Source organism: Hypanus sabinus, chromosome 1, assembly GCF_030144855.1.
Source record: "Hypanus sabinus isolate sHypSab1 chromosome 1, sHypSab1.hap1, whole genome shotgun sequence".
Taxonomy (NCBI): domain Eukaryota; kingdom Metazoa; phylum Chordata; class Chondrichthyes; order Myliobatiformes; family Dasyatidae; genus Hypanus; species Hypanus sabinus.
The window spans coordinates 7400051-7688408 of record NC_082706.1 but is presented as its reverse complement, the minus strand read 5'-3'; the positions used below and the strand labels follow the sequence as shown (position 1 = coordinate 7688408).

Here is a 288358-nt window from a genome sequence, read left to right as displayed (position 1 = left end):
TATTCTGTAGATTTGCTGAGTATAGACACAAGAAAATGAATTTCAGGGTTGTATACCATAAGACCATAAGACAAAGGAGCAGAAGTCGGCCATTCCGTCCATTGAGTCTGCTCCGCCATTTTATCATGAGCTGATCCATTCTCCCATTTAGTCCCACTCTCCCGCCTTCTCACCATAATCTTTGATGTCCTGGCTACTCAGATACCTATCAATCTCTGCCTTAAATACACCCAATGACATGGCCTCCACGGCCGCCCGTGGCAACAAATTCCACAGATTCACCACCCTCTGGCTAAAAAAATTTCTTCGCATCTCTATTCTGAATGGGCGCCCTTCAATCCTTAAGTCATGCCCTCTCACACTAGACTCCCCCACCATGGGAAACAACTTTGCCACATCCACTCTGTCCATGCCTTTCAACATTCGAAATGTGTCTATGAGGTCCCTCCTCATTCTTCTAAACTCCAAGGAGTACAGTCCAAGAGTGGTCACACATTCCTCATATGTTAACCTTCTCATTCCCGGAATCATTCTAGTGAATCTTCTCTGAACCCTCTCCAACGTCAACACATCCTTTCTTAAATAAGGAGCCCAAAACTGCACACTGTAACCCAAAACTGTACACGGTAATACGGTGACATATATGTACTTCGATAATAAAATTTACTCTGAACCTTGAACCTGTATTTATATATCTCTATACATGTATATCTATATATGGCATCACAAGTTCAAATCACAGATTCAAGGTTCAGAGTAAATTTTATTATCGAAGTACATATATAATATCGCATAGCAGACTCAAGAGCAGAATTAGGCCATTTGGCTCATCAGTGCCTGAAGCTGCCAGGAGGGGACCTGGAGGAACTGGATTTTCCCAGAGCGATATTGTCCGTGCCAGGGCTGTGCCCTGTCCCTTGCTGCCAAAGCTCCTAGTGACACCAGTCCGTGCAACCACTCGCCTGCAGGACACTTGGCAGGCTGACGTTATGGGAGCATTGAGGAAGTAAACGGCAGCGAGGAAAGGTCACCATGGAGACTGGGGCCACAGGCACAGCAGGAGTTCACAGCTATTCACAGCAGAGACAGAGAGAGTGGCCCAGACCATAAACAACTGTCTCAGTGTTTGGCTGCTAAAACTTCTCGTTATTAAAGGGACTCAGCTTCACACACTGCCCAGTCACCAAAACCAACCCAGAAACTACTTAAAAACCATCACACACACTGACCGGTCACTAAACTTCTTATTAAAGGGACTCAGCTTCACTCACCGTCCAGTCACCAAAACCAACCCAGAAACTACTTAAAAACGTCACACTGCAGATAATAATCAGAATTAGTTTGGCAATACATCTGGCCTGTAAATACAAAATACACAAATCAAATTTAGACGAGGGATTCCCCCACCATCAGGGTCAGGAACAGCTGCACTCCTGCAGACCACCTCCGACACTGTCACTGACCTCTCTCGTTGTGGCTTTCTTCCTTGCACACACTTCTTTCTTCTTTACTGCCTGCCGCAACTTTTATTCTCTACATTATTGTACCTGTGGGCCTGTGATGCGTCCCATTGTAACTGCACCTTTCCGTGCTTGTGCAGGTGACAAACTCGAGCTGACCGGAGATCCTGTCCAGTTGGCCTGTGTTTGGATCTAGCCTGGAGTGAGTCATCTGAATGAGGACTAACCCCCCACCCTCCCCCACCTCCATTCCCGGCTGAAAGGTTCAGCCAATAATTCTCAGTCAACCATGTGGGAACTGGAACCGGTCAGCCAGAAGCTGTCACGGTTACCGAAGGCAGACTCCAGAAGTATCTGATGTGGGAAGAACAGACACACACACACACACACACACACACTTAGAGGGAGGGAAATAGACAGACGGGACAGAGAGACAGAGGGGGAGGGATATAGAGAAACAGAAGCAGAGAGAAAGACAGAGGGTGGAAGGGTGCATTGGGGAGAATGGAGACTAAGATTGAGTGTGGTGGCACTATTGGGAGGGGCTCATAGTGGGCCAGGGACACAGAGGGTAGGGGAGGGTTACAGCGGAGGTGGAGGGGGGAAGAAGAGGGTTACAGCACAGAACGGAGGGTTATACCAGGCTGCAGAGAGGAGAGAGATGTTCCATTTCTCAGCCCACACCTGACCCGCTAGTAACCCTGAAATGGTAAAGCACATAGCACATAGACAGGGCCTCCGGGAGTATTAAGGAACAGAGGGTACAGGCCCAAGGGCACTGAAATTGGTAGTACCGGCAGAGAGTGATGAAAGGGGGCAGGCTGGAGAATGGCCTTCATTAGCTGGGGCACAGAATACAACAGCAGTGAGTTACGGAACATTTTTAAACCATAACTGGGCTGTCGTCTGCCTGTGAGGCTGCAGCAAGTACAAGTTTTCATTTATTTTTTGAGATCCTCCAAGCCGCACCTCCCAGCAACACCCCTCCCCCCCCTGATTTAACCCTTGCCTAATCACGGTTCGGTTTTCAATGACCAATTAACCTACTAACTGATACGTCTTTGGATTGAGGGAAGAAACCAGAGCACCTGGAGGAAACTCAAAGTAAAATTTATATCAGACTGCATACTCATCACCACGTACAACCCCGGAGATCATTCTCCTGCGGGCATACTCAGCAAATCTATAGAACAGTAACTGTAAACAGGATCAATGAACAACAAGCTGCGCAAATGCAAGTATAAATAAACAGCAATAAATAATGAGTTATGAAATAACTAGATAACAGGGTCCTTAAATTAGTATGGCTATCCCCTTTTGTTTAAGAGCCTGATGGTTGAGGGGTTGTAACTGTTCTTGAACCAGGTGGTGCGTGTCCTGAGGCTCCTGTACCTTCTTCCTGATGGCGAGGAGAGAGTGGTGAGGATCTCTGGTGATGAATGCTGCTTTCCTATGACAGCGTTTCATGTATATCAATAATTTTTGCATAGTAGGGGAATTAAGGGCTCTGGGGGAAAGGCAGGTAGGTGGTCAGATCACTATGATCTTACTGAATGGAGACGCAGGCTCGACAGGCGAGCTGGCCTACTCCTGCTCCTATTTCTTATGATCTTATGTAGATGTGCTCAATGGTTGGGGGGGGCAGGGGTTCACCCGTGATGAACTGGGTCGAATCCACTACCTTCTGCAGGATTTCCCGCTCAACGACATTGGTGTTCCCGTACCAGGCTCTAACGCAGCCAGTCAGCACACTTTCCACCACACGTCTGCCTTAGTTTTCCAAGATCACACGGTCACAGAGAGAACATACTCTGGTGGGAATTGAACCCTGGTCACTGGTACTGTAAAGCGTTGTGCTAACCACTACATCACTGTAATTATAATATATTAGCTTTATTTGTTAGACGTACATCAAACGTACAATGAAATGCGTCGCTTGAGACAAGTCTAATCAGCAAGTACTCCGGAGAGCTCGCAAGTGTCACCACATGTCTGCTGCCAAAATGCACGTGACAGTAAACTCTTGACTTTGACTTACAACTCTGTAAAGTCTAATCACAAACAAGAGAAAGTCTGTAGATGCTGGAACTCCAAGCAACACACACAAAATGCTGGAGGAGCTCAGTAGATCGGGCAGCGTCCAGCAGTCAACGTTTTGGGCCAAAACCCTGTCGAAAGGGTTCTGCCAAAGGGTTTCGGCCCGAAACGTTGACATCACTCTTTTCCATGGATGCTGCCTGGTCTGCTGAGTTCCTCCAGCATTTTGTGTGTGTTGCTCTGTGAAGTCTCTCCACTCCTCGCTGCCTCTGTGGCTCTACAGAGGGACCTTGCAGTGTCCAAACTGGCTGCCAAGGTTCCTGGCACAGCAATGACAATGAAAATCATAGTTACAAAACAAGCTGTGGAAACGAGAATCAAGGACACCCAAAAGATTGCATACGTTCCTGACCACTGGAGAGAGCTTCCTTACACGGGAGGACAGGACAGGACATAGTCGAAAATGCTGATGAGGAATGGAACGTCCTCATCAAAAGGACCCATTTTCCAGAATGTTCTGTAAACACAGGCAGCCTTTCCTCCACTGCCCGGGTCTTTATCACCTCTGCAGCCTGCTATGTGGCCTTTTGTTTTCCTTGTTGCTGAGAAAAAAATACTTGTTTGGAACTGTGGTGGGAGAACTGGCTGGAGTGTGTTGAAAATCCTCCCATTGATTGCGTCAGCAGGATGCTGGGGGGGGGGGGGAGAGAGAGAGAGATGGAGGGGGAAGTGGGGGAGGGGGAGGGGGGAGGGGTAGAAGGAGATAAAGAGGGGGTGGAGACAGAGAGAGACACACACAAAGAAAGAGAATGATGGAGTTCACTGAGACTGACATACAGAGATACCGAGAGAGACAGAGAGACACAGGGGTAGCTAGAGATAGATAGGGGGAGGGGAGGAACCCTCACACAGGTCCTCCCACCCTGAGTCTGTTGGTCTGGGGCCTCCACCCTGTTACGTATCAGAAGTCTGAGTGCTGCTGGTCAGTGCCCCTGCACTGTGCCCCCTCATCTGGCCTTGGTCTGAGTCTGACCTCAAGTTCCTGGGCCCAGCACACTGACATCATCAGGCTGAAGGCCCAGCAGCAGCCCTTAAGTCCTCAGGAGATCTGAGATTCGCACAATCACCATGGACTCGAGCTGAGCTGCAATTCCTTTTTCTTTTCTTGATACAGCAGAGTGGGCCCTTCCGGGCCTTTGAGCCATGCTCCACAGGAACCCCCAACAAAGCCAATTGACCCTGATCTAATCACGGGACAATTTACTATTACCAATTCACCTATCCGGAATGTCTTTGGACTGTGGGAGGGAACTCGAGCACCCGGAGGAAACCTGCACAATCCATAGGGACGACGTACAGAGACTCCCTAACAGAGGCCGCTGGGATTGAACTCTGAACTCCAACACCCTGGCCTGTAATAGCGTCACGCTACCGTGTACTCTATGGTAATCATCCAAGTTTTATGTATTTCCTATGTAAAACAGATTTTGTCTCATCCACCAGCAATAATAAACCTGATTCTGAATTGAGCACTTCCACTGGCAGCTCGTTCTGCACTCACACCACCCTCGAGTGAAGGGTCTCCCAGTTATTCACTCTCACCTCGTCCGATTCAATGCTCTGTATTCAATATGGCCCCCACGTTAGTGGAACCTGATGCGGGTTAATTGGGTGACTGGGTGGTGATACATCTCCTAACAAAGGAGGTGTAAGGCACTCCTTCCCTCCGCTAGCCTGCAGGTCACCCTTGGGCAAGGTGTAGCACCTGCTTAGCCCCCGATCAGGGTCAGGTGAAGTCATGGGAGCAGCTGGTGCAGATCACAAGTCCTGGTTTTGCGACCGCTGACGCCAGGCAGACAATCTCTGAAGAGTATTGATAATGACTGGGGTCACCCGTCTTGTAAAGACACTGCCCAGAAGAAGGCAATGGCAAACCACTTCTGTAGAAAACAATTGCCAAGAACAATCATGATCTTGGGAAGACTATGATCACCAAGTCATACGACACGACACACAATGATGATGTCATATGACAGGGCACATAATAAACAGACGTGAAGGGTGAACAAACAAGACATGAGAGAGACTGCAGATCCTGGAAGCCTGTAGCAACTCACACTCAGAGCACTGGAACAACTGCGGCTTGTGTAACTGCTTTACGGGGCACCAACGTTCACTATCCAGGACTAAACCTGGGCTTCCTACTACCTGTCACATCAGCACCCTGTCCTACTGTGACCCAAAGATCTCCTGGACACTCACAATGAGACCTAACATAAACCTTATCTGCCATCTGAGCATGCAGACAACTTGCAGATTAATCCCGTGCAGTGAATTAACTGTGTCTGCACGTCCTAGGAAACCTACCATGAAATGCATCGTTTGCATTAACAGCCAACACACCCAAGGGTGCCCTGGGGGCAGCCCGCACATGTCGCCACATATTCTGGTGCCAACAACAAACCAAGCCCCTTCCCCACCCACACACAAAGACAGGCTTCCAACCCCTGGAGCCTCTGAGTCTCCAGGCCCTGGTCTAGGAATCTGACTCACAGACATCCGGCCTCCAACCTCCTAACCTGGACTAACACATCAGGCCTCTGGACTCGCCGCTCCAGGGGTTCTGGGGCCTCTAGCTCTGGACTCCCTGACCCCTTTGGACCTCTGACCGCTGGACTCGCCGCTCCAGGGGCTCTGACCTTGGGGCCTCTAGCTCCGGACTCCCTGACCCCTTTGGACCTCTGACCTCTGGACTCGCCGCTCCAGGGGCTCTGACCTTGGGGCCTCTAGCTCTGGACTCCCTGACCCCTTTGGACCTCTGACCGCTGGACTCGCTGCTCCAGGGGCTCTGACCTTGGGGCCTCTAGCTCCGGACTCCCTGACCCCTTTGGACCTCTGACCGCTGGACTTGCCGCTCCAGGGGCTCTGACCTTGGGGCCTCTAGCTCCGGACTCCCTGACCCCTTTGGACCTCTGACCTCTGGACTTGCCGCTCCAGGGGCTCTGACCTTGGGGCCTCTAGCTCCGGACTCCCTGACCCCTTTGGACCTCTGACCTCTGGACTCACCACTCCAGGGGCTCTGACCTTGGGGCCTCTAGCTCCGGACTCCCTGACCCCTTTGGACCTCTGACCGCTGGACTCGCTGCTCCAGGGGCTCTGACCTTGCGGCCTCTAGCTCCGGACTCCCTGACCCCTTTGGACCTCTGGACTCACCGCTCCAGGGGCTCTGACCTTGGGGCCTCTAGCTCCGGACTCTCTGACCCCTTTGGACCTCTGACCTCTGGACTCGCCGCTCCAGGGGCTCTGGGGCCTCTAGCTCTGGACTCCCTGACCCCTTTGGACCTCTGACCTCTGGACTCGCCGCTCCAGGGGCTCTGACCTTGGGGCCTCTAGCTCCGGACTCCCTGACCCCTTTGGACCTCTGACCTCGCCGCTCCAGGGGCTCTGACCTTGAGGCCTCTAGCTCCGGACTCTCTGACCCCTTTGGACCTCTGACCTCTGGACTCTCCGCTCCAGGGGCTCTGACCATGGGGCCTCTAGCTCCGGACTCCCTGACCCATTTGGACCTCTGACCTCTGGACTCGCCGTTCCAAGGGCTCTGACCTTGGGGCCTCTAGCTCCGGACTCTCTGACCCCTTTGGACCTCTGACCTCTGGACTCGCTGCTCCAGGGGCTCTGACCTTGGGGCCTCTAGCTCCGGACTCCCTGACCCCTTTGGACCTCTGACCTCTGGACTCGCCGCTCCAGGGGCTCTGGGGCCTCTAGCTCCGGACTCCCTGACCCCTTTGGACCTCTGACTGCTGGACTCGCTGCTCCAGGGGCTCTGACCTTGGGGCCTCTAGCTCCGGACTCCCTGACCCCTTTGGACCTCTGACCGCTGGACTCGCCGCTCCAGGGGCTCTGACCTTGGGGCCTCTAGCTCTGGACTCCCTGACCCCTTTGGACCTCTGACCGCTGGACTCGCTGCTCCAGGGGCTCTGACCTTGGGGCCTCTAGCTCCGGACTCCCTGACCCCTTTGGACCTCTGACCGCTGGACTCGCCGTTCCAGGGGCTCTGACCTTGTGGCCTCTAGCTCCGGACTCCCTGACCCCTTTGGACCTCTGACCTCTGGACTCGCCACTCCAGGGGCTCTGACCTTGGGGCCTCTAGCTCCGGACTCCCTGACCCCTTTGGACCTCTGACCTCTGGACTCGCCGCTCCAGGGGCTCTGACCTTGGGGCCTCTAGCTCTGGACTCCCTGACCCCTTTGGACCTCTGACCTCTGGGCTCGCTGCTCCAGGGGCTCTGACCTTGGGGCCTCTAGCTCCGGACTCCCTGACCCCTTTGGACCTCTGACCGCTGGACTCGCTGCTCCAGGGGCTCTGACCTTGGGGCCTCTAGCTCCGGACTCCCTGACCCCTTTGGACCTCTGACCTCTGGACTTGCCGCTCCAGGGGCTCTGACCTTGGGGCCTCTAGCTCCGGACTCCCTGACCCCTTTGGACCTCTGACCGCTGGACTCGCCGCTCCAGGGGCTCTGATCTTGGGGCCTCTAGTTCCGGACTCCCTGACCCCTTTGGACCTCTGACCTCTGGACTCGCCGCTCCAGGGGCTCTGACCTTGGGGCCTCTAGCTCCAGCCTCACCGACTGAGGGGGCTCTGACCTTCAGCCCTCTGCCTCCAGACTCCCTGACCCCTTCTGGCCTCTGCCTCCGAGAGTGATAAACCCAGGGGCTCTGATGTTTTCCTAACTCGTCGCCCGAGGACTCTAACCTTCAGACCTCTACTTCCAGACTTGCTGTCTTGGGTGCTTTACCTACTTCAGTTTCTAATTCCACAACTTCCAGTAGCTCAGTCTGCATCACATCTGCTGCCTTCTCTATGTCATCTCTCTGTGATCAATCAGCCCAGTTTTTCTCTCTGTATTCACTCAGCTGGACCTTCTGGGCTCGTCCTACATTTTGCAACTTTGTTCAACCCTCACTCCCCAAATGACCCCGTTAATTATGTATAATTTATGATTAATTTTATTGTTTTTGTGAATCCGTACCTGTATGGATTGGGCACCACAGTAGCCTAGCGGCTAACGTGACACTATTAAAGCTCGGGGTGTTCTGGAGTTCAGAGTTCAATTCTGGCACCGCTCTGTGAGGACTCTCTGTGCATCCTCCCTGCAGAACGTGCGGGTTTTCCCCTGGTGCTCTGGTTTCCTCCCACAGAACAAAGATGTACCAGGTAGGTTAATCGGTCATTGTAAATTGTTCCGCGATTAGGTTAGGATTCATTGGGTTTGTCAGGGGTAGCTAGGACTGTGTGCTTGAGATCTGGAAGGGAATAATCTGCACTGTATTGCTAAAATTATAAAATATTTTAAATTGACACATTGACCAATCCCCTATCCACACCACAACCCTGGACTCACCCATCACACAACTTCCCTTTGTCCTATCCACTCCCTTCCCCAACTTCTCTTAAACTTTCCTGTATAGATTTCATATAATTTACTTTCTCCTTTTGATTGTTGTGCCTCTGATGTCATGAAGTTTTTCACTGCATTTGTGCATACCTGCATATCACAATGAATCTTACTTAAAACCAGCTTATTTCCTCTTGCCCAGTCTCCTCACCTAAAATGTTAATTTTATTTTTGTCTACGCAGATGCTGCCTGAACTGCTGAAATCTCTCCAGGACTTTAACTCCACTGTATTTCAAGATATTGTACTGTACAACTTTAGAGGGCAGCACAGTGGTGTAGAGGTTAGTGGAACACTGTTTCAGCGACCCAGGTTCGATGCTGTTGCTGCCTGTAAGGAGCTTGTACAGCAAGGGCCTGATAACAGGGCAGAAAAGCAAAAAAAAAAGTTCAAACTTCAAAGCAAATTTTATTATCAAAGTATATTTATGTCACCACATATAACCCCGAGATTCATCTCCTGCAGGCATGCTCAACAAATCGATAGAATAGCAACTATATCAGGATCGATGAAAAATCTAGTAGAGCACAGAAGATAACAAACTGTGCAAATGCAAATGTAAATAAATAGCAATAAATAACAAGAACATGAGATAACAAGATAAAGAATCCTTAAAGTGAGATCACTGGTTGTGGGAACATGTCAGTAGATGAGTGTAGTTATTCTAGAGCCTGATGGTTGAGGGGTAGAAACTGTTCTTGAACCTGGTGGTGTGAGTCCTGAGGCTCCTGTACCTTCTTCCTGACACGGCAGCAAAAAACAAGAGCATGGTCTAGATGGTGAGGATCTTTGATGATGGATGCTGCTTTCCTATAACAGCATTTCATGTAGATGTGCTCAGTGGTGAGGAGGCCTATATCACTTTACAGCACCAGATGAATTACCAATCAAGGTTCAATTCCTGCCACTGCCCGTAAGGAGTTTGTATGTTCTCCCCCTGACCACGTGGGTTTCCTCCCACACTCCGAAGACGTAGAGGTTCGGGCTGACGAGTTGTGGGCACGTTATGTTGGCAGCAGAAGCTCGGCAGCACTTGAAAAGTAAAGCTAATCTTTAAAAATCTTAACCGTGTGTATCTCTAAATGGAAAAAAATCTCTGCTGAGCATTTGAAAGTTCTGGGCCAGTCCTTGCTGGAATTCAGAAGAATGAGAAGAATGTGGTAACCTCTCTAAATGACGATTGCCCAGTGGCACGTACATCCACGGTGATTAAGTGTTTTGAGAGGCTGGTGTCGATGCATTTTAGCTCCTGTCCAAATGGCGACTTGGATCCACTCCAAATCACCTTCCAAAGCAATAGCAGTTGCCATCTCATTGGCTCTTCCACAACCCTGGAACATCTGGTCTGCAAAGATGCACACATCAGGATGCTCCTTTTTGAATACAGCTCGGGAATTAACACCATCATCCCCCTTAAAACTAATCAATAAACTCCGAGACCTGGGCTCAATATCCCCTTGAGCAACTGGATCCTGGATTTCCTCACTTGTAGACCCCAGTCAGTTCAGTTTGGCACAAGCATCTCCTCCACAATCTCCAATAGCACAGGAGGACCACGGGCATGTGTACTTAGTCCCCTGCTCTAGTTTACACCAATGACTGTGTGGCAGAGTACAGCTCCAACAGTGCTGACAACACCACTGTTGCAGGCCGTATCAAAGGGGGTGATGAATCAGCATACAGGAGGGAGATTGAAAACTTGGCTGAGTGGTGCAATAACAACAACCTCCCACTTGATGTCAATAAGACCAAGACTTTAGGGGAGGGAAACCAGAGGTCCATGAGCCCGTAATCAGAGGATCAGATGTGGAGAGGGTCATTAACTTTAAATTCCTGGCTGTCACTATCTCAAAGGACCTGTCCTGGACCCATCATGTAAATATAATTGCAACGGAAGCACAACAGGGCCTCTGCTTCCTCAGGAGTTTGTGGAGGTTCATCATGTCATCGAAAACCTTAAACTTCTGTAGCTGTGTTCTGACTGGCTTGGTATGGGATCACCAATGCCTTTAAGCAGAAAATCATACAAATGGTAGTGGATTTGACCCAGTACATCACACGTAAAACCCTCCCAACCATTGAGCACATCTACATGAAGCGCTGTCGCAGGAAAGCAGCATCCACCATCAGAGATCTTCGCCGCCCAGGCTGTGCTCTTGTTTTTGCTGCTGTGTCAGGAAGAAGGTACAGGAGCCTCAGGACTCACACCACCCGGTTCAAGAACAGTTCCTACCCCTCAACTATCAGGCTGTTAAAGAAAAGGGATAGCTACAATCATTTAAGGACTCTGTCATATTGATGGATGTTATCTCATTATTTATTGATATTTACTTATATCTGCATTTACACAGTTTCTTCACAGTTTACAGTTACTGTTCTACAGATTTGCACAGTATGCATGCAGAATAAGAATCTCAGCATTGTACATGGTGACGTGTATGTACTCATGACAAATTTTACTTTGGACTTTGAAATCAATCTAACCCTTCCCTCCTACATCGCCCTCCATTTTTGTATCATCCCTCTACCCATCTAAGAGCTTCTTAATGTCCTTAATGTATCTGCCTAGGTGGTGGGATGGAAATACGCCTCTATCAAGGAGATGTAAGATGCTCCTTCCCTCCGCTAGCCTGCAGGTCACCCTTGGGCAAGGTGTAGCACCTGCTTAGCCCCCGATCAGGGTCACGTGAAGCCATGGGAGCAGGTGGTGGATGGTCGTACGAGCAGCCGGTGCAGGTCACAAGTCCTGGTTATGTGGCCACTGACGCCAGGCAGACAATCTCTGAAGAGTATTGATAATGCCTGGGGTCACCCTTCGTGTAAAGACACTGAAGATGGCAGCAATGGTAAACCACTTCTGTAGAAAAATTTGTCAAGAACAATCATGGTCAGGGAATAATAATGTTCGCCTACATCATATGACACGGCACATAACGATGATGTCATATGACACAGCGCACAATGATGATGATGTATCATCACCTCAGGCAGCGTGCTCCACACACCCAGCAGTCTCTGTGTTAAAAAAAACCTACCTCTTTCATTTCTCTTACTTTCCTCCAATCACCTTAAAATTATGCCCTCACATGTTAGCCATTTCCATACTGGGAAACAGTCTCTGACTGTCCACTCTATCTATGCCTCTTATCATTTTGTACACCTCTAACAAGTCACCTCTCATCCTCCTGATCTTGCATCACAAATTTATTTTTGAAGCTTTGATCTTTCATCTTTTGATCTTCAAAAATAAAGCTTTGATGAAAGACTTCATCTGCAAACCTACTGGGGTTGTCTATTGTATCCTGGTGGTCCCGATGTGGCCTCCTCTACATTGGTGAGATTTGTCATAAATTGGGGGACCACATTGTCAAACACCTCCGTTCTATCCGCCGAGAAACGAATTTCTTGGTGGCCAACGTTCTGACTTGTCAGTCTATGGCCTCCTCTTCTGCCACATTGAAGCCACTCTCAGGGTGGAGGAGCAACATGTTTCATCTCCAACCTGATGGCATGAGTATCGATTTCTCTTTCTAGTATTTTGTTTCTTCCCCTCCCCCTTCCCTCTTCTTCTATTCCCCAGTCTGGCTTCTTACCTGTTGTCCTCACCTGCCTATCACCTCCCCCTGGGACTCCTCCTCCTTGACTTTACCCCATGGTCCATCCTCTTTCCCTATAAGAGCCCTTTACCTTTCCCACACACCTGGCTTCACCTATAACCTTCTAGCTATCTTCCTTCCCCTTTCCTCACCTTTTTATTCTGGCATCTTCCCCCTTTCTTCCCCGTCCTGAAGGAAAGTCTCGGCCCGAAACACTGACCGCCTGATCTGCTGAGCTCCTCCAGTATTTTGTGTGTGTTGCTCCAGATTTCCAGCATCTGGAGAACCTCGTGTTTATTTTGTAAGTTCTTGGTTCACTTATTAAGGATATTAAGGTACTGGTAAAAACTCCGTTTGGAGTACTGTGAGCAATTTTGGGCCCCATATCTAAAAAAGGATGTGCTGGCATGGAGAGGGTTCAGGAGGCTTACAAGAATGATCCTGCGAATGAAGGGGTTAACCCGTATGGCTCTGGGCCTGTACTCATGGAGTTTAGAAGAATGAGGGGGATCTTACTGAAACCTATCAAATGTTGAAAAGCCTAGGTAGAGTGGATGTGGAGAGGATGTTTCCTGTAGTGGGGGAGTCTGGACCAGAGGACACAGATAGAGTGGATGTGGAGAGGATGTTTCCTGTAGTGGGGGAGTCTAGGACAAGAGGACACAGATAGAGTGGATGTGGAGAGGATGTTTCCTGTAGTGGGGGAGTCTAGGACCAGAGCACACAGACAGAGTGGATGTGGAGAGGATGTTTCCTGTAGTGGGGGAGTCTAGGACCAGAGGACACAGACAGAGTGGATGTGGAGAGGATGTTTCCTGTAGTGGGGGAGTCTAGGACCAGAGGACACAGACAGAGTGGATGTGGAGAGGATGTTTCCTGTAGTGGGGGAGTCTAGGACCAGAGGACACAGACAGAGTGGATGTGGAGAGGATGTTTCCTGTAGTGGGGGAGTCTAGGACCAGAGGACACAGATAGAGTGGATGTGGAGAGGATGTTTCCTATGGTGGGGGAGTGTAGGACCAGAGGACACAGATAGAGTGGATGTGGAGAGGATGTCTCCTGTAGTGGGGGAGTCTAGGACCAGAGGGCACAGATAGAGTGGATGTGGAGAGGATGTTTCCTGTAGTGGGGGAGTCTAGGACCAGAGGACACAGATAGAGTGGATGTGGAGAGGATGTTTCCTGTAGTGGGGGAGTCTAGGACCAGAGGACACAGATAGAGTGGATGTGGAGAGGATGTTTCCTATAGTGGGGGAGTCTAGGACCAGAGGACACAGATAGAGTGGATGTGGAGAGGATGTTTCCTGTAGTGGGGGAGTCTAGGACCAGAGGACACAGATAGAGTGGATGTGGAGAGGATGTTTCCTATAGTGGGGGAGTCTAGGACCAGAGGACACAGATAGAGTGGATGTGGAGAGGATGTTTCCTATAGTGGGGGAGTCTAGGACCAGAGGACACAGATAGAGTGGATGTGGAGATGATGTTTCCTGTAGTGGGGGAGTCAAGGACCAGAGGACACAGATAGAGTGGATGTGGAGAGGATGTTTCCTATGGTGGGGGAGTGTAGGACCAGAGGACACAGATAGAGTGGATGTGGAGAGGATGTTTCCTGTAGTGGGGGAGTCTAGGACCAGAGGGCACAGATAGAGTGGATGTGGAGAGGATGTTTCCTATGGTGGGGGAGTTTAGGACCAGAGCACACAGACAGAGTGGATATGGAGAGGATGTTTCCTGTAGTGGGGGAGTCTAGGACCAGAGGACACAGATAGAGTGCATGTGGAAAGGATGTTTCCTATAGTGGGGGAGTCTAGGACCAGAGGACACAGATAGAGTGGATGTGGAGAGGATGTTTCCTGTAGTGGGGGAGTCTAGGACCAGAGGACACAGATAGAGTGGATGTGAAGAGGATGTTTCCTATCGTGGGGGGAGTCTAGGACCAGAGGTCACAGATAGAGTGGATGTGGAGAGGATGTTTCCTGTAGTGGGGGAGTCTAGGACCAGAGGACACAGATAGAGTGGATGTGAAGAGGATGTTTCCTATCGTGGGGGGAGTCTAGGACCAGAGGACACAGATAGAGTGGATGTGGAGAGGATGTTTCCTATGGTGGGGGAGTCTAGGACCAGAGCACACAGACAGAGTAAATGTGGAGAGGATGTTTCCTGTAGTGGGGGAGTCTAGGACCAGAGGACACAGATAGAGTGCATGTGGAGAGGATGTTTCCTATAGTGGGGGAGTCTAGGACCAGAGGACACAGATAGAGTGGATGTGGAGAGGATGTTTCCTATAGTGGGGGAGTCTAGGACCAGAGGACACAGATAGAGTGGATGTGGAGAGGATGTTTCCTGTAGTGGGGGAGTCTAGGACCAGAGGACACAGATAGAGTGGATGTGGAGAGGATGTTTCCTGTAGTGGGGGAGTCTAGGTCCAGAGGACACAGATAGAGTGGATGTGGAGAGGATGTTTCCTATGGTGGGGGAGTCTAGGACCAGAGCACACAGACAGAGTGGATGTGGAGAGGATGTTTCCTGTAGTGGGGGAGTCTAGGACCAGAGGACACAGATAGAGTGGATGTGGAGAGGATGTTTCCTATGGTGGGGGAGTGTAGGACCAGAGGACACAGATAGAGTGGATGTGGAGAGGATGTTTCCTATAGTGGGGGAGTCTAGGACCAGAGGACACAGATAGAGTGGATGTGGAGAGGATGTTTCCTATAGTGGGGGAGTCTAGGACCAGAGGACACAGATAGAGTGGATGTGGAGTCTAGGACCAGAGGACACAGATAGAGTGGATGTGGAGAGGATGTTTCCTGTAGTGGGGGAGTCTAGGACCAGAGCACACAGACAGAGTGGATGTGGAAAGGATGTTTCCTGTAGTGGGGGAGTCAAGGACCAGAGGACACAGATAGAGTGGATGTGGAGAGGATGTTTCCTATGGTGTGGGAGTTTAGGACCAGAGCACACAGACAGAGTGGATGTGGAGAGGATGTTTCCTGTAGTGGGGGAGTCTAGGACCAGAGGACACAGATAGAGTGCATGTGGAGAGGATGTTATAGTGGGGGAGTCTAGGACCAGAGGACACTGATAGAGTGGATGTGGAGAGGATGTTTCCTATGGTGGGGGAGTCTAGGACCAGTGCACACAGATAGAGTGGTTGTGGAGAGGATGTTTCCTGTAGAGGGAGAGTCTAGGACCAGAGGACACAGATAGAGTGGATGTGGAGAGGATGTTTCCTGTAGTGGGGGAGTCTAGGACCAGAGGACACAGATAGAGTGGATGTGGAGAGGATGTTTCCTATAGTGGGAGGGTCTAGGACCAGAGGACACAGATGGAGTGGATGTGGAGAGGATGTTTCCTATAGTGGAGGAGTCTAGGACCAGAGGGTACAGCTTCAGAATAGGACATCCATTTAGAATGGAGATGAGGAGTAATTTCTTTAGCCAGATGATGTAGAATTCATTGCCACAGGCGGTTGTGGAGGCCAAGTCACTGGGTGTATTTAAGGCGGAGGTTGATAGGTTCTTGATCAGTTAGGGTGTGAAAGGTTACGGGGAGAAAGCAGGAGAATGGAGTCGAGAGAGACAATATGCCATGATCAAATAGCACTTCCAAGACTATCACAACCCTGTCATGGTTTGGTTTGGAGGCTTGTGTGCCTCAATGCCCCGGAGAGCTATGTTGGCTGGAGTCAGGGCTTTATGCTTTGGCTCTTGCTAGGGTCACCCATGGCAAACAGGTCAAAGGGGAGAGGCCAGACTAAGAGTGGTCCACCGGTCCTCCAGGTTCAGGGGTTCAGCTCAGGGCCAACAACCCTGACTAGTAAAACAAAATTGTTAGGCAAACAGCAATGAAGAATCCTTCTACATCTGAGTGCGACAATATTGCCCTGTCTTCACTCAGGACTTGCATGACTGACAGCAGTGAAATCTGAGCTGACACAATGAAGGAAGCCATGAACACAAGCACAGATGCCCTAATTGCTGCCCTAAACACCTGTGGCGTAATGGGCAGTAAGAAAGATCAAATGGCAGAGCAGACTTGATGGGCCGAATAGCTTTATTCTGCTCATATATCTTACACTCTTATTTCCAGTGTCTGCAGTTTTTCTTTTGAACTTTTCTGACAGTGTTTCTTAAGCTGGTCAAGATGGCACCAGCGTACAATGCTCCTTGGTCGACATCTTCCAGATAGCAAACGAAAATACTCTTTTTACTTCTTTTAGGTCTGTTTTTCATTTTAAATGTGTTTCTGGGACTGTCAGAGCCGGTGATTTACAGTTTGGAGATTGTTTGATCCATCACTTTGTCGTCCCCGAGAAGATTCCGCAAAGCAAGCACGTACTCAGACGGCCTCGATGCAAAGAAACTTCAAGAGCGGGCACGAGCCAATGGTCGACTCCATTTCACTGATTAAATCGTCCATTAATCGCTGATTAAAGCACTGGGTGGAAGATTGAGAGTCTGAGGCGAATACAGAAAGCGAGCGAGAGTTCTGTGCTGACTGCCTTCCTTCTGATGGCTGCCAGAGAAGGAAACTGTGAGCGGCCAATCGCTGTGTGGCTCACTGGCAGGTGGGTAGGCCCCTCTGCCTCATATGGTGACTCTCCCTTTCGATGAAAGTCGGTGGTATAGTAGAATGGCATCATGGTTCTGAGTTTATCGATTGGACTATCGTGTTTATGGACTGTGGACTTTATCCAGACTTACGGTTTTTATATTCTGTGATTCTTTATCACCTGACCCTTCTCCGTTTTGTTGTGCAAGGGGAAGGGGGCTGGGGGTTGCCTTTCTGTTGTGTTCTGTTGGTTTTTTGTGTGGGGGGGGGGGTTGATATTCCTGTCCCGCTTTGTGCAGGGTGTGTAGGGTTTTGGGGGTTGATGATCAGGATGCTGTTCTTTTGTGTGGGGGGTTGATGTTTCTCTCTGAACAACTTTCATGGTCTTTCTTTGTTTCGTGGCTATCTGTAGAAGACAGATCTCAGAGTTGTGTATAGATATACGCTTTGATAAATGGCCCTTTGAACCTTTGTTGAGTGTATTGAGAGTTGTGTGAAGGAATTTCTCCAGAGCAGCTCATTCTGCGTTGCCATGTTACATTGTCATCTGCCTCAGAGCATTACTTGAGATTAGTGACGATCACCCAGACACGGCGCAAGAATAATCAGTTCTGACAGCTTTCTCAGGCTATGGAGAAAGATATCTTTATGTATTTCCTAAATAAATTCATTGGAATGTCCTCTGAGCTAGCCAGTTATCTCTCCGAGAGCTCCGACCTTGTCTGGGAGCTGCGTAAATCAAGTTCCGTCCTGCCAATTGGCTTCCGAGAACCAACACCAGCCTGTTTACTAATTCTGTGTTTCACCACTTTGTTCCTCACTACCAAACAATACCAATCAACTCCTGTTACCGTTCTCTACAGAACAAAAACACCCCAAGGTTGTTCTGCTTTCGGTGAGCAGGCTAAGCATAACACCAGCTCATACAGGAGATGTACATATAAAGAGCATTTTAAAGTTGGTTCCTTAAGATTGTTATGGCTGGGAGGATAAGCTCCCACTACCTATTAAATGCTCTAATGGTGTACATGTCAAAATAGCCTCTGACAACCAAGTCCAGCTCCTGGCCTTCACGTGTGGTTTAGCTGCTAAGCCCAGCAGAACCGTTTCTACTGACAGGAGAAGGGGCAAAAGTGCCAGAGGTGAAGGTGGTTTGTGTGCAGACACAGTTAGCACTGAGACACCAAAGTAACTTTATGTATTGCACTGTACTGCTGCAGCAAAAGAGAAACAAATTTCATGACATACGTGAGTGATGTTAAACCTGATTCCGATATGGGTCTTATTGGGGACTGAGAATGGGAAGGGGGCAGGGAGAGGGGAATCATGGTTGGGAAAAGGGGAAGGGAGAGGGGAGGGAACGGGAAGCTCCAGAGGGACATTCTGTAATGATCAATAAACCAATTGTTTGGAATTAAATGACCTTGCCTGGTGTCTCAGGGCTGGGTGCGTCAGTACCCCCACCATCCTCCAACTCGTCACTCCTTCTCTGCCACCTGTCCCACACCCCTCCCGCGGCACTCCACCCTCGCAATTCCCAACATCCTTTGCTCCCGCCAGATTTACAAACCCACTTTCTGCTCCATGTTGACAAGTACAATACTGTGCAAAAGTCTTGGGCACCCTACCTATATACAAAGGTGCCTAAGACTTTTGCACACTACTGTATATGAAGTTTTTACTAGAGTCTGATAACAGCAGGGTAGAAGCTGTCTTTGAGCCTGGTGGTATATCACTTCAGGTTTCTGCCTGATGGGAGAGGGGAGAAGAGAGAAAACATCTGGGGTGGGGTGGGAGGGGTCAAAGAGGGAATGTCTGGAGTGGGAGGGGTCGAAGAGGAAATGTTTGGGGGGGAGGGATCGAAGAGGAAACGTTTGGGGGGGAGGGATCGAAGAGGGAATGTCTGGGATGGGAGGGGTCAAAGAGAGAACATCTGGGGTGGGAGGGGTCAAAGAGGGAATGTCTGGAGTGGGAGGGGTCGAAGAGGGAATGTCTGGAGTGGGAGGGGTCGAAGAGGAAATGTTTGGGGGGGAGGGATCGAAGAGGAAATGTCTGGGATGGGAGGGGTCAAAGAGGGAATGTCTGGAGTGGGAGGGGTCGAAGAGGGAATGTTTGGGGGGAGGGATCGAAGAGGAAACGTTTGGGGGGGAGGGATCGAAGAGGGAATGTCTGGGATGGGAGGGGTCAAAGAGAGAACATCTGGGGTGGGAGGGGTCAAAGAGGGAATGTCTGGAGTGGGAGGGGTCGAAGAGGGAATGTTTGGGGGGAGGGATCGAAGAGGAAACGTTTGGGGGGGAGGGATCGAAGAGGGAATGTCTGGGATGGGAGGGGTCAAAGAGAGAACATCTGGGGTGGGAGGGGTCAAAGAGGGAATGTCTGGAGTGAGCGGGGTCACTGATGATGTTGGCAGTTTTCCCAAGGCAGTAGGAAGTGTAGATAGAGTCCATGGAAAGGAGGCTTGTTTTCATGATCAACTGAGCTGTGTCCGTAATGCTCTGCAGTTTCTTGTGTAATTGCTGCACTAAGCCGCAATGGGACGCTTTCTATGGTTCACTGACAAAAATTGCTGAGGGACATTGGCGACATGCCGGACTCCTCGGAGGAGACAGAGGTGTCCGTGTGCTCTTCCAGTAGGAGGGGCAGCCAAACACTGCCCTCAAACTCAATCCAGATCTGTCGTGCTGCCTGCCTGCTGCGGTCAATCAGTCAAAGGTGTCCCAAACCTTGTCAGGTCTCGTCAAGTTAACCTTGCGCTGAGCGGCTGTTTGCTCGCAGTCGATTTCACCCGAGACTATCCCCTCATACCCTGCCACCATCGCAGGGTATCCCCTGGGACTACACCCTCCTTCCCCACTCACTGCCCTTCACACCCAGGGGCCCCCGCTCACTCTCTGACCCACCGCCCCCCAGTGGATTTGACCCTTGCGGTGGGGCAGGAGCCGTCGAGACCAGGTGTGGGATTGTTCACAGAAAGCCAGTGAGGAGCCCGCACACGGGGGATGATTGAGTGAGGAGTGGGGATGGACAAAGGGAGCAGTGGCGGGCGGGTAGAGGATTAACAGCTCTTCCACGGCTCGAGTCCGGACAGGACTGAAAGGAGCCTTCACCTTTATGGCCCCTCTGTCTCTCGCTCGTCACCGAGGGTGGGGATCAAAGGGAGACTTGACCTCTGGCTGTTGCCAGCAGGTTCGGTAGCTGTGGAGTCAGGTTACAGTACAGAGGCAGCTGGAGTCCTGCAGAACGATCCCAGGCTCTGGAGCAGAGGTCCGGTATCCCTGGAGATTCCCGTCTCATTGGCCATTTCCACGACAACGCTTCCAAGTAGCCTTGGCTGTTCCCACAACCAATGGACTCACTTTCAAGGACTCTTCATCTCATGTCCTCGATATTTATTGCTTGCTGATTTGTTCTTTGTTCATCTAGTTATCTGTTTATCTACAGTGCTGTGCAAAAGTCTTAGGCACATTCAGGATATAGTTAGGGTGCCAAAGACTTTTGCACAGCACTGCAGTAATTTTATGTATTGCACTGTACTGCTGTCACAAAATAAAACACATTTCATGACATATGTGAGTGATGATAAACCTGATTCTGATATGGACTGAGAGTGGGAAGGGAACAGGGAGAGGGGAGTCATAATTGGAGAGAGGGGAGAGGGGAGAGGGGATGGTAGCAGGAACTGCCAGAGAGATATTCTGTAATGATCAATAAACTGATCGTTTGGAATCAAATGACTTCGCCTAGTGACTTACGGCCGGGTGTGTGTCTGCACCCAAGCCAGCCCCCACCCCTGCCCCTGGCACTCCTTCTCTGCACCTGCCCCACACCCTGATGCTCCACCCCCAACATTCACCACATCTTTTGCCCCCACCGGATTCACAAACTCACCCTCTGCTCCACATTGACAACACAGTACTGTGCAAAAGTCTTAGGCACCCTTGCTACATAAAACATTTACACAGCACGCTATGTTGGTGCCGAATGTGTGGTGCCACTTGGTCAAATGATGCATTTCACCGTATGCTTCGATGTATATTTGATTAATAATCGAATCTAAATTTGTGTTACTCTAACCTGTTTACAGTGGGTCTGAGAAACTGCAATTCCCCAGTTGCCTCTGTAGCAGAAAGTTGCAGTGAGAGGGCATTGACGTCCAATTCAGGCTCAGAGACCCCCTGTCCTAGACTGCACCGATAGAAGGTTAGTTGTCCATTAGATTAGGGAGGATGGGGCCTGGAAGATCGGGTTGGAGTTGACAGGAGCGGGAGAGAGCTTACAAGGAAGTTACTGGGGGAATGGAATCGATGGGATTGTTTTGTAGCCAGAAACTCGATGGGCCAAATCTACACAAGGATTAGAATTTGAGATCCTACTATTGATGGATTGATGTGCAACCCCCCCCCCCCCCCACCAAGAATCTTGTGTCCACTCTAGCAGACTGTGCAGGAGTTGGTGGCAGCAGTGTGATGGCTCAAGAGGAGCATGACTTTCCCCTAAGGGATTGTGTACGGGTGAATGTAGAACCCTGCCCCCTTCACTATTTGCTGATCATCACCTAGACTGGAAGAGAACTGGTTCGGCTCTGTGATGCAAGGCATACAATGACATTACCTCTCAAGAGTTATACAGTGCAGAAACAGGCCCTTCAGCCCATCATATCCATCCTAACTCCCAAGTACCACCTGTAGGAACCCCAATGTCCAGCATTTGATCCGTCTCTTTAGAAATCCTCGGTGGTTCCAGTACACGTCTAGATACACGAATATCAGCCAACTGTGAGTAGACACGATCCTCTATCTCAGTACACAAAGGCCAAGAAGGACACGGGTTTGTCTGGGGGAACTACAAAAATCCTGGCAGAAACACAAAACATGAAATCAAGAGAGTTCTTAGAAGCTTGGTTCTGAACAGAAGACTCTGTTAACAAGCATGTTGAACTGGAGACAATTTACAAACCTATGTGACTGTAGGATCAGAGGTGGGAGAGAGCCTCCGACACTCTCAATGACTGATAACCAGTGGATATCACTCAGCTATCCAGTTAACCAGGATCCAACGGAGACTAGCAGCCAGCGTGACAGCCAACCAATCAGAACAACTAGTCGGACCGATATAAACACGAGCACTTGGCAGAAACAACACTCAGTTGTTGACGGGTCTTAGATGCTGAGAGAGTCTCTCCCCCACAACTCCCTCTGACAGCATGGTCCAGATAGCAATGACCTTCCAAGAGAAGACCCTCAGATGCCCTCCGAACACTTTCGCCCCTACCAGAATGTAGCCTGTTCTTGGGAACCTGCATTACAAGGAGAGGCTACCTGCAGGGATGTTTCCCATGGTGGGAGAGTCAAGTACCATAGGACAGAGCCACAGAACAAAGAGGTGTCTGTTTGGAACAACCAGAGGGTGGTGAATCTGCGGAATTTGTTGCCACAGGCAGCTACCCGGAGGCCACGTCATCGGACACATTGAAGGAAGAGGCTGATAGGTTCTTGATTGGTCAGCGAACGAAAGCAGACGTGAAGAAGGCAGCAGTTTGGGGCTGAGAGGGAAAATGGATCAGCCAAGATAAAATGGAGGAGCAGACTCAATGGGCCAAATCGCCTAATTCTGCTCCTATATCGTATGGTGTTATGGTACAGTGGACCCTTATCTCTCCGAACATGGAAGATTGAAGGGTGACATGACAGAGATAAAAATATCACGAGGGGCATAGACATGGTTCTCCTTTTCTCTAATCTAGGGAAGGGATACTTAAAGCAGATGGAAGCAAAGTGCCTTCTTAAAGTGATCTGTTAGCAGTGCCAGCATCTGGATCACCGACTTGCCTTCTGCCCGTCCCTCCCACCACTCACCCCCACAATCACAGCTCCTGTCCCAGGGAGTACAAAAGTGCACTTTGGCAAGTCTGACTGTGGCACGGTAAGAATACAGGGATAGAGAAGGGGTTATACTCCGGGAGAGAGGGGATAGAGGGGGAGTTATACTCCGGGAGAGAGGGGATAGAGGGGGGGTTATACTCCGGGAGAGAGGGGATAGAGGGGGGGTTATACTCCGGGAGAGAGGAGATAGAGAGGGAGTTATACTCCGGGAGAGAGGGGATAGAGGGGGAGTTATACTCCGGGAGAGAGGGGATAGAGGGGGAGTTATACTCCGGGAGAGAGGGGATAGAGGGGGAGTTATACTCCGGGAAAGAGGGGATAGAGGGGGAGTTATACTCCGGGAGAGAGGGGATAGAGGGGGAGTTATACTCCGGGAGAGAGGGGATAGAGGGGGAGTTATACTCCGGGAGAGAGGGGATAGAGGGGGAGTTATACTCCGGGAGAGAGGGGATAGAGGGGGAGTTATACTCCGGGAGAGAGGGGTTAGAGGGGGAGTTATACACAAAGAAAGAGGGATAGAGAGGGAGTTATATTCTGGGAGAGAGGGGATAGAGGGGGAGTTAAACACAGAGAGAGGGGAGAAAGGGAGTTATATTCTGGGAGAGAGGGGATAGAGGGGGAGTTATACTCCGGGAGAGAGGGGATAGAGGGGGAGTTATACTCTGGGAGAGAGGGGATAGAGAGGGAGTTATACACAAGGAGAGAGGGGATAGAGGGGGAGTTATATTCTGGGAGAGAGGGGATAGAGGGAGTTATACTCCGGGAGAGAGGGGATAGAGGGGGAGTTATACTCCGGGAGAGAGGGGATAGAGGGGGAAGTTATACTCCGGGAGAGAGGGGATAGAGGGGGAAGTTATACTCCGGGAGAGAGGGGATAGAGGGGGAAGTTATATTCCGGGAGAGAGGGGATAGAGGGGGAGTTATACTCTGGGAGAGAGGGGATAGAGAGGGAGTTATACACAAGGAGAGAGGGATAGAGAGGGAGTATACACAAAGAGAGAGGGATAGAGAGGGAGTATACACAAAGAGAGAGGGATAGAGAGGGAGTTATACACAAAGAGAGAGGGATAGAGAGGGAGTTATACACAAGGAGAGAGGGGATAGAGGGGGAGTTATATTCTGGGAGAGAGGGGTTAGAGGGAGTTATACTCTGGGAGAGAGGGGATAGAGAGGGAGTTATACTCTGGGAGAGAGGGGATAGAGAGGGTGTTATACACAAAGAGAGAGGGATAGAGAGGGAGTTATGCACAAAGAGAGAGGGATAGAGAGGGAGTATACACAAAGAGAGAGGGATAGAGAGGGAGTATACACAAAGAGAGAGGGATAGAGAGGGAGTTATACACAAGGAGAGAGGGAAACCATAGTATGGCAGCATTGTAGTGGGGCGTCTAGCATTGTCCCACCGCTATCTGGAGGAAATTTTACATTTACTCCACAACCACATGGATCTCTTCCAGCTGCTCTGGATTCCTCCCACATTCCAGAGACACACGGGTAAGGGTTAGTGAATTGTGGGCATGCTACGCTGTCATCCAAAGCATGGCGACACTTGCGGGCTGCCCCAGCCAATCCTCGGACTGCGTTGATCATTGATTGAAAACGGCATCACTGGCTCTGATGGTGTACCTAGACGAGCACCTAATCTGTGTCAACCATCTAGCTGGAGTGTTCAAATGCATCTTCAGCTGTAGTCGGAGATTCCCACCTGCTTCGAAATGGCAGCAATCATTCCAGTGCCCAAAAAGAGCAGCTACTTCTGCCCGGTAGTGCTTGCTCAGAGGTTGGTTAGGGCTAGAATTAACCCCTGCCTGGACCCACTGCCACAACAGGTCTAAAGCACCCACAACCTCACTGGCTCTCCACCTGGCTTTGGAGCACCCGGACAACAGCAAAACACACGCCATGATGTTAAACACCATCATCCCCTCAGTATTAATCACCAAGTTCAAAACCTGGGCTTCTGTACCACCCTCTCAGCTTGATCCTCGACTTCATTACCGGGAGACTGCAGTCGGTGCAGATCGATCTCCTCTTTGTTGACAATCAACTCAGGCACACCTTAAAGATGCGTACTTAGTCGGCGGCTCTGCTCTCTCTACGCCCGTGACTGTGGCTAGGCACTGCTCACACCCCAGTTACAAATCTGTCGAGGACACCACAGTTGGTGAGATCTCAGATGGCGACGAGAGGTGTAAACGGGTGAGACGGACTGGCTGGTTGAGTGGTATTGCAACGGCCATCTCATACTCAAAGTCAGCAAGACCAAGGATCTGATTCAGGAAGGGGAAGTCCTCCGTGGTGAAAAGCGTGAGCAGCTTCAAGCTCCTGGTATCAAGATCCCAGAGGAGCCACACCAGCTCTACTTTATCAGGAGTTTGTGGAAACTTCATACCAAAGAGTCTTGCAAATTTCTACAGATGTTCAGTGGAGAGCATTCTGACTGGTTATATCGTAAAGAGAAGAGATTCTGGAGATGCAGGACACTGAAAGTAACACACATAAAATCCTGGAGAAACTCAGCAGGTCAGCCATTTTTGGCTGAGACCCTTTACCAGGTCCCCTGTTTAAATGTTTATTCCTCTCCATTTTGAACATAAAATATAGAACACAGAAATTTACAGCACATCACGGCCCACAATGTTGTGCTGGCCGTGTATCCTACTCTAGAAACTGCTTAGAATTTCCCTACCACATAGCCTCCATTTTTCTAAGCTCTTTGCACCTATCTATCAGGCTCTGAAAAGACCCTGCTGTATCAGTTTCCATGCACCCACCACTCACTGTGTGAAAAACTTACCCTTGACATCCCCTCTGCACCTATTCCAAACCCCTTAAAACTGTGCCCCTTGTTAGCCACTGGCTATCCGGACAATCAATGCCCCTCCTCATCTTGTACACCTCCATCAGGTCACCTCTTATCCTCCGTTGCTCCGAGGAGTAAAGGCCAAGTCTTCTCAAACTATTCTCATAAGGGTACACCCTCCAATCCAGGCAACATCCTCGCAGATCTCCTCTGCACTCTCTCTGCAGTTCCCAGCGTTTTGTGTGTGTTGCTCTGGTTGCATCACAGGCTGGTACAGAACTGCAAGAGGTTTCAGAGGGTTAGAGACTCAGCGGCTCCATCACCTCCCCGCCATCAAAGAAATCCTCAAGACGGCAGCATCCAATCACTTAAAGATCCTCACAATCTGGAAAACGTCCCTGAAGACCCATATTCAAGGGTTCAGAGACAACTTCTTCCTCTCCCCCATCAGATTTCTGAATGGTCCACAAACACTTGAACACTACTTTGCTATTCCTTATTTTTGCACTTTTGCATAAAATATATGCTATATGTTATATAAAAATATAATGTATGGGGTTTCCCAGGCAAGGGAAGCACCTCTGCTGAAGGGGCTTGTTGTGTCTACACCAGGGCCATTGACTCAGCTTTGGTTCCCACCGGGCTCTCAGCTCTCACCTGTGGCTCCAGGTAGCTGTCTGCATGTGACAGGGGCCACACCCCAGTACACCACTTCGACAGGTGAGCTTAACCAGGTGGGTGTAGCTGGTGAGATAAGGGAATGCTTGTCTGAGCATGCAAAGTCAGCTCCAGTGGACTGGGCGGATGAGGTCCACAGTGGGATCCAACGGCCAGGAAGAGTGTACTGCAACGCTCCATGGAGAGCGAAGAGCATGACACAGAAGACGTCGTGGTCGCCCACTGCAATCAAGGAAGACCCCAGTTTGTGATGCTTACTCGTACCACTGGACCCGGACTTCCAAGGTTGAGAGAGTGGAACTGCTCCAGTACAGTGGCTTTTCCACTTTAGAAACTCTCCTGCACAGGTTTCTTGTCATTGTCGGACATGACAGACAACCAACAAACTGGACAGCTGCCGCAAGACAACACATTTTATATACATAAACCTGACTGGGCGGCCCTCGTGCCTTCTAATCACATGGACTCCTGGTTGCTGGCCTTCATATGTAGAGAGGTAGTCTTGACTGCGGATGTCCTTTGCCACTGGCTTTGAACGTGGAGTACGTTGGCTGAATTTTGTTGTAGAGTTACAGGTTCATTCAGAAAGGAAGCAGGTCCTTCAGCCCATCGAGTCTGCACCAACCACCCATTTACACCACCCTCTGCTAACCCTCCCCATAGACCCATCAATTCTCCCCAATTCAACTATTCCCTATACCCCAAAGAGCTATTCACAATTAACCCTTTAGGCCTGGGAACATGCATAAACATACAGTACTGTGCAAAAGTCTTAGGCTCACATAAAAGATTCTGTTAAGCCAAGATGTTTTCAAAAATAATGATTTGAAAAGTTTCTAAATATCAAAAAAATTACTGTAAAGAGCAGTGAACAGTAAAAAAAAATCATATCAATGTTTGGTGTGACCACCCTTTGCCTTTAAAACTGCATCAGTTCTCTTGGGTGCTCTGTCTTGCAGCTTTATAAAGAAATCAGCCGGTAGGTTGTTCCAAGCAGCTTAGAGAACTTGCCACAGTTCCTCTGCAGACCTTGGCTGTCTCGCTTGTTTCTGTCTCTCCAGATGATCCCAGATGTTGGGTTCAGGGCTCTGTGGTGGCCATTACCCTCTGAAACCATCTAAAAAATCTAGAGTGCCCAAGACTTCTGCACACTACTGTATATGCAGAAAGGGCCAGTAACACCATGAAGGATCTCACCCACCCTGCTTATGGACTGCTGTCCCAATCCCATTAGGGAGGGGGTTACAAAGCATCCAAGCCAGACTCCAGAAGTTATTTTCCCCAAGCAGTAAGGCTGATTAACACCTCATCCACTAACACACCTCCCACCTGCACTAGAAACATAGAAAACCGACAGCACAATACAGGCCCTTCGGCCCACAATGCTGTGCCGAACATGTATTTACTTAGTAATTACCTAGGATTACCTATAGCCTTCTATTTTTCTAAGCTCCATGTACCTGTCCAGGAGTCTCTTAAAAGACCCTATCGTATCTGCCTCCATCCCCGTTGTCAGCAGCCCATTCCATGCACTCACCACTCTGCAAAAAGAACCTACCCCTGCCATCTCCTCTGTACCTACATCCAAGCACCTTAAAACTGTGCCCTCTCGTATTAGCCATACTTCACCATTTCCTGTCAGGCAACTTATACATACACATATGTCACTTTATGGACATACAATCAATGTAGATATGTTATCTTAAGTTTTTGTAATTATTTATGTTTTTTAGTTATTGTGTTCTTTATCTTACTGTGTTTTTTTTTGCATTGCATTGGAGTAACAATTATCCTTTACACCTGTGCACAAGAAATGACATTAAACAGTCTTGATTCACTGCTGAACAATCTTGCATAGATTTGGGATGTAGGGTGGGGTGGGGGGGGGGGAGGAGCAGGATCATCTGGAAGAACCTGCAAACTCCACACATTCAGCACCCTGAGACAAGGACCGAGCCTGGGTCCCTGAAGATGTGAGATAGTATCTCCATGGCAACAGAAGTCAGGCCCTACAAAATATTAACGTCTGACTCATAGGGTAAAAAAAACTAGGAAAGAGGGCACTCAGACCGTAGTGGGAACAAACCAAATAAATAGAAGCACACAAAAAGATGATAAAATTCAGAGTTGAAACACTAAACAACTTGGGCATGTAACAACTCATCAGATTTCATTCATTCAACATCAGATGTGACGAATATCAGAGTAATAGCAGGCCATTTGGCCCAACTGGTACATACTAGCCACATCATCCTCCCTCATAGTCCCATAACCCTCCAAGTACCTCTCCTAATGCCTCAAAAGCTTTACAATTGTACCTGCCTCAATCACTTCCTCTTGCAGCTCATTCCAGCTACTCGATGCCCCCTGTGTAAAGAGGTGACCTCTTGGGTCTCCCTTCAATCTCTCCCCCCACCCCCTTGTATCTGTGCCCTCTGGATTTGGGCTCCCAACCCACCAAGGGGAAAGACTATCACTGTGCACTTATCCATACCCCTCTTGAGTTTATAAACATCTACCAGGTCACTTCTCATTGTCCTCCGCTCCAAGAAATAAAGATCGAGCATGGCCAACATCTCTTGAGAACTCAGCTCCTCCAGGCACCATCCTTATAAATTTCTTCTGCACCCTCTCCAGCTTGACAATGTCTTTCCTATTAAAAGCTGACCAAAACCGTACACAATACTCTGAGTGTGGTCAGACAGACAGACATACTTACTTTATTGATCCCGAGGGAAATTGGGTTTCATTACAACCGCACCAACCAAGAATAATGAAGAAATATAGCAATATAAAACCATAAATAATTAAATAATAATAAGTTAATTCACGCCAAGTGGAAATAAGTCCAGGACCAGCCTATTGGCTCAGGGTGTCTGACCCTCCGAGGGAGGAGTTGTAAAGTTTGATGGCCACAGGCAGGAATGACTTCCTAAGACGCTCAGTGTTACATCTCAGTGGAATGAGTCTCTGGCTGAATGTACTCCTGCGCCTAACCAGTACATTATGGAATGGATGGGAGTCATTGTCCAAGATGGCATGCAACTTGGACAGCATCCTCTTTTCAGTCACCACCATCAGAGAGTCCAGTTCCACCCCCACAACATCACTGGCCTCACGAATGAGTTTGTTGAATCTGTTGGTGTCTGCTACCCTCAGCCTGCCTGCCCCAGCACACAACAGCAAACATGATAGCACTGGCCACCACAGACTCGTAGAACATCCTCAGCGTCATCCGGCAGATGTTAAAGGACCTCAGTCTCCTCAGGAAATAGAGACGGCTCTGACCCTTCTTGTAGACTGCCTCAGTGTTCTTTGACCAGTCCAGTTTATTGTCCATTTGTATCCCCAGGTGTTTGTAATCCTCCACTATGTCCACACTGGTCTCACCAACATAACATTCCTATTCCTGGACTCGATGCCCTGACTGATGAAGGCCAGCATGTTAAGATCCTTCTTCACCACCTTGTCTAGCTACGTGGCTGCAAACTGTACACTTGTGCTCCCAGGTTCCTCTGTTCCACAACGCTCATCAGTGCCCTGCCATTCACTGCACTGATCCGCAAATCACCTCACACTTACCCAAGATGAAATCCATCCTCAGCCGTTTTCATTAACCAATCAAAATCTCTTTGTAACTCATTGTAACCTGCTTCACCATCAAAAGAACCCCCTAATTATGTATCATTATCAAACTTATTAATTGTGCAATGTTGATTCACATCCAGAACATGAACACAAGAGTTTCTATAGACGCTGGAAATCTTGAGCAACACACATGAAATGCTGAAGGAGCACAGCAAGTCAGGCAGCATTTATGGAGTGGAATAAACAGTCAACATTTTGGACTAAAACTTCTCCTTATGAAAGGTCTCAGCCCAAAACATCATCTGTTTATTCCCCTCCTCCAAGAGGACTACAACCTTGTCATTGGGTTTAGAGGCTTGCGTGCCTCAATGACCCAGTTAGCTACGTTGGCTGGAGTCAGGGCTTTATGCTTTGGCTCCTGATAGGATCACCCATGCCAAACAGGTCAAAGGGTGGAGGTCAGACCTAGAGTGGTCCACTGGTCCTCCAGGTTCGGGGGTTCAGCTCAGGGATAACAACCGTGACTGGTAAAGCAAATTGTTATGGAAGGAGCAATGAAGAATCCTTCTGTTTCTGAGAGGGATGACATTGCTAAGTCTCTACCTGGGACATGTGTGACTGCCGGTAGTGGAAACCAAGAGGAAGCTACTGACATGATGAAGGAAGTCCTGAACACCGCCAGAGATGGAGGACCTTCATTGCCACCCTAAACACAGGTGGTGTAATGGGCCTGACTTACTGAGTTCCTCCAGCATTTTGTGTGTGATGCACATTAACATTCATCATGAGTAACATACATGCCAACGCTGTCCACTGGGGCACTCCGCTAGGCGTGGGCATCCAGTCAGAGAATCGACCTTCAGCTATCATCCCCTCCCTCCTATCCTCAAGCCAAATCCAAATCTGCCTCCCATTCAATCACACCTTCCGGATCAGCCTGCACAAGTCCATCCAGACAACATCCACTGCCCTATCTTCATCTGCCCTTGGTTAACTCACCAAAAAAAAGCCCCAAAAGATGAGTCAGACATAATTTCCCCAGGCATAAGAGCATAACACAATGGAGCACCATTAGGCCATTTGGCCCATCAATTCCCACCATTTGGTCATGGCTGATCCATTTTCACTCTCAATCCCATTCTCCCACATAACCTTGCGCGCCTTGACTAATCAAGAACCTACTGTCCTCTGCCTTAAACATACCCAATGACCTGGCCTCCACAACAGTTTGTGGTAATGAATTCCTGAGATTCCTCACCTTTGGCTAGAACTATACTCTATCAGGGCTTGACCATCCAAGCGATGGTAGATCTGGTCCCTCAGAATTCCCTCCAGTAACTTCCCTACAACTGGTCCAACTCAGTAGTTCCATCGCGAGTCGCTGCTTCGCCAATGCAAAACCAACTTCTGGAGGTTCGCCATGAGAACAAGTCGCTGAAAGCGGGGACCAGTAACTAACTCGTCAGCCGCACCGAGAGTTCCCGGGCACGGGGCATGGGCGCTCAGCGGACCCGCACCCCTCCGGGAGAGTGTGGGCATTCACCGGGCACGCGCCCCAGGTGATCCGGGGGGGGGGGGGCAGAGTGTGGGCATTCACCGGGCACGCGCCCCAGGTGATCCGGGGGGGGGGGGGGCAGAGTGCGGGCATTCACCGGGCACGCGCCCCAGGTGCGGAGTGCGGGCGTTTACCGGGCGCGCGATCCGGAGGGTGGGGAGGGGGGCAGAGTCCGGGAGTCCGGGCACTCACCGGGCGCGCGCCGCGCGGGGGCAGGAGTCGGGGCGCGCTCCCGGGGGAGTGTGCGCCGTATCCCCCTCTCCCCTCTGGGAAAAGGCTGCCCCCCTCTCCCTCCCCCCGGACTGAAGGGGTGCGAGAAGTTTGGGCAGCGGCCGACTGCGGGAAGTTACCGGCGCCCCGCCCCGCCCCGTCGCCTCCTCGCTCCCTCGCTCACTCACCGACCCCGTACTTGTCCCGGCGGCTCGGCGTCCAGCGGGACATGGCTCGCCCGGCCCGGCCCGGCCCGGCTCGGCTCAGCGCCCGCTCCGCTGCTCGCCCGCGCCGCGGTTTTGCGCCATGTTGAGCGGGGGGCGGAGAGACAGAGAGTTGTTCATCGCCGCCTCAGCCCCTCCCGGCGGCCGCTCTCCGCTCGGCCTGAGCGCTCGGTGAGGGTCTCTCCCCTCTCCCTCCTCTCCACCGACTGAGCAGGAGGACAGAACTCTCCCCACCCTCCGTCCGTCCCTCCCTCCCTCCCACCCATCACTCCAACCCTTGTGTCTGTGGAGCGCCGAGGGGGAGGGTTGTTGGGATCCCTGACACAGGAGGTCAGATTGATGAGGGCAGGGAGTTGGAAGCTTTCCTCGAAAAGCAGGTACATAAAAACCAGGAGCGGAGTCGGGAGGTTGGGGGGGGGGGAGAGAATTCTACCCCCAGAGTGAGATCGGACACTGGGCTGGGGAGGCAGCCGCTCTCGAACTTTGAAAGAGGGCATGGCAGGGTGTCGGTTCAGGGTGGTCGGTTTAACGGGAATCCGCGGAGAAACACCTTAACCCAGTGAGCAGAATGAACCGCCAGAGGAACTGCTTGAGGCCGGTACTTGGACAGGGACTCGGAAAGGAAAGGTTTACAGGAAGGACGCCAAACTTTTTTTTATGCCCAGGACCCCAATCACTAACCGAGGGGTCTGCGGACCCCAGGTTGCCAGTCCTCGCTTTAGAGGGATATGGGTCAAGCTCAGGCAAGCTGGAAAGGGAATCTTAGTTAGCATGGACCAGTTGGGCAGAAGGGCCTGTTTCCACACTGTTTGACTCTATGACTGGGTACCGGATGAGGCGTGTAAGGTCCAGGTGTGGTGGCATAGCAGTTAGGGGATCACTGTAGAGCACCGTGATCACTGATCTGGATTCTGTCCCTGCCTGGAATATATGTTATTACTTGTTAATTTATTTGTGTTTTGTGTGCACCTCGGTCCAGAAGAACGTTGATAGTATAAATGTCATCATCATTGTCATTATGCGCTGTGTCCCATGACGTGGGCAACCACAATCTTATCATGACCATGATTGTTCTCGACAAATTTTTCTACAGAATTGGTTTGCCATTCTCTTTCTCTAGCCAGTGTCTTTACAGGAAGGGTGACCCCAGCCATTATCAATACTCTTCAGAGATTGTCTGCCTGGCGTCAGTGGCCACATAACCAGGACTTGTGATCTGCACCAGCTGCTCGTACGACCATCCACCACCTGCTCCCGTGGCTTCACGTGACCCTGATTGGGGGTTAAGCAGGTGCTACACCTTGCCCGAGGGTGACCTGCAGGCTAGCGGAGGGAAGGAGCACCTTACACCTCCTTTGGTAGAGACGTGTCTCCACACTGCCACCCTGAGTATACATGTATATAAACAAGAGAAAATCTGCAGATGCTGGAAATCCAGAGGAACACACACACAATGCTGGAGGAACTCAGCAGGCCAGGCAGCATCTATGGAAAAGAGTACTGTTGACGTTTTGAGCCAAAACCCTTCAGCAGGGTCAGCATTTTGTGTGTGTTGCTGTACCTGTACGCAGTTGAACTTGTACATTTTCCCTGTGTGGATTTCCTCCAGATGCTCTGGTTTCCTCTCAAGAACAGTTACTACTCCACAACCATCAGGCTTTTGAATGAAAGGAGATAACTACATTCTTTTGCCCATCCATTGAGATGTTCCCACAACCAATGATCTCACTTTAAAGACTCTTTATCCAATTATCTCGTTATTTATGGCTATTTATTTATATTTGCATTTGCACAGTTTGTTGTCTTCTGCACTCTGGTTGATCTTTCATTGATCCTGTTATAGTTGCTATTCTATAGATTTGCTGAGTATGCCCACAGAAAAATGAATCTCAGGGTTGTGTGTGGTGACATGAATGTACTTTATTAATAATACTTCGAACGCTCCAAACTCACATGGTTAGAGTTAGTGAGCTGTGGGTACGTTGGCATCAGAAGTGTGGCGACTCTTGCAATCCTCGCCAATGTGGTTTGACATAAATGGCGCAATTCGCAGTCTTGATGTAACAAATACAGCCAATCTTGTTGCCAGATCTTTGGAATGCTGGTGGATGGGGTCAGTATAGAAGGCGACATGATGATCAGTCTCGATACGATGGGCTGAATGGCCTGTTGCAGTGCCGTGTCAGTCTGTGGGTAGAACAGATTCTTTACAGCCAGGTGCATTGTGAAGGGTGAGTGGGAAGAGAATGCAGTGGGGAATACGTTCAAAGGTTTACTTAATATCCGAGAAGTAGACTGTGTACAACCTGAAATTCTTACTCTTCACACACAAACATGAAAGAAGAAACCCCATAGAATGAATGGTAGACTCATCAAAGCCCTCCTTTCCACAAGAATAGGTGTACAAAATTATGAGGGGTATCAACAGGGTGAAAGCATACAGGCTTTTTCCCCCTCGGGTTGAATGGGATTAGAATTGGAGGTCATGTGTTAAGGGTGAAAGGTGGGTGGTGGGAGTGTGGACGAGTTGCCATTGAAAGTGGCGGATGTGGACTTTATTGTAACATTTAAGGGAAGGTTGGGGATGTCTGTGGATGGGGAGTGATTTGGACATAGAACATAGTGCAGCACATGACAGGCCCTTCGGCCCATAATGTTGTGCCGACCCTCAAACCCTGCCTCCCATATAACCACCCCACCTTAAATTCCTCCATATACCTGTCTAGTAGTCTCTTAAACTTCATTAGTGTATCTGCCTCCACCACTGACTCAGGCAGTGCATTCCATGCACCAACCACTCTCTGAGTGAAAAACCTTCCTCTAATATCCCCCTTGAACTTCCCTCCCCTTACCTTAAAGCCATATCCTCTTGTACTGAGCAGTGGTGCCCTGGAGAAGAGGCGCTGGCTGTCCACTCTGTCTATTCCTCTTAATATCTTGTACACTTCTATCATGTCTCCTCTCATCCTCCTTCTCTCCAGAGAGTAAAGCCCTAGCTCCCTTAGATTTGGAGGGTTATTGTTCAGCTGCTGGTAGAAGGGACTCAGCCTGAGGTCCACAGACCCCTCGGTTAATGGTCGGGGTCCATAGCATAAAAAGGTTGGGAACCCCTGGTCCAGGCAGAAGATCAGGTCAGAATAGACTAGATGGGCCAAAGGACCTGTTTCTGTGCTTTAATGCTCTCTGACTCTTTGGGACTCCATGATGGGTGATAATACAGAGAGCATATGTGTAGGGACAGAACTGGGAAATGGGAACGGTGGGGAATTGCTTCCATGGGCTGCCATGGCGCTGATGGGCCGGATGGGCTCTTGGATTGCCTGACTCCATTCCCCACAGCTTTGTTGGGAAACCTCACCCTGTGCTCCCAGATCACGGAGTAGATTTAATTGGCAAATCGACAGATGTCCACAGGATCGTTCTCCCTGTTTGGGAGGCAGTTAGGGCGCGACAGTGTTGCTTCACAGTTCTGCTGAACGGGTTCAATCCTGACCTCTGTCGCCGACAAAGTTCAAAATGAATTTATTATCAAAGTAATACGTAAACTGTATGTCACCATACATGAGATTCATTTTCATGCAGGCATTCACAGTAGTACAAAGAAATACAATGGAATCAATGAAAAAGTACACAGAGACGAAAACGGACTACCGCTGTGCAAAAGAGCCAGCTGGTGGTGTAGTGGCATCAGCACCGGTCTTCGAGGTGAGTGGTCCCGAGTTCGATTCCGGCGGGCTCCTCGCAGGCTTTCCGTTCATGCTGGGTTGAGCATCTAGCTCGCAACCCGGCCTCGTAAAAAGTAGTCAAATGCTCCGGAAACAGCGCAAATGACACCCGAGGAGAAGCAACAACTGCATGCAGAAGAAGACAAACCGTGTAAATTAATTTGTTAATTAAACCGAGAACGTGAGTTGTATGAGAACATGAGTCACTTGGAAGTGAGTCTGTAGGTTGTGGAATCAATTCGGAGTTGCGGTGAATGAAGTTATCCAAGCTGGTTCAGGAGCCTGATGGTTGAAGAGTAAAGCTCCTGTAACTCCTGCTTGATGGCGACAGCAAGAAAAGAGCACGGTCTAGGTGGTGGGTGCCCTTGATGATGGATGCTACTGTCTTGTAAACGTGCTCAAAGCAGGGAGAGCTGTGCCTGTGATGGACTGTGCTGTATCCACCACATTTTGGAGCCTTGGTGTTTCCTTCCGTACCAGTCAGTGTGGACTGTGCCCGTCCCCTCTGTGACCACTCGGGTTTCCCTGAGTGCGCCAGTTTCCTCCCACGTCCCAGAGCCATGCAGGTGGGTGGGGTAATTGATCATAGTAGTTTGCCCCTCCTGTGAGTAAAGAGAAAGGATCAAAAGGCTTGTGAGAGAGTTGGATATCAGGGGGAGAGGGATTGGGACTGATAGGGTTGTTCCCTAGAGCTAGCATTGATCTGATGGGATGAATATGCTCTTTCTGTGTTGTTATAGGGCAATAACCATAGAGCAGCTGCCTTTTGGTGCTAATCGCATGGAAATGGTTGTCACCAGCAAGGCCAGTATTTATTGCCCTTTCCGAGTTACCCTTGAGAAGGTGGAGGTGACCACCTTGAGTCCCTGCATTGTTTCTGGTGAAGGTGGTACAAGTATGCTTTTGTGAGTGGGAAGTCCCAGGAGGTAGATCCAATCATGTAAGTGCCCTGCACTTCCAGCTCTGGATCCAGTGAGGGGGAATGCCCAGGCTACCAGCTCTGGATCCAGTGAGGGGGAAATGCCCAGGCTACCAGCTCTGGATCCAGTGAGGGGAATGCCCAGGCTACCAGCTCAGGGTCCAGTGAGGGGGAATGCCCAGGACTATGAGATCAAGATCCAGTGAGGGGGAACGCCTGGCACTACCAGCTCTGGGTCCAGTGAGGGGGAATGCCCAGGCTACCAGCTCTGGATCCACTGAGGGCGAATGCCCAGGTTACCAGCTCTGGATCCAGTGAGGGTGAATGCCCAGGCTACCAGCTCTGGATCCAGTGAGGGCGAATGACCAGGTTACCAGCTCTGGATCCAGTGGGGGGGGGGCACCTGGCACTACCAGCTCTGGATCCAGTGAGGGTGAATGCCCAGGCTACCAGCTCAGGATAGATTTCAAGGGAATCTACAGATAGTGTTGTGTGATTAGCTTTATTTGTCACATGCAAATTAAAACATACAGTGAAATGGGCTGCTTACATCCAATGACCACTCCTTGCCCCTCCCACAACTCCGTGGCATGTAGCCCGGAGGCAGCCCGCGAGAGCCGCCATGCTTCTGGCGCACGTCACATGCCTTTGGGATGTGGATGGAAATCGAGAAACCCCGGTGGTCACAGGGAGGACGTGCAAACTCCAGACACACTCGCACACGCACACGCAAAGACACAGCGTGCTACTGGGGTAGCTGTGAGCAGCTCCCTTTGTGCAGAAACCATACATCTGGAAGGCAGAACACACACACAAGCACGTAGTCCCAGATGTCAGAACTGAACCTGGGTGTCCGGTGCGGAGAGACGATGGCTCAGTCCACTGTGCAGCCAGGACAACCGCGGGTAATCGAGGTCAGAACCCTCGTGGGCTTCCCAGGTGAGCTGCAGGTATCAGTTTCTGTATCACTGAGACCTTTGATCAGAGTCTGGGTGTGTTCTGACGAATTGTCGGTGAGCTAGGGATTGGGTTGCAGCAACCTATTTCACAGTCACTGACGCACCTCTTCATCTGATCGTTTTGACAAGGAGCCTGTCACCCAGACACCAGCAAGGGCAGTGGCCCCAGCTGGAAATTGCTTTGAGAATATCGCAGCTGAGGTTCACCTGCCCAAGATGAGGAACGTGACTCTCTCAGGGGATGTCAAGGGCATTCAGTAAGAAATTGTTGCTGTCCATCACAAGACTCATCATTGACACAGGGCTTTGATCCCCACACCCAGGCTATGCACCCTTCTCACTGCTGCCAGAAAGCTACAGGAGCCTCAGGACTCACACCACCAGGTTCAAGAACAGTTACTACCCGTCAACCGTTAAGCTCTTGAATAAAAGGAGATAACTACACTCGACTAACATTGAAATGTTCCCACAACCAATGATCTCATGTTAAACTTTTTATTTTGTTATCTCATGGTCTCGCTATGTATTGCTATTTATTTATATTTGCATTCGCACAGTTTGTTGTCTTCTATGCTCTAATTGCTCTTTCGTTTACAGTTACCATTCTATAGATTTGCTGAGCATGCCCGCAGGGAAACAAATCTCAGGGCTGTACGTGGTGATATAAGCGTACTTTGATAATAAAATTTACCATGAATTTTGAACATTGGACTTCGATCACTCAGGTAGCTCTGAAGGAACCCCCTCAATGGGGGTCTCGCCTTTCACAGCTGGATCAGCCAGAAGACCAACATCTGGAAGGTAACATTGGAACTTGGAACACAGAACATTACACCACAGTACAGGCCCTTCAGCCCACAGTGCTGTACCTACCTTTCATCCGACTCAAAGATCAATCTAACCCTTCCCTCCCTCTGTAGCCCTCCATTTTCTGTCATCCGTGTGCCTAAGAGTCTCTTAAATGTCCCCAGCGTATCTGCCTCGATCAGCACCCCAGTAGCACGTTCCGAGCACCCACCACTCCGTGTGGGGATAAACTTACCTCTGACATTTACCCCATACTTCCATCACCTTAAAATTATGTTCCCCCCCCCCCCCCCACCACCACCACCTTTGCATTAGCCATTTCCGCCCTGGGAAAAGTCTCTGGCTGTCCACTCTATCTATGCCTCCTATCATCTCTATCGTCTCCTCTCATCCTCCTGCCCTCCAAAAAGAAAAGCCCACTCTCACTCAAGCTATCCTCACCAGGAGATGTTGAGAGAGCAGATAGCTGGCTCCAGCACGAGGTATCGAGCAGAGTGGTGGTGAGGGCGGCTGAACGCCAGGGACCGCAGGGAGGCGCAGTGAACAAAATCACAGCACCACAAGTTCACAGCCAGTACCTAACCCTCCAATCGCCCTCTGCTCCCACCTTCAGCCTGCTTCCTCCCCCGGACCCCACGTTTACCCTGTCTGGTAGAGTCAGGTTTAATATCACTGTTGAAAAATTTGTTGCTTTGAGGCAGCCAGTACAGTGCAATACATAATAAAAACTGTAAATTACAGTAGGTATATATATTCAAAAAGTTAAATTAAATCAGTAGTGTTAGTGTTCATGGGTTCAATGTCCATTCAGAAATCTGATGGCAGAGGGGAAGAAGCTGTTTCTGAATCGTTCTGGATGCTTTCAGGTTCCTGTCCCTCCTCCCTGCCCCTTTCTCTCCTCCTCTGCCTGTCTCCCTCTCCATTATTCTCTCTATCTGTCTGTTTAAAAGAAGACAAATTGTGTAAATAAAAAAAACTGAGAACACAAGTTGTAGGATTCTTGAAAGCAAGTCAGTAGGTTGTGGAATCAGTCCAGAGGTGAGGCGAGTGAAATTATCAGGAGCCTGATGGTTGTGGGGTAATAACTGTTCCTGAACCTGGTGGTATGGGACCTGATGGTTGTGGGGTAATAACTGTTCCTGAACCTGGTGGTATGGGACCTGATGGTTGTGGGGTAATAACTATTCCTGAACCTGGTAGTATGGGACCTGATGGTTGTGGGGTAATAACTGTTTCTGAACCTGGTGGTGTGGGACCTGATGGTTGAGGGGTAATAACTGCTCCTGAACCCAGTGATGTGGGACCTGATGGCTGTTGGGTTGTAACTGTTCCTGAACCTGGTGGTGTGGGACCTGATGGCTGTTGGGTTGTAACTGTTCCTGAACCTGGTGGTGTGGGACCTGATGGCTGTTGGGTTGTAACTGTTCCTGAACCTGGTGGTGTGGGACCTGATGGCTGTTGGGTTGTAACTGTTCCTGAACCTGGTGGTGTGTGACCTGATGGTTGAGGGGTAATAACTGTACCTGAACCTGGTGGTGTGGGACCTGATGGTTCAGGGGTAATAACTGTTCCTGAACCTGGTGGTGTGGGACCTGATGGTTGAGGGGTAATAACTGTTCCTGAACCCAGTGGTGTGGGACCTGATGGTTGAGGGGTAATAACTGTTCCTGAACCTGGTGGTGTGGGACCTGATGGTTGAGGGGTAATAACTGTTCCTGAACCTGGTGGTGTGGGACCTGATGGTTGAGGGGTAATAACTGTTCCTGAACCCAGTGGTGTGGGACCTGATGGTTGAGGGGTAATAACTGTTCCTGAACCTGGTGGTGTGGGACCTGATGGTTGAGGGGTAATAACTGTTCCTGAAACTGGTGGTGTGGGACCTGATGGCTGTTGGGTTGTAATTGTTACTGAACCTGGTGGTGTGGGACCTGATGGTTGAGGGGTAATAACTGTTCCTGAACCTGGTGGTGTGGGACCTGATGGTTGAGGGGTAATAACTGTTCCTGAACCCAGTGGTGTGGGACCTGATGGTTGAGGGGTAATAACTGTTCCTGAACCTGGTGGTGTGGGACCTGATGGTTGAGGGGTAATAACTGTTCCTGAAACTGGTGGTGTGGGACCTGATGGTTGAGGGGTAATAACTGTTCCTGAACCTGGTGGTGTGGGACCTGCTGGTTGAGGGGGTAATAACTGTTCCTGAACCTGGTGGTGTGGGACCTGATGGTTGAGGGGTAATAACTGTTCCTGAACCCGGTGGTGTGGGACCTGATGGTAGAAGGGTAATAACTGTTCCTGAACCTGGTGGTGTGGGACCTGATGGCTGTTGGGTTGTAATTGTTACTGAACCTGGTGGTGTGGGACCTGATGGTTGAGGGGTAATAACTGTTCCTGAACCTGGTGGTGTGGGACCTGATGGTTGAGGGGTGATAACTGTTCCTGAACCTGGTGGTGTGGGACCTGATGGTTGAGGGGTAATAACTGTTCCTGAACCTGGTGGTGTGGGACCTGATGGTTGAGGGGTAATAACTGTTCCTGAACCCAGTGGTGTGGGACCTGATGGTTGAGGGGTAATAACTGTTCCTGAACCTGGTGGTGTGGGACCTGATGGTTGAGGGGTAATAACTGTTCCTGAAACTGGTGGTGTGGGACCTGATGGTTGAGGGGTAATAACTGTACCTGAACCTGGTGGTGTGGGACCTGATGGTTGAGGGGTAATAACTGTTCCTGAACCTGGTGGTGTGGGACCTGATGGTTGAGGGGTAATAACTGTTCCTGAACCCAGTGGTGTGGGACCTGATGGTTGAGGGGTAATAACTGTTCCTGAACCTGGTGGTGTGGGACCTGATGGTTGAGGGGTAATAACTGTTCCTGAAACTGGTGGTGTGGGACCTGATGGTTGAGGGGTAATAACTGTTCCTGAACCTGGTGGTGTGGGACCTGCTGGTTGAGGGGGTAATAACTGTTCCTGAACCTGGTGGTGTGGGACCTGATGGTTGAGGGGTAATAACTGTTCCTGAACCCGGTGGTGTGGGACCTGATGGTAGAAGGGTAATAACTGTTCCTGAACCCGGTGGTGTGGGACCTGATGGCTGTTGGGTTGTAATTGTTACTGAACCTGGTGGTGTGGGACCTGATGGTTGAGGGGTAATAACTGTTCCTGAACCTGGTGGTGTGGGACCTGATGGTTGAGGGGTGATAACTGTTCCTGAACCTGGTGGTGTGGGACCTGATGGTTGAGGGGTAATAACTGTTCCTGAACCTGGTGGTGTGGGACCTGATGGTTGAGGGGTAATAACTGTTCCTGAACTTGGTGGTGTGGGACCTGATGGTTGAGGGGTAATAACTGTCCCTGAACCTGGTGGTGTGGGGCCTGAGGCTCTTGTATCTCCTTCCCAGTGGTGGTGGAGAGAAGAGAAAATGGCCTGGATGGTGGTGATCTTCAATGATGGATGCTGCTTTCTTGTGGCAGCGCTCGTAGTAGATGTGCTCAATGGTGGGGGTGGGGGGGGGGGAGGCCTTGCCTGTGTTGGGCTGGGTTATATCAGCACTCTCTGTCGTCTTTTTCTGTGCCTGGTAGTTCCATATCAGGCCACAATACGATCAGTTAGGATGCACTCCTCTGTGCATCTGTAGAGATTTATCGAAGTTTGATTTGGTTTTTACACGCACTCAGGGACTGATCCTGCGGGGCAGAGAGTTCTAAAGGTTCACCACCCTCTGGGTGACGCATTTCTCCTAACGTCGGTCCTGAACTCTTTATGAGACTCTGACCCTTTGTCCTAAACACATGCAATATAGGCCTGGGGAAACATTAACAGCACATCAACGCCTCATAAGCATGAAGTGTCTAATGAGGAATGAGGTCACCTCTCATTCTTGTAAACCCTAGGGCCCTCTCTGTTTAATCGCTCCGCAAGTGGCAAACGGAGCACCAATCTCTTGAACTTTCTGCTTCACTTCGCACTTTTCCAGCCTGAACTCTTACCAGCCACGTCTCAGTATGGAGACCCTCACTGCCACCTTCCCATTCCAGCACACAATAAACAAGGTGAGCAATCTGAAATGGTGAATTCAACGAGCCTTTACTGCCATGGGGGTAGACACCATGAACGTGAGCTCTTTGCTGCAGCGGCATAGTATATTAATTAGACTGAGGACAGATGTAAACAGAAACTTTCATTAACATAATCTATACAACAAAGTAAGCATAAATGCCACATGAGAAAAGAGAAATATAGTCTGACTTTAATGTTGGGGTTCTTCAGGTGGGTTCAGGAACCTGATGGTGATGGGGAAGAAGCTCTTGTTGAACCTTGAGGTGTTGGTCTTCAGGCTCCTGGATCTCCTGCCTGAGGACAGCATCGAGAAGAGGGCATTGCCTGGGTGGCGGAGGTCCCTGATGATGGACGTCGCTCTGTGTAGATGTTCTGGACGGTGTGGAGACCTGTCCCTGTGAGTCCAATGCACACAGCAGCCCATTGTGATCCTGTGCATTGGAGTTCCCCTACCAGGCCATAATGCAACCAGTCACAATGGTGGGAGTGAGTGGTGTCGGACGTCACCTCATGTAGCTGTCTTCGATAAATACCACTAATGTGGTTTGCTGGTTATTGTCAAGCCTTTCAATTTAGGGTTCCAACCTGCCGTCCCTGACTCATGCTTCAAGCCTTTACAATTTTCTTAAACACCCTGATTGCAGATTGAATGAAATCACCATCAGTCTTTATATGAAATATTATCACATTATGATCACTCTTCCCTAAAATAAATTAGGTACCTAATAAAGTGGCCACTGAGTGTATATTTCAACTTCTCCAGCAAATCTCTCTTTCCTCCTTTGAGACTGATTCTGGCATCTTCTCCAGTCCTGATGAGGGGACTCGGCCCAAAACATCGACTGTTCCTTCATTTCCCGAGATGCTGCCTGACCCGTTGAGTTTCTCCAGTATTTGTGTGTGTAACTCTGGATTTCCAGCATCTGCAGAATCTCTTGTCTTTGTGTGTAGTTTTCCACTGATTCTATAGTATGTCTTTGTTCCACTGTAGATGCCTGCAAGAAAATTAATCTCAGGCTGGTACACGGTGACACTCTTTGATAATAGAATGGTGCTTGCTGGTCATCAAGATGGCGCGAGTGATCATTGGTAACAGTCTGTGGGCTGCAGACAATAATAGACAATAATTGCAAATATACTTTTAAATGAATCTCAGGGTTGTATGTAGTGATATATATAAATAAAGTTTTGTTTAAAATTTATTTTCAAGTTTGAACTTTATGTGTGAGGGCAATGGATCAACTTTACTACAGACTGCTACTATGTCACATGTGCAAATAAATCATATTTCAGGGCAGCATGGTAGGACAATGCTTTACAGTATCAGCGACCTGGGTTCAATTCCCACTTCTGTCTGTAAGGATGTTTTCCCCATGGAATGAGTGGGTTTTCTCTGGGTGCCCTGGTTTCCACATATGCAGTCCAACGACCTGCTGGTTCATTGTAAATTGTCCTGCGATTAGGGTTAAATCAGGGGTTGCTGGCGGGCACGGCTTGAAGGACCGTAAGGGCCTCTCTGCACCGTATCTCAACAAATAAAAAATAAATTTAGAAAGAAAATCTAGTATTTCAATACTTGGGGCGCCATGGTAGTGTAGTAGTTAGCACAGCATTTTTACAGTTCGAAATGTTGGAGTTCAGATCTGATTTTGTATGATCTTTCCGTGACCGTGTGGGTTTCCTCCCAAAGTACTGGTTATTAGATTAATTGGTCATTGTAAATTGTCCTCTGGTTAGGCTAGGGTTATATAGGTGGGTTTCTGAGTAAACCGTCGTGCCCAGCATCCCACCTGTTTAGCTCTGGAAGACTTGTTCCACGCTGTATCTTTGAACGAATAAATAAATAAATAAATTTGTTTTCTCCTTCTAAGACAAAGGCCGTCCCTCACCATCTCTGATCTTTCACTCTCCCTCCTATATGCCGATTTGTCACCTGTGTTGCCGCACGAAAGTATCGACCATCATCAAGGACCCCCGCCATCCAGGCCATGCTCTCTTCTCACTGCTGCCATTGGGAACGAGGTACTGGAGCCTGAGATCCCACATCACTGGGTTCAGGAACAGTTATCACCCTTCAACCAGCAGGGGCCTGAACCAGTGTGGATAACTTCACTCCCCTCAACACTGAACTGATTCCACAACCCATATATCCAGTAAGATGGTGGTGTGATCGAGCACAGAGGCTTCTGCAGCATCCAGGCTGGAGTCAGTGCTGCCCCCCAGTGTTCGGTCGGCAGAAGACAAGCCACATTGTGTTCATGGACTCAGGCAGGGTCTGGTCTGGACTATTTTTTTAGTGTGACCATTGGTACAGTACTGTGCTTAGCAGCTTTGCCCCTGAATAACACTGCTTTGTTTGACTGTATTCATGTAAGGTTGAATAACAAAAAAGCTTGAACCTATAGACTCACTTTCAAGGACTCGACAACTCCTGATCTAAACACTATTTATTTTTACAGCGGATTCCAGTTCATTGGCCCATCAGTTAATCGGGGCAGCTGCTTATTCGGGACAACTCTTAAAGAACAAAAACTAATTGAGAAAATAGCTGGGATTCCCTTCATTTATTTGGGACCCCATGCCACTTAATTGGGACAGGAGACCGTCACTGAACAGTTTTTAAGTTGTGTCAGATGCATGCACTCCTTAGACACCTACATCGTGCTCAGAGCGAACAGTTTTTAAATAGTGTCAGTTATGTGTGTTTGTATTCAAAAGGCAGTGATTTTTTATCACTAATAGTTGGCAAGAAATAAGCAGTAAGACAATTCAGAACTGTTTTGCTCACTGCGATTTCAAGCATTCAGGCTTGGAGATGGCCGGGAGTGAAAATGAAATGATTTCACTACTTCAACAGGTTAGGAACTGAGAAGAATTTGAAGGTATCAACAATCATCTTGAATGTTACAATGAAAATGAAGATGAGCAATGGTTGATAGCATGTATGAAGGCAGTCCATTATCTACAGTAGGTGTCTGCATTGATTTTGTTCGTTTATATTATAGGCATCCATTAATCTCGAGAGACCATGGATTTGCACCTTGGAGAGTTTCCAGGGCACAGGCCTGGGCATGGTTCATTTACCGTCAATCAAAAGAATATGACAGTGTACAGAGGATGAATTTCTCCATCGATAATACACAGTTTTATAGTACTGTAGTATTATTGATAGTGTTCCAATTTGTTCTGTATTTCATTTAAATATATAATTTGTTATTCAGTTAAACAGTAGTTTGTCTTTTTTATAGTGTTTTAACTATTTCCATGAAACATTGGCTAAATGGGGGAGACACTTAATTGGGCCAAAATGTATTGGTCCCGATGTGCCCCAATTAACTGGAACCCACTGTAACTGTATTTTTTTGTTTTGTATTTGCACAGTTTGTCTTCTCTTGCACAGTTTTTGTTTGTGAGTAGTTTTACATTGATTCTATTGTGTTTCATTGTTCTACTATGAATGAAGACGAATCTCACGGAGGTTATGGTGACATATACCTACTTTGATAATAACGTTACTTTGAACCTTGAACTTTATCCAAAGATTTCTGGTTGATTTCAAATTTCGATTGATGTCTGTGGGGAAGATTCCCACAACAAGGCGCCTGGAGCAAGGGCAGTTCAGCTGGTAGAGGTTTGGGAAGATCCCATTGGAGAGTGAGAGGGTGTGGGTGAGAGGTTGTATCATGAACACCCAATCATTGTACTGGAAGCTCACTATTATTATAATAAACTTAGTCTTCACTTTGAAGCAATTCAATGTTATATTTTTGGGTTGTTGTTTTTATGCAGCCTGACTCCCATCTGACAAATCTTACCTACGAGCTGATAGCAGAGGTGGTGGATGTGGGTTCAGTAACAACATTTAAGATCTGAATAGACGCATTGATGGGGAAGGGCTTGGAGACCCCATGATCTGGATGCAGGTAGGTGGGACTAAGCAGTAGAACAAGTCTGCACCTTCTCTGAAACCCTACTGGTGGTGCAGTGGCATCTGCACTGGGCTTTGAGAGTGAGTGGTCCCCGGGGTCGAATCCAGCCGGCTCCTTGCACGCTTTCCATCCGTGCTGGGTTGAGCGTCGAGCTGGCAACTCGGCCTTGTAAATTTTTTTTTTTTAAAGCGCCACAAAGCGCAGGAGAGGAACCAAACCTTCTCCAGAGCCTTGACATCCTTCCAATAATAGGACGACCAGAACTGTATGCAATACTCCAAACGTGGCCTAACTAGAGCTGCAGCAAATCTTCCTGACTTTTGAACTTGAATAATAAAGGGGAGGAAGCCACAAGCCTTTCAGGGAGCTGTGGATCTGATTGCGCTCCCTTTGCTATTAACCGTGTATTTTTGACCTCCTGATGTTTGATCTCTAAAGTGTAACAGCTCACACTTGACTAGATTGGACTCCCACCTGCCATTCCTCCAGCCATATCTGTAACTGATTTATTCCTGCTGCACCCTTCAATGACTACAACTCCACTAGTTTCTATATTGTCTATAAACTTACTAACCCGCCCTAAATTTTCACCCACGTCACATATATATCACAATACAGGTCTCAGCGTTGAACCCTGCTCAATGCCACTAGTCACAGACCCCTCGTCAGTAGAGAGGAACTTGAGGAATAGGGAACTGAGAAACGACAAGGGGATACAGTGACACAGTAGCGTTAGGGAAGCGCGCACCACTTTACAGCAATCAGCAATTCCCACCATTGTCTATAAGGAGTTTATACGCTCTCCCTGGGACTGCACGAGTTTCCTCCTGGTGCTCTTTCCTCCCACATTTCAAGGATGAGCAGGTTAGGTTGGGGTTCTTCTCCCTCCTGCCGTCTGGGAAAAGGCTCCGAAGCATTCGGGCTCTCACGACCAGACTATGTAACAGTTTCTCCCCCCCAAGCCATCAGACTCCTCAATACCCGAAGCCTGGACTGACACCTTGCCCTACTGTCCTGTTTATTATTTATTGTAAATGCCTGCACTGTTTTGTGCACTTTATGCAGTCCTGGGTAGGTCTGTAGTCCAGTGTAGATTTTTTTGTGTTGTTTTATATAGTTCAGTGTAGTTTTTGTATTGTTCATGTAGTACCATGATCCTGAAAAACGTTGTTTCATTTTTACTGTGTACTGTACCAGCAATTATGGTCGAAATGACAATAAAAAGTTACTTGTGGGTATGCTATGTTGGCGCTGGAAGCGTGGCAACATTTGCAGGCTGCCCCAGCCCATCCTCGGACTGTGTTGGTCATTGACGTACGCGACATATTTCACTGTACGGTTCGATGTTTTGATGTACAGCCACATGGCCTTGGTCGTAGCAAGGACTAGGCCTCAAGCTGTGGTGTTGCCTGTTTGCAGCTGCCCAGGTTAGAGGCATTGGGGTCGGTGAGGCACAACATCCAGGCTGGAGTCGGTGCTGCGTCCCCCCCCCCCCCCCCCCAGTGTTCCCTCAACAGAAGACAATGACCAAATGCAGGTTTCTGCAACGTTCATAACTCAGGATCTTGGACTATCCTTTTGTATGGCTGTGTTTTACTGATATCGTATATGTGCCCTGTTGGTTTTGTGTTTTGTACCTTGGCCCCAGAGGAACGCTGTTTCATTTGCCTGTCTTCATGGGTACAGTGTTTATGTATGGCTGAATCACAATTAAACAAACTAATTGAACTGAAGCTAATCTTTAAGATGAGCTGAGGTGGGCTGGGGGAGTCAGTTATGAGAATGGAGGGTGCAGTTTGGGGAGCAGGGTGGGAGTTACAGGTAACCTTCATCATGTAGATACTGTAGCAAGGGTTCCTGCCTTGGACCCCTCCCATTAGTCGAGGGGTCTCTGGACCCCAGGTTGGGAACCCCTGCATGTAAAAGAATTCTCTACTTCAATTCCAGCCCATGGTTTTGTTGGAGAAAGAATAAACTGAATCACACGAGCATTTTCAGAGAGTTACACAAAATATCCCAAGACCATGCGACCAAGTGGGTGTGTTCCTTTTGGTGGTTGGAATAGGGAACGTTTCTTAAAGTTCAGAGTAAATTTAGAATCAGAGTACATACATGTCACCATATATAACCCTGAGTTTCATTTTCCTGCGGGAATTCTCAGCAAATCCATGGAATGGTATCCATAACAGGATCAATGAAAGATCAACCAGAAGACAAGAAACTTTGCAAACGCAAATATAAATAAATAGCAATAAATAACAAGAGCATGAAATAACAAGTAAAGAGTCCATGGTGATTATCTTTAACAGCGTGAGCTTGACCACTCTTTTGTCAATGGTGAGACGAATGGTGAACCAAGTATATTTAAGAGGAAATCTGGAACAATTTTCTGCAGCCCACAGCAAGTCTGCAATGATCGCCGGTGCCAAAACATTTGATATGCACACCTCGGCTGTTCTATCAGTAATGACTCATTTTATACATAATGCTACACAGTGCAGTTCAGCGGGAATGTTTATAAAGACAATTATATCTTCTGTCTCGCTCTCTGAATGAAGTGCTATGAAGGATCACATTGTGCAGATCTACGAGGGGTAGTGAAAACTGTCCAGTGGGTCATTGGCGTCAGCCTACTCACCATCAAGGATGTATATACAGAAGGGCGCTGGAAAAAGGCCAGCAATATCATAAAGGGACCTACCCACCCTGCTCATGGGTGTTTACCTCACTCCCATCAGGGAGGAGGGTACGTAGCATCCAATCCAGGACCACCAGACTCAAAAACAGTAACTTTCACCAAGCAGTAAGACTGGTCAAAACCTCCACCCATTACCCCATCCCTCCACACCCCCAACACCTACTTTATCATTTCCGGTCAGAGTCACTTTATGTACCGATGCTCCTGTAGCTAACGTGGCTTTATGTACATGCAATCAGTCTACATGTATATAAGCTATCTTAGTATTTATGTTAATTATACTTTTTTTGCTGCATCTGATCCAGAGTAACAATCATTTTGTTCTCCTTTACATGTGTGTGCTGAAGAATGATGGTAAACAATCTTGAATCTTGAAACTGGTGATCATCCCTTTGGTGACTGAGCCCAATTTCTCTCCTCTCTGACTCACACAGGTTTGAATGCTTCTTTCGGGAGCCTTGAGATGTCTATGTAAATACTATGGGAAGCGAGGGAAGAGATTGCTGATGATCTTGGGGTCCTCACTGGCCCACAGGAGCAGTTGAATGAAGGGTGGTAAATGCTACTCTTTGTTCGAGAAAGGGAGTAGTAATAACCCAGGGAATTATAGACCAGTGAGAATTATGTCAGTGGAGGGCAAATTATTGGAGAAGATTCTTTAGAAACAGGATTTCTGAGCACTTGGAGAAGCATAGTCTAATTGGGGATAGTCAGCATGGCTTTGTGAGGGGCAGATTGTGCATCAGGGGCCTAATTAAATTGTTTAAGGATGTGACGGGAGTCTGTCCTTCATTCTACTGTCCTATGTTCTAAATCCAAGTTGTGGTTGTAGACTAGATCCGCCCTTAAGGACCCTCACCATCTGGGACATGCCCTCTCCTCAGGGAGGAGATACAGGAGCCTGACACCTACTGTCAAGATTGCGCCTGGGTACGGCGCCACCATGGTCGGCCTTCTGGATATAGACCACACAACTATTTCACTTCTTTTACATCCGCATTTCGTCTTGAATGTGTCTCTGGGTTTGTTGGAGCCCGTGATTTTGCAGTTCAGGTGACCCAGCGCTTTGCTGTCTCCGGGAGCCAGTGCGGGGGAGCCTCGTGGCAAGAAGGCTGTGGGGGTGTGAGCCGATGTTCAATTCCACTTTGCCGATGAAAGCAACGAGGGAGATTGAAACATCGAGGTGAAGGCAGAAGGTGAGTGCTGACTGCCAGCCTTTTGATTGCTGGTGGGATCACTCTGCTGCTGGAGAGCGGAGACTGTGTGACTGCTACCTGGCCCGGAGAATGTTACCGAGGTTTTCTGCGTTTTGGGTAGGGACTTGGACTTGGACCATGGACTTTTTCCAGTCTTATAGTTTTCTGTGTTCTGTGTTTTTCATCCAATCTTCCTCTTATTTTTGGGTGTCGGAGGTGGATTTGTGAGTCAATGTTCCTGTTTTTTTCTGCGGAAGAGAGGGCATTCAGGGATTGATGATCGTGTTACCTTTTTTCCTCTTAGTTTTGTGGCTATCCGGAGAAGAAGAATTTCAGAGTTGTCTACTTGAATAGTAGATAAATCTTCGAAGACATACACTCAACGTTTTAGGTATAGCTTCTTCCCTTCCCCATCAGACTTCTGAACAGTCTGTGAACCCATGAACAGCACCTCACTATTTTGCTGTGCTTTTGCGAGATTTAATTTGTTTTACATTTGTTATTGTAACGTGCCGAGGCGGGAGACCCATTCGCACAACAACGGAGGCCTTGCAGATCTCCTGCCGTCAGAGTTGCCAATGAGCCAGTGAACTGGCCTCACAGTATTTGACATGACCAATCCCAACAGAGTCCTGGAAAACCTCGAAGCCAATTACTTCCACCGTCTGCTGGATTGCATGCTGCCTGTGTGGCACCAAGTCCAGCTCCATTGATATCCAGCAACTCGATAGTGGTGTCGGTAGACCTGTTTTTAAATCCACCAGTGTCTTTCGATTGACGAAAACCATAAGGGATAAACAATTGCACCTTTGTTTGGACCCAGAGTAGCTGCTGTGTCCAAGCACGCCGCCATCTTACAGGAAATCCCAGTGGAGTGTCCCACGCACCTACCACTCTGTTAGAACAGCAGCTTTTCCTATTCCTCCTAGAATGTCATCCCTCATTCCTGGCGTTATGTCCTGGAGAAACGCCCTGGCTATCCACTTGATTGATGCCTCTGATCATCTTGTACAATGTCTGGTGAGATCTGGTTCTTCTGTGACCCAGCACCACTGCCTGGCATTTGTCAACCCCACCCTTCACCTGTTCCACCTTCCGACTGAAATAACCTCACATCATCCATGCTGCAGCCTCAGCTGCCAGGAAAAAATGGTTTTACTTGCCAATGGCGAGTTAAAAATGTAAATTACTTAAAGGCAGGATAATGACAATATAACAGTGTCACATAGGTCAGTAATGTCATGGTTAGCGATGGCATTGGCCAGTTACGTCAAGGGTCAACGATGTCATGGTTAGTGATGTCATTGGCCAATGTAGTGATGCAATGAGTAAACACAGTGATGTCACAGGTCAAAATCACGTTGTAAGGGGTAGGTGAAACAATGTCACAGATTAGTGCAGTGATGTCGTACAGTGATACAGCAAAGACTCTGTTAATGGTATTATAGTGCTGTAAATATATATTATGAAATCTACAATAAATATATCACATGCAGTATGCTATAATAAAAGCTTTATTAATTAAAGTTAGTGCAAGCTCATGATTTCACAGCTACGTTCTGCTCCTGTCCCACGCCACGTGGCCACTGCCCAGCACCAGACCTTGGAGCAGGGAACACAACGTAACATTGAAGCTCAGACATTACCGGCAGGAGTGGAAGTCCAGATGCCTTAGGCCACATAGCAGTTCCAAAGAAACGTAACCGTGAACCTCCTTCTGCACGCTGACTGAATGTGAACCCAGGGCGGGGGACGATTGACATTTTGTGGGGGATTTGGGGTTGGGAAGTGGGATGAGGAATGCATGATGGGTATCCAGAGGGAGGGAGGGATCAGGAGGCCATTCGGCCTGTCATGTCTATGATGGCTTTCAGTGCAAACACATTTCCCCTGATCCAATGTTGTGCCTACTCGAAGATCAATCTAACCCTTCCCTCCGACATAGCGCTTCATTTTTCCATCATCCTTGTGACTATCTGAGCATCTCTTATGTCCCTAATGTATCTGCCTCTACAATCACCCTTGCAGCATTGGACCCCCTGCACAGTGTGAAAAAATTACCTCCAATATCACCCCTACACTTGCTCCAAATAGCGTAAAATTCATCTTCATCATGTGCTGTGTTGTGTGAATCTGAATCAGATTTAATATCACCAACGTGGGTGATCATGGTCTTTCCATCACCATGATTGTTCTTGGCAAATTTTTCTACAGAAGTGGTTTGCCATTGCCTTCTTCTGGGCAGTGTCTTTACAAGACGGGTGACCCCAGCCATTATCAATACTCTTCAGAGATTGTCTGCCTGTTGTCAGTGGTCACATCACCAGGACTTGTGATCTACACCGGCTGCTCGTACGACCATCCACCACCTGCTCCCATGGCTTCACATGACCCTGATCGGGAGGGGGGGGGGCTAAGCAGGTGCTACACCTTGCCCGAGGGTGACCTGCAGGCTGGAGGAGGGAAGAAGTGCCTTACACCTCCTTTGGTAGAGACACATCTCCACTCAGAGGGCAACACAGGATGGAAACAGGCCTTATGGCCCAGCCACTTCGTGCCCATCGAGCTAGTCCAAAATTCCTGCATTATACCCATGTTCCTCCAAGTCATACCCCTCCATGTTGCTATCCAAGTGCTCCTTAAGCAACACTGTTATACCTCCAGTAACAGCCCATTCCGAATACATACCACCCTTTGCGTGAAAAAGTTGCCTCTCAGGTCTTTTTTAACTCTTTCTCCCTCCCCTGAACCTATCTCCCTAAGTTTTGGACTCCCCTACCCAGGCGAAAGAAACTGTTGCCTTCCACCTTATCATTGGTTTGTATAATTTTAAACACTCTACGTCCTCCTTCATTGAAGGAATAGAGACCAACTCAGGCGCTCGAGCCCTGGTGACATCCTTGTTGTTTTCTTTTTGTACTCTTTCCAGTTTCACCACGCTATCCCTAACAGGGCGGCCGAAACTGCACCCAGTACTCCGAGTGCAGCCTCACCAACTTCATTTATGTATTTTTTGAGATACAGTTTGGACAGCCCCCTCCGGCCCTTTGAGCTGCCAAAGCTTGGTGGGTCAGGTTAAAGCGATCTACCGAAACACTGGGCCGGACCTGCAGTCGTCTGTGCTGAGTTAGTACACGGGCAAGGGGACGTTGGTGTGCGTCACGGCGGATGAAAACAAACGAGGTGGAATGTAGGTCAATAGGAACCCAAGAGTGCTGTACGCCATGATGGGAGGTAGGAATAGGAACTGAATTTACTGAGGAGGGTGGAACGCTGTTGAGAGACCAACAAGGGAGTTGTGGCACCAGGAATGAAATCACCTGGCTGTCCGTACACTAACTCAGCCACAGACAACTGCAGGCCCGATTTTGGATCTGTTCTGAGCCCCGGTAAGACCCATGGGAGACGACCATGCCTACACTCATCAGTCAGGGAGGCTCTCAGAGCAGCCTTTAAGGAGCAGGAAAGGCCATTGGACTGTGGATGATACACCATGGTGTGATGTAGCCTAACCTCGAGCTTCTGGGCCATCACATCCCAGAGGTCTAATATGAATTGGGGACTGCAGTCAGAGGAAATATCAGATGGGGTGCCAAACCACTGACTCTCCTTTGTCTATCCTGTCTGTTATTTCCTCAAAGAAGTCCGACAGATTTGTCAAGCAAGATTTCCCCTTAAGGCAACCATGCTGACTACGGCCTTTTATTATGTGGCTACAAATATCCCAAAACCTCATCCTTAATAATCGACTCCAACATCTTGCCAAACACTGAAGTCGGTCTAACTGGCCTACAGTTTCCTTGTTTATGTCACCCACTCTTCTTAAAAAAGTGGAGTGACATTTGTAATTTCTTTCTCCTCTGGAACCATTCCAGAATCTAGCGATTCTTGAAAAATTATTACTAATGCCTTCACAACCTCTTTCAGAACCCTGGGGTGTAGTTTGTCTGGTCCAGGTGACTCATCTACCTTCAGACTTTTCAGCTTCCCAAGCACCTCCTCGCTCGTAATGGCGAATTCACTCACTTCTGTCCTCTGACACTCTTGAATTTCTGGCACACTGATAGTGTCTTCAATACCCAACCTTTCAGAAGGATGGGGGGGGGGGTGGAATCTCATTGAAACCTTTTCAATGTTGAAAGGCCTAGACAGAGTAGATGTGGAAAGGATGTTTCCCGTGATGGGGGAGTCTAGGACAAGAGGGCACAGCCTCAGGATTGAAGGATACCCTTTCAAAACAGATGCGGAGGAATTTCTTTAGCTAAAGGGTGGTGAATTTGTGGAATTTGTTGCCACATGCAGCTGTGGAGGGCAGGTTGTTGAGTGCATCTAAGGCAGAGATTGATAGGTTCTTGATTGGACATGGCATCAAAGGTTACGGGGAGAAGGCCGAGAACTGGGGTTGAGGAGAAGAAAAAAAGGATCGGCTATAATTGAATGGCAGAGCAGATTTGATGGGCCAGATGGCCTAATTCTGCACCTATGCCTTATGGTCTAATAGTGAAGACTGACACAAAATACTTAAGTTCCTCCACCATTTCTTTGTCCCCCATTACCACCTCTCCAGCGGTCTAATATCCACCCTCACCTCTCTTTTACTCTTCATATATCTTTTAAAGTGTTGGGCATGATCTTTTACATTATTGGTGAGCTTCCCTTCATATTTCATCATTTTCCTCCTCATGGTTTTTTAGTTGCCTTTAGTTGTTTTTAAAGCTTGCCAACCCTCCAACTTCCCACTAATATTTGCTCTATTATATGCCCTCTCTTTTGCTTTTTTGCTGTTTTTGGCTTCACCATCTGGTATGGGGGTGGAGCCACTTCACAGGATGGAAGTAAGCTGCAGAGAGTTGCAAAAGTAGCCAGCTCCATCTTGAGCACCGGCCTCCATGGTGTCCAGGGCATCTTCCAGGAGCAACGCCTCAGAAAGGCAGCGCCCATCATCAAGGACTCCCATCATCTGGGTCAAGCCCTCTTCTCACTGCTACCATCAGGGAGGAGGTACAGGACCCTGAAGGCACACACTCGGTGAATCAGGAACGATTATTCCCCTCTGCCATCTGATTTTTTTTCCCCTGTATTGTCATGTACCACTGCCACAAAGTCAACAAATTTCACGACAGATGCCGGTGATAATGAATCTTGTTAGGACGTTATTCCCTGGAGCGTAGGAAAATGAGGGGAGATTGATAGAGATATACAAAATATGAGGGGTATAGATAGAGGAAAAAGCCTGCTTGCATTTGCCCTTAAGGTTGGGCAAGACTGGAACTAGAGGTCATAGGTTAAGGCCGAAAGGTGAAATATTTAAAGGATGTCTGAGGGGGGATCGAGTGTGAAATGAGCTGCTAGCGGATGTGCTGTATGCAGGTTCGGTGTCAGCATTTAAGAGAAATGGGGATATGTATGTGGGTGGGAAGTCTCTGAAGGGTACGATCCCAGTGGGGTTGGGTAGAATTAACTGTTTGGCATGGATTTGATGGAGCTCTGCCACGGACAGTCCCAAGCCCGGCTGCAAAAGGTGGTGTGTTGGGTGTGGGGCGAATAACCCCACCCTGTAAAAACCCAGAAAAGCCACTGAAATGGCAGCAGAAGCCCCACAGATCTCATCTCCGGGAGAGGAAGGATACCCCGAGAAGATGAGCTAGACCTGGGGACAGAGGTCTCTGGTGAGCTGCTGTTGGCGGTCTGTGCCACAGTGGGGGAGAAGACGACAATCTAGTCCTCTGTGACTGCGGCTCCAACTGCAAACTTCTGCCTCGAAGCAAGTTGCCCAAATCTCACAGAGGTGTGCTGGCTTTGAAGAAAGAGGGAGAGAGGAGGCTCGGAGAATATCCAGGGTGGAGCGTGGCTGATTTCAGTGATGGCGATCCTGAAGTTGCAGTTCATCCAGGAGTGTCCAGCATCTCCAGGGGCAGGTGATGGCTTCCCAGCAGCAGAATAACTCTTTGACACCAGATCATTCCACAGAGAGCCCACACCAGAATTTATTTCTGGATTTACAAAGTCCAGACAGAGTGGACACAAAATCCACACACTATAGGCATTTAACATTGCTATAGAAATTATAAAAAAAAACATATAAAACTCAGTGATTGGACTTCTGATCCATCAACCCTCCAAAACTGCCGGCGGTTTCTGGGATCTTGGCCCAATAACCCATTGTTTCTCACACCGTTCCACTGCACACTGTAACCCACCACCCAGGATGCTGCACAGACATCCCCAGGAGCTTGGGGAGAAGCTCGGCACAGGCACCTTGTCAACGATTCCTATCCCCCTAAACCCTCGCCACGACAGGAAGCCCGGACTAATCAGGATCCAAGTGGGCAGCAGCTCCAATGAGTTAAGGGGAGGGTTATAAGGTGGGTTGGGTGGGGGGGTTCTCCTTTAACTAACGACACATTTCTCTGTATGTGTTGGTGTAGACGTGGCTAATAAAGCTAATCTTTATCTTCACTGAGAATGGGGGCGTGGAGGGGCAGAACGCGGTGGGAGCCTGGGGTTAGGGTTACGGTGGTGCAACCTCCCAGAGTGTGAGCGTGTTGTTCCTCTCCATGTTGTGTGGCTTATCGGACGACCACGTTGCCGTTTCTTTACCATTTGTCTGTTTTCTCATATGTACAAGGCCGAGTTGCTGGCTCGACGCTCAACCCAGCATGGATGGAAGGCGTGCAAGGAGCCGGCCGGATTCGAACCCGGGACCACTCGACTCAAAAGTCCAGTGCAGATGCCCGGCCGGCTCAGACCTGACCTTGGGCACTGGTAGGTGTGGAGTCTGTAAGCTGCCTCAGTCCTTGAGTGGCAAGGGAGGAGAGATGCATGGAGTTTGGAGATACAAGAAGATCAAACAGAAATAGTGGCTGAAGTGGGGGAGGTGGGGGTGGACATGAGGCAGTGGAATCACACTAAGACCGCAACTAGAGGTCATAGGTTAAGGGTGAAAGGAGGACTATTCACGGGGAACCCAAGGGGCATTTTCTTCACTCCGAGGACAAGGCGAGTTTGGAACAAGCTGTTAGCGGAAGAGGTGGACGCGGGTTCGATTGCACAAATGAATCTGCTGAAATTCATTGCCACAGGAGGCTGTGGAGGCCAAGTCATAAAATGGAGGTAAATTGATAGGTAAGGGTGTCAAAGGTTACAGGGCAAAGGCAGGAGAGTGGGGTTGAGAGGGATAGAATGGTGGAGTAGACTGGGCTAATTCTGCTCCTATGTCTTTTGGCAGTACTTGAGAGAAGTTTGGGTCGGTACGAGGTTACGAGAGGAAGGAAGGCTGTGGCTCAGATGCAGATTAATGGGACTAAGTAGAATAATAGTTCGGAACGGCTTGGGTGTTTCTGTGCTGTAGTGCTCTATGATGCAGTGAACCACAAGGATTGCTGTGGAGATTGGCTGCTGGAGACGTCAAACTCCAAAACACGCTCCCTGTGGCCTCTTGTCCAAAGCTTGATCTCAGTGGAGTATCACTGAACGCTGGCCAGCATTCACCTCCCAACGGACCCCTTGCCCCTCCCCTCTCCTCAGGGCTGCTGTTTTATGAGAGGATGGTGCTGCCATGACAATATGAGCCCTCCCCCTTCCATATCCCTCCACCTGGCCTCAGAATTGAAGTCCAACTCTCACTTCCATTCCCAGTCCCGCCCCCTCCTGTTGATCGTAATCCATGATTTACACCCCCTACCACACAGGAAGGAACCCTCACCCGCTTCCCTCACCATCTCAGAGAGGAATCTAAAGCTAGATAAATAACGATTATATACAGTATGGGTCTACAATGACCTCTCACTTCAACCATTTTCTGTACAAAGCATAAAAACTTAAAGGAATTCCGGTTGTTCTTTGGGAACTGTCTGACAGAAACGCTCATGGACCTTGGATCACTCCTGAATATTCTGAAAGAGTCAGTGTAGGGATCCAGTGGGGTAAGGTTTGAAGGAATTTGAAAGGACTGTGAACTTTCAAACGAATAGAACACCAGAAGACTGCTTGATCTTCGGGCTGGTGTGCTCTGGGGTTGTCGCTGGCCAAGAGAGATCAGAACATTGCAGGCTGAGATCCCTGGTCACCTAGAACAAAAATGAATGAGGAACCGTTTGAAATCAGACAGAGCAGAAACACCTCAGACCCCTGGATTTGGGCTAAAGTTTGGCATCACGGGTTTCAGCAGCACTTCTGCATCTGAGTCCCACAGACAGCGACACCTGGATCACAGTAGTGTACGAGTTTATAAAGTTACACTTGCGATCGGTAAAAAGCTGCAGAGGGTTGTAGACTTCGCCAGCTCAATCATGGGCACGAGCCTCCCCAGCATCGAGCACGTCTTTAAAAGGCGATGCCTCAAGAAGGCAGCATCCATCATTAAGGACCCCCACCACCTGGGACTTGCCCTCTTCCCATGCTACCAACAGGTGCCTGAAGACACAAACTCAACATTTTAGGAATGTTTTTAGGTTATTTCCCTCCACCATCAGATTTATGAACTGTCCGTGAACCCACAGACACTACGTCACTAATCGGATCGCTTTTCACACTGTTTATTCAGTTTGCTTATTTGTTGTCTTGCCTTGCTACTGGTACCACGTAGCCCAGTACTACCTGTCTCGGGTCGGGTTGTCGGCGACTCAACCATCACAACCCCTGGTGCACCTCGGTTAACCAGAGAGGAAGATGTGTCGGCACCCAGCAGGACTAAAAACAAAACCTGTCAAAGGGCAGATGAACTCGTTGAGTCAACAGCCACCTACTCTCTGTGTGAGGAGTGGCGTACCACACAGTCTTTCGTTTTGCGCCTTGTAAGGCATAAATTATTTTTTATTGCCCGACGCTGGCCCCCTAGGCCTGAGTCGACGTAGTTGTAGTTATTCAGTTTGATCCAAGTTACTTTGACTGTGGAGTGATTGTTGGTGCCAGATGGGGTGGTTTGAGTATCTCAGAAACTGCTGATCTCCTGGGATTTTCACGCACAACCGTCTCTTAGAGTTTACAGAGAATGGTGTGAAAAATAAAAAGCGAAGTCAGTGAGGGGCAGTTCTGTGGGTGAAAACGCCTTGTTAATCAGAGAGGTCAGAGGAGAATGGCCAGACTGGTTCAAGCTGACAGGAAGGCGACAGTAACTCTAATAACCATGCGGTACAAAAGAAGTGTGAAGAGCATCTGGAAACGGGCTACAACAGTGGAAGACCATATAAATACTACAGGGGCCATTTTGCTACTACAGGAGGTACCCAAGCAAGTGTTTACTCTTAGTATAATTTGTAGTAATTTTTATGCATTGCACTGTACTGCTGCCACAAAGTAACAAATTTCACAATGTGTGGCAGTGACAATAAACCTGATTCTGGTGCTTGCTTTCATCCACCTACCTCGTGTCCTCACATGCAGATCTGGAAGTACAAGTACACCGGCTGCGTTTGGTGAGAAGAAACAGAGAAGAAAGTGTTTTCAATAATTTGTAAATGTTCTGGGGTTAAATCAGTGGGTTGCAGGGTGGTGTGGCTTAATGGGGCCGAAGGGTCTGGTCTGCATTGTATCTCTACGTAAGTAAAATTTTCACAAAAAAACAGCACCCATCATCAAAGGACTGAATCACCCAGGCCATACTCTCTTCTTGCCACTACTACCATCGGGCAGGAGGTACAGATGCCTCAGGTCCCACCCCACCGGGTTCAGGAACAGTTATTACCCCTCAACCATCAGGTCCCACACCACCGGGTTCAGAAACAGTTATTACCCCTCAACCATCAGGTCCCACACCACCAGGTTCAGGAACAGTTATTACCCCTCAACCATCAGGTCCCCACACCACCACGTTCAGGAACAGTTATTACCCCTCAACCATCAGGTCCCACACTACCAGGTTCAGGAACAGTTATTACCCCTCAACCATCAGGTCCCACACCACCAGGTTCAGGAACAGTTATTACCCCTCAACCATCAGGTCCCCACACCACCACGTTCAGGAACAGTTATTACCCCTCAACCATCAGGTCCCACACTACCAGGTTCAGGAACAGTTATTACCCCTCAACCATCAGGTCCCACACCACCAGGTTCAGGAACAGTTATTACCCCTCAACCATCAGGTCCCACACCACCAGGTTCAGGAACAGTTATTACCCCTCAACCATCAGGTCCCACACCACCAGGTTCAGGAACAGTTATTACCCCTCAACCATCAGGTCCCACACCACCAGGTTCAGGAACAGTTATTACCCCTCAACCCTCAGATCCCACACCACCAGGTTCAGGAACAGTTATTACCCCTCAACCATCAGGTCCCACACCACCAGGTTCAGGAACAGTTATTACCCCTCAACCATCAGGTCCCACACCACCAGGTTCAGGAACAGTTATTACCCCTCGACCATCAGGTCCCACACCACCAGGTTCAGGAACAGTTATTACCCCTCAACCATCAGGTCCCACACCACCAGGTTCAGGAACAGTTATTATCCCTCAACCATCAGGTCCCACACCACCAGGTTCAGGAACAGTTATTACCCCTCAACCATCAGGTCCCACACCACCAGGTTCAGGAACAGTTATTACCCCTCAACCAACAGGTCCCACACCACCAGGTTCAGGAACAGTTATTTTCAAAGATTAAGGTCTCACTCTAAGCAAGAACTGGAATTTGACTGTAAACAAAGTGGGACAATGAAACCTGATTGGATGAGGACTAACCAATCAGGAGGGATGGATGACAGGGTTATAAGGACCACTGGACTGGATGTGCACAGGCATCATCCCTGATGACGGCGGCAGAGTTTGTCACCAAAACGTACCCGGCTGGAAGCCCGAGAAGAGTTTATTTGTCATATACCTTAGGAAAGCGCGAGATCCTATACATTTCTTACTGGGGTTTACAGTGTATTTTATGTATTGCACTGTACTGCTGCCACAAAGTAACAAATTTCACATCATACTGTATGTCTTGATTCTATAAGGTGAGAGGGGATGGTTTACCTCCCCTCTCACCTTTGGGAGGTTTAAAGGAGATGTGCAGGATTAGTTTGTGTTTTTTTACACAGAGTGGTGGGTGCCAGTGGGGGTGGATAAGATGGAGGCGTTTATGAGGCGCAAGGGATGAAGGGTTTTGGGTCATGTTAGAGGGCAGGGAGCTCAATGTGGGATGATGTTTGTCACAGACACGATGGGCTGTTCCCACTGCTGTTCTGTGTTTCTCTGTGGTAAAGAAGGCAGCACTTTTACCCCTAAACGAACGACTGTGATCGACCGACTTTTCCTCAGACTCTCTTACTCCTGAACGAAAGGCTGTGTTCGATTGGCTTCCCCTTAGCTAAGTACGTAACCCTGCTATCTGACTCTTGGCTGGACCACAGGGAGACTGTATACTCATCCGCGACCCAGGAAGTGCAAAATATTTCTTGGCACTGCGGGCAGCTCCAGAGACTAGGCCTGATCCTGACCTCAGGCACTTACTGTGCGGGACCTGCACATTCTCCCTGTGACTGCGTGAGTTTCCTGCCACATCCCCAAGACGTGCAGGTCGGTGGGTTAGCTGGACACTGAATTGCCCAGTGTGTGGGTGAGGCAGCTAACGGAACATGAAGAATTAACCGCACTCAGTGTAGGATTACTACAAATGGATACTTGGTGGTCAGGATGGACAATGGGCCGAAGGGTCTGTATCGCTCCATGACCCACCCTGACTAATAGCAATGGCCAGAACACCGTCCCCACCTCACTGGTGGTGCTATGGCCAAGAGCAGGTGTGCTGTGTGTCATCAGACTGCGAGCTTTATTCTAACTGCTCAGTCGTCTGCCTTCAAGGGGTCTCACTCACACCCAATTCTTGTTTTTAAAAAAATCTTTTTTTTCCCCCATTCAGTCAACCCTGGAAGTGTGTGGTGGGACAGTGCAGAGGGAGCTTCACTCTGTGTCTGACCCCGGGAGTGTTTGATGGGACAGTGTGGAGGGAGCTTCACTCTATGTCTGACCCCGGGAGTGTGTGATGGGACAGTGCAGAGGGAGCTTCACTCTGTGTCTGACCCCGAGAGTGTGTGATGGGACAGTGCAGAGGGAGTTTAACTCTGTGTCTGACCCCGAGAGTGTGTAATGGGACACTGCTGAGGGAGCTTCACTCTGTGTCTGACCCCGAGAGTGTGTAATGGGACACTGCAGAGGGAGTTTAACTCTGTGTCTGACCCCGAGAGTGTGTAATGGGACACTGCAGAGGGAGTTTAACTCTGTGTCAGACCCCGAGAGTGTGTAATGGGACACTGCTGAGGGAGTTTAATTCTGTGTCAGACCCTGAGAGTGTGTGATGGGACAGTGCAGAGGGAGTTTAACTCTGTGTCTGACTCTGAGAGTGTGTAATGGGACAGTGCTGAGGGAGTTTAACTCTGTGTCAGACCCCGAGAGTGTGTGATGGGACAGTGCAGAGGGAGTTTAACTCTGTGTCTGACTCTGAGAGTGTGTAATGGGACAGTGCTGAGGGAGTTTAACTCTGTGTCAGACCCCGAGAGTGTGTGATGGGACAGTGCAGAGGGAGTTTAACTCTGTGACTGACTCCGAGAGTGTGTAATGGGACACTGCTGAGGGAGTTTAACTCTGTGTCTGACCCCGAGAGTGTGTAATGGGACACTGCAGAGGGAGTTTAACTCTGTGTCTGAGCCCAGAAGGGTGTCACGGGATGGAGCTTTATTCTGTGTGTGACCTCAGGATTTTGTGATGGCATTGTGTAGAGAGCTTCACTCTGTGTCCAACTACACCATCCCTGTCCCATGCATGTGTGAAGGGTCACCAGGGAGGGGTTTTAAGCTGTACCTTAACCAATCATCTCTCTGCCCTGGGGTATTTTTGCAAAAAACACAGAAGACTGCACATGTCACAGTAATACCCATTGCTAGGGAATCAACTCAGTGTCCCATCCAAAACCCTCACCCTCCAAGTTTTGTACCTTGTGGTCACCCATGCAGACTTCAGGTCCCATCATATCGTACACATACTCTCCCTAAAAGACAAAGAGAGGGGTGAGCAAATTAATTTATTGTATCACCCTTCATTCTCGATGTGGTCTCTACCCTCCCCCTCGCCACCACGGCAGAAAAACTGAGCCAACAGGTTAACTTCAACAAACGGGCTGTCGTCACACTTGTACAGCAACAAATGAATATCCTTGTTCACCGCACCGCCTGTCAGAACCAACTATCCTGCAGGTCACCCTTGGGCAAGGTGTAGCACCTGCTTAACCCCCAATCAGGGTCACATGAAGCCATGGGAGCTGATGGTGGATGGTCGTATGAGCAGCCGGTGCAGATCACAAGTCCTGGTTATGTGACCACTGACACCAGGCAGACAATCTCTGAAGAGGATTGATAATGGCTGGGGTCACCCGTCTTGTAAAGGCATTGCCCAGAAGAAGGCAATGGTAAACCACTTGTCAAGGTAGAATGCACTGGAGACATTTTTGGACTGACCTGCACAAACCTTGCTGACTTGATTTGATGCCATGTTTCGAAGTACATGTGATAAGCGAAGCTAATCTTAAATGCTGGAGGAACTCAGCAGGTCAGGCAGCATCTACAAAACCCTTCATCAGGACTGGAGAGGAAGGGGAAGATGCCAGAATAATATTCACCTTCCCTTTCAATTCCCCAGTCTGGTCTTAACCTCTCCTCCTGATAAGCCCTCATTACCTCCACTGGTGGGAGCTTCTCCTCCTTCCATTTCTCCCAAGGTCTACTCTCCCCTCTCATCATATTACTGCTTCTCCTCTCCTTTACCTTTTCCATTTATCACCTTCCAGCTTCTAACTTTATTCCACCTCTCCCACCCACCTGGCATCACCGATCGCCTTCCAGCTTTTCCTCCCTTACCTTCCTCCACCTTCCTATTCTGCCATCTTCCTCCTTCCTTTCGAGTCCCCATGAAGGGTCTCGGCCTGAAATGTCAACTGTTTATTCGTTTCCATAGTTGCTGTCTGACCTGCCGAGTTCCTCCAGCATTTTGCGTGTGTTACTCTGGATTTCTGGCAACTACAGAATCTCCCGTGTCTTTATTTTAGTTGTTGGGTGTAATTTATTTGAACAGCAGGAGGAATGTTACTGATTGATGTTACCTTGATGACAACCTCAATGGCAGACGGAGACATTAGGATACGATCACACCAGGCCGGGCAACGAGTATTGGCGTACAGTGTTCCCTCAGTGTTGACTTCACTGTACGGATAACTGGAAGACAAACACAAGTGTGGAATCAGGCACCCTCTCCGTCTGCACAAGATGAACCCCTTTCCTCGTCCAATCATGCTTGGCTTGGGTTAAAGGAAGTTTCGGTACGCACAGGGCAAGGACCGGATCTGTTCCGATTTCCTTCAACGCAATCACTGGAATTCCAAGCAGCGGGAAGATTCGAGTGCCCAGTTCTCCATTAGCACAAGGGATGAACAGGCTCCTCTTCAGCACGAAAACAGGCCCTTTGGCCCATTGAGTCCCTACTTATCATCAAGCATCATCACATAAGAGGAACAAGGCCCCCCTCTGTAGATTCTGTTTAGACTTACCGCTGCCTTAGTAAAGAAGCAGCTTTGAAGACCCCACCCTCCCCAAACATTCTCTCTTTGGCTTTAAATACACCCAGTGACGTGGCGAGTGGAGACACGTCTCTACCAAAGGAGGTGTAAGGTGCTCCTTCCCTCCACCAGCCTGTAGGTCACCCTCGGGCAAGGTGTAGCACCTGCTTAGCCCCCGATCAGGGCCACGTGAAGCCATGGGAGCAGGTGGTGGATGGTCGTACGAGCAGCCGGTGCAGATCACAAGTCCTGGTTATGTGACCACTGACACCAGGCAGACAATCTCTGAAGAGTATTGATAATGGTTGGGGTCACCCGTCTTGTAAAGACACTGCCCAGAAGGTAATGGCAAAGCTCTTCTGTAGAAAAAACTTTGCCAAATACAACCACGGTCATGGATAGACCATGATTGTCCACACCATACCACACAGTACATAAACGATGCTGATAATGGCTGTCTAGGCCTCCACAGCCACCTGTGCCAGTTAATTCCACAGATTTACCTGCCGCTGGCTAAAGAAATTCCTCCTCACCTCTGTTCTACAGTGAAGCCCTTCTATTCTGAGGCTGGGCCCCCTCTGGTCTTAGACTCCATCTCTAGAGGGAACACCCTCTCCACATCCAGGGCTTTCAATATTCACTAGGATTCTAGGAGATCCCCCACCCCCCACCCATCCATCTAAACGCCAGTGAGTACAGGCCCAGAGCCACCAAATGCCCCTCATATGTTAATTCTGGGATCCTTCTTGAGAGCTCCTCTGGACCCCCATCTTACCCTATTCATACCCTCCATCAAATCTCCCCTCATTCTCCTGCGCTCCAGCCATTCCCAAATGTCAAAGTTCAAAGTAAATTTAATTATCGAAGTACATGGTCTATACGTCACCATATACAACACCAAGATTCACTTTCCTGCCGGTCCTGGTGGTCTATAACAGGACGCAGCCGGGGTGTTCCCTGGTACGCACTGATCATACACGAATAAACCAAAAGACCCTGAGCTCCCCTCAGTCGGTCTTCACGTACCTTGGCGGAAACTGAATGTCAAGTTCACAGATTTCGTCGATGAAAGTGGCCAGTTCCTTGTCGAACTTCAAAAGCTAAAGAGAGACAACAGTCAGTACCCCTGCACCGCGTAACCGACCTTAGCGACTAAATCATGTGAAGGTAGAAAGGTTTACGAACAGCTTTCCCGTTGTTCTCCCGAAAGACGTCTTGGTCAAAGTAGTCAAAGGTCTTTGATTCGATCCTTAGCAGGACCTAAAGGCAGAAATGTTTCTCAGAAGTGTCTGTAACATCAGATATTTTACCAACACATTCAGCTGCCCCACAGCACACCCGTATCCTGAACTGCATCAAAACGCCTCACTGCACAACACTGAAGCAATGGCGGTCACTTCCCGGGGTGGGGGTCGACACCAAAGATCGAACCCTTAACCCTTTCATTCTCATTGGGCGGGAAGAGACTGTTCCAGGCCCTCTCTCTAAATAAGTAGAAAATTGACACAGGAGGCGATAGAGCAGCAGAGATCAGCCACGATCACATTGTTAACAATGGGACAGGTTTAAAGTCCCGTTGGACAATTCCTGCTTCTATTTTCCCTGTCCCATGTAGCACCTGCGATGACCAGGTGCTCGCGCTCTACGGGAAGATGGTGACCCCATTTGCAATTAGCAGGTCCTCCTGTCCCAGTGATGGTCATCAGCAGCTGCCAACACACCCTCGAAAATGGCAGTGACCAATTTCAAGCATGCGTGACTAACAAGAAATAAAAACCGTAAGTGATCACACCGATACAAACTGCCCCACTTACGTTTGCTGAAGAGAGTCACCCAGGCCGGAAACAGGCCCTTTGGCCCATCAAGCTCTAACCATACACTGATCCCATTTCATTCTCCTCACCTTCCCCTCACCCACACACAGCCACCCAATTAACCCTCTTTTGGGTTGTGGGAGGAAAGCGGGGTAAGTGGGGGAGCCCATGCAACCAGGGTGAGGAGGTGCGGACACCCCACGGACAGGACTGGAGGTCGGGACTGAACCCTGGTCTCTGGAGTGGTGAGATAGCAGCACTACCCGGCTGCACCAATCCGCCATCGAGGGATGCGGTCGAGAGGGGAGGAATCTCTTGTCGCTTCCCTCTTTCATTGTCTTGTCTGCATGTCTCTCTCACTCTGTCTCCCTCTTCCCCATAAGGGAGAAGTGAATGGGTTAAGAGCATTTGAAGGACTCAATTCCCAGTTGGACTGGCTAACGGTAAATATCCGTGCCCACAGGAGCAGCACGGTAGAGTAGCGATTATAGTAACGCTTTACAACGACAGTGAGTGAGGTTCAGTTCCGTCTCTGTCTGTGCTAACTAGCTGTTGTAGGCTCGGGCTTATGTTCTGATGTTAGGGTATAACACGTCAGTGTGTAGAACGTAGCTGCGAGTCTGTCGGCCGTACAGAATGTGGCTCAGGCAATGAAGAGCAGCAACAATAAACCACCCAAGCAAGTGTGAAGCTTAGCTTCACCTCAAAGGCGTCAAGTCTTAGGAGGGTTAAAATCCTTGTCACCACACGGGTTTCCTCCGGGTGCTCTGGTTTCCTCCCACATCCCAAAGTCGTACGGGTTAGGGTTAGTAAATTGTGGACCTGCTATGTTGGGACCAGAAGTGTGGCAATGCCTAACAACTGCCCCGGCACATCCTCGGACGGTGTTGGTCACTGACACCAACGATGCACTTCAATCCATTGATATACATGTGACAAATAAGGACAATCTCTACTAAAGCTAATCTTTAATAAATCTAATCTTTAAGTACCTTGTGGTCATTGTCCTTCTCCTGAAAGAGAACCTTCTTCACATCTTCAGCGTCGTTGGTCAGTACAGTCTGGACAGCAGATGGACAACAGAGTGTCTGGGGAAAACGGGACAAAGATGACAGTCAACTTGTTATCGAAGTATGTATACATCACCATACACTACCCTGAGATCACTTTCTTGCAGGCATTCACAGTAGAACAAAGAAATACAACAGAATCTAGGAAAAACTACACACAAAGACTGACAAACTACCAATGTGCAAAAGAAGACAAAATGCAAATAGACAAGAAAATACACAAATACAGAATAATCCTGGAAACAGGAGTTGCAGAATCTTTGAAAGTGAGTCCACAGGTTGTCAAGTAATAACTGTTCCTGAACCTGGTGGTGTGGGACCTGATGGTTGAGGGGTAATAACTGTTCCTGAACCTGGTGGTGTGGGACCTGATGGTTGAGGGGTAATAACTGTTCCTGAACCTGGTGGTGTGGGACCTGATGGTTGAGGGGTAATAACTGTTCCTGAACCTGGTGGTGTGGGACCTGATGGTTGAGGGTAATAACTGTTCCTGAACCTGGTGGTGTGGGACCTGATGGTTGAGGGGTAATAACTGTTCCTGAACCTGGTGGTGTGGGACCTGATGGTTGAGGGGTAATAACTGTTCCTGAACCTGGTGGTGTGGGACCTGATGGTTGAGGGGTAATAACTGTTCCTGAACCTGGTGGTGTGGGACCTGATGGTTGAGGGGTAATAACTGTTCCTGAACCTGGTGGTGTGGGACCTGATGGTTGAGGGGTAATAACTGTTCCTGAACCTGGTGGTGTTGGACCTGATGGTTGAGGGGTAATAACTGTTCCTGAACCTGGTGGTGTGGGATCTGATGGTTGAGGGGTAATGACTGCTCTAGTTTTACATATTTCTTATTGAAATCTATAGTTTTCTGTTTTAATTATTGCAAATGAAATCAGATTTGGTTTCTGACATCCCAGTGCTGGTGCATCATACCCATCTGCTCTGGAACGCAGTGACGGTGAGGCATGGAAATTTTGCCGGGGGAGCCAGACAGAGAAAGGCAGCCACGGGGTGCAAGAGAGGAGGAGGGGAAGGGGATTTCATGACAGAGCTGTCAAAGGATTGGCACGATGGGCTGAATGGCCTCCAGCGATGCACCATAGCTCGCGTTAGTGAAGCGCAAACATATTAAAATTGGCAAGGCAGCAAGTAAGAGTCTCACAGAGAGATATAGAGGAGGAACAGGCCTTTCGGCCCGCTATATCTCTGCTGACCTTTACCCATTCAGGCTCATCCAATGCAATGAGGAGGAATTTCTTTAGCTAGACGGTGGTGAATCTGTGGACTTGTTGCCAGCTGTGGGGACCAAGTCATTGGGAATACTTAAAGCAGTGTGTGGCATTCGAATAGGAAACAGATGGACCCATCACAAGTTTAAGAACTTTTCCCAGTGTGCAGGGTGGGAGACAATCTCAGTGACACCAGGAACACAGGAAAGATGAGTGTTGTAGAAACTTACTGGGCAGATTAGGGTGTTTTCCCCAACGGATCTGAAGGCTCCGTAAACAAGGAATGTCCCTTTAAAACTAAGGAGGAGTTTTTTCAGCCAGAGGGCGGTGAATTTGGTTCTTGATCAATAAGAGAATCAAAGGTTGCAGGGAAAAGCCTGGAGAATGGGGTTGAGAGGGATAATAAATCAGCCATGATGGAATGGTGGAGCAGACTGGATGGGCTGAATGGCCTCATTCTGTTCCTATGTCTTATTGTTCTAGGTTTTTAAAATTTCTATCAACTATTAACCCCACCACCTATCAAGATCCTATCCATTTACCCACCCTCACAATCAATTAACCCAGCTTCCTGCATGTCTTTGGGATCTGGGAGGAAACCCATGTGGACACAGGGAGAATGTGCAAACTCCACACACAAACAGTGCCAGAGGTCGGGATCGAACGCGGATCTCTGGGGTGGTTGTATCACCGTGCTGTCGCAGGATGAGGAGACGCTGATGGTGCAGTTCCTGATTGGCCTGACAGTTGTCCACTGACCGATACAGAAGGCTCCTCGCCCCGAACCCTCCAGACACCATCAGCGGCTCCCATGGGTTTACCTCCACCACTCCCTGCGTGTCCAGCCGCACGTTGAAGTCTCCGAAAATCAGGAACGGTGCCTTCTCATAGCGGGAGTCCGTGATTCTGCGGAACGGAACAACACGGGCCTCAATCCATAAGACTATAGGATAGAGGAACAGAATAAGGCCACTTGGCCTATCGAGTTTGCTCCACCATATCAACAGGGCTGATTTACTACCCCTCTCAACCCCGTTCTCTTGCCTTCTCTCCTTATTCTTTGACACCTTTACAAATCAAGAACCTATCAACCTCTGCTTTAAATATACCCAATGACTTGGCCTCCACAGCCGTCTGTGGCAATGAATTCCACAGATTCACTACTCTCTGGCTAAAGAAATTCTTCATCCCCGTTCTAAATGGATGACCTTTTACTGTATTCTGAAGCTGTGTCCTCTGGTCCCAGACTCCCCCACTATAGGAAACATCCTCTCCACATCCACTCTGTCTGTGTCCTCTGGTCCCAGACTCCCCCACTACAGGAAACATCCTCTCCACATCCACTCTGTCTGTGCCCTCTGGTCCTAGACTCCTCCACTATAGGAAACATCCTCTCCACATCCACTCTATCTATGCCCTCTGGTCCTAGACTCCTCCACTATAGGAAACATCCTCTCCACATCCACTCTGTGTCCTCTGGTCCTAGACTCCCCCACTATAGGAAACATCCTCTCCACATCCACTCTATCTGTGTCCTCTGGTCCTAGACTCCCCCACTACAGGAAACATCCTCTCCACATCCACTTTATCTGTGTCCTCTGGTCCTAGACTCCCCCACTATAGGAAACATCCTCTCCACATCCACTCTATCTGTGCCCTCTGGTCCTAGACTCCCCCACTATAGGAAACATCCTCTCCACATCCACTCTATCTGTGTCCTCTGGTCCTAGACTCCCCCACTACAGGAAACATCCTCTCCACATCCACTCTATCTGTGTCCTCTGGTCCTAGACTCCCCCACTACAGGAAACATCCTCTCCACATCCACTCTATCTGTGTCCTCTGGTCCTAGATTCCCCCACTACAGGAAACATCCTCTCCACAGCCACTCTATCTGTGTCCTCTGGTCCTAGACCCCCACTACAGGAAACATCCTGTCCACATCCACTCTATCTGTGTCCTCTGGTCCCAGACTCCCCCACGATAGGACACATCCTCTCCACATCCACTCTGTCTGTGTCCTCTGGTCCTGGACTCCCCCACTATAGGAAACATCCTCTCCACATCCACTCTGTCTGTGTCCTCTGGTCCTAAACTCCCCCAGTATAGGAAACATCCTCTCCACAGCCACTCTATCTGTGTCCTCTGGTCCTAGACCCCCACTACAGGAAACATCCTGTCCACATCCACTCTATCTGTGTCCTCTGGTCCCAGACTCCCCCACGATAGGACACATCCCCTCCACATCCACTCTATCTGTGTCCTCTGGTCCTAAACTCCCCCAGTATAGGAAACATCCTCTCCACATCCACTCTATCTAGGCTTTTCAATATTTAATAGATTTCAAGGAGATCCCCCCCACCACAATTCTTCTGAATCCCAGTGAGTACATGCCTAGAACATTCCAATGGTCCCCATACATTAACCCTTTCATTCCTGGGAATCATTCTCGTGAACCTTCTCTGGACCCTTTCCAAGGCCAGCACGTCCTTTCTTAGATGAAGGGTTCAGATCAGCTCACAGTACTCCAAGCCACGCTTAAAGCATGGCACTGAGCTGTAAACAGCCTCACAGCAGCAGGAGGGGGTGAAACTCGTCTCCTCTTTGCAACTGAGGCGAGACCATGACAGGATGGCAGTCCAGAAGACAAACTAGAGCACCAAGGGCTCCCATCACTAATGGCTGTCCAGTGCAAGGGCTCCGACTAAGTTCTCTGCGGCTCAAGTTCAAATCCTATAGCAGGGTGCCCACGTGGCATTTATAACTGATGGAGTTGCAGAGGGTATACAGCAGGAAAACAGGCGTTTTGGCCCATTGAGTCTGCACTGACCATTAGAGAGTGAACTATTTACACCAGCCCATCTCGCACCACTGCCCCCCCACCAGAACAACTCAAAGTGGGGGCTAGACACAGGGGAACACTCCCTCTGCACCGGCCCATCACAGACTCTAATGGCAGGTAGATTGGGGGATAGAAAGGTGGTAAAGCTTCCTCTACACCGTCCCATCTCACACTCCCAAGGTAGAGTGAGGGTTAGACAGAGTAAACCTCCCTCTTCAAACTCCGTTCACACACACTCACATGGCAGGTAGAACGGGGAGGCGGGGGTCAGACACAGGAAAACTGAAACGGATGCTTGTATGAGCAGCCGGTGCAGATCACAAGTCCTGGTTATGTGACCACTGACACCAGGCAGACAATCTCTGAAGAGTATTGATAATGGCTGAGGTCACCCGTCTTGTAAAGACACTGCCCAGAAGGCAGCAATGGCAAAACCACTTCTGTAGAAAGATTTGCCAAGAACAATCATGGTCGCGGAAAGACCGTGATTGCTCACATCATATGGTACGGCACATAATGATGATGTTATAAAAGGGGGTATCCCTGCATTCTGTCCCAACACGCATTCTCATTGCTGGTGGGATTGCTCTGCTGCCAGAGAGGGGAGACTGCCTTTCAATTGCTGGTGGGATCGCTCTGCTGCCAGAGAGGGGAGACTGCCTTTCAATTGCTGGTGGGATCGCTCTGCTGCCAGAGAGGGGAGACTGCCTTTCAATTGCTGGTGGGATCGCTCTGCTGCCAGAGAGGGGAGTGCCTTTCAATTGCTGGTGGGATCGCTCTGCTGCCAGAGAGGGAAAGGCCACTGCTATGCCCAGACAACTTTACCCAGGTTTTCTGTGTTTTGGATGTGGACTTGGACTGTAGACTTTTCTTTCCCCCAGTCTTATATTCTGTGTTTTTCACCTGATCTCTCTCGGATTTTTTGTGCGGGGGTATGGTATTTGGGGGTTGATGTGCCTGCTCTGTGTTTGTTCATTGTCTTGTGCAGGGAGGGGGCATTCGGGGGATGATGAAAAGGCTGCCGCTCTTTTCTTTCTTGGATTCCTGGCTATCGGGAGAAGGAGAATTTCAGAGTTCTTTATATTGATAATGAATGAACCTTTGAACCTAATCCCGGGACAATTTACAATGACCAATTAACCTAACCGGTCGACTTTGGCCTGAGGAAGGAAACTGGAGCATCAGGGGGAAAGCAATGCATTCCACGGGGAGGACGTACAGACACTCCTTGCATAATGGCACCAGAACTGAATTTCGAATTCCGGAACGCTCCAAGTGGTAGTAATGACACAGTAACTGCTAGGCTACTGTGGCACCGAGGGAGTGGGGGCGGGGGTGGTTTAGACACAGGGCAAAGATCCCTCCATGCCATTCTGTCACGCACACAAATGAAAGGTAGAGTGGGGAATTGCTGGTTGTCTGTCCGACAATGACGGGAAACTGCGGGGGAGTTTGTAAAGTGGAAAAGCTGCTGCGCGGGGCATTTCCACTCTCGGCCTCGGAAGTCTGGGTCCGATGGTACGAGAGCTGTCACAACTGGGGACTTTTTCTTGGTGTTAACGCCCTGGGAAAGGTGTCATTGCTGACGTAATGGTCGTTCTGTAGCAGCAGTGTCTGGGTTACGACTGGAGATAATGGGGGCTATGGAATACGCACCGTCCAATGGGGGGAGCTTTTTTCGTTCAAGGGATTTTGTTTGGTGGAAGATGGAGAGAGAAGATGCCAGAACAGAGAGGTAGGTGGTAGACTGCAGGACGGAGTGGATGTGGAATGGCGCTGGGAGTCGAAGACACCCGGGGGGAGTCAATGGGGGACTAACGGACAGGAAACCATGAGCACCGTGCACGTTAGACTGTTTCATTAAAATGGGCCCTTTTCTTTTTGTTTTCCTTGACTAACCCTCTAGACAAATTAAGGATTATAAAGCTAAGTGGTTGAGTTGCATATGGTGTAGTGTCTGTTATTTCGGGGCACTGATTGGTCACAGGGGAACACATCGCACAGCATCCACACAAGCAAGCGCTTCTGATCCGCAGATTTCACACGCTTGGCGGGGCCAGAGACCGTCTTCCCCAGACTAACACTCTGGCTGAACCTGAGGGTGACATTTGCAGTCGATAACTTCGACTGCCTCTGTGCCCTGTTACAGAGCTGCCTTCCTGGCCATCGGATGTCACTGTTAATCCCGTCCGCCCAATCCACCAGAGCTGACTGCATGATAGGACAGGCACGTCCCTATCCCACACAGGTAAGAGGCCGCCAGCTACTCTATCAAAGCAGTGTGGCCACTGTCTCATGCAAACAGCTACCTGCAGCCATAGGTGACAGGAGTGTAGGGGGTGTCCAGGGAGGGGTGGCACCTCTGCTGAAGGGGCTGGTCACTCACCTTTGGCCCCCACCGGACACTCAGCTCTCACCTGTGGCTCCAAGGGTGGGGAACAGACACAAGGCACAGCTCCCTCAGTCTGGTCTCGAGCCACTGCCTGAACCCCACATGGCCCCTGGAGGGCATCTCGGAGGGAGAGTTGCTCACCTGTTGAGCACATGGCCCAGTGCCTTCTGTCTGTTGGCCGAGAAGATAGACGGATATTTCCAGGCAACGAGATTTGAGGCGTCGTGGAAGAGATGTATGTTCACCAGGTCAAAGACGCTGCGGCGGGAAAAAAAGCGTTAGCACATCGTAAAGTTTGGGAAGAGAGCAACCGGGTAGTGCCTACGCATCCCTGCATTGTCGAGTTCTCGCTGGAGTACAGCCATTGCGTCTCTCCGTCCAGTCCGTACACACTGACCGTCACCCCCTCACCCCCACCCACCTGGACATTTTCAGGGAGGAAGCATTCACCAAGAAGGACTCCCACCACCCAGGTCATGCCCTTTTCTCACTGCTACCATCAGGGAGGAGGTACAGGAGCCTGAAGGCGCGTACCCGGTGATTCAGGAACAGTTTCTTCCCCTCTGCCATCCGGTTTCTGAACGGACATTGAACCCGAACACTACCTCACTACTTTGTTCTTGTTTTACATTATTTATTGAAATTTATCATAATTTTTTTTGGGTCTTGCACACTGCACTGATACCGCAAAACAAAACATTTCATGACGTACCCCAGTGGTTCTGAAACTCTTCCCCAATACTCACACCCTTCAATCCCACCCCTCCCTTCCACCCATATAAACCCACTGCCCATCCACACCCCACACAGAATCCTACAGCAGGGAAACAGACCATTCAGCCCAACTGGTCAATGCCAGCCTAGATTCCCAACCAAGCTTAGTCTTTCTTGTCCGTCCCCATAAAAGCACCCCCACAAGTGCACTCATCAAGCCCGCCCACCCACGTCAGGCTCCTGGGAGATTATTGCTGGTCTGGTAGTGAAACCCTACTCCCACACAGATTTAAGGTGGAGGGGAGGGGGGGGGGGGTCACAGTTTAAAGGCGGTGTACGAGGCAAGCTTTGCCTCCCCCTCACATTGAATGGGAGATGCCAGGGGAGGAGGCATTTGGACACCAAGGAGCAGGCAGGGAACAGAAGGACATAGTTCACGAGCAGGCAGATGGGATTGGACTAATTTGGTGTCAGGGCAAGCACAGAGATGATGGGCCGAATGGCTTGCTAGTGCTCTGTCAGTCCTCACCAGGCTGGTTGCCGGTGCAGGAGCACTGTCCCGCCAGCGGCTTGCGGGAAATGCTCGGCAGAGAAATGCAATGTTAGCATTCATTTCGAGAGGACTAGAATATAAAAACAAGAAGGTAATGTTGAGGCTTTATTGCCTTTGGAGTACTGTAAGCAGCTTTGGGCCCTTTATCTAGGAGGTGCTGATTCTGCAGAGGCCTGTACTCGCTGGAGTTTAAAAGAAAAGAGAAGGGGAATCCATCTAATATTGAGAGGCCTGGACCGGAAGGGTGTGGAGAGGGTAGTAATGGTGATAGCATTTCCCATAGTAATGGAGTCTAGGACCAGAGGGCCATCCCTTCAGAACAGAGGTGAAGAGCAATTTCTTTAGGCAGTGGAGCCCAGGTCATCGGGTGTATTTGGGATCAGTAAGGTCTCGGTGTGTTGTCTGGCCTGATTCTGCTCTCATGTCTTGCTGCTTAAGGCCCAACTGAGAAATGTGAACCAGGTTTCAGGCTTCGGCCTGGAGGTGGCCGGAGCTGAGGGGCCGTTCCTCGCCCGGCCCGGGACATCCGAGAGCTGGAGGAGCCAGCAAGAATGGGGAGTTAATTCCAACCCGGGATGGGAAAAGTGACACTCAGGACCAGAATGGTACAGACTGGCATCGAAATTCCCTCAGCCTCCCACCAGCTTCCTGTCTTCCGACTGGCTGCCTAGGTAATACCATCAATGCATTCTCCGGCGACCGAGGTGCCATTATAGGGGTTTAAAACCAGTCAGGGCATCGATGAGGTGGACAGGCACAGTCTTTTCCCCACGGTAGGGGAGTCCAACGTGGGAGGGTACAGGTTTACAGTGAGAGGGAAAAGGGGGAACCTGAGGCCCGTGTGTCTGGTGGAGGCCGAGAGGCCTGTCCTGGGGTTGGGGGACAGTCTGTGCGAGTGAGTAGTATGGGGTGAGAGAAGGGGGACTTGTACTGCCGAGCACTGTGGGTACACCATGTTGGCACCAGGATCTGAGGCGACACTTGTCGGCTGTCTGCATCTCCTTGTTGGTGATTACCGCAAACGACACAGTTCATTGTACACGTGATAAATAAATGAATCTGAACTTGAAGGGAATTCTTCTGCAGACAGAAGTGGATGGGTGCATGGAACAAGTTGCCAGACATGCTACTATTACAACATTTTGAAGACATTTATAGGGGGGGGGGAGGTTTGGTGGGATGCTGCCCAGACAGAGGCTAATGGGACTGGCTTGGATAGATAGATTAGTTAGCATGAAGAAGGTGGGCCGAAGGGCCGGTTTCCGTGCCGCATGGTTCTATGACCCGAAGGAAGAGAAAATTTCTGCTTCTCTCCATTAACCGTTTCACCAGGCCAGCCAATCAGAAGACAGGAAGCTGGTGGGAGGCTGAGGGAGTTTCGATGCCAGCCTGTGCCAGTCGAATACTAAGTGGCACTTTTCCCATTCCGGGATGGAATTCACTCCCCACTCTCGCTGGCTCCTCCCTGTTGACCGTCCTGCTCTGGGACGTCCTGACCCTCAGCTGCTGTCACTTGCAGGCCGAGCCCTGAAACCTGGCTCCCATGTCTCACGTCAGCTCTCACCCGCCCTCCCTATACCCCGAAGTGAAACGTGGGACTGTGCCGTACTGATCCTGGAATCTCCAGCGCGTCCGGATGTAGCCTTTCCGAGACCACTTGAACTGGAAGGGAAAGAGAAGCCAAAGGTCAACTTATTAAGAGTGGAACCACAGCAGAAAAAAATCTGTTTTGTTAAGTAGATGCAAAAATCTGAAAGCATGTACTACTAGTCTCAGGGGTTTGGAGTGTTGATACAGTACACACACACGCTATGCCTCCGGCCCATTGTGGTAAGGCTCTCAGTGTGTCCCGAGGCAGGTACACTGCACGTCTGGCTCTGTGAGATACAATATACACGGCCTGCACGTCTGGCTCTGTGAGATACAATATACACGGCCTGCACATCTGGCTCAGGGTGATACAATATACACGGCCTGCACATCTGGCTCTGTGAGATACAATATACATGGCCTGCACATCTGGCTCAGGATGATACAATATACACGGCCTGCACATCTGGCTCTGTGAGATACAATATACATGGCCTGCACATCTGGCTCAGGATGATACAATATACACGGCCTGCACATCTGGCTCAGGGTGATACAATATACACGGCCTGTACGTCTGGCTCAGGGTGATACAATATACACGGTCTGCACATCTGGCTCAGGATGATAAAATATACACGGCCTGCAGGTCTGGCTCTGTGAGATACAATATACACGGCCTGCACATCTGGCTCAGGGTGATACAATATACACGGCCTGCACGTCTGGCTCAGGGTGATACAATATACACGGCCTGCATATCTGGCTCAGGGTGATACAATATACACGGCCTGCACGTCTGGCTCAGGGTGATACAATATACACGGCCTGCATGTTTGGCTCAAGGTGATACAACATACACAGCCTGCACATCTGGCTCTGTGAGATACAATATACACGGCCTGCACATCTGGCTCTGTGAGATACAATATACACGGCCTGCACATCTGGCTCAGGGTGATACAATATACACGGCCTGTACGTCTGGCTCAGGGTGATACAATATACACGGTCTGCACATCTGGCTCAGGATGATAAAATATACACGGTCTGCACGTCTGGCTCAGGGTGATACAATATACACGGCCTGCAGGTCTGGCTCTGTGAGATACAATATACACGGCCTGCACGTCTGGCTCAGGGTGATACAATATACACGGTCTGCACGTCTGGCTCAGGGTGATACAATATACACGGCCTGCACATCTGGCTCAGGGTGATACAATATACACGGCCTGCACATCTGGCTCAAGGTGATACAACATACACAGCCTGCACATCTGGCTCTGTGAGATACAATATACACGGCCTGAACATCTGGCTCTGTGAGATACAATATACACGGCCTGCACGTCTGGCTCAGGGTGATACAATATACACGGCCTGCACATCTGGCTCAGGGTGATACAATATACACGGCCTGCACATCTGGCTCTGTGAGATACAATATACACGGCCTGAACATCTGGCTCTGTGAGATACAATATACACGGCCTGCATGTCTGGCTCAGGGTGATACAATATACACGGCCTGCATGTCTGGCTCAGGGTGATACAATATACACGGCCTGCACATCTGGCTCAGGGTGATACAATATACACGGCCTGTACGTCTGGCTCAGGGTGATACAATATACACGGCCTGCACATCTGGCTCAGGGTGATACAATATACACGGCCTGTACGTCTGGCTCAGGGTGATACAATATACACGGCCTGCACATCTGGCTCAGGGTGATACAATATACACGGCCTGCACATCTGGCTCAGGGTGATACAATATACACGGCCTGTACGTCTGGCTCAGGGTGATACAATATACACGGCCTGCACATCTGGCTCAGGGTGATACAATATACACGGCCTGTACGTCTGGCTCAGGGTGAGACAATATACATGGCCTGCACGTCTGGCTCAGGGTGATACAATATACACGGCCTGCATATCTGGCTCAGGGTGATACAATATACACGGCCTGTACGTCTGGCTCAGGGTGATACAATATACACGGCCTGTACGTCTGGCTCAGGGTGATACAATATACACGGCCTGTACGTCTGGCTCAGGGTGATACAATATACACGGTCTGCACGTCTGGCTCAGGGTGATACAATATACACGGCCTGCACATCTGGCTCTGTGAGATACAATATACACGGCCTGCACGTCTGGCTCTGTGAGATACAATATACACGGCCTGCACGTCTGGCTCAGGGTGATACAATATACACGGTCTGCACATCTGGCTCTGTGAGATACAATATACACGGCCTGCAGGTCTGGCTCTGTGAGATACAATATACACGGCCTGCAGGTCTGGCTCTGTGAGATACAATATACACGGCCTGCAGGTCTGGCTCTGTGATAATGGTATACGTACGGTACACTCATGGCACAGGTCAGCACAATGGCTGCACCCTTCACATCTGTGGTACAACACCAGTACACAGTGTGACACGGCGCACACACATCGGCCACGGAGACTATGGGAGTCATTTGTCTGTGTTACGGGTACACAGCACATCTGGCTCAGTGTGTCACACTGCAGCTGCTCTGTAAATCCAACACAGCTGCAACAACGCACTTTGCACATCTGGAGTAGGATGGTGCACATTTTGCACATCTGGTGTTGGGTGATACAATGCACACACACTGGGTGTAGGGCAGTGTGATGGGTGCATGCTGAAGGACCCCACACTCCCCTCACACAATCTCTTCTCCCTCCTGCCGTCTGGGAAGAGGCTCCGAAGCATGCGGGCTTTCACGACCAGACTATGTAACAGTTTCTTCCCCCAAGCTATCAGACTCCTCAATACCCAGAACCTGGATTAACACCAACTTACTGCCCTCTATTGTCTTGTTTACTAATTATTGTATTGCCCTGCACTATTTTGTGCACTTTATGTCATCCTGGGCAGGTCTGTAATCTAGTGCAGTTTTTTAATGATGTTTTACGTAGTCTAGTGTAGCCTTGTGCTGTCTCACATAGTCTAGTGTAGTTTTGTGTTGTTTCATGTAGCACCAGGGTCCTGGAGGAATGTTGTTTTGTTTTTACTGTGTACTGTACCAGCAGCTTATGGTTGAAATGACAATAAAAGCAACTTGAACTTGGTGTAGGGTGGTACAACACAGTGCGATGCACATCTGGCTCCTACCTCAGGCCAGAAGTCCTGCGGGAACCTTTCCTTCTCCATCATACTGTTGCCTTCCAGATGTGCATTGTGAACCTCCTTGCCCAGCACCTCCTTGAACCCTTGGACTGGACAGAAGCAGGCAGAAAGGCGGTCAGCTCGAACAAGGGTGGAGGGTCTCAGCAACCAACCCGCGCAGGGACTCCCCAAGCCCGGAGAGACCGGACGACACTGGAGAACAGCGGGCATCGGGGAGGGTGGTGGTTGGAACCCCAATACTGGCAGTCTCAATCACGGGCAAGAGTCTCGGACAGTTGCAGGTGTCACAGAGAAGTAAACAGACCCTTCGGCCCATTTAATCTATACCAACCATCAGCCCCCAATTTATTAACACTGATCCCATTTTTATCCTCCCCACATTCCTGTCTTCTTCCCCCAGATTGCCCCCACCCACCTAGGCACTGGGGGGGGGGGTCATTTACACTGGTCAATTTTTCTCCGCTAACTTGCATTACTCTGGGATGTGGTAGGACCCAGGAGAAACCTACATGGTCACAGGGAGAACATGCAAACTCCACGCTGACAGCGAGAGAGGTCAGGATGGACACCGGGTGCCTGGGGCCGTGAGGAAGTGGCTCTCTCCTCTGCACCACTGTGCTGTCCACTCCCCTCCGGTCCAGGACAGGGTGAGGTTTCCCAATCTCTCTCAGTCAGTTATTCAGGATTGGCCACAGTCAGTGCGGCTCTATCACACCTCGGAGTTCCAGTATTACCTGTCAGGAGATTGTCCTGGGGGGGGGAAGAGAGGGGTGGGGGGAAGAAAAGAGGGGTGGAAGAGAGGGGGAAAGAGATGGGGAAGAGAGAGAGGGGGTGGAAGAGGGGAGGAAGGGAGAAAATCACACAGGGAGAGTGATTCGAGGGCAGAGTATAAAATTATAAACATTACCTTTGAAGTCGAACTGGAGAACAGATTGAACAGATTCGTGTAGGAAGTACATGCTGCCCAGGGCCTGGGGAAGAGGAAGGGCAGAGAGATGAGGAAACAGGGAACAGGTTGTTTGTGTGAAGGAGGGGAGCTGGATGAACGTCCCTCAGTGTGACACGTGTATCCCCCAGACTTCTGCAGGAACTCATGGCACCCTGGGGGACAACTGCCCTAGGGGCCTTTGGGAGTTACGTCCTCTGGGTCTTCCGACCAGATCCTGTGCTCCACGTCCTGACAGAGAACACAGAACGGGAGCAGGCCCCTCGCTTCACCAGGTGGTAATGGAGCAGCCCAACCGGCAATCCAATCAAACCTATCTCTTCTACCTGCACAACATCCACATTATTCCACTCTCTGAACACTCATGTGCCCCTTAAATGCCCCCATCATAAATTTGCCTCCAGCACCACTTACAGACACGCTGAAAAGGTAAAAGAACTTCCCCACACATCTCCTTTACTTACTCCTCCTCACCTTAAATGCACGCCGCCTGGCATTAGAAACTTAGACAGCTCACGAGATGCCTATTCTCTCTATGCTTCCGATAACCTTACAAACCTTTACCGGGTCTCCTCTCAGCCTCTGATCTTGAACCGTTCCCTCCCGCACCAGAATGAGAGACCGACCAGAGGCTGGTCAGTCAGAGACACAGATTGATACCGGTTTGACAGGCAGGCTGTGAGGAAATTCTTGCTCAACCTGTATATAAGAATTACATTCCTACCGAACAGAGACAGGCTGCTCAGCCCATCTCGTCCCTGATGGAAAACCTCCCATCTCATCTATTCCCATTGAGGGGAGTGCTGTCACTCAGAGGGCGTTGCGAGTGTGGAAGGAACCGCCAGTGGAGGCGCTGGATACACGCTTGACATACGTACATGGATGGGAGGGGTACAGAGGGCTCTGATCTGGGTGCAAGGGGGACTAGGCAGAAGATCAGTTGGTACGACTAAGATGGGCCAAAGGGCTCTGTCACTCACTTTGCTGTCATTTGGCTCAGATCCAAGGATTCCCAAACTGTATTGTGCCATGGACCCCTACCGTTAACCAAAGGGGGGGGGGTCTGTGGACCCCAGGCTGGGAAACTCTGATGCAAAGCATTTTAGATGTTATTAAATCTACTTGCCTCGATCACTTCCTCTACCAGCACCCTGGCAGCCCATTCCACACACCCACCGGTCTCTCTGTAAAAACCATGCCTCCTGACGTTTTGACTAGAATGTAAAAGCAAGGATGTGACTTTGAAAGGCTCTGGTGAGGCTTCCCCTGCTTTGGACCTTGGGACCCTAAGGATGAGCTGAAACTGGAAAGGAGGTTCTCGAAAATGATTCAGGATTGAAAGGCTTATTGTATGATGAGCATTTCATGGCTCTTGGGGCCTGTACTCACTGGAATTCAGAAGAGTGAGGAGGGATCTCACTGAATCTGGACAGAGTGGACGTGGAGAGGTGGTGGTGGAGTCTAAGACCCGAGGGATGTCTTCGGAGTGAGGAAAGTCCATTTCGAGTGGAGATGAGGGGGGATCTCACTGAAACCTATTGAATCTGGACAGAGTGGACGTGGAGAGGTGGTGGTGGAGTCTAAGACCTGAGGGATGTCCTCAGAGTGAGGAAAGTCCATTTCGAATGGAGATTTCTTCAGCCAGGCAGTGGTGAATCTGTGGAATTTGGTGCCACAAGTGGCCGTGGAGACCAAGGCATTGGGTATATTTAAAGCAGAAGCTGATAGTTTCTTGATTAGCCAGGACATGAAGGGATACGGAGAGAAGGCAGGAGATTGGGGCTGAGAGGAAAATGGATCAGCCATGATGAAATGATGGAGCAGACTCGATGGGCCAAATGATCTATTCTGCTCCTGTGGTCTTATGAACAGACTCCCTAAACTTTCCTCCAATCACCTTAAAATTATGCCCTTTCATATTAGCCATTTCCACCCTGGGAAAAGGCTGTCTACACAATCTCTGACTCTCATCATCATGCATACCTCCATCTCAGCCTCCTTCGCTCAACCTATCCCCATAATGCTCTCTCTAATCCAGGCAGCATCCTGGTCAATCTCCTCTGCAGCCTCTCTAATCCAGGCAGCATCCTGGTCAATCTCCTCTGCAGCCTCTCTAATCCAGGGAGCATCCCGGTAAATCTCCTCTGCACCCTCTCTAATCCAGGCAGCAACCTGGTCAATCTCCTCTGTACCCTCTCTAATCCAGGGAGCATCCCGGTAAATCTCCTCTGCACCCTCTCTAATCCAGGCAGTGTCCTGGTAAATCTCCTCTGCAGCCTCTCTAATCCAGGCAGCAACCTGGTCAATCTCCTCTGCACCCTCTCTAATCCAGGAAGCATCCCGGTAAATCTCCTCTGCACCCTCTCTAATCCAGGCAGCAACCTGGTGAATCTCCTCTGCACCCTCTCTAATCCAGGCAGCATCCTGGTAAATCTCCTCTGCACCCTCTCTAATCCAAGCAGCGTATTGGTAAATCTCCTATGCACCCTCTCTAATCCAGGCAGCGTCCTGGTAAATCTCCTCTGCACCCTCTCTAATCCAAGCAGCGTATTGGTAAATCTCCTATGCACCCTCTCTAATCCAGGCAGCATCCTGCTAAATCTCCTCTGCACCCTCTCTAATCCAGGTAGCATCCTGGCAAATCTCCTCTGCACCCTCTCTAATCCAGACAGCATCCTGGTAAATCTCCTCTGCACTCTCTCTAATCCAGGCAGCGTACTGGTAAATCTCCTATGCACCCCCTCTAATCCAGGCAGCGTCCTGGTAAATCTCCTCTGCACCCTCTCTAATCCAGGTAGCATCCTGGTAAATCTCCTCTGCACCCTCTCTAATCCAGGAAGCATCCAGGTAAATCTCCTCTGCACCCTCTCTAATACAGGGAGCATCCTGGTAAATCCCTTCTGCACCCTCTCTAATCCAGGAAGTGTCCTGGTAAATCTCCTCTGCACCCTCTCTCATCCAGGCAGCATCCTGGTCAATCTGCTCTGCACCCTCTCTAATCCAGGCAGTATCCTGGTCAATCTCCTCTGCACCCTCTCTAATCCAGGCAGCGTCCTGGTAAATCTCCTCTGCACCCTCTCTAATCCAGGCAGCATCCTGGTCAATCTCCTCTGCACCCTCTCTAATCCAGGCAGCATCCTGGTAAATCCCCTCTGCACCCTCTCTAACCCAGGCAGTGTCCTGGTAAATCTCCTCCTCGCTAAAGCTTCCACATCCTTCTTAGACCGAAGGGACTAAATCTGCTAAAATGGTGCGAGTCTGCAGGGAGTGTTATTGGTTTAATATGTACCTATGTCCGAATTGGACTGCACTATATTAGTTTAATAGTTAACAAGAGTTTAAGGTTCGATACAGTGGCTGGCTGTGCCAACTTGGTACCAGAATGAAGACTGGGCAGGTCATGCTGGACACACTGACCTGAGAGGTCAGCCTCACTGCAGACCGCCTGTCGCGGGTGGGTCAGTCCAATCCAGTCGAAGCAGTAGCCTTCAGCACTGGGCTCTCCCCCCACCCCCAGTGCAATGACCAGTGACCCAAAGTCAGATTCACAACCACACCCCCCACCCCATCACCCCTGACTCGGAGAATCCTCAGTTCCGTGAATTTTCACCCACCACTCACGTGTTCCGATGCAAAACTCTCTCCCGTGTTCGGAAGTCATTAATCAAACACTCAAACCGTGCACAGTTCAGTGAGCACCTATTGACTCATAAACGATTATACATCAAAATCCCATTTTTCCAGGGTGGGTGGGGAGGGGGGGGGGGGGAAGAGTCATCAGTGAAGGGCTCAAAGAATAACTGGCCAAGTTTCACAGACAAATGGGGAATCAATCAGAACTCACACTGGGCCTGGGATTCAAGGGAGATTCTGGCATTTTGTGCCATTTTTAATTGCCAGTATCTGTCTGACACACGTAGAGCTGTCCGAAGATTGAATTCATTATATAAAAATGTGAGGATCAATAATTTTAATCAATTTATTAACTTTCTCTCTCAGCTGCGAAGCAAATAGGTTTGGAATGAGGAAGCTGCGATTACTTAAACCTCGTCTTGTACCACCTAGAGGAGAGGATTCTGCTGGGGGGAGATGCACTGAGCAACGTCTGAGGCACGTTCTGCGCCCTCAACCTCTCCTACCGAGGCCTGGACCTTTGGCCAATCCCTGCACTCATGTCTGGGAGAACAACTGGCCAGGTTTCTCCCAAACGTCTGACTGTCCCGATGAAGGGTTTCAGCCCGGAATGTTGACTCTCCCACCAGGGAAACCGAAGGCCAATGTCTATGGATCTGAATCGGCTGGAGGCCGCGTGGTGGTGGGGGGGGGGGGGGGGGGGGGGAGGCCTGTCCCGTGGTTAGGGGATTGCGTATGTGTGTGGGTGGGTGGGAGGGAGAGGGAAAATGGGGCTCATTTTGCCACTGTTTTGGTTGTTCTGCCCAGCATGGTGGGCATGCTATGTTGGTGCCAGGGTGTGTGGTGAAATTTGTGGGCTGCCCCCAGCACCTCCTTAGGTCTGCGTTGGTTGTTAAAGTAAACGATATACTTCACCATATGTTTCGACGTACACATGACAAATGAATGAATGCAATCTATTTAAGTGTCTGTCTAACTGCCTCTGAAACATGGTGATTGTTTCGAATTCTACCAACTGCTCAGGCAGCAAGTTCCACTTCTCACTTAAAAAAATCCTTATCCCTCCTTTAAATCTTCCTCTTCTTACATCAAATCTACACTCAGTGGCCACTTTATTAGGTACACCTGCTCGCTAATGCAAATATCTAATCAGCCAATCATATGGCAGCAACTCAATGCATAAAAGCATGCAGACATGGTCGAGAAGTTCAGTTGTTGTTCAGACCAAACATCAGAAATGGGGAAGAAATGTGATCTAAGTGACTTTGACTGTGGGATGATTGTTGGTGCCAGACTGGGTGGTTTGAGTATCTCTTGATCTCCTGGGATTTTCACACACAACAGTCTCTAGAGTTTACAGAGAATGGTGTGAAAAACAAAAAAAAAGCATTCAATGGGTGAAAACACCTTGTTAACGAGAGAGGTCGGAGAACGGCCAGACTGGTTCAAGCTGATAGGAAGGCGACAGTAACTTAAATGTTACAACAGTGTGCAGAAGAGCATCTCTGAATGCACAACACATAGAACTGCGAAGTGGATGGGCTACAGCAGAAGACCACGAACGTACACTCAGTGTACGCCGTCTTGTATACCCTGTCCTGTGGGTACTTCAGCAGCCGGGACGCTTGGCTTTTAATCGCCGGCCTCTCTGGAAGTTCAGGAAGTGGAGAGACGCTCTCAGTCTCAAACTTAGCAAAAAGATTTGAGAAATCTGATTACTCCGGGAGTGTTGACCCCCAGAGACAGAACGTACATTTCACGATTACGTAACACATGAATTCTCCCTCCACTCTGGACCACCCGTCACTCTCTGTGCGTCCAATCTCACTCCTGAGTGAGTTTAGAGTCAGATTTATTTATCACACCTACACCAAAGTCTACAGTGTAATGCATCATTAGAGTTAGCGACCTACACAACCTAATGGTGTGCTGGGGGGCAGCCCACAAGAGTCACCTCACATTCTGGCGCCAGTAGGCTACAGCCGCCCTGCGCAGGAGGAACTCAGCAGGTCAACATCTCCTGTGGAGGGAGGGGAAGGAATCGTCAATGTACGGGTTTCCTCGCACAGTCTGAAGATGTACCGGTTGGTGGGTTAATTAGTCATTGGAAATTGCCCCGTGATTAGGCGAGGGTTAAATGGGGGGGGGGGTTGCTGGGCTGCACGGCTCGAAGGGTCTGTTCCACACCGTATCCCAATAAATAAATGACAACAGCAAGAGGTCAACACAAGCGAAACAAGCCCCTTTCCTCCCTCCTGCCCTGGGCTTCCAGCCTCCAGTGTATCGTCTCTTCACAGTGGGGTAAGAGCAGCCTTTCCAAGTTTTTGTATCTACCGCCCCGATGGAGGCAGAACGCCTGGGGTGAGAGGTCGCTGACTACACCGAGGCAGCGAGAAGCATTGGCAGAGTCCATTCGGGGAGGTCCACACCTCTCTGCAGTTACTTCTGGCCGCAGGCAGAGCCGTTGCCCACCGCAGGGCGGCTCTCTGCGGTACCTCTGTGAAAACTGGGGTCTGTGGGGTTTCATGGTGAATGGTGCAGGGGCTGAAGGGGTTAACTCATGAGGCTGGGAATGCACAGACCCACTGGTGCTCTGCGAAGCCGGAGAGGGAGTCTATGAAAAGGGATTGGCCTCCAGTAGTTGGAATTAGGACAAGTGGGGTGAAGTCTTAAAATGATCACCAGCTGTTCAGGGGTAAAAACCCATTCCCACTCCTCCCCCCATATCAGAGATCTCCGGTGCCTGCACTCATTTCTGTATGACACAAGACGTGGGGGGAGAGTTGGTTCGATGTCCATCCCGAGACCTGAATGCATTTACTCCAACCCTGGTCCTGTTTTGGGTAAGCTGCCATTCGCAGGTCAGCCACCAGATGGCAGCCTATCACCAGAAACCAGGTACCTGCTTCTCTCACTCACACACACAGACACACACACACACACACACACACACACACACACACACACACACACACTCATACACACACACACACACAGACACACACTCATACACACACACACACACACACGCACTCATACATACACACACACACACACACACTCATACACACACACACTCATACACACACACATACACACACTCATACACACACTCACACACACACACACTCATACACACACACACACTCATACACACACACACACTCTCACACACTCATACACACACACACACACAGACACACACACACACACTCATACACACACACACACATACTCACACACACACTCATACACACACACACACACAGACACACACAGACATACACACACACACACACAGACACACACAGACATACACACACACACTCATACACACACACACACACATACTCACACACACACTCATACACTCACACACACTGGAAGAACTCAGCAGGTCAGGCGGCATTTATGGAGGCGAATAAACAGCCAATGTTTCAGGCCGAGACCCCTCATCGGGACTGGATCAGGACGATCTTCATCGTCAGTCCTGAGTTTATCTACCTATTGAGATACATCGCAGAACAGGCCCTTCCAGACCTGTGAGCTGTAGTGCCCACCGAACACTAACAGGACAATTTACGATGATCAATTAACCCGCCAACTGGTATGTCTCTGGACTGTGGGAGGAACCTGGAGCACCCAGAGGAAACCCATGCACTCAGGGGAATGACGTATAAACGTCTTCCAGAAGACGGTGGATTCCAACGCCCCGAGCTGTAACAGCGTTGCACTAGTCGCCATGTTACCATGGAAACATATTCTTGAACGGATTTCTCAATCTGTTTCACTTCGACCCTTGCACCTTACTTATCTGCCTGCATAACGCATCGCTGGACCTGGACCTGTGAATGATTTGTCAATGACACAAACAAAGGTTCTTGTCAGGTCAGGTACAGGAGGCAATAATTGACCAATGACACTGGGCAACAACAGTTCTGCTTCCTGAATACTCTTCAGTGTATCCTATGGATTTTGGGCTGCTGATCATGAAAATCACCATGAAGTTTACTGAAAGTTTTCGTTGAAAGTTTTCTTGGCAACTACAGAACACCGAACTATGTGCAGCTGGTTGAAAACATGTTTCAAGCTTTCAATACCATGAAGTGCAACATGTCACTAAAGGTTCATTTTCTGTATTTAGACTTCTTCTCTGAAAATCTTGACAAGTGAAACGTTCCACCAGGACATTGCAGTCATGGAGAAACCGTGTCAGGGCAACTGGAATCCATCAGTGCTGGCTGATTATTGTTGGACACTTCAGTGTCACCTCAGACACTGAGTACAAATGAAAATCATCAACAAAACATTTTTAGCTTAGTTGAACTATTGCAAAGCATCAGTAATTAAACACTTTATATTTAATAAAAGTTAATTTCTTGTCTCTCCAAATCCCTACATGTTACAGTCTGTAATTCTAGTTGCATTCAGCTTCAATGGTCTGTCATAAACAAATATGATTTCTGAGGAAACAAAACTGAAAAAAAATTTGCTGTCCAGTGTCCTGAACAGACAGCTGAGTGATTAACAGCAATCCCAGCTGACACCAGGAGATCTGACTCGATCGACACGGACTCACCGTGAAACGGCTGGGAGCAGAGAAATGCTCGTCGAGGTACACACGCACTCTGTCGTACTGTCGCATCTCCTCACTGGACAGAATACCACTGTGTGGAGACAAAGCAAGTCTGAATTATCACAACGTGCAGAGGGCCCATCGACACAGGCAAACACCCCTCCCCTTCCATATTCCCTCCTGTAACGTATTCTCCCCATGTTCCCATCATCTCTCTCCGGATTCTAATAGGGAATTAATTCCCAACCCACATGTCACTGTGATGTGGGAGGAAACTGGATTATCCAGGGCAGGGGTCGGCAACCCGCAGCTCCGGAGCCGCATGCGCCTCTTTGATCTCTGTGCTGCGGCTCCCCGTGGTTTGTAGGTTTTTGAAATGTAATTCGAAATTTGAAGATTATGGTGATCTTGTACAATCTAAATAAAACGTTGTGGCGACCCCATTTCCTGGCACATCCGAACCGGCTCACAATTAGCCACCGTTCCGGCTCTGGGAGATAGCCTACGGGGGGTTTGTGAGTACGTGTCTTTTGGAGCATCCGTGCCCACGGGGGGGCGGGTTGAGGGAGGCTTTAAAGCAAGGCTGTTTAGTTCAAATAAAGTTATCTTTGACTGCAGTGTCGTTATTTCAGCGCTGTGTGTAGTGCTACACCGCTACAACGTGTTTTTTATCGCTATTAATATACATCACCACTGCCAATGCCTGACACCCGCCAGTGCGCGCTTTCTTTCAATTCTTCGATCCAAGGTAGGCTACCTATGGAGTAACCTTCAACCCAACGTCTTTTTTTCGGAGTTCAAAATGTTTTTGTTGCATGCAGAAATGTAATTTCGTTTTCTCTGCAGGAGTTCATCAATTTCATAAATGCAACACATTATAGTTTGTTTATACATAGCATAAATGCAAAAAAAACCCGTTGTATGCAGTGTTATTTCATTTTAAATGTCAAACGGGTTTTGCGGCTTCCAGTGTTTTCTTTTCTGTGGGAAATGGGTCCATATGGCTCTTTCAGTGGTAAACGTTGCCGACCCCTGATCCAGGGAAAACCTACACATTCACAGGGAGAGCATGCAAACTCCACATAGACAGTGTCGGAGATCGGGATTGAACCTGGGACTTGAGGCAATTACTCTACAGGACAGTGCAAAAATCTCTGGCACATATATACAGCTAGTGTGTCTGAGACTTCTGCACAGTACTGCAGTAATTTTATGTATTGCCACACAACAAGAACAAATTTCATGACATACATGAGTGACGACAAACCTGATTCTGATCTGGGTCTCTATTGTGGACTGAGAGTGGGAAGGGGGCAGGGAAAGGGGAATCATGGTTTGGAAAAGGGGAAGGGAGAGGGAAACACCAGAGAGACATTCTGTAATGATTAATAAACCAACTGTTTGGAATTAAATGAGCTTGCCTGGCATCTCAGGGCTGGATGTGTCAGTATCCATGACACCCTGTGGCACTGCTCCACTGCCACCTGTCCCACACCCCTCCTGCGACTCCCCACCCTCGCCATTCCCAACATCCTTTGCTCCCGCCAGATTTACAAACTTGTTCTCCACTCCACATTGACAAACACAGTTCTGTGCAAAGTTCTTAGGCACCTTAGCGATATATATGTGCTGAGGACTTTTGCACGGTACCGTACCCGCTGCTGCCTCAGCCACACTGGGCACTGGACAGTCTCCAACACCCTCGACACAAGAGAAAGTCAAGAGGCTGGCAGATGATGGAGATCAGAAATAAAAACAGAAAATGCATTAAACGCTTGGCAGGTCAAGCTGCATTCGCGGAGAGAGAGACAACAATCGGTGTAGTGGAGCTGAGAGCTGATAAACGGTCCCAGCTTTGAACTAGTAACCATTTCTCTTCCAGACCTGCTGAGTGCTGTCGGCATTTCCCAGTTTTATTCTCCACTTGTAATAACATCCACTCCTGAACTCCTGCCACAGGCAGTTCACATCAAAGGCAGATGGAAGACCATGGTCGCCCATGTCATACGACACGGCACGTAATGACGACGATTAATATCTTTCCTGTAGCAGGGCAACCAAGGACGGGGCAGTTACCCCATATTGGGGTAGTGGTCAGAACACAACGCTTTTCAGTATCGATGACCCGGTTCCATTCCCGCCGCTGCCTGTACGGAGTTCGTACGTTCTCCCCGTGACCCTGTGGGTTTCCTCCGGGCGCTCCGATTTCATCCCACAACTCAAAGGGCAACGTGTGGCACCTGCTTCCCCCCCCCCCACCCCCCGCCGATCAGGGGTCACGTGAAGCCGTGGGAGCAGGTGGTAGATGGTCGTATGAGTAGCCGGTGCAGATCACAAGTCCTGGTTATGTGACCACTGACGCCAGGCAGACAATCTCTGAAGAGGATTGATAATGGCTGGGGTCACTGGTTGATAGGTTAATTGGTCTTTGTAAATTGTCCCATGATTAGGTGAGAGTTAAACCTGGGGTGGTGTGAAGGTCTGGAGGAGCATATCCTGCTATATTTCAATAAACAAACAAAGAAGCCCTTTGTTCTCAGTGAGAATCACCTTCCCCCTCTCTCCTCAGTGAGAATCACCTTCCCTCTCTCCTCAGTGAGAATCCCCTTCCCCTCTCCTCAGTGAGAATCACCTTCCCCCTCTCTCTCCTCAGTGAGAATCCCCTTCCCCCCTCTCTCCTCAGTGAGAATCCCCTTCCCCTCTCCTCAGTGAGAATCCCCTTCCCCCCTCTCTCAGTGAGAATCCCCTTCCCCCTCTCTCAGTGAGAATCCCCTTCCCCCCTCTCCTCAGTGAGAATCACCTTCCCCCTCTCTCCTCAGTGAGAATCACCTTCCCTCTCTCTCCTCAGTGAGAATCCCCTTCCCCCTCTCTCAGTGAGAATCCCCTTCCCCCCTCTCCTCAGTGAGAATCCCCTTCCCCCCTCTCTGAGTGAGAATCCCCTTCCCCTCTCTCTCAGTGAGAATCACCTTCCCCCTCTCTCCTCAGTGAGAATCACCTTCCCTCTCTCTCCTCAGTGTGAATCACCTTCCCCCTCTCTCTCTCTCAGTGAGAATCACCTTCCCCCTCTCTCCTCAGTGAGAATCACCTTCCCCATCTCTCTCAGTGAGAATCACCTTCCCCCTCTCTCTCCTCAGTGAGAATCACCTTTCCCCCTCTCTCTCTCAGTGAGAATCCCCTTCCCCCCTCTTTCTCCTCAGTGAGAATCACCTTCCCCCCTCTCTCTCATTGAGAATCCCCTTCCCCCTCTCTCTCCTCAGTGAGAATCCCCTTCCCCCTCTCTCCTCAGTGAGAATCCCCTTCCCCCTCTCTCTCCTCAGTGAGAATCACCTTCCCCCTCTCTCCTCAGTGAGAATCACCTTCCCTCTCTCCTCAGTGAGAATCACCTTCCCCCTCTCTCTCCTCAGTGAGAATCACCTTCCCTCTCTCTCCTCAGTGAGAATCACTTTCCCTCTCTCCTCAGTGAGAATCACCTTCCCCCTCTCTCCTCAGTGAGAATCACCTTCCCCCTCTCTCTCCTCAGTGAGAATCACCTTCCCCCTCTCTCCTCAGTGAGAATCCCCTTCCCCTCTCTCTCAGTGAGAATCCCCTTCCCCCTCTCTCTCCTTAGTGAGAATCCCCTTCCCCCTCTCTCAGTGAGAATCACCTTCCCCCTCTCTCTCCTTAGTGAGAATCCCCTTCCCCTCTCTCTCAGTGAGAATCCCCTTCCCCTCTCTCTCAGTGAGAATCACCTTCCCCCTCTCTCCTCAGTGAGAATCACCTTCCCTCTCTCTCCTCAGTGAGAATCACCTTCCCCCTCTCTCTCTCTCAGTGAGAATCACCTTCCCCCTCTCTCCTCAGTGAGAATCACCTTCCCCATCTCTCTCAGTGAGAATCACCTTCCCCCTCTCTCTCCTCAGTGAGAATCACCTTTCCCCCTCTCTCTCTCAGTGAGAATCCCCTTCCCCCCTCTTTCTCCTCAGTGAGAATCACCTTCCCCCCTCTCTCTCAGAGAATCCCCTTCCCCCTCTCTCTCCTCAGTGAGAACCCCTTCCCCCTCTCTCTCCTCAGTGAGAATCCCCTTCCCCCTCTCTCTCCTCAGTGAGAATCACCTTCCCCCTCTCTCCTCAGTGAGAATCACCTTCCCTCTCTCCTCAGTGAGAATCACCTTCCCCCTCTCTCTCCTCAGTGAGAATCACCTTCCCTCTCTCTCCTCAGTGAGAATCACTTTCCCTCTCTCCTCAGTGAGAATCACCTTCCCCCTCTCTCCTCAGTGAGAATCACCTTCCCCCTCTCTCTCCTCAGTGAGAATCACCTTCCCCCTCTCTCCTCAGTGAGAATCCCCTTCCCCTCTCTCTCAGTGAGAATCCCCTTCCCCCTCTCTCTCCTTGAGAATCCCCTTCCCCCTCTCTCAGTGAGAATCACCTTCCCCCTCTCTCTCCTTAGTGAGAATCCCCTTCCCCTCTCTCTCAGTGAGAATCCCCTTTCCCCTCTCTCTCAGTGAGAATCCCCTTCCCCTCTCTCTCAGTGAGAATCACCTTCCCCCTCTCTCTCTCGGTGAGAATCCCCTTCCCCCTCTCTCTCCTTAGTGAGAATCCCCTTCCCCCCTCTCAGTGAGAATCCCCTTCCCCCTCTCTCCTCAGTGAGAATCCCCTTCCCCTCTCTCTCAGTGAGAATCACCTTCCCCCTCTCTCCTCAGTGAGAATCCCCTTCCCCCTCTCTCTCCTCAGTGAGAATCCCCTTCCCCTCTCTCTCCTCAGTGAGAATCCCCTTCCCCCTCTCTCTCCTCAGTGAGAATCACCTTCCCCCTCTCTCCTCAGTGAGAATCCCCTTCCCCTTTCTCTCAGTAAGAATCACCTTCTCCTCTCTCTCCTCAGTGAGAATCACCTTCCCCCTCTCCTCAGTGAGAATCCCCTTCCCCCTCTCTCAGTGAGAATCCCCTTCCCCCTCTCTCAGTGAGAATCCCCTTCCCCCTCTCTCCTCAGTGAGAATCCCCTTCCCCCTCTCTCCTCAGTGAGAATCCCCTTCCCCCCTCTCTCCTCAGTGAGAATCACCTTCCCCCCTCTCTCTCTCAGTGAGAATCCCCTTCCCCCCCTCTCTTCTCAGTGAGAATCCCCTTCCCCCTCTCTCCTCAGTGAGAATCCCCTTCCCCCGCTCTCTCCTCAGTGAGAATCCTCTTCCCCCCTCTCTCCTCAGTGAGAATCACCTTCCCCCCTCTCTCTCTCAGTGAGAATCCCCTTCCCCCTCTCTCCTCAGTGAGAATCCCCTTCCCCCTCTCTCCTCAGTGAGAATCCCCTTCCCCCCCTCTCTTCTCAGTGAGAATCACCTTCCCCCCTCTCTCTCTCTGTGAGAATCCCCTTTCCCCTCTCTCCTCAGTGAGAATCCCCTTCCCCTCTCTCTCAGTGAGAATCACCTTCCCCTCTCAGTGAGAATCCCCTTCCCCCCTCTCTCCTCAGTGAGAATCCCCTTCCCCTCTCTCTCAGTGAGAATCACCTTCCCCTCTCTCTCCTCAGTGAGAATCACCTTCCCCTCTCTCTCAGTGAGAATCACCTTCCCCCTCTCTCCTCAGTGAGAATCCCCTTCCCCTCTCTCTCAGTGAGAATCACCTTCCCCTCTCTCTCTCAGTGAGAATCACCTTCCCCTCTCTCTCCTCAATGAGAATCACCTTCCCCCCTCTCTGTGAGAATCCCCTTTCCTCTCTCTCCTCAGTGAGAATCCCCTTCCCCTCTCTCTCAGTGAGAATCACCTTCCCCACTCAGTGAGAATCCCCTTCCCCCCTCTCTCCTCAGTGAGAATCACCTTCCCCCCTCTCTGAGTGAGAATCACCTTCCCCCTCTCTCTCAGTGAGAATCCCCTTCCCCTCTCTCTCAGTGAGAATCACCTTCCCCCTCTCTCCCAGTGAGAATCACCTTCCCCCTCTCCTCAGTGAGAATCACCTTCCCCCTCTCCTCAGTGAGAACCCCCACCCCAATCTTCAACAGACTGGGTTACACACAGGTGATGAGGGATGACACCCCTCCCTTGGTTGCTCTGCTACAGGGAAGATATTCTTTATCATCTTTCATGCCGTGTCGTAGGAGGTGGGGGATCATGATCTTCCACCTGCCTTTTCACCCCCTTCACTCTGTTCATCTTCTTTTAGCTTTCCATGACCATGATTGTCCTTGGCAAGTCTTCCTACTGCAGTGATTTGCCATTGCCTTCTTGTGGGCAGTGTCTTTACAAGACGGGTGACCCCAGCCAATTTCAATACTCTTCAGAGATTGTCTGCCTGGCGTCAGTGGTCACATAACCAGGACTTGTGATCTGCACCAGCTGCTCGTACGACCATCCACCACCTGCTCCCATGGCTTCACGTGACCCTGATCGGGGGCTAAGCAGGTGCTACACATTGCCCGAGGGTGACCTGCAGACCAGCGGAGGGAAGGAGCACCTTACACCTCCCTTGGTAGAGACGCATCTCCACCCGACACCCTAAGACATTATTAGTTTGGAAACAGCACAGAAAAGATTTACATAGATGTTTCCAGACTTGAGGGTCTGAGTGAGGGGAGAGGTTAGACAGATTAAGATTTTATTCTTTAGAGTGCATGAGGTCATCATATGAAGGTAATAAAATCTTACCCTTCCCCCCTCCCGAGTTGAGGAATCATGAAGGTTTAAGGTGAGAGGGGAGAGATTTACTAGGAACTTGAGTGGCAAAATTTTTTATTATAATAAGGATGTCATCTGTGATGAATAACCTGCAAGAGGAAGTGACTGAGGCTGGTAGCCAGAAGGTGGTGAATCTGTGGAGGCCAAGGCATTGGCCATAGATTCTTGATTATTCAGGAAGTCAAAGGTTACAGGGAGAAGGCAGCAGAGTGGGGTTGAGAGAGATAATAGATCATCCTGTACAGAAAGGCGGAGCACACTCGATGGGCCAATGTTCCTCTTTCTGATGGTCTTAAGGATTGAGGTTCGTGTCCAGTTCTACAGAATCATGGACACCCACTCCCTTGGAGTGTCAGACACTCTGAGCCAATAGGCTGGTCCTGGACTTACTTCCACTTGGCATAATTTACTTATTATTATTTAATTATTTCTGGTTTTATTTTGCTATATTTCTACTCTATTCTTGTTTTCTGCAACTGTAATGAGACCCAATTTCTCTTGGGATCAATAAAGTCTGTCTGTCTATGTGAAGGTGCCATTCCACTGGGGCAGCAGCCTCGATGGGCCGAATGGCCTAATTCTGCTCCTTAAGGTACAGTAACAACATCTAAAAGCTGGTTGGACATGTGCATGGATGGGAAAGTTTAGAAGTTTACAGTCAAACACTGGCAAACGGGACCAGCTTGCTCAGCAAGGACCAGGTGGGCCGAACGACCTGATGCAGGATTCTGTGGCTGCAGTACCTGGTGCTGACTGATGGGGGTGCTGCAGCATCAGCTGGAATGGGAAGACCCAAAACAATATTCCTTCCTAACCAAAGCCCATTTACTTTTCAAATTTACCTTTTAATTTCTGACCCACACTTCCTCTACAGGCTGACATTCTGTTTGCTCTAACCTCTTCCTGTCTCACTCCAGCTTCCCCGGTGTGCTTTGTCTGTTTGGAGTTAGAGGAGATTACCTACATAATTACAAAGTGCAGACTCTTACAAATTGCTTCTGATGTACGGTGGAAAGCAATCCGACTCATTGCATTACTGTCTGGCATGGAGGCCCCAAGGCACAGAGGCTGCAGAGGGCTGTGGACTCAATCATAAAGTATGGAGCTGAATTAGGCCATTTGGCCCATTGAGTCTGCTCTGCCATTCTATCACAGTCAATTTATTTTCCCTCTCAACTCCATTCACCTGCCTTCTCCCTGTAACCTCTGATGCCCTCACTAATCAAGGACCTATCTACCTCCACTTTAAATATACAACGACTTGGCCTCCACAGTTGCCTGTAGCAATGAATTCCACAGATTCACCACCCTCTGGCTAGAGAAATCCCTTCTGATCTCTGTCCTATAGGGACACCCCTCTATTCTGAAGCTGAGCCCTCTTATCCCAGACTCCAATTCCACTCTGTCTGGGTCTTTTAATATTCAACAGGATTCAAAGAGACTCATTCTTCTAATCTCCAGGGAGCACAGAGCCAGAACCATCAATTGCTCTTCAAGCATTAACCCTTTCATTCCCAGAGTTATTCACAAACCTCCTCCAAGGCCAACACGTCTTTTAGTCTTCGTTCCCCACCACCAAACACATCTTTGGGAGTTGGTGCTCCATCGCCAAGGGCCTTCACCATCTGGGACATGTCCTCTCCCCATTACTACTGTGAACTCACACAACGATTTGTTCCTCTCCACCATCACAGGCAGGTTAGGAGGAAAGGCCTTTTCCATGATTCTTTGACTGCAGTACCCAGCAGTGACTGATGGGGGTGCTGCTGAGTCAACAGTAATAGGAAGACAGTGCTGACTGCACACAATTGTACAGTGCCCATAAAAAGTATTCGCCCTCACCCCTCCCTTGGAAGTTTTCATGTTTCATTGTTTTACAACTTTGAATCACAGAGGATTTAATTTGGCTTTCTTGACACTGATCGACAGAGAACACTCTTTAGTGTCAAAGTGAAACCAAATTTCTACAAAGTGGTCTAAATGTACAGGTGGTCCCTGAGTTACAAACGTCCAACTTACGAATAACTCGTACTTACGAACGGCCTTCCATAAAGCCTATTATACTGAAAATTCAAGTTAAATACAATTGTTCATAATAACAAACATGCACTATGTTGTGATGTACCTGTTCCGATTTATGTACAAATCCGACTTAAAGACAGACTTACGAACAAAATTCGTTCATAACCCTGGGACTGCCTGTATTACAATTATTAAACACTAAATAATTGATTGCATAATTATTCACCCCCTTCAAGTCAGTATTTAGTAGATGCACATTTGGCAGCCAATACAGCCTTGAGTCTGCCTGGATAGGTCTCTATCAGCTTTGCACATCTGGAAACTGCAATTTTCCCCATTCTTCTTTACAAAACTGCTCAAGCTCTGTCAGATTGCATGAGGATCGTGAGTGAACAGCCCTTTTCAAGTCCAGCCACCAATTTTCGATTGATTTGAGGTCTGGACACTGATTTGACCGCTCCAGGACCATAACTTTGTTAGTTCCTGTGTAGCTTTGGCTCATTGTCTTGCTGGAAAACAAATCTCCCAAGTCACAGTTCTCTTGCAGACGGCATCAGGTTTTCCTCCAGGATTTCCCTGTATTTGCTGCATTCTTCCAGCTGACTTCAGAGTCTCCCACATGCCTTCTGGCAAACTCTAGCCAAGATTTCATGTGAGTTTTTTCAACAGTGGTTTTCTCTTTGCCACTTTCCCATGAAGCTGTGACTGGTGAAGCACCCGGGCAACAGTTGTTGTTTGTGTAGTCTCTCCCATCTCAGCCACTGAAGCTTGTAACTCCTCCAGAGTTGTCATGGGTCTCTTGGTGGCCTCCCTCACTCGTCCCCTTCTTGCACGGTCACTCAGTTTTTGAGGACGTCCGGCTCCAGGCAGATTTACAGCTGTGCCATATTCTTTCCATTTCTTGATGATTGACTTAACTGTACTCCAAGGGATAGTCAGTGACATGGAAATGTTCTTGTATCCATCTCCTGACTTGTGCTTTACAACAACCTTTTTGCAGAGTTGCTTGGAGTGTTCTTTTGTCTTCATGGTGTAGTTTTCGCCCAGATACTGACTCACCAGCAGTTGGACCTTCCAGATACAGGTGTATTTTTACTACAATCAATTGAAACACCTTGACTGCATACAGGTGATCTCCATTTAACTATTTAACTAATTATGTGACTTCTAAAACCAATTGGCTGCACCAGTGATGATTTGGCGTGTCATATTAAAGGGGGTGAATACTTATGCAATCAATTACTTTGTGTTTTATATTTGTAATTAATTTAGATCACTTTGTAGAGATCTGTTTTCACTTTGACACGAAAGGGTCTTTTTCTGTTGATCAGTGTTAAAAAGCCAAATTAAATCCCCTGTGATTCAATGTTGTAAAACAATAAAACATGAAATTTCCAAGAGGTTGAATACTTTTTATAGGTATCAGTAGTACTGTGGAGTAAACGGAATTATAGAGGCATGAGAGGAGAATTGACCAGAATTTACTGGAAAAGGACACTGGCAGGGATGACGGCAGAGCAGCAATGGCTGGAATTTCTGGAAGCAATTTGGAAGGCACAGGATATATACATCCCAAAGTCCAAGAAGTATTCTAAAGGCAAGATGACATAACTGTAGCTATGAAGAGAAGTCAAAGCCAACATAAAAGCCAAAGTGAGGGCATAAAATAGAACAAAAATTAGTGGGAACTTGGGGGATGGGGGAAGCTTTTAAAAAAACAGAAGGCAACTAAAAAAATCATTAAAAAGGTAAAGATGGAATATGAAAGTAAGCTAGCCAATAATATTAAAGAGGATAGCAAATGTTTCTTCAGATACGTAAAGAGTGCATGAGAGGCGGGTGTGGATTTCAGATTGCTGGAAAACGAGGGGTGACAAGGAAATGGCGGACAAGCTGAATATGTATTTTGCATCAGTCTTCACTGTGGAAGACACTAACAGCATGGTGGAAGTTCCAGGGATCAGGGGTCGTGAAGTGTGTGAAGATATCATTACTAAAGAGTAGGTTCTTAGGAAACTGAAAGGTCTGAAGGTAGATAAGTCACCTGGGCCGGATGGTGTACACCCCAGGGTTCTGAAAGAGGTGGCTGAAGAGATCATTAGTAATAATCTTTCAAGAATCACTAGGTTCTGGAATGGTTCTGGAAGACTGGAAAATTGCAAGTTTTAGGCCAGTGAGTCTGATCTCAGTGGTTAGGAAGATGTTGGAGTCGATTATTAAGGGTGAGGTCTCAGGGTATTTGAAGGCACTTGATAAAATAGGCCAGAGTAAGCATGGTTTCCTCAAGGGAAAATCTGTTGGAATTCTTTGAAGAAATAATAAGCAGGATAGACAAAGGAGAATCAGTGGATCTTGTGTCCTTGGATTTTCAGAAGGTCTTTGACAAGGTGTCATAAGGCTGTTTAACAAGCTACAAGGTGCTAGCATGGATAGAGCAGTGGCTGATTGGCAGGAGGCAAAGGGTGGAGATAAAAGGTGGTTTTCTGACTGCCCGGCATTGACCAGTGCTGCTCCACAGGGGTCTGTGCTGGGACTGAATTTTTTACGTTATATGGCAATGATTTGGATGATGGAATTGATGGCTTTGTTGCAAAGTTTGCAGGCGATATGAAGATAGGTGGAGGGGCAGCTTGTTGTTGAGGTGCTGGAGAGGCTGCAGAAGGACTTGAACAGATTCAGAGAATGGGCAAAGAAACGGCAGATAGAATACAGTGTTGGCAAGTGCATGACCATGCACTTCGATAGAAGAAACGAGAGGGTCGACTATTTTCAAAGTGGGGAGAAAATACAAAAATCTGAGGCGCAAAGGGACTTGGGAGTCCTTGTACAGGATTCCCGAAAGGTTAATTTGTAGGATGAGTCGGTGGTGAGGAAGGCAAATGCAATGTTAGCATTCATTTCAAGAAGGCTAGAATATAAAAGCAAGGATGTTGTGACTTTATAAAACACTGGAGAGGTCTCTCTTGGAGTATTGTGAGCAGTTTCGGGTCCCTTATCTTAGAAAGGATGTGCTGAAACTGGAGAGGGTTCAAAGGAGGTTCACGAAAATGATTCCAGGATTGAATGGCTTGTCGTATGAAGAGTCTGGACCTATTTTAGGGGTGACCTCATTGAAACCTGTGGAATGGTGAAAGGCCTCGATAGAGTGGATGTGGAGAGGATGTTTCCTATGGTGGAGGAGTCTAAGACCAGAGGACACAACCTCAGAATAGAGAGGCTTCCTTTTAGAACAGAGATGAGGAGGAATTTCTTTAGCCAGAGAGCGGTGAATCTGTGGAATTCATTGCCACAGGCAGCTGTGGAGGCCAAGTCTTTATGTATATTTAAGGCAGAGGTTGATAGTTTCATAATTGGTCAGGGTGTGAATGGATACAGGGTGAAGGCAGGAGATTGGGGCTGAGAGGGAAAATAGATCAGCATGATGAAATGGTGGAGCAGACTTGATGGGCCAAATGGCCTAATTCTGCTCCAATATCTTACGGTCTTGTGATAACACCCTATCTTCTCTGACTTCGGGTATGGCTGCAACAAATAAAAATTTCCTAAAACTAATTGAAGATAAAACTGAAATACTTTTGGTTGATCCCAAGTGGATATGGCCCAGACCATCACAGGTTAAGCCCTCCCCACCACTGAGCATACCTATATGAACTGCTGTTGTAGGAAAGCAGCATCCATTATTAGGGACCCCCAACACCCAGGTCATGCTCTCTTTTCACTGTTGCCATCAGGATGAAGGTACAGGAGCCACAGGACTCACACCACCAGGTTCAGGAACAGTTATTACCCCTCAACCATCAGGTCCCACACCACCAGGTTCAGGAACAGTTATTACCCCTCATCCATCAGGCTCTTGAATGAAAGGGGTAACTTCATTCAAATTCACTTACTCCATCGCTGAACTGTTCCTACAAGCTATGGACTCACTTTCAAGGACTCTTCATTTCACGTTCTCGATATTTATTGCTTGTTTATATATCATTATTTTTTTCTCTTTGTCCTTGCAGTTTGTTTCCTTTAGCATACTGGTTGTCCACCCTGTTGGTGAGGACATCCAATTATTCTGTTATGTCTACTAATCTGTAAACTTACTGAGAATGCCCACAGGAAAATGAATCTCAGGGTTGTATCCGGTGACATCAATGTATTTGATAATGAATTTACTTTGAACTTTTAAAGGGATCAGAGCAACTCTCCTACACTGAAGAAATATTGCAAAGGTACGTTTATTTCTGTCACATAATGATGCTGAAAAGCTGATTCACGCCTTTCTTATGAATAGACTCGATTGGTGCAATGCACTTTTTACTGGCCTTACAGACAATCTATTGACAAACTTCACCTCATTCAGAATGCCACTGCTAGACTTTTAACCAAAACCAGGATGAGGGAACGTGACACGTCCTTCCCAGCAGCTCAGCTCAGCCCTGGCTTCCTGTATCTTTTGGAATTGACTTTAAAGTTCTGTACAGTTTGTAAAGCTCTGAACAGTCTGGGACCAAAATACATCACACAAGTGTTATTTTATAATCCTGGTGCGGGGGTGGGGAGTCACTGCTCAGGATCGAAATAAACTGCAGAGAGTTGTGAACTCAGTCGAGCTCCATCATGGGCACCAACCTCCGCAGTGTTCGGGGGCGATCCCTCAGAAAGGCGGCAGCCATCATTGAGGACACCCCCCCCTCTCCCCAGCACCCAGGACATGCCTTGTTCTCACTGTTCTCCTTTAGGGAGGGGGTACAGGAGCCTGCAGAGACCTCCTAAATTTAAACTACCTCCCTGAAAAGGTAATTGGTGGATCAGCGTTTTGGAACGACTCTGCTAAACCGTGGACTTCAGTGCCCAAATCTACCTGTCAGGATGCCGCTCAGCTTACACTTCTAAACACCAGCTCAAAACCGATTTATTTATCCTTGCTTTTAACCAAAGTATAAGACCATAAGAGATAGGAGCAGAATGAGGCCATTCATTCCTTCGAGTCTGCTCCATCGTTCCATCGTGGCTGATTTATTTTCCCTCCCAATCCCATTCTCCTGCCTTCTCCTTGTAACCTTTAACATCCTGACTAATTAAGGACCTATCAACCTCTTCTTTAAATATACCCAATGAGTTGCCCTCCGCAGCTGACTGTGGCAATGAAATCCAGATCAACCAGCTTCCAGCTAAAGAAATTTCTCCTCATCTCTGTTCTAAAGGGACAACCTTCTATTCTGAGGCTGTGTCCTCTGGTCCTAGACTCCCTCACTCTGGGAAACACCCTCTCCATGTCCCCTCCAGGGTCTTTCAACAATCGGCAGGTTGTATAGAACATTGAACACCACTGCACAGTACAGGCCCTTCGGCCCACGATGTTGTGCTGACCTTTTACCCTACTTGAAGATCAATTTAACCCTTCCCTCCTACAGAGTCCTCCAATTTTCTATCACCTGTGTGCCGACCTAAGAGTTTCTTTAATGTTCCTAATGTGTCTGTTGTCTTGCAGCCAGCCCTGGCGGGGTGTTTCACAGTAATAACATGGGGGGGGGAGGGTTGGTGTCAGAGGTAGGATTATTTGAATGCAGAAGGTGGCAGGAGCATGGAACGAGCTGGCAGAGTGGTGGTATAGGAGAGGCTCTCGGGGTGACTTCAGGTGTCTCCGGGGTAACTGTGGGGGGCCACAGGATGGTTGTGGGGTAACTCGGGGTGACAGCAGGGGTATAGGGGTGACCGCGAGGTTGTCAGCATGACAGTCTCCGTGCTTTGTGTCGATGTGCTTACACACACACACACACGGAGGGGAGTGAAGCGAGGAGTGAATGGTCCCAGCTCTACCACATTGTTTGGGAGTTTATCCCACAGCCACAGGCCTTACTCTGCAGTCTGTGCGATCGTTCACAATTTAAGGCTCTACACTTAACGATAAATGCAGCCGCCACAAACAGCGGTCACGCGAGCTCCACTCACTGCACAAACGCATCCACGTGCACCATGCCAGTTTCATAGTCCTTCCCTCCAATCTCCTGAAGGTGGATGGCGATGAAGCGAGGCCTGTACTTGGCCACAGTCTGTGCAGAGGGAAGAGAACACGACATTTGTCAGTGTAACCATTGTCCCTGCTCCCAGGGAAGGCCGGTGCTGATCTACCCCGATGGCCACAAGTGTGAAGCTGGAAGAAATGACACTGTCTCTTCCTTCCAGGCTGACGTCAGTCTTGGAGAACCTAGAACAGTACAGCGCAATACAGGCCTTTCGGCCCACGATGTTCTGCTGGCCCTTTAACCTCGTCCAAGATCATCTAACCTTTCCCTCCTACACTGCCATCCATTTTTCTTTCATCCTCGAAAAGGGTTGGAATTCAGTGGGGAGAAGAGGTGTTTGCTAACTGGGCAGCAAAGGGCAGACATCTTCATCCTCTGAGCAGGGACTAGAGGCTCAACCTCAGCCAGAATTATAACTTCACCACCAGATACCGTCACCTCTCCACAACCCTTCCTCAGGTAACATGTTGGCCAAGAGTGACCAATGGGAGCACCCGTAACACAGGGTCTGAGAGTTACCAATGGGAACACAGGTAACAAGTTGATCAAGAGTGACCAATGGGAGCACCTGTAACACAGGGTCTGAGAGTTACCAATGGGAGCCCAGGTAACGTGTTGGCCAAGAGTGACCAATGGGACAGAATCTTCCTGATTCTGGTAAGTGAAACTACACTGTACGTACATTATTTCTACTTTATATAGGCTGCTTATTTATCAGATCATTCCTGCTTTTACTATATGTTAGTGCTATTTTAGGTTTTATGTGCTATTTGGTATGATTTGGTAGGTTATTTTTTGGGTCTGGGAATGCTCAAAAATTTTTTCCATATACGTTTGTAAATTAATGGTGATTGCTTCTTCACTTTACGACATTTCACCTTACAAATGGTTTCATAGGAACGCTCTGCCTTCGGATAGCGGGGGAAACCCGTATCACAAAGTTGCCAGAAGTTCACCTGGGGGTACTCACCTGATAAAACTCCTGTAACCAGATCGATTGCAACCCTTCCAGCTGTGACAAAAGAGAGAGAGACACAATGCATTAATTTACTATTCCCTTCTGTCTGTCATCAGCCCCCAGGCCTAAACTCCGAGTCTCAAACTCACCCAAATTACAGTACCTCTGTCCCCCCCCACCCCATTTCCCTGGCCCCCCCTTTAGCCGTCCCAGCCCTAAAGACGGAGCTCTCGCTTGCTACCACTCTCCACTCATCTTTCGCGTGAGAATTTTAATCTTTTTGCTTTCAAAATAAACTATTCTGTATTTATTAGTACTAAAATACAGAACACAGTTCTTTACACGTGTAGCCTATAGATTCAGCGTTATCAGACCTACACACACACACAAGATACTGGCAGAGCTCAGCAGGTCAGGCTGCACCTATGGAGGAGTTGACTGGAAATCTCCCCATTTCTCCGTGGCCCAGCCACCTGTCCCCTATCACATACACTGCGGTGTTCGCTGAGCTTGGCAATCAGCTGGCAGATGTTTCCTCGCCAGTCGAGGTGAGGTCCTCAGAGTGCGGTTGCTGGTGTTTCTCTCTGGGAGAGCTCGTGCTTAAATCGGGCCCCCCACTTGCTCGCCTCTGTCCTGATTGGCTACCCCTTCAGTTGACCTCGACTGGTGCTGAAACATCGGCAAGCTAACACCTAAAACAACCCACCACTCTTGAACGACGGTCCCGATGCTTTCACCCAGCTGATACCTGGACATACAAGGTGGCTCAATCAGCCACCCAGATCGCGGTCTGGGTGCGAGGCTGGCAACTACGGAAGGCAAGTCAGATCCCTCAATAACTCAGTGTCCCATATGTTGGCTTATGGCTGAGAAAACAGTTATTACAGAGCTACAGAGCACCACAGAAACAGGCCATTCAGCCCATCTAGTCCATGCAGAAATAGTCCACCTCGTCCTGTCGACCTGTAATGTACCCCTCCCATCAAAACTTCTCTTAAATACTGAAATCAAACCTGCACCCATCGTTTCCACTGCCAGCTCGTTCCTCCGAGTGAAACAGCTCTCCCCCCATCACCCCCTTAAACATTCCACCTTTCACCTTTAACCTCCAGTTCTAGTCTCACACAATCTCAGTGGAAAATCCTGCTTGCATTTACCCTACCTATGCCCCTCATAATTCTGAGTACCTCCATCCCCTCATTCTCCTACACTCCAAAGAATAAAGTCCTAACCTATTCAATCATTCCCTATAACCCAGGACCTCAAGTCTGGGCAACATCCTTGTAAACTTTCTCCACACTCACCAATATTATTGACATCTTTCCTGTGTGTACGTGACCAAACCTACACACAGTACTCCAAATGAGGCCTCCCCAGTGCATCAACGTAACAGCCCACCTCCTGTCCTCGATACAACGATCTATGAAGGCCAGTGTGCCAAAAGCTTTCTTTATGACCCACACCGACCCGTGGCGCCTCTGTCAAGGTTGTTACACACAATGCAAATTGTGCCCTTTAAGGTGACATACGGAGAGAAAGGTGCAGTACAAACAAGCTGAAGGAGTGGGAGTATGAAAATCACACTTTCACCACAACAACAACAACAACTGGAATCAGGAGAATTGTTATCAAAATCACTTTACTATAAAGTCCCAGGGTGACATACCAAATCATAACAAAGTACAGTCGCTGGTGTGGCTTCTTCGTGATTTAATCAATACTTTGCGGTCAGCATTTCTCCTCTGAGATGTGGCACCTGGGTCCACACATTTGAAATGGTTGGCACAGACTGGAAGGGCCGAAGGGCCTGTTTGTGCACTGACCTTTTCTATGACCCTATGTACCAAGTTACAGTGAGAAACCTATTCCTACAGTTCAGATCATTGAGGTACAATAAAACAGTAACACTATGCAGAATAAAGTTAAAGGTTTTCAAAAGATTAACTCTGTCAGGTGGACAGTGATCTGTTCGTCTCCCCTCTCGCTGGGGAAGGGGTGACACCTCTGGGAGAGCCCGTGGCATATCGAGCTGTTAGGGGAACTGGTTTTTGTTGGACTGCAAGGGGCTGAGCAGAGCAAGAAGGGGGCATGAGAAGGCCTTGGTGAGTAGGGTAAAGGAAAACCCCAAGGCATTCTTCAATTATGTGAAGAACAAAAGGTTGACAGGAGTGACGGTGGGAAGATGTGCCTGGAGGCTGTGGAAGTGAGCGAGGTCCTCAATGAATACTTCTCTTCGGTATTCACCACTGAGAGGGAACTTGATGACGGTGAGGACAATATGAGTGAGGTTGATGTTCTGGAGCATGTTGATATTAAGGGAGAGGAGGTGTTGGAGTTGTTAAAATACATTAGGACGGATAAGTCTCCGGGGCCTGACGGAATATTCCTCAGGCTGCTCCATGAGGCAAGGGAAGAGATTGCTGAGCCTCTGGCTAGGATCTTCATGTCCTCATTGTCCACGGGAATGGTACGGAGGATTGGAGGGAGGCGAATGTTGTCTTCTTGTTCGAACAAGGTAGTAGGGATAGTCCAGGTAATTATAGACCACTGAGCCTCACGTCTGTGGTGGGAAAGCTGTTGGAAAAGATTATTAGAGATAGGATCTATGGGCATTTAGAGAATCATGGTCTGATCACGGACAGTCAGCATGGCTTTGTGAAGGGCAGATCATGCCTAACAAGCCTGATAGAGTTCTTTGAGGAGGTGGCCAGGCATATAGATGAGGGTAGTGTAATGGATGTGACCTACATGGATTTTAGTAAGGCATTTGACAAGGTTCCACACGGTAGGCTTATTCAGAAAGTCAGAAGGCATGGGATCCAGGGATGTTTGTCCATGTGGATTCAGAATTGGCTTGCCTGCCGAAAGCAGAGGGTCGTGGTGGAGGGAGTACATTCAGATTGGAGGGTTGTGACTAGTGGTGTCCCACAAGGATCTGTTCTGGGACCTCCACTTTTTGTGATTTTTATTAACAACCTGAATGAGGGGGTAGAAGGGTGGGTTGGCAAGTTTGCAGAAGACACAAAGGTTGGTGGTGTTGTAGATAGTGTAGAGGATTGTCGAAGATTGCAGAGAGACATTGATAGGATGCAGAAGTGGGCTGAGAAGTGGCAGATGGAGTTCAACCCAGAGAAGTGTGAGGTGGTACACTTTGGAAGGACAAACTCCAAGGCAGAGTACAAAGTAAATGGCAGGATACTTGGTAATGTATAGGAGGAGCAGAGGGATCTGGGGGTACATGTCCACAGATCCCTGAAAGTTGCCTCATAGGTAGATAGGGTAGTTAAGAAAGCTTATGGAGTGTTAGCTTTCATAAGTCGAGGGATAGAGTTTAAGAGTCGCGAGGTAATGATGCAGCTCTATAAAACTCTGGTTAGGCCACACTTGGGAGTACTGTGTCCAGTTCTGGTCGCCTCACTATAGGAAGGATGTGGAAGCATTGGAAAGGGTACAGAGGAGACTTACCAGGATGCTGCCTGGTTTAGAGAGTATGCATTATGATCAGAGATTAAGGGAGCTAGGGCTTTACTCTCTGGAGAGAAGGAGGATGAGAGGAGACATGATAGAGGTATACAAGATGTTAAGAAGAATAGATAGAGTGGACAGCCAGCACCTCTTCCCCAGGGCACCACTGCTCAATACAAGAGGTAAGAGGCATTAAGGTAAGTGGTGGAAAGTTCAAGGGGGATATTAGAGGAAGGTGTTTTACTCAGAGAGTGGTTGATGCGTGGAATGCACTGCCTGAGTCAGTGGTGGAGGCAGATACACTAGTGAAATTTAAGAGACTACTAGACAGGTATATGGAGGAATTTAAGGTGGGGGTTATATGGGAGGCAGGGTTTGAGGGTCGGCACAACATTGTGGGCTGAAGGGCCTGTACTGTGCTGTACTATTCTATGTTCTATGTCATGGTCCCTGTTTGGGGGGAGGTGGGGTTTGCTGTTTGCTTGCTTGGTGGGCGGGTGGGGGGGGTGTCACTGCTGGAACAAGAGGGGGAAGTGGGGTTGGGGGGAGGAAGGCTGATGCTTTGCTGCTGCTTGTGTGTGGGAAGGATTTGGGGGGGTCTAACATTTTTCTGTCATTCATTCTTTGTTTTTTCTCTGTTTCGGGATTGTCTGTGAAAAGTAAGAATTTCAGGTTGTATACTGTATACATTCTCCAATATGAAATGGGACCACTGAGTGACTGTATATTGACACTTGCAGGCACCCCCCCCCCCACAAGCACATCCCTAGGTTGTGTTGGTTGTTAACGCAAACAATGCATTTCACTGCATGTTTCTATATTCATCTGTTCTAGAACTCTCACTTTTTTTTCAGATATCCATCGGCGTAGAAAACCTCAAAGGGATACAAATTCCTTTCGCGTGCATCCAAGCCACCAGCGGATTGTCTGTGGGCGCCAGCAATGACCCCAGTGCATCGTAATGCTGGATAGGCTACAGATGAAGACCAATGAACCAATGAGAGAGGCTGACACATCACTGCACACCGTCAGTCTGTCACCCAACAAATCAGCAATCCAATTGGAGGAGAGCTTTGAGTTTCTCCTGCACACACTGAATGAATTACCATCATCATTATGTGTCGTCTCCTATGACGTGTGTGATCAAGGTCTTTCCACGTCCATGATGGCTTTTGGCAAAGGTTTCTACAGAAGTGATTTGCCATTGCTTTCTTCTGGGCAGTGTCTTTACAAGACGGGTGAGCCCAGCCATTACCAATACTGCTCTGAAGCAGAAATTTCTTCCACCTCCAGCATTTGTAAATTCTAATAATTTGAATGAAATGCAAATTTATCATGGACCCCACATAAATTATGCAAATTCTGCACAGCTGCGGCCAGTCCAACGGCAACACTCCAAGAAACAAGGGGCTGGATGCAGGGCAAAGTGGTTATCAAAAAGGAAGTGTGGAAGTTGTGGCAAGAATTAAGGTGAATAAAGTTCAAAGTAAACTTACTATCAAAGTATGTATATGGCAGCAGGGATACATTTTCTTGCAGGCATTCCCAGAAGAACAGAGAAATAGAATCAATGAAAAACTATACATGAAGACTGACAAAAGAAGGTAAACAATGCAAATTAGAATAATTGTAAAGGAAAGGAATAATCTTACGGTCCTTGGAAGTGAGTCCATAGGTTATTGAAACAGTTCATTATTGAGGTGAGAGAATTTATCCACGCCGGTTCAGGAACCTGAGGGTTGAGGGGTAATAACTGTTCCTGAACCTGGTGGTGTGGGACCTGATGGTTGAGGGGTAATAACTGTTCCTGAACCTGGTGGTGTGGGACATGATGGTTGAGGGGTAATAACTGTTCCTGAATCTGGTGGTGTGAGACCTGATGGTTGAGGGGTAATAACTGTTCCTGAACCTGGTGGTGTGGGACCTGATGGTTGAGGGGTTATAACTGTCCCTGAACCTGGTGGTGTGGGACCTGATGGTTGAGGGGTAATAACTGTCCCTGAACCTGGTGGTGTGGGACCTGATGGTTGAGGGGTAATAACTGTTCCTGAACCTGGTGGTGTGGGACCTGATGGTTGAGGGGTAATAGCTGTCCCTGAACCTGGTGGTGTGGGACCTGATGGTTGAGGGGTAATAACTGTCCCTGAACCTGGTGGTGTGGGACCTGATGGTTGAGGGGTAGTAACTGTCCCTGAACCTGGTGGTGTGGGACCTGATGGTTGAGGGGTAATAACTGTCCCTGAACCTGGTGGTGTGGGACCTGATGGTTGAGGGGTAATAACTGTCCCTGAACCTGGTGGTGTGGGACCTGATGGTTGAGGGGTAGTAACTGTCCCTGAACCTGGTGGTGTGGGACCTGATGGTTGAGGGGTAATAACTGTTCCTGAACCTGGTGGTGTGGGACCTGATGGTTGAGGGGGTAATAACTGTTCCTGAACCTGGTGGTGTGGGACCTGATGGTTGAGTGGTAATAGCTGTCCCTGAACCTGGTGGTGTGGGACCTGATGGTTGAGGGGTAATAACTGTCCCTGAACCTGGTGGTGTGGGACCTGATGGTTGAGGGGTAGTAACTGTCCCTGAACCTGGTGGTGTGGGACCTGATGGTTGAGGGGTAATAACTGTCCCTGAACCTGGTGGTGTGGGACCTGATGGTTGAGGGGTAATAACTGTTCCTGAACCTGGTGGTGTGGGACCTGATGGTTGAGGGGTAATAACTGTTCCTGAACCTGGTGGTGTGGGACCTGATGGTTGAGGGGTAATAACTGTTCCTGAACCTGGTGGTGTGGGACCTGATGGTTGAGGGGTAATAACTGTTCCTGAACCTGGTGGTGTGGGACCTGATGGTTGAGGGGTAATAACTGTTCCTGAACCTGACAGTTTATGGATATGGTGCAGTTAGCCCAGGTTCGAAATGTCATGAAGAGCAGAGCTCCCCTTTTGCACCGCAGGGGACTGGAGCCACTGGGGTATACGGAGACAAGATATGCGTGTAATTGAAGGAATCAAGCACACAATAACGAGGGGACAATTACAATACTAACTTCAAATATCATCGGTTGTTAGTTTGTATCTTCTATTCACTTTTAACACCGCTATTGTGGATGGTAATTCATCTTGAAAGTAAAGAATTTGGACATGCATAATTTACAAAACGGTTATTATCATGTAACTGCTAGTGAATTCTATATGAAATTGGCATTTCTCTGCTCAGGCTTCAGAACAGTGTGGTGACAGGGACTGGGTTGTTCTCCTCCTGCGCAGGGAAATAAAGAGAGATTGAGGGACGAGTGTAATCTGGATCAGGCGTGATCTTACTGAACGGCGGAGCGGGCTCAATGGAACGGATGGCCAACTCCTGATCCTAATTCTATGTTCTTCGGACTTCAACGACACGAAATTTGCTGCAGTGCAAGGGCGTGAAATTATTAAAAATTACGAAATAAATAAATAACTCAAAAAAAGAAATGAGCTCAGATACCAACTGGAAGCCCACAATGCTGGCTGATTATTATTGGACATCAAGCCTCAGACACTCAGTATAAACAAAAATCATCAACAAAATAGTTCTAGCTTAGTTGATCTGTTGCAAAGCATCCTGCAATTAAATGCATTGTATCCAATAAAAGTTGATTTCATGTTTCTCCAAATTCCTGCATGAAACAAGTTGTCTGAAATTCAAACAACAACACACACAAAATGCTGGTAGAACACAGCAGGCCAGGCAGCATCTACAGGGAGAAGCGCTGTTGACGTTTCGGGCCGAGACCCTTCGTCAGGACTCTGAAGGGTCTCGGCCCGAAACGTCGACAGTGCTTCTCCCTATCGATGCTGCCTGGCCTGCTGTGTTCCACCAGCATTTTGTGTGTATTGTTGTTTGAATTTCCAGTATCTGCAGATTTCCTCGTGTTGAGTCTGAAATTATATTTGAGTTCAGCTTCAAATGGTCATAAACACCACTTTAAAACAACTTTGCATGGTAATTGTCCAGTGTAATAAACCAATTACTTTTACTGTTGACACAAATGGTAATGGCAACAGGATCCTGGAGTAAGGACGGTCACACCTCCCCACACCATGTGAAATGCCACGCTTACAGCTCTCTTCGAACTTCCTCAAAACTACAGCAGCAAGAGGCCTAGCAACACACTGGAGGACCTCAGCAGGACAGTCGGTATCTATGGAGGGGAACAAATGGTCCCCTCTGAGATCCGCATCAGGTGCTCACAGTAAACGCCCTTCAGCAATCGTTTTGGCTCTAAGAGAGATCTCCATTTTTACACAGGCCTCCATTTTTCTATCATCCATGATCTTATCTTAAGTTTTTTTCTGATGTTCCTGATGTACCTGCCTCCATTCGTGCTGCGCTGTGCTGCCCAGCAATTGAACCCTAGCCTAATCATGGGACAATTTACAATGACCAGTTAACTTTTGGACCGTGGGAAGGAACCCACGTGGTCACGGGGAGAATGTACAAACTACAGGCAGTGGCGGGAATTGAACCTGGATCGCCAGTACTGTAAACTGTTGTGCTGACCACTACAGTACCGTGCTCTTCTAGCAGCGCTTTCCACACGCTGGCGCGAAGGAGGCTGAGGGATAAACTACTGGAACTGCATGAAATCATGAGGGGTGTAGGGAAGGTCACAGATTCTCCCCCCACCTGGCAGAGGAGTCTATAACAAAGGTACAGGTATAATGAGAGAGAGAGAGAGAGAGAGGAAGAGATCCAAAGGGAATGGGAGGGGCAAATTTTTCACCCAGAGGGTTGGTGGGGCTGTATATGGAATGAACTGCCAGAGGAAGTGGTAGAGGCAGGTCCCGCTGCATTTAAAGGACACTTGGCCAGGTACACAGGTGTCGGGGTGGAGATGCGTCTCTACCAAAGGAGGTGTAAGGTGCTCCTTCCCTCCGCTAGCCTGCAGGTCACCCTCGGGCAAGGTGTAGCACCTGCTTAGCCCCTGATCAGGGTCACGTGAAGCCACGGGGGCAGGTGGTGGATGGTCATACAAGCAGCCGGTGCAGATCACAAGTCCTGGTTATGTGACCACTGACGCCAGGCAGACAATCTCTGAAGAGTATTGATAATGGCTGGGGTCACCCATCTTGTAAAGACACTGCCCAGAAGAAGGCAATGGCAAACCAGTTCTGTAGAAAAGTGCCTTTGGATCTTTGGGGAGACCAAGATCGCCCACTTCACACGACATGGCATTTAAAGAACAAACACAGATACAAAAGATTCAGCAGGCTATAGGCCAAACGCAGTCAAGTGGGCCTAGTTCAGGCAGGCATCTCAGTCAGCATGGACAGAGACATGAGGGACAGCAGACATTCAAATCTGTAGCAAAGTACCATCTGCTGGAGGAACCCAGCGGGTCGAGCAGCATCTCTGGGAGGGAAAGAATCGTCAATGGACTGCACCAAAGCCTTATGTCAGGGCCGAAGGTGATCTTGCTTCTCCCCTCTCAGTCTTGATGCAGGGTTTCCTTTACGTTCATCGAAGTTTCAGTATGTTACCCAAAACTCTGACAAATTTCTATAAATACACGGCGTAAGTATCCCGACTGGTTACGTCATGGGCTGGTATGCCCTCGAATGGAAAATCCTACAAAAAGTAGTGAATATGGCCCAGGCCATCACAGGCAAAGCCCTCACCAACGCTGAGAACATCGACAAGGAGTGCTGAATAAGAAAGCAACATCCATCATCAAGGACCCCCACCATCCGGGCCGTGCTCTCTTCTCGCTGTTGCCGTCAGGAAGGAGGCACAGGTGCCTCAGGACCCAGGAAGAGGATGAGTGGGGTGACAGGAGCCCAGGGCACGAAGGCACGGAGTCACGGACTGGGCCTGCATTAATCCGCCTCCAGAAAGGGCTGCGTCAGTACCGTCACGGTTAGCGCAATGCTATTACAGCTCGGGGCATCGGCGTTTGGAGTTCAATTCCCGCCACTGCCTGTAAGGGGTCTGTACGTTCTCTCTGGGAGCTCCGGTTTCCTCCCACAGTCCAAACGTGTACAGGTTAGTAGAGTAACTGGTCTTTGTAAGTTGTTCTGTGATTAGGCTAGTGTTAAATCGGTAGGTTGCTGTATGGTGTGGCTTGTTGGGCCAGATGAATCTGTTTGACATGGCATCTCCAAATAAGGGGTTCATGACCTGGGGTCCAGTTAGTGGCATAAAAAAGTTGGGAACCCCTGCTGTAAGTAAATAAATATCAACCACACACTAAAGTGTCCCCAAAGCAGAAATCTCTCCCCATTTCTCAGGAATGTCAGCCTCTGTTTAACCTGGGAGATTAGAGTCAGACAGCTTGAAACGGGCCCTTCAGCCCATCAAATCCCTGCCAACCCCAGCCCATTTTTATTCCTCTCCCATTTCCATCGGCTCCCTCAGCACTCATCCACTGGCAACTTGCAGGGACCAACCCGCCGGCCTTTGGGATGCGGGAGCACCCGGGGAAACAAAGATGGTCGTGCTGAGAACGTGCAAACTCCACGCGCAGCGCCGGAGGTCGGGGGCTAGAGCGGTGAGGCAGCGGGCCTGCTAACCGCACCACCGTGGCACAGCGAAGAGCGGTGATGCTGGCATTTGGATGACAGAAAAATGGAGGGCTAGGTGGGAGGGAAGGGTTAGATTGATCCTACAGTAAGTTACAAGGTCAGCACGGCATTGTGGGCCGAAGGGTCTGTACTGTGCTGTAGTGATGTCATACTCAGTGTTCTATGTTTCTACGCTCGATGTTCTATGCAATCGACTGGATAGTCAGAGATTTTTTTCCAAGGGCAGAAGTGGCTATAAGCGGGGGCCTAATCTTTGGGTGCTTTGAAGAAAGTAATGGAGGAGGGATGTCGAGGGCAACTTTTTTTTAAAACACAGAGCGCTGAGCATACAGAACTTGCTGCCAGGGTCGAGTTCAAAGTTCAAACTGAATTTAATCATTAAAGTACGCAGATGTCACCAAGTACAATTCTGAGATTTATTTTCCCGCAGGCGCGCTCAGCAAATCTATAGAACAGTGTGAAAGATCAACCAGTGCAGAAGACGACAAAGTGTGCAAATGCAAATATAAACAAATGTTAATAAAGAACGAGTGCATGAGTTAAATCCTTAAAGTGAGATCATTGGTCGTGGGAACACCTCATGGGGAGGGCAAGTGAGTGTAGTTATCCTGTTTTATTCAGGAGCCTGATGGTTGAGGGGTAGTGACTGCTCTTGAACCTGGTGGTCCGAGTCCAGAGGCTCCTGTACCTTCTACCTGATGGCAGCAGTGAGAAGAGAGCCTGGCCTGGGTGGTGAGGATCTTTGACGATGTATTTCCTACGACAGCGTTTCACGCAGATGTGCTCGACGTTGAGAGGGCTTTACCCATGACGTACTGAGCCAAATCCACAGCCTTTTGCAGGAATTTCTGCTCAAAGGCACAGGTGTTCCCGTACCAGGCCGAGATGCAGCCAGTCAGCACTTCCTCCACTACACATCCAGTTACAAAGAGGGAGCAAGAGTGGCTATATTTCATTAGGAGTTTGAGGAAACTTGCTTATCACCAAAGACATATGCAAATTTCTACAGCATTCTGACTGGCTGCACCACCGTCTGGTATGGGGTGGGTGGGGGCACTGCACAGGATCAAAGTAAGCTGCAGAGAGTTGTAAACTCAGTCAGCTCCATCATGGGCACTGGCTTCAGTCGTATCCAAGCCGTCTTCAAGGAGCGATGCCTCAAAAAGGCAACGTTCATCACTAAGGACCCCCATCACCCAGGACATGCCCTCTTCTCATTGCTACCATCAGGGAGGAGGGACAGGAATAGCTTCTCCCCCTCTGTCATGAGATTTCTGAATAGACATTGAACCGATGAACACTTGCTCACTACTTTTTATTTCTGTTTTTGCACTACTTATTTAATTTAACCTTTTTTCGTGTGTGTGTGTGTGTATACATGCACATGCGCAGCCCTGGGACAGTTGAAGGCTACGGGAGTGAACCCAGACAGCAAATCCGGAGTGGGGCCCCTAAGGTGGCCCTTCCGGCATCTCCTGCAGCCAAGCCCGTGCTTCATAATCTTTCCTTTGAACAACACTGCTGAGGCCGAGAGGGGGATCCCGACGACTGGGCAACTCAGGATCTCCACAGCCTCTTGTGAAGATCATCACCACCCACTGTCCTTTCAGGCAGAAGGTTGCCAACCACCACCATATACACCTAAATGTACTTCACAGTTTTTATCACAGCGTATTGTAATGGACTGCTGCTGCAAAACAACAAATTTCACAACATATGCTGGTACTGCATACTAAACCCGATTACATTTCAGAGAATCGTAGAGGGACACATGGATGGAAGAAAATTGATGGGCTATGTGGAGGGACGGGTTAAGGTTGAGTGGGTTTAAAGGTCGGCACGATATCGTAGGCCAAGCAGCCTCAGCTGTGCTGTAACATCCTGATATCTAATTGTGAGCGGGGGATCTGGGAACCTTCAAATGAAACCGAGTCAACAGGGGATGAGTCAGGCGCTGTGACCTGGAGAAACGTGGCCGGACTGAGCAGGTCGAGCAGCGTCTGGGGGAGGAAAGGAATTGGCCACGTTTTCCGTTTCGACCCTGCGTCAGGACGGGATCGTCAAGCTGCAGGTCTGGGAAATACCGGGCAGGAAAACGGAAAGTCAGTGTTTACTGGGACGGAGATGGGAGTAGAGAAGACAGGAAGTCTTGCTGAAACCATGCAGGGTCACACCACAGGACTGAGTACAGTTCTGGCCTCTTCCTGCAAGAGAGAGGGAAGATATTTACGCTGGAGCTGGTGTACCAGGGACGAGGGGGTTGTCTCGTGAGGACAGGTCCAACCTAAGCTCACTGGAAGCATGATTTTATCAAAGCAAGATTCTGTCGTTGTCTCCCTTCCCCCGACCGACACACACACACACACACACACACACACACACACACACACTCTCTCTCTCTCTCTCCCCTCTTCCTCTCTCCCTCCCCCTCTCTCTCTCCCCTCCCTCTCTCTCTCCCCCTCCCCCTCTCTCTCCCCCCCCTCTCTCAACCCCCTCCCTCTCTCTCTCTCTCCCTCCCCCTCTCTCTCTCCCCTCCCTCTCTCTCTCTCCCCCTCTCTCCCTCTCCCTCTCCCTCTCCCCCTCTCCCTTTCTCTTCTAGCCTGTCTGGAAAGGCAAGGAACCCCCCCCCCCCCATTGCAAAGTCCCACGAAAGCCTGCAACAGTATCACAGGCTCAGAGTGTCAGAGAAACAGCGTTCACAAGGAAAGTACAAGACAATTCTGAGGTTAAAAAAATGGTGGACAGGGAGACGTGCAGTCGAAGCTCTGGAACAGAATTCCTGGCTCGGTTCATCAAAGTTCAAAGGACGTTTATTATTCAAGTACAAATACATTATACACCCTGGGATTCGAACCCTGACAGACAGTCACAAAACAAAGAAACCGAAAGAATCCATAAAAAATAAAGACCAACGGACATAAAGTAAAACAAATCATGCTAACAATAAACACAAGTAAACAGCATTCTGAACTGAAGTCCACACCACCACTCCACAAAAGAATTTTAGCAAACCCAGATATTTTTCAAAACAATCCAGTCACATTTACCAAGATTACTCTGGCTTATTAATCTTTCCCAGGCAAAGATAAAGCAGGATTGCAAGACATTTTCAAAGTTCTTTTCAAATGCCAGATTGCTGAAAAAATTTAAATTCCAGAACAGCTGCGATGAGATTTGAACTCAGTTTATGGGGTAGTGAGAGGGGAGGGAGTTTGTTGATGTAGGTAGTGAGAGGGGAGGGAGTTTGTTGATGTAGGTAGTGAGAGGGGAGGGAGTTTGTTGTTGTAGGTAGTGAGAGGGGAGGGAGTTTGTTGATGTAGGTAGTGAGAGGGGAGGGAGTTTGTTGTTGTAGGTAGTGAGAGGGGAGGGAGTTTGTTGTTGTAGGTAGTGAGAGGGGAGGGAGTTTGTTGATGTAGGTAGTGAGAGGGGAGGGAGTTTGTTGTTGTAGGTAGTGAGAGGGGAGGGAGTTTGTTGTTGTAGGTAGTGAGAGGGGAGGGAGTTTGTTGATGTAGGTAGTGAGAGGGGAGGGAGTTTGTTGTTGTAGGTAGTGAGAGGGGAGGGAGTGCTTGGTGGACGCACAGGCAGGTGTGACAGATAACGAAGAGTGAAGGCTTAATGAGCGTTTCTGGAGGAATGATTGACAGAGTATCTGTGGTAATAAAGATCTGAAACATTAAAAAGCAACAGAAATTTCCAGAAACACTCGGTAAGTCAGGCAGCATCTGTGGAGAGGGAAACGATGGGAGCAAATACAGGACTGCAAGCCATAGGAACAGTAGCAGGCCATTCAGCCCATCAGTCTGCTCTGCTATTCAGGCGCAGCCACTTCCCTTCAAATGGTTCAATTTAATATCAACGTATACAGTACACAACCTGAAATTCTTACTCTTCACAGACGTCCATGAAGCAAGAAACCCCAAAGAATGAATGATAGTAGGTAAGCCCCCCCCACAAGCACCGGCTGAAGCATTCACCACCCCCCACCAGTACACAACCCACAGCAAAAGCACCAGAGAGACCCTGATCTGAGAGACTATCAAAAACAACAGTGCAATATAGTCAACTGTTGAGTTTTCGAACCAATGGCACAACCCCAAATCATTATTACTCAAGTCATTATGGTTTAGCATCACCGTGACCACTTGGCTGTACAATCAACAGTGTTTTCTTTGTTCAACGTGTGCTCTCTCTCTTGTAATTTATTTTTCTTGTCAGTGTGGTGTACTGGAAGCTCTGAGCCTGTGAGGCTGCTGCAAGTTTCTCGTTGCACCTGTGCACAGGCGTCCATCTGACAGTAAACTTTGACTTTGACTTCACTGGGGATTTAAGTGAAGCTGGCAAACTCAGATGGCACAGATACTCCCCAGGCTAGAGTCCCAGAGTACTATAACACAGAACCAGTCTCTTCGGCCCATCTACTCTGTGCAAAGCTGTTAAGCCAGATTCCGTTCCTGTGAACGGTCCAGACCCTAGACAGTCCTCAAGTCAGAAATACAGCCACACAGTGATTTCTGTGGCAGCAGAAGTCAGCAGCTGACAAATACACTCCACCCTCCCCCAAATGCTCATTCGTGTGTGCACTAGCCATAGAAAAATTTGGCGTTCGAATGCTGGGAAGGACTAGTGATAGTGTTGTGGGCAGAGAAGGGGAAAAGTTTTGAAATGTGGCCAGGATATATTTTTAAAGCAGTTCATTTCTGGTCCAATGAGGAATGGTCTGGTTCTGGGGAATGAGGAGGGGAATGAGGAATGGTCTGGTTCTGGGGAATGAGGAGGGGAATGAGGAATGGTCTGGTTCTGGGGAATGAGGAGGGGAATGAAGAATGGTCTGGTTCTGGGGAATGAGGAGGGGAATGAGGAATGGTCTGGTTCTGGGGAATGAGGAGGGGAATGAGGAATGGTCTGGTTCTGGGGAATGAGGAGGGGAATGAAGAATGGTCTGGTTCTGGGGAATGAGGAGGGGAATGAGGAATGGTCTGGTTCTGGGGAATGAGGAGGGGCTGGTGAGGAGGGGATGAGGAATGGTCTGGTTCTGGGGAATGAGGAGGGGCTGGTGAGGAGAGGAATGAGGAATGGTCTGGTTCTGGGGAATGAGGAAGGGCTGGTGAGGAGGGGAATGAGGAATGGTCTGGTTCTGGGGAATGAGGAGGGGCTGGTGAGGAGGGGAATGAGGAGGGGCTGGTGAGGAGGGGAATGAGGAATGGTCTGGTTCTGGGGAATGAGGAGGGGCTGGTGAGGAGGGGAATGAGGAATGGTCTGGTTCTGGGGAATGAGGAGGGGCTGGTGAGGAGGGGAATGAGGAATGGTCTGGTTCTGGAGAATGAGAAGAATCTGGTTCTGGGGAATGAGGAGGGGCTAGTGAGGAGGCAAATGAGGAAAGATCTGGTGCTGGGTGGGGCTTGTGCATCTAGTTCTGGTCGGGCAACATTTTAGAGATATGATAAGGTTCAGATTAACTATAAAAGAGGAGCAGGAAAAACAGTTCAAAAATAAACATCAACAATTAGATCAAAACCACTTATAGTTTTTTGTCACATGTACATCAAAACACACACAAAAAAAAGGTAGTGGATTTGGCCCAGTCCATCACAGGTAAATCCCTCCCCACCACCGAGCTCATCTACATGAAGCACTGTTGCAGGAAAGCAACATCCATCATCTCACCACCCAGGGCATGCTCTATTCTCATCGCTGCCATCAGGAAGACGGTACGGGAGCCTCAAGACCCTCACAGGAACAGTTATTACCCCTCAACCATCAGGCTCCTGAACCAAAGAGGAATAACTTCACTCAACTTCACTTCTTGCCCCATCACTGAAATGTTCCCACAACCTATTGACTCTCTTTCAATAACACTTCATGTCATATTCTCAATATTTACTGCTATTGTTACTATTATTTCTTGCTGTTTATATTTGCAGAGTTGTCTTTTGCACACGGGTTGAATGCCCGTTTGCTGTGGTCTTTCACTGATTCTATTCTGGTTATTATGGATCTATTGAGTATGCCCACAAGAAAATTAATCTCAGTCCAGTATACGGTGACATATATGTACTTTGATAATAAACTTACTTTGAACTTTGAAACATGCAGTGAAGCATGTCATTTGTATCAACGACCAACACAGCCAAGGATGTGCTAGAGGGGGGTGCAGCCTGCGAGTGTCGCCATGCCTCCCCCCAGCGCCAACGTAGCACCCCCACAACTTACTAACCCTTACCCGTTCACCTCCGGAATGTGGAATGAAACCAAACTCCGACACGGTTGCGGGGACAATGCACAAATTCTTTGCGTTACCGTGCAAGGGGGCCTTTCAGCACTGAGAGCGGATCTGACCCAGGTAACGCGGCAGCCAATGTTGACGGGTGAAGCCCGAGCAGCGAGGAGCTGTGTTTGAGGAAGAGATGGTACCAGTCTGGTCCAGGCACATTCCCAGATCTAAAGCTCCGAGAAAGGAAGCGATCCAGGTGTCAAGTTCCAGATTATATACAAAAATACATAACAGAATCTGCTGCTGTGACAAATGTTGGGTTGTAAACACTGCCGGCAGCAATCAGAAGGAAGTGAACACTTGAATACCAAAGTCAAAATCAATGTGTGCAAATAAAAATCAGCTGAGCACATAAATGGAGCTGCAAGTGTCCAACAGACGTGTCAATAGGAACAGGCCGATACACAGAGCAGGAAGCTACAATTTCTTTTCCATTCCAAGATCGCCATGGTAACGTAGCAGGCCCTCCAGTTTCCTTCCACAGTCCAAAGACGTACTGGGTGGGTTAATCGGCCATTGTAAAGTGTCCCTGTTAGGGTTAACGGGGGTTGTCAATAGTTGCTGGCCAGCATGGCACAAAGGGCCGACTCCACGTGGTATTGCTAAATCAATAAATAAGATGGCGCTGAACTGCAGTCTCCATCGAGATCACAGCCCAGACTTAGTTGTCTTATGTCCATGAGGATGGTTTTGATGACAGAGAGGTGAGGTAGAGATCAGATTCTGGTTTCGGGATGGGATACGGAGGAGTTAAGAGATCTGGATTCCACTCCACACTCAAATCCCAGCAATGTGGACAGGCGGCAAAGGGAACCTCCAAGCCAGGCTTCTGCTCTGTGCTGGAAAGCCATGCCAGCAGGAAGCATGAGGGCCAGCCGGCTGGCACACCCGGAGCTCGGCTGGAGTTCTGGGCCACATTATCGGCTAGGCCAGGGGTCGACATTGAAGATCAGAGCTCAAAGGTCAATCAGAGGTCCAAGAGCAGAAGAAAAGATGGCCGAAGCCTGGAGACCTGCCCTGGAGTTGGAGGATGGTGGGTGGGAAAGGGGCTTGTTTTGCTGTTCTTGATTTGTTTTAGGCCTCTTTCTCTAAAAAAGGATTTACTGACATTGGAGAGGGTTCAAAGGAGGTTTATGAAAATGATTTCAGGATCGAGGGGCTTGACATATCAGGAGTGTTTGATAGCTCTGGGCCTCTACTCAATGGAATTCAGAAGAATGAGGGGTGACCTTATTGAAACCTATCGAATGTCAGAAGGCCTCTAAAGAGTGGATGTGGAAAGGATGTTTCCTAAGGTGGGGAAGTCTAAGACCAGAGGACCCAGCCTCAGAATAGGGGGTATCCTTTTAGAATGGAGATGAGGAGGAATTTCTTTAACCAGAGAATGGTGAATCTGTGGAATTCCTCGCCACAGGCGGCTGTGAAGGCCAAGTCATTGGGTATATTTAAGGCAGAGGTTGATAGGTTCTTGATTAATCAGGGCATGAATGCAGGAGATTGGGGCTGAGAGAGAAAAATGGATCAGCCACAATGAAGTGGCAGAACAGACGGTTGTAGGGTAATAACTTCCGGGATCTGATGGTCAAGGGGTAATTACTGTTCCCAAACCTGGTGGTGTGGGAGCTGATGGTTGAGGGGTAATAATTGTTCCTGAACCTTGTGGTGTGGGACCTGATGGTTGAGGGGTAATAACTGTCCCTGAACCTGGTGTGGGACCTGATGGTTGAGGGATAATAACTGTTCCTGAACCTGGTGGTGTGTGACCTGATGGTTGAGGGATAATAACTGTTCCTGAACCTGGTGGTGTGGGACCTGATGGTTGAGGGGTAATAACTGTTCCTGAACCTGGTGGTGTGGGACCTGATGGTTGAGGGATAATAACTGTTCCTGAACCTGGTGGTGTGTGACCTGATGGTTGAGGGATAATAACTGTTCCTGAACCTGGTGGTGTGGGACCTGATGGTTGAGGGGTAATAACTGTTCCTGAACCTGGTGGTGTGGGACCTGATGGTTGAGGGATAATAACTGTTCCTGAACCTGGTGGTGTGTGACCTGATGGTTGAGGGATAATAACTGTTCCTGAACCTGGTGGTGTGGGACCTGATGGTTGAGGGGTAATAACTGTTCCTGAACCTGGTGGTGTGGGACCTGATGGTTGAGGGATAATAACTGTTCCTGAACCTGGTGGTGTGGGACCTGATGGTTGAGGGGTAATAACTGTTCCTGAACCTGGTGGTGTGGGACCTGATGGTTGAGGGATAATAACTGTTCCTGAACCTGGTGGTGTGTGACCTGATGGTTGAGGGATAATAACTGTTCCTGAACCTGGTGGTGTGGGACCTGATGGTTGAGGGGTAATAACTGTTCCTGAACCTAGTGGTGTGGGACCTGAAGGTTGAGAGGTAATAACTGTTCCTGAACCAGGTGGTGTGGGACCTATTGTTTGAGTGGTGATAACTGTTCCTGAACCTTGTGGTGTGGGACCTGATGGTTGAGGGGTGATAACTGTTCCTGAACCTGGTGGTGTGGGACCTGATGGTTGAGGGATAATAACTGTTCCTGAACCTGGTGGTGTGTGACCTGATGGTTGAGGGATAATAACTATTCCTGAACCTGGTGGTGTGTGACCTGATGGTTGAGGGATAATAACTGTTCCTGAACCTGGTGGTGTGTGACCTGATGGTTGAGGGATAATAACTGTTCCTGAACCTGGTGGTGTGTGACCTGATGGTTGAGGGATAATAACTATTCCTGAACCTGGTGGTGTGGGACCTGATGGTTGAGGGGGTAATAACTGTTCCTGAACCTGGTGGTGTGGGACCTGATGGTTGAGGGGTAATAACTGTTCCTGAACATGGTGGTGTGTGACCTGATGGTTGAGGGATAATAACTGTTCCTGAACCTGGTGATGTGGGACCTGATGGTTGAGGGGTAATAACTGTTCCTGAACCTGGTGGTGTGGGACCTGATGGTTGAGGGGTAATAACTGTTCCTGAACCTGGTGGTGTGGGACCTGATGGTTGAGGGGTAATAACTGTTCCTGAACCTGGTGGTGTGGGACCTGATGGTTGAGGGGTAATAACTGTTCCTGAACCTGGTGGTGTGGGACCTGATGGTTGAGGGGTAATAACTGTTCCTGAACCTGGTGATGTGGGACCTAAGGCTTCTGTACCTCCTGTCCGATGGTAGTAGCAAGAAGAGAGCTTGGCCTGGATGGTGGGGGTCTTCGATGATGGACGCTGCTTTCTTGAAGCAGTGCTTCTTGTAAACATGTTTAGTGATGAAGAGGCTGTTGGCTGTGACGGCCTGGGCTGTATCCACCAGTCTTTGTAGACTTTTCAGACTTTACCGAAACGATGCAAGTATATTTGAGAAGAACCAGAAAAGAATTATAGTTATTCCTGGTACAAGGAGTGTAGGGGGATCTGTTAGTAGGCATGAAATGAGGAGGGCCCTGAACACAATGCAGGGTGGAGGCTGTCCGCATTGCTGGAGGGTTCAAGTTTGAGATGTCACAGTTGTAAAAACAAAGCAAGGAGAATTGAGAGTAACGCAAGGAAAAAAAACTTAATTTGACACAAAACACAGGAGATACTGCAGATGCTGGAACACACACACAAAATGCTGGAGGAACTCAGCAGGAAAGACATCGATGGAGAGGAATATATTCTGGGTCATCTTAGCCGAGTGCGGTTGGGATCTGGAATACACTATTTGAAGATGTGGTTGGAGGCAGATTTCACTGTGGTCTTTTAGGGGAATGGTTAAGTATGTGGCGAAGAAAGAATCGCAAGACTACATAGAACAGCGAGAGAGTGATACTGAGGTGCTCTGATGGAGGGCTGGTGGGAACAGAATTACCTCTGCGGTGTAATCATTTCTACACTCAGTGGCCACTTTATTAGGTACACCGGCTCATTATTTCAACCTTCTAATCAGCCAATCACGTGGCAGCAATTCAATGCATAAAAGCATGCAGACATGGTGAAGAGGTTCAGTTGTTGTTCAGCCCAAACATCAGAATGGGGAAGAAACGGGATCTAATTGACTTCAACCGTGGAGTGATCGTTGCTGCCAGATGTGGTAGTTTGATTTTCTCAGAAGCTGCAGATTTTCACGCACAACAATCTTTAGAGGTTACAGAGAATGGTGCGAGAAACAACCATCAGGTCCCACACCACCAGGTTCAGGAACAGTTATTATCCCTCAACCATCAGGTCACACACCACCAGGTTCAGGAACAGTTATTACCCCTCAACCATCAGGTCCCAAACCACCAGGTTCAGGTACAGTTATTACCCCTCAACCATCAGGTCCCACACCACCAGGTTCAGGAACAGTTATTACCCCTCAACCATCAGGTCCCACACCACAAGGTTCTGTGGGTGACACATCCTGGGGTACACAGACCCCTCGGTTAATGGTAGGGGTCCATGGTGTAAAAAATGTTGAGAACCCCTGATCTGGACTCGCAGATGGTTGGTCCGTAAAGTTCAGCTGAAAGAGGAGAATGGGAGTTGAATAAACACTGGCCTTAAGGATGCCTAGATCTCAAATAGTGAATGAAAAAAAACCAAATTCTTAGCATGATACAGAGAGATCAAATGGCCTTGCAGTAGAGATGGTGGGCGTGATGAAAGTTGGGGTGAAAATGCCGGAGAAACAGAGGTCAGCTACGATTAGGATGCACACCTGGCCAGGTGCATCATCTCCATTCAACCAGCAGATCAAAACACACTGGGCGAGACAGCGTGTGTCACAGGGGTGGGTCAGTGGCGCAGCGGGTAGAGTCGCTCCACCCACAGAGCTGGAGACCCGGGTTCAATTCTGACCCCCAGCCATGTCTGTGTGAAGTCTGCACATTCTCCCTGTATCCACGTGACTTTGCTCGGGTTCTCTGGTTTCCGCCCACATTCCAGAGACTGTGCAACTGTAAATTGCACATGTGGCGAGGGCTAGATTCCAGATGGGGTTGGGGGGGGGTGATTTGATGGGAACGCAGGGAGAATAAAATTGAATCAGTGTAAATGGGTGGATAATGGTCAGCACAAAGTCAGTGGGCAGAAGGGCCTGTTCCATGCCGTGTCACTCCATGATAGACTTTGGCAGCGTCACTCACAAGCTTCCCCGACCCCTGCCACAGGCAAGGTTAAGACTGGCTTGACAGTGAAGCTGTTGAAGTTGAATTATCCAACGTGGGCCTCTCAAAGTCCAGCCCTGCATCCCCATCGAGAGAGATGGAGATGGTTACGGCCTGCCAACAGGGCTCTGGTGAAGCTGTAGAGGCCAATCCCCTGTACAATGGATACAACAGATTACAGAAACATTGGTGAATTCCAGCCAGATCGTTGTCTTCGGACAATGGAGACAGGAGGTCATCAATGGCCTATACTAAGGGCCTGTTAGGCCACATTCTGTAGTTAGGTTAAATAGCAAAATATTAACTTCAGCAACCAGTCTTTAGACCTGGATGTGGCCTGTGGATTAAATTTAAAATGCAGCCCTGGACAATAGGCTCCTAGAGCTGTAGTCAGCAGTTAATGGAAAAACTAGATTAACATTAATTTTGGAGATCTGGAGTATGGGTGAAAAGAAGGAAATTGAAGCATTGTAGATACATCGCATGTAAATATAGAGTTGTCCTTTGATCTTTAGCATATAAAATGTCATGTATATTCGGTCGAGCAGGCCTCTACCTCCAGAGTGTCTCATTCTGTTGAATAAAAAGCTACTTCTGTATCTACCAGCTGCATCTCTCCTGTGTCTTTGTTCACATTCCACAGGAAAGTGCCCCCAGTGTGCAGTTTGTACCTCATCCTCAATGAATGTACCAAGCAAGAGAGACAATGATTGAGACATTATTACCAGTCCATTGCTACATGGGATGTGGACATTTCTTGCAATCATCTCCAACTGTCCTTGAGTGTTGAGGGATGTCCTTCTGGATAAAGATCCTCAGCAACCTCAATCCTCAGTCAGACTCAGTGATGATGGACTGGTGATATTTTTCCAGGTCAAGAATGTGGGGAACCTATTGTTGACGGTGTTCACTTGAAACCATCCCTGTTCTTGGGAGAGACGGCAGGTTTGGGAGGTCACGACAGAGCATCCTGGGCAAGTAACCGCGGTAACCTGTTGCTGTGGCCTGCTCCTGAATCGGCTGTGGTGATGCCTGGCTGTGCACTCACTTTTGTGAACTTCAGTTCTGAACGCTATTCCTTACTTTTATTATTTGCATGATTCGTTTTTTTTTCTCTCCTGACACTGGGTGTCTGACAGCTTTCTATTTTTAAAAAATGGGTTCCATTGTGTTTCTGTGTTTAGTGGCTGCCCGTAAGGAAATGAAACTCGAGGCTGCATACAGTAATCACGCTTTGATAACAAATGTACTTTGAACCTTTGGTATGTCAGCAGAGACGCGCAGATTTTTACGGATGCACCACGGAGATGCATCACCGTCTAATGTGGGGGTGGAGGGGGTGCACAGCCTGGGATCAGAAATAGCTGCAATCGGCTGTAAACTCAGCCAACTTCTCAGATCGCAATGCTTCAGGAAGAATGTATCCATCGTTAGGGACCCCCACCACCATGCCCTCTTCACATTACTACCATCAGGGAGGAGGTACAGGAGTCTGAAGACACACACTCAACAATTCAGAAACAGCTTCTTCCCCTCCGCTATCAGATCACGGAACAGACTAAGAACCCATCAGCACTTCCTCACTACTTTTGCAATATATTATGTTTTGTAACTGCAGAAGTTAATCAAAAGAAAAACATGGGAGCCCAGAATACTCCTGTACTTTGTTTTTAGTGACGTACTCTTACATATAACCTGCAATGAATTATGTAAACAATAAAGGATGCTTATTCAAACAATATACTTACAATATTTCTCAAATATTACTAAAATATTAAATACATTACATAGACAGTACTATGCATAAGGCTAGCATTAAGGACCCTCAACACCCAGGTCATGCCTCGTTCTCATTGCTACCATCAGGAAGGAGGTACAGAAACCTGAAGGCACACACTCAACACTTCAGGAACAGCATCTTCCCCCCACCATCCGATTTCTAAATGGACAATGAACCTCACAATTTGTTTTTTCTATTTGTGTACTTGTTATTTAATTAAACTGCTTTTCTCTCTATATTGCCTTGCATTGCTGCCACAAAGACGACAAATTTCCCAACGTATGCCAGTGATATTAAACCTGATTCTAATTCTGAGGTGTATATATGTAGCTCGGGTGACTAAGACTTTTGCACAGTACTGTAGTAATTTTATGTATTGCCACACACACACACAAAAAACCCAAAATTCATGATATGTGTCAGCAATAATAAGCCTGATTCTGATTGGGGATGTTGTAAACGGTTCACACTGCAGCCACAGTACCGGTGGTGGTGTAGGGAATTAGTGTACTGGGTGCTAGATCCAGAGTTGTCAACTAGGCTTCTTTGTCAAAGCAAATTTATTATCAAAGTACGTAGATTTTACTACTTTGAGATTCACTTTCTTGCAGGTGTTTACATGAAAATAAAGAAATACAACAAGACATAAACTAAGATTGCCAAGCAACCAATGTACAAAAGAAGAGAAATTGTACAAACATATATATAAAAAACTACTGAGAGCATGATTCGTAAAGGGTCCTTGAAAGGAAGCTTGTAGGTTGTGGAATCAGTTCAGAGTTGAGGTGAGTGAAGTTATCCAGTGAAGGATTGTAGGGTAATAATTGTTCCTGAACCTGGTGAGGTGGAACTTGAGGCTCCTTCCCGGTGGTAGTAGCAAGGAGAGAGCACGGCGAGGACGGAGGGGGCCCTTGATAATGGAGCAACACACACAAAATGCGGAGGAGTTCAGCAGGCCGGGCAGCGTCAGTGGAAATGACGTTTCGGGCCGAGACCCTTCTTCAGAACTGGAAAGAAATGACGGGTGCTGCCTGTAAATGTGCTTAAATTGGCTGTTGGAGTCACGTTCACCCTGGCAAGCCAGGAGTGTTCCATCACTCTTCCAGCAGCTGGATGGTGGGAAAGCTCTGGGAAACAGGAAGTCCAGAGGTGACTTGATTGAGGGGATAGATGGGAAGAGGTATGGATCAAGTGCACAGATGGTGCCTTCCTCCCAGAGCAGAAATGCCTGATAGAAGGCATAATTTGAACTGGATTGGAGGACAGTGCAGGGGAGAATATCACAAGTAAGCTTTTTTTTTACACAGAGAGCAGTGGGCACATGGAATGCCCTGTCAATGGTGGAGATATGTGCGGATACATTAGGGGCATGGAACAGACTCTCAGATAGTTGTGTGGATGGAAGAAAAAATGGAGGGTTATGTGGGAGGGAAGGGTTCCACTTATCTTGGAGTAGGTTAATAAGTTGGGGCAACATGGTGGACCACTTAGAGTAGTGGACACGGCCCTCCCCACCACTGGGGGCATCTACAGCTGATGCCTCAAGAAGTTGGCGTCTACCACCAATACCCACCATCCGACTCATCCCCCCCCTTGCCCGTCGGCGATCAGTGATGGGCGTTCAATTCCGTCACCGTCCCTAACAAGTACAGAACACAAGTGACCACCTCGTGTACTACCATAAACTTCTCTCCGATCACTTAAAACAAGACATTTGTGCAAAAAAAAAGTCTCCTTTTTCCGAAGCCCTGTGCGTCGTCTGTATCTAGTGCCCGGGATGTCCTCCAAGCCTCGTACTGTGCTCTACCTCATTGCTCGTGTGCACAAACCCGACCATCATCAGGAACCCCACCCGAAGTGAGCTCAAGTTCAAAAGAAACCAGAAGAGTTTAACCCCTCACCAACCACCTCAGCAACCTGTGTGTTGCACTCCCGTGCCCTCCCCCCGCTCAGAAGAGAAGCGGCTGGAGGATGGATCTGCCCCTGGGGACAGAACTGGAAGGATGGATTTGCTCGGGGGGGGGGGGAGGAGAAGGCACCTACCCCTGTAGTGGGGGGCCAGACAGGGGATCTGCCTTGGGGAAGAGGGATCTGTCCTGGGAAGGGGGCTGGACAAGGCATCCACTCCTATGGAGGGGGCCGGACGAGGGATCTGCCTTGGGGGAGGGATCTGTCCTGGGAAGGGGGCTGGACAAGGCATCCACTCCTATGGAAGGGGCCGGACGAGGGATCTAACCCGGGGGGAGGGGGCCGGACGAGGTATCTAACCCGGGGGGAGGGGGCCGGACGAGGGATCTGCTCTTGGGGGTGCCGTGTGGGTGTCTGAGGCAGCTCTGCCGCTCCCAGCCCCACCTCCCCCGGCACCCTGGGGTGCTCTGTCCCACCACACTCGACCATCACCCCACCCTGAGACGAACACCAGCCCTTCCTCCGGACGTGGTTCCTACATACCGACCACTGCCCCCTCCCACCTCAGGGTAGCTCCAGCACTCCCGCAGCCTGGGCTGTCCTCCTACTCACATCGTCGAAGAGGGAGCCCACGTTGGCGGTGAGCAACAGCGCGTCCATCTGGCCCGCTGAACGTTGACGCTGGTTCCGCTCCGAAACGCCGTGGCCCCTCGGCCGCCACCGACTCGGTTCGAGCTCAGCCTCGCCCCCTACCCATCGGAATCCCGGCAGCTCTCCGCGGCCACGGCCGCTGCCCCCCGACACGGACTGTCGCCGCGCTGTTTTCCGCTTTCTGCTGACTCCACCCCGGGGACCTGTTCAAACTCTCACACACTTCCTGCTCCAACTCGCTCACTCCCCCGCACTCTCTGTCTAAACACACCTCCAAAAAGCAACTACTCCCTACCCCTGCACGTCGCTGATAGACAGCCCAATCCCAATAAAATCCTCCTAACACTCACTCCCCTCTCCTCCCTCTCCCCTTCCCCCTCCTCCCCACCCCCTTCTCCTCGTCTTCCACCCAACTCCCTCTCCGCTCTCCGCTGCTCCCACTCCACCCCTCCACTCTTGCCCTCCCCTCCCCTCCAGCTTCTCATCCTCCTCTTCCCCTTCTCACTCTTCCTTCCCCCACTCACCCCTCTTTCCCCATCTTCCCCCTCTCTTCCCTCTATCCCTTCCCCTCCCTCTCCCCTCTCTCTCCCTTCCACTCTCCTCTCTCGCTCCCACTCCCTTCTCTCCTTCCCTCCTCGCTCTCTCCCCCTCCCCCCTCTCTCCCTCCCCTCTCTCTCCCTTCCCCCCTCTCTCTCCCCTCCCTTTCTCTATCCCTCCCTCTCCTCTCTCTCCCTCCCGCCCCTCTCTTCCTTCCCTGGTCTCTTCCCCCTCTCACAATTTCACTCTCTCTCTCTCCCTCTCGATTCAATCTTATTTCTTTTGCACACAGGTTGTTTGTCAGTCTTTGTGTCTCGTTTTTCATTGATTCCATTCTATTTTTCTACAGTGAATGCCTGCAGGAAAACGAACCTTTATGGTGACATGTATGTACTTTGATACATATTGGACTTCCCACCAGCCGTGCTGCCAACCCCACCCCCCAACGTTTTTGCAAGGTTACTTTCTACACCGAGAGCCACGCACTGTTGCAAATGTGACATCTCTCCAACAATCTGGCCTCACGCATCGATCTTCCAGGAATATCCCAACACAAACTTCTCAGACGTTACATAACAGGGGGGGGGGGGGGCTTAGCGGTCAGGGTAACTCTTTGCAGCCGCAATGATGCGGGTTCAATTCCCGCCACCGCACGGTGCTCCCATTCCCACCCGTGTTCCAAACGCGGACATGCCGACACTCGCAGTCTGCCACCCCCTACCCTCACCCCCATCCTCAGAATGCAATCCCATGTATTTCAAAGTACGCGTGACAAACAAAGTTAATCTTTATTTTTTAACCCTTCCTCTTTATTCACTGATGCAACGACTGACTTGCGGCAGCACCATAGGCATTTAGCATCGCGTAAGCACCATTCACAAGAAAAACAAGCTGGACAGAAGTTATGCACAATTTTTTAAAATAAGGAAACACAGGATTAAAATAAAGACAGCTCATTTCAGCGCAGAGGGATGAAAGTGATCGAGTATAACCGTACTGGGAACACCACCACTAGGAAATCCCCCGCCACGCCACTCTCCACCCTGACTTGGTAACATATCGCCGTTCTTTCATCGTCACTGGGTCAAAATCACGGAATTCCCTCCCTAACTCCACTGAGGGTGTACCTACACCTCAGGGACTACAGCGGTCCAAGAAGGCAGCTCAAGGGCAACGATAAATTATCTGGCGACGTCTACATCCTGTAAATGAATATATATAAAAAAATTATATCTGAGCGGGTCGGTTCAAGAACCAAATAGATGCAGGGAAGCATCTGTTCTTGAACCAGATGGAGGGGGACTTCAGGCTTCTGTACCTCCCTCCCGATGGTAGTTGCAAGATGGCATGGGCCAGACGGTGGAGATCTTTGACAGATGTTGCTTTCTTTGGGCGGAGCTTCCCGGGGGTGGGGGGTGGGGGGAGGGATGTGTCCGTGGTCCACTGCTCTCTCTGCTGCCTACCGGACCGGAACAGTCAGGAATCGTCCGGCTCCCCGGTCCTGCCACCCAGCTGGTCGGTCTTCCTGAGATGGTGCCCGTCCCTCTGATGGGCACCCTCCTTCGCGTTGCCCTCCCGTGACAGGGGGCAAGTTTGTGACAACGAGTAGTTAGTGGATCAAGCAGCTTCTGTGCGGGAGGAGGGGAGGAACTCAATAAACTTCGTCAGGAGTGAGGGGGAGGGGAGGGGGTCGATGTAAGGAAGAGAGGGGAACGGTCAGCGGTGGTGGTCGGTCTGTGACATGCAGGTTAGTGTAGATCAGGGGGCCCCAACCTTTTTTTAAGCCATAAAGCAATACCACTGAGCAAGGGGGGCCGTGGACCCCAGTTTGGGAAGCCCTGAAATAGATGGACAAGTCAAATCTGTTATCATGCATTTACAAACAACAGTGAACAAATAGGGTTCTCCAAGAAGTCTGTCTCCCTCCCAAAAAAAAACAACCCTGAAAAAGAGGTTCTGCAGATGCTGGTAGTCCTGTGCAAAACACAGAAAATGCCGGAGGCACTCGGCAGGTCGGGCAGCATCTATGGAGGGGAATAAAGAGTTGCTGTTTCGGGCCGAGAGTCTTCATCAGTCGTGGCCTGTTGGATCCCAGACGATTTGGGATTGGGATCACTACCGCATTCTGCGCATCATCCCGGGCCGGGACGGAACCTCCCGAGCCAAACCGTTTTGGTGCCTCCTGGTCTGGAGTTAACACAGGGAAAAGTTAATTTAAATGGGAAATTATAGAATATTTAGCAGTGTCCTGGGGATAATATTTGGGGACGGACAGTACTTCATTTTGTAATTATCGGCAATGCATTATACTGAAAATACATAAACTAGCAAACGGTCGATTTCCATTAGTACAGCTGATTTTCAATGTATCATACAAATGCACAATTAGACCAGGTGAAGAAAAGGATTAGTTCTGCTCCCCAGCACTGACTTTAAAAATAAAATTAGCAATTTTCTGTCAGCCAGTTCCACCGTAGGTACAGCTCTCCCTACCTGCAGAAGGGTGGAGGTCAATGGGACCGACTATAAGGACTAACGGCTCGGCAAGGACTCGATGGGCTGAAGGGCCTGGTTCTGTGCTGTGCTGTTCAGCGACTCTGAAAACACCGACACGACATCGGATCGGACCCCGGAGATGGGTTCCAATGCAGGTCGACGCCCTGCTGAGGCGTCATCGGTGAGACCCTCCGCTCCATCCACGGCAAGCGGAACTCCCGTGGCCAAACATTTTAACTCCCATTCCCGTTCCATCGTGTCGATCCCAACGTGTGCCCAGATGAGACCACCCTCAGGGTGGAGGAGCAACACCTCATATTCCCTCTAGGTAGCCTCCAACATGAATATGGATTTCTCCTTCCGGTAGAAAGATGTCCCCCCCACCTCTGCTCCCCACTCTAGCCTCTTACCTTTCCTCACCCGCCTATCACCTCCCCCTGGCACCCCTCTTACTTCCCTTTCTCCCACGATCCACTCTCTCCTATCAGATTCCTTCCTCTCCAGCCCTTTACCTTTCCCACCCACCAGGCTTCACCCATCACCTTCTAACCTGCTATCCTCCTTCCCCTCCCCTTACCTTTTTATTCTGGCATCTTCCCCCTTCCTTTCCAGTCTTGAGGAAGGGTCTCGGCCTGAAATGTCAACTGTTTGTTCATTTCCATAGACGCTGCCTGATTTGCTGAGCTCCTCCCGCATTTTGTGTGTGTTTTCCTAGATTCTGTTGTATTTCTTTGTTCTACTGTGAATGCCTGCAGGAAAGTGATCTCAGGGTGGTGTATCGTGACATAGGTACTTTGATAATAAATTTATTTTGAACTTTGACTATATTTCTTGCATTTGATTTATTTTGCTGTGTAGGTTTTGTATGTAGCTTTCTATCTATGTTAACTTATGCTGTTGCTATAAACACGTCCTCACTATTTATGCATTGTTTATTCATTATTGATATATTCTTTTTGTAATTTATAGAAATTGTTGTTGTCTGCAGTGCCAAAAACACTGGAAAATTTCTACAGATGTGCTGCGGAGAGCATTCTAACTGGCTGCATCACCATCCGGTATGGGGGTGGGGGCATGTGGGGGGGTGCCTCGAAGTAAGCTGCAGAGACTTGTAAACTCAGTCAGCTCCATCATGGGGACTAGCCACTGTAGTATCCAGGACATCTTCAAGGGGCAATGCCTCAGAAAGGTGGCATCCATCATGAAGGGTCTTCATCACCCAGGTCATGCCCTCTTCTCATTGCTACCGTCAGAAGGGAGGTACAGGAGCCTGAAGGAACACACTCAATGATTTAAAACCAGCTTCTTCCCCTCTGCCATGAGATTTCTGAATGGACATTGAACCCATGAACACTACCTCACTACATTTTATGTCCATTTTTGCATTACTTATTTAACTATTTAGTGTAAACGGTGAATACATATAATCTGCATATGTACTGTAACTCCCAGCTTTTATTATGCATTGCAATGTACTGCTGCCACACGACAATACATTTTCACTACATATGCCAGTGATATTAAACCTGATTCTGATTCTCATTAGTGCTTTCGATATCCTGGGTATGTACACTTCTGACAATAAACTGGAATTTGCATCAGTGGTATCCCAGGTTCCCTTTGACCTGTGTTAGCCACAACAGTTTTTCTAAATTCCATTACCTTCTCACCTCCCCTCCCTCTTTTTCTCCTTTTCCAAGGATGCCATTCCTCAAAGCCTCACAGGGTTCGATAAGCTGAACATTACATCTGAGGAGCCCCAAATTACATCTGAGGAGCCTCCAACTTGATGGCATGAACATTAACTTCTCTAACTTCCAATTATTTCTTTCCCTTCCCCTTCTCTCTTTGTCCATTCCCCACTCATTCCTTCCCTTCTCCTCATCTGCCCGTCACCTCCCCCGGTTCCGCTACGACTTCCCTTTCTCCCATGGCCTGCTCTCCTCCCCTATCAGATTCCTCTTTCAGCCCTTTACCTTTTACACCTATCCCCTCCCAGCATCTCACTTCACCCTCCCTCCCCCACCCACCCACCTTCCTCTCAATTGCCCTTCATTTTCCTATCATCCATGTGCCTATCTAAGAGCTTCTGAAACATCCCTAATGTATTTTCCTCTACCACGAGTCCCTGGCGGGGTATTCCACATCGGCACCATTCTCTGTGTAAAAAATGTACCTCTGATACCTCCCCTAAACTTGACCCCAATCACCATGAAATTAAACCCCCCCGAAATAGGCATTTCCACCCTGGGAAAGTCTTTGACTGTCCACTCGATCTCTGCCTCTTATCATCTGGTACACCTCTATCAAGTCACCTCTCCAAGGAGAAAAACCCGGGTTCACTCAACCTACCCTCATAAGACATGCTCTCTAATCCAGGCAGCATCCTGGTGTATCTGCAACCTGGAGTCTTCTTTTCCCATTACTCAGTCTGGGAGAGTAGTTCTGAATTTAACGCAACAAGCAATCTGCAGGAGAACTGAACAGGTTGACCTGTATCTGTGGGAGGAAACGAACCGTCAACGTTTTGGGTTGATACTCTGAATCAGTTGCGTTCCGGTGACATTGTGGGCATGCTCTGTTGGCGTCTAAATGGTGGCGACACTTGTAGTCCATCCCCAGCTTCATCCTCGGGTGTGTTGGCTGTTAACGCAAACGATTTCATTGTATGTTTCAGTAATTCGATGTACATGTAGCAAATGCTCAAAGGCCATCTATAAATTTGCTGTGACACACCTGCCATCAGCAGAATCTCTGATGGTGATGAGGGGGCATACAGGAGTGAGATAGATCAGCTGGATGAGTGGTGTGATAACAACAACAGCCTTGCATGCAACATCAGGAAGACCAAAGAATTAATTGTGGACTTCAGGAAGGGGAAGTTGAGGGAACACAAACCAGTCCTCATTGAGGGATCAACAATGGAAAGGATCGGCAGTTACAAGTTCTGGGGTGTCAAGCCTGAAGGTCTATCCTGGGCCAAAAATATTGATGCAGTTACGATGAAGGCACTCCAACAGCTGAATTTCATTAGGAGTTTGGGGAGATTTGGGATGTCAAAGACTATCAAATTTCTACAGATTACTGTGGAGAGCATTCTAACTGGTTACATTACTGCCTGGTATTGAGGGGTTAATGTCCAGGGTTAGAAAAGCTGCAGAGGATTGTAAACTCAGTCAACTCCATCCTGGGCACAGCCTGCCCACCATCGAATACATCTTCAAATGGTAATGCCTCAACAAGATGACATTCATCATTAAGGAGCCTCACAATTCAGGACATAGAAACATAGAAAATAGGTGCAGGAGTAGGCCATTCGGCCCTTCGAGCCTGCACCGCCATTCAGTATGATCATGGCTGATCATCCAACTCAGAACCCTGTACCTGCTTTCTCACAAGGGCCATATCTAACTTCCTCTTAAATATAGCCAATGAACCGGCCTCAACTGTTTCCTGTGGCAGAGGATTCCACAGATTCACCACTCTCTGTTGGCAGAGAATTCCACAGATTCTCCACATGCCTTCTTCTGCTGCCTACAGGAGCCCGAGGACACCCATTCAATGTTTTAAGAACAGCTTCTTCCCCTCCACCATCAGATTTCTGAACCGTCCGTGACCCATGAACGCTACCTCAGTGTTTTGCTCTCTTTTCGTAACATGATTTTTAACGTATATATTTATTATAATTCACAGTATATTTAATGTATTGCACTATACTATCATGCAAAAGCCCTCCCAACCATTGAGCGCATCTACATGAAACACTCTCATAGGACCTGGCCTCAACAGCCATTTATGGCAATGAATTCCACAAATTCCTCACCACGTGGCTGACGAAGTTCCTTCTCATCTCTGTTCTAAATGGATGTCATTTTACTCTGATGCTATGCACGTCTACAAAAAACACAGATGCGGGAAAGCAACATCCATCATCAGGGACCTCCACCACCCAGGACATGCTCTCTTCTCCCTGCTGCCATCAGGTAGAAGGTACAAGAGCCTCAGGACTCACACCACCAGGTTCAAGAACCGTTACTACCCCACAATCATCAGGCTTTTGAACCAAAGGGGATAACTACACTCACTTGCCCATCCATTGAGATGTTCGCAAAGCCAATGATCTCACTTTAAGGATTCCTTATCTTGTTACTTAATGATCTCGTTATTTATTTATATTTGCATTTGCACAGTTTGTTGTCTTCTGCACTCTGGTTGATCTTTCACTGATCCTGTTGTAGTTACTATTCTGTAGATTTGCTGAGTATGCCCGCAGGAAAATGAACCTCGGAGTTGTATATTGTGACATATATGTACATTGATAACAACATTTTTTGAACAGCTGCTGCAAAATTTCATGGGATATGGTAGTGGGGTACCAGAGCAGCAGAGCAGTTAGTGCAATGCTGTTACAGCTCAGGGGGTCACAGTTCAGAGTTCAATTCCAGTGCTGCCTGTAAGGAGTTTGAAAGTTCACACTGTGACTGACTGCGGTACTGGTTATTAGGTTAATAGCTCATTGTAAGTGGACCTGTCATTAGGCTAGGGTTAGCTAGTGGGTTGCTGGTGGACAGAAACAGCGTATGGCTCGTTGGGAATGGAAGGGGCTGTTCCACGCCATATGTCTAAATAAATAAACAAGGAAACAAACAAATCTGATTCAAATAAATTAACCTGACTCCGAATCTGAGTTCATCAATTTGACACTTCCTCTTCCCAGACAGTTGGTTTTTATTATTGTCACGTGTACCGAGGTAGAGTGAAAAACTTTGTTTTGCATGCCATCCACGCATAAATACATTGAGGTAGTACAAAATAACAGAATGCAGAATCAAGAGTAGAGACGTACAGTAGAATTCAGCTTTAAAAGAGCAGAATGATTATAATAGAATTAGAATTAGCAGAGGGCAGCTTGCAACAAGTTACAACATTCCATCACCATCTTGCCCAGATGGGGCTGAACCCACTGAGTTCCTCCAGCAGATTGTGTGTCGTTCTAGATTCCATTATCTGTAGTTTCTCGTGTCTCCTTTCTGAACTTAAATCCTGTCTAATCTTCAGATGATGTACCAATCCTAGATTCCCGATTCCCCCCTTGCCACCATAATAGTTCTCTGTTAATAACTTAAAACCGCAATCAGGTAAAGCCTTTAACCCCCTGCTTAACTTATAATTGTTTCAATGACTTTCTGGGTTCTGCGTTTTCTGCATATTTTTTGCCGTTTGTGTGGTTTGTTCCTTTCTTCCCACGTTAAGTGTTTGATGTTTTTCTTTGAATTCGTGGCTGTCTGTGATGAAGTTGAGTCTCAGGGTTGAATACTGCACTCTGATAATAAATGTACTTTGGATCTGTAAATTCTTGATACTGAAACAAACCCTTTTTTCAGCAACTGGACATGCATGTATGGGTGTGAGTGCATGTGTATATCACTGAGCGTGTGTGTGTGTGTCTGTGTGTGTGTGTGTCTGTGTGCGTGTGAGTGTGTGTGTGTGTGCGCGTGTGTGTCCAAAAGTGCATCTTGGACAGCAGAGGTCGGTGGAGTTACCTGGACTCTCATCTAAAATCAATCTCTCCCCCAGGTTTAGTCTGGTATTTTGTCAACACACAAACTGCTGGAGGGACTCAGCAAGTCAGGAAGCATCTGTAGAGGGAAACGGACAGTCGACCATTCATCCTGACCCGGGTGAGTACACTGACCCACAGGGTTCTTCCAGCACCTGGTGTCTTGCTCCTGCAGTCTCCTGTGCCTCTGAGTCTGGATCGCCAGTGTGGCAAGTTCTGAGAGTTCAGAAACATGGAACTTTTTAACAATGCTGTCTGCACATGTCCAACCAGTGACAACATAGCAGTGTAAACAGAGACCGTTTAACCCCCTTTAATCAAGACCAAAGTAAAATGCAAATAAAATTACAGAACTGGAAACTATGATCTGAAAGTTATCTTTAAATTCTTTCCTTTTCCAGCTGGAAGCTTCTCAAAGTGGCACAAAACAGCAGATAATTAATCAGGCATTAAACCTGATGGAAATGAACCTTATGTAGGGCTGGAAGTTATTTCAATGCTTAAGAATTTCCAGTAGCTTCCATTTGGACGAGCCTCTGGTGAGCTATGGTTTAACACGACGGTTCCGCCTCTCACTCCACTTTTCCCATAAGGCAGCGATAGGACAGTGAGATACATTTCCCGTCGAGCACAAATCCTCTTCATTCCATCTCATTCCTTTGAAAAGTTTTGAATCTCTCAGATTCAGGATCTCAGAGGGAATAGCATTATTTCCATTGGAAAAATATCTTCTTACCATAGAGGAGCAGAACTTTGCTCGGTCAGACTTGTTGAGAAAAGAATCGAGGTGCAAAGAAATAATTATTCCTTACTGTTAATCGAACGTCTTTTTTTAAAAAAAAAGTTTTGTAGAGGAACTAGCATCCTCAGTGATCTGGATTACAAAGATGTGAAACTATATATAAGGATCCTGTGTGTGTGTGGTGCCTCAGTTCAACACAGGGTTCAATGCTTTTAAATAATGTTTTCAAAGAGTTGCATTGAGTGCATAATGTTTTCATCCTGAAAGAGAAACGAAAATAACAATGTCAACAATGAGTGAAACTCACGAGACCAGTAAGTACAGAACTGGCAAGAGTTAGAAGGTGGTCATGGAGGGCTATTTTTGAAACAGGAGGGGAAACATATGGGGTGTCCCAAGGGCACGGCACTTCTGCTTTTGGAGTATGTTATCGACCTGAATTTGGGCCCGAAGAGTTTTTGATGCATGGAAGTCGCAGTGAACACCCCAGGGCAGCGACTTCTCCTTCCGGTAAATACATTTCTTTTCCCTCCTCCCCCACCTACCTCTATCCCCACCCTGACCTTTTACCTCTTCTCACCTGCCTATCACTTCCGCCCGGGTCCCCTTTCTCCCATTGTCCACTCTCCTTGCCAGTCCTTGATCTTTCCCACTTATCACCTTCCAGCTGGCCTCTTCCCTCCCAAGCCCAGCCCCAACCCTTTTATCCTGGCATCTTCCTCCTTCCCGTGCTGGATAACTCTACACAACTCACAAAACTGACGCAGCACTGACCTTCTGGCAGGTCTCCAGGAATTCTTCAATCGTTACCACTCCATCTTGGTTTCTGTCCATCTTCTGAGGGAGGAGTGAAACACCCTGAGTTCACGGAGTTAGCATCCTAATATCCCACGGCACGCCCCTGAGCCTCACAAGCCCTCCGCGACAGATGGGCTCCTCATATTCTCCATTCCACCATCCCACCCCCATTCCCTGTGCGCCATCAGCCCTTTCATTGTTAATCCTGACGCCGGAGGCCTAGTGTCTGAGAGACTGTGTCCAGGCCAGGCTGAAGGCCCAGAAGAGCCTGCGGCTGTCAGTGTGTGAGTGAGTGGGTGGGTAGGGCATGGACGAGGAAATTAACTTGCTTTGTTGCTTTGTGTTGTGGGGCAGCATGCTAGCATAGTGGTTAGCACAACGCTTTACAGTACAGCTGACCCAGGTTCAATTCCCACCACCGCCTGTAAGGGGTTTGTACGTTCTCCACATGATCACATGGGTTTCCTCCGGGTGCTCTGGTTTCCTCCCACAGTCCAAAGGAGTACCGGTTGGTAAGTTAATTGGTCGTTGTAGATTATCCTGTGATTAAGCTAGGGTTAAATTTGGAGATTGCAGGGTAGCATGGCTCGAAGGGCCAAAAGGCCTCTGTGCGGTACCTCAATGAATAAATAAAACAAATTCTCCTGAACAATCTGTATGCTGGTGCTGGAATGCGCGGCGACACTTGTGTCTTAGGGTGGGCCGGATGTTAACACAAACGGCACATTTCACTGTGTGAATCGCATTCCCCCTACTCCTTCTCCAATGCCGCTCTCACTCCCGGTGAAGAGCCAGTCTCTCACATCCCTCTATGACTCCCACCACCCCGTGACCTGCTTCCGTTTCAGATCTCCACCGTACCTGAAAGAACTTTTCCACGTGCTCATAGGGGGTGTCTTGATGTATGACGGGGTATGTGTATCTGCCCATCATGCTGTAGATCGACTGAACAATAACCAACATCTCCTGAGGGGACAACAGGGAGAGAATAGCATGGTAACTTCACCGGTGTAGAACATCTTGATGACTCATAGAAGAGTACAGCACATTCGGCCCACAATGTTGTGCCAACCCAGCTAAAAAGCAAATCAGAAACACCCAAACACTAATCCCTCCTACTCACACCACATCCATATCCCTCCATCTTCCTCACGTCCATGTGCCTATCCAACTGTCTCTGAAAAGCCTCTAATATATTTGCCTCCACCACCATACCAGGCACCTACCACTCTCTGAGTGAATACATCCCCTTTGAACCTACCCCCTTCTCTCCTTCAATACATACCCTCAGTCTGAGGTACTGTGCAAAGAGTGACTATTGAGTACTTAACTTTAGGGCATGCATTACAATCACTCTCCAGGCATCAGACCTGGCTGTAAACTATTGCAAAATAACTGAAATGACGGCAGACAGATGATGTCAATTTTTATCAATGCACCACAGAAAGTACCCCTTCCGGATACAGACCGTTTGGGAAGGCAACTGCTCTGCTGATGACATGAAACTGCAGAGAGCTGTGGACGCGGCTCAGCACAGCCCGGAAACCTGCGTCCCCTCCACAGACTCCATCTGCACTTCTCAAGGCCTCAGTAAAGCTGCCAGCACAATCAAAGATCCCTCCCACCCTTCACATTCTCTCTTCACCCCTCTCCCGTTGGGTGGTGTGGTTAGCGCAATGCTTCACAGTACGGGGGACCCAGGCTCAATTCCCACTGCTGCCCGTAGACCGCATGGTCTCTGGTGCTCCGGGTGCTCTGGTTTCCTCCCACAGTCCAATTGTAAATTGTCCCGTGATTAAGCTAGGGTTAAATTGGGGGATTGCCGGCTCGAAGGGCTGGAAATACCTAATCTATGCTGTATGTTAATAAATAAACAAAGAAACAAACAAAATCCTGGAAGCACATACCAGCAGGTTGAAGGGCAGCTTCTACCCCACTTGTAGGAGACATGCATCTGTTCTCTACCTGAAATGTACTGTGTGTTGTGCGTTTATGATGGTAACTGGTCACATGATCGGGGGGTGCGCTAAAAGCAAAAGGAATAAGTTACGTATTCTGGCTTCCTTCACGGCAGTTTGCATCTTGGGACTGGTGGAGGTTGTGTTTTTGCAGACCACTTAATATTGCTGAATAATGTTTAATTGCAAGTTTGTTAATTGCTAATAAAGGATCGGAGTAAAGGATTTGACTCTTTGGAGAAACCATTTCATTGCAGCTGAGGGTGTATCATGCAATTTTAACAACTTAGTGCAGTTGCAGGCTACTGGCAATAGTTTAGTCTTGATTTGGGACTAGTTTTGCACCGTCGTTATCAGACTCGTGAATGGACAGACCTCTGTAGCTCCCCTTGCTCTCACAATCTGTCTCGTTGTGATCTTACACTTTATCGTTTTCTCTGTAGTTTTCACACTTTATCATGCATTATTATCGTTTTACCTTGTTCTACTTCAATACCACAGGTGTTAGGGCAGCAATGAAGGTCCTCCATCTCTGTCTAACCATACCAACATACTCGGATAGAAAATGATTCTTCACTGCTGCTTCCATAACACTTTTTTACCAGTCAGGGTTGTTAGCCCTGATCCGAACCTCCGACGCCCGGAGGACCGGTGGACCACTCTTAGTCTGGCCTCTCCCCTTTGACCTGTTTGGCATGGGTGACCCTACCAAAAGCCAAAGCATAAACCCCTGACTCCAGCCAACGTAGCTCTCCGGGTCATTGAGGCACGCAAGTCTCCAAACCCTTCGACAAGGCTGGGATCCTCTTGGTACATGTGACAATAATAAGCCAATTCCAATACCAATACCATTATAGGTGTTATTATTATTTCCAATATTACCTTTACAACAGGGGTTCCCAACCCAGGGTCCACGGACCCCTTACTTAATGGTATTAATGGCTTAATGGTCCATAGCATAAGCAAGGTTGGGAACTCCTGATTTACATCTTCACATACAACATTTAAAATGTACGGTCAGTTTTGGGTATATGTTTTGCTCCAGGCAGTGATTTCCTATTGAACAGAAGTATGGACACAGTCTTTGTGTGCTGATTGTATGCTGGGTGCTGTGCAGGGGCCTGGATAGGAGACAGGTATTGGTATTGGCGTATTATTATCCCATTGCAACGGGCACCATTCTCCCAGGGCTCATTCCCTCATCATATCCTGTGTCGTATGATGTGGGCGATCACAGTCTTTCCGTGACCATGATTGTTCTTAGTAGATTCTTCTACAGAAGCAGTTTGCCATTGCCTTCTTCTGGGCAGTGTCTTTACGAGACGGGTGACCCCAGCCATTATCAATACTTTTCAGAGATTGTCTGCCTGGTGTCAGTGGTTGCATAACCAGGACTTGTGATATGCACCAGCTGCTCGTACAACCATCCACCACCTGCATCCCGTGGTTTCACGTGACCCTGATCGGGGGCTAAGCAGGTGCTTCACCTTGCCCAGGGGTGACCTGCAGGCATAGCGGAGGCAAGAAGACCTCCTTTGGTAGAGACATATCTCCACACTGCCACCCAGTCTCCCAGGGCAGCAATGACTAACACAAGAGGGAAACGTTTTAACGGATTGGAGGAGAAAGTACAGGGTGGATGTCAGAGCTAGGGTTTTTATTGATACAGGGTGGTGAGTGCGTGGAATGCACTGCCAGGGTTGTAGTCACTGTTCTGTCTGAGATATGCAGGTGCACGGCCACACAGTTATCGAAATGCTCCCACGCACATAGCCTTTCTTGCCACACAGCTGGGCTCTTTTATAAAATGTTAATATTAAAAGCTGTCGTGCCATTTTTAGGCCATATAAAAATCTCCTGCTCAGAGCAACAGTTGACTCGCGATGCTGTAAAAAATAAATAGAGGGAATGTTGGTCGTGGCAGAGGTGCAGGAGGGACATTTAGAGACTCTTAGGTGCGCACATGGATGATAGAAAAGTGGAGGGCGATATGTGAGGGGAGGGTTGGATTGACCATGGAGAAGGTTAGAAGGTTGGCACATTGTGGGCCAAAGCAGCTGTACCCTGCTGTGTTCGTCATTCTATACAAAGATACAGTGAAACGCTTGTCTTTCATACTGTTCATACAGATCAAATGTGCATTGAGCTAGAGTAAGGTAAAACGATAAACACACAGAATAAAGTGAGAAAGCTACCGAAACTGTGCAATGCGGTTAAACGATAAAGTGCAATTTCACAACACGGTCCGTTCAAGAGTCTGATAGCAGCGGGATATACATTGTCCTTAAGCCTTGAAATAGTACATAGAACAGAACAGGTCTTACAGCCCAACGATATTGTGCTGACCTTCTAATCTACTCTGAGATCAACATGACCCTTCTCACCAACATAACCCTCCATTTCTCGATCATCCGTGTGCCTATTTAAGAGGTTCTTAACTGCCCCTCATGTATCTGCCTCTACCCCCACCCCGGGCAGGGCATTCCACTCACCCACAACTCTCCATGTAAAAATAATCTACCTCTGGTATCTCCCCTAAACTTCCCTCCAATCACCTTAAAATTATGCCCCCTAGTATTACCCATTTCTGCCCTGGGAAATTGTCTTTGCCTATCTGTGCCTCTTATCAATTTATACAACTCTATCAAATCACCTCTTACCCTCCATCATTCCAAAGAGAAAACCCCTAGCTTGCTCAACCAATCCTCATAAAATATGCTCTGTAATCCAGGCAGCATCCTGGTAAATCTCTGCATCCTGGTAAATCTCCTCTGCATCCTCTCTAATCCAGGCAGCATCCTGGTGAATCTCCTCTGCACCCTCTCTAATCCAGGGAACATCCTGGTGAATCTCCTCTGCACCCTCTCTAATCCAGGCAGCATCCTGGTAAATCCCCTCTGCACCCTCTCTAATCCAGGCAGCATCCTGGTAAATCCCCTCTGCACCCTCTCTAATCCAGGCAGCATCCTGGTGAATCTCCTCTGCACCCTCTCTAATCCAGGCACCATCCTGGTAAATCTCCTCTGCACCCTCTCTAATCCAGGCAGCATCCTGGTAAATCTCCTCTGCACCCTCTCTAATCCAGGCAGCATCCTGGTGAATCTCCTCTGCACCCTCTCTAATCCAGGCAGCATCCTGGTGAATCTCCTCTGCACCCTCTCTAATCCAGGCAGCATCCTGGTGAATCTCCTCTGCACCCTCTCTAATCCAGGCAGCATCCTGGTAAATCTCCTCTGCACCCTCTCTAATCCAGGCACCATCCTGGTAAATCTCCTCTGCACCCTCTCTAATCCAGGCAGCATCCTGGTAAATCTCCTCTGCACCCTCTCTAATCCAGGCACCATCCTGGTAAATCTCCTCTGCACCCTCTCTAATCCAGGCAGCATCTTGGTAAATCTCCTCTGCACCCTCTCTGAAGCTTGCACATCCTTCCCTTGAGATGACCGGAAATGAGCATAATACCCAAGAGTGGAAGTCTGCAGACACTGGAAATCCAAGCAACACACACAAAATTCAGGATGAACTCAGCAGGCCAGGCAGTATCAATGGAAAAGAGTGAACAAACAGTCAATGTTTCAGGCCAAGACCCTTCATCAGCTCCGAGAAACAAGTGTGCCAGCCTTCTAACGTAGTCTCAGATCAACACGTTTCTTCCCGCCCACATACCTCACAATACTCCAGAGTTTTATAGATCTGCAACATTACTTCAAGGCACTTGAACTCAGTACCTCGACTAATGAAGACCAACACATTACGATAGTCATGGAGATTTCAATACGCAGGTAGACTGGGAAAATCAGGTTGGTGCTGGATTCCAAGGGAGGGAATTTGTAGAATGCCTACAAGATGGCTTTTTAGAGCAGATTGTGGTTGAGCCCACTTGGGGAAAGAGAATTCTGGACTGGGTTTTGTATAATGAACCAAATTTTATTTTGGAACTTAAGGTAAAGGAATCCTTGAGCGAATTCACCCTGCAACTTGAGAGGGAGAGTCTAAAATCAGATGTATCAGTATTACAGTGGAGTAAAGAGAATTACAAAGGGATGAGGATGAGTTGGCCAAAGTTAATTGGAGGGGATCACTAACAGGGATGACAGCAGAACAGTAATGGCTGAAGTTGTTGGTAGCAATTTGGAAGTTGCAGGAGAGATGCAGCCTGAAAGAAGAAGTATTCTAAAGAGAGGGTAGGGCAAATGTGGCTGTCAAGGGAAGTCAAAGACAGCATAAAAACAACAGAGGAGGCTTGTCTTATGGTCTTAACACCCCATATGCAGACACGCAGTTGGTCATTCCAGCAATCTGCTTGGGTTCAGGAAAGCGGCCTCCAGAGACCCCCACCACCAAAAGGGCATGCTTCTTTCTCGCTGCTGCCATCAGGAAGAAGATACCAGAACCTCAGGACCTGCACCACCAGGTTCAGGAACACTTACTAACACTCAACCATCAGGCTCTTGAACCAAAGGGGTTAATTTCACTCAACTTCACTTGCCCCATCACTGAAATGTTCCCACAACCTACGGACTCACTTTCAAGGGCTTTTCATCTCAGATTCTCAGTATTTATTGCTCATTTGTTTATTTATTTTGTTTTGTTTTTGCATCACACGGTTTGTTGTCTTTTGTGGCCTTTCATTGATTCTGTTATGGTTATTATTCTGTAGATTTGTTGAGTATGCCGGTAAGAAAATTAATCTCAGGGTTGTATATGTACTTTGATAATGAATTTACTTTGGACTTTATTAGGTAGGAGCACAGGATAGGGCAACTGTTACTGATGGCCACTAGAACTGTAATAAAAGCTCTTCACTGACATTCCCAAAGAACACGCTGCCTTCCCTGATTCTTCAGAGATGTTACGGATATGGTGATAAATATTCCCAAAACAGTCTGTCCTGGGTGTGGCCTCCCTACCTCCTTCGTGATGTAGCCGTCGTTGTTGATGTCATACAGGTTAAAGGCCCAGATCAGCTTCTCGTTCACAGTTCCCCGCAGTAACACCGACAGACCAATGACAAAGTCCTGAGAAGTGGAAGAAAGATGACGAGGTTAGAGAGAGAAATCAAGAATCTGTAAAAAAGGTATATTTAACTGTCTTACTTACTAAAACACAAATAGAAACCATTTATACCATTGGGTCCACACTAGCCCCCAAAAGAATTGTCCTATCCATTCCCACTGCCCCCCACTACCATCTCCTCTCTAGTTATTTCTCTGTCTTGCTTCAACTTACACTCAGAGGTCACTTCATTAGGTACACCTGTTTGTTAACACCGATATCTAGCCAGCCAATCATGTGACAGCAACTCACTGCATAAAAGTATGCAGACGTGGTCAAGAGGTTCAGTTGTTGTTCAGACCAAGCAGCAGAATGGGGAAGGAATGTGATCTAAGTAGTTTGACCATGGAATGATTGTTGGTGCCAGATGGGGTGGTTTGAGTATCTCAGAAACTGCTGATCTCCTGGGATTTTCACGCACAACAGTCTCTAGAGTTTACAGAGAATAGTATGGGCACAGCCTCAGAATAGAAGGGCATCCATTTAGAACAGAGATGAGTAGGAATCTCTTTAACCAAAGACTGGCACATCTAAGGAATCCATTGTCACAGACGGTTGTGGAGGCCAAATCATTGGGTATGTTTAAAGTGGAGGTTGATTGGCTCTTGATTAGTAAGGACATCGATGGTAATGGGGAGAAGGCAGGAAAATAGAATTGAGAGAGCTAATAAATCAACCATGATTGAATGGTGGAGAAGACTTTATGGGTTGAATAGTCTAATTCTGCTCTTATGTCTTATGGCCTTATGATTTAAAAGAAAAGAAAATTGTAAGAGTAATGTACATTGACTTGGGGATGTTACAAAGATCTGAGCAGTCCACCATTAACTCTATGTTTTGCAGGTGCATGGCCACACAGAAACTGAAAACTTCCTGTGCACATAGCAAAGGTTACTGCACAGCTGGAATTTTCTTTTATATAATGCTAATACAATTTTTAAATCTATGTTAATACAATTGTGAAATACCCTGTAATTAATTGTGTGTCAATGAACATAAGCAACAAATTTTTTGAATAATAAATATAAAACAACCTTTACTTTGAAACATTTTGGAGTTTAAACATATTTACATTGTCAGGGTTCAAAATTACAACACTGTTACCAATTGTAACACTAAACACAGAATGGAAGCCAGTGACTCATTGGTAATAAACTGCTGGCCCACTAAACACTGGTGCCACCTAATTTTAAAAGTTTATAAAACATGAAAGATTTTCTTTGTTGTAGTGTATTTCATCATAGCCTTCAATTAATAAATAAAATTAAAAGTATGTAATTTTCCAATTTTCATTCTGAATATTCAAAGTATGCATATTACCAAAAAAACAATTAAAGTGCTGCTCAGTTTTCAGGCCACATAAAAGGTTCCTGCTCAGAGAAATGGTTAGTCTGTGCAGCTGTAAAAAAATTAGAAGGAGCATTGCTCCTGTCCTGTCTCCCTCAGTATCCTGGCATGGATCCCATCAGACCCTGATGACTTATCCATTATAATGCTCTTCAAGAGATCCAGAACCTCCTTCTTAATATCAACATCCCCTAGAACATCAACACCTCAAAGAGATGCAGTTGTACAAGATGCTGGTGAGGCTACATTGAGAATATTGTGTTCAGTTTTGGTTATCCTGTTATGGGAAAGATGCTATTAAGCTGAAAAGAATGACGCACACAAAATGCTGGAGGAACTCAGCAGGCCAGGCAGCATCCATGGAAAAGAATGCAGTTGACTTTTCGCGCCGAGACCCTTTGGCAGGATCTTGGTCCGAAATGTTGACTGTATTTTTTTCCATAGATGCTGCCTGGCCTGCTGATTTCTTCCAGCATTTTGAGTGTGTTGCTGGGATTTCCAACATCAGCTGATTTTCTCTTGTTTGTGAGCTGAGAAGAGTGCAGGGGAGATTTACGAAGATGTTGCTGGGACTTGAGGGAGTCAATATGAATTATAGAGAGAGGCTGAGCGGGGGTTGGAACTTTATTTACTGGTATGTAGGAAAATGCCAAGTGATTTTTGTGTATTTAATATTTCAGTAATATTTGAGTAATCTTCTAAATATATTTCTTGATTAATCATTCTTGATTGCTTCAATAATTAATTACATGTTAAATGTAAAAATACACTACAACCTGATATGTTGCGCACCTTGCTTAAGGTAAACACAAAGTCAGACCTGTATTCCTGGACTCCCATGTCTTCCTTTGAATTAGTTTAATGTTTTGAAGTTACAAAACATGAAAATCTTAAGGAGGTGCTTAAAGTTATAAGGCACAAGGTGAATGTTGATGGTCTTTTACCCAGTGTTGGGGGAAATGAAGGTAAAGATTTAATAAGAACCTGAGGGTTAACATATACCATGGGGGCAGCACGGTAGCGTAGTGGTCAGCACAACTCTTTACAGGACAGTTGATCTGGGTTCAATTCCCACCACTGCCTGTGAGGAGTTTGTATGCTCTCCCTGTGACCATGTGGGTTTCCTCTGGGTGCTCAGGGTTCCTCCCACAGTCCAAAGATGCACCGGTTAATTGGTCAAAAGTAAATTGTCCTGTGATTAGACTAGAATTAAATTGGAGAATTGAGAGGTGGTGCAGGAGGGGCCTATTCCGCGCTGTATCTTGAACTAAGATGAATTGGGCTATTGTTACGTACTCGTGACACATGACAGTGGAGCCCTTGTCATGTGACTGGGGTTGAAGCTGTACTGGACTTGAGGTGATGGTCTTGTGATGGTGGAATGACGTCATTTTCCCACCAGTAGAGATCATGTGACGGGTTTTTTTTACAGGTTATAAAAGGTAGACCCCACCCTGTGAGGAGGGGCAGTTCGTGGCTGAATTTGCCAGGTTGACTTCATGCCACTGCGTGTTTGAAGTGATGACGCAGTTTAGCTGAAGGATGACGTTTTTATTTAACGCTAAAGTTTAAAAGGTCATTGCCAGCAGGTTCTTTATGATTCTGTTAGTTCGAAATTAGAGGAGAGTGAAGATTCGAAGTTGGAAGTTAAAGATCGAGGAGAATCGCTTTCTACGGTGAAACGGGGGCGACCTTTGTTTGATCCTTATTTGGAAGGATTTCGTTGACTATCTTCATGTTAATCTCTAGGTTTACCTAGAAAGGATTGAAGGTAGTGGAGAAGGAAAGGTCAGTGCCTTTAAGCCGTTCTGTTTCGTGAATTCTTCGTGGGAAGTTCGACATCGGGGATCGGAGCCAAGCAACGTGAAAGAGAACCTAAATCGTCCTGTAAAGTCTCTCCTTTTAAATGGACTGTGAGCATATCGAACTTTTGGCAATACCACTTTAAAGAACTGTTTCTGGAATATCACTTTACGAACTGTTTGGGCTGCCGCTCAGCAGCTGTTTCCGGTTACAGTAGTGTTTGTTTACTTTTGGGGGTTTGTTTTCTGTGTTTAATAAACGTGTTGTTTGTTATAAGAAACCCTTGCCGAACTCATATATTTATTGTTGCCTGAATACGTAACATAAAATATGGGGGCTCGTCCGGGATCGAATCATTTGAGTTTAAATGCTTGCTAACTTTTAAATCGGTGTTTTGGAAACGGGGATTACTCGGTTCTTTTGTTTGGCTTGTTGTGGTATTCGGCAGCAATGAATATTGATGAGTTTCTGGCTTCGCCAGCTGTGGAGGTGTTGGCGAAGGCGAAAAAAACTGAGGTGTTTGAGCTAGCTAGTAGATTGCGACTTAAAGGTATTTTGCAGACTACTTCTAAGGCTGTAATACAGAGGAAAATCGCGTCACACTATGTGGATTCGGGTGTTTTTGATGAATCGATTTTAGAGTCGTTTCCAATAAGTAATCTGGAGATGCAGTTGCAAATCAAACAAATGAAATTGGAGAGGTGTAAATTGGAGGCAGAACAAAAGCAGAGAGAATTTGCATATGCAATGGAGGAATTAAGGACTGGAAATCAGTCTTCTGGTTCTAAAAAAACGTTTGTTGCTAGTCAAGAAATTAAATTGGTCCCTCCATTTAGTGAAACAGAAGTGGAAAGGTATTTTCAACATTTTGAAATTATTGCTCGAATGTCAGAGTGGCCGAAAGATAAATGGTCAGTATTGTTACAGAGTGTAATTAAAGGCAAAGCACAACAAGTTTACACAGCTTTAACAGCTGCGCAAGCACTTGATTATGATATTGTAAAGAGGCATATCTTAAACGCATATGAGTTAGTCCCAGAAGCATATAGGGAAAGATTCAGAAGTTTGAAAAAGTCTGTGGAAAAAACTTATGTGGAATTTGCCTATGATAAAGCTATGTGTTTTGAGAGATGGGTTTCTTCTAAAAATGTAAATGGGGACTATGATACATTGAGAGAGCTGATTTTAATGGAGGAATTTAAAAGAAGCATTCCTGTTGAAGTAAGGACCTACTTAAATGAGAAGGATACTGATAAATTGCAGGACTGTGCTAAATTAGCTGATGAGTATGTTTTGATCCATAAGAATAAATTTCCTCAGGGCCGAATTTTTAAGAGGAAAAATAACACGGAGACTCCAGGTAAATTTGAAATTAAATCGGAGGTTAATGAGAAAGTTGATGAGAAAGGAAAGCCTGTGAAGGAAAGACAGTTTGGTCTTACTTGTAACTATTGTAAGAAGCCTGGCCATGTAATAGCTAACTGTTTCAAATTGAAAAAGAAAGAGAAGGAAGCAGTTCCAGATGCTTGTGTGCAACATACTGAAGCACCTGTAAAGTTACAGGGTTTGATAAACACAAATGAGGCTTTGTTAGAGTCTGACCAAGTTAGAAAGGGATATGATCATTTTGTAACTGAAGGGTTTGTATCCTTGAAGGAAGGATCTACTCTGGTGCCAATAAAAATCCTTAGGGATACTGGTGCTTCTCAATCATTGATGTTAGACAGTGTGTTGAAGTTTGATGAAGAGTCTGATACTGGTGAGGTAAATTACATAAGAGGTGTTGGAAGTGATTTTATGCCTGTACATTTACATAAAGTAAATTTAAAGTCGGGGTTAGTTACTGGATTTGTTAAAGTAGGATTACAGCACAGCTTACCTGTGAAGGGTATTTCTTTATTGTTAGGTAATGACTTGGCAGGTGGACAAGTTTTTCCTGAAGTGCATTTGACAATGGAGTCAGAGGAACCAGAGTTGAATTCTAACACAGATTCTTCCTGTGTTGTGACTAGAGCTATGGCTAAAAACGATTGATGCGCAGAATGAGGTTGTGATTCAGGACTGTTCAACTCAGGATTCGAGTTTTGAGGATGTGTCAGAGACTTTCTTATCTTCGTTGTTTGAACAAGATTCTGGGAGTAAGTCTGACTATAAAGATTTATCTTTGTCTCGGAAGGAGATGATAGCAGAGCAGAATAGAGACTCTGAGATTATAAAATTAAGAGAGCAGGTTTTACTAGATAGTGAAATTGATGAGGTGCCAGTAGGATATTACTTGGAAAAAGGAGTGTTGATGAGGAAGTGGAAATCGCCTACAATTCCTGCAAGTGAGGATTGGAATGTTGTTTACCAGGTAGTTGTTCCAAAAGCTTATCGAAATGAGATTTTGACTTTAGCTCATAGTGTGCCTTTAGGTGGACATCAAGGGGTAAGGAAAACTGTGGACAAGATTTTAAAACATTTTTACTGGCCTGGTCTAAGAAAAGATGTGGCGATGTTTTGTAAAACGTGCCATACTTGTCAAATTGTGGGTAAACCAAATCAGGTTACACCAGTAGCTCCATTACAACCTATCCCAGCATTTGGTGAACCATTTTCTAAAGTTATTGTAGATTGTGTTCGTCCATTAGCAAAGACAAAAACTGGTTATCAGTATTTGTTGACTATCATGTGTACTTCTTCTAGGTTTCCAGAGGCAGTACCACTTAGGAATATAAAAGCTAAGACTGTGACAAAGGCCCTTATAAATTTTTTTACTTATTTTGGATTACCTAAGGAGATACAAACTGATCAAGGCAGTAATTTTATGTCTGGATTGTTTCAACAGATAGTTTATAAATTGGGAGCTAAGCAAATCACTTCGTCTGCATACCATCCAGAATCGCAGGGTGCCTTGGAGAGGTTTCATTCTACCCTCAAGAATATGATTAGGACATTTTGTGTGGAAAATGAAAGTGACTGGAATGAGGGTATAAACTTACTTTTATTTGCAGTAAGGGAATCGGTACAGGAATCTTTAGGTTTTAGTCCATTTGAACTTGTGTTTGGGCATAGAGTTAGAGGACCTTTAGCTTTGTTGAAAGAACAGTGGATTAATAAGGAAGTACACACTAATTTGTTGGACTATGTGTTGAAATTTACGGACAGGTTACATAAAGCTTGTAGCTTAGCTAAGGAAAATTTAAAGTTGGCTCAGGAGAAAATGAAGACTTGGTATGATAAAGACGCTAGGATGAGGATGTTTAAGCCTGGAGATAAAGTGTTGGTTCTTTTCCCAGTGCAGACAAATCCTTTACAAGCTAGATTTCATGTCCTTATGAAATTGTGTCTAAAATCAATGATGTGGATTACGTGGTAAAAACTCCAGATCGTAGAAGGTCAACACAACTTTGCCATATAAATATGTTGAAACCATATTTTGAGAAACAATCTGATACTGTGACTGTTGTGGTTAGTGAGAATGAGTTTGATTTAACCAGGAACATGATAGATGATTCATCTGACTTTCATTCTAAATCCAACATTGTTTCTGTTAGGTTACCAAATTCAACCATTCTGGAAATTATTGATGAAAAATTAGCACATTTACAGTTAGAGCAGAGACAACAGATGAAGGAGTTGATTTTTAAATATAGGGAGTTGTTTCCAGATGTTCCGAGAAGGACTACTATAGCTTCACATGATGTAGATGTTGGGGATGCCAAACCTATTAAACAACATCCATATAGGATGAACATGGAAAAATGTGAACTTGCTGAGAAAGAAATTGAATATATGTTAGAGAATAATATCATTAGGCATTCTAACTCGAATTGGAGTTCGCCATGTGTTATGGTGCCAAAGCCAGATGGTAGTATTAGGTTTTGTACGGATTATAGGAAGGTGAATGCTGTAACGAAAATAGATGCACATCCGATTCCTAGAGTAGATGATTGTGTAGATAAAGTTGGAAAGGCAAAGTTCCTTACAAAGATTGATTTATTGAAAGGGTATTGGTGTGTTCCATTAATGGACAGAGGTAGAGAGATTTCTGCATTTGTAACTCCATCTGGGTTATATGAGTATAATGTTCTTCCATTTGGGATGAAGAATGCCCCAGGTACTTTCCAGAGGATGATTAACTTTGTGATTCAGGGATTGAAAGATACTGATGCTTATATTGATGATTTAGTGACAGGAAATGATACTTGGGAAGCACACATTATTGCGATGGAGAAATTGTTTGAAAGGCTTTCAAAAGCTAACTTAACTATTAATTTAGCTAAGAGTGAATTTGGACATGCCACTGTGACTTACCTTGGTTATGTTGTGGGTCAAGGTAAGGTAGCTCCTGTTCAGGCAAAAGTTCAGGCAATTTTAGAGATTCCCACTCCAACGGGGGAAAAAAACTCTCAGAAGGTTTTTGGGAATGGTAGGATATTATCGGAAATTTTGTAAGAATTTTGCTGATGTTGCCCTTCCATTAACTAACCTTCTGTGGAAGAATGAGAAGTTTGTATGGACGGTGCCTTGTCAAGAAGCATTTGAAAAATTGAAAACAATGATATGTCAACAACCTGTGCTTAAGGCACCTGACTTTGGAAAACCTTTTTCATTGGCTGTGGATGCTAGTGATGAGGCTGCAGGAGCAGTATTAATGCAAAGGAATGAAGGTGATGAGGTTGATCATCCAGTAGCTTACTTTTCTAAGAAATTTAATAAGCATCAAAGAAATTATTCGACAATAGAGAAAGAATTGTTATCTTTTGTTTTAGCTTTGGAATATTTTGAGGTCTATGTTAGTACAACTCAGAAACCACTTATTGTTTACACTGATCATAATCCGTTAGTTTTCCTGAGTAAGATGAAAAACAAAAACAGGAGATTATTAAATTGGAGTTTGATGTTACAAGAGTACAATATTGTGATAACTCATATTAAAGGTAAAGATAATGTGGTTGCTGATTGTCTATCTCGATGTTGAATGTACACTGTAATTTTTTTTTTGAGTGGTTTTTTTTTTAATTGTAACACTCCTAATGTATTGTGAGTTATAAGCTGTTATATGATGGTATTGTATATTGTGTATGTTATAAAATTTATACCTTTGTTTTTCTTGTAAGCAATTGTTAAAAATTTTTGTTCTTGTCAGACCAAAAATGTTTTTTTTTTGGAGGGAGGTGTTACGTACTCGTGACACATGACAGTGGAGCCCTTGTCATGTGACTGGGGTTGAAGCTGTACTGGACTTGAGGTGATGGTCTTGTGTTGGTGGAATGACGTCATTTTCCCACCAGTAGAGATCATGTGACGGGTTTTTTTTTACAGGTTATAAAAGGTAGACCCCACCCTGTGAGGAGGGGCAGTTCGTGGCTGGATTTGCCAGGTTGACTTCATGCCACTGCGTGTTTGAAGTGATGACGCAGTTTAGCTGAAGGATGACGTTTTTATTTAACGCTAAAGTTTAAAAGGTCATTGCCAGCAGGTTCTTTATGATTCTGTTAGTTCGAAATTAGAGGAGAGTGAAGATTCGAAGTTGGAAGTTAAAGATCGAGGAGAATCGCTTTCTACGGTGAAACGGGGGCAACCTTTGTTTGATCCTTATTTGGAAGGATTTCATTGACTATCTTCGTGTTAATCCCTAGGTTTACCTAGAAAGGATTGAAGGTAGTGGAGAAGGAAAGGTCAGTGCCTTTAAGCCGTTCTGTTTCGTGAATTCTTCGTGGGAAGTTCGACGTCGGGGATCGAAGCAAGCGACGTGTAAGAGAACCTAAATCGTCCTGTAAAGTCTCTCCTTTTAAATGGACTGTGAGCATATCGAACTTTTGGCAATACCACTTTAAAGAACTGTTTCTGGAATATCACTTTACGAACTGTTTGGGCTGCCGCTCAGCAGCTGTTTCCGGTTACGGTAGTGTTTGTTTACTTTTGGGGGGTTTGTTTTCTGTGTTTAATAAACGTGTTGTTTGTTATAAGAAACCCTTGCCGAACTCATATATTTATTGTTGCCTGAATACGTAACACTATCTTAGATAGGAATCTCGGCCGGCATGGACCAATTCAGTGCTGGCCATGTGGAGTTTGCACGTCCTCCTTGGAATATACAGGTTTCCCCCAGGTACTACAAGCTTCTCCCACATCCCAAAGACGAGCAGGTTGACAGGTTATTGGCCGCTGAAAATTGCCCCTGGTGTTTTGGTGAAGGATAGATTCTGGGGGTGGGGAGCTGATGGGAAAATGGGGGGAATAAAATGGGATGAATGTCAGATTACTGGTTGTTAGGAGTTTATACAGATGGTGGACACTTTATTAGATACCTCCTGCACCTAATAAAGTGGCCACTGGGTGTGTGTTCATGGTCTTCTGCTGCTGTAGCCCATCCACAACGTGCTTTGTTCAGAGATGCTCTTCTGCACACCGATGTTGTAACACAACACAACACACAAAATGCTGGTGGAACGCAGCAGGTCAGGGAGCATCTGTGGAATTGAATAGGTAGTTGATGTTTTGGACTGACCATTTTTCAAAATGAAGGAAAGGGGAAGATGCCAAAAACTGTTGTAATGTGTGGTTATTTGCGTTACTGTCACCTTCCTGTCAGCTTGAACCAGCCTGGGCGTTCTCCTCTGACCTCTCTCATTATTAACAAGACACTTCTGCTCACAAAACTGCTGCTCACTGGATGTATTTTGTTTTTCACACCATTCTCTGTGAACACTCGAGACTGTTGTGTGTGAAAATCCCAGGAGATCAGCAGTTTCTAAGACATTCCACCCTCCCCTTCGGGCACCAACAATCATTCCAGGATCAAAGTCACTTCGATCACATTTCTTCCCCATTCTGATGTTTGGTCTGAACAACAATTGAACCTCTGGACTGTGTCTGCATGCTTCTATGCATTGAGTTGCGGTCACATGATCAGCTGATTAGATGTTTGCATTAGCGAGCAGGTGTACCTAATAAAGTGGCCACTGTCTGTGTCTCACGATGATTCAAAATATAATATTGCCTGTATTACCCCTGCAGGCCCTGTCTGAGATAAACGATCCAATCACACCCAGAGGGCAGGAATTATTAACCCTCTGATGACTGTTGGGTGCTTCCTACGCGCACAAAACCCTACATCCAGCTGCCACAAGATTTGGCTGCCAAGATCTCCAGAGGCCCCAGTGAACTTCTTTACAAACGTGTTTTAACTTGATCTGTTCCCAACCCTCCATTGCATCAGCCGTTCCCAAGCCGCTCTTCACCTCAAATCGAATCGCTCCGCTCTTGTCTGTGTCGAACGCATTAAACAGAAAATGCGCATACGTTGTAACATCTGGAACAAGAACAGGAAACATTTCAGGAGGATTCTGCACCAGGGACACTAAATTAACTCAGCTCTTGTGGGATTTGTGACTGACGCCTGGAAAGAGGTGCTTGCATGGGAACTGTACTGGGCAGTTTGGAAGAGAGCTGGTGGTAAGGAATGAGAGGACCTGGCAAAGGGAGAAAGGGTAAGCAGTGGAGTTGCTGAGAGGGTTCCGGACCTTGGAACTCGTTGGCAAGAATCTCAAGTTGGAAGGGGTGTGAACGATGTTTTTAATATCACCCATGAGTCAGAATTCAAGGGAACAGTCCATGGTATTCATAGATTGATATACATTTCCTGATTAGATCACAGATACCAAGATTCAGATTTATTTGTTTATCACACATACCTTGAAGGATACAGTAAACTGCATCATTTGCAGAAACCACCTAAGGATGTGCTGGGTGTTGCTGGCTCGTTCCAGTGCCAACACAGCAGCAACAGCAGAACTACATCAACAAAACAACAGGGAAACGTGTGGCTTCACCCTCCCCACCGCCAACACAACCCACCCATTCACACACAGTATGTATTTTGTCACATGTACATCGAAACATACAGGGAGATGCGTCATTTGTGTCAATAACCAACACAGTGCGAGGATGAGCTGGGGGCAGACCGGAAATGCCACCATGCTTCCAGCACCAACATAGCATAACTCACTAACTCATGTGTCTTTGGAATGTGGGAGGAAACCGGAGAGTGGGGGAGAAATCCATGGGGAGAACATAAAATCTCCTTACAGAGGGACATTCTGTAATGATCAATAAACCAATTGTTTGCAATCAAATAACCTTGCCTAGTGTCTCAGCAGTGGGTGTGTCCTCACCCATGCCACCCCAATCCTCCGGCACTCCTCCTCTGCCCCTGTCCCACACCCCTCCCTTGGCGCTCCACCCTCGCCATTCCCAACGTCCTTTGCTCCCGCCAGATTTATAAACTTGCCCTCCGTTCCACATTGACAAATACAGTACTGTGCAATAGTCTTAGACACCCGAGCTACATGTACGTACCTAAGACTTTTGGATATATATATAAGATCAGGAACATATAGACAGGTTTGGAGGAGGATTTGGATATTAGAAGAAACTAGAACTATCATTGCTGCTGTTATATCTGTGGAAGTATTAACCACAGCATATCATTACAGTCTTGATCTTTGACACGTAGAGCAGAATGGTGATGTAGGGGTTAGCACGATGTTATTAAAGTACTGGGATCCATGTTCCATTCCCGCCAGTCTGGAAGAAGTTCACGCGTTCTCCCCGCGGACGTGCGAGTTGCTCTGGTTTCCAAGGCATGCCGGTTAAGGTTTGTAAGTTGTGGGCATGCTGCGTTGACGCTGGAAGTCCGGCAGCTCTTGTGGCCCCCGTACCGCTGTTGCTATCGGCACATAGAGCACATTTCACTGTTTCAGTGTTTCGACGCACGCGCGACGAACAGAGCTAATCTGAAGCAGCACACGCAAGATGCCGGAGGAACTCAGCAGGTCAGGCAGCATCTGAGTAAAGAGTCAACGTTTCAGGCAGAGACCCTTCATTAGAAAGCTAATGTTGAAATCTTTAATCTTTGCAAGTGGCCTCAGTAGTGTCCGCGTGTCTCTATCCCCCATGAATAACTTTGATAAATCAATTCCATTCACAACCCATCCATTATTACAGTGACCAAACACCCTACTAAACATCTGAGAAGCATTGTTAGTTTATGAAATCACAATCTTTCTTATTATATACGAAGGAATTAGTTAAGTCACTTACCTCCCTGTGGGAAGAACTGGGAATAAATTGCTTTAAAAGTTTGTTCATCAACCATGCCACTGGGACACTCCTGCAAACAGAAAAGCCGATGGTCACAGCGTACTGTTCAATGCAATATCATGTTCTACAGAAGTTGCTAATGTAGGGGTGCAATGGTAGCAGAGCAGGTTTCTTATCCTTTCTGTGCCTTGTGGCAGACTGGTCAGCACCCGTGCCGTTCTTTAGCGTTTGTCTGTTTTTTATGAGGCCGAGTTGCCAGCACGGATGGAAAGCGTGCAAGGGTCTGGTCGGAATTGAACCTGGAGCCAATCACATTGAAGTCCGGTGTGGGTGCCACCACACCATTGCCCAGCTAGCGTAGCAGAGGTCAGAGTTCAAAACGGGCACCGTCTGTAAGGACCGCGTGGGTTTCCTCCGGGTGCTCCAGTTTCCTCCCACAGTCCAAAAACGTACTGGTTGGCAGGTTAATTGGTCACTGTAAATTGTCCTGTGCTTAGGCTAGGGTTAAACCGGGGGATTGCTGGGCAGTACGGCTAGTTGGGCTGCAAGGGCAGGTTCTGCCTTTTTCCCAAATAAATAAATAAGGTAAAAGTGAGGGTGTGGTGATTAATAGAACGCTGATGATTCAATCCTGTCTGAGATTTAACACAGGGAAGGACAACGTAAGGAGAATGTGAATGACAGCATAATCACAAGAAATTCTGCAGATGCTGGAAATTCTGAACAACACACACAAAACTCTGGAGGAACTCAGAATATCGGGCAGCATCTGAGGAGGGGAATAAACAGTCGACGTTTCGGGCCGGACCCTTCATCACGAGTGGAAGTGAAAGGGGAAGAAGCCAGAATAAGAAGGGGGAGGAGTACAAGCTGACAGGTGGTGGGTGAGACCAGGAGAGGGGGAAGGTGGGTGGGTGAAGTAAGAGGCTGGGAGGCGATAGGTGGGAGAGCTAAAGGGCTGAACAAGGTGGAGTCTGACAGGAAAGGAGAGTGGACCATGGAGGGAAAGGGATGCGAAGACCTCTCACAACCTCAGCATGATTCAAACCCAATTCAATGTCTCACCCAAAAGAAACAAACAGCCAAACTGTGCACAGCAAGATCCCACAAACACAACTATGATCTTGGCCAGCTTAGAGTCACAAAATAATACAACATGCAAGCAGGCCCCTTGGCCCAACTTGTTCTAGGCTGACCAAGATGCTGAACGAAGCTAGTTCCTCTTGGCCACATTTGGTCTGTTACTTCCTGTACATTCACTCATCCAATGTCTTCGAAATGTTCAAAGTTCAAAGTAAATTTATTATCAAAGTACATATATGTCACCATATACAACTCTGAGATTTGTTTTCTTGTGGGCGTAAACAGTAAGTCTACAGATAATAACCAGTGGAAGACCAGCAACCCTGCCCAGACTTGCACCCTGGAAACTTTCCAAGGCACAACTCCATGGTCCCTCGAGACTAACAGATGCCTATAACCAGTGGAAGACCACACCTACCAGGGTGTTTAACCAGAGCGCAGAAGACATCAAACTGTACAAATACAAAAATAAAATATATACGCAGCAATTATAAATAAATAAGCAAGAAGTATCGAGAACATGAAATGAAGAACCTTGGAGTGGGTCTGTTGGTGGTGGGAGCAGTTCAGTGATGGGGCAAGTGAAATTCAAGAGCCTGATAGCTGAGGGGTGGTAACTGTTCCTGAACCTGGAGGTGTGGGTCCTGAGGCTCCTGTACCTCCTTCCTGACGGCAGCAGTGAGAAGAGAGCATGACCTGGGTGGTGGGTATCCCTGAAGATGGATGTTGCCTTCCTGTAGATGTGCTCAGTGGTGGGGAGGGCTTTACCCACAAGGGACTGAGCCAAAACCACTACCATTTTGTAGGATCTTCCATTCAAGGGCATTGGTTTTTCCATATCAGGCTACGATGCAGTCAATCAATATATTCTCCAGTACACAGTTTATCAAAGTCTTAGATGTCATGCTGTATCTCTGAAAACTATGTATGTGAAGAGCAAGAGGATAAGACGAGAGAGAATAGGACCAATCAAGTGTGACAGTGGAAAATTGTGTATGGAACCGGAGGAGATAGCAGAGGTACTTAATGAATACTTTGCTTCAGTATTCACTACAGAAAAGGATCTTGGGGCGACTTACAGCGGATTGAAAAGCTTGAACATATAGACATTAAGAAAGAGGGTGTGCTGGAGCTTTTGGAAAGCATCAAATTGGGTAAGTCTCCGGAACTGGACGAGATGTACCCAAGACTACTATGAGAGGTGAGGAAGGAGATTGCTGAGCCTCTGGCAATGATCTTTGTATCATCAATGGGGACAGGACAGGTTCCGGAGGATTGGAGGGTTGCGGATGTTGTTCCCTTATTCAAGAAAGGGAGTAGAGATAGCTCAGGAAATTATAGACAATTAGTGGTTGGTAAGCTGATGGAAAAGATCCTGAGAGGCAGGATTTATGAACATTTGGAGAGGTGTAATATGATTAGGAATAGTCAGCATGGCTTTGTCAAAGGTAGGTTGCGCCTTATGTGTAGACAGGTCACATTCTGCATGGAGGTCACCAGTGATGTGCCTCAGGGATCTGTTCTGGGACCCCTACTCTTCGTGATATTTATAAATGACCTGGAGGGATGGGTTAGTAAATTTGCTGATGACACAAAATTTGGAGGTGTTGTGGATAGTGTGGAGGGCTGTTAGAGGTTACAGTGGAACATTGATATGATGCAAAACTGGGCTGAGAACTGGCAGATGGAGTTCAACACAGATAAGTGTTAGGTGGTTCATTTTGGTAGGTCAAATATGATGGCAGAATATAGTATTAATGGTAAGACTCTTGGCAGTGAGGAGGACCAGAGAGATCTTGGGGTCTGAGTCCATAGGACACTCAAAGCTGCTGCGCAGGTTGACTCTGTGGTTAAGAAAGCGTATAGTGCATTGACCTTCATCAATCATGGAATTGAACTTAGGAGCCAAGAGGTAATGTTGCAGCTATATAGGACCCTGGTCAGACCCCACTTTAGAGTACTGTGCTCAGTTCTGGTCACCTCATTACAGGAAGGATGTGGAAACCATAGAAAGGGTGCAGAGGAGATTTACAAGGATGTTGCCTGGATTGGGGAGCATGTCTTATGTGAATAGGGTGAGTGAACTCAGCCTTTTGTCCTTGGAGCAACAGAGGATGAGAGGTGACCTTATAGAGGTGTATAAGATGATGAGAGGCATCGATTGTGTGGATAGTCAGAGGCTTTTTCCCAGGACTGAAATGGCTAGCACAAGAGGGCACAGTTTTAAGGTGCTTGAAATCCGAAGCCTGGACTGACACCTTGCCCTATTGTCCTGTTTATTATTTATTGTAATGCCTGCACTGTTTTAGTGCACTTTATGTAGTCCTGCGTAGGTCTTTAGTCTAGTGTTGCCTTCTCTGTGTTGTTTTTTTTTACGTAATTCAGTCTAGTTTTTGTACTGTGTCATGTAACACCATGGTCCTGAAAAACGTTGTCTCATTTTTACTATGCACTATACCAGCAGTTATGGTCAAAATGACAATAAAAGTTGACTTGACTTGATTTAACTTGGAAGTAGGTACAGAGGAGATGTCAGGGGTAAGTTTTTTACTCAGAGAGTGGTAAGCGTGTGGAATGGGCTGCCAGCAACCATGGTGGAGGCGGATACGATAGGGTCTTTTAAGAGACTCCTGGATAGGTACATGGAGGTTAGAAAAACAGAGGGCTATGGGTAACCCTCGGTAATTTCTAAAGAAAGTACATGTTTGGCACAACAATGTGGGTCGAAGCCTGTATTGCGCTGTAGGTTTTCTATGTTTCTATGTAAACTCCTAAGGAAGTAGAGGTGCTGCCATGCTTTCTTTGTATTGCACTTACACGCTGGGTCCTTGGACTGTCCTGAATTTGCCACTTTCTTTGGCAGTTCGTTCCCTGTAACATCAGCCTCTGCGTGAAGAAGTTGCCCCTTTTAAATCTTTCACCTTTCACCTTAAACCTACGCTTTTATTTTCCCTTCCTGTGTGCGTTCACCTTAGCTATGCCCCCGTGATTTTATAAAGAGATTAACTTTAGTTGTCAAAAGTGTTTCGAAATGTCAAAACATCGATGGGCTGAGTGGCCTGGTGGTGTACGAGCATGTCTCATGGTAATGTTCAGGAAGGTGGAAGAAGTACAGGGCAGTGAAAGGATGAGACATACAGTGAAATGTGTAGTTTTGGATCAACGACCAACACGGTCCATGGATTGTGCTGGGGGCAGCCCGCAAATACCTCCACAGAGCCTGCGCCAACGTAGCATGCCCATAATCTGCTGACCCTAAACTGTACGACTTTGGAATGTGGGAGGAAACTGGAGCGTAGGAGGTCATCTATGCGGCCACAGGGAGAGCGTAAGATACTCCTTACAGTGGCGAGAATTGAACTCCGATAAGTGATCACTGGTATTGTAAAGCTTTTGCACTAACCGCAGAATGCACCTTACCCCTTTGTAAGATTACTCCCCTGCATCCTGCGTTCAAAGGAATTAAAGTCCCAGCCTGCCCACCTCTCCCGACAACTCAGGCCCTCAATCCCTGGTCAGTCTTCTCTGCCCTTTTCCAGCTCCATGAGCTCATGTGTATTTTTGTGACACAGATTGTGGGATAAATGTTCTGTTGCTTTGAGAACAACGTGCAAGTGTTACCCCAGACACACCTGCCTACAGGAAAGATAGCAATAAGAATTAAAATAATACAGGGGAAATTTACAAGGATGTTGCAGTAACTTGAGCACCTGTTATATAAGGAAAGATTGAATAGGTTGGGACTTTATTCCCTGGAGCATTGGAGAATGAGGAGAGATTTGACAGAGGTGTACAAAAAAAAATTGGGTGGTGGTGTGGTGCTATGTCCCTACCAAAGGAGGTGTAAGCTGCTCCCTCCCTCCGCTCACCTGCAGGTCACCCTCGGGCAAGGTGTAGCACCTGCTTAGCCCCCGATCAGGGTCACCTGAAGCCATGGGAGCAGGTGGTGGATGGTCGTACGAGCAGCCAGTGCAAATCACAAGCCCTGGTTATGTGACCACTGACACCAGGCAGACAATCTCTGAAGAGTATTGATAATGGCTGGGGTCACCCGTCTTGTAAAGACACTGCCCACAAGAAGGCGATGACAAATCACTTCTGTAGGAAAATTTGCCAAGGACAATCATGGCCAAGGAAAGACCATGATCACCCACGTTATACAACAGGGCACATAACGAACAAATGATGCAAAATTATGAGGAGTACAGATGGGGTAAATGCAAGCAGACTTCTTCCACTGAGGTTGGATGAGTCTAGAACTAGAGGTCATAGGTTAAGGGTGAAATATTTAAGGGGAACCTGAGGGGGAAATTTCTTCACTCAGAGCGGGTGGTGTGAATGTGGAGCAGGCTGCCAGTGGAACTGGGAGATGCGGTTTGGATTTCAGTGTTTAAGAGAAGTACATGGATTGAGAGGGTGAGGAGGGTGCAGGTTGAAGGGTGAAGACAGAATAAAATTTTGGCACAGACCAGACCAGCTGAACAGACTGTTTGCATGCTGTTGTGCTCTGTGACTCTATGTCACGAGCCCGGAATCCCAGAGTGCCCTCCCCTCTGCATTACCTGAGTTAACTAAATCAAACGCGTAAGATATTTATAGACAGAGAAATGATACCTGCATCATCGGGATGGGTTACTGAAACCACAGTTAACAGCCGTGCCAGAAACATCATTCAAAGATCCCTTCTCAAAGCCAGCTTAATGAATTATATTTTTAGCCACTTTACCATTGCCCATAAAGTCTGTACAGATGTGTTTAATTGTCTTAAATAATGCAGAAATATCAAAATTGCGTGCAGGAGAATTTTAGAGTGGTTTTAAGAGCCGAATTCTTCTTTTAATGCTGCCTTGCTTGGCAATGCAGACTTGGGGAATGGAGGAGGTGAACAGTTCCTCATAATTCAAGTCCAATCTGATCCCTCATTTTCCCCCCTTTTATACACTCAGAGGCCACTCTGTCAGCTGACTCCTGTACCTAATAAAGTAGTCACTAAGTGTGTATTTCTGTCTTCTGCTGCTATAGCCCATCCACTTCAAGGCTCAATGTGTTGTGTATTCAGAGATGCTCTTCTGCACACCACTGTTGTAATGTGAGGTTATTTGAGTTACTAGGGTGGCAGGTGGAGATGCATCTCTAACCAAAGGAGGTGTAAGGTGCTCCTTCTTTCCACTAGCCTGCAGGTCACCCTCGGGCAAGGTGTAGCACCTGCTTAGCCCCCGATCAGGGTCATGTGAAGCCATGGGAGCAGGTGGTGGACGGTCGTACGAGCAGCCGGTGCAGATCACAAGTCCTGGTTATGTGACCACTGACACCAGGCAGACAATCTCTCAAGTGTATTGATAATGGCTGAGGGTCACTCATCTGGTAAAGACACTGCCCAGAGGAAGGCAATGGCAAATCATAGAAAAATTTGCCAATTATAGTTATGAGACCAGGATCGCCTGCGTCGTACAACACGGCAGATAATGATGATGATGAGTCTTTGAGTTACTGTCACCCTTCTGTCAGCTTGAACTGTTCTGACCACTCTCCTCCGACCTCTCTCATTAACAAGTCATTTTCACCCACAGAACTGCTGCTCACTGGATATTTTTTCTGTTTTTCACAGCATTCCCTGTAAAGTGTAGACACTGTTGTGCATGAAAATCCCCGGAGATCAGCAGTTTCTGAGTTACTCAAACCACCCTGTCTGGCACCAACAATCGTTCTACAGTCAATGTCACTTAGATCACATTCCTTCTCCATTCTGATGCTTGGTCTGAACAACTGAACCTCTTGACCATGTCTGCATGCTTTTATGCATCCAGCTGCTGTCAAATGATTGACTGATTAGGTATTTGCATTGATAAGCAGGTATACAGGTGTACCTACTGAAGTTACCACCTTCTGTAACTCCAGATTCCAGGTGGAGACCGTTCATTTTGAGGCTAACTGGGTGAACCTGATAGCACAAATGTGGTAGATAAAGACAGACTATTTTCTAAATGGGGGGTGGGGTATGAATTTAGAAATAGGTGATGCAAAGGGGCTTGGGAGTCCTCACGCAGGATTCAATAGACAACAGACAGTAGGTGCAGGAGTAGGCCATTCGGCCCTTCTAGCCAGCACCGCCATTCACTGTGATCATGGCTGATCATACACAATCAGTACCCCGTTCCTGCCCTCTCCCCATATCCCTTGATCCCACTTGAAGATTCCTTGAAGATTAACCTGCAGGTTGAGCCAGTGGTAAGAAAGGCAAATGCAATGTTAGCATTCATTTTGCTAGGACTAGAATATAAAAGCAAGGATGTATAATGCATTGGTCAGACCACACATGGAGCACTGTGGGCAGATTAGGGTCTCAAATTTCAGAAAGAATGTGTTGGCATTGGAGAGGGTCCAGAGGAGGTTCATGAGAATGAACTCAGGAATGAAAGGGTTAATGTATGAAGAGTGTTTGATGGCTCTGGGACTGTACTCAAGTTTAGAAGGATGAGGTGTGGTGGGGGGGGGATGGTGATCTCATTGAAACCTATCAAATATTGAAAGGTCTAAATAGGGTGGATGTGGAGGATGTTTCCCACAGGGGAGTGTCTAGGACCAAAGTTCAAAAGTTCAAAGTAAATTTATTATCAAGGTACATATATGTCACCGTATACACAACCCTGAGATTCATCTTCCTGTGGGCATACTCAATAAATCTATAGAGTAGTAATCATAACAGAATCAATGAAAGATCGCCCAACTTGGGCGTTCAAGAACAAACTCTGCAAATACAAAAAGGAAATAATAATAAATAAATAAATATCGAGGACATGTGCTGAAGAGTCCTTGGGTAATGGGAACACTTCAATGATGGTGCGTGTGAAGTTGAGTGGTTACCCTTTTGGTTCAGGAGCCTGATGCTTAAGGGGTAGCAACCATTCCTGTACCTGGTGGTGTGAGTCCTGAGGCTCTTGTACCTTCTACCTGATGGCTGCAGTGGGAAGACAGCATGGCCTGGGTGGGGGAGGTCCCTGATGATGGATGTTGCTTTCCCACAACAGCGTTTCTTGTAGATGTGCACAGCGTCAGACATCCATTTAAAACGGGGGGGGGGGGGTATTCCTTTACCTAGATGGTGATGAATTTGTGGAATTCATTGCCATAGATGGCTGTTGAGGCCAGGTCATTGAGTACATTTAAAGGAGAGGTTGCGGGTAAGGATGTCAGAGGTGACAGCCTGTTCGGTGATAATAAACCTAACTCAGACTCTGATTCTGGAGATGTTAAAGTAACGAGCTGGGTAAGGAACACAGACCGAATGCTTGTGCAGTGTGCCGTAATCACAGCAGATCCCTCCAACTCTCACTTCTTGGCAGCAGCTATTTACAGCCAGAATTGGGGGAAATGGAGAAGGGTTTTAACATATCCTAATCGTGACCTTTTCCTGGCAATTTTTTTAAATATAGAAATTCAGGGAACTGAATGCAATGAGGAACAGACACAGAGGAGGAGCAGAATCCAGGGGCAGTTCAGCTACGAACTTATCAAATGGTGGGGCCGTCTTGAGGGGCCAAGTGTTCTATTTATTATCCTGCACTCATGTGTTTTGAGAAATGCATCTGGCACAGCTCTTAATGATGCGTTTAAAATTTAAGCTTTAAGATTCAAGAATGTTTAATGTTATTTCCAGTACAGGAGGACAAAATAATTGTTATTAAGGATCTGATGCACTACAATAAAAACCACAATAAAATAAAGAACACAGCAATAAAAAACACAATAAATATAAATACTTAAAGTAGTTTATATCTTCATCATTATGTACTGTGTTGTTTGGCATAGGTGATCATATGGTCTTCTGACCATGATTGTTCTTGGCAAATTTTTCTACAGAAGTGTTTTTGCCTTCTTCTGGGCAGTGTCTTTACAAGACGGGTGACCCCAGCCATTATCAATACTCTTCAGAGATTGTCTGCCTGGTGTCAGTGGTCACATAACCAGGACTTGTGATCTGCACCGGCTGCTCGTACGACCATCCACCACTTGCTCCCATGGCTTCACGTGACCCTGATCGGGGGCTGAGCAGTTGCTACACCTTGCCCAAGGGTGAGCTGCAGGCTAGTGGAGGGAAGGAGCGCCTTACACCTCCTTTGGTAGAGACGCATCTCCACTCCACCACCCCATAGTGTATACACATATTGTAGACTGATTCTACGTCCATAAAATGGCGTGATGCACAGGAGTGTTTGTACATGAGGTGACTGAAGGAAATGATAAAGTAGTGGTGTTTGGGATGTAGCAATAGCCCTTCTAGGTTAAATATTTGGAGTACATGTTCCAGTGAGATACATGTACAATGATGAACTTGCTTGGAGAAGAATTGCAGATAGCTAGATACAGATAACACGCAATATAACAGGCAAGAAATAGAAAAGTATGGAGGAACAGAGTATAAATTATACTTAAATAATTTTTTTTAAATGATAAAAAGTGTGAAACAAGACCTTTGAACATAATAGTACAGACCCTTTAGCCCACGATGATGTGCCAACCTTTTGACCTACTCTAAGATCAATCTAAGTCTTCCCTTCCGCATAGCCTTTCATTTTTCTATCAGCCGAGGGGTCTATCTGAGAGATTCTTAAATGTTTCTAATGCATCTGCCTCTACTGCAACCCCTGGCAGCACGTTCTGCGTACACACCACACTCTGTGTAAAAAACCTGTCTCTGACATGCCTCCCAATTGACATCCCCCCAATCACCTTAAAATTACGTCCCCCTAGCATTTGACATTTCTTTCCCAGGAAAGTCTCTGGTTGTCCACTTGATCCATGTTTCTTTTCATCTCGTACACCTCTGTCAAGCCACCTCTCATCCTCCGTCACTCCTCAGAACAAAGCCCAAGCTCACTCAACCTAATCTCCTCTGCACCCTCTCTAATCCATGCAGGGTTCTGCTAAATCTCCTCTGCACCCTCTCTAAAATTTACACATCCTTCCTATAATGAGACGACCAGAACTGAACAGAATATTCCAAATGTCAAGTCAAGTTTATTGTCATTTCGACCATAAACTGCTGGTACAGTACACAGTAAAAACAAAACAAAGTTCCTCCAGGACCCTGGTGCTACATGAAACAACACAAAGCTACACTAGACTGTGTGAGACAGCACAAGGTTACACTGGACTACATGAAACAACGTAAAAACTGCACCAGACTACAGACCTGCTCAGGACAACATAAAGTGCACAAAACAGTGCAGGACTGTACAATAATTAATAAACAAGACAATAGGCACAGTAGAGGACAAATTTCAATATAATAATAAATGATGTAGATATCAGTCTAGACTCTGGGTATTGAGGAGTCTGATGGCTTGGGGGAAGAAACTGTTGCACAGTCTGGTTGTGAGAGCCCGAAAGCTTCGTACTTTTTGCCGGATGGCAGGGAGGGAGAAGAGTTTGTGTGGGGTCCTTCACAATACTGTTATCCTTGCGGGTGCTGCACCCGCTGTGCTGTAAATGTCTGTAATGGCAGGAAGAGAGACCCCGATGAAATGTGGTCTAATCACAGTTCTATAGAGCTGCAACATTACCTCCTGGCTTTTGAACTTAATCTTATGACCAAAGAAAGCAAAAACAACAACCCATTATCATCATTATTTGCTGTGTCATATGACATGGGTGACATGGTCTTCCATCTGTTTTTATTGCATGTGGGGAAGATCCCTTTCACACTGTTGTTCCTATTCTTTTCTCTTTCTATGACCATGATTATCCTTGGCATTTTTTTTCTACAGAAGTGGTTTGCCGTTGACTTCTGGGCAGTGCTTTTACAAGACGGGTGACCCCAGCCATTATCAATACTCTTCAGAGATTGTTTGCCTGGTGTCAGTGGTCACGTAACCGGGACTTGTGATCTGCACCGGCTGCTCATACCACCATCCACCATCTGCTCCCATGGCTTCACATGACCCTGATCAAGGGGTGGGGGGGGATTTAGCAGGTGCTACACCTTGCCCGAGGGTGACCTGCAGGCTAGCGGAGGGAAGGGGCACCTTACACCTCCTTTGGTGGAGATGTATCTCCACCCCGCCACCCCCACAGCACACTACAGATGCCCCCCGCTTTACGAATATCTGCTTTACGCCACTTCGCTTTTACAAAAGACCTGCATTAGTAACCTGTTTTTGCATTACAGAGAGGTTTTTCACTTCTATGAAAATTTTTCCCATATAAATTAATGGTTCTTTGCTTTACGCCATTTCGACTTAAGAAAGATTTCATAGGAACGCTCTACCTTTGTAAAGGGGGTGGGGGGGGTCACCTGTATATCATTTCTTAACAAACCTACGAACTTAAGGGAACTTTGAGGGATCTCTGGACGTGGATCCCAAGATCCCACTGTTCCTCTTCATTGCAAAAAACTTTAATTAACTGCCTTCTCAACCTCCTGTAGACAGTCAGAAGCTGGAGGTCTATGCCCCCAATGGACCCGGTAATGTCCACCACTCTTCACAGCTTCTTGTGTTCCTTGTGTTTGCTGTTAGAATTGCTAGGCCACAATGCAACCAGTCAGGGTAGTTTCAACTGTTGAAGTTTGGTGACCCGCCAAATCTCCTTCATGCTGTGGTGAACTACATATGCCTGTCTGGACATGCCCCTGCTGACTGCTCCTGTGGCTCCTCCCACAGATCCCTGTATAAAGGTGATTGAGGCCTGAGCCCGGCCTCTCAGTCTCCAGGATGTAGTATGGTGGTCACTCACTGCTGGTTCCTTCTTCCAGTCAATAAAAGCCGATATCTCGCCTTTACGTCTCAGAGTGAGTTATTGATGGTGCATCACACGCTTCTAAGAAAGTAAAGATGTTGGCATGCCCTCATGAATGTGCTGGCCCCAGGACATCCCAGACATTAACACCCAGATACTGCCTCTGCTGGGACAGCTTGCTGCAGCTCATGTGCAGCCTTGGTGTGTTTAACTTGCAACAGAGAGGGCAGCAACCTAGTCCAAAGAAACAGCACTACAAATGAGTTAGCTGCAGAGTGTCCCTCTGGACTTCTATGCTCAGGAGCTGGACCTGAACCCACAAGATCCCAAGTGTGCCATTCCATAAAGCAACAGAGTAATCACCCCAGCCTCACGAAGACGGATAAGCTGATCAATATCAACACCCCATATTCTGCCTGGGGACCCTCCAACCTGATGGCATGAACATCAATTTCTCGAACTTCCAATAATTTCTACCCCCTCCCTTGTTCCATTTCCCTCTCAACCCTTTTCTTCCTCACCTCCCCCTGGGTCCTCTCCTCTTTCCCTTTCTCCCATGGTCCACTCTCCTCTCCTATCAGATTCCTCCTTCTTCAGCTCTTTACCTCTTCCACCTATCACCTCCCAGCTTCTCTTTCATCCACCTTTCTCCTCTACTGGTCTCACCTATCACCTGCCACCTTATACTTATTCCCCTTCTCATTCTGGCAAGTGCCCTCTTCCTTTCCTGTCCTGAAGCCAGAACCCCCTGGCTTATTGCTCAAGGTCCACAGAGGTAAAGTTGTGGCAAAAAACAAACAGGAGAAACTTCTTAAACAGAACAGATTCTGCAAATACTGGGAATCCAGAGGAACACACACAAAACGCTGGAGGAACTCAGCAGGTCAGGCAGCGTCTATGGAGGGGAATAAACCTGCCATCTTGTACTCTAACCTCCCCCCCCCCACCCTCCTCTCCACCTTCTTATTCTGGCTTCTTCCCCCTTCCTCTCCAAGTCCTGGTGAAAGGTTCTCAGTCCGAAACATCGACTGTTTATTTCACTCATTCCCTGACCTGCTGAGTTCCTCCAACACTTTCTGTGCGCCCCTCCATTACCACAGCGCTGTTTGTGGGATCTTGCTGTGTACAGATTGGCGGCCTGCCTTCAAACACTCTTCATTGGCTCACTGAGATGGGGGGGGGGGTCCACTGGAACATAATTCTTGATTTACCGAGTTTGTTATTTCAAATTCACCTCAAAACATGCAGTGACCTAACAAATAATCTGACCGCAATTCATCTGACATTTCCCCAGGATGAGGGGTGGGGTAGAACTGAAGGCACGGAGTTGAGGCTCACTGAAAACGATTATCGGTGACCATGACATAGCTTAACCCCTTTTGCAACAAGCACGGATCATCTTCTGTGTAGAAATGTAGCAATATCTTGAAGGATACCACTCATCCTGCTCCTGGATGATTTGGCCCACTCCCATTAGGGAATAGGCCGCGCTGTGTCCATACCAGGACCCCCAGACTCAGAGGTTCAAGCTACATTTACTATCAAAGTACGTTTGTAGGATACGACCTGAGATTCGTCTTCCCCACTGACAACAGCAAAACAACAAAAAGAAAACCGCGTTCAGACCACGTTCAAAGAACCATCAACGCCCACCCCTCAAGCGTGAGGAAAAAAAACGAATTGTGCAAATAGCAACAAAAAATATTAAACACAAAAATCAAACATGTCCAGGCATATTCAGTTCATCTCAGAGTCTGAAATCACCCAAAGCAGTGATTAAAAAAAAGGAGGGAGGGGGGCAGAGAGAGGGAGAGAGAGGGGGGAGAGAGGGAGAGAGAGGGAGAGAAAAAGTAAAGAGTTGAAGGAGGCGGAATCTGTTAGGAGAGCAGAGTGGACTGTGGGGGAAAGGGATTTTTTGCGAGTGACAAGGTGTGAAGAGTTATATTTCAATAGGACTGAATTAAAAGATGGGGGAGTCCTGAATCACTGACTGTTTATTCTCCTCCATAGAATTATTTACTCCTCTCCATAGTTTGTCGGTCCTTGTTATATATAGTTTTTTATAAATTCTATTGTATTTCTTAATGTATTTTGATAATAAATTTACTTTGACTTTGACTTAGACGCTGCCTGACTTGCTGAGTTCCTCCAGCATATTCTGTGTTGTTCTGGAAAAGCTTATTTTTATTGAGATACAGTGTGGAATAGGCCCATCTGACCCCCAATTTAGCCCTAGCCTAATCACAGGATAATTTACAATGACAAATTAGCCTTCCAACTGGTATGTCTTTGGACTGTGGGAGGAAACTAGAACACCAGGAACAAATCCACACATTCATAGGGAAAACATACAGTGTGGGAATTGAACCCAGGTCACTGGTAGCGTAATACACTGTGCTGACCACTGTGCTACCATGCCTGTAGAGAGAAGTTTGGGGCCAGAATTAATCAGGACTGTCTAAAGGAACCAGGAAAAGTGTTTGAGAGGGAATAATGTGCAGAGTTACAGGAAGAGAGAATAAGGTTGTTGAAACTGGCACGGATTCAATGGGCTGGGAACAATTATGCACCACAGGAATTCTCCCAACCTCCCCAGACAGCAAGGTCAGGAAATTTATTCGATATACCAGTCACCTTCAGTTACACAACACAGATTTAAAATGCTGTGATCATGTTGCAGCAGGCATTTCATACCATCTTATTATATTCAAACATTGCTTCTGTCGATTTACATATAGTGTGTGTATGAGTATTTTTATCCACTCTGTGTGTGTGTGTGTGTGTGTGTGTGTGTGTGTGTGTGTGTGTGTAGAGAGAGAGTGTGTGTGTAAATGTGTGTGTCTGTGTGTACTGTCAGTGTAGTTGTGTGGTACTGTCACAGCTAGTGTAGAAACATCAAGCCCTTTTACAGAAAGGGCTACAGAAAGTGATGGATATGGTCCAGTCCATCACAGGAAAAGCCCTCCCCACACTGAGCACATCGACAAGGAAGCAGCGTCCATCATCGAGAACCCCACCATCCTGCTCATGCTGCCATCAGGTAAAAAATACAGGAGCCTTAGGTCCCACGCACCAGGTTCAGGAACAGTTATTACCCCTCAACCATCAGGTCCCACACCACCAGGTTCAGGAACAGTTATTACCCCTCAACCATCAGGTCCCACACCACCAGGTTCAGAAACAGTTATTACCCCTCAACCATCAGGTCCCACACCACCAGGTTCAGGAACAGTTATTACCCCTCAACCATCAGGTCCCACACCGCCAGGTTCAGGAACAGTTATTACCCCTCAACCATCAGGTCCCACACCGCCAGGTTCAGGAACAGTTATTACCCCTCAACCATCAGGTCCCACACCACCAGGTTCAGAAACAGTTATTACCCCTCAACCATCAGGTCCCACACCATCAGGTTCAGGAACAGTTATTACCCCTCAACCATCAGGTCCCACACCATCAGGTTCAGGAACAGTTATTACCCCTCAACCATCAGCTCCCACACCACCAGGTTCAGGAACAGTTATTACCCCACAACCATCAGGTCCCACACCACCAGGTTCAGGAACAGTTATTACCCTCAACCATCAGGTCCCACACCACCAGGTTCAGGAACAGTTATTACCCCCTCAACCATCAGGTCCCACACCACCAGGTTCAGGGACAGTTATTACCCCTCAACCATCAGGTCCCACACCACCAGGTTCAGAAACAGTTATTACCCCTCGACCATCAGGTCCCACACCACCAGGTTCAGGAACAGTTATTACCCCTCAACCATCAGGCTTCTGAACCGGCGTGGATAACTTCACTCACGTCAACATTGAACTGATTCCACTACCTGCAGGCTCACTGTTAAGGACTCTACAACTCATGTTCTCGGTATTATTTATCTGTTATTTTTTGCATTTGCACAGTTTGTCTTTGTTTTGCAGATTGGTTGCTTGTCAGTCTTGTTGTGTGAAATTTTTCATTGATTCTATTGGATGTCTCTGTTCTACTGCGGATGCCCGCAAGAAAGTGAATCTCAGGCTCGAAGGGGGAAGAGGGTGAAAAGAGATCGAGATAAACTCCTCAAACAAGACTAAGTAAAATCTTCAGTGGAAGTGGATTAGTTAATAGAACCTGACTGAAACAAACCTACACAATTGCTCACTATTACCTTTCAAATTGATTGATTCTGGCACTTTAATATTTCCATTTTAGCTTCCTCCATCTGTATATGTAATGGAAACTGCCTGCGTGTGAGCCACACTGTAATTACAAACTCCGACCAGTGTGTTACTGTAGCTGTGTTGCCATGGGAGGGTCTAATCCAACCATGGTGGCTGACGTTGGGAATTCCCTCTGACAGGCTGCTGATTGAGGGGCAGAGAGCAAGAACTGGAAAATAATTTGCTAACAGCGGAGACAGTCTTAAATACAATGGGACAACACAGTGCACTGAAGCACAACCGATACTTGGCATGTTAACAAACCTGGCAGGTTCTGTAAGTGAACAGTAGACTAGAGATCTTACAGGAAACAATGCTCCAAGTCAATTTATTATCAAAATAATGTGCAAAAGTCTTAGGGACCTATGGGGCAGCATGTAGTGTAGTGGTTAGCGCAACCCTTTACCCAGTAACCCCTGGTTCAATACTAGCCACTGCCTGTAAGAAATTTGTTCGATCTCCCCGTGACCACGTGGGTTTCCTCCCACAGTCCCAAGACCTACCAGTTGGTAGGTTAATTGGTCATTGTAAATTGTCTTGTGATTAGGCTGGGTTCATACTGGGGTTTGCTGGGCAGCACAGCTCGAAGGGCCAGAAAGGCCTTACCGTGCTGTGTCTCAATAAATAAAGTAAATATAGCTCATACGCCTTGGAGTTTTGCACAGTGCTGTACTTGTCAGCGTGGAGCGGAGAGCAGGTTTGTATATCTGGCGAGAGAAAAGGATGTTGGGAATGGCGAGAATGGAGCACTATGAGAGGGGTGTGGGACAGGTGGCAGAGAAGGAATGCTAGGGGCTGGGGTGGGGTGGGGTAATTTGATTCCAAACAACTGGTTTATTGATCATTACAAAGTGTCTCTCTGGTGCTTCCTGCTCTCTCCCCTCTCCCTTTTCCTTTTCCAAACCATGATTCCTCTCTCCCTGCCCCCTTCCCACTCTCAGTCCACAATAGAGACTCATATCATAATCAGATTTATCATCTCTCACATATCTCATGAAATTTGTTTCAGTACAGGGCAATACATAAAATTACTGCAGTACTGTGCAAAAGTCTTAGCCATGTATACAGTATGTGTCTAAGATTTTTGCACAAAACTTTACAATATACTACCCTGAGGTTCATTTTCTTGCAGGAATTCACAGAAAGTACAAAGAAACACAATAGTATCAATGAAAACTCATACACAATAAGAACGACAAAGGATCAATTTGCAAGGGTGACTAAGTGTGCAAGTACAAATGTAAAGTAATAAATATCGAGAACTTGAGATGAAGAGTCCTTGAAAGTGAGTCCATAGGTTGTGAGAGCAGCTCAGTGTTGAACAATACTCAAAGTTCAGTGTAAGTCTGTTGCCAGAGTACACATATATCACCACACGCTATCCTGAGATTAATTTTCTTTTGGGCATTGACAGTAAAGACAAGAAACACGATAGATTAAATGAAGAAGTGCAGACGAGCAAAGACAAACAATCCATGTGCAGAAGGAGCCAAATTATGCAAATTCAGAAAATGAAAAAAACACTATAACAAATAAGAATTGAGATGGCAGATGCTTCAGACAAAAATAAAGGGAAACAGATCTTATTATGTTCAACGTAAGCTGGCCATATTGAACATCAAATTCTGCAGCACAGTACAAGTCCTTCAACCTAAGATGTGCCCATTGAGTATACGCTAGGATCAATTTAACTTTTCCCTCCCACATAGCCCCATTTCTCTATCACCCAGGTGCCTATCGACAGTAGGAATCTCTTAAATGTCCCTAATGTATCTACCTCTATCACCACCCCTAGCAGCACACTCTATGTACCCACCGCTCTCTGTGTAAAATAAACCTACCTCTGATAACACCTCCCCCATACTTTCCTTAAAATAATTCCCTTTCATAGTAGCCATTTTTCCCTGGGAGTAAGTCTCAGGCTGTCCACTATCTCTGCCTCATCAACTTGCACACCTCTAACAAGTCACCTCTCACCCTCCTTCACTCCTCACCTGGTCTTACCTTTCACCTGCCAGCTTTCACTCCTCCTCTCTCCCCACCTTCCTATTCTGGCTCCTTCCCCCCTCCTTTCCAGCCCTGATGAAGGGTCTCGGTCCAAAACTGATCTGGAACAGAGGAAAATCTCTCAAAAAGGGGCAACACAGTTAGATCCTTCACACAGAGCTTACGCACGTTCTTGAAGCCCCTGTACAGAGACTGGAGTTCTTTCCTGGAGAACTTGGTTCGTGCTTGTAGTTCTTCAAGACCCTCTGGTTGATGGCGCACCGTCGACAGCTCATCCTCGATGTCACTGTCGTCTGCAAAGAAAGACTAGAGTTGAGTCTGGTGTGACCTCTCGCTGCTCCAAGTCTCACATACGTAGCAGCCCTCTCCTCTCTGCCGAGAAGCCGCTCCGGTAAGCATTGAAAAGGTGTCAATTGATTGGAGAGAGAGGCCAAGTGTTCAGTCAATCAGATTATTTTAAAGAAAGGTAAGCTTTAATTGTCACGTGTATGTTGCAATGTACAGCGACATGCGACGTTTGCGTTAACGACCAACCAAGGGTGGGCTGCAAGGGTCTCCACGCTTCTGATGCCAACATCGCATACTCACATCTTACTACCTGTTCCTCTTGCAAATCTGGAGCACTCAGAGGAAACCCACCCAGTCACAGGGTTCAAAGTTCAAAGTACATTTATGATCAAAGTTCAGATACTATTTACGACCTTGAAATTCGTCTCCTTACCAGCAGAAACCCAATAGAGCCCATTTTTAAAAAAGACCGTCAAACACCTAACGTACAGACAATAAAACAAATTGTGTAACAGTTAAAAGTAAGCAAATAACATTCAGAAGCCAAGCCTTCACTGCAGCCGATCCTGTAGCCTGTTAGGTCGCAGGCCACAGCAGAGGTACAGGCGAACCTCGCGGAGCAGCCAGCCAACAGGGTGAACTCTGATTGCTGGAGCTAGCAAGTGTTACACTAACCACTACACCGCACTGCCACCCAGATTGTTGTCACAGGCACTGAGATACAATGGTTTTGCATGCCATCCACAGAAATCACTTCACTGCATCTGTACACTGAGGTTGTACAGAGGTAAACAGTAACAGAATACAGAACGTAGTGTTACAGTTACAGACAAAGTGACTGCAGCTAGGCAATAAAGTGCAAGGCCGTAGTGAGGTAAAATGTGAGGTCTATCTTATTGTAGTAGCGGACTATTGAATAGTCTCATTGAAATTCAAAGTTCATTTATTATCTGATTTGAGTGTTACATTGTCTGTTCTATTTATTATAATTACTATGATTGCACATTTACATGGAGATGTAACGTAAAGATTTTTACTCCTCGTGTATGTGAAGGATGTAAGAAATAAAGTCAATTCAATTCAATTATCAAAGTATATATAACATACGCAACCGTGAGATTCATCTCCTCACTGGCAGCCACAGAACAAAGAGACCAAATAGAACCCATTAAAAAAAGAAGGCCCATCGATCAAACAATGTGCAGAGGGAGAGAGAAAAAAACCCAAATCGTGCAAACAATAAAAGTAAGCAATTTGCATTTGGAATGAAAGTGAGTCCCCGGAGCAGATGGAGCAGGCCACAGCCATAGATGCAGAGCAGAGTAAATGTTGCAGATCAGTGAGTGGAAATCTTGCCTCCGGTCCTGACACTTTGCTTTTTCAATCTATCTCATAAGCTATCAGATCACCTGCACAATCGGGACCTGACTTTTTATTACCCTGATGTGAAATCTGTTGCTTGACAGCAAAAGTACAGTGCAAAGACATAAAATTATTATAAACTACAAGATAAATAAAGGAAACAATGAGGTGGCATTCACAGGTTCACAGATCATTCAGGAATCTGATGGTAGAAGGAAAGAGGCTGTTCCTGAATCGTTGAGTATCATTTAGTTACATATTTAGATTCAGAATCAGATTAATTTATTGTCATGTATACACCAAGGTGCAACAAAATTCCATGCTCATGTGAAGTTCCCAGAGTAATTGGTTTGTCAGGGCATACTCTGGAGTTATAGTATATAACAAATTTTAATTTCAACAGCAACCAGTCTTCTGATCTGAATGTGGATTGTAGATTGAATTTAAAATGCAGCTCAGAACAATGGTCTTCCTGGCGCTGCAGGCCAGGGTCGATTGCAAAACAGGAGATGCCCCATTGACCTGAGATGTCTGCGTATGCGTGAATGCAATAAACACCCATTGATGCATGCATGAAGGCAGCTCAGAGGCAGAGGTGGTTAATGGTCATTTTGGAAGTCTGGAGTGATGACATTAAGATCTAGGTGTTTGAAAATTATATATAACTCAAAGGGAGCATTATGAATGCATTGTGACAATAGAAATTCCCCTGCTGTTACCTTTGATCTTTAGCATATAAAAATGTGATGTAATGTTGGGTCAGGGCGCCTCTCTCCAGAGTGACTCAAAATGCTGTCAGCTTACGTGTGCCGAATAAGGACCTTTACCAGCTGTGTGTCTCTCACTGAGCGTCACAACAGGTGTACATGGTAATTGTTAATATGATAGTGACACTGAGCACAAAATGGAAAGGTGCTGCTGGATAAAGATGTAGGTTTAACACTACTATGCTTGCTTGTTTGGGCAGCAGGGTGACACTTGTGGGCCGCCCAGCACAATCCTCGCCGATTTGTTGTGAATGACGCTTTTCTCTGTATATGTTTTATTTATCATTCAGATACAGCACGGAATAGGCATCTTTGGCCCTACGAGTCCCACTTCCCAGCAACCCCACAATTTAATCCTAGCCTAATCACGGGACAATTTGCAATGAGCAATTAACCTACCAGCTAGTACGTCTTTGGACCGTGGGAAGAAACTGGAGCACTCGGAGGAAACCCATGTGGTCACGGGGAGAATGTACAAACTCCTTGCAGACAGTGGCAGTAACCAGACCCTATCCTGATCTTACAGATGGCGTGTTGCAAAGTGCCATGATGACCCCTACACCTCTGTGCCGGACACCGACAGATGTTGTGAAATGTGTGTAAGCTGACCTCTGACTCACTCTCTGGTCTGGACGGTCGGTGGGTGTGAGGCCAGTGCTTTGGTGCCAGTGTGTGAATCCCAAGCACAAGGCTGAAGATCTTCAACCCTGATGACAATTCAACTTTGATTCCTTCTGAGGTCCCAACAAGAATGCCAATTTAATTCAACCCACATGATGCTGAGAAATATCTGACAACACTAGTTACAAGACAGGGTGTGGGACCAGATAGCATCCAGCTGACTCCTGTGGGGCCAGACAGTGTCCTGACTGACTCCTGTGGGGCCAGACAGTGTCCTGACTGACTCCTGTGGGACCAGACAACGTCCTGACTGACTCCTGTGGGGCCAGACAATGTCCTGACTGACTCCTGTGGGGCCAGACAGTGTCCTGACTGACTCCTGTGGGACCAGACAGTGTCCTGACTGACTCCTGAGGGACCAGACAGTGTCCTGACTGACTCCTGTGGGACCAGACAGTATCCTGACTGACTCCTAAAGGAACCAGACAGTGTCCTGACTGACTCCTGGGGGACCAGACAGTGTCCTGACTGACTCCTGGGGGACCAGACAGTGTCCTGACTGACTCCTGTGGGACCAGACAGTATCCTGACTGACTCCTGTGGGACCAGACAACGTCCTGACTGACTCCTGTGGGGCCAGACAGTGCCCTGACTGACTCCTGGGGGACCAGACAGTGTACTGACTGACTCCTGTGGGACCAGACAGTATCCTGACTGACTCCTGTGGGACCAGACAACGTCCTGACTGACTCCTGTGGGGCCAGACAGTGTCCTGACTGACTCCTGGGGGACCAGACAGTGTCCTGACTGACTCCTGTGGGACCAGACAGTATCCTGACTGACTCCTGTGGGACCAGACAGTATCCTGACTGACTCCTGTGGGACCAGACAACGTCCTGACTGACTCCTGTGGGGCCAGACAGTGTCCTGACTGACTCCTGTGGGACCAGACTGTGTCCTGGTTGAGTACTGAAGGACCAGACAGCGTCCTGACTGACCCCTGTGGGACCAGACAGTGACCTGACTGACTCCTGAGGGACCAGACAGCGTCCTGACTGACTCCTGTGGGACCAGACAGCGTCCTGACTGACTCCTGTGGGGCCAGACAGTGTCCTGGCTGACTCCTGTGGGGCCAGACAGCGTCCTGACTGACTCCTGAGGGGCCAGACAGCATCCTGACTGACTCCTGTGGGACCAGACAGCGTCCTGACTGACTCCTGTGGGGCCAGACAGCGTCCTGACTGACTCCTGAGGGACCAGACAGTGTCCTGACTGACTCCTAAAGGAACCAGACAGTGTCCTGACTGACTCCTGTGGGACCAGACAGTATCCTGACTGACTCCTGTGGGACCAGACAACGTCCTGACTGACTCCTGTGGGACCAGACAGTATTCTGACTGACTCCTGTGGGACCAGACAACGTCCTGACTGACTCCTGTGGGGCCAGACAGTGTCCTGACTGACTCCTGGGGGACCAGACAGTGTCCTGACTGACTCCTGTGGGACCAGACAGTATCCTGACTGACTCCTGTGGGACCAGACAGTATCCTGACTGACTCCTGTGGGACCAGACAGCGTCCTGACTGACCCCTGTGGGACCAGACAGTGACCTGACTGACTCCTGAGGGACCAGACAGCGTCCTGACTGACTCCTGTGGGACCAGACAATGTCCTGACTGACTCCTGTGGGGCCAGACAGTGTCCTGGCTGACTCCTGTGGGGCCAGACAGCGTCCTGACTGACTCCTGAGGGGCCAGACAGCATCCTGACTGACTCCTGTGGGACCAGACAGCGTCCTGACTGACTCCTGTGGGGCCAGACAGCGTCCTGACTGACTCCTGAGGGACCAGACTGCATCCTGACTGACCCCTGTGGGACCAGACAATGTCCTGACTGACTCCTGTGGGGCCAGACAGTGTCCTGACTGACTCCTGTGGGACCAGACAGCGTCCTGACTGACTCCTGTGGGGCCAGACAGTGTCCTGGCTGAGTACCGAGGGACCAGACAGCATCCTGACTGACTCCTGTGGGACCAGACAGTGACCTAACTGGCTCCTGTGGGGCCAGACTGCGTCCTGACTGACTCCTGTGGGACCAAACAGTGTCCTGGCTGAGTACCGAGGGACCAGAGAGCATCCTGACTGACTCCTGTGGGACCTGACTGACTCCTGTGGGGCCAGACAGCGTCCTGACTGACTCCTGTGGGGCCAGACAGTGTCCTGGCTGAGTACTGAGGAACCAGATAGTGTCCTGGCTGACTCCTGTGGGGCCAGACAGTGTCCTGGCTGAGTACTGAGGGACCAGACAGCGTCCTGACTGACTCCTGTGGGGCCAGACAGCGTCCTGACTGACTCCTGAGGGACCAGACAGTGTCCTGACTGATTCCTGTGGGGCCAGACAGCGTCCTGACTGACTCCTGAGGACCTGCACACCAGCCAAGGAGCTTCATTTTAGTTACCACATTGGCATCGAAGCAGGAATGAGCTGTCAGCAGAATGTGGACGATTTTCTTAAATCATAGAACTATAAAGCACAGTGCAGGCCATTCAGACTGAGATATTGTGCCAACCTTTTAACCTACTCTCAGATCAATCTAACCTCTCCTTCCTATACAGCCACCCAATTTTCTATCATCCATGTGCCTATCTAAGAGTTTCTTAAATGCCCCTAATGTATTTGCCTCAACTACTCCTGGCAGGACATTCCACACACACACCACTCTCTGAGTAAAGAATATACCTCTAATATCCCCCCAGTACATTCCTCCAGTCACCTTATAATTGTGCCTTTGTGTATTAGCCACTTCTGCCCCAGGGAAATAAAATCTCTGGCTCTCCACTCTATCCATGTCTTTTATCATCTTATACACCTCTGTCCCATCACCACCATTACTTCTCTGCACCGAAGGGTTAGGAGCATAAGACCATAAGACACAGGAGTAGAACAAGGCCATTCTGTCCATCCAGTCCTCTCTGCCATTCCAACAAGGTTGATATATTATCCATCTCAATCCCATCCTCTTGCCTTCTTCCCTTAGCCTTTGACGCCCTGACTAATCAAGAGCTGAAGGTCCTGTTCTGTGCTCTATGACTCTATAAGCTGTCCCTAATGTGTATGGGAATGTAGGGACAATAGCAGTAGGATTAGTGTAAGTGGTTGAAGGCTGGAATGGACTCAATGGGCTGAAGGGCATGTTTCTATGCCAAATGGTTCTGTGATACTGTCCACTGGGTGGTGGGATGGGGATATGTCTCTACCAAAGGAGGTGTAAGGCGCTCCTTCCCTCCGCTAGCCTGCAGGTCACCCTCGGGCAAGGTGTAGCACCTGCTTAGCCCCCGATCAGGGTCACGTGAAGCTGTGGTGAGACTTTTCAAAGATACAGTGTAGATGAAATACCACGTGAAGCCATGGGAGCAGGTGGTGGATGGTCGTACGAGCAGCCGGTGCAGATCGCAAGTCCTGGTTATGTGACCACTGACACCAGGCAGACAATCTCTGGAGAGTACTGATAATGGCTGGGGTCACCCGTCTTGTAAAGACACTGCCCAGAAGAAGGGAATGATAAACCACTTCTGTAGAAAAATTTGCCAAGGACAATCATGGCCATGATTGCTCATGTCATACGACACAGCACATAGTGAACGAACCAACGAAAGATACTGTCAGCATTAAGACTTTTCAGGCATGCAGAGACTTCTTAAAGTTACAGTGAAGATGAAATACCACGTGAAGTGCTGGGAGCAGCTGGTGCAGGGGCTGGTCCCTAGTAACATTAAAAGTGAACTGTTTCTGATCAGTAAAGATAATCATCTCTGGATTGTTACCTGAGCCACGTGCAAATTGGCCCAGGGTTAATACGAGCAGAGAGTGAAATGCATGGATCAAGGATTAGTGGGGGAGAAAATGGTTTTCTATTCATGGGACTTTTGAAAGCGGGAATTGTTCCAATGGGACGGGCTCCACCTGAGCTATGCAGGGGGGACCAGGGTCCTGGTGAATCACATAACTAGGGTTGTGCATCGGGCTTTAAATGTTGGGGAGGGAGGGTCAACAAATTGGAAAAGCATGATAAGCAACATATACAAAATACGGGAGAAACTCAGCAAGTCAGGCAGCATCAATGGAAATTAATGCACAGCCAACGTTTTGGGCCGAGACACTTCTTCAGGACTGGAAAGGAATGTGATATAAGGAATATAAAAAAGGTGGGGGAGGAGAATGAGGATAGCTGGAAGATGATAGGTGGGAAAGGTAAAAAGCTGGAGAGAAAGGAATCTGATCGGAGAGGAGAGTGGACCATGGGAGAAAGGGAAGGAGGAGGGGACCCAGGGGGAGGTGATAGGCAGGTGAGAAGAGGTCAGAGGCCAGAGTGGGGAATAGAGGGTAAGGGAAAGGAGGGGCAAAATATTTCACAGAAGGGGAACAACATGAGAGGGTCTGGATGGATGAAGTAAAAGGGCAGGAGAGGTTACAGAAGCTTGAGATTAGAAAGAGGTAAGAATTTAACTTCAGGTAACATGGAGACAAAATTGAAAAGAAGGTGGTGAATTCAGAACTGAAGGTGTTATATTTGAATACACACAGCATACTATAAGGTAGATGATCTTGTAGCACAGTTAGAGATTACAGGTATGACATTGTGGGCATCATTGAGTCATGGTTGAAAGAAGATCACAACTGGAGCTAAGCCTCCAAGGATATGCCTTGTATCGAAAGGGCAGTCAGGTAGGCAGAGGGGCTGGTTTTATAACATCATAAGACCACAAGATATAGGGACAGAACATGGTCACTTGCCCCATCAAGTCTGCTCCATCATTTCATCATGTCTGATCCATCTCCCTCTCAGCCCCAATTTCCTGTCTTCTCCCCATATCCCTTCATGCCCTGGCTAATCAAGAACCTATCGACCTCTGCCTTAAATTTACCCGATAACTTGGTCTCCATAGCTGTCAGTGGCAATGAATTCCACAGATTTACCACTCCCTGGCTAAAGAAATTCCTCCTCATCTCCGTTCTAAAAGGACATTCCTTTATTCTGAGGCGGTGCCCTCTGGACCTAGACTCACCCACTGTAGGAAACATCCTCTCCATTGAGGCCTTTCAACATACAAAAGGTTTCAATGAGATCCCACCACCAATCTTTGGAATTCCAGTGAGTATAGTCCCAGAGCCATCAAGTGCTCCTCATATAAAAAGCCCCTAGTTGGCTTTGTTGGTAAAAATAAAAATCAGATCATTTGAAAGTGGTGACATAGAATTAGAAGGCGTAAAATCCCTGGGCTAGAGTTAAGAAGGTGCAAGGATAAAAAGACCCCAATAGGATTTATATACAGACCTCTGAACAGTAGCCAGGATTTGAGAGATAGAGAAAGAATGTAAAAAGGGAACGTTATGATGGTTGTTTGGGATTTCATTATCAAGTTCAAGTTCATTGTCATCTTGATATTTCATCTTTGTTTATTTTCATCTATGATTTCAAGTTGTATTGTACACGTATACAACCAATATGCAGGTAGGTTGGGAAAGTTAGGTTGGTGCTGGATCCCAGAAATGGAGTTTGTAAAATATCCACAAAATGGCTTTTTAAAGCAGCTTGCCATTGGGCCCACTAGGGAAAAGGCAATTCAGAACTAGGTATTGAGCATTTGAAACAGATTTGATTAGAAGCTTAAGGTAAAGGAACCCTGAGGAGGAAATGATCATACTATGATAGAATTCACATTTCAGTTTTATAGGGAGAAGCTAAAATTGGATATATCAGTATTACAGTGGAGTGAAAGGAACTATAGAGGTATGATAGTGAGTGAAGCCGCCAACATTTATTGGAATGGGACACTGGCAAGGATGACGGCAGAACAGCAGCTGCTGTAATTTCTGGGAATAATTCAGAAGATGCAGATTAGTTCATCCCAAAGAAGAAGGATGAGGCAACCATGGCTGACAAGGGAATGTAAAAGACAGCATAAAAGCAAAAAGAAGAGAGATGCATTACAGCAAAAATTAGTGGGAAGCTGGAGAATTGGGAGGGTTCTGAAAACTAATAATGCAACTAAAAGTACAATAAGGAGAGAAAAAGATTAAATGTGAAAGTTATTGAGCCAAAAATGTAAACAAGGATACCAAAAGTTTCTTCAGTTATATAAAGAGAAGCAAGAGTGGAAATTGGGCTGCTGGAAAATGACGCTGGAGAGGTAGTGAGTCTGCTAAGGACTTAGACAGATTAGGAAACGGGCAAAGAAGTGGCAGATGGAATGGGGTGTCAGGAAGTGGAATGGTCATGCAGTTAGGTTGAAAGAATAAAGGCACAGACTATTTTCTAAATGGGGAGCAAATCGAGAAACCGGAACTGCAAAGGGACATGGAGGCCCCAGTGCATGATTCTCTAAAGGTTAACTTGCCCGTTGACACAGTAGTGAGGAAGGCAAATGAAATGTTAGCACATCATTTCCAAAAAATAAAACGACAGAATCTACTCTGGAACTTACAAAGTTGACTCCCAAATTTCTGTTGATCCCATAAGACATAGGAGCAGAATTAGCCCATTTGGCCCATCGAGTCTGCCCTACCATTCCATCATGGCTGATTTATTATTCCCCCCCCCCCCCCCAATCCCATTCTGCTGCCTTCTCCCCATGACCTTTGATGCTCTGATTAATCAATAATCTGTTAAACTCCACTTTAAATATATCTAATGAATTGGCTTCCACAGCCACCTGTGATAATGAATTTCACAGATTCAACACCCTCTGGCTAGAGAAATTCCTCCACATCTCTGTTCCAAAAAGACATCCTTGTATTCTGAGGCTGTGCCCTCTGGTCCTGGACTCCCCCACTACAGGAAACATCTGCTCCACATCCACTTCAGGTAGGCTTTTCAATCCCCCCATTCTTCTAACCTCCAGTGAGAGCAGGTTCAGGGCAATCAAATGCTCCTCATATGTTAACCCTTTTGCTCCTGGGATCAGTCTTATGAACCTCCTCTGGACCTGTGTTTAACTAGCTAGAAATATGAAATAATTTAGCTTGCCAACAGAAGGTAAAGGAACAATTATGGTTTCAAGAGTGGAGTCTCCCTGAAGTCAAGGTTCTTCCCTCCATTACGTTAGCCCGCATTTTATCCAGGAAAGTGATAATGATGGTGTTTCTCATACATTTTTTCATCTTCTGCCGTGATGAGGCCACTGTCAGGTTTGAGGAGCAACACCTCATATTCCGTCTGTTTAGCCTTCAACCTGAAGGCATGAATATCAATTTCTCCAACTTCAGGTAATTTCTCCACCCTCCTCCTACTCTCTTTTTCCACTCCCCATTCTGGTTCCCCCACCCCTTGCCCCTTCATTTTCCTCATCTATCATCACCTCCTTTTGGTACCCCTCCTCCTTCTCTTTCTCCCATGGTCCACTCTCTACTCCAATCAGATTTCTTCTTCTTCAGCCCTTTATCTCTTCCACCTATCAACCCCCAGCTTCTTACTTCATCCCTCCCTCCCCAACTACTTGGTTTCACCTGACTCCGAGCTGCCAACACCTGCTTATTCTGGTCTCTTCCCCCTTTCTTTCCTGTCCCGGCAAAAGGTCTCAGCCTGAAATGTTGATAGTTTATTCATCCCTATAGATGCTGCCTGACCTGCTGAGTTCCTCCAACAGTTTGTGTGTGTGTTGCTCTGGATTTCCAGCATCTGCAGAACCTTGTGTTTATATTTTTTCCTCCTCCCTGCCTTCCTGCTCCTGCTGCATTGGTGCTGGTAATCCAATCCCTGCCTTGTTTTGACCTTGTGAGTTATGGACTTGCAATGGTTTCTAACTCCAGAACATAAAACTAATCGAAAGAAAAAGACGGGAGCGTGGGAGAACGCATACGTTTTGTGAGGCATGCTCACACGACAAGGTGGCATGCTGATGTCTGCCATTCACATACTTTTACACCTACCCCGTAATGAATTATGAACACAACAAAGAATGCTTAATTAAACAATATATTTACAGTACTAAGCAAAAGTCTTAGGCACACATATATATACAGAAGCCAGGATGCCCAAGACTTTTGCACAGAACTGAATTTGTCAGCATGGAGCAGAGAGGGCATTTGTGAATCTGGCAGGAACAAAGGATGTTGGGAATGGTGAGGTTGGAGCGCTGCAGAGGGGCATGGCACAGGTGGCAGAGAAGGTGTGCTGGGGTACAGGGTGGTGGGGGTGCAGACACACCCAGCCCTGAGACACCAGGCAAGGTCATTTGATTCCAAACAATTGGTTTATTGGTCACTACAGAACGTCTCTCTGGTGCCTCCTGCTCCCTCCCCTCTCCCTTCCCGTTTTGCCAACCATAATACCCCTCTCGCTGCCCCCTTCCCACTCTCAGTCCAGAATGGAGACATGTATCAGAATCAGGTTTATCATCACTCACATATGTCATGAAACTTGTTTTTCTTTGCAGCAGCAGTTCAGTGCAATATATAGAATTACTATGGTGCTGTGCAAAAATCTTCGGCATCCTAGCTATATATATGTGCCTATGACTTTTACACAGTACTGAACAATATCACTCAGATAGTATTGTAACATCAAATACACAACAGGACTCACCACGTGGCTTCTCTAGTGGATGAAGTGAAGAAGGACTGTGCACTAGCTGGAGCAGACCATTCACACATCGAGGTCACTGTGTCAGCCTCTGAACCACAACACCATGGAACCCACTCAGTACTGATCGGGTCACAGAATGATACAACGGGACAAAGGGGTGGGTGAAAATAGATTGCATTTTGGTGCGCTGTTGGGTCAGACAGGAGAAGGAAGATGGGATCAGTGGACAGTGCAGACAGCATGGTAATGTAACTGCTTGTGTGCTATTTTCATAGTAAGCAGGGTTCTATTCCTACCGGTGCATAAAACCATGACACAGGATCAGAATTAGGCTATTCAGCCCATTGAGTCTGCTCTGCCGTTCTGTCATGGCCGATTTATTATTCCTCTCAACCCCATTCTCCCGCTATCTCCCTGTAAACTTTTGTCATCGGACCAAACAAGAACCCATCAACCTCCACTTTTAATATTCCCAAAGCTGCAGCCTCTGCAGATTCAGTACCCTCTGGCCAACAAAGTTTCTCCTCATCTAGGACTGGTCCTCAGACTTGAAAGCATTGTTTAAATATTCACTGCACCACTGACACAAAAAATAGTTCAGTTGAGCTCCACACATTGAGAACATCAAACAGTACATTCGGCCCATAACGTTGTGCCTAAACAGCGAGAAACCAAATCAAAACACCCGAACACTAATCGCTCCTACCTGCACCATGTCCACGCCCCTCCATCTTCCTCACATCCGCGTGCCTATCCAAAAGTCTCTGTCCGCTCTCTCATAATTTTGTAAACCTCGTTCAGATGTCCCCTCTACTCCAGAGAAAACAACCCAAGTTTATGCAGCCTCTTGTGATAACACATACACTTACGCCATCTGATAAATTTCAATGGACAAAGAGTCTGGGCTATATATATTTAGTGTGGTTGTATTTTTTACTGATATTCTCTATGGGCTTGTTATCAAATACACTTGAGGAGTGGGCCTCCAGCCGTGGTATCGCTGTGGGAGGGGGGAACATCAGGGCTGTTGCACTCCACCGGGGGGGGGGGGGGGGGGGTATTGTGGTTGACACAATTTTTTGATCGGTATTTAGAGAGGTTGGATCTTTCTCTCTGATATTCTACATGAGCTCTTAGTCTTACGTGTGTGTGCATTGGGCGTCAGGCCGCAGTGCCTGGGGGAATGGTGGGGTGCAGTGTCCAGGCTGGGGGAGTCGGGCTCTATTGTAGTCAACTGTGGATTGATGGCGCGAGCTTTTTTGTGACTCTCTTTTGCGATACTTCTTTTTGTGTGTATCTAACGTGTGCTTCTGCTGTATGTGACTGTGCTGTGCTTTGTAGCTTGACCCCTTAGTAGAAGCATAGAAAACCTCCAGCACAATACAGGCCCTTTGGCCCACAAGGTTGTGCCGAACATGTCCCTACCCTAGAAATTACTAGGCTTACCCATAAGTCCTCTATTTTTCTAAGCTCCATGTACCTATCTAAAAGTCTCTTAAAAGACCCTATCATATCTGCCTCCACCACTGTTGCCAGCAGCCCATTCCATGCATTCACCACTCTATGAGAAAAAAAACTTACCCCTGACATCTGTACCTACTCCCCAGCACCTTAAACCTGTGTCCTCTTGTGGCAACCATTTCAGCCCTGGGAAAGAGCCTCTGACTATCCACACGATCAATGCCTCTCATCATCTTATACACCTCTATCAGGTCACCTCTCATCCTCCGTTGCCCCAAGGAGAAAAGGCTGAGTTCACTCAACCTATTCTCATAAGGCATGCCCCCAATCCAGGAAACATCCTCGTAGTAACACTGTCTTGTTTGGCTGTATTCATGTAGTCTTAAAAAGACAATTAAGCAAATTGAAAAGGGATCTTCTAACATACAGTAGTTTTCTAATGCGCAGTGAAAGGCCTCAGATCTGTCTTAAGCAACTAATGGTGATAGCTAAAAAAAGGACAGATAAATTTGGTTGAGTGCAGGCCCCTGCACTATATTGCATTACAGTATTTATACTAATTTAATGCCTGAAAAGATGGCATAATGAATAACACTTTTTACGGGTGGGTATGGGGGAAGGAAGGGATTTGTTGTGCTGTTATTTTGTTGCTGCTGCTCTGTTGTTGTTGTTATTGTTGCTTGTGTTGTTCTGCCCAACATGGTGGGCACACTATGTTAAACCATTAGACCATAAGATATAGGAGCAGAATTAGGCCTTTTGTCCATCGAATCTGCTCCATCATTTCATCATGGCTGATCTCAGCACCAATCTCCTGTCTTCTCCTCATATCCCTTCATGCCCCGACCAATCAAGAATATATTGACCTCTGCTTTAAATATATCTAATGACTTGGCCTCCGCAGATGCCTGTGGCAATGAATTCCACAGATTCACCACTCTCTGGCTAAAGAAATTCCTCCTCATCTCCATTCTAAAAGGATGCCCCTGTATTCTGAAGCTGTGTCCTCTGGCCATAGACTCCCCACCATTGGAAACATCCTCCCCACATCCACTCTATAGAGGCCTTTCCACATTTGATAGGTTTCAATGAGGTCACCCCTCATTCTTCTGAATTCCAGTGAATACAGGCCCAGAGCCACCAAACACTCTTCGTATGTCAAACCATTCAATCCTGGAATAATTTTTGTGAACTTCCTCTGGACCCTCTCCAATGTCAGCACAGTCTTTCTGAGATAAGGGGCCCAAAACTGCTCACAATACTCCAAGTGAAGCCTCAACATTGTACCCTTGCTTTTATATTCTATTCTTAACACCCGAACATGAGGAGACACCTGCGGGCTGCCCCCAGTACATCCTTGGGCGTGTTGGTTGTTAATGGAAATGACACATTTCACTGTATATTCGATAATACACGTGATCAATAAGTGAATCTGAACTTGACCCTGTATTTGTATGTTCTCCCCATGCCCAGGTGGGTTGATGAAGGGTCTCGGCCTGAAACGATGTATTCATCCCCATAGATGCTGAGTTCCTTCAGCATTTTGCTTTCTTCCAGGTGCTCTGGTTTCCTCCCATACCTGAAAGATGTACAGGTTAGGGTTACTAAGTTGTGGGCACGTTATGTTGGTACCAGAGGTGTGGCGACACTTGTGGGCAGCCCCCAGTACAGCCTCTGACTGTGTCTGCCATTAATGCAAACAATGCATTTCACTGTGTGTTTCGATGTACACGTGACTAATCTTCTTGTCGACTGTTTACTCTTTTCCATAGATGCTGCCTGGCCTGCTGAGCTTTGTGTGAGAATCTTCTCTATTGTTTGGCTCCTTGCAGGACAACTCTGCGTTCAGGCAGAAACCCCCTGGTGATGGGAGCTGGCGGTGGGCTCTGGGAGGGGAGTGGGGTGACCGTCCAAGTTCCCGCAGGGAACTGAACCGTTGGCAGGTGCCAACCTGCCCCTGGACCCGAGCTGTCTGGTGCAGGGGTGGGGAACAACGCTGGGGGCAGCAGCAGGAGATAGGGCCTGTGCAAGTTCAGGCCCTGCCTTCTGTTTGAAGGTGGCTCTCACACCATGCGGAATGAGATAGATGTGATGAGGAGAGGATTGCATCACATTTATTTCTTCTTTGGAGTCACAGTCATACAGCACCAAACTAGGCCAGTCAGCCCCACGTTCTCATACCCATTTGCTCAGATTAGAGTCATAGAGAAGTACAGCAAAGATGCAGGCCCCTTGGCTCATCTGATCTGTTATTCTGCCCCTCTTCATTGACCCATCACCCACAATACCCCTTCCACCCATGTACCTGTCCAAATTCTCTCAAACGTTGCAACCAAATCCACTTCCACCACTTCCACTGGCAGATTGTCCCACCCTCACTCCACCCTCTGAGTGAAGAAACTCCTCCTCATGTTTCTCTTAATCATTTCACCTTTCACCCTTAACCCATGACCTTTAGTTCTGGTCTCACCCAACCTTAGTGGAAAATCCCTGCTTGCATTAACCCTATGTATACCCCTCGTAATTTTGTAGACCTTTGTCAAATCTTCACTCATTCTCCTACACTCCAGGGAATGAAGTCCTAACCTGTTCAATGTTTCCCTGTAACTCTGGTCCTCCAGACCTGGCAACATCCTTGTAAGTTTTCTCTGCACTCTTTTAAATTTATTGATATCCTTCCTGTAGGCAGGTGACTAAAATTGCACACAATATTCTAAATTTGGCATCACCAACTTCTTATACAACTTCATCATAACATTCCAACTCCTGTACTCAATACATTGATTTCTGAAGGCTGAAACCTTCATAAATCAGAGTATTGAGTATGGGAGTTAGGGACATTATTAGATCCATGACCTTCCATGCCTTGCCTATTGAAGTGTCTGTCTAAACGTCTGCTTCTGATTCCACCACATTCTCTGGCAGCAAGCCCCAGATATCAACCACTGTCTGTGAAAAAAACCTCATCCCTCGTACCCACTTCCTCTCAACATAAAACCTATGCTATACTTTTTGTTTTTTAAGCCCTTACCACAGGAAAATTATCACCCATCTGCTCTGAACCATACAAACATTGAGCAATACTGCTCTAAAACAGGCCCTTCAGCCAATCTAGTCTGTGCCTAACCGTTATTCTGCCTAATGCCATTGACCCACACCCGGACCATAGCCCTCGATACCCCTCCCATCTATGTGTTTATCCAAACTTCTCATAAATGTTTCATTCAAAACCACATCTACCACCTCCACTGGAAGCCCGTTCTACACTAGCGCTACTCTCTGGGTGAAGAAGATCTCCCTCACCTTTGACCTCTAGTTGTCGTCTCACCCAACCACAGGGGAGAAAACCTGCTTGCATTAATCCTATTAAAATTTAATTTACCTTGCAACAAGTATATCCCCTCGGCATTTTATTCATCCCTCAGGAAACAAGCTCAGTCTATCCAAGTTTTTCCTATGATTAAAATCCTTCAATCCAGGCAACAATCTGGTGAAACTCCTCTAAACTCTTGCCCAGTGCAATCACATCCTTCCTCTAGTGTGCTGACCAGAATTGTGCACAACACCCCTGGTGCAGTGTAAGCGGTGTGTTGGATTTCACCGTAAAATCGTTATTTTATTTTCAGTTTAACTTCCTTATGCCTGGTTAGATTTTCCATAATTACCCATGTATAGGGAATTGCTCAGTGCGCCCCCTAGTGGCTACAGTTCTTTGTATTATTCTGGAAGCTTCCTGGGTATTTGAATAGGGGCTCGTTGACGAGTTAACTCTTATCCACAAATTTGACTGGAATGTCTGCCATCTATGGTATAAGGACAGCAGAGGACGTTGGGTTGCGAGCTTTACTTCTTCTTGCTCTGTGCTTTTTTTCTTTCTCAATTACTTTGTTCTGTTAATTCATTCATTATGTGCTGTGTCGTATGATGTACGTGATCATGGTCTATCCATGACCATGATTGTTCTTGGCAAATCTTTCTACAGAAGTGGTTTGCCATTGCCTTCTTCTGGGCAGTGTCTTTACGAGACGGGTGACCCCAGCCATTATCAATGCTCCTCAGACCACTGTGTCAGCGGTCACATAACCAGGACTTGTGATCTGCACCGGCTGCTCGTACGACCATCCACCACCTGCTCCCGTGGAGTCACATGACCCTGATCGGGGGGCTAAGCAGATGCTAGACCTTGCCCAAGGGTGACCTGCAGACTAGCATCTTACACCTCCTTTGGCAGAGACATATCTCCTCTCCACCAATGTTCTATTTGTGCTTAATAAAATGATTGGAAAGCAGCAAGATTTATGATCCTGACTTCTGAATGAACCTTGGATTAAAAACCCAACAAGTGCTTTGTAATGCTGTAACATTACATTATGTCCTGATCTTCACAATCTCTACATTCTGTGCCCTGATCTTTGAAGACAAACATGCCTTCATCTCCACCCTCTGTAACTCTGGTCTGACTGTCACAATAAACCCCCAGGTCTCTCTGTTCCTACACGCTCTCAGTGGCTCCTTCTTTAAGTATACCTGTTCAACTGTTGGAAACCAGTTTTTTTTTAAAATAATACTTTTTTAAGATTTGTATTTTTTAAACAAACTCATGTATATTTTACAGTCACTGGCAGAAAGCGGTATAGCAACTAAACTAATGGTTTATCACCTTTCTCATTTTTCTTTGGTGCATTACCCACGTAGTGTAATTGCTTTAATAATGTAGCCTCTTAATTAATTCATTCCATTCTAAGAAATTTCTTTTATCTTATCTATAAAAGTGGCTGGTGGTGCAGTGACATCAGCGCCAGACTCCGGAGCGAAGGTTCCTGAGTTCGAATCCAGTCAGGCCACTCCCGGACACACTTTCCATCTGTGCCGGGTTGAGGGTTGAGCTCGCAACTCGGCCTCGTAAAAATAAAACACTGTGCTGTGAGAAGGAGGTGGGGGACCGCTTACAGGATCTTTCCTCCAAGTCAACCACTTGAAAACAAGTGGTCGCTGAGGCTCTGGCAGAGTATGGCACAGAAAGAAATGTGTGCATTCTTTTATCCTTTGTCTTATAAATCTTAGCATTGTTTCTCAGCTCTTTATTTAGTCTGCTTAGTATTTGTATGTTTGCTTGTACTCCAAAAATAAACAGAAATCTCGGAATTAAGATTACTTGTCATTCCTGACTCCCCGAGGAACCCTAAGGATCAGAAATTAAACAGAAATCAAAACACAGGCAATCACGTGGCAGCAACTCACTGCAGAAAAGCACGCAGGCATGGTCAAGAGGTTCAGTTGTTGTTCAGAGCAATCATCAGAACGGGGAAGTGACTTTGGCCAGGGAGTGATTGTTGGTGCCAGATGGGGTGGTTTGATTATCTCAGAAACTGTTGATGTCCTGGGATTTTCACACACAACAGACTCTAAAGCAGGGGTTCCCAACCCTTTTAATGTCATGGCCCCCTATCATTAACCGAGGAAGCCCATGTATCACAGGTTGGGAACTCCTGTTCTAGAGTTTATAGAGGATGGGGTGTGAAACAAAGAGCACCCAGTGAGCAGCAGTTCTGTGGGTGAAAACGCTTTGTTAGTGAGAGAGGTCAGAGGAGAATGGTCAGACTGCTTCCAGCTGACAGGAAGGTGACAGTAACTCAGATTACCACACGTTACAACAGTGGTGTGCAGAAAAGCATCTCTCTCAGTGGCCACTTTATTAGGTACAGGAGGTACTGTACGTAACAGTGGCCGCTGAGCAAATTCCAACCCCTTTCTGACTTCCCAAAATCCCACACTAGTCAGAATGAAGTTCCAATACTCCGCTCAACTTCCAGCTGATCTGTAACCTCCTGGAGCCTCAGACAATCCTGAGCACTGTCCACACCATCGCCAATTTTTGTATCATCTGCAAACTTGTTAATCGTCCCTCCAGCACTCACATCCAACTCGTTAATGTACGTCACGAGTGATTAGCCCGTCGCTGTAAGAAGGAGGCTCAAATCCCGCCACTGTCTGTGAGGAGTTTGTACGTTCTCCCCGTGACCGCGTGGGCTTCCTCCCACATTCCAAATGGAAAATGGAGGTTCGTTGTACTCAATGTTCAGTGCCACAGGAGTTTGAAATTTCAAAGCCCCAGATGCTCCGGTTTTCACCCACATTCGAAATATGGGGTGCTAGGTAAACCGGTCTCTGCAAATGATCTTCGGAGGAGGTGCAGTGGTGGAATCTGGTGTGAGCTAATGGAAATAGCGGAGAATGTATTGGGCCAAGATTCAAGATTCAAGTTTATCCATCAAAACCTACAGTGAAACGTGTTGTTTGTGTTTACAACCCACACACAGGAGGCCACACACTCTGGCACCCACAAAACTTCTCAGAACAACACAGAACACAACAAGCAACAAAGCAACAAAAGCAAAACAAGCCTCACTCCATCCTGCGCACATACACAGTCCTCTAAACCTAGGACAGACTCTCGTGGCCCTTTGTCCCATCCACCTGTCCTCTCCCAGCCACTGTCACCATCCCTATTCTCCCCTCCTCCATCTGCCTTACACTCACTTCACCTGGATCCAACTATCACCTCCCAGCCTCTGTTACTATACCCTCTCTCCCCTCCTCCAACTACCTATCACTCCTCCCTCACCTGGATCCACCCATCACCTCCCAGCCTCTGTTACTATACCCTCTCTCCCCTCCTCCAACTACCTATCACTCCTCCCTCACCTGGATCCACCCATCACCTCCCAGCCTCTGTTACTATACCCTCTCTCCCCTCCTCCAACTACCTATCACTCCTCCCTCACCTGGATCCACCTATCATCTGCAAACTCTTGCTCCTCCCCTTCACCTCCTTGTTCCTGCTCTCTCCCCTCTAAGTCCAAATCAAGGGCCTCGACTTGAGGCGTCAACCATCCACTTCCCTCCACAGATGCTGCCTGATCCATTGAGTTCCTCCAGTAGCTTGAGTCTTCTGCTCCCTCTATCTTTATTTGCTTCTCCTAGCGATAAGGAATACTGTCAGAACTTCTCAGGGTTGTATATGGTGACATCCAGTATATGACCTTTCATAATAAATTCACTTTGAACTTTTAAATTACTTGCATATGAATTTTTATGAATTATACACTCGTACACACAGCTCCTTCTTCATGTCAGTTCAGACAATAGCCTTCATTTTTTTTATATGTTCTTATTGCACAATTTTGTAAAATTTATTCTTAATTCATGTTCAATATGTTTAGTACATCATCATCTGGTGTGGGAGGTGGGTGGCGGGGGCAACCGCACAGAATTGAAGTAAACCGCAAAGAGTTGCAAGTTCAGTCGGCTCCATCAAGGGTACTAGTACCCTGGGCACCTTCAAGGAGCAGTGTCTCAAGAGGGCAATGCCCATCATTAAAGACCCACAAGGACATGCCCTCTTCTCATTGCTACCATCAGGGAGGAGGTACAGGAGCCTGAAGGCACACGCTCAGCGATTCAGAAACAGTTACTACTTTTTAATTTCAATTTTTGCACTACTTATTTAACTATTTAATATCTACATACTTTCACAGTTTTTTCCTGTTATTATGTACTGCAAAGTTAAGAAATTTCATGACTTATAAGGATGATATTAAACATAATTGATTCTGATGTTTTTCTTGTGAAAGTTGTGTCTCTTGGTGCTATGTTCTCGTGAAGCTACTGCAAGTAAGATTTTCATTGCCACTGGGCATCTGACACTCGACTGTCTTAAAGAACACAGAACAGTACTGCTCGGTACCAGTCCTTTGGTGCCGAACTTTCCAGCTTCTCCAAGATCAGTTTAACACTTCCCTCCTACCCAGCCCGTAACCCTCCATTTTTTCTATCATCATAAGAGTCTCTTCAATGTCCTCTGGCTCTAGAGACGGGCTGATTCAATGCCTGTGCCCCTGACTGAGGTGCTGCGGGAGGACATGGAAGATCGGGAATGTGGGAACATCAGCTGCCCTGGGCCGTGTGTCCAGAGATCTGAGCTCTAGCACTAACTTGTTGGACGCTTGGAAAGGGCGACGTAACGGACTTTTAACACCATAAATTGGCGAGCTGTTTGTTATGTCTCCCCTCTCGCTGTGAAATGGGGATACCTCTTTTTCTCTTATTAGGGAGCCTGTGGTGTGTCGAATACCGGGTAAACGAGTAGTCTTTGGGGTAACTGCAAGTCTCTGTCTTTATTGATGCTTTGCTGCATGCCCGAGGGCTCGGTGGGGGGGGGGGGGGGGGGTTACCGATGTACTTTTGCAGGTGTTGTGGGGGGGCCTGCTGCTGCTGCAGGGGGGAGCTGGGGGGGATTTGGGGTTCTAATATTTAACTGTCATTCATTCTTTGGGGCACTCCTCTGTTTTCATGGATGTTCGTGTAGAAAAAGAATTTCAGGATGTATATTGTATACATTTCCCTGACATCAAATGCACCTATTGTACCTATGTGTGGCGGGATGGAGATACATCTCTACCAAAGGAGGTGTAAGGTGCTCCTTCCCTCCGCTAGCCTGCAGGTCACCCTCGGGCAAGGTGTAGCACCTGCTTAGCCCCCGATCAGGGTCACGTGAAGCCACGGGAGCAGGTGGTGGATGGTCGTATGAGCAGCCGGTGCAGATCACAAGTCCTGGTTATGTGACCACTGACACCAGGCAGACAATCTCTGAAGAGTATTGATAATGGCTGGGGTCACCCGTCTTGTAAAGACACTGCCCAGAAGAAGACAACGGCCAATTTGCCAAGAACCATCATGGTCATGGGAAGACCATGCTTATCCACGTCATATGACAGCAAATGACGAGCGATCGAACCCTGGGGGAAAGGTGCCTGTTGCCATGTGATCTACAATAGATGTGTGGTGGAGAGTATATTGACTGGCTGCATCACAGCCGGGTATGGAAACTCTCATGCCTTTAAATGGAAAATCCTTCAAGAAGTAGTGGATACAGCCCAGTCCATCACAGGTAAAGTCTTCCTCTCCAATGACTACATCTACATAAAGCAGTGTCACAGGAAAGCAGCGTCCGTCATCAGAGATGCCCACCACCGAGCACATGCTCTCTTCTCACTGCTGCTCACAGGAAGAAGGTACGTAGCATCAGGTCACACACCACCAGCTCAGGAAGTTATCACCCCTCATCATCAGACGGATAACTTCTCTCAACTTCACTCACCCCATCACTGAACTGTTCCTACAGCCTATCGATACACTTTCAAGGACTCTTCATTTCATGTTCTCGATATTTAAGCTTATTTATTAATTATTATTCTTTCTTCTTGTATTTGAACAGCTTGTTGTCTTTTGCACCCTGGTTGAATGCCCAGGTTAGTGTGGTCTTTCATTGATTCTGTTATGTTTATTATTCTATAGATTTATTGAGAAAGCCCACAAGAAAATGAATCTCAGGGCTGTATCTGGTGACGTATGTGTACTTAGATAATAATTTTACTTTGAACTTTTATAACCTTATACACCCCTAACAAGTCACCTCTCATCCTCCTTCTCTCCAGAGAGAAAAGCAAGAGCTTGCTCAGCCTATCTATCCTCATGAGGCATGCTCTTGAATTCAGGCAGTATCCTGGTAAATCCCCTCTGCACCATCTCTATAGCTTCCACATCTGTCCTGTAATGAAGCGACCCTAGAACAGAACACTAGTCTAACCAGATTCTTATAGAGCTGTAACTTTCAACTTAACATTCAACATTTCTGCAATTTCTCAATGTCTATATGATATTGTAAGTTTGCTTTTCTTGATAAAAAAGGACAATTTCACATCTTGCCACCTACAGATCTTTACGCACTTAGTTACTCTATCTGCACTCAGTGGCCACTTTATTAGGTAGACCTATAGACTTGCTCATTAATGCAAATATCTAATCAGCCAATCATGTGGCAGTAACCCAATGCATTAAAGCATGGAGACATGGTCAAGAGGTTTAGTTGTTGTTCAGACCAAACATAGTGTGGGGGGGGGGGAAGAAATGTGACCTAAGTGACTTTGACTGTGGAATGGTTGTTGGTGCCAGATGGGGTGGTTTGAGTATCTCAGAAACTGCTGATCTCCTGGGATTTTCACACACAACAGTCTCTCGAGCAGGGGGTTCCCAACCTTTTTTGATGCTATGGACCAATGCCATTAAGCAAGGGGTCCGTGGACCTCAGGGTGGGAAAACTTGCTCTAGAGTTTACAGAGAGTAGTGTGAGACAGAAAGAAAATCCAGTGAGCGGCAGTTCTGTGGGCAAGATTGCCTTGTTAATGAGAGAGATGAGAGGAGAACGGCCAGACTAGTTCAAGCTGACAGGAAGGCCACAGGAATTCAAATAGCCACAGGTTACAACAGTGGTGTGCGGAAAAACATCTCTGAACGCAAAACACATTAAACCTTGAAGTGGACGGGCTACAGCAAGAGAAGACCGTGAACATACACTCAGTGGCCACTTTATTAGGTACAGGAGGTCCCTAATCTCGCGGCCATTGAATGTATGCTCCTTTGGCAGCTCAGCCCTTCTCCATAACTTACTTCCCTACCTCCCATCGGCGATGGATGTTTCATTATTGGGAATGAAATTCTCGGTTGATTCCCCCTTCTTTCTGCTCAAGCTATGGGGCTTCAGCCCACCTTGGGCTCAGGATAAGCGTACGGTATTGGTCACTACCCGAGCTACTACAGAGCTGAGATAGCCAATGAGCTCAGTTCCACGCTCCGATGGTTAAAACGCTCAGAAAACACACAGCTTAATTGATTTTTGATATGATTTCCATCTCGATGCATTCTCATCCTCTCGAATTTCACTTACAATTCAGACATGCTATTTTTAATCCAGCCTTTACTGTAAATAGAACAAACCTGCATCAAATACGTTCTTCTGTGAGCTCATCAATAGTCGTGCTGTAAATAATGGAGGAACACGATCCCTGCTTTACGTGGGCTCAGATGTTCTGCAGGAGAACAGTAACCTTGCACCCAGTGAGAATGCCGATGACGGTGGAGCAGGGAGTGGGAAACCGTGTGGGGGGGAGGGAGCCTCTGCGGGAACATGTGTCTGCAAGCTCCTGTGCTAGGGACAAGGGATGGGGTGCCTTGGAACAGGAAGGTGAAGTGAAAGTGTGTGTGTCTGTGTGAGTGAGTGTGCGTTGGAGAGATTGCAGGAGGAGAGGGGGTCAGGAAGTGTTCAGGAGAACCTACCAGCCAGTTTGTGAGCAGCAGAGTCTTCTCCCTTCCCGTATCTCTCAGCCCAGTTCACCCCGCCGTTTGTTTACGTAAAACTCTGGAAATGCTCAGTAGGTCAGGAAGCATCCACGGGAAGAGAATCAGAGTCAGCTGGGCCTCTCTCCACATACGCTGCCTGACCTGCTGAGCATTCCCAGCGATCTCTGCGCTGTTTTCAATTTCCAGCACCTACAGATTTTGTTGTTGGATTTTCATCCTGTAACAGACGGAAAGCCGCTGGAACTCCCTGGCTCAGGCAGTGTCTGTGGAGGGAAATGGACAGCTGACGTCCCCTTCATCTGGATAATTCCTGAGTCTGGAGGAAGAGTGTCGACCTGAAACGTCCTCCGTCTATTTCCCTCCACAGACCCAGGGAGTTTCTCCAGTTTTACGTGTGTTATACTAGATTCCAGAATCTGCAGACTCTTGTCTCCAAGTGGCAATCGGTTTATTAGACAAGCCAATCATAAGACATAGGAGCAGAGATAGGCTATTTGGCCCATCAAGTTTACTCTGCTATTCCGTCATGGTTGATCCATTATCCAACTCAAGCCCATTCATCTGCCTTCTCCCTATGATGCCCTTTCTAAACAAGAACCTATCACCCTGCACCCCAAATTTACACAATTACTTGGCCTCCACAGCAATAAGTTCCACAGGAGACCTAATTGTGCTTAAGGTCTTATAGACAAATCTGGTGCAAGGGTCGATGACGAGATAGATTGCGAAAGATTATTAATATAGAGTCATGATGTAATACAGAACGGAAACAGGCTTTTTGGCCCAACTGGTCTATGCTGGCCACAGCATGTTCTCTGATAGTCCCAGATGTGCACATTCGGCCCATAACCCTGCAAGCCCTTCCCTTCCAAGTAGCAATCCAAATGCCTCTGAAATGTTGCTATTGTACTCACATTGACCATTTTCTCTGGCAGCCCATTCTAGGCACTCACTACCCTCTGGGTAAAGAAGTTACCACTCAGGTATCTTTCAAATCCCCCTCCCCTTGTTATTTTGCATTTGTACACTCTAGTTTCTGACTCCACAACCCTGGGGGAAAAGAGACTGACTATCCACTTTGTCCATACTCCTCAAGATTTTATAGACTTCCATGAGGTCATCTCTTGTTTTCCCACACTCCTGGGAGTAAAGATCTGTGTAGCCAACCTCTCCCTATAACTGAGGCTCTCCAATTCAGACAGCATCCTCGTAAATCTCTTCTCCACCCACTCCAGACAATGTCTTTCCCATAAAACTCTAAACAATATTGTGTGGGTTGAGTCATAGGTTGTAGTCCTAGAGACGTTGTGACAGGTTCTTGTTAGTAATACTTCAACTTGCTTTCAGGAAAAGGAAATAAAATCCATATATTTTTTGAGTCTGTCTTGCCGCACAGCTTCCTGACTCTTGCGTTCAAATTCCAACCACTTATTCCCGCTCCAAAGCAGCAGTTCAAAGGTTCAAAGTAAAATTTATTAATAAAGTACATACATGTCACCACATACAACCCTGAGAGTCATTTTCCTGTGGGCAGACTCAGCAAATCTATAGAATAGCAACTATAACAGGATCAATGAAAGATCAGCCAGAGTGCAGAAGACAACAAACTGTGCAAATGCAAATATAAATAACGAGAACATGAGATAATGAGATAAAGAGTCCTTAAAGTGAGATCATTGGTTGTGGGAAGCATCTCAATGAATGGGGCAAGTGAGTGTAGTTATCCCCTTTCATTCAAGAGCCTGATGGTTGAGGGGCAGGAACTGTTCTTGAACTTGGTGGTGCGACAGCAGTGAGAAAAGAGCATGAACAGGGTGGTGGGGGATCGCCGATGATGGGTGATGCTTTCCTATGACAGCATTGCATGTAGTTGTGCTTAATGGTTGGGAGGGCTTTACCTGTGATGTACCAAGATGGCAGGAGGGCAAAATCCATGAAAGCAGTAAAATTCTTGTCCCTTTCCAACATATAAGAGGTATGTTCAGGAATTTTATAAAACCTTGCCTTCAACCCCTTTCCCAAATCTGTAATCTTGAATTAGTAGATGGAGCTGCCTACACTTTGACAACCCAGGAATGCTTGTGGAGGCCAAGTCATTGGTCAGAGGTTGATCAGTTCTTGGTTAGTAAGATTGGCAAAGGTTGAGGGGGAGAAGGCAAGAGAATGGGGTTGAGAGGGAAAGTAAATCAGCCATGATAGAATGGTGGAGCAGACTCGATGGGCTGAATGGCCTAACACTGCTCCTGTGTGTCATGGTCTTATGGACTGCAGACTTTGTATATGTGTCCTTCAGCACGATGCTGATCTATTCTTATCTGCACAGACAGCACAGCCAGGAAGCTGAGCCTGTATGAAGCAAGTTGTATAATTAATGAGCAGTCCTCAACAGAGCAACTTTCAGTTGGGAGAAGGCACAACATTGCTGACCTGATGCAGAGGGGCTGCTCAATGCAGGTGAACGGCCCTTCGGCCACGAGGAGCGTTCAAGCAACCAGACCAGTCTCACCAATACTCTAAAGCAAGGGGTCCACGGACCCCTCAGTCAACGATAGGGGTCCACGCCATAGAAAAGGTTAGGAACCCCTGCTCTAGAGTAACACACATGAATGTGGTGTTTCCAGCCCCCACAGAGTCTCTTGTGTGTTAACAAATACCCGTGCTGGTCCCCACGTTCTAGGAAGCTTTACAGAGGGTGCGGAGGAGATTGACCAGGATGCTGCCTGGATTAGAGAGGGTGCAGAGGAGATTGACCAGGATGCTGCCTGGATTAGAGAGGGTGCAGAGGAGATTCACCAGGATGCTGCCTGGATTAGAGAGGGTGCAGAGGGGATTTACCAGGATGCTGCCTGGATTAGAGAAGGTGCAGAGGGGATTTACCAGGATGCTGTCTGGATTAGAGAGGGTGCAGAGGAGATTTAGCAGGATGCTGCCTGGATTAGAGAGGGTGCAGAGGAGATTTACCAGGATGCCGCCTGGATTAGAGAGGATGCAGAGGAGATTTACCAGGATGCTGCCTGGATTAGAGAGGGTGCAGAGGAGATTGACCAGGATGCTGCCTGGATTAGAGAAGGTGCAGAGGGGATTTACCAGGATGCTGCCTGGATTAGAGAGGGTGCAGAGGGGATTTACCAGGATGCTGTCTGGATTAGAGAGGGTGCAGAGGAGATTTAGCAGGATGCTGCCTGGATTAGAGAGGGTGCAGAGGAGATTTACCAGGATGCTGCCTGGATTAGAGAGGATGCAGAGGAGATTTACCAGGATGCTGCCTGGATTAGAGAGGGTGCAGAGGAGATTTACCAGGATGCTGCCTGGATTAGAGAGGGTGCAGAGGAGATTGACCAGGATGCTGCCTGGATTAGACAGCATGTCTTATTAGGAAAGGCTCAGCGAGTGAGGGCTTTTCCCTTTGGAGAGAGGGGGAATGAGAAGTGACTCAATAGAGATGTACAAGATGACTGGAGGCTTAGATAGAGTGGACGTTATCCCAGGGAGGAAATGGCTTATATGAGGGGGCATAACTTTAAGCTGATTAGAGGAGATGCCAGAGGTAGGTTATCTTACTCAGAGAGTGATGGGTGCGTAGAACACACGGCTGGGGTGGTGGTAGAGGCATTAGGGGCATTTAATAGACTCTTAGGCCTATTAATGAAAGAAAAATGGAGGGCTATGTGGGAGGGAAGGGATAGATTGCTCTTGGAATAGGTTAAAGGGTTGCCACAACATTGTGGGCCGAAGGGTCTGTGCTGTTTGATGTTCTATGTTTTAAGAATAAGTCAGAGGCTGGGGATCATTCAGTAACAACTTCCAAGGCTTCTCCCTGATCTACAAGGCTCAGGTCAGGAGTGTGATGGAATTTTCTCCAGACACCTGGATAAGTGAAGCTCTGTCTACACGTCTCACTGCCTCAGTAAAGCAGCCAGCACAACCAAAGACCCCACCCAGCCCAGACATTCCCTCTTCCCCCCTCCCAGGAGTTACAAAAGCCTGAAAGCACGTCCCACTAGGCTCAAGGACAGCGTCTACCCTGCTGATACCAGACTCTAGAATGGATGGACCTCTTGTACAATAAGATGGATTCTCGGCCTCACAGTCTACTTCATTATGATCTTGCACTTCATCATTTAGCTGCACTGCATATTTTTGGGAGTGTTCACTGATTGTTACTGTTTAATGTTTTTCTTGCTCAGTGCACTGTGTAATGATTGGATCTGCACAAGCTTTTCACCGGTTCTTGGTACATGTGACAATAATAAACCAATTCCAATACCAATGGCACTTAGGAGGTCTAACACCATGCAGGCCAAGGCAGCAGTCTTGATTGGCATCCTTCAGGTTCACTCCCTCTACCCCGGGTGCATACGACATCATCTACAATCTACAAAACACACTGTAAACACTCGTCCGCCAACGTCTCCCAAACCCGCCACCTATACCAGCAAGAGGCACTGGGGCAGCAGATGTGGGGACACCACCACCTACAGGTCCCTCTGCAAGCTGCACGCCATTAGAGTCAGAGACATGGTGCATGTCACCATAGAAACACCCTTCAGCCCATCGAGTCCTTGCTAACCTATTATTCTGCCTGCCACCCCCCCCCCCCATCGAACTGCACCAGGACCATATCCTTCCACACCTCTCCCATCCATGTACTTATCCGATCTTGTCTTAAATCTTGCAATCAATCCCACATCCATCATTTCCACTGGCAGCTCGTTCCACACTCGCACCACCCTCTGACTGAACCTCCCCCTCAGGTGCCCCTTAAACATTTTACCTTTCACCCTTAACCCATGACCTCTAATTAGATAATTAATGAAAATACCTCTATACTCAGCAGAAGAAATTCACCAGGATGTCACCCGGATAGGTGGACATGAGCTATGGGGAGGGATCAGCCTATGTATATACTTTCACCTTTAACCTATGACCCAACCTCTGTGGAAAAAGCCTGCTTGCATTTACCCTATCTCTACTCCTCATTATTTTGTATACCTCTGTCAAACCTGCTGTCAATCTCCTACACTCCTGTGAATAAGCTCTAACCTGTTCAACCTTTCCCTATATTCAGGTCCTCAAGACCTGGAAACATCCTCGTAAATCTTCCCTCTATTCTTTCAGTCTCATTGATATTTCCTGTAGGTGGGTGCCCAGAACTGCACACAATACTTCCAATCTGGCCTCCCCAACGTCTTCCACAACTTTCACATTACATCCTAACCCTTGTATTCAATGCTCTGACTGGGAATCATAATCTCTTGTCAGCACTGGATCCAAGCACAGCTGCTCCCCGTGAGGAGTTTGTATGTTCTCCTGATGGCCATGCCGGTTTCCTCTCACAGGCCAAAGAGTAGCAGTTGGTAGGCTAATTGGTCAATGTAAGCTATCCTATGATTAGGCTAAGGTTTATTAGGGGTTGTTGGGTGGCATGGTTTGAAGGGCCATAAGGGCCTGTTTCACACTGTACTTCACTGAATAAAAATAAATAAATAAACCACTAGGACTGTGTGATAGGGGCACCGTCACCAGTATGACAGTATGGTTGGGGTCATTTCACTAGTATGACTGTATGGTAGGGGTAATGTCACCAGAAGGACTGTGTGATAGGACCACCGTCACCAGTATGACTGTATGGTTGGGGTCCTTTCACCAGTACGACTGTATGGTAGGGGTAATGTCACCAGTACGACTGTATGGTAGGGGTAATGTCACCAGAAGGACTGTGTGATAGGACCACCGTCACCAGTATGACTGTATGGTTGGGGTCCTTTCACCAGTACGACTGTATGGTAGGGGTAATGTCACCAGTACGACTGTATGGTAGGGGTAATGTCACCAGAAGGACTGTGTGATAGGACCACCATCACCAGTATGACTGTATGGTTGGGGTCCTTTCACCAGTACGACTGTATGGTAGGGGTAATGTCACCAGTACGACTGTATGGTAGGGGTAATGTCACCAGAAGGACTGTGTGATAGGACCACCATCACCAGTATGACTGTATGGTTCTAGATACCAGCTGAACACCAATTTGGCCGTTAGGTATGGCTAATGAATGCTGGCTTAACCAATGGCAACTCCAGACTATTGAATAATTCTTTACTATGACAAGATGGACTCTTGATTTCGCCACCTACCTCGACATGACTTTTCCTACAGTGCACTTTCTCCATACCAGAACATTGAACACAGAACAGTACAGCCTACCATGATGATGGCTACCTGCGGTGCACTTTCTCCACACTAGAACATTGAACATGGAATAGTACAGCACAGTACGGTCCCTTAGGTCCATGATATTGTGCTGACCTTTTAACCGAACTCCAAGACCAATCCAACCCTGACAACCTTTAATTTCTCTTTCATTCATGTGCTAATCTAAGAGTGTCTCAAATGTTCTGCAAGTTTCCACATCAAAATGAGTAACCGGTTCACCTTGTTCTAGCTCAATGCACTGTGTAATGATTGATCTGTATAGGCAGAATGCAAAACAAGCTTTTTACTGTTTCTTGACAATAATAAACTAATATATCAGTCTCAATAGCCAACCCCCCAGATGAATAGACAACTCCATTGGATGCCAAGTCAATGTCTACATCAGCTTAATGACATTTCTGTCTTCAACACGCAAAGTCTGTAGAATCGGCCTGTAGCTCCCATCCACCATTAGCTTCCCCAGAGACTGCAGGCACTACACACAGCTCCCATGCGTTTCCGGCAAAGCCCATAGGTTTCCCACTTTGTGGAATGCTGAGTCTTCCTGATGGCTCATCTTCGGATCACCGCTCTTCCACAGGAAACGCTGCGGGGCACAAGGCTGTCTTCCTGCAGAAGGACCCTCGACATTGGTGGGTGGCTGTGGGAAGACTCCCATGGAAGCTTTCCAAACGAGGAAATTCCCAGTTAAAGTATTCCCGAGGCACTTCCCAAACATCTCCAGCTATCAGCACCCCTTTACTATTTCATAGTTTGGGCTGGGCCAGGGGGAATTCAGTAATGAGTCATTGAAACAGACTCCTGAAGGGATGCGACATACACTCAGTGGGCTCTTTATTAGGTAATGGAGTGGGTCCAGGTGAGGTCTTCTGCTGCTGTAGCTCATCCATTTCAAGATTTAACATGCTGTGTGTTCAGAGATGCTCTTCTGCACACCACTGTTGTAAAGTGTGGTTATTAGAGTTACTGTCACCTTCCTGTCAGCTTGTACCAATCTGGCCGTTCTCCTCTGACCTCTCTCAGTAACAAGGTGTTCTCACCCATAAAACCACCACTCACTGGATATTTTGTCTGGTTTTCACACCATTGTCTGTAAACTCCAGAGATTATGTGTGAAAATCCTGGGAGATCAGCAGTTTCTGAGATACTCAAACCACCCCATCTGGCACCAACAATCATTCCACGGTCAAGGTCACTTGGATCACATTTCTTCCCCATTCTAATGTTTGGTCTGAAGAACAACTGAACCTCTTGACCATGTCTGCATGCTTTCATGCATTGAGTTTCTGCCACATGATTGGCTGATTAGATGACCGCATTACTGAGCAGGTGTACAGGTGTACCTAATATAGTGGCCACTGAGCAATTTACTCTACGAGCCTGGCAAAGTGTAGCTTTCTCTTCCAGGATGGGAAAATGTCACAAAGGATCGTGCAAAACTTTGCACAAAGAGAGAGGGAAGTATGTTTGTGGTATCTGAACAACACCAAAGACCAAAGCAACACACACGAAATGCCAGAGGAACTCAGCAGGTCAGCCACTGTCAACAAGGGGAGTAAACAGTCGACCTCCATTTATTCCTCTCCATAGATGCTGTCTGGCCAGCTGGGTTTCTCCAGCATTTTGTGTGTGTTGCTCTGGATTTCCAGCATCTGCAGAATTTGTATTTACAAAGGATCAGAGCCTCATGAATATAAATCTCAAAGAAAGGAAAGATGGGAGTGGGGTGGGGGGGGGTGAGGATTGGGTGCTGTTAGCTATTGTCTTCAGTCAATGGATTAGTAAGGATAATTAAATATGGAATATACCATGAATGAACATAAAGGAATACAGTCACAGAGCATCAACTGGTACCCAGTTTCAATGGATGAACAGTGGTGCTGCGACTGTAACCCTTTAGTCCTTCTGTCTTCCCATTATTCTGTTCCCTTTGATTTCTGAAATTTAAAGAGCCACAATTTTCTGTCTTTGCTCAAACTGTGGGATTCCCTCCCACAATCTATCTCCTGAAAGATGCAGCTTGAAAACAATTTGTCTCCTGTTCTTGCCTGAAGTTTGCAGGGCGCAGGAACTAACTTCCACCATGAGCTCTGTTAGATCAATCTCCACCTGAGTTTCAGGGGTGATCCATCCATTACAAGGCTGATAAACACCTCCTGATGTCCCCTCACCACTATAGGAAGTACAGGAAACTAATATATATATACAACAAAATCACAAAGCTGCACCCACACCGATAATGGGATTTAGTGATGGCAGTGAGGGTTAGACACAGTCTGGGTATCAGGGAAACCTCCCCTGCTCTTCCTCGAGTGGGGTTGAGGGACTTCAGATATCTGGCCAGTGGGGAGCCTGGTCAAGTATGGTGAGGGCCAGGTTGCTTTGGGGAATGAGATTCCCCTTTGAACCTGCACCATTTCTATCAGGGGAACCATTCCTGGCAGTTGTCCAGAAGATCCACACCACCTATCTCCTACCTCCCTCTCCTCCTCCCTGTGACTTACTCCTACCTACCTCCTACCTCCATCTCCTCCCCTCCCACCTACCTCACACCGTCTTCACCTCCATTCCTGTTCTCCCACTTACCTCCATCTCCACATCCATCCCCTCAACCCTCCCACCTACCTCTCACCTCCATCTTCATCTCCATCCCCGCAACCCTCTGTCTTACCTCCTTCCTCCATCCTTCCACCTTCCCTCCTATTTTTTACATCCATCTTCACATACATCCCCTTAACCCTCCTACTTAGCTCCTTCATCTTCAGTTCCATCCCCTCAACTCTCCCACCTACCATCTTCCTCCAACTCCAACCCCTCCACCTTCCCACCTATCTCCTACCTCCATCTTCACATAACCAGCAATCTCCATTTTCGTGCCCATCCCCTCAACCCACCTCTCTCCTACCTTCATCACCTCCATCCCCTCAACCATCCCATCTACCTCCTAGCTCCATCTTCAGCTCCTTCCCTCCACCCTCCCACCCTATCTCCATCCCTCAACCCTTCCACCTATCTTCTACCTTTATCTTCACCCCAACCCCTCAATCCTCCTACCTCCTATCTCCATCCTTCCACCTTCCCACCAACCTCCATCCCTCCACTTCCCATCTACCTCCTACCTTCACCCCCTCTGTCCTCCCACTTCCAACTCCATCTGCATCCTTGATCTCCCAATACCACCTACACCAAATTAGGCCATTTGGCCCATCGAGTCTGCTTCTCCCATTTCACCATGGCTGATTCATTTTCCCTCTCAGTCCCAATCTCCTGCCTTCTCCCCGTATCTCTTCGTGCCAGTCAAGAACCTATCAACCTCCGATTTAAATATACATAAGGACTTGGCCTCCCTGACTGTTTGTGGCAATGAATTCCACAGATTTGCCAGTCTCTGGCTAAAGAAGTTCCTCCTTATTTCTATTCTAAAAGGACAGCCCTCTATTCTGAGTCTGTGCCCTCTGGTCCTAGAGTCCCCCACGATAGGAAACATCCTCTCCACATCCACTCTGTCTGTATCCTCTGGTCCTAGACTCCCCCACTACAGGAAACATCCTCTCCACATCCACTCTGTCTGTGTCCTCTGGTCCTAGACCCTCCCACTATAGGAAACATCCTCTCCACATCCACTCTATCTGTGTCCTCTGGTCCTAGACCCTCCCACTATAGGAAACATCCTCTCCACATCCACTCTATCTGTATCCTCTGGTCCTAGACCCTCCCACTATAGGAAACATCCTCTCCACATCCACTCTATCTGTGTCCTCTGGTCCTAGACTCCCCCACTATAGGAAACATCCTCTCCACATCCACTCTATCTGTGTCCTCTGGTCCTAGACTCCCCCACTATAGGAAACATCCTCTCCACATCCACTCTGTCTGTGTCCTCTGGTCCTAGACTCCCCCACTATAGGAAACAACCTCTCCACATCCACTCTATCTGTGTCCTCTGGTCCTAGACTCCCCCACTACAGGAAACATCCTCTCCACATCCACTCTATCTGTGTCCTCTGGTCCCAGACTCCCCCACTACAGGAAACATCTTCTCCATATCCAGTCTATCGAGAACTTTCAACATTCGATAGGTTTCAATGAGATCCCCCTCGTTCTTCTGAATTTCATTGAACACAGGCACAGAACCATCAAACACTTCTGATATGATAAGCCACTCAATCCTGGAATCATTTTTGTGAACCTCCTTTGAACGCTCTCCAATGTCAGCACATCCTTTCTTAGACTCTAGAGCCCTCCCGGACAAAGGGCGGGGTAGGGCCAGGATGCAGGAGGGCAGGGTATGTTTGAAATGGGGTTTTGGTTGTCGCAGAGCCAATGGTGTGGGTACCATTGGGGGAAGGGTCAGTTATAGTTCCAGTGTATGGGATGGCCAATACTGAAGACTGAAGCCCAAAGGTTGATCGGAAGTCCAGAGGTCATAGCCCGATGCAAAAGCCTGGAGGCAAAAGCCAATGCAGAGGCCTGTCCTGGAGTTGGAGTACTGCCCGTGTGTGGGAGGGTTGGAAGAAGGAGCGGTGCTTGTTTTGCTTGTCCCACTCTGTGTTGTTCTGCCGAGCACTGTGGGCACGCTATGTCGTGGCCGACACTTGCCCTCGGCACGTCCTTACATTAACGCAAACCACACATTTCACCGTGTGTTCCGATGTACAGTACGGTGGAAAAGTCTTCGGCACGTCTATTTGGCTAGAGTGTCCAAGACTTTTACACAGAACTGTTTATTATAGACAGATAGAGGCAGGAAAGTTGTTTCCACTGACAGGTGAGATTAGAACTAGGGGACGGAGATTTGGGAGAGTAGATTTAGGATGGAGATAAGGAGGAACTTCAGTAGAGGCTACATCAGTAAATATATTTAAGACAAGTTGGATAGAGTTTTGCATAGTAGGGGAATTAAGGGTTATGAGGAAAAGGCAGGTAGGTGGAGATGAGTCCATGGCCAGATCAGCCATGATCTTATTGAACGGCGGAGCAGGCTCAGCGGGCAAGATGGCCGATTCCTGCTCCTAGTTATGTTCTTATATCTTTCCAGTTACCAAATAGCACATAACACATCTGAGCTAATACCAAGTGAAGTGCTCTTATTTCTGTTTCCCAGCCACCTTCCTATTTTAACCAATATTTATCCCTTTATTGAGATACAGTGCGGAATAGTCCCCTTGGCCCTTCGAGCCACACCGCCCAGCAAAACCTCCGATTTAATCCTAGGGTAATCACCAGACAATTTACAATGACCCGGTAATTTACCAAGTGGTACATCTTTGGACTGTGGGAGGAAGCTGGAGCACCAGAGGGAAAACCCACTCAGTCACGGGGAGAACGTACAAACTCCTTACAGACAGCAGCGGATACAATACTGTGCCAAAGTCTTAGGTATATATACGCGCCTAAGACTTTTACACAGTATTGTACGTGTAATAACGAAATGTGAAATCCCAATCTGACTGGTTATGGATTCGATGGGGGTAAGAGGATGGGGTAGTGTGAGGGTAGAGCAGTTTTAAGGCAGGGTTAAGTTACACGCTCTGTAGGTTGAGGACAGTACAGCCAAGAACAAGACAGGATTAGGGGCTGTAATGAAGGGGTAGAGAACTTTTGAATTGGGTTAAGGATCAGGATGGGTTATGGGTATGGAGGTAAGGTACCAGAATAATAGAACGATAGAGTTATAGAGAACAGCAGCTCAGAAACGGGCCATTCAGCCCCTCTAACAGTTTATTCTGCCTAGTCCCATTGATGGACCATAGCCCTCCATACCCTTCCCATCCATGAACTTATCCAAACTTCTCTTAAATGTTGTAATCCAACCCGCATCCACCACTTCCACCGGTAACTTGTTCCACACTCTCGCCACCTTCTGAGCGGCTGCCCCCGCCTCTCGCCGGCCCCAGACCCAGACGGCCCCCCGTGGCGACTAGCTGGCCGTGCGGGAAAGGGGGTGTCCCGCTGTGGGTCGCCGACCGCCCGCACCACACCCCCTTCCTTCCGACCTCCTCCACACGGTTACGTCTCATCCCTGGGCCGGGAAGAGATCCCTCCCGTCGGGTCTCTGGAGAGAAGGAGTGGGCAGCCGGAGAGATCCATTCAGCTTTGGCGCAGGGGATGGCCGCGCCTCGGCTTGGCGCACACAATGCCCTGGGTTTCTACCTCACCCCCTCAGGCAGGGGGAAGTTCCCGGAGCTCTGCAGGGGAATGGGTGAAGCTGCGGCAGAACCCTTCAATGTCCCGTCTCCCGGTGCGTCGGGAAACCCAATTCAGGGCGATCTCCGCCGGTCCCATGGTCTCCCACCCCGCCGGCTTCACAAAACTTGCTCCCTCCCTCGCCTCCCCTCGCACCCGTCCCGGGAGCTGTGGATGCCCACCGGCTGCTCTCCAGACCCACAATCTACAAATGGGCCCAAAGTGTAGGTAGGCGGAACGCTGACTGGAAAGGTACGGCGACCTATCGGCCCCTCGCGCCCATACTAGCCCATCGCAGATTTAGCGGAATCCTATTGCTTCGGGGCGCATACTCGGCAGATCGGAATTGGGGGTGTCGAGGCGATGACGACTGAACGTGGGAAAGGTTTCTGCCCCAATAGATGAGACCCACCAAGCACCCCCCTCACCACCGCCCCTCGTCCTACCTCACCTCCTACGATATGGGCCAGCCTCAGCTGGCCTGTTCTTGGCGGCCTGGATGGAGAGCCCAGAGCTCCGAGTTTTACTGTTGGGGTGCTGTCAATAATAAATCCCAAGCGGGGGTTTCCCACCTGCGTCTCACACGCCCCCAGCTCCAATTCTTATCAAAGTACCTTCCACAGACATAGGCTCCAGAATTCCAAACTGCTTGAGAACTCCGATGAAGAGGACGATCACCACCGCCACCGCAATAAACTCCATGGTGTGGCGAGCTCCCCACTCGCTGGGGCCCGGCTGGTGTGGGGTGTGTGTGTGGGTGTGTGTGAGAGAGTGTGTCCCAGGGACCAGGCTCCTGCGGGACGCGGTCAGCGGAGAGCAGCGAGAGAGGGGCCGAGAGGTTGCCACATCGTGCTCTCTCTGCCGCCGGCTGGAGGGACAGCCTTTGGCATCAGTCCGCAGGGGAGGGAGCACTGGAAAGTGGGTGTAGGTCCCAGCCCCTGCGCTGCCATTGAGAGCCTCCGCATTGATTTTGGTAATGGAATTACCATGGCGACCTGAAGGGTGTCCAGAGGCTTACCTCAGCTCCTCTGTCGGGACGAGGTCGCTCCTCTCTCCGGCTTTGCAACCGAACTCTTTGAGTTTCACTTTAACCGCCGAGAAGCGGCGATGAAAAATGCCGGTGGGGCTTTTCTGGAGAATCGCTACAGCTACACCGCGGACACCACAGACACACTGGCGGGATGATTCAATATAAATAAACACACACTCTCTCTCTCTCTCTCTCTCTCTCTCTCTCACACACACACACACACACACACACACACTCACACACACACACCGCCAGAGACACTTTAAGGATTCCCCACACTTACAAAGGAGTTGCTACTTTAAGGACACAGGGATGTGGGTCTGGTGGTGGCCATTCAGCCCCCCCCGTGCTGTCCCATGACGCAAGACCACAGCTGACCCGAGGTGACCACCCTTCCCTAAGTTTACTAACTGATTGCTCGACTCCTCTTTTAACGAGATTTTCTCAACCATCTCCAAAAACAAAATCCCGAGGACTGTGAGGTGGTGCACCTTGCAAGCAAGGCTGGCACGGACACAGAGAGTGGCAGGACCCTGGGCAATCCGAGCAACAGAGAGACCTCAGTCTGCATACATGCCAAGGGTCCCCAGTGGCAGGAACATGGAGATCATATACAGTCATGCAGGGCATACTGCACTGTGCTGGTGCAGGAACGTGTGGTGTCCCCCGCAAATCCCCAGCTTGCGTTGCTCGTTAATGCAAACAATGGTCTCACTGTATGCTTCAATTTACGTGTGATAAATAAATCTGAATCTGAATGTGAATCATCTTGTGAAATCCAGGTGTGCAAAGTTCAAAGTGCAAGTTAAATTTAACATCAAAGTACATATACGTCTCCATATACAACACTGAGATTCATTTTGTTACCGGCGTTCACAATAAATACAAGAAATCCCGACGTTTTCTCGTGCCCTCTGTTCATTGGGCTCCTGACCAGTGGAACTATTTCATCCTTACTAACTTTTGTCTTTTGTTAAAGATTGTTTAATATACTGTTTATATGGTTATATGGTTCTAACATTATTTCCAGCACACAGCTGGAAAGGAGAATGAAATAATTGTTACTCCGGGTCTGATGCAGCACAAAGAAACCCAATAAAACCCAATAAAATCCAAAATAACACAATAATAATAACACAATAAATATAAATTCATAAGGCAGCTTACATATGTCGACTGATTGTATGTCTATAAAGTGACGCGAGATACTGGTGTGTCTGTAAAGATGGGGACTCAGACAGGAAATGATGAAGTAGTGGTGATTGCAATGCGGCGGGGGGGGGGGGGGGTGTTTGTGGGTGGAACTTTAAATTCTTGGGTGTTACTATTTCAGACGGTCTGTCCTGGACCCAGCATGTAGGTGTAATTGTGAAGAAAGCATAGCAGAACCTTGACTTCCTTAAGAGTCTGCTGAGATTCGGCATGACATCTAAAACTTGGAAAAACTTCTGCAGGTGTGTAGTGGAGAGTGTATTGGCTGGCTGCATCATGGAATGGTATGGAAACACCAATGCCTTTGAATGGAAAACCCTACAAAATATACTGGATTTGGCCCACTACATCACAGGTAATGCCCTCCCAACCATCGAGCACATCTACATGAAATGCTGTTGTAGGAAAGCAGCATCCATCATCAGAGATCTTCACCATCCAGGTCATGCTCCCTTCTCTCTGCTGCCATCAGGTACAGGAGCCTCAGGACTCACACCACCCGGTTCAATAACAGTTACTACCCCTCAACCATCAAGGGGATAGCTACACTCGCCTGTCCATGCATTGAGATGTTTCCCACAATCAACTACCTCACTTTAAGGACTCTTTATCTCAGTATTATCTTGTTATATTGAACTCTGAGTTTTGAGGTGTTGAAAAGCCTTGCTGCTTGGAAAAAGTAATTGTTTTTTCTCCAGCCTAGGCAGCCTCCTATCTGCCAGTATGTCAATTCCACAGACCACTCCCACTCCGATATGTCTGTCCACGGCCTCCTCTACCGTCAAGATGAGACCACACGCAGGTCGATGGAGCAATACCTTATCTCCCGCCTAGGTAGCCTCCTACCTGCCGGCATGAACATCCGACTCACTGACCTCCGTTGATACCCCTGCCCCACCTTACCCCATCCCTATCTATAATTTTCTCCCCCTCAATATAATCTCCCCCAGCCCTACCTTTCTTTCTTTTTTATTTCCCGTAATTCTCCACCTTCCCCCTAGCCCATTTCCCTCCGGCCTATCACTTCCCAGCTCTCTACTTCATCCCTCCTCCCACTTCTTATCCCCCCTCGACCATCCCATGTTACTTCACTCCTGATGAAGGGTTTCGGCCCGAAACGTCGTCACTACCTCCTCCCATAGGTGCTGTCTGGCCTGCTGAGTTCTGCCAGCATTCTGTGTTTTTATTTATTTCCAGCATTTGCAGATTCACTCCTGTTGTTTTTTGAGTCTGGTGGCCCTGACATGACGCTACGTAGCCCCCTCCCTGATGGGAGTGGGACAAACAGTCCATGGGATTCTTTCACGATGTTACTGGCCCTTTTCCGGCCCCTTTTTGTATATACAATGACTATAAAAATATTATTCCCCCCCCCCCCGGAAGTTTTCATGTTTTATTGTTTTTCAACATTGAATCACAGTGGATTTAATTTGGCTTTTTTGACACTGATCAACAGAAAAAGACTCAACACCTTCAAGTCACTTCAATGGATGTGCTGTGGAGAGCATTCTGACAGGCTGCATCACTGCCTGGTATGGGGGGGGGGGGGGGGATACTGCACAGGACTGAAAGAAGCTGCAGAAGGTTGTAAACCTAGTCAGCTCCATCTTGGGCACCAGCCCACAAAGCATTCAGGACATCTTCAGGGAGCGGTGTCTCAGAAAGTCAGCGTCCATTATTAAGGACCCCCAGCACCCAGGACATGCCCTTTTCTCATTGTTACCATCAGGTAGGAGATACAGAAGCCTGAAGGCACACACTCAGTGATTCAGGAACAGCTTCTTTCCCTTTGCCATCTGATTCCTAAATGGACATTGAATCTTTGGACACTACCTCACTTTTTTTAATACACAGTATTTCTGTTTTTTGCACATTTAAAAAAATCTATTCAATATACATATACTGTAATTGATTTACTCACTTATTATTATTATTTTTGTTTTATTAATAGTTTTTTATTATCTTCTAGATTATGTATTGCATTGAACTGCTGCTGCTAAGTTAACAAATTTTATGTCACATGCCGGTGATAATAAACCTGATTCTGATTCTCAGTAGATGCACCTTTGGTAGCAATTACAGCCTTGAGTCTGTGTGGATAGGTCTCTATCAGCTTTGCACATCTGGACACTGCAACTTTTCCCCATTCTTCTTTACAAAACTGCTCAGGCTCTGTCAGATTGCATGGGGATCATGAGTGAACAGTTCTTTTCAAGTTCAGCCACAAACTCTCAATTGGATTGAGGTCTGGACTCTGACTTGGCCACTCCAGATCATTAACTTTGTTGTTTTTAAGCCATTCCTGTGTAGTTTTGGCTTTATGCTTGGAGTCATTGTCTTGCTGGAAAACAAATCTTCTCCCAAGTCACAGTTCTCTTACAGACTGCATCAGGTTTTCCTCCAGGATTTCCCTGTATTTTGCTGCATTCATTTTACCCTCTGCCTTCACAAGCCTTCCAGGGCCTGCTGCAGTGAAGCATCCCCACAGCATGATGCAGTCTCCACCGTGCTTCACCATCGGGATGGTGTGTTTTTGATAATGTGCAGTGTTTGGCTTACGTCAAACATAATGTTTAGTCTGATGGCCAAAAAGCTCAAATTTGGTTCATTAAAATCATAGAAACTTCTTCTGTATGACTCCAGAATCTCCAACTTGTCTTCTGGCAAATTCAAGCTGAGATTTCATGTGAGTATTTTTTTCTATTTTTCTCTTTGCTACTCTGTCATTAAGGTATGACTGGTGAAGCACCCAAATATCAGTTGTTGAATGTGCAGTCTTTTCTATCTCAGCCACTGAAGCTTGTAACTCCTGCAGAGTTGTCATGGGTCTCTTGGTGGCCTCCCTCACTCATCCCCTTCTTGCACGGTCACTCAGTTTTTGAGAACAGCCTGCTCTAGGCTGATTTACTGCTGTGCCATATTCTTTCCATTTCTTTATGACTGACTTAACTGTACCCCAAGGGATATTCCAGTGACTTGGAAATTTTCTTGTATCCATCTCCTGACTTGTGCTTTTCAATAACCTTTTCGATGAGTTGCTTGGAGTCCTATGGTGTAGTTTTTGCCAGGATACTGGCTCACCGACAGTTGTACCTTCCAGATACAGGTGTATTTTTACTACAATCATTTGAAACACCTTGACTGCACACTGGTCTCCAAAAACACATCTCCATTTATGTGACTTCTAAAACCAATTGGCTGCACCGGTGATGATTTGGTGTGTCATATCAAAGGGGATGAATACTTATGGAATCAATTATTTTGTGTTTTATACTTGTAATTAACTTAGATCACCTTTCAGAGATCTGTTTTCACCTTGACACAAAAGATTCGTTTTTTGTTGATCAGTGTGAAAAAGCCAGATTACATCCACTGTGATTCAATGTTGTAAAACAATAAAAAGTTAAAACTTTCGGGGGTGGGTGGTGAATACTTTTTATAGGTACTGTATGTCTTTGATGGCGGGTAAGCTGGTGCCAATGCCTGTGCATTCTGCTGAACCTGGTGGGCATATTACTTTGGCATCAGAGTGTGTGGCGACGCCTGTGGGCAGCCCCCAGCACAACCTTAACGCAAACAACACATTTCACTGTACGCTTTGATTTACTTATAAATAAATGTACCTGAATGTGAACCAGCTAACATCACAACAGAGGTGCCAACATCTGTCTCCTGAGGGGATTCCTGATGTCAGCCTCACAAATGAGCACCACGCTGGCACGTACATAGGTTCTGACAAACTCCCTCGTTCTGCTCGGTTAACACCTCGCTTAATCTCAAACCCGTTCATACAGAAGGTTATGTATGAAACCGTCAGCCCAAGGCCCAGCAAGCACACAGGACCAAGGGATTTCTCTCCTACACTACATGCAGAAAGCTCACAGTGAGTGTGGAGGCTTTCAGCAAAGATTCAAGCCAGCCTCATAGACACTCAGAAATTAGACACTGTCCCCACAGTCCCTGCGTTCACTGGACGATGATCAGACGGGAGAAGGAGCGAGCAGAAGGAAATATTTCCTCTTGCACAAGGAGCTGCTGAAAAGAGGCTGTAGTCTGCAGTGGATCCTTCTGTGACACCACTCAAGTGTTAGAGAGGAGTGTAGAGGGAGCTTTAACTCTGGAGGTCAGGAGATTCTGCAGACACTGGAAATCCCAAGAAACACACACAAAATGCTGGAGGAGCTCAGCAGGTCAGGCAGCATCTATGGAGGGGAATAAACAGTTGACATTTCAGGACCGGAAAGGAAGGGGGAAGAAGCCAGAATAAGAAGGTGGGCAGCAAGTGGGGGAGGAGGACAGGTAAAAGCAGGTGCGGGGGAAGATGGGCTGGCGGGAGAGGCGGGTGCAGAGAGAAGCTGAGAGGTGAGAGGTGGAAGAGGTAAAGGGCTGAAGAAGAAGGAATCTAATGGACCATGGGGGAAAGGGAAAAGTGAGGCCACCAGAGGGAGGTGCTGGGTGGAAGGAAAAGGCTGAGAGGGGAGCCAGAATGGGGAATGGAAAAAGAGAGCAAAGGGGGAAGGGGGGAAAAGTTATCGGAAGTTACAGAAGTTAATGTTCATGCCATCAGGTTGGAGGCTATTGAGACAGAATATGAGGTTTTGCCCCTCCAATCAGAGGAAGGCCTCATTGTGGCAGTAGAGGAGACCATAGACCACCATGTGAGAACGGGAATGAGAAGTAGAATTGAAAAGGCTGGTCACCTGCCTTTGGTGGCGGATGAAATGAAGGTGCTCGACGGAATGGACCCTGAAGTACATCTCACTGATGTAGAGGAGGCTACACCAGGACCATCGGATACAGTAGATGACTTCCACAGACCTGCCTCATCTGTCTGGGGCCCTGAGTGATGGTGAGGGAGGAGGTGTAGGGGCAGTTGTCCATGTAACTCTATTGCCCAGTCCCTGGGAGTGTCTGATGGAAAAGAGAATCATAGCAATGCTTTACCTACTCTAAGCAGCTTTGATTGGATAGTGTAGCCGAAAGTACCTAATCCATGGAATATTCATTCTCTCCCCTCTCCCATTGTGCAGAAGAAACATACCCCAAGGCTTGAGGACAGCTTCTATTCCACTCTTATAAGACTATTAAATGGTTGGCAACATGCACGAAGTGCCGGAGGAACCCAGCAGGCCAGGCAGCATCTACGGAAATGAATAAACAGTCAATGTTTTGGGCCGAGACCCTTCTTCGTGACTGGAAAGGAAGCGGAAAGATGCCAGAATGAAAAGGTGTGGAGAGGGGAAGGAGGATAGCTGGAAGGTGAAGCCAGGTGGGTGGGAAAGGTAACGGGCTGGAGAGGAAAGAATCGGATCGGAGAGGAGAGTGGATCATAGGAGAAAGGGAAGGAGGAGAGGACCCAAGGGGAGGTGATAGGTAGATGAGAAAAGGTAAGAGGCCAGTGTAGGGAATAGAAAAAGAGGGGAGGGGGAGGGAAAATATTGTTTTACCAGAATGAGAAATTGATATTCATGTGATGAGGTTGGAGGCTGCCCAAATGGAATAGAAGATGTTGCTCCTCAACCCTGAGGGTGGCCTCATCTTGGCACAAGAGGCCACGCACCAACTTGTTGGAATGGGAATTAAAATGTTTGGCCACTTTTGGCAGACGGTGTGGAAGTGCTGGACAAAGTGGATCCCCCCACCCCAATTTACAACTCGTCTCACCAGTGCGGAGGCTGCACCGGGAGCGCGGGGCACAATAGACGACCCCGGCAGCTTCGCGCCAGGAGCACTGCTCCCTGGGATGATAAGGCGGACTCTTGACCTCAGTACACCTCATTGTTCGCCTGCACTGCACTTCCTCTGCAGCCGTTGCACGTCACCGGGCAGCAGGTCTGCGCTTTGCTTCACTGTCCTGCTTCAATTACTTACTTTGAGATACGGCGCAGTGACAGGCCCTTCCGGCACAACGAGCCTGCACCGCCCCGGTGACCAATTCACCGACTGACCTGTACATCTGTGGGATGTGGGAGGAAGCCCTCGCCGTCACAGGGAGAGCGTACACGTTCCAGTGGCAGGAACTGAACCTGGGTCACTGGGGCTATTATAGTATCACACACTGGATGAGCAGCTTGCAAGTCGAGATTTTCACGGTATCCCGGTACATGTGACAATAATAAACCTATTGTAATAGTCAGAGGCACACAGGCCTTTCGGCCTATCCCATCCATGCTGGCCACTTCTCCCATACACACTAACCCCATTAGACCACACCGTGCCTACTTAACAACTGTTAAATGTAGTGACTGCATCTGACTCCACTGCCTCGTCTGGCAGTGAGTTGTGGATATCAACCACTCTCTCTACAGAGAAACACTGTCCCCTCACATCTTCCACTCACCTTAAACCAAGGCCCTTTTGCTTTTGTTTCCTCCCTACCATGGGTTAAAATGTTTGACCAGCTACTCCCTGTCTGTGCCTCTCATAATCTTACACACAGGCCGTACCTCTCTCCTCCGCTCCAGGGAACATAGGACCAGCCTATCCCATCTCAAGATTCAAGATTATTTATTGTTGTTTTTTAGAACATGAAGATAACAGAGAGCAAAGTGATTGTTACTCTGGATCCAGTACAGTTTAAAACACAAGATAGGCATAAAGAGCACAATGGCTATAAATATAAAAACAATCCTATAAAACACAATTTCAGAATCAGGTTTAATTACCACCAGCATCTACTCCATCGGGTAGATGGAGCTCGTCAGCCTGGGAAGGCAGTCCATCTAAGAGAAGGAAAACTCTGATCTCAAACCTCCGCTGCCTTGCGGCCATACCCACTCATGGGAAAGGCTTCGGGAGTAAACCCCGAGGACGAATCCAGAGCTGGAGTCCCTAAGGCAGTCCGACGCATCGGTGGCGTGGAGAGGGGAGGCCTGCTGAATGGGCAACTGCCAGTCTTCCATACAACCTTGCCCAGGCCTGCACCCTGGAAACCATTCCAGGCACAGATCCTTGGTCTCGCACGACTAACGGATGCCACCACCACCGGCATACGTCATGAAATTTGTTTCTATGCAGCAGCATTACATCGCAATACTTAATAATAGAGAAAAAAACAAGACTTAAAGTGAGTGTGTGTGTATGTATGTATATATATAAATAGTTAAATAAGTAGTGCAAAAATTGAAATAAAAAAGTAGTGAGGTAGTGTTCATGGGTTCAGTGTCCATTCAGAGATCGGATGACAGATGACAGAGGGGAAGAAACGGTTCCTGAATCGCTGAGTGTGTGTCTTCAGGCTCCTGTACCTCCTCCCTGATGGTAACAATGAGGACAAGGCACTTCCTGGGTGATGGGGGTTCTTACTGATGGATGCCAACTTTTTGATGCATCATCCTGGATGTTGGGGAGGCTAGTGGGCTGACTGAGTTCACAACTTCATGCAGCTTATTTCGATCCCGTGCAGTAACACCCCCCCCCCCACCACTGCCCATACCAGACCATGATGCATCCAGTCAGAATGCTCTCCACGGTACGTCTGTAGAAATTTGCAAAGGTTTTAGGTGACATACCAAATCTCCTCAAACCCTTAATGAAATGCTGGTGCTTCGTGCCTTCTTTGTAGGTACATCAATACGTTGGCTTCAGGGTAGATCCTCAGTGATGTGATGTACATGTAACTATTATACTGATAGGCTGACCTCTCTCCATAACCAAACTCCACCAATCCAGGCAACCCTCCTTTGCCAGCTATAGATGGGTTAAAGGTGAAAGGTGAAATGTTTAAGGGGACATCTTCACTCAGAGTCTGTTGAGGGTGTGGAAGGAGCTCCCAGCAGAAGTGGTGCATTCAGCTTCACTGCGGTATTTCGGAGAAGTTTGGGCAGATACATGGATGGGAGGGGTAGGGAGGGTACGGGACTAGGCAAAATAATAGTTCAGCAGAGACTAGATGGGCTGAAGGGCCTGTTTCTGTGCTGTAGTGTTCTATGACTCTATAATCAGAGCTATATCTGTTGGCGGAATGTTTGGTAGGATAACACAGAAGGTATTTGATGCTGTTTCTAACTTGAATATCCCAGAGTGTTTAATGAGAAAATTTTACTTTCTACTTGATCCATGTAAGGCTGAGGCTGCCGTGTTCAATGGGACAGTGGAGAGAGATCTCTGCAGTGGCGCTGGTTTGTAAATATTTTGAGGGGATATCAGTCTGATTCCAACGGAGAAGCTTGTTTACAGTGGCAGATGCTGAGTCGGCAACATTCGGGTTTCCAAGTGAAACCACACATGCCCGGTGTCAGTTTCACAGCAGAATGTCTGTAACAGTCAGCAACTTCGCAACCTCTACAACCCCAAATCCCAGGATACCTGCCCAGCATGGAAGAGAATATTACTCCATAGTGATGTGCTTGCCTTTGTGCGTAGCCATCATGGGAGTGGGGGACACTTCTTACTTAATTAAGCCCCATTGCCCCTGCTGGGGCATAGGCCACCGGCAGTAGCTCATCAGAGTCCTCTGTCCTGGGTCAGTCGTTCACATTGTCTCCAGGTGTAGCTCATCTTCTTGGTATCTCCTTCCTCACCAAGGGATGAGGTCCTTGGAGCTTCTTTTGGTGTTTCTGTATCTCTGGGTTTATACGGGATGGGTTGCTGGTCCCTTCTCCTTTTACAGCTGGGCTTGGGACTGTCCATGGTGGAGTTAAAGGGGGGGGGGGGTCATTACATTGTTTATAGACAATAGTGCTAATAGTGACTGACAGAACCATATAGAGAGAGTCTATTCACTATCTAGTCCTTGATAGTCCGCTAAAGGAGGCGGTGCCTCAAAAAGGCAATGTCTATCATCAAGGATCTCCAACATCCAGGCCATGCCATCTTCTTGCAGCTACCACCAGGCAGGAGGTACAGAAGCCTGAAGCTCAACACCACCAGGTTCAAGAACAACTTCCAAGCCTTCAGCCATTCAGTTCTTGAACCCTCAATGTCAGCAAGGCCAAGGAACTGACCGTAGACTTCAGGACAGAGAAACCGGAAGACCATGAGCCAGTCCACATCAGAGGATCAGAGGAGGGGACGGGTAGCAACTTTAAATTCCTGGGTGTTACTATTTCAGAGGATCTGTCCTGGTCCCAGCGTGTAAATGCACTAGCGAGGAAAGCTCGGCAGTGCCTCTACTTCCTTTGGGGTTTGCGGAGGTTCAGCATGGCATCTAAAACTTTGACAAACTTCCATAGGTTGTAGTGGAAAGTATATTGACTGATTGCATCACAGCCTGGTACGGAAAAATCTACTGTCTACCTCTGAACGAGAAATCCGACAAACAGTAGTGGATTCGGCCCAGTACATCATGGGTAAATCCCACCCAACCATTAAGCACATCCACATGAAGCATTGTTGTAGAAAAGCAGATCCATTATCAGGGATCTCCACCACCCAGATCGTGCTTTTTTATCACTGCTGCCATCAGGTACAAGGTACAGGAGCTTCAGGACTCACCACCAGGTTCAGGAACAGTTACTACTCCTCAAACTTCAGGCTCCTGAACACAAGAGGATAACTTCACTTATCTTTGCTTGACCCATCATTGAAATGTTCCCACTTTCACTCACTTTCAAGGACTCTTCATCTCATGTTCTCGATATTTATTGCTTATTTATTTACACTAGAATTTGTACAGTTTATTGTCTTTTGCATTCTTGTTGAACACCCTAGTTGGGTGATCTTTCATTGATCCTGTTATAGTTACTTTTTTATGGATTTGCTGAGTATGCCTGCAGAAAAATTAATCTCAGGTTTGTAAGTGGTAACATATATGTACTTTAATAATAAAATTATTTTGACTTTGAATCGAAGTTTCACAACACTATGAGTGTTTTGATCATGTGCTACAGTGGACTACCTTTTGTTCTAACTGCAATTTTTTTCCCTGTTGTATAATTTGTTTGATTAATGTTTTCTTGCGAGCGCTGTTTATCTGATGCTGTGATGTTGCTGCAAGTTTTTCATTGCACCTGTGCACACACAGGCTTGTGAACACGACAAAAAAGTTGACTTTGCTTAATGAGAGACAGAGAGTAAAGGAGATTGATCCTGCATTCGACCAGCTTTGAGAAAGTTCATGGGAAAGCACAGAGTGCTTTAATTATCTGAGAACTGTCTGTTCAAAGTCAAAGTCAATGTAAAGTTTATTATTAAAGTACACGTATGTCACTATATAAACCCTGAGATTCATTTTCCTGCATGAAAAAATATACATAAAGGCTGACAACCAACCAATTTGCAAAAGAAGACAAACCCTGAAAAATATGTATATATTCATACTGTATATTAGATATATTTATATTATATATTATTAAATATAAAATATTTGCAGCTATTACATATGATAGAATATAAAATTAGTATATCAATATCAGTATTTTATATATACAGTGCCATTAGTTAGGCCATCAGTTAATTTGGGACAATTCTTAAAGAATTAAAGAATTCTTAAAGAACAGAAACTAATGGAGAAAATAGCTGGAATTCCCTTCATTTATTTGAGATACTGTGCTGCTTATTTGGGGCAGGTGGATGCTGCCAAACAGTTTTTAAATAGCATCAGTTGAGTGTGTTTGAGTTCAAAGAGCACTGATGCTTGTCACAGATAGTTGGTGAGAAGCAAGCAGTAGGACAATCTAGGGCCGGTTTGCTATTCGGGGTTTCAAAATTCCAACTTGGAGATGCCAGAAATGGCCAGGAGGCAGCATTGAATGATTTTCACTACTTCAACAAGTTAGAAACTACAAAAAACTTAAAGGCATCAACAGTCATCTTGAATGTTACAATGAAAACGAAGATTTGGAGGATGCAGTCGTCAATAGTTCATTATCTACACTAGATGTCTGTACTGATATTGTTTATTGATAGTCAATCAAAAGAACACGTACTCGAGATTAATTCCTACATCGATAGCTATTAGGAACTAATACACAGTTTTATAGTACTGTAGTACTATTGATAGTGTTCCAATTTGTTCTGTATTTCATTTAAATATATAATTTTTTACTCAGTGAAACAACAGATTTTTTTTGTACCTTTTTTAACCATTTCCATGAAACTTCAACTAATTAGAACAGTTGCTTAATTGGGCCAAAAAGTACCAGCCCCAATGTATCCAAATTAATCGAAATCCACTGGATATATTTATATACTATATGAGTGTACATGTAGAGTCCTTGAAAGTGAGTCAGTAGCTTGTGAAGTTAGTTCAGTGTTGAGGTGAGTCAAGTTATCCATGCTGGTTCAGGAGCCTGATGGTCGATTGGTGATAACTGTTCCTGAACCTGGTGGTGTGGGACCTGATGGTTGAGGGGTAATAACTGTCCCTGAATCTGGTGGTGTGGGACCTAATGATTGAGGGGTAATAACTGTTCCAGAACCTGGTGGTGTGGGACCTGATGGTTGAGGGGTAATAACTGTCCCTGAACCTGGAGGTGTGGGACCTAATGATTGAGGGGTAATAACTGTCCCTGAACCTGGTGGTGTGGGACCTGATGGTTGAGGGGTAATAACTGTTCCTGAACCTGGTGCTGTGGGACGTGACGTTTGTAGGGTAATAACTGTTCCTGAACCTGTTGGTGTGGGACCTGATGGTTGAGGGGTAATAACTGTCCCTGAACCTGGTGGTGTGGGACTGGATGGTTGAGGGGTAATAACTGTTCCTGAACCTGGTGGTGTGGGACCTGATGGTTGAGGGTAATAACTGTCCCTGAACCTGGTGGTGTGGGACCTGAAGGTTGAGAGGTAATAACTGTTCCTGAACCTGGTGGTGTTGGACCTGATGGTCGAGGGGTAATAACTGTTCCTGAACATGGTGGTGTGGGACCTGATGGTTGAGGGGTAATAACTGTTCCTGAACCTGGTGGTGTGGGACCTGAAGGTTGAGAGGTAATAACTGTTCCTGAACCTGGTGTTGTGGGACCTGATGGTTGAGGGGTAATAACTGTTCCTGAACCTGGTGGTGTGGGACCTGATGGTTGAGGGGTAATAACTGTTCCTGAACCAGGTGGTGTGGGACCTATTGTTTGAGTGGTGATAACTGTTCCTGAACCTGGTGGTGTGGGACCTGATGGTTGAGGGGTAATAACTTTTCCTGATCCTGGTGGTGTGGGACCTGATGGTTGAGGGGTAATAACTGTCCCTGAACCTGGCGGTGTGGGACCTGATGATTGAGGGGTAATAACTGTTCCTGAACCTGGTGGTGTGGGACCTGATGGTTGAGGGATAATAACTGTTCCTGAACCTGGTGGTGTGGGACCTGATGATTGAGGGGTAATAACTGTCCCTGAACCTGGTGGTGTGGGACCTAATGATTGAGGGGTAATAACTGTTCCAGAACCTGGTGGTGTGGGACCTGATGGTTGAGGGGTAATAACTGTTCCTGAACCTGGTGCTGTGGGATGTGACGTTTGTAGGGTAATAACTGTTCCTGAACCTGTTGGTGTGGGACCTGATGGTTGAGGGGTAATAACTGTCCCTGAACCTGGTGGTGTGGGACTGGATGGTTGAGGGGTAATAACTGTTCCTGAACCTGGTGGTGTGGGACCTGATGGTTGAGGGTAATAACTGTCCCTGAACCTGGTGGTGTGGGACCTGAAGGTTGAGAGGTAATAACTGTTCCTGAACCTGGTGGTGTTGGACCTGATGGTCGAGGGGTAATAACTGTTCCTGAACATGGTGGTGTGGGACCTGATGGTTGAGGGGTAATAACTGTTCCTGAACCTGGTGGTGTGGGACCTGAAGGTTGAGAGGTAATAACTGTTCCTGAACCTGGTGGTGTGGGACCTGATGGTTGAGGGGTAATAACTGTTTCTGAACCTGGTGGTGTGGGACCTGAAGGTTGAGAGGTAATAACTGTTCCTGAACCAGGTGGTGTGGGACCTATTGTTTGAGTGGTGATAACTGTTCCTGAACCTTGTGGTGTGGGACCTGATGGTTGAGGGGTGATAACTGTTCCTGAACCTGGTGGTGTGGGACCTGATGGTTGAGGGGTAATAACTGTTCCTGAACCAGGTGGTGTGGGAACTATTGTTTGAGTGGTGATAACTGTTCCTGAACCTGGTGCTGTGGGACGTGACGTTTGTAGGGTAATAACTGTTCCTGAACCTGTTGGTGTGGGACCTGATGGTTGAGGGGTAATAACTGTCCCTGAACCTGGTGGTGTGGGACTGGATGGTTGAGGGGTAATAACTGTTCCTGAACCTGGTGGTGTGGGACCTGATGGTTGAGGGTAATAACTGTCCCTGAACCTGGTGGTATGGGACCTGAAGGTTGAGAGGTAATAACTGTTCCTGAACCTGGTGGTGTTGGACCTGATGGTCGAGGGGTAATAACAGTTCCTGAACATGGTGGTGTGGGACCTGATGGTTGAGGGGTAATAACTGTTCCTGAACCTGGTGGTGTGGGACCTGAAGGTTGAGAGGTAATAACTGTTCCTGAACCTGGTGGTGTGGGACCTGATGGTTGAGGGGTAATAACTGTTTCTGAACCTGGTGGTGTGGGACCTGAAGGTTCAGAGGTAATAACTGTTCCTGAACCAGGTGGTGTGGGATCTATTGTTTGAGTGGTGATAACTGTTCCTGAACCTTGTGGTGTGGGACCTGATGGTTGAGGGGTGATAACTGTTCCTGAACCTGGTGGTGTGGGACCTGATGGTTGAGGGGTAATAACTGTTCCTGAACCAGGTGGTGTGGGAACTATTGTTTGAGTGGTGATAACTGTTCCTGAACCTTGTGGTGTGGGACCTGAAGGTTGAGAGGTAATAACTGTTCCTGAACCTGGTGGTGTGGGACCTGATGGTTGAGGGGTAATAACTGTTTCTGAACCTGGTGGTGTGGGACCTGAAGGTTGAGAGGTAATAACTGTTCCTGAACCAGGTGGTGTGGGACCTATTGTTTGAGTGGTGATAACTGTTCCTGAACCTGGTGGTGTGGGATCTGATGATTGAGGGGTGATAACTGTTCCTGAACCTGGTGGTGTGGGACCTGATGGTTGAGGGGTAATAACTTTTCCTGATCCTGGTGGTGTGGGACCTGATGGTTGAGGGGTAATAACTGTTCCTGAACCTGGTGCTGTGGGACGTGACGTTTGTAGGGTAATAACTGTTCCTGAACCTGTTGGTGTGGGACCTGATGGTTGAGGGGTAATAACTGTCCCTGAACCTGGAGGTGTGGGACCTAATGATTGAGGGGTAATAACTGTCCCTGAACCTGGTGGTGTGGGACCTGATGGTTGAGGGGTAATAACTGTTCCTGAACCTGGTGCTGTGGGACGTGACGTTTGTAGGGTAATAACTGTTCCTGAACCTGTTGGTGTGGGACCTGATGGTTGAGGGGTAATAACTGTCCCTGAACCTGGTGGTGTGGGACTGGATGGTTGAGGGGTAATAACTGTTCCTGAACCTGGTGGTGTGGGACCTGATGGTTGAGGGTAATAACTGTCCCTGAACCTGGTGGTGTGGGACCTGAAGGTTGAGAGGTAATAACTGTTCCTGAACCTGGTGGTGTTGGACCTGATGGTCGAGGGGTAATAACTGTTCCTGAACATGGTGGTGTGGGACCTGATGGTTGAGGGGTAATAACTGTTCCTGAACCTGGTGGTGTGGGACCTGAAGGTTGAGAGGTAATAACTGTTCCTGAACCTGGTGTTGTGGGACCTGATGGTTGAGGGGTAATAACTGTTCCTGAACCTGGTGGTGTGGGACCTGATGGTTGAGGGGTAATAACTGTTCCTGAACCAGGTGGTGTGGGACCTATTGTTTGAGTGGTGATAACTGTTCCTGAACCTGGTGGTGTGGGACCTGATGGTTGAGGGGTAATAACTTTTCCTGATCCTGGTGGTGTGGGACCTGATGGTTGAGGGGTAATAACTGTCCCTGAACCTGGCGGTGTGGGACCTGATGATTGAGGGGTAATAACTGTTCCTGAACCTGGTGGTGTGGGACCTGATGGTTGAGGGATAATAACTGTTCCTGAACCTGGTGGTGTGGGACCTGATGATTGAGGGGTAATAACTGTCCCTGAACCTGGTGGTGTGGGACCTAATGATTGAGGGGTAATAACTGTTCCAGAACCTGGTGGTGTGGGACCTGATGGTTGAGGGGTAATAACTGTTCCTGAACCTGGTGCTGTGGGATGTGACGTTTGTAGGGTAATAACTGTTCCTGAACCTGTTGGTGTGGGACCTGATGGTTGAGGGGTAATAACTGTCCCTGAACCTGGTGGTGTGGGACTGGATGGTTGAGGGGTAATAACTGTTCCTGAACCTGGTGGTGTGGGACCTGATGGTTGAGGGTAATAACTGTCCCTGAACCTGGTGGTGTGGGACCTGAAGGTTGAGAGGTAATAACTGTTCCTGAACCTGGTGGTGTTGGACCTGATGGTCGAGGGGTAATAACTGTTCCTGAACATGGTGGTGTGGGACCTGATGGTTGAGGGGTAATAACTGTTCCTGAACCTGGTGGTGTGGGACCTGAAGGTTGAGAGGTAATAACTGTTCCTGAACCTGGTGGTGTGGGACCTGATGGTTGAGGGGTAATAACTGTTTCTGAACCTGGTGGTGTGGGACCTGAAGGTTGAGAGGTAATAACTGTTCCTGAACCAGGTGGTGTGGGACCTATTGTTTGAGTGGTGATAACTGTTCCTGAACCTTGTGGTGTGGGACCTGATGGTTGAGGGGTGATAACTGTTCCTGAACCTGGTGGTGTGGGACCTGATGGTTGAGGGGTAATAACTGTTCCTGAACCAGGTGGTGTGGGAACTATTGTTTGAGTGGTGATAACTGTTCCTGAACCTGGTGCTGTGGGACGTGACGTTTGTAGGGTAATAACTGTTCCTGAACCTGTTGGTGTGGGACCTGATGGTTGAGGGGTAATAACTGTCCCTGAACCTGGTGGTGTGGGACTGGATGGTTGAGGGGTAATAACTGTTCCTGAACCTGGTGGTGTGGGACCTGATGGTTGAGGGTAATAACTGTCCCTGAACCTGGTGGTATGGGACCTGAAGGTTGAGAGGTAATAACTGTTCCTGAACCTGGTGGTGTTGGACCTGATGGTCGAGGGGTAATAACAGTTCCTGAACATGGTGGTGTGGGACCTGATGGTTGAGGGGTAATAACTGTTCCTGAACCTGGTGGTGTGGGACCTGAAGGTTGAGAGGTAATAACTGTTCCTGAACCTGGTGGTGTGGGACCTGATGGTTGAGGGGTAATAACTGTTTCTGAACCTGGTGGTGTGGGACCTGAAGGTTCAGAGGTAATAACTGTTCCTGAACCAGGTGGTGTGGGATCTATTGTTTGAGTGGTGATAACTGTTCCTGAACCTTGTGGTGTGGGACCTGATGGTTGAGGGGTGATAACTGTTCCTGAACCTGGTGGTGTGGGACCTGATGGTTGAGGGGTAATAACTGTTCCTGAACCAGGTGGTGTGGGAACTATTGTTTGAGTGGTGATAACTGTTCCTGAACCTTGTGGTGTGGGACCTGAAGGTTGAGAGGTAATAACTGTTCCTGAACCTGGTGGTGTGGGACCTGATGGTTGAGGGGTAATAACTGTTTCTGAACCTGGTGGTGTGGGACCTGAAGGTTGAGAGGTAATAACTGTTCCTGAACCAGGTGGTGTGGGACCTATTGTTTGAGTGGTGATAACTGTTCCTGAACCTGGTGGTGTGGGATCTGATGATTGAGGGGTGATAACTGTTCCTGAACCTGGTGGTGTGGGACCTGATGGTTGAGGGGTAATAACTTTTCCTGATCCTGGTGGTGTGGGACCTGATGGTTGAGGGGTAATAACTGTCCCTGAACCTGGCGGTGTGGGACCTGATGATTGAGGGGTAATAACTGTTCCTGAACCTGGTGCTGTGGGACGTGACGTTTGTAGGGTAATAACTGTTCCTGAACCTGTTGGTGTGGGACCTGATGGTTGAGGGGTAATAACTGTCCCTGAACCTGGTGGTGTGGGACTGGATGGTTGAGGGGTAATAACTGTTCCTGAACCTGGTGGTGTGAGACCTGATGTTTGTAGGGTAATAACTGTTCCTGAACCTGGTGGTGTGGGACCTGATGGTTGAGGGTAATAACTGTCCCTGAACCTGGTGGTGTGGGACCTGAAGGTTGAGAGGTAATAACTGTTCCTGAACCTGGTGGTGTTGGACCTGATGGTCGAGGGGTAATAACTGTTCCTGAACATGGTGGTGTGGGACCTGATGGTTGAGGGGTAATAACTGTTCCTGAACCTGGTGGTGTGGGACCTGAAGGTTGAGAGGTAATAACTGTTCCTGAACCTGGTGGTGTGGGACCTGATGGTTGAGGGGTAATAACTGTTTCTGAACCTGGTGGTGTGGGACCTGAAGGTTGAGAGGTAATAACTGTTCCTGAACCAGGTGGTGTGGGACCTATTGTTTGAGTGGTGCTAACTGTTCCTGAACCTTGTGGTGTGGGACCTGATGGTTGAGGGGTGATAACTGTTCCTGAACCTGGTGGTGTGGGACCTGATGGTTGAGGGGTAATAACTGTTTCTGAACCTGGTGGTGTGGGACCTGAAGGTTGAGAGGTAATAACTGTTCCTGAACCAGGTGGTGTGGGACCTATTGTTTGAGTGGTGATAACTGTTCCTGAACCTGGTGGTGTGGGATCTGATGATTGAGGGGTGATAACTGTTCCTGAACCTGGTGGTGTGGGACCTATTGTTTGAGTGGTGATAACTGTTCCTGAACCTGGTGGTGTGGGATCTGATGATTGAGGGGTGATAACTGTTCCTGAACCTGGTGGTGTGGGACCTGATGGTTGAGGGGTAATAACTGTTCCTGAACCAGGTGGTGTGGGACCAATTGTTTGAGTGGTGATAACTGTTCCTGAACCTGGTGGTGTGGGACCTGATGGTTGAGGGGTAATAACTTTTCCTGATCCTGGTGGTGTGGGACCTGATGGTTGAGGGGTAATAACTGTCCCTGAACCTGGCGGTGTGGGACCTAATGATTGAGGGGTAATAACTGTTCCTGAACCTGGTGGTGTGGGACCTGATGGTTGAGGGATAATAACTGTTCCTGAACCTGGTGGTGTGGGACCTGATGATTGAGGGGTAATAACTGTCCCTGAACCTGGTGGTGTGGGACCTGATGGTTGAGAGGTAATAACTGTCCCTGAACCTGGTGGTTTGGGACCTGATGGTTGAGGGGTAATAACTGTCCCTGAACCTGGTGGTGTGGGACCTGATGGTTGAGGGGTAATAACTGTCCCTGAACCTGTTGGTGTGGGACCTGATGGTTGAGGGGTAATAACTGTCCCTGAACCTGGTGGTGTGGGACCTGATGGTTGAGGCGTAATAACTGTCCCTGAACCTGGTGTTGTGGGACCTGATGGTTGAGGGGTAATAACTGTCCCTGAACCTGGCGGTGTGGGACCTGATGATTGAGGGGTAATAACTGTTCCTGAACCTGGTGGTGTGGGACCTGATGGTTGAGGGATAATAACTGTTCCTGAACCTGGTGGTGTGGGACCTGATGATTGAGGGGTAATAACTGTCCCTGAACCTGGTGGTGTGGGACCTAATGATTGAGGGGTAATAACTGTTCCAGAACCTGGTGGTGTGGGACCTGATGGTTGAGGGGTAATAACTGTTCCTGAACCTGGTGCTGTGGGACGTGACGTTTGTAGGGTAATAACTGTTCCTGAACCTGTTGGTGTGGGACCTGATGGTTGAGGGGTAATAACTGTCCCTGAACCTGGTGGTGTGGGACTGGATGGTTGAGGGGTAATAACTGTTCCTGAACCTGGTGGTGTGGGACCTGATGGTTGAGGGTAATAACTGTCCCTGAACCTGGTGGTGTGGGACCTGAAGGTTGAGAGGTAATAACTGTTCCTGAACCTGGTGGTGTTGGACCTGATGGTCGAGGGGTAATAACTGTTCCTGAACATGGTGGTGTGGGACCTGATGGTTGAGGGGTAATAACTGTTCCTGAACCTGGTGGTGTGGGACCTGAAGGTTGAGAGGTAATAACTGTTCCTGAACCTGGTGGTGTGGGACCTGATGGTTGAGGGGTAATAACTGTTTCTGAACCTGGTGGTGTGGGACCTGAAGGTTGAGAGGTAACAACTGTTCCTGAACCAGGTGGTGTGGGACCTATTGTTTGAGTGGTGATAACTGTTCCTGAACCTTGTGGTGTGGGACCTGATGGTTGAGGGGTGATAACTGTTCCTGAACCTGGTGGTGTGGGACCTGATGGTTGAGGGGTAATAACTGTTCCTGAACCAGGTGGTGTGGGAACTATTGTTTGAGTGGTGATAACTGTTCCTGAACCTGGTGCTGTGGGACGTGACGTTTGTAGGGTAATAACTGTTCCTGAACCTGTTGGTGTGGGACCTGATGGTTGAAGGGTAATAACTGTCCCTGAACCTGGTGGTGTGGGACTGGATGGTTGAGGGGTAATAACTGTTCCTGAACCTGGTGGTGTGGGACCTGATGGTTGAGGGTAATAACTGTCCCTGAACCTGGTGGTATGGGACCTGAAGGTTGAGAGGTAATAACTGTTCCTGAACCTGGTGGTGTTGGACCTGATGGTCGAGGGGTAATAACAGTTCCTGAACATGGTGGTGTGGGACCTGATGGTTGAGGGGTAATAACTGTTCCTGAACCTGGTGGTGTGGGACCTGAAGGTTGAGAGGTAATAACTGTTCCTGAACCTGGTGGTGTGGGACCTGAAGGTTCAGAGGTAATAACTGTTCCTGAACCAGGTGGTGTGGGACCTATTGTTTGAGTGGTGATAACTGTTCCTGAACCTTGTGGTGTGGGACCTGATGGTTGAGGGGTGATAACTGTTCCTGAACCTGGTGGTGTGGGACCTGATGGTTGAGGGGTAATAACTGTTCCTGAACCAGGTGGTGTGGGAACTATTGTTTGAGTGGTGATAACTGTTCCTGAACCTTGTGGTGTGGGACCTGAAGGTTGAGAGGTAATAACTGTTCCTGAACCTGGTGGTGTGGGACCTGATGGTTGAGGGGTAATAACTGTTTCTGAACCTGGTGGTGTGGGACCTGAAGGTTGAGAGGTAATAACTGTTCCTGAACCAGGTGGTGTGGGACCTATTGTTTGAGTGGTGATAACTGTTCCTGAACCTGGTGGTGTGGGATCTGATGATTGAGGGGTGATAACTGTTCCTGAACCTGGTGGTGTGGGACCTGATGGTTGAGGGGTAATAACTTTTCCTGATCCTGGTGGTGTGGGACCTGATGGTTGAGGGGTAATAACTGTCCCTGAACCTGGCGGTGTGGGACCTGATGATTGAGGGGTAATAACTGTTCCTGAACCTGGTGCTGTGGGACGTGACGTTTGTAGGGTAATAACTGTTCCTGAACCTGTTGGTGTGGGACCTGATGGTTGAGGGGTAATAACTGTCCCTGAACCTGGTGGTGTGGGACTGGATGGTTGAGGGGTAATAACTGTTCCTGAACCTGGTGGTGTGAGACCTGATGTTTGTAGGGTAATAACTGTTCCTGAACCTGGTGGTGTGGGACCTGATGGTTGAGGGTAATAACTGTCCCTGAACCTGGTGGTGTGGGACCTGAAGGTTGAGAGGTAATAACTGTTCCTGAACCTGGTGGTGTTGGACCTGATGGTCGAGGGGTAATAACTGTTCCTGAACATGGTGGTGTGGGACCTGATGGTTGAGGGGTAATAACTGTTCCTGAACCTGGTGGTGTGGGACCTGAAGGTTGAGAGGTAATAACTGTTCCTGAACCTGGTGGTGTGGGACCTGATGGTTGAGGGGTAATAACTGTTTCTGAACCTGGTGGTGTGGGACCTGAAGGTTGAGAGGTAATAACTGTTCCTGAACCAGGTGGTGTGGGACCTATTGTTTGAGTGGTGCTAACTGTTCCTGAACCTTGTGGTGTGGGACCTGATGGTTGAGGGGTGATAACTGTTCCTGAACCTGGTGGTGTGGGACCTGATGGTTGAGGGGTAATAACTGTTTCTGAACCTGGTGGTGTGGGACCTGAAGGTTGAGAGGTAATAACTGTTCCTGAACCAGGTGGTGTGGGACCTATTGTTTGAGTGGTGATAACTGTTCCTGAACCTGGTGGTGTGGGATCTGATGATTGAGGGGTGATAACTGTTCCTGAACCTGGTGGTGTGGGACCTATTGTTTGAGTGGTGATAACTGTTCCTGAACCTGGTGGTGTGGGATCTGATGATTGAGGGGTGATAACTGTTCCTGAACCTGGTGGTGTGGGACCTGATGGTTGAGGGGTAATAACTGTTCCTGAACCAGGTGGTGTGGGACCAATTGTTTGAGTGGTGATAACTGTTCCTGAACCTGGTGGTGTGGGACCTGATGGTTGAGGGGTAATAACTTTTCCTGATCCTGGTGGTGTGGGACCTGATGGTTGAGGGGTAATAACTGTCCCTGAACCTGGCGGTGTGGGACCTAATGATTGAGGGGTAATAACTGTTCCTGAACCTGGTGGTGTGGGACCTGATGGTTGAGGGATAATAACTGTTCCTGAACCTGGTGGTGTGGGACCTGATGATTGAGGGGTAATAACTGTCCCTGAACCTGGTGGTGTGGGACCTGATGGTTGAGAGGTAATAACTGTCCCTGAACCTGGTGGTTTGGGACCTGATGGTTGAGGGGTAATAACTGTCCCTGAACCTGGTGGTGTGGGACCTGATGGTTGAGGGGTAATAACTGTCCCTGAACCTGTTGGTGTGGGACCTGATGGTTGAGGGGTAATAACTGTCCCTGAACCTGGTGGTGTGGGACCTGATGGTTGAGGCGTAATAACTGTCCCTGAACCTGGTGTTGTGGGACCTGATGGTTGAGGGGTAATAACTGTTCCTGAACCTGGTTGTGTGGGACCTGAAGGTTGAGAGGTAATAACTGTTCCTGAACCTGGTGGTGTGGGACCTGATGGTTGAGAGGTGATAACTGTTCCTGAACCTGGTGGTGTGGGACCTGATGGTTGAGGGGTAATAACTGTTCCTGAACCAGGTGGTGTGGGACCTATTGTTTGAGTGGTGATAACTGTTCCTGAACCTGGTGGTGTGGGACCTGATGGTTGAGGGGTAATAACTTTTCCTGATCCTGGTGGTGTGGGACCTGATGGTTGAGGGGTAATAACTGTCCCTGAACCTGGCGGTGTGGGACCTGATGATTGAGGGGTAATAACTGTTCCTGAACCTGGTGGTGTGGGACCTGATGGTTGAGGGATAATAACTGTTCCTGAACCTGGTGGTGTGGGACCTGATGATTGAGGGGTAATAACTGTCCCTGAACCTGGTGGTGTGGGACCTGATGGTTGAGGGGTAATAACTGTCCCTGAACCTGGTGGTGTGGGACCTGATGGTTGAGAGGTAATAACTGTCCCTGAACCTGGTGGTTTGGGACCTGATGGTTGAGGGGTAATAACTGTCCCTGAACCTGGTGGTGTGGGACCTGATGGTTGAGGGGTAATAACTGTCCCTGAACCTGGTGGTGTGGGACCTGATGGTTGAGGCGTAATAACTGTCCCTGAACCTGGTGGTGTGGGACCTGATGGTTGAGGCGTAATAACTGTCCCTGAACCTGGTGTTGTGGGACCTGATGGTTGAGGGGTAATAACTGTTCCTGAACCTGGTGGTGTGGGACCTGAAGGTTGAGAGGTATTAACTGTTCCTGAACCTGGTGGTGTGGGACCTGATGGTTGTGGGGTAATAACTGTTCCTGAACCAGGTGGTGTGGGACCTGATGTTTGAGGGGTAATAACTGTTCCTGAACCTTGTGGTGTGGGACCTGAAGGTTGAGAGGTAATAACTGTTCCTGAACCTGGTGGTGTGGGACCTGATGGTTGAGGGGTAATAACTGTTCCTGAACCAGGTGGTGTGGGACCTATTGTTTGAGTGGTGATAACTGTTCCTGAACCTTGTGGTGTGGGACCTGAAGGTTGAGAGGTAATAACTGTTCCTGAACCAGGTGGTGTGGGACCTATTGTTTGAGTGGTGATAACTGTTCCTGAACCTGGTGGTGTGGGATCTGATGATTGAGGGGTGATAACTGTTCCTGAACCTGGTGGTGTGGGACCTATTGTTTGAGTGGTGATAACTGTTCCTGAACCTGGTGGTGTGGGATCTGATGATTGAGGGGTGATAACTGTTCCTGAACCTGGTGGTGTGGGACCTGATGGTTGAGGGGTAATAACTGTTCCTGAACCAGGTGTTGTGGGACCTATTGTTTGAGTGGTGATAACTGTTCCTGAACCTGGTGGTGTGGGACCTGATGGCTGAGGGGTAATAACTTTTCCTGATCCTGGTGGTGTGGGACCTGATGGTTGAGGGGTAATAACTGTCCCTGAACCTGGCGGTGTGGGACCTGATGATTGAGGGGTAATAACTGTTCCTGAACCTGGTGGTGTGGGACCTGATGGTTGAGGGATAATAACTGTTCCTGAACCTGGTGGTGTGGGACCTGATGATTGAGGGGTAATAACTGTCCCTGAACCTGGTGGTGTGGGACCTGATGGTTGAGGGGTAATAACTGTCCCTGAACCTGGTGGTGTGGGACCTGATGGTTGAGAGGTAATAAATGTCCCTGAACCTGGTGGTTTGGGACCTGATGGTTGAGGGGTAATAACTGTCCCTGAACCTGGTGGTGTGGGACCTGATGGTTGAGGGGTAATAACTGTCCCTGAACCTGGTGGTGTGGGACCTGATGGTTGAGGCGTAATAACTGTCCCTGAACCTGGTGGTGTGGGACCTGATGGTTGAGGCGTAATAACTGTCCCTGAACCTGGTGTTGTGGGACCTGATGGTTGAGGGGTAATCACTGTTCCTGAACCTGGTTGTGTGGGACCTGATGGTTGAGGGGTAATAACTGTTCCTGAACCCTTTGGTGTGGGACCTGATGGTTGATGGGTAATAACTGTCCCCGAACCTGATGGTGTGGGACTGGATGGTTGTGGGGTAATAACTGTTCCTGAACCTGATGGTGTGGGACCTGATGATTGAGGGGTAATAACTGTTCCTGAACCTGGCGGTGTGGGACCTGATGGTTGAGGGATAATAACTGTTCCTGAACCTGGTGGTGTGGGACCTGATGATTGAGGGGTGATAACTGTTCCTGAACCTGGTGGTGTGGGACCTGATGGTTGAGGGATTATAACTGTTCCTGAACCTGGTGGTGTGGGACCTGATGATTGAGGGGTAATAACTGTTTCTGAACCTGGCGGTGTGGGACCTCAGGCTCCTGTGCCTCTTGCCTGATTCTATCTGATTAGATTAGATTTGCTTTATTTGTCACAGGTACATCGAAGCAAGTGTTTCGTTTGCATCAAATCGGTAAGGATTGTAGTGTCAGGCTTCCGGAGCCAACATTCCAGAACACTCCATGCCCCCTGACTTATTAACCGTAACTGGATGTCTTTGGAATGTGGGAGGAAACTGGAGAACCCGGAGGAAACCCACATGCCAGCGGGAGAATGTACAGACTCCTGGGGCTGTAAATGGTTGTAGGGTAATAACTGTTCAATAACCATTGTGCTATCCACTGCCGCCCAGAGTACAGAGGAAGTTTTACTCCGTAGCTGTATCACAGCTTCCCTGTCTGGTAAAGTCAAACGGGACGACGCAGGGGAATCTGATTCTTCATTTTGTTTCTGTTCTATATCAATGGGAATGTCTGATGGGACAGTAAAGATGGAAGCCTTCTACATATCCCCCACTCCCCGTGTGTGTTAATGGGGCAAGTCAGAATCAGAATCATATGTCATGAAGTTTGCTTCCTGGCAGCAGTACAGTGCGTTACGTAAAATGTACGAGAAATTATAATAGGAAAAGAGAGCAAAATTAGTGAGGTAGTGCTCTTGGGTTCATTGTCCAGTGATCTGATGATGGAGGGGAAGACGCTGTTCCTAAAACGTTTAGTGTGTGTCTTTGTACCCAGAGAAGAGTCCATTAAATACTTGTCTCTGACGTATCAGCCTGTATCACCACCCCGGCAGTGTGCACCACACACTCATCACTTTGTGTACAAAACATCACCCTAAACTTTCCTCCAATCACCTTAAAGTTACACCCCCTCCTATTAACCATTTCCACCCTGGGGAGAAGTCTCTGACTGTCCACTCGATCTCTGCCTCTCATCATCTTGTACACCTCTATCAAGTCACCTCTCATCCTCCGTCAGTCCAACGGGAAAAGCTGCTTGTGGGGAAGACAAATCTCAGGATGTAAACTACATAGATACGTTGATAATAAAAGTACTTTGACTTTGAACCGTTGAACCGTGACATAGGTGCTGATGTCGGAGACTGGTCCCGAGTTGGAAGTCCATGCAGATGGGGAGTCCTGGCTATTGATGGAAGTCGCAAGGGCTGGCGACCCCTTCCCCACCCCAGCCACCAAGGTCAGAGGTCAGCACAATTCCAGAATAGAGATCCAAAGCAGTCACAAGGGTCCAAAGGCGCCACGAGGGGCAAAGTTCACCCAGGCCGGAGGCCCGTGCGAGTTTGGAAGCCGAACGAGTGTTCGGTGTCCTGGGGTGAAGTCTGAAGTTGAAAGTGAGGCTGTGAACACGGGGTGAAGGACTGGGGGGTTTGGAGGTGGCCTGTTCTGGTGTTGGAGACCTGTCGAGGTGTGTGGGAAGGAGAGGAAAGGGGCTTGATTTGCTCTTTTGCTGTCTTGCTTTGTTGTTGCTGCCTGCGTTCTTCTGCTGAGGACCGTGGGCATGCTACGTTGGCGCTGGAATGTGTGGCGACATCCTTGGGTGTGCAGGTTGTTAACGCATTTCACCACGTTTCACTCTACCTTTCACTGTACATGTGATAAATAAATCTCAATCTAGAGTCTGTAAGTGGGTGCCAAAGACAGTGTGCACTGGTATCCACCTTCCTCAGGTTAGAGATCGGTCTGTCCCGGCAGACAGACACAATCCTGTGTTCAATGACAGATTGAAATGGTTAGGTTGCTGTGCTCTTGGAGTACTGTGAGCAGTTCAGTGCCCCTTATCTAAGAAAGGATGTGCTGGTATTGGAGAGGGTCCAGAGAATGATACCCAGGAAGGAAAGGGTTAATGTATGAGGAGCGTTTGATGGCTCTGGGCCTGTACTCACTGGAGTTTAGAAGAATGAGAGGGAAACCCATCGACACCTATCAGATATTGAAAGGCCTAGATTGAGTGGATGTGGAGAGGATATTATAGTGGGGTGGGGGGAAGTCAAGAAGAAGGGGGGACAGCCTCAGTACACAAGGCTCTCCCTTCAGAGCAGAGACGAGGAGCAATTTCCTTAGCCACAGGATGATGAATCTGTGGAATTCATTGCCACAGATGGCAGTAGCAGCCCCATCATTGAGTATATTTAAAGTGGGGGTTGATACTTTCGTGATCAGTCAGAGTGTCAAAGGCGTGAGGGAAGATGGCAAGAGAACGGGATGAGAAGTCACGACAGAATGGCAATGCAGGCTCGATGGGCCAAATGGCCTAATTCTGCTCCTATTTCTTGTGGTCGCATAGTCTCTCCACCAATGCTGCTTCCCGGACTGAATGAAGTGCCGGTGGTGGGAACTCCTCTCCACAGACTGCTCCAGGATGAGCTCAGTAACACCAGATGTGTGGGCCTCAGCTCCCATTAAGCATGGTCAATATTTACCTACCTTGACTAATGCAGGATCAGAGAACGCTAAAACCGCCTATTGATCCAGCATTGTTTAATATTTCAGATTAAAGGCATGAGTCAATGCAACAGTCATAATGAGTTTGTAAAACTTTAAAAGGCCATTATTAGGACAATGCTGAGTGCAGGGATATTACAGAGGAATTGACCTTGGGTGGCCCAGGCTGTGATTTAATAAGGTTTAGATTTATAGCGTTCTAACATTCCTATAAATTGCTAGATTTGAATTTGTGAATCTCCATGGATTATCATTAATAGGAAAGGGATAGTCCCGGGATCATTTTGTGGAAGTGAGCAGAGCCGAGGGTATTTGAATACAATTATAGGATTGGGCAGAGTCAGCATCGAGTTACGAAAGGGGAAATTGTCATTGACTAGTATATTGTAGCTGGCAGAACGGATGAGGATAAAATGGCTAATGTGGTGCTTTCCATCATTCAGAAAGCCTTCAATAAGGTGCCACACAAGATATTATTAAACAAAATTAGCATACACAGCAGCCACTTTGTTATGTACCCTCTGTACAGAATGTATGTTCATGGTCTTCTGCTGCTGTAGCCCATCACTTCAAGGATCGACATGTTGAGCATTCAGAGATGCTCTTCTGCCCACCACTGTTGTAATGTGTGGCTATTTGAGCTACTGACACCTTCCTGTCAGCTTGAACCAGTCTGGCCATTCTCCTCTGACCTCTCTCATTAACGAGGCATTTTTGTCCACAGAACTGTCACTCACTGGATATTTTTTTTGATTTTTGCACCGCCTCTGTGAACTCTAGAGACTGTTGTGCATGAAAATCCCAGGAGATCAGCAGTTTCTGAGATACTCAAACCACCCCGTCTGGCACCAACAATCATTCCACAGTCAACGTCATTTAGATTACAATTCTTCCCCATTCTGATGTTTGGTCTGAACGACAACTGAACCTCTTGACCATGTCTGCATGCTTTTATGCATTGGGTTGATGCCGCATGATTGGCTAATTAGATATTTGCATTAACAAGTGGCTACAGAGTGTGCAGGCAAGGATTGGTTGATGGACAGAGAAGGGAATTGGTATGTCAGTGACGTTATTAAGGGCGCAGGAAAGATTTACAAGGATGCTGCTGGGACTTGGGGGATTGAGTTATAGGGAGAGGTTGGATAGGTTAGGAGTTTATTCCTTGGAGCACAGAAGACGGGTATGATCTTACATACTTAAGTATTTATGCACATTTTATTCTGTATCTGTACTTTAACCCCTAACTATATATTTTATTAGGCTGGCTGCTGGCGTAGTGGCATGAGCGTTGGACTTTGGAGTGAAGGCTCCCGGGTTCGAATCCAGCCAGCTCCCTCGCACGCTTTCCATCCATGCTGGGTTGAGTGTCGAACTAGCAACTCAGCCTCGTAAAAACAAGAAAGCTCACTAAAAAAAACGCCGTCGCGACAGCGTCCCGATGACGCCACTTGGAGTTAAGGCTTTCGTCTTCTTCTTCTATGTATTTTATTGAATTCTTTATTCTTTATCATTGTTGAATGTTATTGGTTTATTGTTGCATGTCGCACCGTGAGTAGCACATCACAGCTAATCCCTAATACATGTAAATGTACGTAGTGGATAAAATTGATTCTTGACCCTTATAAAAAAACCATAGAAACTCCCGACAGGCAGAGGAGGGAATCGAACCCAGATCTTACAGCTGAGCTGTAAAGCAATGCATACGCTACTGGTGCCGTGGAATACCAGAGCAATCAGTCCCACAGCCTACATCATCGATAGACAAGAGGAGATCAATACCAATCCATTGAAGTGTGCTGATAATACATAGCTGGCTGGGCAATGAGGAGAATCCAGGGGGAGATACAGACAGGCTTAGTGACTGGGCAAAGACCTGGCAGATGGAATGCAGCATGGAAAATGGGAGATCGTTCACTTTGAATGTGGGTAGCGGTTAGGGTAACGCCGGTAACTGGGGTTCAATTCCCGCCACCACCTGTAAGGGGCCTGTACGTTCTCCCCATGACTGTGTGGGTTTCCTCCAGTTTCCTCCCGAAGATGTAGGGGTTGGTAAGTTGTAGGCGTGCTACGTACGTGCAGGAAGCCTGAGAGAGCAACGGTAACTGCTCTAAACGATTGCTGGCCAGTGGTACTGACCTCAACAATCATGAAGTGTCTTGAGCACCTGGTAATGGCTCGTATAAAATTCCACCTTCCAGCCTCAACACTTTGGACCCTTTCCTCTTGGCCTATCGCTCAAACTGGTGATAACATAACCTCGGCCCTCCACTCCGCCCTGCCCCACCTAGAAAATGATGCCTCATATGCCAGGATGTTGTTCATTGACTTCAGCTCGATGTTTGACACCATCATCCCCCAGAGGCTGTCCTCACTGGGAGTCAGCACCCCACTCTCTCTATCTGGATCTTGGGCTTCTTGACAGAAAGACCCCAGTCAGTCCAAGTTGGCAACAAGATCTCAAGCTCCATCACTCTGTGTGCCCCCAGGGCTGCGTGCTCAGTCACTGCCGTTCGTGCTACTGACTCCCGACTGCACTGCCAGTTCCGGCTCAAACCATATCATTGTTTGCTGGTGATACAACCGTTATGGGCCTCATCAGCAACAATGATGAGGTGGAGGGGCTTGTCAAATGGTGTGAGAACAGCAAGCCGAGTCTCAAGGTGGACAAGACAAAAGGGATGATCGTGAGCTTCAGAGAGGCACAGGTTGACCACTCTCCATTGCACGTCAATGGCTCTGCCCTGGAGAGTGAAGAGCACAAAGTCCCTTGGTGTGCACGTAATGGACGATCTAACCCGGACCCGCAGCACCTCCTCCTCCTCAGATGCTGCCTGCCTTGCAGAGCTCCTCCAGAATTTTGTGTTTTGTTTTGTGTCTGTTGCTCAAGACTTCCAGCATCTGCAGGATCTCTTGTGCCTGAAAAATACCTCACCTCATTTAAAGCAACACACACGAAACAAGACTCTTCATTCCTCTCCCTAGGTGCGGCCTGACCTGCTGAGTTCCCCCAGCATTTCAAGGGTGTGTAAAAGCTCCCCGTGATACATAAACTTCATTTAGAGAGCCGTGCAGCAGAGCACGATAACTTTACAATCTGCATCTGCTCCAACTCAGTTTCTTGAATCAACGACACTGCTCATGGCCAGAGTGGAGATGAACAGGTTGTTGTCCCAGGGACAGGGATTCATATCGAGGGGCATTCAATTTTTAACCAGGGAACTGTTCCTGAGTTAGCATGGGAGATTTCCTATAAGCAGACCCTGTGGACTGTTTGCTATAGCATACTAGAACATAGAACAGTACAGCCAGGAACAGGCCATTCGGCCCACAACGTTGTGCTGTAACAGGTAGAGAGCAAACCAAAAACACCCGAACACTAGTCCCTCCTACCTCCACCATGTCCGTATCCCTCTGTCCTCCTCACATTCACGTGCCTATCCAAACGTCTCTGAAAAGTCTCTAATGTATTTGCCTCCACCACACCAGGCATCCACCATGCTCTGAGTAAAAAACTTACCCCCCATGTTCCCCTTGAACCTATCCTTATCTAAAAAATATAATTAAAACAGAATCTTTTTCCTGCGGGCTTACCAGCAAATTACACCTCTCTGCTGATAAGCTAGACCTTTTCAGTAAAACAGGGCTTCCCAACCCTTTTAATGCCATGGAGCCCTACCATTAACCGAGGGGTCAGTGGGAACTCTGCTGTAAAATATGTTTCATTATTCGACACAAGGGTCGAATCAGAGGCCCAGCAGTTGAGGCCTGGGTCTGCAGGTCTCTGAGGGCCCGCTGAGGTAGTCGAAGGTCCAATGTCTGAGTGTCTGGGCCTGGATCTGCATTGCTGGGAGAATAGGGGCTGCCTTGTGGTTAGAGGACAGCGTGTGTACAGGGTGGCAGGCAGGAATGGGGGCCTGTTTCTGCTTTTGTTGTTTCGTTACTTGTTGTGTTCCGTGTCGTTCTGCTGAGCATTGTGGGAATGCTATGAAGCACCCCCTTCCTCCCCCTTGGGTGAGCTGATTTCCGTGCATTGCTTATACAATGGTGTGAATAAACTTAGGAAAATATTGTCAGAATCAGAATCAGGCTTAATACACCGGCACATGGTGTGAAATTTGTTAATATTACAGTAGCAGTACAATGCAATACATAATAATGGAAAAATAAAACTGTGAATTACAGTAACTATATATATTAAATAGTTAAATAAGTTGTGCAAAAATAGAAACAAAAAGTAGTGAGGTCACGATTATGGGTTTAATGTCCATTCAGAAATTGGATGACAGAGGGGAAGAAGCTGTTCCTGAATCGTTGAGTGTGTGTCTTCAGGCTCCTGTACCTCCTCCCTGATGGTAGCAATGGGAAGAGGGCACGTCCTGGGTGATGGGGGCCTTAACTGTGAACACCATCTTTTTTGAGGCATTGCTTCTTGAGGATGTCCTGGATGCTACAGAGCCTCATGCCTCTGATGGAACTGAGTAATTTTACAACTTCGATCCTGCGCAGTGGTACCTCTCCACCAGACGGTGATGCAGCCAGTTAGAATGCTCTCTAAGGTACATCTGTAGAAATTTTTGAGTGTTTTTGGTGACATACCAAATCTTCTCAAACCCTTAATAAGATATAGCTGCTGCTGTGCCTTCTTTGTAGCCGCATCGATATGATCTCTTCTCATGAATTATATCTGGACACCGTGCCAAAGGACAGTTCACAAATGGAATCCTTGGCTATTTAATAATAGATTTGAGCTCGACTTACTGTTCCTCTCAGAGTCTATTGCAAGCATTGTCATTGGCTCATACGACAGGGAGCTGGCCATTCAGTCCATCACATTTGTGCCAACTATACTATCTCATTTCTTCACAATGGGTTTGCAGCCTTCTCTGCCTTGTCTCAAACTTCCTGGGAGATCCTGACTTCTCTTCCTGTCAGGCAGCACGTTCCAGTGAAAGACAAGATTGCGAGTTCAGGTTGGCTGCTTGCTTGTAGGGTATTTTGTCAAGTCTGGAGGTTAGGCTGCAAATGTTTTGTCACCAGTCCAGGTGGCATTATCGGTGTGTAATGGAGTGTTGTTTCTGCCGAGTGTTTGCACTGATGTTGGTCAGACTCATTGTTCCGATGGGCTGGCCGTCGTGCTGGTTGTTACTCTGCTCAGTGCCCTGGCCAACTGAAAGTTGTGACATCCGCTGGCTCGTAATCCTGGTTATTGGTCGCTGTGTGAGTATCGGTTCGTCGCGTAGTCCAAGGCTCGCTCCTTGATCCTGATCCCGCAGATTGTAAATCGCATCCAGTTCAATAAGCTTGTTAATAGAGTCTTCCACTGAGAACCAAGCTTCTCAGTGTGCAGTGAAATGTCTTGTTTGCATCAAGGACCAACACAGTCCAAATATGTGCTGGCCACTAGCCTCCGCTGGGTCACGGCCAAACGGACCGTTAGCCCGTATTCTGGTTATTGGTGGCTGTGAACATTGGTTCTTCAGTGTCCATGGCTCACCCCTTGGCCCGGATCACATGGGTTCCAATGCCAACGACCAGTCGGGTGAAGAAACAATCCCACTCACATACTACTAGCATTGTAGTATAACAGTTAGCATGATGTTACTACAGCACCAGGAATCGAGGTTCCGTTCTGTCGCAGTCTGTAAGGAGTGTGTACGTTCTCTCCACGAGTACATGGGTTCCCTCTAATATCCCAAAGGCCTACAAGTTAGTGGGTCAACGTATCACACGGGCGTAATGGAGCTCATTGGGCCAGGAGAGCCTCTAAATATAAAAGATTAAAATCTAAACCTTCTCATTGCTACCATCAGGGGGGAGATACAGGAGCCTGAAGACACACACTCAACGATTCAGGAACAGCTTCTTCCCCTCTGCCATCTGATTTCTGAATGGACACTGAACCCATGAACACTACCTTATTACTTCTTTCAATTTTCTCAAACTATTTAATTTAACTTGATATATACACACTCTTATTGTGATTTATGGTTTTTATTATTATATTGAAGGTGCTGCCGTCGTTTAACAACGTATGCCAGTGATATTTATCCTGATTCGGAATCTCCTCTCACCTTAAACATAATGCTCTTTTTTCTTAGAAACTCATACCAGAAAATAAAGATTCTGATGGTGTTTCTTGTTCTCTCCCTTATCTGGCCCGACACAGAGTGCCAGCCAAGAAAGCGAATGTCTGTCTTTGCAGACAGATGCCTTACGTGCACGTTGATGTGTTTTATTTTGTTGCCCTGTCTTACGAGAATAGGTTGAGCAAGCTGGGTCTTTTCTCTTTGGAGCAAAGGAGTATGAGAGGCAACGCGATAGAGGTGTATGAGATGGTAAGAGGCATAGACTGAGTGACAGACTTTTTCCCAGCGAGGCAATAGCTAGTAACAGCGGACATCCCTTCCAGGGGTTCCCAATCTTCTTATGCCATGGATCGCGACCATTAACCAAGAGGTCTGTGGACCCCTTGCAAGGTGATTGATTTAAGTATAAGGGGAAGTCAGAGGTAGAGTTTTTTTACACAAGAGTGTGATGAGAATCTGAAGTGCGCTACAAGGTGTGGTGGTGGAGGCAGATACATTGGGGACTTTTAAGAAACTCTGAGAAAGGCACATGGATGATAGGAAAAATGGAGGGCCATGGGCAGGGTTAGACTGATTGTGGAGTGAGTTAAAGGTGTTGGCAGCATCAGAGACCGTGCACTGGGGCTGGAAGCCCCGCCAGCTGGTCATTCCCTCCGCGGCTGTTTGTGGGATCTTGCTGTGCAGGTGACCGGCGTGATGATGCTGGGGGGGGGGGGGGCGGTTTGAGACGTCAGAAGATGGGCATCAATGGAATGGTGTGGTAAGGGACCCCTAGAGACTGAGGACCTGTGGTCTATTTGAAAAAAATAACGAGCTGCGCTGGTTGTGTGTCTCCTTACTCCGATATTCCTGCGGACAGCTTTGCATTCCTCACAATCCAGAGGACGACTACGAGACCAATCCCAGGAGTGAAAGGGTTAACGTGTAAGGAGCATTTGATGGCTCTGGAGTTCAGAAGAATGACGGGGGATCTCATTCAATCCTACCGAATACTGGAACCTCTGTCTCGTTAGTACAGAGATGAGGAGGAATTTCTTTGGCCCGAGTGTGGTGAATCTGTGGAATGGCCTGGATGGTTGGGGTTCTGATGATGGCTGCTGCTTTCCTGTGGCAGCATTCGTCGCAAAGCCCTCCAATGAAAGGCCTAGATAGGGTGGTTGTTTCCAGCAGTGGGACAGCCTGGGGCCAGAGGGTACAGTTTAAGAATAGAAGGACATCCCTTTAGAACAGAGATGAAGAGAAATTTCTTCAAGCAGAAGGTGTGGAATTTATTGCCATCAACGGTTGTGGAGGCTGATTCTTTGGGTATATTTGAAATGGTGATCGATAGGTCCTTGATCAAAAGTTACGGGGAGAAGGGGAATGAGAGGGAGAGAAAGTCAGCCATGAAGGAATGGTGGAGCAGACTCGATGGGCTGAATGGCCTAATTCTGTTCCTGCATTTTGTGGTCTTATGGACATTATGTTCACACTTATCCAACATCAGAATGTTTACCACCCGATTTTGCAAACCTCGAGTAGCTTAGTAATATTAGCCCGGCAGTCAAGTGCAATTAGACCAATTCTGTCCATATTTTCTCTTGTACTTTATCTGCAAAGATGCATTTTCAGCCCGTTAATGAGGAAATTACCGTGTAACCTGAGCATTGTTTGGCTATACTGCCTTGACGATATGGTCTGAGAGAAGGTTATTTAATTGAAATAATATTGACCTTGTGATTTAATTGCAGCTTATGATGGCTAGGAATATTATTTCCAGCTGTAATTGACTGCATAATTGCTTTCTTTGATAGACTACACCTGAGTTAATTATTGAAGAGAAGCAGCATCCTATATTGTCTGACTTGGCAGTTTGCAGAAACACACTGTACCACAGGAGCATCTGGATTACAGTGGTGTCCATCGTATGGACTGAACTGATTCACCAAGAACAGGGCTTTAGTGGGCAGATTTGACAAGGTGCAGCATCTTGGTTGAACGTAGATAGAGTTGGAATTGGAAAATAGGAGAAGGAGAAGGCCATTCGGCCCCTCAAACCTGCCCTACCATTCATTGCAATCATGGCTGACCTGCCACTTCTGTTATCTCCTCTTAATAAATAAGCAAAAGGTTCTGCAGATGCTGGAAATCCAGAAACACACACACACACACACACACACACACACACGCACACACACACGCACGCACGCACGCACGCACACACACAGACACGCGCATGCACGCACGCGCACACATACAGACACACAGCACATACGCGCGCGCGCGCACACACACACACACACACACACACACCACACACACACACACACACACACACACACACACACACCACACACACACACACACACACACACACCACACACACACACACACACACACACGCACACACACGCACACACACGCACGCACGCACGCACACACACACACACGCGCATGCACGCACGCGCACACATACAGACACACAGCACATACGCGCGCGCGCGCGCACACACACACACACACACACACACACACACACACACACACACCACACACACACACACACACACACGCACACACAGAACTCTGCTGGTCAGGCAGCATCCTGGGAGAGGAATAAAACAGTCGAAGTTTTAGGCCGAGATCCTTCTTCAGAGTCTCAGCCTAAATCATCAATTGATATCCATCGTCTGCAGAGTATCTTGTGCTAAAAAACTTCTGGCACATTGGCCTTCATAAATCAAAGAACTGAGTATAGGAGATGGGACATTATTTTAAAATATTGGTGAGGCCTAATTTGAAGTATTGTGTGCAGTTCTGACCACCAACCTATGGAAAAGGTATCAATCAGCTTGAAAGAGTGCAGGAAAGATGTACATGGGCATTGCCAGGTCTTGAGGAGCTGAGTTATTCGGAAAGCTTGAGTTTCTTTATTTACTTACCGCCCGTTATGCCGCTGGCATTTAGGACAGCGTTGAAGGTCCTCCATCTCTGGCGGTGTTCAGGGCTTCCTTCATCATGTCAGTAGCTTCCTCTCTGTTTTCACTGTCAGTCATGCATCCAAAATGGAGACTCATGAATATCATCGCACTAAAATATAGAACGATTCTTCATTGCTGTTTCCATAGCAGTTTTGTGTGACCAGTCAGGGTCGTTAGCCCTGAGCCGAACCCCCGAACCTGGAGGACCGGTGGACCGCTCTCAGACTGGCCTCTGCCCTTTGACCTGTTTGGCATGGGTGACCCAACCAAGAGCCAAAGCATAAAGCCCTGACTCCAGCCAATGTAGCTCTCCGGGTTAGTGAGGCACGCAAGCCTCCAACCCAATGACAAAGTGTCCTCTTGGAGGAAAGGTTCAATAGGTTAGTATTTTATTGCCCTGAGTGTAGGAGATTTCGACCTGAAGCATTAACTGTTTATTCCTCTGCAGAGGTGCTGCCTGACCTGCTGAGTTCCTCTAGATTTGGCGTGTGTTATCTCATCTTCTGGGTCACTTCTCCATAGTCCTCAATTCCATGATCTTCTTCTGAAACATTCCCAGTGATTCATTCTCTGGAGCAAAGAATTCCAGACACTCACTTGTCTTCTACAAGACTGACATTATACCAGTGAGTTGGTGAAGCTTTCTTTAGAATGATGTGAGCCATTCGGTCTTGAATATCATAGTCATAGTGTATCACAGCACAGAAACAAGCCCTTTGGTTCATCTGGAACATGTGAAACTGTTGTTCTGCCAGGTCCCATCTACACACACCCTCCATACCCCTCCCATCCATGTACTTATCCGCACTTTGCTTAAATGTTATGATCAAACTCCCATCCACTACTTCCGCTGGCAGCTCGTTCCACAATCACACCACCCTCTGAACGAAGAGATTAAACCAGAGATTCTCTTTAAATATTTCACCTTTCACCCTTAACCTATAATCTCCATTTCTCATCCCACCTGCTTGCATTTACCCTATCGGTACCCCTCATAATTTTGTATGTCTCTATCAAATCTCCCCTCACTCTCCTACGCTCCAGGGAAAAATCCCTAACCTATTGAACCTTTCCCTATAACTCAGGTCCTCCAGCCCCGGCAACATGCTTGTAAGTTTTCTCTGCGCTCTTTCAAGCTTCTGGATACTCTTCCAGTGGGTCGGTGACCAGAACTCCACACAGTACTCCAAATTAGGCTTTATACAACTTCGGCGGTTGTACTGGTTACACGATTGCTATTTTTGCTGTTGGTTAATGCTTTACTTCAAGACTCCGACTTTTCGAGTGACTTTTATGATTGGCTGTTGACCTGGGAGGATGAGTGAGCTTGTCCCAAGCCAACTTTCCAAGTGGATGGATGAGTAGGAAATGTACAAGGACTTTCGGGTGGGTGGGGGCTGGATCTCTGTGTGAACAAGAAACGGCAAGTCCACTCAGTACTGACCTTTGGAAACAACTTGTTAGAAAACATTATATTGGGCTGAGTTACCCACAGTAACACTCCAAGGCATGATAGATAGATAGATAGATAGATAGATAGATACTTTATTCATCCCCAAGGGGAAATTCAACATTTTCCAGTGTCCCATACACTTATTGTAGCAAAACTAATTACATACAGTATTTAACTCAGTATAAATATGATATGCATCTAAAATCACCCTCCCAAAAAGCATTAATAAATAGCTTTTAAAAAGTTCATGGCCGAGACTCCGAAAATCTCAAGAAATAGGGAAACTGTGGAGCCAAACGTTAATCCAGATTAACCCCTTAGGAACAGAAGAGTAGTGATAAAATTGCAATTCACCTTGTGAGATGCTTTGCAAGGGGAGAGTTAACCATGTGGATTCATATTCCAGTTTCAAAGATCCAAAGTACAGTTATTACCAAAGGATGTATGTAGTATACAGCCTGAGATTCGTCTTCCCCACAGACAGCCATGAAACAAAGAAACACCATGGAACCCCCTCAAAGAAATAAATCCCCCAATGCGCAAAAAAAAGAACAAATTGCGCAAAATCAGAAACACATCATATGGAGTCCAATTCATAAACCACGGCGAATAAACCTTTGCTGACACCCAGGACGCCAGCACCATCCCCTGCAGCACCGAGTGAAAGGGAGAGTGAGACTGATCAAACACAGGCATCTTCCTTAGGGAGCAGTGAGAGTAACATTGGGTTCGAGTTATTAAAACACTGGATTCAAGGAGTAAAATGAGAATCTGATGAAGCGTCTTTCACCTAAAATATTAACTCTGCTCCTTTTTACAGAAATCCCAGTGTTTCCAGTCCTAACGAAGGGTCTCGGCCCAAAACATCAACTGCTCATTCCCCTCCATAGATGCTGCCTGACTTACCAAGTTCCGCCAGAATATTGTGTGAATTGTTTCCAGAACATTTTAAAAACATTATATTTAAACAAACATCAGTAACCCCTGGACAATATTAGTCTCAACTTATCAGAGTTAATTCCTTTGCCATATCCATTCCCCCCCCCCCCGCAATCTCTCCGTAACTTACAACTAACCTGTCCTCTAATCTTTCAGATTCTTTCAACCTGAAACAATTCCTTTCTCCACAGATGCTACCTGACTTGCTGAGTGTTTCTGGCATTTTCTGTTTTGATTCCAGCATCTTCGGTTTTTTGGGTTTGGTTATATTAAACGTGCCTGAGACAGAAATCTGCCTGTGCCGCACTCACAATTATCAGAAAATCCTCACCAGGTTTTGGGTTCCAATGGTCAGATAGATATCGGGTTAGTTATCCAGGTGACTACAGGCCAGTGAGCCTTATATCGGAGTTAAGGAAATTACTGGAGAGAACTCTGAGGGAGAATACTTGTTAAAGCGGGGGCTGATCGGGGAGATTTAGCATGGCCTTGTACAGGAAAAGTCCTGTTCGTTAATTCAGTTTTTCGAGGATGTAGTTATGAACACCGATGAAGAAAGAGGGGTAAACCTTGTCTCTTTGCGCTTGAATGGACTACTTGAGCAAGTGGCACAGCCGCATAACGGTCACTGCATCACTTTATAGGGCCAGTGACCCAGGTTCAATTCCCGGCCCTGACTGTAAGGAGTTTGCACGTCCTCCCCATGACTGCGTGGGTTTCCGCCAGGCGCCCTGCTTTCCTCCCACAGTCCATATGGGTGAATTGTTCATGTGGGTGTAATTGAGCATCATGGACTGGTTGGGTCTGGAGGGCTTGTTACCGTGCAGTATCTCTACATAAATATACAATAAACAAAATAAAGACATCTTGAAGGCATATGGAATTCAAGGGGAGCTAATCAGATTTGGAACTGATAGGAGGCAGAAGGTAGGGATAAAGGAACACTTTCTGATTTGAAATCCATGACTGGTGATGTACCATGAGGATCAGAATCAGAGCCAGGTTTAAAATCACTGGCGCATGTGGTGAAATTTGTTGTTATGAAGCCGCAGGACATTATAATTAAAACTGCAAATTACAGTAAGTGTATATATATATATTCATATTTTATCTTAAGTCAAGTTAAATAAGTAGTGCAAAAAGAGAAATAAAAAGTGGTGAGGTAGTGCTAACGGGTTCAGTGTCCGTTCAGAAATCGGATGTCAGAGGGGAAGAAGCTGTTCCTGAATCACCGAGTGGTTAGTGATGGGCCCTTTGCTGTTTGTGATGTGCACGACGATGGATGTGAATATAGGAGCTATGATTTGTAAGTCTGTGGTTGGCACAAATGATATTATTGTGGTAATGATGAAGGCTACAGCCACATGTGGATCAGATACAACCTCTCACTATCACTAACGTTCTCCAACACACGAGATTCTGCAGATGCCGGAAATCCAGAACAACTCACACAAATGCTGGAGGAACTCGGCAGGCCAAGCAGCATCTATGGAGGGGAATATGCAGTTTTATAGATGCCGCCTGATCTGCTGAGCCCTTCCAGCATTTTGAGTGTGTGTTTCTCCAAAGTTCTCCAATCCAGTTAATGTCCATGAAAAAAACACAAAACACAAAAAACACAAAAACACAAAACCCACTTCTCATCCCCCCTCGACCATCCCATGTTCTCTGTTGATATCCCTGCCCCCCCCTTACCCCATCCCTATCTATAATTTTAGTCTGGTTTTCTTCCTCCCTCTTTTTCCCCCCTCACTATAATCTCCCCCCAGCCCTACCTTTCTTTCTCTTTTATTTCCCGTAATTCTCCACCTTCCCCCAGCCCATTTACCTCTGGCCTAGCACTTCCCAGCTCTCTACTTCATCCCTCCCCCCACTTCTTATCCCCCCTCGACCATCCCATGTTACTTCACTCCTGATGAAGGGTTTCGGCCCGAAACGTCATCACTACCTCCCCTCATAGATGCTGTCTGGTCTGCTGAGTTCTGCCAGCATTTTATGTTTTTATTTATTTCCAGCATCTGCAGATTCACTTGCATTGCCTTTGAATGTCCATGAAAAGTTGGATGGCACATTTTCAGATAAGATTCTGTGCCGCCCCAGAGTGTAACCATATAACAATTACAGCACGGAAACAGGCCATCTCGGCCCTTCTAGTCCGTGCCGAACGCTTACTCTCACCTAGTCCCACTGACCCGCACTCAGCCCATAACCCTCCATTCCTTTCTTGTCCATATACTTATCCAATTTTCCTTTAAATGACAATACCGAACCTGCCTCCACCACTTCTACTGGAAGCTCGTTCCACACAGCCACCACTCTCTGAGTAAAGAAGATCCCCCTCCTGTTACCCCTAAACTTTTGCCTCCAAACTCTCGACTCATGTCCTCTTGTTTGAATCTCCCCTACTCTCAATGGAGAGTGTACTCAGATGTATTTGTTGTTAACACAAACAACACGTTTCACTCTATGTTTTGATGCTCATGTGAGAAACAAATCTGAATCTGAATGTGAACCTTGAGTTCCAAAAAGAGCAAGGTGATGTATTTTAGGGAATTGAACCAAGGCAGAAGATGCGTCGTCTGCGTTAACAACCAACACGTGCGGATAGAGGGATTAGTGCAGTTAGGCATAATTAATGTGGCCAAGCTTTGTGCTGCAATGTTCTACGTATTGTTCAGGTTGCACTCAGACTATTGCGAGCACTCCTCAAAGTTTCGAAGTGCATTTATTATCAAAGTGTGCGTACAGAATTCATCCTCCTGCAGGCAGCCATGAAACAAAGAAACACCATGGAACCCACCCAACGGCCTCTTATCTAAGAACAGCTGTGCTGGCACCAGAGAGGGTCCAGTGTGAAGATTCACAAGAATGATTCCAGGAATAAACGGGTTATCATATGAGGAGCTTCCGATGGCTTTGGGCCTGTACTTGCTGGGGCGTAGAAGAATGAGGGGAGATCTCATTGGAGTCTATCGAATGTTGAAAGGCTTAGAGAGTGGATGTGGAGATGATCTTTCCTACAAGGGGGAGTCTAGGACAAGATGGCACAGCCTCAGAATAGAAGGATGTCCCTTTAGAATTGAAATGAAGAGGAACTTCTTCAGACAGAGAATGGTGAACCTGTGGAATTCATTGCTGCAGAAGGAAGCAAATTCCACGGATTCACCACCCTTTGTGTACTTGGCCTTCACTGGCTGTAGAGACCGTTATTGGGTATATTTAAAGCAGAGCTTGATACAGTGCCTATAAAAAGTATTCAGCCTTCTTAGAAGTTTTCTTGTCTTTTCATGAGAAGTTTGAATCTCAATGGATTTATTCGACTTTTGTGACACTGATCGACAGAAGAAAGACTCATGTCAAAGTAAGAACAGATCTCTACAAAGTGATCTAAATTAATTACAAATATAAAGCACAAAATAATTGATTGCATAAATATTCAACCACCCCCCCCCCCATTGCCAACAGAGTAAATTCTATGTTTAGCATAAGTACATCATCAAAGACACACCATCCCGACTGTGAAGCACGGTGGAGGCTGCATCACGCTGTGGGGATGCTTCACTGCAGCAGGCCCTGGAAGGCTTGTGAAGGCAGAGGGTAAAATGAATGCAGCAAAATACAGGGAAATCCTGGAGGAAAACCTGATGCAGTCTGCAAGAGAACTGTGACTTGGGAGAAGATTAGTTTTCCAGCAAGACAATGACCCCAAACATTAAGCCAAAGCTACACAGGAATGACTTAAAAACAACGAAGTTAATGTCCTGGAGTGGCCAAGTCAGAGTCCAGACCTCAATCCAATTGAGAATTTGTAGCTGGACTTGAAAAGGGCTGTCCACTCATGATTCCCATGAAATCTGACAGCTTGAATAGTTTTGTAAAGAAGAATGGGGGAAAAATTGCAGTGTCCAGATGTGCAAAGCTGATAGAGACCTGTCCACACAGACTCAAGGCTGTAATTGCTACCAAAAGTGCATCTACTAAATACTGACTTGACTTGAAGGGGGTGAATACTTAAACACTTTGACACGAAAGAGTCTTTTTGTGTTGATCAGTGTCAAAAAAGCCAAATTAAATCTATTGTGATGGAATGTTGTAAAACAATAAAACATGAAGACTTCCAAAGGGGGGGGGGGAGGTTGAGTATTTTTTATAGGCACTGGAGGCTCTTGATTAGTAAGAGTGTCAAAGGTACAGGGAGAAGGCAGGAGCACGGGGTTGAGAGGGAAAATAAATCAGCGATGATGGAATAGAGGAGCAGGCTCAATGGGCTGAATGGTCGAATTCTGCTCCTGTGACTTATGGCGCTATGTACCCCCTCCACATGCGTAAGCTCTCAAACTGCAGAAGACACAGGCATCCCCGTGCCCGGCGGTGGGCCTGTGCAGTTGACACTGCAGTGCTGGCGGTGGGAACCATGGAAGAAACGTGAAGGATGGTCTCCAGAGACGCTGGTGCAACTGGATGCAACCGTTGCTTAATTAGCAACCGTGGCCATCGCCGCAAGTCAGCGAGCAGGAGGCATCGGCTAATTGTATCACTGGGCTTAGTGTGCAGAATTAATGTCTCTTTTACATTCACTTAGGAGGTCAGGTCAATAATCTCCTTCCTGCATTGTGTCCGTCAGCAGTCTGTTACTCCAGGCTTGATACCGACGGGCACATCCTTCGCCCGAGTTGCTACCTCCCCTGTACCACACAAACCACCCCTGCCCTGCTCCACGGAACCTCCCTCCCTGTGCCCCTGACAGAAAATGCCTCTCCACACCACCCCCCCATTGAACGGTGGACAATATGGTGAGTGTAACACCGTTACAGTGGCAGTGACCCTGGTTCAAATCCCTCCGATGTTGTTGAGAAGTCCCTCCCTTCTCCGTTTGACCACGTGGGTTTCCTTGGGGCACTCCGGTTTTCGGCCATGTCCCAAGGACGTAAAGGTAGGCAACAGGGGTCACAGGGGTGTAATCGGCAGTGTGGGCTGGTTGGGCAGGAGGAGTTTGTTACTGCGCTGGATGTCTAAAGAAGCTGAAGTCAAAGTAAACTAATTATCAAAGTATACATATGTCACCATGAGGTTCATTTTCTTGTGGGCATTTACAGGAACATAAAGAAAAACAATAGAATTTATGAAAAACTATACATTAACAAAGACTGACGCACAACCAATGTGCAAAAGAAGTCAAATTGAGCAAAAACAAACAAATAAATAATAAACAAGTAATCATTGACAGGTAAACAAATAAATAAATAGATATATAATTAAATAGAAACTGTAGATAGATTGCTACAAAAATACTGAGAACATGAGTTGTAGAATCCTTGAAAGTGAGTTGAGGTAAGGGAAGTTGCCTATGCCAGTCATGAGCCTCATGGTTCAGGGGTAATAACTGTTCCTGGACCTGGTGGTGTGGGGACCTGATGGTTGAGGGGTAATAACTGCCCCTGAACCTGGTGGTGTGGGACCTGATGGTTGAGGGGTAATAACTGTTCCTGAACCTGGTGGTTTGGGACCTGACGGTTGAGGGGTAATAACTGTTCCTGAACCTGGTGGTGTGGGACTGGATGGTTGAGGGGTAATAACTGTTCCTGAACCTGGTGGTGTGGGACCTGATGGTTGAGGTGTAATAACTGGTCCTGAACCTGGTGGTATGAGACCTGATGGTTGAGGGGTAATAACTATTCCTGAACCTGGCAGTGTGGGACCTGATGGTTGAGGGGTAATAACTGCCCCTGAACCTGGTGGTGTGGGACTGGATGGTTGAGGGGTAATAACTGTTCCTGAAACTGGTGGTGTGGGACCTGATGGTTGAGGGGTAATAACTGTTCCTGAACCTGGTGGTGTGGGACCTGATGGTTGAGGGGTAATAACTGTTCCTGAACCTGGTGGTGTGGAACCTGATGGTTGAGGGGGTAATAAATGTTCCTGAACCTGGTGGTGTGGGACCTGATGGTTGAGGTGTAATAACTGTTCCTGAACCTGGTGGTGTGGAACCTGATGGTTGAGGGGGTAATAACTGTTCCTGAACCTGGTGGTGTGGGACCTGATGGTTGAGGGGTAATAACTGTTCCTGAACTTGGTGATATGAGACCTGATGGTTGAGGGGTAATAGCTGTTCCTGAACCTGGTGGAGTGGGACCTGATGGTTGAGGGGTAATAACTGCCCCTGAACCTGGTGGTGTGGGACCTGATGGTTGAGGAGTAATAACTGTTTCTGAACCTGGTGGTGTGGGACCTGATGGTTGAGGGGTAATAACTGTTCCTGAACCTGGTGGTGTGGGACCTGATGGTTGAGGGGTAATAACTGTTCCTGAACCTGGTGGTGTGGGACCTGATGGTTCAGGGGCAATAACTGTTCCTGAACCTGGTGGTGTGGGACCTGATGGTTGAGGGGTAATAACTGTTCCTCAACCTGGTGGTGTGTGACCTGATGGTTGAGGGGTAATAACTGTTCCTGAATCTGGTGGTGTGGGACCTGATGGTTGAGGGGTAATAGCTGTTCCTGAACCTGATGGTTGAGGGGTAATAACTGTTCCTGAACCTGGTGGTGTGGGACCTGATGGTTCAGGGGCAATAACTGTTCCTGAACCTGGTGGTGTGGGACCTGATGGTTGAGGGGTAATAACTGTTCCTGAACCTGGTGGTGTGGGACCTGATGGTTGAGGGGTAATAACTGTTCCTGAACCTGGTAGTGTGGGACCTGATGGTTGAGGGGTAATAACTGTTCCTGAACCTGGTGGTGTGGGACCTGATGGTTGAGGGGTAATAACTGTTCCTGAACCTGGTGGTGTGGGACCTGATGGTTGTGGGGTAATAACTGTTCTTGAACCTGGTGGTTTGGGACCTGATGGTTGTGGAGTAATAACTGTTCTTGAACCTGGTGGTTTGGGACCTGATGGTTGAGGGGTAATAACTGTTCTTGAACCTGGTGGTTTGGGACCTGATGGTTGTGGGGTAATAACTGTTCTTGAACCTGGTGGTTTGGGACCTATAGCTCCTCTACTTCCTGGCCAGTGGTAATAGAGCGAAGTGAGCATGGCCTAGATGATGGGGGTCCTTAATGGTGGATGCTGCTTTCTTGTGGCAACACTCCTTATAGATGTGCTCAATGCCTGTGATGAACTGGGCCATATCGACCACTTTCTGTGGACGTTTGCATCTTGGACATTGTTTTTTCGGTGACGCAGCTCTCCGCTGTACATTCCAACGCCACTCCACCAGACTGCTGTCGAGGAACAGGGAGACAGATGATTGGTCAGCACTCCCACTGGAGAAGTCCAGGGCCGGTACGGTGGCGTATCGTTTGGCGTAATGCTTAGTAATGCTTAGTTACGTAATGCGTAATGTTCAGTGACTCGGGTTCAATTCCTGCCACTGTCAGTAAGGACTTCGTGTGCTCTCCCTGTGGCCACAAGGGTTTCCTCCAGGTGCTTTGCTTTGCTCCCACATTCCAACAGCGTACAGGTCAGTAAATTGTGAACCCGTTATGTTAGCGCCGGAACCAAGGCAATGCTTGCGGGCTGACCCCCTCGGGCTGTGTTGGTGGTTGACGCAAACACAGCCGAGGCGGGTTCACACTTATGCTTCGATGTACACGGGTAGAAATAAAATGAACCTAATCTAATCTAATTAATCTCAACCCGCCACTCCTATCCCAGACCTGCAAGCTTTTCCTCTCACGTCTTTACGGAATGGGTAATATTTCCTCCGATTCGGGTTCGGATTTGCATCCGGATTCAGAATCTGAATCTGAACTCTAGTCCTTTAAATATTATCCGACGGGCAATGTTCTCCCCACAACCAACGAAGATCGGGGCTGTTTTAGAAGGACAAGCTCACAGTGTTTTCTCGAGAAAAACTGCGCCCATCGGTAGATTCTTAAGGGGTCATAGGGTTTGAAAGTTTGGATAGGAATTTGTAGGGAGGTGGAGATGAGTGGAACTTGTTCTTTGTTCAAAGGGTGGTTACGGGCTTGGACTTTGTGAAGGAACAGGGGTCAGAAACGGACTCAGCGGGATAGATACTGGAGAGAGAATAATTTCCAGGATAATTGGGAATGGTGATTACTCCACTCGGAGCCAGCAGTGAGTCAGTGGGCAAGGCGGTACAGTAGCGTAGCTGTCAGTGTGACACTATTACTGCTCGGAGTGTCGGAGTTCAGAAGTCAATCCCGGTGCTGTCTGTGCGGAGTTTGCACGTTCACCCCATGACTGTGTGGGCTTCCTCCGCGTGCTCCGGTATCCTCCCTCATTCTAAAGGTTGGTAGGTTAATGGGTCATTGTGAACTCTCCCGTGGTCAGGCTGGGGTTAGTTTGCTGGGCAGTGCAGCCCGCTGAGACAGGAGGGTCTGTGCCACGCTGTACAGTCAAATAAATAAATAAATAAACAACACTATTAATAAATCCAAGGTACCCATTCATTTTTAAAGCCTTCTCAATCGATCCCTGCAAGCTCAAGGACTGTTTGCAGTCACCCCAGTTGGCTGGACTTCTCCAATTCCTTTGAAGTCGCCTTCAGTTCCATTAACTCTCCTTAAACTTCTGTCAAACTCACTTCATTGCAGAAACACATCCATCAATACATCGAGCTCCCGTTGACTATCAATCCCCTGTTTCAGTAGGTACATTTAGTGGCAGGGAAATGTTTACAATGTACATCCTGAAATTCCTTTTCTTCACAAACATCCACAAGAACAGAGGAGTCCCCCAACGAATGAATGACAGTTAAATGTTAGAACCCCAAAGCCCCCAGCCCCAGCTCCCCCCTCTCCCTAATCTGCACCTTGGGGGAAATACGCACTGCACTAGCAAACTCCACACCAACAGCGTCCAAGGCCAGGAGAGCAAACTGTCCACGTAAGTTGATAGGATGACTAAGAAGGCATAGGGCATGCTTATTATGAACACACAAGATTCTGCAGATGCTGGAAATCCAAAATAACTCTCTCAAGATTCTGGAGGAACTCACCAGGTCTACGCAAATGAATAAACAGTCGACGTTTTGGGCTGAGACCCTTCATCAGGTCTATGGTATGCTTGTCTTTAGTAGTCTAGGCATTGAGTTCAAAAGTCAGGACGTTATGTTGCAACTTTATAAAGCTCTGGTTAAGCTGCTCCAGGAGTACCACATTCAATTCTGGTCACCCCATTACAAGAATAATGTCGAGACTTTGCAGAGGGCGCAGAAGAGGTTTACCAGGATGCTGCCTGGTTTCGAGAGCGTGTGCTATGAGGAGAGGCTGATCAAACTTGTGTTGTTTTCTTTGGAGTGGCGGAGACTGAGGGGAGACTCGATAGAAGTTATAAAGTTATGAAAGACACAGGTAGACAACCACCAACAAAACTCTGGAGGAACTCAGCGGGTCCTGATGAAGGGTCTCAGCCTGAAACACCAACTCTTTATCCCTTTCCGTAGATTCTGCCTGACCCACTGAGCTCCTCCAGAATTGTGTGTGTGTGTGGCTCTGGATTTCTACAACCACAGAGTCCCTTGTGTTTACAGATAGACATCGGTATCTTTTTGCCAGGATAGAAATGTCTTAATACCAGAGCACATGATTTTGTGGTGAGACGGGAGAGATCAAAGGAGATATATGGGACAAGCATTTTGTGACGCAGCGATGTGGGTGACTCTACAGAGTAGGGAGTGGAGGTGAAGGTAGGTTTGATAGTGGCCTTTAAGAGGCTCTTAGATAGACTCCAGAATATTTGGGGAAGGGAAGGGACATGGACCATTGCAGGCAGAAGAGATTGGGTATTGTAGGTTCATTAAGTTGGCTGAATATCATGAATCTAAAGGTTTGTTCCTGTGCCTACGCCCGCCTCTTTATCCATGCTAACGTGTCTTTCAGCCAAGATGAAAGGTCTCAACCCAAGAAGCTGATTGTCCATGGCCTCCTCTTGTGCCAAGATAAGACCACCTCTGGGTGGAGGAGCAACATTTTATATTCCGTCTGGGTAGTCTACAACCTAATGGCATGAAGATCGATTTCTCCTTCAGGTAAAAGAAAATTACTCCCCCACCTCCCCTCTTCTCCTACCCCTCTCTCTGGCCTTTTACCTCTTCTCACCTGCCTATGACCTGCCCCTGGGTTCCCTCCTCCTTCTCTTTTGCCTCCTCCATCCGATTCCTTCCTCTCCAGCCCTTCACCTTTCCCACCCTCCAGGCTTCACCCATCACCTTCCAGCGATCCTCCCCTCCCTCTCCCCACATTTATATTCTGCTGTCTTCCTCCTTCCTATGTTCTTACAGGTTTTTACGTAGTAGGAAATTAAGGGTTATGGGGAAAAGGCAGGTAGATGGGGCTGAGTTTACAGACAGATCAGCCATGATATTATTGAATGGCGGGGCAGGCTCGATGGGCCGGATGGCCTACTCCTGCTCCTATTTCTTATGTTCTTTCCATTCTTGAAGAAGGGTTCGGCCTGAAACATTGACTGTTTACTCATTTCCATAGATGCTGCTTGACCTGCTGAGTTCCTCCAGCATTTTGTGTGTGTTGCTCTGGGTTTCCAACATCTGTAGACTTGCTCATGTTTACAGACTGTACATTTCCCTCCACAGAGGCTGCCTGACCTACTGAGTTCCTCCAGCACTTGTGTGCTGTTCTGCTCTACAACCTACAAGCCCAGGTTTACGCCATTATGAACACAAGAGATTCTGCTGAGTAACACACACAAAATGGTGGAGGAACTCAATGGGTCAGGCAGCATCTGTGGAAAGGATCAGAGAGTCAACAACTCAGGCCGAGACCCTTCATCAGGACTGGAAATAAAGGGGTTAAAAGCCAGAGTAAGGAGTTAGGATGAGGGAAAGGAATACAAGCTAGAAGGTGATAGGTGAGACCATGTGAGGGTGAAGGTTGGGGGAGATTGGCAGGGGGAATGAAGTAAGGAACTGGGACATGCCCCTTTCCTCTCCAGCCCTGATGCAGGGTCTCGGGTTGAAACGTTGACTGTCCATTTCTCTCCACAGATGCTGCCTGACCTGCTGAGTTCATCCAGCTTTTAGTGTGCATTGTTCATTCTGGGCCAAATCAGCAGTTCTCAGATTTCAGCAGATGAATCCTCTCAGACCCAAAACGTAAGCTGTTTCTCTCCCCACAGATGCTGCCTGACTGGCTGAATTCCTCCAGTGCTTTCCTCTACGAGCCCGTGACTCTTGTCAGCCGCAACAGTCCGGTCCTCGCACACGGAATTCCATCTCACCTAAGCTCCAGGTACATTTATTATCAAAGCACAGTGCCTGTAGAAAGTATTCACACCCTCCTTTGGAAGTTTTCATGTTTTATTGTTTCACAGCATTGAATCACTGTGGATTTAATTTAGCTTGATGCAGCCACCACCATGCTTCACGGTAGGGATGATATGTTATTGAAGATGAGCAGTGTTTGGCTGACACCAAACATAGTGTTTTGTCTGATGACCGAAAACCTCAATTTTGGTTTCATCAGACCATAGAAACTTCTTCCAGCTGACTTCAGGGTCTCCCACATAGCTGAGATTGTGTGTGAGTTCTTTCCAACAGTGGCTCTCTCTTTGCCACTTTCCCATAAAGCTGTGACTGGTGAAGCACCTGGGCAACAGTTGTTGTACGTGTAGTCTCTCCCATCTCAGCCACTGAAGCTTGTAACTCCTCCAGAGTTGTCATGGGTCTCTTGGTGCCCTCCCTCACTCATCCCCTTCTTGCACGGTCACTCAGTTTTTGAGGACGTCCGGCTCCAGGCAGATTTACAGCTGTGTTATATTCTTTCCATTTCTTGCTGACTGACTTAACTGTACTCCAAGGGACATTCAGTGACTTGGAAATGTTCTTGTATCTATCTCCTGACTTCTGCTTTACAACAACCTTTTTGCAAAGTTGCTTGGAGTGTTCTTTTGTCTTCATGGTGTAGTTTTCGCCAGGATACTGACTCACCAGCAGTGGGACCTTCCAGCCACAGGTGTATTTTTACTACAATCAATTGAAACTCCTGGACTGCATACAGGTGATCTCCATTTAACTAATTATGTGACTTCTGAAACCAATTGGCTGCACCAGTGATGACTTGGTGTATCATATTAAAGGGGCTGAATACTTATACAATGAATTATTTTGTGTTTTATATTTGTAATTAATTTAAATCGCTTTGTAGAGATCTGTTTCTCCTTTGACATGAAAGAGTCTTTTTCTGTTGATCACTGTCAAAAAAGCCGAATTAAATCTCTTGTGATTCAATGTTGCAAAACGATAAAACATGAAAACTTCCGGGAGTGAGGGAGCGAATACTTTTTTGGCACTGTGTATGAACATATTATACTTTCTCGAGATTCAGCTCCTTACAGACAGCCACAAAACAAAGAAACCCAATTGAACCCGTTGAAAAGAAAGCCATCAGACTCCCAATGTGCAGAAACCAGGCAGGCGATAAAAGTGAGCAAGTAACGTTTGGAACTGAAGTTCTCGAAAGTGAGTCCACAGCCACGAAGCCGGTCATCGCTGTAGCCGATCCAGGAGCCCAGGTCACAGCCTCAGCTCAGCGCAGAGACGAGTAGACCTCGTGGAGTAGTGAGCTGAACTGGCCCGTCCCTCGCCTCCAGCTCCAACACCCTGACCTTCTCAATCTGGCCCCCCGTTTCAGTCGGTGCCTTTGTTCTGCCAGATCGAATCGCCTCCAGCATGGGCTCATTCCTCGCTCTTGGTCCTGGGCTGCTCCACCTCGATTTGGCCCAAACACACCATGCCGTAAACCACCTTGCCCATTCATGAGGGCAAAGGGCCAGCCGCAATCCCCACTCCCCGGGGGGGTGACGCTCAGGCTGCGTTTACCCCGCAGGGGCCAGCTTGCTTCCATCGTCCAGTTTACCCGAAACTCCCAAACTGCAGTGTCAGTGGGTCCTGCTTGCTGACTCAGTGCCTCCCTCCAGCTGCTGAAATTTCACTCGGCGCTATTTTTATCCCAGATTCCACAGCGGCGATGCTCAGCTATTGATTCCTGAGGCAGTGCGCACTCCAATAATTCCTCTGGAACTGCTGCAATGGGCTTCAGCATTCTCTGCGGCAGCAGCTAGAACTGGAAACAGTTAGCCAGGCTGAGGCAGGGCTCTGTCCCGGGTGCAGGCAGACACCATTGGTTTGGTTTGGCACTGTGATCAGCTCAGAAACAGGGCCAAAGGGCCTCTTCTCAGGCTGTTATGCGATCTGGCCCTCGGTCAAGAACGTTAAGCACAGTGGGAGGCTGGGAAGTAGTGTTTTCTGTGCTCAGAATTGTCTATAAATCAGCCCATTTAACATAAGCACTCAGCGGCCACTTTATTAGGTACAGGAATGGGACCCGGTTTGGTCTTCTGCTGCTGTAACCCATCCATTTCAAGGTTCAACGTGTTGTGCATTCAGAGATGCTCTTCTGCACACCTCTGTTGTAACTTGTGGTTATTTGAGCTACTGTCGCCTTCCTGTCAGCTTGAACCAGTCTGGCTGTTCTCCTCTGACCTCCCTCATTAACAAGGTGTATTTGCCCACAGACCAGCCCCTCACTGGGTGCTTTTCTGTTTCTTGCACCATTCTCTGTAAACTCTAGAGACTGTTGTGCATGAAAGTCCCAGGAGATCAGCAGTTTCAGAGATACTCAAACCACCCCATCTGGCACCAACAATCATTGCACGGTCAAATTCTCTCAGATCACATTTCTTCCCCATTCTGATGTTCAATCTTGATAACAACTGAACCTCGTGACCATGTCTGTTGCTGCCTCCTGACTGGCTGATTAGATATTTGCATTAACGAGCAGGCGTGCACTGAGTGAATAATCAGGACACACGTTTCCACTTGGAAGCATCTTGGTTTGGATCTCAGAAGGCTGGGGTTTGGGGGCACTGGGAATAACATACTAGGAGCTGTGAGGAACAGAGAGGGGGAAGAGAGGGAGCGAGGGAGAGAGGGGGAGAGAAAGAGGAGAGAGAGGAGAAAGAGGGGGGAGAAGAGGGAGGGAGAGAAGAAGGGGAAGGGAGAAGGATAGGGAATAAGGGGGAGATGGAGAGTTGAGGGGAGTGGGGGAGTGGGAGAGGGGAAGAGGGAAGGAGACAAAGGGATAGGTGAGGGAGAGGGAAAGGCAGAGAGGGAGGAGAGGAATGGGAGGGGGTAAGAGGCAGAAGGGGGAAAGGAGGTAGAGGGGAGGGGGAGAGGGGAAGGGGAGAGAGGAGAAGGGGATGAGGAGAGAGAGGGAGAGAGACTCCTCACCCTCCTGACCTGTATCTTACTGGGACTGTTCTACCCACTACCTCAGGGGTTATTTCTCTCTCTCTCTCTCCTGTGGCAGCCACGGTGAATGTTTCTGCAGTGAGGAAAGTACATTTCAGGTTACACCCGTTTCAGAGCGGTCTAGGCTCGGTCCTGATGCCCTCTGTGTTAAATCTACACACTCTCTCTTTGACCTTGTGGGTTTCCTCCCACACCCCAAAGGCATGTGGTTAGTAGGGCAGATGGCCTGAAGGGCCTTTCTTTGTGCTGTATGACTCTATGGGAGTATTTAGATGTTATGGCAGCTCTCTATTATGGGATGTCTGTAAAGAGGGCCCTAGGCTCAACAGGCCATTTGTCCACTCCTCATCCATAAGGTAAAGGAAGAGGAACAGGCCATTCAGCCCATCAAGTTTGCTCCACCATTCAATAATGCTTGATTTTTTTCCAACCCATTCTCCTACCTTCTCTCTGTAATTCTAAACCTCCTTACCAATCACAAATCTATCAATCCCTAACGTAAATATACCCAGTGACCCGGCCTCCACTGCTTCCTGTGGCAGCGAACTCCACAGATTCACCCCCACTCACTGAAGGAATTCCTCTTCATCTCAGTTCTAAAGAGATGTCCCTTTATTGTGAGGTTGTGCCCTCAGATCCTAGACTGTGCTGCTAATGGAGACATCATCTCCACATTCCCCCACACAGGGTTTCCAGATTCCTTCACTTTCTTTAGAACTCCGTCAAGAGCCGACCCAGGCACATCAGACACTCCTGACACGTGAAGCTTTTCATTCCTGGGTTGACTTGTGTGAACTTCCCCTGGATGTTTTCCATCTTTCCTTAAATCATCACTGCCATAATGTGCCCCGCTGGGCGACCATGATCTCTGTCCGTCTATAATCAGCTTATTCTTTTCTCTTTCCATGACCATAATTGTTCTTGGCAATTGTTTTCTACAGAAGTGGTTTGCCATCGCCTTCTTCTGGGCAGTGTCTTTACAAGACGGCTGACCCCAGCCATTATCAATACTCTTCAGAGATAGTCTGCCTGGTGTCAGTGGTCCCATAACCAGGACTTGTGATCTGCACCGGCTGCTCGTACGACCATCCACCACCTGCTCCCATGGATTCACATGACCCTGATTGGGGGCTAAGCAGGTGCTACACCTTGCCCGAGGGTGACCTGCAGGCTAGTGGAGGGAAGGAGCGCCTTACACCTCCTTTGTTAAGAGTCGTATCTCTTTCCTGCCTCCCAGTTTCCATAGATAGAGGGCCAAAAATTGCCAAGTGTTTTCCAAACTCACACCTCTTCACCTGGATTCACCTATCACCTGCCAGCTTTTGTACCTCCCCTTCCCCTCACCTCACCTCTCCCCCATCTAATTCTCAGTCCAGATGAGGCATCTTGAAATAATGACTATCCACTTCTCTCCGTTGTGTATTTAATGTTTCAGTAATATTAAAGTACAAATGTAAATATAAGATTAAGCATTCTTCGTTCTTCACATCATTCACCACTGCGTAACACGTGTGCGTCTCGCTTAGGGTAAAGAACTGTTTGGCTCGAGTTCCCAGCTCTGACTTTATCTTGCAATTAGTACGGGCGACCCAGGTCCAATTCCTGCCACTGCCTGTAAGGACACTCTCACCGTGACCGCATGTGTTGTGTTTTGCAACTTCAAAACGTGAAACTAATTCACGGTGTAGTTTGTTCTTCATTTTAAGTGAGGCATGCACATATCACGTGGTACTGTGATAATGTGTGCAATTCATATATTTACACATATAACCCATAATGAAGTATTTAAATAGGAATACAGGATTACTCAATATAACTGAAATATTTTGTGTGTTCCTCTGGGTGCTCCGGTTTCCTCCCACAGTCCAAAGGTGTACCGGTTGGTAGGGTAATTGGACATTGTAAACTGTCCTGTGATTAGGCTGGGGTTTAATAGATGGGTTGCTGGGCAGTGTGGCTTGGAGTTCCCAAAGGGTCTATTCCACACTGTACCTCAATAGAATAAATAGTTGACTTGCTGAATTCAGATTCAGATTTATCTATCACATATACACTGAAACATCCAGTGAAGTTCATCGTTTCCCTTGGCAACCAATACTCCCAACGAGGTGCTGTGGGCAAGTGTCACCACACACTCCGGCGCCAACATAGCATACCCACAATGTTCAGCGGAACAACAGCAACGACAACAATAAAAATATTCTTCCAGCTTCGTGATACCTCTTCTTCTTTTTGCCTGTTAACGCTGTTGCTGTTTAGGGCAGCTGAGATGGTCCGCCATCCCTGGCGGCGTTCGCGGCTTCCTTCATCGCATCAGTAGCTTCCTCTCGGTTTTCACCACCGTCAGTTGTGCAAGTCCCGGGTGGTGACTCAGGAATACCGTCACACTCAGATGTAGAAGGATTCCTCATTGCTGTTTCCATAACAGTTTTGTCAGGGTTATTAGCCCTGAGCTGAACCCCCAAACCTGGAGACTCTTAATCTGGGCTCTGCCCTTTGACCTGTTCGGCATGGGTGACCCTACCAAGAACCAAAGCCCTGACTCCAGCCAGCATAGCTCTCCGGGTCATTGACGCACACAAGCCTCCAAACCCTACGACCAGGTTGTATCCTCTCAGAGGATCGTGATATTTGCTGCCTTTAATTCTACAGATTCACTGAAAATTTATTTTGCTGTTTTGAAACATAAAAGTGTGAATTAGATGGGATATTATGTAGAGGTTGTATAAGACGTTGGTGATTCCTAATTTGGAGTATGGTGTACAGATTTGGTCACCTACCCACAGGAATGATGAAATAAGGTTGAAAGAGCGCAGAGAGAATATTCTGACTAATCTGGGATCAGGTATGGGGGAGACAGTCAGAGCAGTGGTGTGCTCCGTATGCAGTATGTGGGAGGTCAGGGTCAACACAGTTGTCCCTGATGACCACACCTGCAAAAGGTGCGTCCAGCTGCAGCTCCTATCAGACCGAGTTAGGGAGTTGGAGCGGGAGCTGGATGAACTACAGATCATTCGGGAGGCAGAGGCAGAGATAGATAAGAGTTATCGGGAGGCAGTCACACCAAAAAGGTAGGCAAATGGGTGACAGTCAAGAGAGGCGGGGGAGCAGGCAGAGAGAGAAGAGCACCCCTGTGGCTGATCCCATCAAAAATAAGTATACTGTTTTGGATACTGTTGGTGGGGATGACCTACCAGGAACAAGCTGCAGTGGTCCTGTCTCTGGCACTGAGGTTGGACCCTCGACTAGGAAGGGGAGGAGGGAAGAGAAGAGAGCGGTATTGATAGGGGATTCTATAGACAGGGGGGCGGATAGGAGATTTTGTGGGGAAGATCGGGAGTCTCGGATGGTATGTTGCTTCCCTGGTGCTGGGGTCCGAGACATCTCAGATCGGGTGCAGGTTATTCTCGAGAGGGAGGGCAAGAATCCAGATATTGTGGTCCATGTAGGGACCAGTGACATGGGTAGGATGAGTGAGGGGGTCCTGCGTAGGGAGTTCAAGGAGTTAGGTGCGAAGCTAAAGAGCAGGACCTCCAGGGTAACAATCTCAGGATTGCTACCTGTGCCACGTGCGAGTGAGGCAAGGAACAGAAGGATTATAAAGGTTAATACGTGGCTGAGAGGATGGTGCAGGAGGGAGGGCTTCAGGTTTGTAGATAATTGGGCTTTGTTCCAGGGAAGGTGGGATCTGTTCCAAAGGGACGGTTTACACCTGAACTGGAGCGGTACTAACATTCTTGCAGGGAAGTTTGCTAGTGCTTCTTGGAGGGGTTTAAACTAAATTTGCAGGGGGCAGGGATCCGGAATGTGAGAGAGGATAGCGAGAGGAAGAATAAAGGACAGGTGGGGACCACACGGTTCCGGAATATTAAACGTGTAGTAGAGGAAGGTTGAGGCGGAACAAGTGATAAGGAGGATTCATGTACAGAGGGATGGTCTGATGGAACATGGAGTTAAATGTGTTGAAAGAATAAGTAAATGTAGGAAGGACAACAAAATTCAAGGAGCGTGTAGCCCGATGGGAGTTCAGGGAGCTGGGTTAAGCACAATAGGCAGCGATTTAAACAGAGAGAGGAGAAATGGGTTAAAAATTCTATATCTGAATGCACAAAGTGTCAGAAATAAGGCGGATGAGCTTGAAGCTCAGGTGCGAATGGGTAACTATGATGTTGTTGAGATAACGGAGACATGGCTGCAGGGAGATCAGACCTGGGAAATGAATGTTCAAGGGTGTGCATGCTATCGTAGGGACAGAAATGTGGGCAGAGGGGGTGGGGTGGCCCTGTTGGTGAGGAATGAGATTCAGTCCTTTGCAAGGGGGGACATAGGGTCAGGAGAGGTAGAGTCTGTGTGGATAGAACTGAGGAACAGTAAGGGCAAAAGGACCCTAATGGGTGTTGTCTAAACAGTAGCATGGATATTGGGTGCAAGTTGAATAGGGAGTTAACACTGGCATGTGGCAAAGGTAATGTCACAGTAGTTATGGGGGATTTCAACATGCAGGTGAACTGGGAGAATCAGGTTGGTGCTGGACCCCAGGATAGGGAGTTTGTAGAGTGCCTAAGGGATGCATTCTTGGGACAGCTTGTACGAGAGCCGACCAGGGACAAGAGTATCCTGGATTTAGTGTTATGTAATGAACAGGATTTGATAAGCGATCTCACAGTAAAGGAGCCATTAGGAGGTAGTGATCACAATATGATAAGCTTTTATCTGCAATTTGAGAAGGATAAGGGCAGCTCGGAGGTGTCAGTGTTGCAGTTAAATAGGGGAAACTATGGAGCCATGAGGGAGGAGCTGGCCAAAGTTGACTGGACGAACATCCTAGCAGAAAAGACAGTGGAACAGCAATGGCAGGTATTCTTGGGAATAATGCACAAGGTGCAAAATCAGTTCATCCCCCGGAGAAGGAAGGATTCAAAGGGGGGAAAGGGGCCACAGTGGTTGACAAAGGAAGTCAGAGATTGCATAGCATTAAAAAAAAGTAGTATGACAAAGCTAAGGTGAGTGGGAAGACAGATGATTGGGAAATTTTTAAGGAACAACAGAACTTAACTAAAAAGACAATATGGGGAGAAAAAATGAGGTACGAACGCAAGCTAGCCAGGAATATAAAGGAAGATAGCAAAAGCTTTTTTTAGGTATGTGAAGAGAAAGAAGATAGTTAAGAACAATGTTGGGCCCTTGAAGAATGAATTGGGTGAAATTGTTATGGGAAACAGAGAAATGGCAGAAGAATTTAATGAGTACTTTAGATCTGTTTTCACTAAGGAAGACACAAGCAATCTCCCAGATGTATGGTTGGGCCAAGGACATAGGGTAACAGAGGAAATGAAACAGATTGACATTCGGAAGGAAATGGTGATGAGAAGACTGATGGAACTGAAGGCTGACAAATCTCCAGGTCCAGATGGTCTGCACCCTAGGGTACTTAAGGAGGTGGCTCTGGAAATTGCGGATGTATTGGTAATCATTTTCCAATGTTCCTTAGATTCAGGATCAGTTCCTGAGGATTGGAGAATGGCTAATGTTATCCCACTTTTTAAGAAAGGAGGGAGGGAGAAAACAGAGAACTATCGACCTGTCAGCCTGACATCGGTGGTGGGAAAGACGCTAGAGTCCATTATTAAGGATGAAATAGTGGCATATCTAGATAGCAGTGATAGGATTGGGCCGAACCAGCATGGATTTACCAAGAGTAAATCATGCTTGACTAATCTGTTGGAGTTTTTGGAGGATGTAACCAGGAAGTTAGACGGGGGAGAGCCAGTGGATGTAGTGTACCTCGATTTTCAGAAGGCATTTGATAAGGTCCCACATAGAAGATTGGTGGGTAAAATCAAAGCTCAGGGCATCGGGGGGAAAGCATTGACATGGATAGAAAACTGGTTGGCGACAAAAGGTAGCGGTGAATGGGTGTTTCTCGGATTGGCAGGTGGTGACTAGTGGGGTGCCGCAGGGCTCGGTATTGGGACCACAGCTGTTTACCATTTACGTTAACGATTCGGATGAAGGCATAGGAAATAACATCAGCAAATTTGCTGATGATACTAAGCTGGGTGGCAGTGTGACATGTGATGAGGGTGTTAGGAGAATTCAGGGTGACTTGGATAGGCTGGGTGAGTGGGCAGATACTTGGCAGATGGCGTTTAATGTGAAGAAGTGTGAGGTTATCCACTTTGGGAGTAAGAACAGGAAGGCAGATTATTATCTGAACGGTGTAGAGTTGGGTAAGGGAGAAATACAAAGAGATCTCGGAGTCCTTGTTTATCAGTCACTGAAGGTGAATGAGCAAGTGCAGCAGGCAGTGAAGAAGGCTAATGGAATGTTGGCCTTTATTACAAAGGGAATTGAGTACAAGAGCAAGGAAATCCTCTTGCATTTGTACAGAGCACTGGTGAGACCATACCTGGAGTATTGTGTACAGTTTTGGTCTCCAGGGTTAAGGAAGGACATCCTGGCTGTAGAGGAAGTGCAGCGTAGATTCACGAGGTTAATTCCTGGGATGTCTGGACTGTCTTACGCAGAATGTTTAGAGAGACTGGGCTTGTACATGCTGGAATGAAGGAGATTGAGAGGGGATCTGATTGAAACATGTAAGATAAGGGATTGGACAAGATAGAGGCAGGAAATATGTTCCAGATGCTGGGAGAGTCCAGTACCAGAGGGCATGGTTTGAGAATAAGGGGTTGGTCATTTAGGACAGGTTAAGGAAAAACTTCTTCTCCCAGAGAGTTGTGGGTGTCTGGAATGCACTGCCTCGGAAGGTAGTGGAGGCCAATTCTCTGGCTGCTTTCAAGAAGGAGCTAGGTAGGTATCTTATGGATAGGGGAAGCAAGGGATATGGGGACAAAGCAGGAACCGGGTATTGATAGGAATTGATCAGCCATGATCTCAGAATGGCGGTGCAGGCTTGAAGGGCCGAATGGTCTACTTCTGCATCTATTGTCTATTGTCTATAACTTAAACGATTTAGAGGAGATTTGATGGAGGTATACAAAATTAAAAGGGGTACAGACAGAGTAAATGCAAGCAGGACTTTTCACTCAGGTTGGGTGGCATGACAAGCAGAGGTCATGGGTTAAGGGTGAAAGGTGAAAAGCTTAAGGGGAACATGAGGGGAAACTTCTTCATTCAGAGGTTTGGGAGAGTGTGGAACAAGCTGCCAACTGAAGTGATGGATTTGAGCTCAATTTCATTATTTAAGAGAACTTTGGATCAGTACATGGATGATAGGGGTATGGAGGGATATGGTCTGGAGCAGGTCAATGGGAGTAGGAAGTTTAAATGGTTTGGCATGAACTTGATGGGCCAAAGGGCCTGTTTCTGTGCTGTATTTCTGATGCACCATCAATAACTCACACTGAGACGTAGGCGAGATATCGGCTTTTATTGACTGGAAGAAGGAACCAGGAGTGAGTGTCTATCATACAAGGTCCTGGAGACTGAGGCCGATCTTCAGGCCGCAGGTCTCCTTTATACAGGGGCCTGTGGGAGGAGCCACAGGAGCAGTCAGCAGGGGCGTGTCCCGACAGGCACATAGTTCACCACAATTTCTCTATGATTCGACTCCATAATGGAGCAGCATCCAAACATCTGGAACATCTGTCTGGCCAGCAGCACCGAAATCCTGAGGGATTGCAGTGCCCCTCTGAGCCCAGGTTCCCACTGTTTCTGGAAGTCCAGGCTGAGCAGTCAGCAAGGTGCAAGGTACGCTACCCGTCACCGCTGGTGTGTCCAGGTGACAAGGCCCGAGGCTCAAACCTGTGATCAGTGATTCTTGGGGTCGAGGCCTGAGGGTCAAACTAGTGATCAGAGGTGTCTGGAAGTCAAACCAGTTATGAGCAAATCCTGGGATCGAGGCTCAAAGAACAAACCTGTCATTGGCAAGTCTGTGGTTTGAGGCCCAAGGGTCAAACCCGTCATTGATGAGTTCAGGGGCCAAAGCCCGAATGTGAAACCTGTGAACGGAAAGTCCTGCAGTCATGACCCAAGGGTTAAATCCATGATCATCGAGTCTGGGGGTGAGGCCTGAGGTTTGAACCATGATCAGTGAGTCCGGGAGTCAAGGCCCAAGGCTTAAACCCCTGATCATTGAGTCCAGGGGTGAGGCCTGAGGTTTGAACCATGATCAGTGAGTCCGGGAGTCAAGGCCCAAGGCTTAAACCCCTGATCATTGAGTCCAGGGGTGAGGCCTGAGGTTTGAACCATGATCAGTGAGTCCGGGAGTCAAGGCCCAAGGCTTAAACCCCTGATCATTAAGTCCAGGGGCTGAGGCCTGAGGTTTGAACCATGATCAGTGAGTCCGGGAGTCAAGGCCCAAGGCTTAAACCCATGCTCAGTGAGTCCAGGGGTGAAGCCTGAGATTTGAACCGAGTCTGGAGGTGACGAAGTCTGAGGTTGGAGGCTTAATATCTGTGAGTTCAGGGCTAAGGGCTGGAGGCCTGGAGGCAGTCTGTCCCTGGAGTTGGTTGTCTATCTGACTGTCTTATTTCATGTATTAAGATACAGTGCAGAGAAGGCCCTTTCTGGCCCTTTGAGCCTTTCTGCCCAGCAACCCCTAATTTAATCCTGGCCTAAACCGAGCTGTAAATTCACAATGATCTATTAACCTACTGACAGTTACGTCTTTGGGCAGTGGGAGTACCCAGAGGAAACCCTCGCGGTGACAGTGAGATTGTGCAAACTCCTTACGGACAGCAGCAGGAATTGAACCCCAGTCTCTGGTACTGTGAAGCGTTGTGCTAACAGTGTGTAAGTGGGTGGGGTGAGAAAGGGGCTTGTTATTCTCTTCACTTGTTTTGTTGTTGTTGTTACTTGCGGGCTGCCCCCCAGCACATCCCTGCGTGCGCTGGTTGTTAGCGCAAATGACGCATTTCACTGTCCGTTTCGACGTACACGTTGACAACAAGATTTGGATGGGAACATGTGCTCTGCTTGGCCGGGCCGGCTCTGCCGATGGGCTGCCTGGCTCGATCACCCCATCTGCTGGTGTATTTGTGCGTTGCCACCGCAGGGGAGTCGGCGGCCACCCAGTTCCACCAGAAGGCAATGATGATGTAATGGGACACCTCACAGGGTCGAGCTGCATCCATTCCGAGGGATCGAAATACCGACATCCCAGGACGAGTAAATCGTAAACACGAGAGAGCCTGCAGGTACTGGAAATCCAAAGCAACACACACAGAACGCTGGAGGACAGCATCTATGGAAAAGAGTGAACAGTCGCTGTTTTGGGCCGAGACCCTTCATCAGGACTCTTTATTTACCAGGACTATTTATTTATTTGGAGATACAGCACGTAACAGGCCTTTCCATCCCCACGAGTCTGTACTAACCCGGTTACACCCAATTACACCGAACGTCTTTGGAATCTGGGAAGAATCTGGGGCACCGATTGGGGAGAGCGTACAGATTCCTTATAGACGGCAGCAGAACTGACACCGTAGTAGCATTTTGCCTTCGCGCCGCCCCATCGTTACTGTTTATTGATGTGTTTGTAATAGCGGAGGGAACCAAAACTGTACACAAAGGCAATGACTCACCGGCGGTCTTTCCCACGATTCTTGGTGGACGCTGGATCATTTGGGAGCCTTGCATTTGCTCACAAGATGGGTGGCGGTGGGGGAGGGCGGTGCTGGTGCTTTTGCTGGAGTAAGTGAGGGGAGGGAGGGGGAGGGAGGGGGAGGGTTGATGCTTTTTGTTGCAGCTCGTGCACGGGGGGGGGGGCCTTGGATGTCTAATGTTCTCTGTCATTCATTCTTTGGGTTTTTCTTCTGTTTCCTGGGTGTCTGCGAAGAGTACAAATTTCAGGCTGTATCCTGTATGCATTCCCTGGTGGTAATTGGAACCATCGAACCCGTCAGTGATTGCCACGTTCAGCGAGTGAGAGCTGGAGATCCCACCTGACACTGGAGTTGTGAAACACACCTTCAAATGGCACCAAGTTGCCAAGAGACAGAGGTCGTTCCCGGCAACACCAGTCCACTGAAGGGTACGGAATTGGGGCTCTGTGACCTAGGCAGAGGGATGAGAACATAAAAGCGAGGTTGTAATACTGAGGCTCTATAAGGCTTTGGTCAGGCGTATATGAAATACTGTAATCAGTTTTGCGTCCCATGTCTAAGAAAGGATGTGTCGGCATTGGAGAGGGGCCAGAGGAAGTTGACAAGAAACATCCCGGGAATAAAAGGGTTAATACACAAAGAGTGTTTAATGGCTCTGGCCTGTACTTGCTAGAGTTTAGAAGAACGAGAGGGGATCGCATTGAAACCTACTGAATGTTGAAAGACCTAAACAGAGTGGACGTGGAGAGTTTGTTTCCAATAGTGGGGAGTCCCGGACCAGGCGGCAGACCCTCAGAACAGAGAGATGTCCTTTTCTTTACCCAGTAGGTGGTGAATCTGTGGAATTCATTGCCACAGATGGCAGTGGAAGCCAAATCATTGAGTATATTTAAGGCAGAGGTTGATAGGTTCTCGACTAGTAAGTGCGCCAAAGGTTATGAGGAGAGGACAGGAGAATGGGGTTGAGAGGGAAAGTAGGTCAGCCATAATTGAATAGCAGGGGGTATTTGATGGGCTGAATAGCCTAATTTTGTTTCTATGTCTTATGGTCTTATTTATGGTTTCTGTTCCAATGTTAGAGAAAAATTATTGTGCAGTTCCCTTCACAGCCTGTGGAGGTCACCGGCTGCTCTCCAGAAGTGTTGCTAGCTGTACATGCAGTGACGATCCCAAGTGAGCCCCCTCCGTGAAGAACAGCTGCCGACCAGCCTTGGAATTTCACACACAGCCTTTCTTAAATAAAGGGATCATATCCACTCCTCCCTCTCACTTTTCACATCCTTTTCCCATTGATGAAGCCACGCTCTGCAATCATTAACTCCCCCTCTCGCCTGGCGTTCGGGGTCCCGTCATCTGGGGGCCTGGAGTTCAAGGCTTGGTGTTTGGTGGTCGGCAGGTCCTGTGGTTGATGTCAAGGGTTGAGGCCTGGGGGTTGTATTGGAAGACTGGGAGTCGAGGCCCATTTGCCCCAGGTCTGTGACTCTCTGTGCATCTGCTGGGGCAGTCGAAGGTCCAGTGTCTGTGGATCCAGACATGAGTCCGAATCCAAGCCTGCTTGAAGCTGGAGTAGACCGTCTGTCTTGGAGTTCGAGGACTGTGTATGTACGTGTGAGGGAAGGAGGGAAGAACGTCTGAAGATGCTGGAAATCCAAAGTTTTTCATACAAAATGCTGGGGGAACTCAGCAGGTCAGGCAGCGTCTATGGAAGTGAATAAATAGTCGATGTTTCTGGCTGAGACCCTTCTTCAGGACAGAAGGTGGGGGTGAGATGCTAGAATAAAAAGGTATGGGGAGGGGAAGAAGGTGATAGGTGAAGCCAGGTGGGTGGGAAAAGTAAAGGGCTGGAGAGGAAAGAATCTGATAGGAGAGGAGAATGGACCATAGGAGAAAGGAAGGAGGAGGGGAAAGGGGGAGGTGGTAGGCAGGTAAGAAGAGGTAAGGGACCAGAGTAGGGAATAGAGAAAGAGGGGATGGGGAGGGAATTTTTTTTTAACCAGAAGAAGAAATTGATATTCATGTCATCAGGTTGGAGGGTTCCCAGAGGGAATACGAGGTGTTGCTCCTCCACCCCGAGAGGGGCCTCGTCATGGCCACTGTTATCAGACTCTAGAATGGACCCAGTACAATAAGATGGACTTTTGACCTCACAATCTCCCTCGTTGTCATCTCGTTTACCTGCTCTGCTCTCTCTCTGTGGCCTTTACACTTCATTCTGCCTTGTTATTGGCTTACCTCGTTCTACCTCAATAACTTGGCGAGCTGGAGAGACGTCAATACAAGGGAGGTGTGAGGCACTCCTTCCCTCCGCTAGCCTGCAGGTCACCCTTGGGCAAGGTGTAGCACCTGCTTAGCCCCCGATCAGGGTCACGTGAAGCCATGGGAGCAGGTGGTGGATGGTCATATGAGCAGCCGGTGCAGATCACAAGTCCTGGTTATGTGACCACTGACGCCAGGCAGATGATTTCTGAAGAGTATTGATAATGGCTGAGGTCACCCTTCGTGTAAAGACACTGCCCAGAAGAAGGCAAAAACACTTCTGTTGGAAAATTTGCCAAGAACAGTCATGGTCAAGACCACAATTGCCCACGTCCTATAATGATGACAATGACCTCGATACACTGTGTAATGATCTGATGTATAGGAACTGCATGCAAGGCAAGCTTTTCACTGTATTTTGTACATGTGACAATAATAAACCGATTTCTCTGTAACTGTATCACTCCATTCTGCATTCCGTTATTGCTTTTCCCTTCGTACAACTCCAATGTACTTGAACATATCATTACCCTGTATGGATAGCGTGCAATACAAAGCTTTTAATTGTATCCTGCTCTAGGTGAGAATAGCGAGACAATCACAATTATAATCGTAATTATAATATCTGCTTGCGAGTGCTCTAAATTCCTGTAATCCCTGCCTGTTCTGGAAGTTGGGTGTGAAATGGGATCTCCGCTTCCACTGCAACCCCTGGCAGCTGCCCCAGACATCCGCCACTCTCTGTGTGAAATACATCTCCTTTAAACTTAACCCTCTCACTAGAGCTTTGCCCTCCAATATTTGACATTGCCTCTCTGGGGAGGAGGATTCGACTGCCTGTCACGTCCACGCCTTCTCCTGTGGAGCACATTAAAGCCTTTAGCGTGCTGCTCGAGGCAGTCGGTGCAGCCAATCACGGATTGGGCTTCACTAAGGAGTCCGTATGTTCTTTCTTCCTTTGGGTGTCCTGGAACTCCTCCAGCATCCCAAGACGTCCGGGTTGGGGTTAGTGATCAGAGGGCGTGCTCGGTTGGTGCTGGAATCGTACCCTCAGACTGCGCTGTCATTGACACGAATGACACATTCTACCTATGTTTCGATGTGTGTGTGATAAAGAAAGCTAATCTTTAATCTCTTTAAATTTACCCCTCTCTCCTTAAAGCTTTGCTCTTTAATATTTGACAGCTTCCACCCCAGGGAGGAAGATTTTGACTGTCTGCACTATCTATGTCTCGCTCGCAGACAATGCCTTCCTGCTGTCCTTGCCAACGTGAATTTGAAAAGCATAGCATATAAACACAAGAGATTCTGGAGACATTGGAAATCTGAAGCGATGCTGGAGGAACTCAGCAGGCCAAGCTGCGGCTGTCGAAATGAATAAATAGTCCACATTTAGCTGCGACTGAAATTCACCCATCACCTGCCCCCCCACTCCCTAGCACTTTATTCTGACTTTGGACCCCTTTCTTTTCAGTCGTGATGAAGGGTCTGATGCACCATCAATAACTTTTGGAGACGTGAGGTGAGATATAGGCTTTTATTGGCTGGAAGAAAGAACAAGCAGCAATTGACCACCACACTGCATCCTGGAGACTGAGGGCAGGGCAGTGTCTCCGATTGCCTTTATACCGGGGTCCGTGGGAGGAGTCACAGGAGCAGTCAGCAGGGGGGGTGTGTCCAGACAGGTATATGTAGTTCACCACAGGGTCTTGACATAAAATTTCAACCATCTATCACCCTCTGTAGACGCTGCCTGACCTGCTGAGTTCCTCCGGTATTTTGTGTGTGTTGCTCTGGATTTCCAGCATCTGCAGAGTTATAGAGCATTACAGCACAGAAACAGGCCTTTCGCTCCATCCAGTCCATGCCGATCCATTTTTCTGCCTATCCCATCAACCTGCACCTGGAACATAGCCTCCAGTACCTCTCCATCCTTGTACCTATCCAAATCTCTCGTAAATAGTTAAATGCTGCAATCAAACCCACATCCATCAACTCCACTGGCAGCTCATTCCACACTCGCACCACCCTCTGAGTGAAGAAGTTCCCCTCCAGATTCCATTTAGATATTCCACCTTTCACCTGAAACCTATAACCTCTCGTTCTAGTCGCACCCAAACTCAGAAGGAACAGCTTGCTTGCATTGCCCTGTTTATACCCCTTCGGCCCGTTGACTCTGTTCCACCATTCAGTCATAATTAATACCCCTCTCAACCCTGTTCTCCTGCTTCCTCCCTGACGCCCTGACTAACCAAGAACCTATTAACCTCCATTTTAAATATACCCAATAACAGCCTCCAGGACTGCCAGTGGCAACAGATTCCACAGGCTCACCACCTTCTGGCTAAAGAAATTCCTCCGTGATGGATTGGCAGAACAGACTCGATGGGCTGAATGGCCTAATTCAGCTCATATGTCTTATGGTCTATTACCACCAAGCTTCACGTTTCAACTGCCTTCCCCCTTACCTGCCATCTTGTACTCCTCCGCCTTTCTTCATCTTCTTATTCTGGCTTCTGCCCCAAACTTTTCCGGTCCTGATGAAGGGACAACTGTTTATCTCTCTCCTCTCCATAGATGCTGCCTGACCTGATGAGTTCCTCCAGCATTTGTGTGTGGTACTCATTCTCCCTATTGTTTCCCCTCCACCCCCGCCGATTCTCTCACTCACCTACACAATATCGTGGTGGGGAGGTTTGCTAAGGCTTTTGGGGAGAGTTTAATCTAGAATTGCTGGGGGATGGGAACCAAGCTGAAGAGATGGGGAAGGGGCGGTTGGCTCACATATAAAGACAGTGCGAGAGGGAGGATAGGCAGGTGATAGAGAAGGGATGCAGTCAGACCGATGGTTTGAGATGTGTCTATTTTAATGCAAGGAGTGTTGTGAACAAAGTGAATGAGCTTAGAGTGTGGATCAGTACTTGGAGCTATGATGTTGTGGCCATTACAGAGACTTGGATGGCTCAGAGGCAGGAATGGTTACTTTGAGTGCCAGGCTTTAGATGTTTCAGAAAGGACAGGGAGGAAGGCAAAAGAGGTGGGGTGTGGCACGGTTGATCAGAGATAGTGTCATGGCTGCAGAAAAGGAGGAAGTCATGGAGGGGTTGTCTATGGAGTCTCTGTGGGTGGAGATTAGTAACAGGAAGGGATCAATAACTCTTCTGGGTGTTTTTATAGGCTTTCCATTTGTAAAGGGGACATCGAGGAGCTGATAGGGAGACAGATTCTGGAAAGATTTAATAATAACAGGGTTGTCAAGGTGGGAGATTTTAATTTTCCCAATATTGATTGACATCTCCCTAGAGCAAGGGGTTTAGATGGGGTGGAGTTTGTTAGGTGTGTTCAGGAAGGTTTCTTGACACAATATGTAGATAAGTCTACAAGAAGAGAGGCTGTACTTGATCTGGTATTGGGAAATGGACCTGGTCAGGTGTCAGATCTCTCAGTGGGAGAGCATTTTGGAGATAGTGATCACAATTCTATCTCCTTTACCATAACATTGGAGGGAACAGACAAGTTAGGAAAGCATTTAATTGGAGTAAGGGGAAATACAGTTTCAGGCAGGAAATTGGAAGCATAAATTGTGAGCAGATGTTCTCAGGGAAATATACGGAAGAAACGTGGCAAGTGTTCAGGGGATATTTGCGTGGAGTTCTGCACAGGTACGTTCCAATGAGACAGGGAAGGGATGGTAGGGTACAAGAACCATGGTGTACAAAGGCTGTTATAAATCTAGCCAAGAAGAAAAGAAAAGCTTATGAAAAGTTCAAAAAACTAGGCAATGATTGAGATCTAGAAGATTATAAGGCTAGCAGGAAGGAGCTACAAAATGAAATTAGGAGAGCCAGAAGGGGCCATGAGAAGGCCTTGGTGGACAGGATTAAGGAAAACCCCAAGGCATTCTACAAATATGTGAAGAGCAAGAGGATAAGATGAGAGAATAGGACCTATCAAGTGTGACATTGGGAACGTATGTATGGAATTGGAGGAAATAGCAGAGGTACTTATTGAATACTTTGCTTCAGTATTCACTATGGAAAAGGATTTTGGCAATTGTAGGGATGACTTTCAGTGGATTGAAAAGTTTGAGCATATAGACATTAAGAAAGATTGCTGGAGCTTTTGGAAAGCATCAAGTTGGATAAGTCTCCGGGACCAGATGAGATGTACCCCAGGCTACTGTGGGAGGCAAGGGAAGAAATTGCTGAGGCTCTGGCGATGATCTTTACATCATCAATGGGGATGGGGGAAGTTCCGGAGGATTGGAGGGTTGCAGATTCAAGAAAGGGAGTAGAGATAGCCCAGGAAATTATAGACCAGTGAGTCTTACTTAAGTGGTTGGTAAGTTGATGGAGAAGATCATGAGAGGCAGGATTTATGAACATTTGGAGAGGCATAATATGATTAGGAAGCCAGCATGGATTTGTCAAAGGCAAGACATGCATTACAAGCCTGATAAATTTTTCTGAGTATGTGACTAAACACATTGATGAAGGAAGAGCAGTAGATGTAGTGTATATGAATTTCAGCAAGGCATTTGATAAGGTACCCCATGCAAGGCTTATTGAGAAAGTAAGGAGGCATGGGATCCAAGGGGACATTGCCTTGTTAATCCAGAACTGGCTTGCCCACGGGAGGCAAAGAGTGGTTGTAGACGGGTCATATTCTGCGTGGAGGTTGGTGACCAGTGGGGTGCCTCAGGGATCTGTTCTGGGACCCTTAATCTTTGTGATTTTTATAAATGACCTGGATGAGGAAGTGGAGGGATGGGTTAGTAAGTTTGCTGATGACACAAAGGTTGGAGGTGTTGTGGATAGTGTGGAGGGTCTGTCAGAGGTTACAGTGGGACATTGACAGGATGCAAAACTGGACTGAGAACTGGCAGATGGAGTTCAACCCAGATAAGTGTTAGGTGGTTCATTTTGGTAGGTCAAATATGATGGCAGAATATAGTATTAATGGTAAGACTCTTGGCAGTGTGGAGGACCAGAGGGATCTTGGGGTTTGAGTCCATAGGATGCTCAAAGCAGCTGTGCAGGTTGACTTTGTGGTTAAGAAGGCGTACAGTGCATTGGCCTTCATCAATTGTGGGATTGCGTTCAAGTGTCGAGAGGTAATGTTGCAGCTACATAGGACCCTGGTCAGACCCCACTTGGAGTACTGTGCTCAGTTCTGGTCGCCTCACTACAGGAAGGATGTGGAAGCCATAGAAAGGGTGCAGAGGAGATTTACAAGGACGTTGCCTGGATTGGGGAGCATACCTTATGAGAATAGGTTGAGTGAACTCGGCCTTTTGTCCTTGGAGCAACGGAGGATGAGAGGTGACTTGATAGAGGTGTATAAGATGATGAGAGGTATTGATTATGTAGATAGTCAGAGGCTTTTTCCCAGGGCTGAAATGACTAGCACGAGAGGGCACAGTTTTAAGGTGCTTGGAAGTAGGTACAGAGGAGATGTCAGGGGTAAGTTTTTTTACATGGAGAGTGGTGAGTGCGTGGAATGGGCTGCCGGCAACGGTGATGGAGGCGGATACGATAGGGTCTTTTAAGAGTCTCCTGGACAGGTACATGGAGCTCAGAAAAATCAAGCGCTATGTGTAACCCAAGGTCATTTCTAAAGTAAGTACACGTTTAGCACAACATTGTGGGCTGAAGGGCCTGTATTGCGCTGTAGGTTTTCCATGTTTCGATGCTTCACATTGGAGGCTATTTACAACCGCTGATTAACCCCTGACCTACACATCTTTTTTTGTACGTTATTGTCTGCGGGCGCCGCACTTTCTCTGTAACTGTAACACTTTGTTCTGAATTCTGTTATTGTTTTCAATCTGTCCGAATTTGACCCATATCCCTTGGTTAATGGTGAGGTTCATGGCATGGGAAAGGTTGGGAGCCCAGCTCTAAACCATTCCTATCTGCGTACCTGTCTTAGTGCCTTTTAATTGTCGTTATTCTAGCTGCCTCAACCAATTCCTCTGGCAGCTCATTCCATTTACTGACCCCCTCTGGGTGAAGAAAGCCGGCTGGTGGCATAATGGCATCAGCGCTGGACTTCGGAGCGAAGTCTCCCAGGTTCGAATCCAGCCGACTCCCTCGCACGCTTTCCATCCGTACTGGGTTGAGCCTCGAGCTAGCAACTCAGCCTCGTAAAAACAAGAAAGCCTGCGATAAAAAAACGCCATCACGACGGGGTCCTGATGACTCCACTTGGAGTTAAAGACTTTCTTCTCCTTCTTCCAGGTGAAGAAGTTGCTCTCTAGTGCCCTATTGGATCTCTCACCTTAAGCTATACCTTCGATTTCTTCATTTCCCCCATCCCTGTGTACATTCGTCCTATCCATCATTAACTCTGTCGGCCTCTACGGGAGCTGCTGAGGGTTGGGCTTCTAGATTTCTCAAGCACCCGTATTTGCTAATTGTTCTCTTTTGCCCTGTGCTTTCTGTTTAATCTTGTCAGGTTAATTGTGTCTGCCACAGGTTTTCCGCATTCTGTGATGGTTTAAAGTGAACTCTCGCATCTCGGGGTCCTTGTTTTGAGAATGATTTGTCTCACGGTGTCACTCAGTCACGTTCTGTCAGAATTCCTATATATAAACTCCTGTTTCCTTCTCTATGTGGGAGCCTGCTGTCCCTCCGCACCCGGGTTCCGTTGTTGCCAGTGCTCACTGTGACAGAGCCTGCCGTCCCTCTGCACCCGGGTTCCGTTGTTGCCAGTGCTCACTGTGACAGAGCCTGCCGTCCCTCCACACCCGGGTTCCGTTGTTGCCAGTGCTCACTGTGACAGAGCCTGCCGTCCCTCCGCACCCGGGTTCCATTGTTGCCAGTGCTCACTGTGACAGAGCCTGCCGTCCCTCCACAATTGGGTTCAGTGCTCACTACCTACACCCATTGTCATTGTGTACACCTCAGTAGGGATACTCCTACGCTGTAGAGAATAAGGTGCTGGCCTGTTCTATCCTCTCACTATGAATGGGTCCCTTGAGTCCTGTGATTTAGTGTCAAGCTTCTGGTCTGGTGAAGTGACCTAGGATACTAAAACTGCTGTAAAATTGAAGTTATTGCCGTCTTCACCCTGAAATTATTTGGTTCCTACGTGCCAGCTGATTTCTTGAATCATTT

General features: G+C 47.7%; 3 protein-coding genes across 10 annotated transcripts in view; all 3 read right to left on the bottom strand.

Annotated features, from left to right (window-relative positions):
- The window catches only part of dock5 (dedicator of cytokinesis 5), a 204412-nt gene extending 172063 nt beyond the window's left edge, over positions 1–32349 (bottom strand). Inside the window, exon 1 of one of the 4 annotated variants that reach the window (XM_059963635.1) lies at positions 32002–32349. In XM_059963635.1, coding sequence (XP_059819618.1) covers positions 32002–32044 — 43 coding nt within the window. In that variant the 5' untranslated portion in view covers positions 32045–32349. The remainder of the gene's footprint in view (positions 1–32001) is intronic. The other 3 variants (XM_059963641.1, XM_059963616.1, XM_059963626.1) reach the window with 3 other exon arrangements.
- Positions 32350–56287: 23938 nt separating this feature from the next.
- Positions 56288–131133, bottom strand: LOC132390969 (inositol polyphosphate-5-phosphatase A-like). Of its 2 annotated transcripts, XM_059963520.1 has the most exons (16): positions 130746–131130; positions 105027–105068; positions 103983–104083; positions 89391–89478; positions 81140–81203; positions 80218–80321; positions 77082–77134; positions 74347–74463; positions 69793–69877; positions 67671–67766; positions 66050–66124; positions 65891–65964; positions 64412–64523; positions 63251–63304; positions 59691–59732; positions 56288–58394 (listed from the first exon to the last, which is right to left on the bottom strand). In XM_059963520.1, exons 1-15 carry the CDS (start codon positions 130791–130793, stop codon positions 59700–59702), a joined length of 1146 nt encoding a protein of 381 aa, XP_059819503.1. In that variant the 5' UTR covers positions 130794–131130; the 3' UTR covers positions 56288–58394; positions 59691–59699. The 2 variants fall into 2 exon arrangements, with proteins under 2 accessions (XP_059819503.1, XP_059819512.1); XM_059963529.1 differs by lacking the exons at positions 80218–80321; positions 81140–81203 and having other exon boundaries at positions 130746–131133.
- Positions 131134–138527: 7394 nt separating this feature from the next.
- On the bottom strand, positions 138528–216128 carry LOC132390980 (calsenilin-like). 4 transcript variants are annotated; one of them, XM_059963563.1, is made up of 8 exons: positions 215909–216128; positions 178373–178501; positions 160171–160240; positions 158310–158380; positions 147786–147893; positions 141779–141883; positions 140894–140956; positions 138528–140379 (listed from the first exon to the last, which is right to left on the bottom strand). In XM_059963563.1, the coding sequence occupies exons 2-8, from the start codon at positions 178481–178483 to the stop codon at positions 140332–140334; spliced, it is 576 nt and encodes a 191-aa protein (XP_059819546.1). In that variant the 5' UTR covers positions 178484–178501; positions 215909–216128; the 3' UTR covers positions 138528–140331. The 4 variants fall into 4 exon arrangements, with proteins under 4 accessions (XP_059819546.1, XP_059819526.1, XP_059819553.1 ...); XM_059963543.1 differs by lacking the exon at positions 215909–216128 and adding an exon at positions 215505–215836; XM_059963570.1 differs by lacking the exon at positions 215909–216128 and adding an exon at positions 215505–215836 and having other exon boundaries at positions 178377–178501.
- Positions 216129–288358: the final 72230 nt, after the last annotated feature.

What these genes read in the sequence shown, in the direction of transcription:
- LOC132390969 (XM_059963520.1), bottom strand. Translation starts at nt 130,793, where the DNA reads ATGGACGCGCTGTTGCTCACCGCCAACGTGGGCTCCCTCTTCGACGAT. An exon ending in TCTCCAGTTCGACTTCAAAG is followed by an intron (nt 80,322 to 81,139) that starts GTAATGTTTATA and finishes GCTTCTGTCCAG; the next exon opens with TCCAAGGGTTCAAGGAGGTG. An exon ending in GGGAGAACAACGGGAAAGCT is followed by an intron (nt 65,965 to 66,049) that starts GTTCGTAAACCT and finishes GTCTCTCTTTAG; the next exon opens with CTTTTGAAGTTCGACAAGGA.
- LOC132390980 (XM_059963570.1), bottom strand. Translation starts at nt 215,592, where the DNA reads ATGGAGTTTATTGCGGTGGCGGTGGTGATCGTCCTCTTCATCGGAGTT. An exon ending in GGAGCCTATGTCTGTGGAAG is followed by an intron (nt 178,502 to 215,504) that starts GTACTTTGATAA and finishes CTTTCTTTGCAG; the next exon opens with ACGACAGTGACATCGAGGAT. An exon ending in GCGGAGCGATTCGATTTGAG is followed by an intron (nt 147,894 to 158,309) that starts GTGAAGAGCGGC and finishes TCCACTTCTCAG; the next exon opens with GACTTTGTCATTGGTCTGTC.